At 53.1% G+C, this 282,204-nt stretch overlaps 2 protein-coding genes and 1 pseudogene across 7 annotated transcripts; 2 read left to right on the top strand and 1 right to left on the bottom strand.

The window, feature by feature from the left end:
- Positions 1-6,370: 6,370 nt before the first annotated feature.
- TEAD4 (TEA domain transcription factor 4) lies at positions 6,371-47,358 on the top strand. 4 transcript variants are annotated; one of them, XM_036251727.1, is made up of 13 exons: positions 6,371-6,418; positions 10,406-10,660; positions 23,867-23,931; positions 24,411-24,473; positions 29,460-29,588; positions 30,619-30,662; positions 31,164-31,219; positions 31,983-32,036; positions 33,382-33,521; positions 34,593-34,766; positions 45,538-45,678; positions 46,814-46,966; positions 47,072-47,206. In XM_036251727.1, exons 1-13 carry the CDS (start codon positions 6,406-6,408, stop codon positions 47,183-47,185), a joined length of 1,401 nt encoding a protein of 466 aa, XP_036107620.1. In that variant the 5' UTR covers positions 6,371-6,405; the 3' UTR covers positions 47,186-47,206. The 4 variants fall into 4 exon arrangements, with proteins under 4 accessions (XP_036107620.1, XP_036107621.1, XP_036107622.1 ...); XM_036251728.1 differs by lacking the exon at positions 31,983-32,036 and having other exon boundaries at positions 47,072-47,358; XM_036251729.1 differs by lacking the exon at positions 29,460-29,588.
- A 31,204-nt stretch (positions 47,359-78,562) lies between these two features.
- TSPAN9 (tetraspanin 9) lies at positions 78,563-272,603 on the top strand. Of its 3 annotated transcripts, XM_036251963.1 has the most exons (10): positions 78,563-78,625; positions 84,524-84,590; positions 110,530-110,667; positions 194,816-194,895; positions 267,433-267,624; positions 267,958-268,032; positions 269,081-269,182; positions 269,857-269,988; positions 270,373-270,456; positions 271,941-272,599. In XM_036251963.1, exons 4-10 carry the CDS (start codon positions 194,833-194,835, stop codon positions 272,010-272,012), a joined length of 720 nt encoding a protein of 239 aa, XP_036107856.1. In that variant the 5' UTR covers positions 78,563-78,625; positions 84,524-84,590; positions 110,530-110,667; positions 194,816-194,832; the 3' UTR covers positions 272,013-272,599. The 3 variants fall into 3 exon arrangements, with proteins under 3 accessions (XP_036107856.1, XP_036107855.1, XP_036107854.1); XM_036251962.1 differs by lacking the exon at positions 110,530-110,667 and having other exon boundaries at positions 78,569-78,625; XM_036251961.1 differs by lacking the exons at positions 78,563-78,625; positions 84,524-84,590; positions 110,530-110,667 and having other exon boundaries at positions 194,190-194,895; positions 271,941-272,603.
- LOC118624033 lies at positions 135,065-135,462 on the bottom strand (annotated as a pseudogene).
- Positions 272,604-282,204: the final 9,601 nt, after the last annotated feature.

Below are 282,204 nucleotides of genomic sequence, written 5' to 3'. Positions count from 1 at the left end.
AGGACCCCCAGCCTCGTCATCTGAAATGGGATGGTATGGTTACCTCAACGTGATTTGGGGAGGATTAGGGGAGATGTTAGCCCAGTGCCAGGCACAAAGTAGGCATTCAGAAATGGTATCTATCAGCGTTAATATTAAAATTATTCTCTCTCGCCCTGGCCGGTTTGGCTCAGTGGTTAGAGCGTCGGCCTGCGGTCCGGAGAGACCGGGTTCGGTTCCCGCTAGGGGCACGTACTTCGGTTGCAATTTGTCCCCGGCCCTGGTTGGTCGTGCGGGTGGCAGCCACTCGATGTGTCCCTTCACGTCGATGTTTCTGTCTCTCTCTCTCCCTTCCTCTCTCTCCCTCCCACTCTATCTGTACAAAAAATGGAAAAATATCCTCGGGTGAGGATAAAAAATAAAAATAAAAAAATATAAAATAATTCTCTCTCTGATAAGCAGAATGTGTGTGACCCTCAGTCCTCCCTCCCATGAATGTTGGGCTCCCAGTCTGTCCTGCAGGGTCACCTGCCCAGTACATGGGGGCTATGCATGAGCGGGAGGCGGCACGGGGTTGGGGAGGTGGACTCCCAGCCGACCTGGCAGGTTCTGTCCCCTCCTTCCCTCCTGGCCTCCAGTTACAGCAGAGCCGCCAGTCTCCTAGGCGCCCTGGGGGCACCTACGTTTTCCCTGGGCCTCAGGCTCCCTGACTCAGAATGGAGACTGAAGACGCCTAAGGAGGCCTAATGAGTAGTTGAGGCAGCAGGTGTTCCAGCCCTGAGGCTTTTGTGGGCGGGGCCAGGGAACCCCCAGGGCAGAGCCTTGGAGCTGTGTGCCTGCTACCTGCTTCGCTGAAGCCTCTCTCATCCATACCAGCCTCCTGCTCTCCACCCAGAGTGTAGCCGCTGAGGGCCTGAACCCATTTCTTCAGAGTTTAGTCTAGGAATAGGTACTCAGGAGGTATTTTTTAAAAAATATTTTTTGTTCTGGCCGGTGTGGCTCAGTGGTTGAGCATCGACCCATGCACCGAGAGGTCGCTGGTTCAATTCCCGGTCAAGGCCCATGCCCAGGTTGTGGGCCTGATCCCGGGGGTGGGGAGGGGCATGCAGGAGGCGGCCAGTCGGTGTTCTCTCTCTCTCCCTCTCGCTTCCTCTCTCTCTCAAATTAATAAAGGGAGAAAAGTTTAAAAAATGTTTTTCGTTATTTTGTAAAGTTTCAGCTCATTGAGATATAATTGACATATAAAAGTATAAGGCATTTAAATTGTACATCTGGTGATTTGCTATATGTGTACATTTGGAAAGGAATTACCTCGGTCTAGTTAAGTAATACAACTGTCACCTCACATATTTGTAATTTTTTTGTCTTTGGTGAGGGTATTTAAGTTCTCTCTTAGCAAATTTCAATTATGCAATACAGTGTTGTCAGCTGTGGTCCCATGTTTCCATTAGAGCCTCAGAACCTACCCCGTACAGCTGAAGTCTGTACCTTTTTGCCAGCATCCCCCCCCCCCCCCCCCGCCATAGAGTTTGCTGATGGACTGTGTCAGGAGTTAAATTCACACAGAGGCTCACCGTGAGCAGGGCAACAGTGCAGTGGAACTCGGGGTTTAGGGGGTGGTGAGGAAACGTGGGGGGCTGGGGGGGAGGCTGGGAATGAGTGTGGAAGAAGGCTGGGGTCCACTGTTCCTGATATGCCCTCTGGGTCTTACTTAAGAAATGAGGTCAGGCCCTGGCCAGTTTGGCTCAGCGGTTAGAGTGTCGGCCTGCGGTCCGGAGAGACCCGGGTTCGGTTCCCGCTAAGGGCATGTACCTCGGTTGCAGTTTGCCCCCGGCCCTGGTCGGTTGTGCGGGTGGCAGCAACTCGATGTGTTCCTTTCACATCGATGTTTCTCTCTCTCTCTCTGTTCCTCTCTCTCCCTCCCACTCTACCTGAACAAAAAATTGGAAAAATGTCCTCAGGTGAGGATAAAAAAAAAAAAAAAGAAGTGAGGTCAGGTCAGAAGGCTCAGAGGTGCCCCGAATCGGGGAGTTTCGGCCCAGTCTCCAGTCTGCCCGGCGGGAACAGCCGCGATAATGATGGGAGGGGCCGTTTGTCTCTGCTCTGCTCTGAACTGGATGGGAAGATCCACAGGCCAGCGGGTGTAGATGTTCTGCAGCCACAGCTACGTTAGGTTGGGAAGAGCTCCTGGGATTCAGACCCCTGACTCCTGACCTTGGGAAGCAAGCCTTGCGGATAAGTCCACCATCCTGGAGGAGGATTCCTGGTCTGGGATGGGGACACAGGGGACCTGCTCCCCCCTGAATTCCTCTAGCCACTCCCCCTGCCTTCTTCGTCTTTACACCTCTGGAACAAATGATCTCAAAGATTAGGGTGGGTCTCCTGGAAGGAAGCCCCCAGGTTTCCTTTTTCCGTCCAGCTTCTCAGTTGTGGGAGCCACAGGTGGAGGAGGTAGTTCTTTCAGAGGGCCCAGGAGAGAAGCAGCAGGCTGGGAGCTGAGGTGTTAGTGGGCAGGATGCCAGGGCCCACAGATCCTGAGTCCTGATGAGGCTGGAACCATTAGCCTCAGTGGGAGATCCCAGAGCTCTTGGCATCGGTAGGGAGAAGAGGGGCAGAGAACCATTTTTGTCTTCATAATAGGGAGAGAGACTCAGGCCTTCTCCTGGTTGTCTCTTTCTGACTGTCTAGGTGACACCAGGCGAGTCTTTCAAACTTTCTGAGTTTCAGTTTCCGTCACTTCCGATTTGGGGTCAGGGAGCACAGGGAGGAGCACAGTGTTATGTGTGTCGACCCCCCACGAGTTAGAGACGTTTTAATGAAGTGAGTCGTAGTTTGCCCCGGACCGAGGAAAGGGGATCAGGGGGAGAATCAGCTCTGTAAGGCTGACACCTCCTACCTACTGAGGCAGGAGTGCTGGGGGGCGCCGACGTGTGAGAGACGACCGTGTTCTCAAGGGGCTCGCAGTCCAGTCGGGGAACAGGTGAGTGAGGTACAGTCACTTTTTCGGGACCAGACGCTGTCATGTGCCGAGTTGCCTGTTGGAGGCCCTGGAGGCTGGTGGGAGCTGGAGGGGCGCAGAGCTCGCGGGGGGCTGTGAAGGCTCCTTAAGGCCTTTGGGAGCAGCAGGCGGGGGTCTCGAGGACGTAGCCCTGCCGGGCAGGGGACAGGACTTCAGGGTCCTGCTTTCGCCAGTTTCTTCGGGCAAGTTATTTGCCATCCTTGAGCCTCGGTTTCTCCGTGAATAACCTGGGGACCCTGATTCCCTTCCTGTCCTGAAAGGGGTTTTGAGGAACTTATTAGTAGAAAGATCAGAATAAACGCCGATACTTTCGCGAATCTCCTGAAATTCCTGAGTGACTTAGCATCTGTGCCCCTGGGGTGGAGCTGAGTGTGGTTTGGGCCTGGCGTTTGCATCGGGTGGGCCATCTGGTGGGCTTTTGGGTGGGGTGGAGGGCAGAGCAAGAGGCCTCTGGCCAGGCCCTGGGAGCCAAGTCAGGGATTATTTTTATTCCTCTGGTCATGGCACATGGCCCGGGCTTAACGATGCCATCTGTTCCCCCTCCAGCCCCCTCCAGCTTTCATTCTGGCAGGCCCAAGGGTCACTGTGGAGCACTGGGAAGGAGGAGAGGAGTGGGGATCGTTTTCTGGATGGGTATTGGCTTACCCCCCATTCTCCTACCGAGGGGTAGAGCTGTGTGGGAGGTTTGCCTAGTGAGGAGACTGTTTGCCAGGCTGGGCTGTGGGCGATGCGGGTGGGAGAGGCTAGACCAGGAGACAGGAGCAGGCCACACAGGGCTGGGAGCAACTCCATTTCGGTAACGAATCCCGTGGCCCAGGGCCTTGGGTGACCCGCTGCCCTGCTTTCGCTGGGACAGACCCAATCTTGGGGACACAGAGTTCAGGTCCTCAGAAAACCTCCCTCATGGGGCAGCGTTTGGCACAGGTCTGGTTCTCCCCAGGTCTGGTGTTCTGCTGGGCTGCCCTGGGCCCAACTTCTGTAGGGACCCAGGGTGTCATTCCACCTGCTGGTCTAGCACAGCTTGGGTGAAGGACAGGCCTGGAGACCACAGCCCCTGGCTCCTCGGGGGCTCACGCAAGCTCTCCTAACTTCTGGCCTCCACCTGGCCTGGACTGTCCATCTGTGTTCAGCGTCAGGTCCCAGCAGAAAATCTAGGCCAAAGCCAGGACCTGCGAAGCCTTAGATGTTAATAGTAATTCATCAGAATTAATTAATATTAGATATTAGGGCTTAAAGTATATGTACCTATCAGGTCCACTTGGGGCTTTAGATTTCCCAGTTGAGGCATTTATTTATAGCTTGGTAATAATGATTGTGAGGGTTGGGATGGTACAATGGACAGCAGGAACTGAGCACTGACTGTCAGGCTCCATACAGGTTCACATGTCATCGTCTTGACCATCTTATGGGATACCTCTCCGTGGCAGGTCAGTTCCCCAGCCTCCTCTGAGCAAAGCCACAGGTGAAAGTCTGCAGGATATGTTGAGCAGCAGGTGGGCGAGCTCCCCAAGGACATGAAGGGTCCGGACAAGTAGTGTGAGCCACAGACACTGCTAGGACAGGGGACCTTTGAGCTCAGTGGGAGCAACCCCTCGTTTCGGTTTTATAGGTAAGCAGACTGAGGCCCAGAGAAATAGGGGGTGGACCATGGTCACACAGTTGCTTCTGGAACTGCAACCAAAACTAGTCTCTTGATTCCCAGACATCACACTTCCTTTTTACAAGCCTGCATAGTAAATCCCCCAGGGATTTACAGCAACTCCAGCTCTCCCGCTGGTATGCCCAAGTCCAGACATTTACGGAGATTTTCTTCTGTTTCCTGACACTAAACACAGAACAAACCATTCGTCCTCCCTACAGAGAAATCGTTATTTCACAAAGAGCACTTACCAGATATCCGTTCATTCTTTGGTTCCCCAGCATGGTGCAGTGTGCTTGGACTTCCTGCCCCTGTGGTGCCTGAAGTGTGGTGGAGGAGACCAGTCTTCCCTGGGTGACAGCTAGGCTGTGAGAACCACAGGGCTCCTTTGGAGCACATGGGAAGGGGCCCAATCCAGACTTGAGGTTGGGGTCTTCCTCCTAGAGGAGGTGACCTTTTGGCTGGGCCTTAATCGGGTGAAAGGGGGGAAAGTTCCAGGTGTGGAGAAAGAACTTAGCGTGTGGAGGGTGTCATTAGACAACTGAGTTTGGGGGTTTGAGCTGGGTGTGTATTGCATGGCCAAACTCCGTTGTCATCCTGTTGTTATAGTTTTATGCAGTTAATATTGTTTAGGTTCACTCTTATTTCTACCAGTGACTTTGCTCACCACTCTTCCTTGTGCATAATGCCTTCTTTTCATATAAGTTCCTTTTTGTTGGTTTAAATACCTCCTTTACTGTGCGTGTGCGTGTGCGTGTGTGTGTGTGTGTGTGTATGTCCACTGAGGGTCTGTTAATACTAAATTCTCTCCATCTTTATCTGAAAATACCTTTGTTTAATGTTCACATTTGAGCAATATTTTGGTTGGGTTTTAAATTCTAGGTTGACATATGATGTCACTCATATGTGGGATGTGAAGTGGAAAGCAACAACAGACGAACAAACAAAACAAAACAAAAGAGCTATTGACACAGACCGCAGTCTGGTGGTTACCAGAGGGGAAGGGGGCGGGAGAGGTTGAAGAGAGTAAAGAAGGTCAAGTATACGGTGATGGAAGGAGACCTAACTTTGGGTGGTGGGCGCACAACGCAATATGCAGATGATGTATTATAGAATCATACACTCAAAACTTACATAATCTTATTAATGTCACCCCAGTAACTTTATTTATTTTTAATATGTTTTTATTGATTTTTTTAGAGAGAGAGGAAGGGAGAGAGAAATAGATAGAATCATCCATGTGAGAGAGAAACATCAATTGGCTGCCTCCTGCACACCCCCCATTGGGGATTGAGCCCAAAACCCAGGCATGTGCCCTGACAGGGAATCCAACTGGGACATCTCAGTCAATGGGGTGATGCTCAATCCACTGAGCCACAACGGCTGGGCACCCCAATAAATTTAATAAAAAGAAAAATTCTAGGTTGACAGTTCTTTTTCTCTCAGTAATTTGGAGGTGTATTTTGGGTCCTCTAGTGTACCCTTGAGAAATTCATGATCAATGTACACAATCAGTATAATAGTCCTTTCTTTGTAGACACTCTGTCCTTTTTCACTCTGGATGCTTTTAAGATCTATTCTTTGTTTTTGTTTTTCTAAAGTGTACCTGTAATACGAATTTATTAATTTATTTTATTTGAATTTATTCTGGTTAGGTTTCAGGATGGTTCCTGAGTTGGAGAATTCATGTATTTAATTAATTCTGGAAAACGTCCAGTCATTATTATTTCAAATGTTGTTTTCATTTTCGATATACTCTCTTTCTGGAATGCTACTTGGAGGTATGTTGAACTGTATTTTCTATTCTCCTTGCTTTTTATCATCATTTAAAAAAATATACTTCTGACTAATGTCCTCAGATCTATCTTCCAGGTTGTTAATTTTTTCTCTACCTGTATCTAATTTGCTGTTCATCTCAATCATTGAATTTTTAATTTCGGTGACTAAAATATTTATTTCTAAATGTTTTGTTTTGTTCTTTTTCTAGTCTGCTTTGTATTTTTTTTTTTTAATCCTCACCCGAGGACATTTTTTCATTTTTTGTTCAGACAAAGCAAGAGGGAGAGAGAGGAAGAGAGAGAGAGAGAGAGAGAAACATCGACGTGAAAGGGACACATTGAGTGGCTGCCACCTGCACGACCCAACCAGGGCCGGGGCCGGGGACAAACTGCAGCCGAGTTACATGCCCTTAGCAGGAACCGAACCCGGGTCTCTCTGGACCGCAGGTCGACACTCTAACCACTGCGCAAAACCGGCCAGGGCCTGCTTTGTATTTTTTGATAGTGTCTAATTTTTTCTTGTGTTTCCAATTTTTTAAGTCAATAATTATTTTAAACACAATTTATATAATAATATTTAATATGATATTCAGTTATCTGTAATTCTTGGGGATCTAATCCTATGGAATCTTGATTCTGGTAGATTATTTCTTCTTCTTTTTTTTTAATCCTCACCCAAAGACATTTTTCCGTATTTTGTTCAGATAGAGTGGGAGGGAGAGAGAGAGAGAAACATCGACATGAAAGGGACACATTGAGTGGTTGCTACCTGCACGACCCAACCAGGGCCGGGGACAAACTACAACTGAGGTACGTGCCCTTAGCGGGAACCGAACCCAGGTCTCTCTGGACCGCAGGCCAATGCTCTAACCAGCCAGGGCTATTTCTTCTTATATGTTGTAGTCATGGATTTTGAGAGCCTTGATAGCAAAGCATTACCTCTGGGAATTCTATGCAGTCTGGGTTAAAATGGTCTTTTCAGAGGTTTTTCAGCCTGAGACCACTATTTATTTTTGTGAATTGGCTGGGAGTTCCTGAGTAATATAAAATTTAAATCTCAAATCCACTTAAGGGCAGGCCCTTTGTTAAAAATTTTTAGGAAAGACAATTTTTTTTAAAATCTAGAGTTTAGGCCAAGATAGACAGTCTTCCCTGTCACATTTCGTCGGGATTCTACCTTCTCTCTGAGGACTGAGGTATAGCTCCCAGTTCCAGCCTCCTTGTATCTCAGGTCCCAGGTCTCATCTCTGAGTAGCCATTGCAACTCAGTGGTTTTATTTCTAAGATTAACATCATGCCCTGCCTCTCAGAGCTACTAGAGTAGTAACAGCTCATTTGCTTAATACTGTAGCTTAGAGTTCTTTCATTTGGGGCTTCTAGGGGTTTACTTCCTTCTAAAGTTAGCTATGCATTTAAAAGTGTATTTGTTATATTTGTCATTTCTAAATTTCTTCTCTTTTAAGAACTTTGTTTTGGAAGGTATGGAAAAATAGTTCAACATTCACTATAGAATTGAGACCAGAATTTCTGGTGAAGAATAAGCTAGTTTTTTCTAGATCATGTGATTCTCCCCCCCCCCATGATACACTTTTGAGGAAAAGTTTTGTTGTTGTTGTTAATCCTCACCCGAGGACATTTTTCATTGATTTTCAGATAGAGTGGAAGGGAGAGAGAGAGAGAGAAACATTAATATGAGAGAGACACATCGATTGGTTGCTTCCTGCATGACCCGCACCAGGGCCAGGGATCAAACCTGCAACCCAGGCGTGTGTCCTTGACCGGGAATTGAACCCGTGATCCTTCGGTCTGCAGGCTGATGCTTTAACCACTTGAGCGAGACTGACCAGGGCAGGAAAACTTATTTTAACAGCCACAGAGAGAAAGCCAACTTTTGTTATTGTAAAAGGCCTGGGACACTGGAGGACAGAGATCAACACCCAGCTGCTCTGTTGACTTGCTGTATGACCGTGGGCAAGTCCTTAGGCCTTTCTAGGCCTTAGTGTCCTCATCTGTAAGCTGAGTGGATTGGGTTAGGTTTTCCCTAGGGTTCCTGTTTTAAATTGCAATGATTTCACCTCTTTCTGACTGTAGGCCTGTGCCAGCAGCCTAACTAAGCTCCTTGGAACCTCCCCTCTCTCCCAGGATGTGCCCCCAACACACACATGTTCTGCTCCTTCCCTTCCCTGGATGGTGACCACACTGACCCTCATACCCACCTCTGTGAAGAATGTGTTCCTCCAACATGCCTGGGTTGGGAGCGAGGGGCTTCAGGCATGGGGAATGCTCTGGGAAGTTCTTACCTGAGAGGGTCCTGGATGGAAGTGAGTTGGATTTTAGGTGTGTAGACTCCTACCCCTGGGTTTGGGCTGCTGGGCAACACTCTCCTGTTGGCTGACGGGAGAAGAAAAGGGGTGATATGTGTGATGGGGAGAGACCCCCCCTTTATAGATGTGCTCAGTGGCTGGGGGTTCAAGGAGGGCCGTGGTAGGAAAATGGTACCCACCTGGTACTCATAATCCAAAAACTGCCTTAAGATTACTGGTATGTCTTGTCCCTTCCCAAACCCCTGAGAACTGTGTCCAGAAATTTACAGCCGGGACAGTTGGTGCTGAGGTTACTGGATTGTCATGCTGGTGGCAGGGCAGGGTTGTGTTGTCAGCTTCTGGAGGCACCAGCAAGTCTGCGTGCCAGAGCCCCAACACGCGAGAACCCACCAGGGCCAAAAGCTTCTTTTAAAAACAGCCCATGCAGGGCATGGCATAGCGAATGGTGAGCTGCATTTTACTTTGCATACCTTTTTTTTTTTTTAATTTAAATTTTTAATTGTGGTTAAAAAAACATAAAATTTATCATCTTAACCATTTTTAAATGTATAGCTCAGCTTGGCCGGTGTGGCTCAGTGGTTGAGCACTGACCCATGCACCAAGAGGTCGCCAGTTCGATTCCCGGTCAGGGCACATGCCCAGGTTGTGGGCCCAATCCCCAGTGGGGGCCATGCAGGAGGCGGCCAGTTGATGTTCTCTCTCATTGATGTTTTTATCTCTCTCCCTCTCCCTTCCTCTCTTTCTAAAATCAATAAAGAAAAAAAAGTTTTTTTAAATGTGTAGCTCAGTGGTGTTAAACGTATATTCACATTGCTGTGCAACAGATCTCCGGAACCTTCTCATCTTGTAAACTGAGACTCATACCCAATAACACCAAGTCCCCATTTCCTCCTCCCCCAGCCTCCAGCAACCACCATGCTCCTTTCTGTCTCTGGATTTGACTGCTGCAGGTGCCCCATATAAGTGGAATTGTATTTGTCTTTTTGTGGCTGACATTTCACTGAGCATACTGTTGTCAAGGTTCATCCATGTTGTGGCATATGACAGAATTTTCTTCCTTTTGAAGGCTGAATACTGTTCCATTGTTTGTGTAGACCACATTTTGTCCATCCGTTCATTCGTCTGTAGACACTTGGGTGTTGGGATAATGCTGCTGTGAACATGGAGTACAAATATCTCTTCAGGACCCTACTTTCAATTCTTTCGGACATAGACCCAGAAGTGGCATTGCTGGATCACGTGATGGTTCTGTTTTTAATTTTTTGAGGACCCTTCATGATGTTTCCCACAGCGGCTGTCCCATATTGTATTCTCACCAACAACACACAGTGTTTTGCATCCTTTGTGTCCATTATTGGTTTAATGCCAGACCACCCTTTTCTCCTGCTTCCCAGCCCTGTCTGGGTTCTTAGAGCCACGACCAGAGAGTGCCCTGGTCGTTGTGCTCACCTGATAGGCAGGAAGCTGGGGTCTGCAGAGGGGAGATGACCTGCCCTGGATCCCAGGCCTTCTGATCCACCTGGACCTTTCACGCCACTGAGCCCCCGGCATCCCTGGCCTTTCGGCCAGGAAGAGCAGCTGGCGTGGGGCTTGGCAGTCCCTGGGTACCCGTCGTCCCACGGTCCACATAGTTCTTCCACCAATGCTGTGGTTTCTGCCCAAACAGGTCCCACAGGCGCTCCTCCAAGCGGAGCCTTGGAGGGCAAGGCCGGCACCATTACCTCCAACGAGTGGAGCTCTCCTAACTCCCCGGAGGGGAGCACCGTCTCGGGGGGCAGTCAGGCCTTGGACAAGCCCATCGACAATGACGCGGAGGGCGTGTGGAGCCCGGACATTGAGCAGAGCTTCCAGGAGGCCCTGGCCATCTACCCACCCTGCGGCCGGCGCAAGATCATCCTGTCGGATGAGGGCAAGATGTACGGTAAGGACCTGTCGGGGTGGGGCTGCAGGCCCCTGGCCTCCTGGTCCAGCTCTGGAAATAGAACCTAGCAAGGGGCGAGGCGCAGCAGCCTTGGGGTTCCCTCCAAGTGATGGAGGGGGAATGATCTCCTGGGGCTTCTATCAGGTGGGCACTGCTTTCTTCTGAGCTGGGTTCCCAAGGGGTGGGAGGGCCTCTGAGGGAAGCCTTTGAGTGCGAGGGGCTGGGGTAGTGGGAGACTTGGGAGAGGAGTAAAATACTGGAAAATCCGATGAGCCAACCCCCAGCAAATGCCTGGTCTCCCGGCTCCCACCTCGGCGGTGAAGGGTGGTCAGGAAGGTGGTTCTGATGCATTGCTTCCTTCATGAGCCTTCTGTGCTCCAGGCACAGTGGGCAGATCCAGTTCCTGTGCACAGGGTGGTGGGGAGGGTGGGCACACACAGAGCTGACCATAGGCAGACTGGGTGGTTCAGGAGGGAGTCAGGCAGGGAGCTGCAGACCTTCCCCTGGAAGGGTCCCTCCAGCTGGGAGGATGTGGAAAGGCCCCATCTTCCTGAGTGGCTGAGGATGCAGAACGTACAGATACAGAAACTCTCTATGTCCGGCAGCCATGTGGGAAGGACCCGGTGGTCGGCTTGGGGCTGTGTTGACTCTTGGATGGAAGAAAGGGTATTTGGAAAAGTAAAACAAAAACTGAACCGCTCTTGGAAGGCCCGGGCCAGGCTTCTTTTCCCACTGGGAAATCCCCCGCTGCCCCCAGCTGAAACACTGGTGTTGGGCAGGAGCGGAGAGGGTCTCAGTAACTGGTGGAAGCCCCCAAGCACAGGGCTCCACCCTGGCTCCCAACGGCTCTGTGCAGGGCCCACCCTCGGGGGCTTCCCTTCGGGACCTCCCTCCCCGGCACAGACCCGCCCGCAGCTGTGTAAAGAGCTGCTTGAGGCGCTTGTGGGGGCTGAGCGTGTCTCTCCTAGGGGTGCTGTAAGAAATGACCACACGTGGGGTGGCTTAAAGCAACAAGGATTTATTCTGTCACGGTTCAGGAGGCCAGAAGCCTGACACCCGGTGTCCCGGCGGGCTCCTTAAGCGGGTCTGAGGGAGACCATGTGTCGTGCCTGTCCTGGCTGCCAGCGCTTGGGCCCACCTTGCTGTTCCTTGGCTTGTCGCTGCACCACTCCCGACTCTGACTTGGTTGTCACACGGCCGTGCTCCTTCTGTGTGTCTCTGTATCTTCTCATATTCTTGTAAGGACACCAGCCATGGGACCAGGGCCCACCCTGCTCCAGCGTGACCTCATCTTAACTAGTTACACCTGTAAAGACGCTATGTCCTAATAAGGTCACATTCTGAGGTTCTAGGTGGACAAGAATTTGGGGGGGCACTACTCAACTTTAAACTCAAATCCGGTTTGTCACTGCCCAGGGAGTCCTGGGGCGCTCACGGCCCTTTCCGCTTTGTGCTTTAACCTGCATCTTCCCTGCGAGGCCCAGGCGAGACCTCCTCTGCCCTCGGCGTGTTGGGGAAGCTCCTGTCTGCTCCTCAGTCACGTAAAACCGCTCGTCCCCCTCCCCCCGTACCAGCTCGGTTCCCACAGTCTCTCTGACTCTCTGACTTTTGTGGCTGCCCCGCAGGTCAGCCCCCTGTCCCGCCCCCACTCACTATTTCCTTTCCTGTTGGTTGCTTCTTACTTTCGGCCCCTGTGGAAGCTTCGTGGAGGAGACAGCTGATAGGTATGGGGCGCCTGTGGGTGCCGGGTACGGGATTGGGTGTTTTACGTGGGTCACTCCATGGAGCTGGTGAGGAACAGAGGCTCTGGGACCCCAGAGCCCCTGCTTCGGCGGAGAGTGGGATGGTATTGACCGTGAGCTGAGGCGAGAAGGGCAGGCGGAGTGCAGGGAGGGCAAGGAGTTTAGCGGGAGGGCTGTCCTGGTCCCTGGCGGGGAAGCTGTGGCATGTGCCCAGAACCTTTGCAGGTTTCGTCTTTGTGCTTTAAAGGGACACATCGTCTGGCAGACAAGTGTGCAAGAAGCATTCACAAGGGAGAGCAGGGTTGCTGCAGGAGTCTGGGAAGGCCCACAGAGAGGGCAGAGCGGCAGAATCGCAGGCCTGTATTTGACTGCCACAGTGCACCAGACTCGGTGCTGAGCTACTTCTTGTGTGTGCGGCAACATACACGTAATATTTATCCTTTTTTCTCTATTGATTTTTTTTTTTTTTTTTTATCCTCACCTGAGGACATTTTTCCATTTTTTGTTCAGGTAGAGTATGAGGGGGAGAGATGAAGAGAGAGAGAAACATCGATGTGAAAGGGACACATCGAGTGGCTGCCACCCGCACGACCAACCAGGGCCGGGGACAAACCGCAACCGAGGTACGTGCCCTTAGCGGGAACCGAACCCGGGTCTCTCGGGACCGCAGGCCGACGCTCTAACCGCTGAGCCAAACCGGCCAGGGCTCTCTATTGATTTTTACATAGAGTGGAAGCGGGGAGGGGAGAGAGAGAGAGAGAAACATCAATGCGAGAGCCACGTCTATTGGCTGCCTCCCGCACAACCCCAAACGGGGCCAGGATTGAACCTGCAACCCAGGTGCACACCCTTAACTGGGAATCGAACTCACGACCCTTTGGTCCCCGGGCCGATGCTCTAACCGCTGAGCCAAACTAGCCAGCGCCATCATATTTATCTTTCTAACCGTTAGTGTGCAGTTCAGAGGCATGAAGTACATTTACACTGTTGTGAAACCATCACCACCATTCACGTCTTGAATTTTTTTATCATCCCTAACTGAACTGTGTACCCATTAAATATGAAGTCCCCATTCACCCCTTCCCGCAGCCCCTGGCACCCACCCCTCTGCTTCCTGTCTATAGATATGACTGCTCTCGGCACCTCGTATCGGAGGGGTCGTGCAGGGTTGTCTTTTGTGACTGGCTTGTTTCACTTAGCACAGTGCCCTCATGGTTCATCCATGTTTAGCACGTGTCAGAACTTCCATTGTACGGATAGACCGCATTTTGTCCGTCCATTCATCTGTGGGTGGACGTCTGGGTGGATGTTAATTTTATTTAGTTAGGGTAGATGTTTCCATCCTCACTTTCACCTGTAAAGGAGTTGGGTTAGGAGACTTTATCTTCAGTCCCAGATGAGTGCTGCTGAGCCAGGGTTTGGTAAACCCAAGGCTGTGGACTTCCGACAGGCCTTGGGTCGGAATTGGCGGGCAGGAAGAGAGCTGTTGGGGGCGGGGTGGGGCGGGCAGAGCAGGAGTGAAACGTGTTCGGCAAACTGTCCTGGCCATGTTGGTGTCCTCTATGCAGAAAGACAGGAGGGGCTCAGTGGGGGGCGGCACAGAGGAGGACCCTGGAGGAGATGGGCTGAGGCCAGGGGCCTCTTGATTATGCTAAGACAGGAGCTCCTCATGGCTTCTGGCATCCGTTTTCAAAGGAGGGAGGAAGTTTAACCTGTGCTTGCAAATGCAGACAAGCTCAGAGAGGCCAAGGGTCCCCCAGAGCCTCTCAGGTGGTAAGCGGGAGAGCGGGGCTAGAACCCATTCTCCTGCCTCCTCGAGCGGTGCTTCCCACCTGCTCGTGTGTTCTCCCTGCCTTGCCCTCTGCTCAGCCCCAACCCCAGGTGGGTGAGGCTCCGCGCAGGGCCTGGAGGCTGCTGGGCAGTGTTTGCCGGCTCCCCAGCCCCCAAAGCACCTGTCCTACGTGAGCAGAGATCCTGCTGGGTCCAGACGCTGGCTTATCCTCGTCTCTTCTTACCAGGCATGGGGCCCGGGCCAAGGCAGGACTGCGCAGGGAGTTGATGGAGGGGCTCTCAGCAGGGGCTCTGGTCCAGCTGGGAGATATATATAGCTCTGAGCTCAGCCCCAGTGTGTGGGACGGACCCCAGGGAGGTGGAGGGAAAGGGCCTCGCTGCCAAGCTGACTCAGACATCAGCTCACTGAGGCTGTTCTCTGTCCTCTCATCTTCCTTCGGGGACCCACTCTTGCCACCTTCCTGTGCCTGAGCCCCCGAGAGCCTGGCCTCTGCATCCCCCCACTTCTCACATCCAGAGGCCGTCCGTTGTTTCCTAGGTGGGCCAGCCCGGGGGGTGGGGGGGGGCACAGGGAGGGAGCTGAGAACAGAGCAGGCGGGGAGCAGCCTCAGGCAGGAGGAACAGGCTGACTCCGGGGCGCCCAGAGGAGGGTTTGAGACCTGCAGACCGAGCACAGGAGTAGACTGGTCCGCCACACCCAGAGCAACCCCTGTCCGTGGCCAGGCAGACATGCAGATGACGCAGAGCCGCAGGACAGATCAGCGCCTGTTACTTCTGAGCCCAGCCTCCCACGCTTGTGGACGGCTCCCAGGCCAGGGCTGCTCGTCCCCTCCTGCTCACGTCTGCCTTCATTTTTGCCCTGTCACTGCGTGACCCTTGCCCTGGCACTGACACGCTGGTCATTCTGACCTCCTTCAGCCAGGCCTTGGCCTGGGGCCCCGTGGCCAGGTGTGGGGAGGTGAGCGTGGGGCCACTTCTCTCCTCCGTCTGCCCTGAACGCTGCCTTTCCCTCTTGACAGGTCCCCTGGCCCTGCTGTCATGCTCTCCCCCTCCTGCTCGCAAGAGGCTGTGGCTGGCTCCGTCTTCCGTGCGTGTGCCTTTCTGCCCCCCGTGCCTCTCGCCCTCCTGGAGGCTGCTCTTAACTCCCGTCTTTCTGCCTCTCTGTGTATGTCTCCCTGCTCCCCTCCTTGCTGTCTCCTTGTCTCCCTGGGTGCCCGTGGCCTAGACTGCCCATGCCTGTAGCAGTCAGCCGGTCCTTAGGAAGTGCCCACCACTCTGAACCAGGCTGGGGCGGGGGCTGAGGTCTGTTCTCTACGACTTCTTGGTCCAAAGGGAGAGGCAGGAGAAACATCTTCGGAAAGTAAATGAATGACACTTACGTTGCATACAGCCAGCAAACCAAGAGGCTGGGTTATCTTGGACGTTTTCTGGAAGGAAGTGGAGCTTGAGCTGGTCGAGGAGGCAGGTGTGCGCTCAGGCAGGGACGAGAATACGCGCTGGCCCAGAGGCAGGACCATGCAGGTTGGCTTGGGGAGGGCTGGGAGGCACTGCTGGAGGGACTGTCAGGCGAAGGGAACCTCACTGAGGATGTGTCACACAGCTGGTGAGAGGCAGAGTAGGGACTGGCCCCTGTCACTGAGACAATGGGACATAGTTCAGGGAGCCTCAGTCGGGCTTCTCCTCCCCCACCTCCTTGCCAGGCTCCTTGGATCCTCCGCTGCCCTCTGCTTTATCGCCTTGGTTTCCAGCTCCTTCCGTGCTCTCCTTTCTGGCTGAGACCCGGGTTGTGCTTCTGGGGTCAGATTCGCTCTCTGATCCAGTAGCCAGTGTGACCTTGAGCAAGTTGTTTGACCTTTCTCAGCATCAGTTTCCTCATTTGTAAAATGGGGATGATAATGATACTGCCTTTTTTGGGGAGATATATTTATTTTATTGTGGGGAAATATAAATTACATAAATTTTACCACATTTTTAAGTTTGGTGGCATTAGATACATTTACATTAGTGCGCTGCCATCACCACCGTCCATCTCCAGACATCTTCATCCTCCCCGCAGAAACCCCACACCCAGTTAAACACTATCCCCACTCCCTCTCCTCCAGCCCTGTAACTTCAATGCGAATTTCAGTCTGTGAATTTTTTATTATTATTATTTTTAATCCTCACCCAAGGATAGTTTTCTATTTATATTCAGATAGAGTGGGAGGGAGGGAGAGAGAGAGAAACATTGACATGGGAGAGACACATCGACTCGTTGCCTCCCGCACAACCCTGACCAGGGCCAGGGACCAAACTGCAACCAAGGTATGTTACCCTTCACAGGAATCGAACCCATGATCTTTGGTCCATGGGCTGACACTCTAACTGCTGAGCCAAACTGGCCAGGCCCTGCCTATGAATTTGACTATTCTAGGTGCTTCATAGAAGTGGGAGCGTACTGTCTCTGTTCTTCTGGTCGGGCTTGTTTCACTTAGCACAGTATCTTCAAGGTTCTTCCCTGTGTCTGCTCTTTGTATGTCCTCCGTTGGCAGGATGGACCAGTTTGTTTATCCATTTGTCCATTGATGGACACTGGGATGTTTCTACTTTCCACTCTTGTGGGCGTGTACGTAGAGGTGGAATTGCCGGATCGTGTGGAAATCCCGTGTTTAATGCTTTGAGGACGGCCACCCTGTCTTCCACAGTGGCTGCGCCATTTTACATTCCGCCAGCAGTGCACAAGGGTTCCAGTTTTTCCACATCCTTGTCAACACTTGTTATGTTCTGTTTGGTTTTATATATAGTCACCCTCGTGGGCGTGAAGTGTTATCTCATGGTTTTGATTTGCATTTCCCTAATGATTAGTGACGTTGAGCATCTTTTCACATATTTATTGGAAGAAGACACTGCCTTTTAGTGCTGCTGCTGGGATGAGAGCACACCAGAGGCGCCCAGCGAACAGCACTGGGCCGGTTGGGACAGGTTGCCTGCCCTCGGGAGCTCACATCTGGTTGAGGGAGTCAGACAGGAGCCCAGTGACCTTAGCCAAGGACTGGGAGCAAGGTGCAGACCCTGAGCACCGGCTTGGCGGCAGGAGTGGGCACACCCACTTGGGTGAGGATCAAGGAACCTTCTTGGGCCGATGGCCTTGAAGCCTGGGTAGGATTTCACCAGAAGCCGCAGAGCCCTCCAGGGACAATGGTGGTAATAGCTCTGATGTCAGGCCTAATCGCTGCCTTCTCAGGCTTCAGGCACAGGTTTCTCCACAAATAGCCGCCTCCTCCTTCAGGTGTTTATAGCTTCAGCTGATCCCTGGACATGGGGATTAGGGCCTGTTGTTGAGGGAGGGCCAGCCTCCTCCCATCCCAGACTGCAGGGGTGGGATGGAGAGCCATTGGGTGGGAAGGCTCCTGCCCTCAGGTTCTCAGCCTATTCCAGTTTTTTCTAATCCTCACCCGAAGTTATTTTTCTGTATCTTTGGGTAGAGTGGGGGAGAGAGAGAAAGAGAGAGAGAGAGAGAGAGAGTGCGCGAAACCTGTGAGAGCCCACTGACACAGTTGCCTCCTGCACGACCCCGACCAGGACTAGGGATGAACCGCAACCGAGGTACGTGCCCCTGACCGGAATCGAACCCATGACTCACTGGTCCGTGGGCTGATGTTCTAACTGCTGAGCCAAACCGGCCAAGGCAGCCCATTCCAATTTTAAAGACTATAATAACATCACTTACAACAGGACCATGTTAACAGTACGACAGTTATACCTGGCTTCTATTCCGCTAAGTGGCGGGTGCTTTACTTACGTTATGCCGTTTACTACATTAGTGGCGAGGGAGGGCTGGTGCAGAGAGCAAGTCAGTGCAGAGGAAACGAGGTACAGAGTGACCTGTCTCAGGGGGGGTTTTGCAGGGGGGACAGCAATTTTCGTGGCAATGTATGGCTGAGGAAAAGCCCAGGTGGCTGGTGGGGTGTGGGGATGGTTAGGAGAAGGTGGTGCTGACCTGTGGACCCTGCATTGGGAACGCCCACCTCAGCCTGTGGTTAGGCGAGGCTCCCTCTCCATCAGCGGACCTCACCCCTGGTGGGTGGGGCCGTGAATGTGAGCTGGGGGTGGTTGGACACATGTCCTCTGACAGATGGGCCACAGTCTGGTGGGAGCGTCCTTCCTAGCCGCACCCAGGTCCTCTCTAGGGTTGGCCAACGCCACCTGCCACACTGCAATGCCCAGCTGCCCGACTGGCCTCCACCAAGGTCCAGGCTGGCCTCCTGCTGCCCCAGCATGTGCTCTCGGCCACCGGAGTGGAGAGGGCCTGGGGCTTTACAGCTAGTGGCAGAGCTGGGACAGGACGCAGCTGTCTTTCCCTCCCACGGACTCCTGGGTTGTCTTCTAGCTTCTGACTGCCCTTGCTCTTCTGGGCTGCCTTCCCGGTGGTTTGGGGGCTTTCCTCTGGGCACACGCCCCTGACTCGTCTCTGCCTCTGCCTCCTGATGTCTTCATGATCCAGGCGGCCTGTCTGCTCGCGGAGCTCCCAGCAGCTCTGGGTAGCACTGTCCATGCGAGCGTGGCAACAGGGGGCGGGCTCTCAGGCCCACGGCCTGGGCTAGTGAGGGGCAGTCAGTCCTCACCAGGGACTGACTTCATGCAGGGACCCAGGGACTTGGGACTGATGCAGAGAGGAGCAGAGTGGTGTCTTGCAGAGGAAGCTAAGCAGTCACTGTGGAATAGTTGTGAAGTCTTAGAAATGGATGTTTTGGCCCTGGCTGGTTTGGCTCAGCAGTTAGAGCGTCAGCCCGCGGACCAATGAATCGCAGGTTCAGTTCCAGTCAAGGGCACACGCCTCAGTTGCGGTTTGTCCCAGGCCCTGGTCAGGGTTGTGCAGGAGGCAACCTGTTGATGTGTCCCTCTCATGTTGTCAATCTCTCTCTCTCTCTCTCTCTCTCTCTCTCTCCCTCCCTCCCTCTTTCCCTTCCTCCCTCCCACTCTATCTGAAGATAAATAGAAAAAAAATATCCTCTGGTGAGGACTTAAAAAGAAAAAAAAGAAAGAAATGGATGTTTTGTGGCCCCTGAGACACTAAGAAGCTGTGTGACATTGAATAAATCACTTCCTCTCTCTGGGCTTCAGTTTCTTCTTCCTCAGGCTAGACAGGGCCTCGGGTCACCTGGCAGCCCTGCTTCTGAGCGGATGGCCCTCAGGCCCGAGTTGCACAGAAGTAATGCTGTGCAGGTACAGGCTCTGGGACCACTCTGCATGGATTTGAATCTCAAACACGCGCCGGCCTGTGACCTTAAACACGTTCCAAACCTCTCTGTACCTCAGCTTCCCTGTCTGTAGAGGGAAGGCGACAGTATCAGCTGCATAAAGCTGTTGTGAAGGCAGATGAAGCTGCTGGCGTCTCCGTTCTCCATTCGCTCACGTACCAGGCGCTTGTAAGTGCTCGCTCCACGAGCGTGGTCGTTACGATGACTGCAGAATGACAGGAACCGCAGCAGCTCCCTGTCGCATGTGCCCCCGGATGGGTGCCAGCTGGCCTGGGGGCAGGAGGATGGCCGGGTTGACCCCTGGAGGACGTCTAGTTGCAGGAAGGAAGCTGTTTGGTCCCTGTTGGCTCAGTACACCCACAGAAACCCGGCACCTCACGCCCACCTGGGAGCGAATTCTCGACGGCCAGCATCACCTCGGATAAGCAGCACGAGACTGGGTGGAAGGTGTCTGAGATGAGCTAGCAAGGGAGAGGGAGGCGCAGCTCCCGAGAAAGGGAGGGAAGAAGCACAATCTGAAAAACACACAGCCAGCTTGGCGAGACTCAGGCCCTTGGGTGTGCTCCTGGGCCTCACCGCTGCCTGTCGCCAGGGCCAGGGCGGCCTGTCTGGTAACAGAGCTGCCGAACGCTGCCGAGGGCAGAGGGAGCTGTGGGCTGAGTGGGGCTCTGTTTCATGTCCTGGGGTTCCTGGCGTAGGAGGCGGGTCACTGGGATGTCTGGAGGAAGGGTCTCAGCCCGTGGTGGGCATGGGCCTCCTCAGCTGCTGCAGAGAAAACACCGCTGGGCGGGGGGGCTGCAGGCTTCCGGTTCACTGAGCATCTCTGCACAAGGTCCGGTGCCGCTTGCGGTGGCCGAGCCAGAACTCAAACCCAGGCAGCTGGTCCCAGGCCTGCCGGTGGATAGTCCGGGTGAGATTTTTCTGACCTCGGTTTCCTCATCTGGCAACGGGCACAATTGCCTGCCTTGTGGCGGGGAGGTGAGTTTTCTATGAAGTTCAATGGGGCTTACGCTTCAGGACCCCTCCTGCCCGGGCCCCTTCCAAGCCCCTAGACTTTTTATTTTTAATTTAAATGTGTAAAGTTTTTTCACTGAAGTATAGTCACTATGCCCTAAAGTATACATGTTTGAAGTGGACAGTTTGATAAGTTCTGACAGATATGTACACCTGTGAAGCCATCACCACCACCAAGAGAATGAACATCTCCATCTTAACCTAAAATGATCTTAACCTAACGTTGTATTTGTATTATAAAATCTTTTTTCTCAAAGAGAGCCTTCCAAGTCTTAGATGCTTTAGGCCCCACAGAAGTCTGGATTTGCTCCCGTATAGAGAGACTCAGTTGAGACCAGAGTGAGAAAGCACTTTGAAAAAATTCTGTCCAGCTAATCAGATGTAAATAGTTATTTCTTTTATTTAACTTGCACTTTCCCCTTAGAAGCTAAAACCTTTATGGGACATCTGACCAACACATCCTCTTTCCCTTGTCATTCATTTAGCAAATATTTACTGGACCCTACTGTATGCAGGCAGTTTCTAGGTGTAGCGTATGAATAAGTAAGTAAACAGACAGAAAGCCCTGTGCTGGGAGCTTCCCCCGTGGGAGTCGGGGGCAGACGGCTCTGAGTGAGTAAGGGTTACGTGGTGTGTCAGAGGTGCTGTGAGGTGGGTGCAGATGGCCAGCATAAAGGGTGAGTGGGAGGCGATCTCAGCTTTCAGTGGGTGTTCAGGGAAGATGTCCTCAAGGCAATGGCATCTGAGCAAAGAAGCCAGGGCACGGGGGTCTCTGGGGCAGAGCACGGATGTACAAAGGCCCTGAGGTGGGAGTGGGCCTGGCACGTTCCAGGAACAGCGAGGAGACCTGGGGGGGGTGGCATGAGATCAGAGGGGCTGGGTTGGGGACCGGGTGGACACATCCTGTGGGGGCTTCTTGGACCTTGTAGGGGCTTAGACACTTTAATCTGAGGGAGGTGGGATGCCATTGGAGGGTGTTTGAGCCACAGGATCCCTGTGGCCACTGAGAATAGACTCGGATCAGGGAATTTAGGTCGAAAGCTTTCATCACGGTCCAGGCCAGAGAGTGGGGAGGGGGTGGCCTGGGCTGTGCAGAGAGGAGGATGCGAAGTGGCTGGATCCCAGATAGAGTTGGAAGATAGAGCCATCGGGATTCACTGGTGGACTCGTCTCTTCATTCAGTCATTTGACAGGCAGGAGCCAGGTATCGGAGATGTAGACCCGAATGGGGATGTGACCTCTTCCTCGGAGGTGCTGGGAATCCAACAGGAACAGACAGACTTGATACGCTGCCACCTGCTACAGGTGTGGGCTGGAGAAGCGGCACTAGAACCCTGTCCCAGACGGTGTCTGAGCCTCTCGACTAAAGTGTCTCCTGCCTTCTCCTTGCCTCCAGCTCTCCCACCAACCCCAAGACTCCAGCTAGTTCTCAACACCACCTCAGGCAGCACTGTAACCAACCCCCTGTCTCAGGGACCTTCTCTCCGCCCTCTCTCCTTACCCCTGGACTGGTCTCTGAACTAGACGGCTTACGTGGGCCCGGAACGCTGCGTTCGTGGGACAGAAGGGAAACGGCCGTGGGGAGCTCCATTGAGCCACAGTTATATGTTTCCTGAGTCTGTAAAAATTTGGTTGGGAAAATCTGGGGACAGAGCCTTTAAAGGGCCTGGATTTCGGGAGAAGGCTGAAACAGAGCCGTAGCAGGCTCTGACGCAGCGCGTGTGAGCTGGGCTGCGGCTGCCGCCAGCCCCGTTCTCGGACCGGTTTCAGTCCCTGGTGGTGATGACTTAGCTCTGTTGCCAATGAAAAAACATTTAATTATTTATTTTTTTTGGTTAATCCTCACCTGAGGATATTTTTCCATTGATTTTTAGATAGAATGGAAAGGAGGGAGAGAGAGAGAGAAACATCAATGTGAGAGAGACACGCACGACCCCAACTGGGGCCGCGGACCGAACCTTCAACCACGATACGTGCCCATGGCTGGGACTCAAACCCCAGTCCGCTGACACTAACCACTGAGTGAAACCAGCCAGGGTGGAGAAGGCATTTCCTAACTGCGGCGTGGGTGTCTCTAGCTGGACGCGGGGTAGGGCATCCACCGGCCTGCGGAAGGAGCCTGGAGAGCACCTTTCCCTGGGACGTTTTGAGAAGGCACATCTTGCTGGATCTCGGTTTTTGGTGCAGACCAGCCTACCAGCGGTGTCCCCAGGGTCTGGTCCTCCCCCGCCCCCTGTCCCTGACCCAGATAGGTCAGTGCTTCCAGGCCTGCAAGTCTTTTTGGCAGACCAGATCTCCTGAGGATAGCCTCTTAAGTCAGCCTTGGCAGTGGGGACAGGTCAGCTGGGGGGCCAGCGTGGCCTTGGCTATGCTCTCTTTTTACAACCCAGGAGTGGCAGAGAGCCCACTCGTCCTGCCTCCCCTGCACTGCCCGTCCTCACTCATAGGCAGGCCCTCCAGACTCAGCAGGGCCCAGCAGTCAGAGCAGGCTGGTGGCTGTGCCCTCGGGCCCCAGAGTGGAAGCCAGGAAGTGATAGCTGCCACGCAAACCCTCTCGCCCTCCCGCTCCCCGACCCAGTGCCCTTCTCTATGGTCTGATCCTCCCAGTGGTCCAGGTCCAGCTGAAGGCTCACCTGACCACCCAGCCGGAACTACCCCTGCCCTCAGAACACACTGCGCGATGCCTGTCGCAGCACGAGCGGTGTGGGCACACGTCTTGGCGAGGCGGGGAGCTCTGAACACACCCCTTTTCCTCCCGCTGTGACAGCGGGGCACTCCCTGGGTCTCTCACGGGTAGGTCAGCCTCCAGGAGGTGGGGCTGGGCGAGCACCAGTGTTACCTGTTGCCTGCTCCTCTCAGAGCATGGAGCTGGAGATGGGTTGGCCCGGGTGTTCTTGTCGGAGTCATGGGCCTCCGGCCTCCTCTGATACTCAGTGTGCCAGCATTGTGCCCCGTGCTCCCTGCTGCCCACAGACAGGACCAGACATCTTGAAGGGCCTGCTCTCTTGTGAGGTGTGGGAACCTGGGAGCTGCACAGAGGGAGGGCCAGGGCCCCGGCACTTCCTTGGAGCCTCCCAAATGTGCAGAAGGCCCCAGGAGGAGGTGGGGCAGGGCAGCAGCTGGCAGGCTGTTCTGGGGCAGAGGTGAGGAGGTGGCCAGAGTGCACAAGGAGGCTCTGAGAGGGCTCCTCAAGCTGAGCACCTCCTTGCGCTCTGGTTACCAGTCCCCCAGCAGGGCCTCGGCTTCCTCGTGCTGCTGGGAGATCCCTGGGATCCCAGGATGGCAGGAAGGAACTTGCAGAGTCCTCACGCCAAGTACCCACTGAGGGTGGGCAGAGGGTACGGGAGGAGACCTCTCAGATCTTATCGTTTGCCTGCCTTTGGTCTTCCTGCCACCAATGGCTCTTGCTTTCTCCACAGGTCGGAATGAGCTGATTGCCCGCTACATCAAGCTCCGGACAGGGAAGACCCGCACCAGGAAGCAGGTGGGCCCTGGGAGACGGGCATGGGTCCCCGGGGCAGGCACCCAGCACCAGCCTGCTCCCAAGGTGGGCCGGGTCCTCCTCAGCACCCAGTGTGGGCTCTCAGGGGGGCTCGCCTGGATGGGTCATCTCTTTCTGGTGTGCCGCGGACAGTTGGTTTTCCCCGCCGTCCCTGCTGCCGTCACCTGGGAGGGAATCTCTCGCCTTCCTGGGGAGTCAGCAGCCCCTCCCCACCCCCCAGGACTCCGGAGAACAGAAAGCAAAGCGCTGGAACTGCACTTTCCTCATTGCCAAGCTGTGGACTAGCTAGGTTAATCAGGGCTGAGGGCCCTGTCGTTCCTTCAGTCATGTATCCATTTATTCATTCAGTCCACAAATGTGAATGAGGCCCTGAGAGGGCCGAGGGTCAGGGAGCCAGGACGGGGAGCGGGGAGCACAGCCGTCTGGGAACTAGGGTCAGGAGCCTTCTCTTCTTGCCATAGGTCTCCAGCCACATCCAGGTGCTGGCCCGTCGCAAAGCCCGTGAGATCCAGGCCAAGCTAAAGGTAAGGCCAATGGCAGCTGAGGGCGGGAGGACCTAGGGCACAGAGGGGCCATTTCCAGGAAGTTGGGGCTCTTTCACCAGCAGGAAAAGTCTTCCCCTGTGTTTGGGGGCTGGCCGCCAGTGTGTGGAGCCAGCGTGCTTCTTGGTGCTGAGAACATGGGGCGCTGCCTGTAGCCTCTCCTGCCAGCCCAGGGAGGGGCACTGGACCTTAGAGCCATCCCGGGGCCACAGGCCAGTCTTCTGCCGTGCCCCGTCCCCTGGAGCAGTGCCCTCACCAGTCACAGTGGATCGCCCTCTGGACCTCGAGCCCTGGCTGGTGCCGTCAGCCTGAGCCTGTGGGGTGGTCAGGCATGGGGGCACTGTGGGAGCAGGTGGAATTCCTTCCCACGCCCTGTTCTCTGGGACTGGCCGTTCCTTCCCCTCCCTGGACCGGCCCCTGGAGGGCCCAGTGACAGGTGACTGCTCTGCGGAGGGCCAGCTGCTGGCAGCATTCCCCTGGGGCGCCCTGCTCCCCGCAGGCGGCGGGCCTCTGGACCCTGGAGCCAGGGTCCCTTTTGGTGACTCGTAGGAGGAAGCGCCCCTGCTGGAGGTGTTAACTCAGAGCCTGCCCTGCCACTTGGTAGGAAGAGCCAACATTTGGGGGCATCAGACTAGACCCGCAGTTTACACACATTTTTTTTAAAGCAGTAGAAGCCCCCTTGGTTTTGTTTTTCCCAAACAAAATATCACCCCAATTTGTTATTAAAGGAGCAGCTCTGGTCAACGCTAGGTTAGTGAGGAACAGGCCGTAGGCCAGACGCCGCCTCCTCTTCACCTCTCGTGCCCATGGCTCTTGACCCCAGAGTACCCAGAACCCAGTTTAAAAGCCCTGGACTGGATGACCCTGAAGGTCCTGTGTGGCCCTTCGTGATCCTGACCCTGGAAGTTCTGAGGGAGTGGGTGGGAACTCCTAGGAAGCCACACCCCACTTCCCCGCTCAGCTCTGTTCCTCCTGCCAGCAGCCCAGCTGTCCCCCACCCCTTTGTCCCTGGACAGCTGGCTGGGCCTCAGCTGTCATCCCTCCCTCTCAGGCTGCACGTGTGCCTCCAGACCACCGAAGGGTCCTGGAGCCCAGCTCGCCCCTCATGTCCCCGCTCTGGTTTGCCTCTGGCTCCCTGGGACCCTGGGCGGGGACCAGAGTGGAGAACAGACTTTTCCAGTGCTGTGTAGAGTCATTGAGGGGCTTTTACTTCTGGGGGGCCTGGCTGTCCGGCTCACATTTGCTTGGAGGAACTGCACCTGTCCTTGTCCATGGCTCTTATTTGGGGTCTAGGGACAGCCTTCAGTGGACCACTGGACAGACACCAAGGGGAGCCATGAGCCCCTAAATAATATGTAGATTTTTACGCATGTGTGTGTTTTCCCTTGGAGATTGGTCTGAGGGTTTCGCCACATTCTCAGGGGTCTCAGAGCAAGGGCAGATAGAGTCCTCCAGGTTTCAGGCTTGGTCTGGTCTGGCTCTGCCCTTGTGCTGGGTGAGCGTAGGCGAGTCACTGCCCCTTGAGCTCCATCCAGTCTCCCCATCTCTAACTGACAGGGTTAAGCAGGGAAGTATTAGAGATGCCCCCCCCCCAAAAAAAGACTCCCTGGCTCTGTAACCTGGTCACTGATGACATTCCCCATAATGTCCTTCTCACGTCCCTGACTCCTGCTCCACCCGCTGAGGATCGGTTCCCCGAGCCCCAGGGCTCGTTCGGACCAGCTATCCAGGGAGGGACGGTTGCTGACATGGAACGGAGCTCCCAGCCTCGTGATGCAGCTGTAGCTGCAGCGTCTGCAGGCTTTCCAGGGTGTGGCCCGAGTGTCCTGCATGTCCTCCTGCGTGGACAGGGCCTGGGCGCCGGGCCTGGGTGGGTGTGGCTTTGCCCTCAACAGTGCAGTGTCCTTGGGAAGAGGCGCACCTGTGTTGACTGTCAGCTAACTCCCTGTGGTTGTCAGACAGCGGGAGAGCAAGGCCCGGGTTTGGCCTCGAAGGGACAGGGAGTTGGGGATGACCCCCCTGCACACACACTTGGCATGGTCCTGTGCCCTCCGTGTTATACACCCATGCTGTCAATCCTAACATGCCCCGCCCCCTGGGCCTGCAGAAGTCCAGAGGTGAACTCTGCGCCAGCCCGGACCAAGCCCGCAGGGCCGGCCAGCACCCTTGTCGCCTACATTTCCTGGGCCTCAGTTTCTTCATCTTAAAATGGGGACCCTCTGGCCTTGCCCGCCTCACAGGAGTGCTGTGATGTCAGAGTCAGTGAGACAGTCAGTGTTCTTAACCTTCTGTGGCCGTCTTGTGCCACATGCATGTAAATGGCCCCTGGGAGGCTGAGTGGAAGGGCCTGTGTTCTGGCTCTACAGCCTGTGGCACAGGCATGCTGGGTGGGCCGCCTGGACCCTCAGAGCCCAGCGCCACACGCAGGTGATCCCTGCCTCGTGAGGCCACGGGACTGAGTTAAATCTGTGAGCCGGAAGGACCTCCACCTGTTCTTGTTTGTCACTTAGGACAGGTCTGGGGTAAATAATGCTTATTTTCCCCTTAAAACATAGAATTTCTAGCCCAGTTGGTGTGGCTCAGTTGTTGGGCATCGACCCATGCACCAAGAGGTCGCCGGTTCGATTCCCAATCAGGGCACATGCCCAGGTTGTGGGCCTGATCCCCAGTGGGGGGCATGCAGGAGGCAGCCATTTGATGTTCTCTCTCATCGTTGTTTCTGTCTCTCTCCCTCTCCATTTCTCTATCTCTAAAATCAATAAAGAAAAAAATAATAAGCCCTGGCCGGTTTTGATCAGTGGTTAGAGCGTCAGCCCGCAGACCAATGACTCACGGGTTCGATTCCAGTCAAGGGCACGAACCTCGTTGTGGTTTGGTTCCTGGCCCCGGTTGGGGTCGTGCAGGAGGCAACCAGTTGATGTGGCTCTCTCACTTCGACGTTTCTCTCTCTCCTGCCCTTCCACTCTATTTGAAGATTAAATAGAAAAATATCTTCCGGTGAGGATTAAAAAAAAAAGCGAAAGAAAAAATAATAAAATAAAAACACATAGAATTTCTGATCAGAACTTTTGAGTTGATATGATCCAATCTTTTAGCCCCATTAAAGCTACATACACGGACTAATGTTAGCTGTTCCCATCTGCATATGTGGTCTTCTTATTTTGTATAAAGACACTATTTCCATTGGGCATTTTGAAATATAGATGTTGTCTCATCAGTTTTTTTGTTGTTGTTTTCCTTTGTTGATTTTAGAGCGAGAGGAAGGGAGAGGGAGAGAAGATAGAAACATCGATGAGAGAACATCGATTGGCTGCCTCCTGCATGGCCCCACTGGGGATTTGGCCCACAACCTGGGCATGTGCCCTGACTAAGAATCGAACTGTCTACTTCTCGGTGCATGGGTTGATGCTCAGCCACTGAGCCACACTGGCTGGGCGTCTTGTCAGTTTTTAAATATCTTTGGGATTGGGGAGCTCACAATGGGAACTAGGCTTATTATTAGTCCTATTGGCCCTGGCTGGGTGGCTCCGTTGGTTGGAGTGTCGTTCCATACACCAAAAGGTTGTGGGTTTGATTCCTGGGCAGGGCACGTACCTAGATTTCGGGTTTAATCCTTGGTCAGGGCGAGTATGGGAGGCAACCGATCAATGTTTCTGTCTGACATTGATGTTTTTCTCTCTCTCTTTCTTCCTCACTCTCTCAAATCAATAAACGTATCCTTGGGTGAGGATAAAAAGAAATGATCAGTACTGTTGTTACTAGCAGTGTCAGCGTGCTCATTCGTTCAGCGCCTATGCAGGGTGAACCCTTTCTTCAGGTTGGACCCACAAAGAGCAGGCAGCCAGTGTTTACGTTCTGACCTGTGAAGGGAGTCTTGTGGGCCCCCACGGTGCAGGGGAGACCCACAGGGCAGGATTGAGACAGGTGTGCTCACAGGAGACTGTCTGCGCCTCCCAGCCGTCCCTGTGACCAAGGACGACCCCCTGCTCATTCACGGGGATCCAACAGATAATTCTGCACCACCTGCCCTGAGCAGGTGCTGCCCAGCCGCTGGCGGTGCGGGATGAGCAGGGACTAAAGTTTCCTGGTCTCAACTGGTGGCCGCCAGGGGGAGGGGGCGGTGGAAAAGGTGAAGGGGAGTAAGAAGTACAAACTTCCAATTATAAAATAGACCACAGGGATGTCGTGTACAGCACGGAGAATATAGTCGATAACACTGTGATAACGTTGCGTCATGGTGGATGATTACGAGATGTAGTGTGGAGATCACATCGTGAAGTGTGTAAATGTCAAATCACTGTTTTGTACATCTGATATTGATATACTGTTCTATGCCAACTATACTTCAATAAAAATAGTTTTTTAGTCCAATAAATAAATAAATAATACATACATAAAAGGTCCCTGTTCCAAAGGTGTTTCCGTGGTTAGTAAATGGGAAGATACGGTCTAGTAGGTGGTCTCCGTCTCTTTAAGTGCCAGTCAGGTAGTCAGGGCAAGTTTTGTGCCTCTTTGATGGATGAGGAAACTGATCCGAGAAACCACATGACTTGTCAGAGTCACAGAGCAAAGTAATAGCTGTCCGGCCGGTGTGGCTCAGTGGTTGAGTGTCGACCCATGCACTAAGAGGTCGCCGGTTTGATTCCCGGTCAGGGCGCATGCCAGGTTGTGGGCCCAGTCCCCAGTGGGGGGCATGCAGGAGGCGGCCAGTTGATGTTCTCTCTCATCGATGTTTCTACCTCTCTCTCCCTCTCCCTTCCTCTGTCTCTAAAATCAATAAAGGGGGGGGGGAAAGTTAACTCTTTAAAGACAACAAAACAAAGGAATAGCTTTGCAAGGACGTAAGCCTGTTCTCCTGGGGCCCAGTCCAGGGCTCTGGCCACTGGTAGTGGGACGGCTCCCCTGACCCCACGCCCTCCCTGCTCACCTCGCCACTGCTGAGGTCGTCCCTCCCACTGTCTCCCCCAGGATCAGGCAGCTAAGGACAAGGCCCTGCAGAGCATGGCTGCCATGTCGTCCGCCCAGATCATCTCCGCCACAGCCTTCCACAGTAAAGTGGGCCTCGCCCGGGGCCCTGGCTGCCCAGCAGTCTCCGGGGTAAGTGGGGCTGCCTGGAGCCAGAGGCCACGCCAGCCCTCTCCTTCTCGCTCCTCCCCTTCTGCAGAGCCAGCGCCCTGGCCAGGCAAACTGCTCTCGCCGGAGTCCTCTCAGGCCAGGAGAGCCAGGGGGAAGGAGGGACCAAGGACCGAGGGGCCATGCTGGGCGACAGCTCAGCTGGTGTTGCAACCACCTTCCGGAGGCCTTGGCAGGGACTCGGCAGACCTCTCACAAGAGACAAAGCCGCCCCGTTAGCTGACCACCCAAGAAGCTCTACAGAGTTGGTCCAAGGGACAGAGGGGAGCTGAAGTCCTGGAGACGGGGCTGGAGCTGAGGCCCTGTGCCCTGACCCTGAGGCGCCCCTGCGCCTCGTCCCGCTCCCGCAGGTACTCGGCTCTGCTCTCCTCCCAGCTGGAGGGCTGATGTCCAGGAACAAGCTCCTCTTCGAACTGTAAATGTTTCGGCCTACGCCCTGGTCTCAGCCAGGACCAGGTCGGTCACACTTTCAGAATGGTCCAGAAAGGCTCCTCCTTTCCAGGCTGTGTCCCCACAGGGTTTTCTGGGCTGTAAGGACTCAAAGGGTCTTCAGGAGCCGCCCCAGAGGCAGCGGCAGGCCCCGTCCCGGGCTCAGTGCAGCTCTTGTCCAGCATTTTCTCAGAGGGTGTCCGGAGAGCGCCCGTGACAGGGTGACGAAATAGATAGGACGCAGGGCGGTCCTGAGCATAAGCGTGGGGCACTGAAGTCTAGCCAGGTTTCCTGACTCGGACTGCCGGAGCCCGCGTGCCGCCGTGCGCTGTGGCGCGCTCTCGCGTGGAGCGCCGTGTCGCCAGAGCGTGTCCAGAGGCTAGAGTTCCTTGAGACACACTTTGGGACGCTGCTGTGGCCACGCTCTAGACAGTAGCACTGGCTCTCGCCCTGCCACCCGCGGGTCCAGGCTCCCGCCGCACCGTCCAGCGGAGGCCACCGCCTCCCCACACCAGGGCCCTCGTGCACGTGGGCCACGCTGACTCTGCGCTTTTTGCCTCCTCAGTTTTGGCAAGGGGCTCTGCCGGGCCAAGCCGGAACATCCCACGAGTGAGTATGGCCTGCTGCCCGTTGCTCCCTGGACTGGACTTGAGGGCACAAAGTCATGAAGTGGAACCTGGGCCCCAGGGTGGGACAGGGCTGCAGTCTGGGGTGTACCTGTTGTTACAGCCTTGAACTTGGGGATCAGGCTTTCCTGCTCAGGCAGCCGCTCAGGCTTCATGGTGGACACCCTGGGGTGGCATTTGCCAAAACTCCAGTCCGTGGTGTAGCAGAGCCAGAGGTTGGGATCCCAAGGGAAGGAGGCTAGGAACCAGGCTCTGGCTGGCCCGGGAGGGAGGGACAAGGGAGAGGCAGACTTTAATAGATGTGCTGCTTCTGTGGATCAATCACGAACGTGAGGGGGCTGGCAGGAGAGGAAGTGGGAGACCAAAGCCCACCAAGGCCACTGATGACCAGACCCCCGGCCTGCCACACAGAGAGCCAGGGGCACTGCCCGAGGCCCTGGCTGCAGCCTGCCCGAGGCTTACACCTCTCTCCTGTCTCCTGCAGTGTGAAACCTTTCTCTCAACAAACCTACACTGTCCAGCCTTCGCTGCCTCTGCCAGGTGGGTCTGCAGTGCACAGCTCCCTTGCCCATTGTACCCCTCCAGCTCCTGCCCCCAGGTCCCAGGTGGACACCTGCCCTCTTAGATGCCACCCTGGCATGGGCTGAGACCATGCACCTCAGTGTCCTGTCTCCACCCCATTCCCTGCCCAAGCACACCCACCTCTTCTGTGTGCAGCCCCTTCCTGCCCCTCAGGCAGCCTGTCTCTCCCAGCCTGGGCTTGGGCTCCCAGGGCGCACAGTCACCCCGTGTGCCCTGCACACCTTGGCTCCTGAGATGGCCTCCCTCTTGGTGGCCCTGTACTCCTCTCCTTCAGACTTTCCAGCCCGGAAAGGGAACCGTCCTGGGAAGGGCCCGGAGCGTGGGTGGGGCAGGCGCAGGGGCAGCAGCTGGGCAGGTGCAGGAGCTCGTCCCCGTGCATGGCTCAGGGGACCAGCTCTGTCCTTGCCTCTTTCTGACGAGGGTCCCTCACCATTGTCCACTCTGCAGGGCAGGACTGGATCCTTGCCCTTCAGCACCTTTTCTTCCTTGGGGAGTAACACTGCCCACCTTCCGGCCTGGCCCTCCCTGCCTGACAGCAGCCCTGCGCCGTCCACGCCCCTGGCCGTGCCTCCCTGGCCTCGCTGCCCTAGCTCAGGCCCTCCTAGCTCTTACCGAGATCACTGTGGCCGCCGCTTAGCCAGCTCCGGTCTGCAGTCTCTTCTCTTCACCCCGTAATTCTGGTCGTCTTTTTAAAGCCCCCATCTCACCATGTTGCTTCTAGGTGGGAAATCCTGTCATGGCTCTTTGGTGCCCTCAGGACACAGTCTCAACTCTGGTAGGACTTGGGGGCTCTTCTGTGAACCTCACCTTTCTCTCCTTTGGGCAGTGGCTCAGGCTCCCCTCCCTCGGGGTTCTCCGCCCTGCCCCACCCAGTCAGGTGCCCTGCTGTTGGCCCCTGAGCACTCCTGCACCCTCACCTCGCACCTGACTTGTCATCTTGTGGCTGATGGAACGTGTCCTCGTGCCCTGTCCTGCGCCCAGCGGTTCCTCAGGGAGCGTGCTGAGCCAATGAGTGAATGACTCGGCCGATGCACCTGTCCAGTGCAGTCCCCCACCCACCCCTCTGACTACCGTTTCTTCTCCATCTCCCTCCTCCATCCCTCAGACCCTAGCCTGGGAGGGACACTGGTGTCATCCGGAGGTCCCCCCACTGCTGTCATCCCATCAGTCACCAGGGCCTGTGCTCACTTCACATCCGACTGTCCCTCTCTTCACGCCCCTGCATGGCTCAGTTCAGATCCGCAGGGACCGAGCGTCAGGTCTGCCCCACCCCGTCCTTCCTCCAGACGGGAGGAGGATCTTACAGAAATGCAGACCTGAGCATTTCACTGCCCTGCTCCAACTCCTCGTTCCTCCCCGGGACTCTCGGGCTGAATCGCACACTTCTCAGCGTAGCCCATGTCCTCACCTGTTTCCCGCCACTGGCCAGGCCGCCCTTCTCTTCGTCCTGCTGCACACTTGTGCTTCCAAGCTCACGGGGCATCTCACAGCCCCAGGCCTTTGCTCTGCTGCGTCCTCTGCTCCGAACTCTCCCCGGCTCACCTACTGCCATCTGCTTCTACTTCATGACTTCCAAACATCACCTCCTTCGGAAAATCCTTTCCTGACCACCCCGATTGGACCAGCAGCTCCTCTTTGGTGCTGAGCACGTACCTTGTCCATTTGTATCCCACGGGTGACTTCGTTAGCAGACCTGTGTCAGAGTGCGCTCGGGGCCGGGCACTGCGCTCGGTGCTAGAGAGACGGAGTGGCCCACCAGGGAACTCTTCTCGCAGGGCCTACATCACTGTGATTGAGGTTGTCTGGTCAGCTCCCCAGGACCAGAGGCCTTTCCAGGGCGGGAACCCTTTCTCTAGAAGCCCTTTCGGGCCCGCGGTCTCCCTGGAGTGTAGTTCTGTGCGGACGGGGGACTGAGTTGTAGCAGGCCAAGGCTCCCCGGGCTGCTCCTGGACTCGCTGGCAGTGCTCTGTACTCCCCTCCACCGCCCGTCAGCCCCTTTTGGGGAGACGGGAGGTTCCCTCGCCAGCACAGGGTCTCCGGTGGGCCTGGGGTCCCCACAGAGGGCGTGGGCAGGGAGGGTGTGTGGATAGGCTCCCATGTGCCGCCCCCACTGCTCGCAGGGTTTGAGTCTCCTGCGGGACCCGCCCCGTCGCCCTCAGCGCCCCCGGCGCCCCCGTGGCAGGGCCGCAGCGTGGCCAGCTCCAAGCTCTGGATGCTGGAGTTCTCCGCCTTCCTGGAGCAGCAGCAGGACCCTGATACGGTAGGTCCTGGCCATCTGCCGCCCTTTCTTCCCGGAGGTCCCTTGCCTTCCGCAGCCCGTGTTCACCTGCTGCTGTCTCTCGCCCAGCCCCCGCCCCACTCCACGTGGGCTCCCTTCGGGTTCCTCATTTCTTTCCTTCCCTTGAACCTCTCTCTCCTTTTCCGTTGCTTCCTCAAGTCGTCGCCCTCTTCCTCCCTCTCTTCCTGTAGCTATTGCTCCAATCCCAAATCCCTCCCGCCTTTTTCTGCCCCGTCCCTGTCCTCTCAGGTCCCTTCCTGCTCCCTCCCTGACCTCTGTCCTTCCCTCCATGTTCCCTTTCCTCCCAACCAGTCCTCACAGTCCAAAGCTGCTCGTCCCAGCCCCACCCCAGGCTGTCCCATCCTTTCCCTGGGGCTCCGAGGAGCCTCCGGAGTGCAGCCCACGTCCCCAGGAGGCCAGCTGGGAGCAGAGCCCTGCCCTCACCTGTCCCCGTCAGTGTCTTGTGTCCTGGGTGACGCCGTCACCTGCAAAGGTCAGAGGAGCCTTGAAGGAGGCTGGGCCGACGGACTCGGCAGCTGTCTCGCTTTGACATTTCCGAACTCGTTCAGCTGAGGAACCCGTTAGTTAATCAGACGAGCTCTTCCTTAGAAGCCCGGTGTGTGCAACAGAAGTAGGTTTCGTTTGGTCGTAGCAACAGAGGTGCCCAGCCCCATCTCCAAGGGTGGAGCCCAGTTTGGAAACATCGTATCTAGGTCAGTGGTCTTACCTCACAGGTGAAATTACAGAGGTCCAAAGATAGAAAAAGTCTGGCCTAAAGACATTTTGTACTGAGGCCGGGTTAAGAATAATACAAATACCAGCTACAATGTGTTGAGCACCCAGCGGGTGCGGGGCACTGCCCCAGGTGCTTTATACCACTCACTTCGCTTTACATTCAGTCCTGTGCTTGTCTCCATTTTACCAGTGGGGAAACCGAGGTCCAGAGAGGTGAACTCACTTGCTCCAGGCCCCGTGGCTGGGATCTGCGCTCTGGTCTGTTCTGTCTGCCTTGCTGCCCACACCTGTCCCTGAGCCCAGCTGTTCTCTCCACAGTACAACAAGCACCTGTTTGTACACATCGGCCAGTCAAGCCCAAGCTACAGTGACCCCTACCTCGAAGCCGTAGACATCCGCCAGATCTATGACAAGTTCCCAGAGAAAAAGGGTGGACTCAAGGAGCTGTTTGAACGGGGACCTTCCAATGCCTTTTTTCTCGTGAAGTTCTGGGTAAGCCTTCGATAGACTCTTCCGCCCCCTCCGCAGCACGTCCATGAGAGAGGAGAGAGGAAGCGGGCGCATGGTGCCCTCGCCAAGGCGGGAACCCAGGAGGGCAGGGCCAGAGAAGGGGACGAGCAAGTAGCCGTGGCGGAGACCGCAGTGGGGCCAGTGGGGCCGGAGCTGGCTAGTGCGAGGCCCTTTTCTGACCCGTGGTCATGGCAGCCACGCCTGGGCAGAAGTGCAGCCTGAGGAAGGCTGTAGTCCTGGAAGAAGACAGGACATACTGAGGGGCAGGCGAAAAGCCAACGTGGACGCCCTGAGTCACCCAGGTCTTTGAATGAAATGGCAAGTCCTGAGTTGGTTTCAGGGCCTGGAGCAGGGCAGTTGGTCTCTAAAAGCTCATTTCCAGGGACAGGCCTGGGAGAAATGGACTGTAGGGTTAGGAAAAGTCACCCCAAAAGAAACGCTCGCCTAACTTTACAGACAGCTCAGCCTGTAGACTTGGTGTCCGCTGCCCTCCTCACCTGGCCCCTGGACAGTGTTATGTGGGTAGAGTTCCCTCTTTTCCAAACATCTTCTCTAAGGCTAGGAGGCATAATTAATACCTGCTCCGGGAGCTTCCTTTCCAGGGCGCTCAGTACACAGAAGAGGTGCAGGTGTAGGAAGGCCTTCTGGTTTGTGATCGGAGCCTTTGAGTCGTTTCAGAGCATTGACAGTGACATTGGCCTGGGCGGCTCCTCCCACGTTCCTCTCCCTGCACCCTTCGCATCCAGGAGACGGCTCAGGGATTCTTCTCCTTTATGAGGCCCCAGGCTACTTTGATGATCAGAAAGCTTTACTTTCCCTGGAAATAGGCATATTCGCACGAAATGTTACATGCATTTCTAGGTGGCTTTCAGGCCCTTGGCTAGGATTCCTCGCCTAGCTCACTCACAGCCAGACCGTGGGGCCGGCTCTCTCCAGGAGGGGAAGTGCTGGAGCTGAGCCCACGGCCCCTGATCTTTCAGGGGCTTATTGTCTGCACTTGCATTGAGCTCGTTCTGTGAGCAGGGTGCCCACTGGACAGGGCCTTTCAGGGTGGGCAAGGTCCATGGGGCAGAGACAGGGAAAGGCCGTTACAGCCTCGGGAGGTGTAAGGAAGGGGCTCGGGGGGGCAGGCGCTGGGTCCAGGTGTAGGAGACGAGATGGCTCGAAAGGCGAGTTAGATCCTGGAAGGCCCTGATCATACGGAAGTTTGGGTTCTAATGTGTCCTGGGATGAAACACTGGTAAACGTTTCTTTTACTTTTATCTTATTTTTAAATCAATGAATGCTCATAGTTATTTTGTTTAATACCAGGAGGCTTATAATGAAACATATCAGATTCTTGTCTCAACCCTAATCCCAATCCCCAGAGACAGTCACTGTAAATTTTCACTGCTTATTCTGTTTTTTATCTCCTTAATTCTAAATAATATGCTTATACTGACATACTTTGATATCATGACTAAGACCTTTATTTTTTGAAGGGGGGGTTAATCCTCACTTGCTCACTTGAGGATGTTTTTCCATTGATTTCAGATAGAGTGGAAGGGAGGGAGGGAGAGAGAGACATTGAAGTGAGAGAAACACATCGATTCGTTGCCTCCCACATGACCCCAACCAGGCCAGGATCGAACCTAAGACCCTTGGTCCGAAGGCTAATGCTTTAACCGCTGAGCCAAACCAGCCTGGGTGTCCCAGTATATTTTTTAAATTTTACTTACTGATTTTAGAGAGAGAGAGAGAATCAACGATTTGTTGTTCCACTTATTTATGTATTCATTGGTTGATTCTTGTATGTGCCCTGACTGGGGATCGAACCCACAACCTTGGTGTACTGGGACTATGCTCTGACCAACTGAAACTACCCTGCCAGAGCGTCATCATCCCAATATTATCATGTCTAATAAGTTACACAATTTAGTCAAAGCCAAAAAGTATATTGTGATTAATTTTATTTCTATAAAATAAAATTTTATTTGTCTTTTTCCTACAAATAAATGGCTTTCTCATTTACATATTTTTAAATAAATGTATTATTAAAATTTTACAGATTGCTTCATTATGACCACCATATAAAATTGTTGCCCTGGCTGGTTTGGCTCAGTGGTAGAGCATCGGCCCTCAGACCAATGAGTCATGGATTCTATTCCGGTCAAGGGCACGTACCTTGGTTGCTGTTCGTCTTTGGCCTTGGTTGGGGTCAACCAGTTGATGTGACTCTCTCACATTGACGTTTCTCTCTCTCTCCCCCTCTCCCACTTTATCTGAAGATAAATAGAAAACAAATATCCTTGGTTGAGGATTAAAAAAAAAAATGTTAAAAATTTCGCCCCAATGTTCAAACCTATCAGATAATTTATCAGTTCCTCCTCTCTCCTAGAAACCTTTCTCCTGGATGCCTGTGTTGGGCTCCGGTTTAACTGGTTAATCTCGAGGGCTGTTGTGGTCCTGAGACTGTTCTTACTGAAGCTCTCCTGTGTTGAATCTGCAGTGTCCTGGATCTCACATGTCTGCCTCATTTGCTGGGACACAGGCTCCAGAACCTTCCTAAGGAAAGATAACATGATGCATGAATGCTCAAGTCTTTGCTTAAAATGTCGGTCTTTGTACTTGATCAATAAATTGACTGGATATAGAATCTAGATCATAAATCACTTGCAGCAGAAATGATTTTCAAGAATCATTTTTAATGCATTGCTCCATTGTTTCTAACAGGCGTAGTGTGATAGTGTCTAATTTTCTGCCCTTGGTTGTGTAGCTTATTTGAGGGGTTTGTATGGTTGGTGGGTTTTTTTTGTTTTTGTCTCTAGAAGTTTTGCATTTCTTCTATATCTCCCTTATGTTCTTAAATTTCAGATTGATGAGCTTTGGGATATGTGTTATACTTTCTATTTTTCAGCCAGGCACTTGGTAGGCGCTGTTAATCATGAGGTTAGAGTCTCTTAATTTGGGGAAATTTACTTGTGTTATTTCTTTGGTAATTTCTTTCCCTCTTTTTTTTTTTCTTCTTTCCCAGGAACCCCTCTTAGTCTGATGTTGGCTCTCCTGGACTTATCCTCTGTGGTTTTTATTATTTCTTTATTTTCAAACTCATTTTCTTGGCGATTTCCTTAACTTTTTCTTCTCATTCTTCTGAATTAGTTAAGAGCATATCTGAGTGCTTATTACACAAAACCCAAAGTAACAGTGGCGTCAATAAGTGGTTTGTTTTTCTTTTATGTAAGTAAGTCTGGAGGTAGACCGTCCAGGGCTGGTCCAGCACTTCCTGAAATCGCCAGGGGCTGACTCCACTCTGAGGCTCTGCGCCCTCAGCGCATGACTTCTGTCCTCAAGGTCATGGCTGCTGGAGTCAGCGTCACACCCATACTCCAGGCATCAGGAAGGAAGAAGCCAACTTAGTTCCTTTCAGGGAGCCCTCCCGGAAGTCCCGCAGGACACTCAGTTAGTTGTACGTTGCACTCAGCTGAAGAGCTAGGGAAATGTACTCGTAGTTGAGTAAATTTCCCAATAAAATCGGGGTTTAGTTGACAGTGTTTTTCTTTCTTAGTGTCCGTGGTGTATCGCACACTTCATGGTGAATTACATGTATAGAATATGGTGCATTCTCTGCTATGCCTTCTGCCCAGTGTTGAATTTTGATCATAAACTTGAATTTTTAAAGAGCTCTTTTTTGTTCTGTCATTGCATCCTGGTCTTGTTGGATGGGTACAATTTTTCTGTTCTATTTCTGGGAATATGAAGTGAAAATTATTGTTTAAGCCCTGGCCGGTTTGGCTCAGCGGTTAGAGCGTTGGCCTGTGGTCCAGAGAGACCTGGGTTTGGTTCCCGCTAAGGGCACGTACCTCGGTTGCAATTTGTCCCCAGCCCTGGTTGGGTTGTGTGGGTGGCAACCACTCGATATGTCCCTCTCACATCGATGCTTCTTTCTCTCTCTCTTCCTCCCTCCCACTCTATCTGAACAAAAAAATGGAAAAATGTCCTTGGATGAAGATAAAAAAAAAATTTATTTTTTAAGTTTTCTTTTCCCTTTTTTGGTCTGTTTCCCTTTAATCCTTTTTTTCTTCTGTTTTGGTCTCTGTCTTTCAAGTTGAAGGGTTTTCTCAAATATCCATAACCCTTGGCCATATTTTGGCCCATATTTTTAAAAAAACAGCTTCATTGTCATATAATTCTCTTACCATACTATTCACCCACTTGACGTGTACAATTCAGTGTTTTTAGTATAGTCACAGAGCTGTGCAGCCAGTGACTTTTAGAACATGTTCATCACCTCAGAGGCACCCTTGAGCTATCATCCCCCACTCCTACCCCCCAGCCTTAGGAACCACTAATCTACTTTCCATCTCTATAGCTTTGCGTTTTGGGACATTTCATATAAGTGGAATCATACAGTATGTGTTGTTTTGCTTCTGGCTTCTTTCACTCAGCATAAGCGAAGGTTCAGCCATATTGTGGCAGGTATTAATACTGCATTCCTTTTAAGGCTGAATAATATTCCATTTGTAAGGGTGTACCACATTTTGTTTTGTTTACCTGTTCATCAGTCGAGGGCCATTTGGTTGTTTCCACCTTTTGGTTATTATGAATAATGTTGCTATGAACATTTTTTTTTTTTAGAGAATAGTTTATTGATTTTCTAGGGAGAGGGAGAGAGAGAAACATCGACGTGAGAGAGACACATCGATGGGCTGCCTCCTGCACACTCTGAAACCCAAGCATGTGCCCTTGACCAGGAATCATACCTCCTGGTGCGCGGGACGGCACCCAGCCAACTGAGCCACACTGGCCAGGGCATTTCTGTACAAGTTTTCATGTGGCATAATGTTTCTTCCTTTCTCTTAGGTACATACTTAGTTGTGGAATTGCTGGGTCACATAGTAACTATGTTTCCTTATTGAAGAACCGCCAGACCGTCTTCCAAAGCGGCCACCCCATTTTACATTCCCACCGTGTGAGCGTGAGTGTCCCAACTTGTCCACATCCTCCCCAACGCTTGACATTCTCTGTGATTATTGCATACACGTCTTTGGAGAAATGTCTGTTTGGCTCCTTTGCCCATTTCTCTTTCTTTTTTATCCTCACCCAAGGACATTTTTGCATTTATCTTCAGATAGAGCAGGAGGGAGAGAGGGAGGAAGAGAGAGAGAGAAACATCGATGTGAGAGAGACACAGCGAGTGGCTGCCTCCCACACGACCCCAACCAGGGCCAAGGACAAACTGCAACTGAGGTACGTGCCCTTAGCGGGAACCGAACCCCAGACTCTGGTCCGCAGGCCAACACTCTAACCGCTGAGCCAAACAGGCCAGGGCCTTCTTTTTCATTTTTGTTTTTAATCCTTACTGAGGATATTTTTCCATTGATTTTTTTCTCCCCCAGATAGAGTGGGAGGAAGAGAGGGAGAGAGAGAGAGAAACAAACCTGCCACCGAGGTATATGCCCTTGACCAGGACTTGAACCCGAGACTGTAACTTCTGAGCCAAACCGGCCAGCGCTCTTTTGCCCATTTTTCAGCTGGGTTATTTGTCTTTTCATTGACGTATGAGTTCTTTGTGGGTTAGAGATAGAAGTCCCTTAGCAGATACAGGATTTACAGATACCATCTCCCATTCCGTCAGTGTCCTTGGGAGCACAACACGTTTTCATTTTGGTGAAGTCCAGCCCATTCTTGTTGGTACCGTTTGGCCATGATGATCGGGAGCTCGGTGCACAAGGGGAGTCCTCACCTGGTTGGTTTCACTGCGAGGGACTCGGGGTAGGGAGCCAGCTGTTCTGGGAAAACCAGGAAATGTCGGTGTGTTGACTGGACTTTTTTTTTTTGAGATGGTTCAGTTTCTCCAGAGAAGATTCCTTTGATTCTGCTCCCACCTTCCACCCTGGGAAGGGGTATACTTGATCAGTAGAATTCTAGGGGCACAGGGGAGAGGGCTGGAGGACCCCACCTTCCTTATGCAGGTTTCACATAAGTTTTCTGTTTTCATCCTTGTCTCTTCCCCCCCTTCTAAGCCCTGTTTAATATCTGAGGATTATTATCCTTTTTCCTCTGCTCATGGGTGGGTGAGATCTGCTAGGGCCCACCCCGGGCCCACCCTGCGTACAGTCCTCAGTCAGCGTCTCCTGTCATATCCTGTGCCTCCGTGGCCCCCGTCCTGGTCCCTCTAGTCCCGAGCCACACGGGGCGTCTTTCAGGTACATCAATTTGCTGCTTTTCTGTCGAAAGCACTTTCAGGTTGTACTCCCCTTTGCTTCCTTTGCGCCCCAGAGTCCGTTCTCGGTCTGGTCCACCTCAGTCTCCTCGCGTTTCTTGGACTCCCTTGTCATCTTGGTCTCTGTTCTTCGTCTCTGTGGTGCAGCCCATTGTGTGAAGTTCTTTGCTGCCATTCTAGCTGGCTGTCTGGAGGGGAAGGGGGACTTGTAGGTGCATCTCCGTTCAGCGGGGCGTCGGGGAAGATGGGCTTTAACCCGAGCGCCCCGCAGTGGGTTGGAGGGCCTGGGGAAGGCTGGTGGAGGAGGGTCTGGAGAGCGCTAGGCTGCCTGGCAGTCTGTCCCGGCGTAGCGGGGAGGTCGGGGCACACTGCACTGGCTCCTGCTCTGCAGGTAATGAGGACACATTGGAGTTGTTGGCCAGGGCACGACAGGCCAGAGTTGTGCTTAGCGGGGTAAATCGGCCATTCCGACTGGAAGCAAGCAGGAGACGGCTAAAACGTGGGCCCAGTGAGCGGCAGCAGCCTCCTCAGGACCTCAGCCAGAAAGGGCTCCGACAGCCTCCGTCCCTTTGTCTCCTCCCCGCTCCCTTCCGGCCCTGAGCACGGAGCTGGACCCAGGAGGCTTTGCCACCCTGGCAGCTCCCTTTCCTGCCCCATGCTCAGGGGGGCTCCTGGCCCGTCCTTTGGGGAAGCCCGCACCCTGTCCTGAGCCTGCCTTCCCCACCCCCAAACCTGCCCAGGCTCAGCCTTGACTGGCTCCCTACCCCGCGGGTGCGGTTTCGGTCAGAAGGGGGGCCTGGCTGGCGGGGGCATGTGTGGGAACGTGACCCTGGGGAGGGCAGGGGGCCTGGCTGGCGGGGGCATGTGTGGGAACGTGACCCTGGGGAGGGCAGATGGCATCTTTGGGGCTCTTCTCACTGGCCCCCGCCTTCTTTCAGTTGGGGGTGATATTCCGCCAGCCACCATCCAGGTGAGGGCCACCCTAGGCCTCCAGTTTTACAAATTGGGGAGACTGAGGCACGGAGGACGTAGGGGCCTGGCTTTGAGGTCCCTGGCCAGGGCAGGCCTCTTCTGTGGTGGTTCTTGTTGTATACCCAGGAGGTGAGTCATGGTGGTCGGTGAAAGGTTACCTCAGGCACTATTCTCATCACGCTACCTATATGCTGTATCCTTGCCACACCCCGGCGTAGGTGGAGTTGGCAGCCGCACTCCGCCAAGGGGACACAGGCGCAGAGAGGTGCAGTGGCTTGCCAGGGTCGCCAAGTTCATAGTGGCAGAGCCAGCCAGGATTCAGACGCGGGCAGTCTGGCTCCAGGGTGTGAGCTCAGAACCATTACACTGTTCACCTCACCTGGGGTGCCCCCCAGGCAGGGTCCTGGTGTTCCCCCGCTCCTGCTAGAGAGGCTCTGGATTCCTGAAGAAGGGGCCCCAGCCCCCGAGGAACGGCGGGGCGAGGCAGCACGGAGAGAGCAGACTAAACTGTGCCGTAGCATCCATCTGGGCAGTGGGCTTCTTGGGTTTTCTTGAGCCCAGACCCCCTTCCAGAAAATGAGGAGGGTTGTCCTCACCGCCCATGCTCGGGGCCCATGTTCTCTCCTTCCTTCTGACTGTGGGGAGGTTGGGGTGGGATGGATGGGAAGAGAAGGTTGGGAAGGGGGGGGGGGCAAGGAAACATGATGAGGCAGCTTCCACGCTTGGCCTCTGCTCCGGCCGGGGCTGTGCTGTACCGACCCAGCGCGGCCGTGGTCTTCCAGCCTCATTCCGAGTGGGAGAATCCAGAGTGGATCTCAGAGTCCTGGGACAGCAGCCGCTGTGCAGGGGAGCGTGGTGGTCAGGCAGGCTGCCCCCACCCTGGAGTCGGGGAGCACAGGGCGGGCAGCTCTGGGCCCCAGCCAGCCTCAGTTCGGAGCTGTGTCCTGAGCAAACCTCAGCTTCTCTGGGCCTGTTTCTCCATCTGAAAAACGAGCAGTTTGTTTTGAGGTCTGCAGTGGTCTGTGTCTCTGAGGGCCTGTGGGGGGCCTGTGTGCACCTGCCTCCGGCTTTGGGCCTGAGCCAGGCCCTCTGAAGGCCACGGCCTTGGGCAGCGTGAGGACAGGTGAAGTCAGAGAGGGGGCATGTCGGTGGCCACCATGCCTTGGTGAGCATCTCGTCTCTCCTGTGCCAGGGACGTACAGGTCTGTGATGTGGGAAAATGCTCCTCTTTGTGAACCAAGAGGCTTGGTCAACCATGGGGTCCTCACAGGCAGGTTGGCGTCTGCACACATCTGGATCCTCATCTGGGCGCTGGCCTGGCCCCTCCCTCCCTGGTCATCAGCTGGTGTGAGACTGGCCACACAAAGTACCGAAGGCAGTGTGACAGGCCACGTCTTCCGAAGCCTTTCTTCTGCCCGGCGTTTTCCAGTCCTGGCCTCAGCCTTGTGCGGGCATGCTGGGGAGCTGGTCAGAGCACCCTTGGAGTGAGAGGAGGCCTTTGATGTCCCCAGCCCAGCCTCCCACTGAAATTACTGCTCTTATTGATGGGATGGCAGCAGTAACTCGTAGACTCATGGGCTGCCAGGACTAATCGTTCCCAGCTGAAGTGGCATCTGGGTGCAGGAGGGGGTGAATTGTGAGGCTGTGCTCTGCTGGATTCATACGGTGGGGTCTGGAGCAGGACTGAGGAGCTGAGACACACACCCCCCTCCCCCAGAACATGTGAGGCCAGCAGAGGCCCCAGAGTGTGTGTGGGGGGTGCGGTGTCTTGGTTCCTGATGGCCATGAACATGAGTCTGCAGATTGAAAATGCTGGGCAGAGCTGAGCGGGGGCCACGAAGGGAGGAGAGTACCCCAGACTGTCTGGTCATCTCAGCCTGCTGTTCCCTTTTGGGCCCTGACATTTCTCCCAGGCACATACCAGCACATGACAATGAATCTGAGCCCCTCCAGCCCCCACACCCGGGCTACGGCTGTCCTGGCTCATCTGTCAGTCACCCGATCCCCCACACCTGTTCCAGGCATGGCCTGTGAGCTGCCCACCCGCACCACAGCTATGAATAGGGTGGAGGATGGGGAACACGGGGGCATTCCGAGGGCAGGAGGGCAAGTGGTGGGGGGCACCTCTCAGGGAAATATGGGGGCAGCTCTCGTCTCAGGCTCAGAAAGTAGAGAAGCAAGCTTGTTTGGGGGAGGTGCTTAGAGTGGGGGGACCGAGGGGTGGGAAGAAGGGGGGTGGGGTTACTATTAGAAGGATGGGGCACCGAGGATGAGATGAGGCACTCGGGGCGCATCGTCTGCATCCTTGGCCGGCATCTCCTGGGACTGTGCAGCGGCACCACGGGGCAGGTTCTGGGGCGGACTTTGGATTGTCACTTGTGGGAGATCTGTTTTCCCCAGCACCCTTCTCTCCGTCCTCCCCTGAACAGCCAGCTCACGTATTCTCACTCCCCCACAAGTTGTAAGTTCCTTGAGAGCACAGACAGTGTTTTTGCCTCTTTTGGCTCCCACCGCCCTCGCCATGCTGGGCTGGGGCAGGATAAATGGGTGACTGATGGGAAGTGCCAGGTGAGTGGGAGGTGGTGGCAGAAGACCCTCCTGAGTCTTTGAAATGGGGGCAGAGCTGGGGCTCAGGGGACTCCCCCAGCAGGAGATTGTGGGTCCCTCCGTGGGGCCAAGGGACCTCTCTCTTCTCACCCGGCGCCACCTAGAGGTGAGAGGTGGAACAGCCACCTGTGACCTTTTACTGAAGGCCTATCTTGTACAGGCACTGCCCAAGCTCCAGGGAGATCTTAGTTCTTACCTCCAGGGTGCTGGGAAGGGGCAAGGCCAACTGAACAAATCTTGCCAACACGGGGCAATGAAGGGCACGTCCAGATCACTCTGGGGGTGCTGGGCAGCTGCTGCCTTTTAATAGTAGGAAGAGCCGAGGAGGGTAGGACCAGTCCTGCCAAAGCCTGGTGCACAGTGTTCATTTAGGTGGCACACGGATAAACATTTTTAAAAATAGTTACGTAATTATTTTCAGACATATTAGAGAAATGGAATGCCTGATTTCATGAATATATGGCTAAGAGTGGAGTTGAGGAATAAGAGTGAGTTGCTCTGAAGTCATTAGGGCCATAGCAGGGCATGTGGTGGGGGCTGCGTGAGGGTAGCACTCATCACGGGCAGGCCAGTGGTGGCTGGAGTCTGGGAAGCATCAATCTGTATCTTGGCCTGGCCCCGTGGATGCCCCCTTGACCCCTCTGTTCCCCCATGTTCGGTGCTGCCTTTCCCCGGCAGCCGAGCTTCCCGACGGTTCTTTCTCAGACGGGGCCCACGTTTCTGCTGTGTAACTCAGTGCAGGTGTCAGTTTCTCTTTTTCCACCGTGCAGGCCGCACAACCCAGTTTTAACCAGGCTTGAAGGTGGGGAGAGGTGGACGCTTTCCAGGCTCCTACTGTCCAGGTTCTGTTGAGCCTGCTGATTGCTTCTTGGCCCTAGAACCTGGACTGGGCCCCAGAGGTCTCGTCGACTCCGCCCCGACCGCGTGCCTGCTGCCTCACCTGTCCGTCTCGGCTTTCCCGTGTCTCTCCAGGCAGACCTCAACACCAACATGGAGGACGAAGGCAGCTCCTTCTACGGGGTGTCCAGCCAATACGAGAGTCCTGAGAACATGATAATCACCTGCTCCACCAAGGTCTGCTCGTTCGGCAAGCAGGTGGTGGAGAAAGTGGAGGTAGGAGCACCTGTGCACTCGTCAAACCAGGCCTTCCACTGTTTCAGGCCGGTCTTCACTCATGCCCTCCTCTTTCCCCAAATTTCTCTGATCTAATGAAGTTGTACCTCACGGTCTCTTAGTTCCTGATAACCCACCTCGTGTTAAACACAACCACATGCCGGGCTGGTACCAGGGAGGAGACACCCCCTTCCCAGTGTTCTCCCCCTGGCTGCACCTTAGATCACTGGAGCTTTTGAAGCACACCAACACGTGAACCCCACTTCACAGCACTCACCCCAGAATCTCTAGGGTGGAATCTGGGCAAGCTCCTCCTCCCATACTCTTCAAGTTATTTGTTTATTTATTTTTACTTAATCTTTTAAATCCTCATCCGAGGAAATTTGTCAATTTATCTTCAGATAGAGTGGGAGGGGGAGAGAGAGAGAAACATCGATGTGAGAGAGACCCATGGACTGGCTGCCTCCCACACGATCCCAACAAGGACCGGGGATGAACTGCAACCGAGGTACAAGCCCTTGACCAGAATTGAATCCGCGGCTCTTTGGTCCGCCAGCCAACGCTCTGACCGCTGAGCCAAACTAGCCAGAGCCAAGTTATTTATTTTAAATTAAATGTTTGTTTTGAAATAATTGTGTATCCACATGCAACTGTAGTCCCATGTACCCTTCACTCAGTTTCCCCAAGGGCGATATTTGGCAACCAGGCAAATTAACGTTGATGCCTCTCGCCGATCTGACTCAGATGTCATCAGTTTGTATCCTCAGTGGTGTGTGTGTAGACAAACACGTCGTTCCATGACCGCAGGGTTCTGTGCACCTTCCCCCGTTACTTTAGTTGCAGCTGGGGTTGAGTTGTCGTCTTCCCCGTCTTGCCTGTTGCCACTATGTCTTGAACTGCTTGCTCCTCCCATGCTCACCTCCGAGCATCTGGGCTCGAGAAGGGTAGCGTCCCCTCTGCTGCCACTCGAGCCCCTGTCACTGAGGGAGGAGGGGCTCTGTTCTCAAGGGCCTCCAGGCCTTCCGCCTCTTCTGCCCACTTAAGAGTCAGTGGGTGATGGAGCTTCCCCATGCAGTTGGGCCTGGGCAGTTGTGGTCAGAAGAGTCTAAGCCCTGCTGTCCCCTGGGTCCTGCAGACAGAGTATGCCCGCTATGAAAACGGCCACTACTCCTACCGCATCCACCGGTCCCCGCTCTGTGAGTACATGATCAACTTCATCCACAAGCTGAAGCACCTGCCCGAGAAGTACATGATGAACAGCGTGCTGGAGAACTTCACCATCCTGCAGGTGTGGGGGGAGGGGCTGGGGACGCCACGGGGGAGGGGCAGAGGGGCGAGCAGATGGCATGTCCTCTTCTGGGGCCTTAACCTTCATCTTTTCTCTCCCCCGCAGGTGGTCACCAACAGAGACACGCAGGAGACCTTGCTGTGCATTGCGTATGTCTTTGAGGTGTCAGCCAGCGAGCACGGGGCTCAACACCACATCTACCGGCTGGTGAAAGAATAAGAGACCTGGGGAGCAGGGAGGGGGGAGGAGACGTTGTGTGTGTCGGGACAGGGGCGGGACGTGCAGCGGCAGCCCCCCCGAAGTGCCAAGAAAGCTGACTCTTCCCGCCCAGGAACAAACGGGGCTTGCACCTCAGTGCCCAACCCCAAATAAACCCGAGATGTGTATTTTCAGAGGACCCCATCTGACTGTAGGAGTCCTGGGAGGGACTGTGGGAGAAGGGGGGCAGTTTGGGAAGCGGGCCGGAAGCAGCCTCAGAGATGCATCTTGGGCCGTCTGAAGCCGGTGCCCCAATGGACCAGCCGGGAATGTCACCAGACGCTGAAGCTCAAGATGGGATGGTCCCTTTGCCGCATCGAGCGCCTGCACTCTGCTGCTGGCCACCTCGGGAGGCTTGAGGACAGGCGCCCCGGCTCCCCGTCCTGTGCGTGCTCAGGTGTGCGCCAAGGCTACCTGTGCGGGACGCAGCTGCACCCGGCCACCTCTGCTGTCTGTCGCTGCTGCAGGGCAGCTAAGGAGGCCGGTCCAGCCCAGGGGTGGGCTTCAGGTGTGAGGTGACTGAGCTGTTAGAAGGGTTGGAAGGGGACACAGAGCTGTTTGGTTTTACTGTCTCTGGTGGTTGTGGGTTCAGCTGGCCTGTAGGGGGGATGGGCTCCAGATCAGAGGAGCCTGAGACAGGGCAGGAGGGGCAGCGCTGAAGCCAGGCTGAGGAGTTGGGGTGCTGAGGCTGGAGTCCTGCAGCATCCTTTGGGTGGCAAAGGCCAAGAAAGTTGGTCAGAGGTCTGGTGGACCAGTGGTCTCTGAGACCGGTTCTGACGTTCTGTAAGTCTTGCCTCCCTCCCAGCCATGCCTGCCAGGTGGTGACCACCTCGGAGCCAGCCCAGGCCACACTCTCCCTCTCCAAACGGCAGTTTCTGTGCTCCCTGGGGACGGATGGGAGGAGCGTGGAACCCACTCTGGGCCTAGAGGCAACCAACTGAGGGGTTCCCTGTTTATTATTGCCCCTGCGAGCTGGCAGGGGCTGTGGGTATTCCTAGCTGCCTGACTTGGGGCAAATGTCTTCACCTTCCTGAGCCTGTAAAGGGGGCAGGCAATAGCACCCACCTTAGAAGGCCTTAGCAAGGAGGAGAGAGATGTCTACCAAGTGCCTAATGCCAGATGCACTGAACAAATGTTAAGATAATTCACGTCCTCAGGGAGGCCTGGCCTGGCTTTTTGCTGCCATCTAGTGGCTCTTTGGTATCATCCCCAAAGGCAATCTCACAATCCCGGGAGCCTGGGATTCAACCCACCTACTACACCAATGAGGAGGACAGCATCCAGGAGCAGGTACAGAGCGGTGGTTAGGAGCAAGGGCTCTGGTGACAGACTGCTAGGATTGCAAACCTGGTGCTCAGCTACTGCCTAGCAGTGTGACCTCTGGGCAAGTGACTTAATTTCACCATGCCTCAGTTTCCCCATCTGTAAAATGGGTATAACAGTACCTACCTCGTATATGTAGAGAGTCTAGCATAGTGTCGAGCACGTCAATGTGTTCGATAAATATGCTTTATCATCAATAGTAGGAGCTTGCAGTCTAAGGAGTCAGACTGCAAACTGATCTGCTCCTCAGAGCAACTGGACTTTGGAGACCGGAGAGAGTAGGGCATGGACGATTCAGGGAAGGGGCCCCAATTGAGAGGGGCTGCTCCCTTAAAGGATGGACAGTGTTGAGATACACAGACAGGAAGAAGGCTGGCCAGCGTGGGGACAAGAAGCCAGCTGCCCAGTCTCCCTCTGTCCTCCACAGGCCTGCACCCCTCTCTTGATGAAAAAGCCACTTGAACAGGTGCCTGAATTACTGCTAGACCTTAGGCCAAATTTGGTAACACTATTGTCCATGGAGCCGAGGTGGGGTGTGGGGGTCCCCGGCTCGGGCTGGCATGTGCTCACATGTCTGTGTTTGTGTAAGGCTGCCCACCCCTCCCCCAGTCACGGCACAGCCCTTGCTCCCTCCCCTCCCCCTTCCCTTCTCCTGGGCTGTTTGGATAAGGGAGCTCAGACTCCTACCCTGCTGGCTGACTGTGAACCTCCAGACAAAGTCTCACGAAGGTGTGTGAGCCGTGTGTGAGCCGCCTCTCCAGGGACACATGCACAAGTTTGGAGACGGGGATGACTTTTCTGTGTTGTGGGTGGGAAGGAGTCTGCAGACATTGTTGGGGCCAAGTGTTGGCTGTGAGTTTTCCCTTTTCTTTAGGAACTGACCTCAGTAGCCTAATGGAGAGACACCTGCTTTTAGCTGTAAATTCCAAACCAGTCCACTGTGGGGAGCGGGAGGAGCGGTAGACACCTGGCCCACCCTGGCAGGGCAGATGGAGGCCTGACCTGGCCCCACCTCCTCACCTCATCCCACACTCCCTGTCTCGACCACTCACCTCCGGCCCATCCTCCCTGCTTCCGGGCGGGGGCACCACATGTCCCCTGCCTCTGCCCTCGGAGAACTCTTGCTCTTTCTTCAAGAGCCAGTGTGGAGGCACCGCTTCTGCAGAAGGGTTGGCCCCTCCCGCTCCTGTGGCGAAGGCATTCCATTCCTGACCCACACCTGGTCGGAGGGGCCAGAAAACAGGCACCTCTGTCATCTCTACAGTCCTCACCCACAGGTACTGTGCTATCCCCGCTTCAGAGGTGAGCACGGGCACAGAGGGGGCCTGACCTTGGAGTAGTCATACATTTATTCATTCGCTTAGCACATATTTATTTCACTTCTGCTTTGTGCCAGGCCCTGGGAGTGTGTCCGTGACCAAGACAGGTCCCTGGGGAGCTTACGTTTTACTGAGGAAGACAAAGTGAGCCAGGAAGCAAGATGTAAACTGTAGAACATGCTGTCGAAGGGGAGTGCGCTGACGTTGGGGGTCCCTGGGGGCCTCCCTGAGGCCTGGGAGGGTGAGGGCAGGAAGGTGACTGGTGTATTCCAGGTTCAGGAGGAGGGTGTGTCAGGAACACGTGGGGGAGGGTGGGGGCAGGCAGGGGCAGCATCCTGCCCAGCCAGCCGTCCAGCTCCCTCCTCTGCAGGCCAGCAGCCCTTCACTGGTGAGGACTTGGACTTGACTCCAAGGGGGCCCTGGAAGTGTTTTCAGTCGGGGAGGAAGTCTTTTTGATCTGGCGTTTAGAAGGCAGCCCTGGAGCTGCCTGCACTGCCGAGAAGCGCGTGTAATTGTCTGCCTCTGACTCCTAGACTCAGCTCCTGCGGGTGGAGACCGGGCTGCTCCCGGTCCCTTACTCTCTAGACCAAGCACCACACTGGGAGCCTGGCAGGCGCTTGAATGGCTGCCCATGTACAGGGCGGCGGGATCCATGCCATTTGGGCCGGGAGGTGAGCAGGGTTCCTCAGCCCTCTGGGACAGAGCTCCTGCCCTCCTGACACCTAGAGCTAACAGGCACCGTCATCGAGATGGGACACAGAATCACTGCCTGTCTTCTGGGGTGGGATGATGACCGGGCAGCCTTGTCCCTGGGGCCACCAATGAGCTTCCATTGAGTAGGAGGATCTAATGAGAGACACATGCGGAAGGAGCTTGAGTGCATGTGCACAAGTGTGTCGTGTGCGTGCGTGCGTGTGGGTGTGCGTAGACATAGGCTCTGCCCTTTCAGGACTGAGGCCAGGGAGTGAGGAGCAAGGGGCTGCCATGAGTGGCCTGACCCAGGCCTCCCGCTTACTGTGCTCAGGGTGTCACCTGCTCCCTTCCCATGACTGTAGGGTCAGAAGATGGGACTCGAGTAGGAGGGTTGACACCCCTGTAAGCAGGGGTGATGGCAGCTGGCAGAGCTGGGCCTGGTGTGGGCTCAGGGGGCCACCGGTGCTCACCTGGGCCACACCTGCGTAGAGAGGGATGTGAGGTCACGCAGTTCAGTGTCTGGTTCTACCCAGTGGTCATGGTGACTGACCCCTCCCTCCTTACATTTTCTGTTACGTCAGCTCCGGGAGTGAAAACCAGAAGCTGTTCCCCAAAGAGTTAAATCTATACAGATTGTTTTTAAGACCTTAAGCCCTGGAGCCAGGCTGATCTGGGGCTGAATTGACTTTTTACCAGTATGTGATCTTGGGCAAGTGACTAACCTTGGAGCCTTCATAACCCCATTTGCGGGATGGGAATCAAATGGCTTTGACTTGAGGAGAGCAGCGCCCCCCCAAGTTCTGGGAGCGTTCAGAGGCAGGGCGGCGGTTTTCAGCCTTTTCCATCGCGGGGCACACCTACCCTAATGACTAAGATTCGGCGGCAAGCCCAAAATAGTATATAAAACAAAAAAAGTGTAGGTATGATTTTTATTCCTTTATACCAGACAGCTATTGTGTTGGCTGTTGTCATTTTTTTTCTTTCTTTCTAATTTTTGTGTTCCCTTGATTTTAGAGACGAAGGGAGAGGGAGAGAGAAAGAGATAGAAACAGATGAGAGAGAACACTGACTGGCCGCCTCCTGCCTGCCCCCCGCTGGGGATCGGGCCCACAACCTGGGCATGTGCCCTGACCGGGAATCGAACTGGCGACCTCTTGGTGCATGGGTCGACGCTCAACCAGTGAGCCACACTGGCTGGCGGCTGTTGTCATTTTTTTTTTTATTTGACAATCTAAGGGGAAGAGGTCCGTGTCACTGAGTAAATAGGAGGGAATTGCATGTTTTAAAAATTCTGCGGCTCACCGCTTGAAAGGCATCGGGATATAAAACTTCCCCTAACTGCTCTTCACACACACACACACACACACACACTTATTTTTTAGAGAACAAACAAGCTCTACTCAAAGCGGGCGGGGAGGAGGCAGGGCCTGAGCCGGGCAGGGTCTCCAAGGGAGGACAGAACCAGTGGGCTCGGTGGCTGGAGCAGGAAGCTGTCTGGAATCCGCTTTTTGTTTACTTCCTGAGAGGGTGGGGCGAGGTGCTCCAGGGCCCTGCCAGGCAGGCGTCCAGCTGGAGGAGATGGCGAAGGGTCTTTTTAAGCTCACGGATGTCTGATATTCAACTAAGTTTTTGTGTTTGGGCTATGAACACCCCCTTGGTGTCTCCACATCTTCAGTAAAGTCTGCCATGAACACAAAGGTTTTTGTCGGCTGGTTTCTTTGTACAGAAATGAAAGTCTCATCTGTCCGTGAGCAGCAGCGCCCATGGCGACACCGTGAAGGCGCCAGGCTGGCGGAGCACGTTGGTGCCCACCCCGTCAGCCCAGCCCTCCCAAGAGGATGGACGGTTCTTGGGGGTGCCCGCAAGTGTGGGGTTCAGAGGACAAGGGCCTTGGCTGCCACCTGGTGACATAAATCCCTAACCACCTGGAAGGGGAAGTTCTGGCCCACGCTCCGCGAGCAGTGCAGTTTCAGAAGCGCAGCATTAGGTTCTTAAACTAGAGGGCCACAGAAACCCCTGGATTTGAAAGTGGTCACATGAGAGGTTCGGGCAGGGCTGGGAGGGTGTCCCTGGCTAGGCATCGTAGGGACTCGATTTAAGCCCTTGACCCAGCAGTGAGCGAGCCCCCAGGACTCATTTGCTCACCAGTGTCAGAACAGTGTGACTGAGAAGGCCACGCATCACCTCACCGATTCTCCTTGGGCAGTGCCACCCCCAGGCCATGGGGACACCTGGGTCCGCTGGTCGGCCGTTCTCTCCCCTGCGGGAAACCGGACGGCTACAGCTGGCGGCGTGTGCGTGTGTTCAGGCGGGGAGCTGGGGGAGCTTAAAGGACTTGCCGGCAGTGTTGAGTGGTGCCCCCGCCTCCACTTTGGGGACCTGAACTCTCCCACCCAAGGCTCAAGGAACCCTTTTTCCCTGGACATTGGTCAGAGATGGCTCCTGTTTTGTAACCACGGACCCATCATCCCGTTACACCATGCTGAGAAGTCCCCATGCTTGTGAAGACTCAGTCGGTTGGCATTCCTCAGACATCGCCGGGCACCCAGCACGTACCAGCTGCTGTGCCACGCTCACTCTCACTAGTTTGGGGTTCAGAGGGCCATCATTCTGAAGCCCCATTTGCCTGGAGCAACACCCCCTCTTCCTCTTGGAGTGGCGAGCAGGAGGGACCTTCCGTCGGTGACAGGGCCTGCCTGTCACCAGCTCCCCAGCCTTAGCCTGGCAGCCCTGAGGACAGCCAGCCTTAGCCTGGGAGTTGCTCTCGGCTCTCAGGTTTGTGGGCAGCCCTGGGCATCACAGGGGCTCGCTGCTTGGGATTTGAGGAAAGGAAGACGGGGAGGAGCAGGGAAACATGAGAAAGGGAGGAACGAGCTGAGTGGGACTGCCCTTATTCCAGAGGCTTGTCTTTCTGGCCTTGCCAGCAGGGATGGGGGGGGGGGGGGGCGCGGGTGTAGCACAGCAGTTATCCCAGCACACAACAAACATTATTGAGCACATACTGTGTATAAAGCCCCATTGGAGGTGCTGGGGGCGCCGGGGGCAAGGCAAAGGTCCTTGCTCTCCTGGTCTGTCCGTCCATTCTCGTAGGGGAGGCTGATAATAAGCAACAAGAAGAGGTAAATAAACAAGGAAATGTCAGGAAATGATTCGTGCTTTGATGAAAATAAAACAGGATGATGTATCAAAACAGGGTTTGGCCGTATCCGGCCTGTGCCTGTTTTTTTGTGTTTTTTTTTAATGCCTGGGAGCTAAGAATGGTTATTATGTTTTTAAATGTTTGGGGGGAAAAATATCAAAAGGAGACTAACACTCATGACTTGTGAAAAGGATAGGAAATCTGAGTTTCGGTCCAGAAATAGTTTTCCTGGACCGTAGCCACAGTGGCCTGTTTATGTCCTGCCTTCAGGCGGTAACTTAGCTGAGTGCTGGTGACAGAGACCACGCAGGGCCAGCAAACCTGAAACACGGCGGGCCCTCGATAGAGAAGTGTCTGACTCCTGTCTGTTAGGAAGTGGCTGGTGGGGCCTTCTTCAGAGGCGTGGTCACCGAAGGCCTCTCTGCGGTGTCGGTAGGAGCCAGCGTGAGGATCCGGGGAGGGAACCCCGAGTTGCAGGGTGCGAGGTGGGGAAGAACTCCGCCCGTTCCGTGGCAGGAAGGACGCCTGCAGCGGCGGGAATAGCCTGTCCATTTCTCACGGTGGCCGTTCCCCCACTGACTTAACCAGAGGACAGTAATGGTTCCAGGGATTTGGGTCGTCTCCTGCCGGGGGCTTTTCTCTTGGTTTGTTTCAGTCTTAGTCATTCGTGTTAGAGCCTGCCCTTGGAAGCCCGCTAATGCTCAGATGTCTGCTGCTACTTCCGAGGGTCACTGAAAACCCAGGGAGGCCCCGACCAGGTGGGCAGGCGTCGGAGGCCAGCCACCCGGCAGGGCTCTTATTTTAGGAAGTGGATTTCATCAGGGTTTCTTCCTGGCCAGGTCAGATTCCATGGGAAGTGGTCCCCTTGCTTCTTGCTGGAGAGAACCATGGGCCCCCAGCATTCTGGGAACTAAATGAGACAGAAATGCCAGGCACGTCTCAGTGTTCAGTATGGAAACTGCCGCCCGTTCTCCTGTTTTCTGCACAGTATTCTTGTGTTCGCTGGACCGGGTGTCCCCGGCCAGACTCACCCACGTCACCTTCTCCCACAGAAAGAACTCCAGGCTTCCGGCCGAGCCGGGGAGGGGCAGCCCCACTGCGTGGAGTCGGGGATGACCCGGGAGCTGGCGTCTCCTCCTGACTGAAACTGAGCAGTCCCCTGTCTCCGCCTCCATCTCCAGAGATGCCTGGTGCCACCAGTTCTTGTTTGGAGGAGTTGGTCGTACAAATCGTGGTCCTTTTTTACTTCCTCGGGGTTGGGTTTCAGCTTTCTTGGGTCCGCTGAGTCAATTGGCATTTCTCCTGTTTTACAGCTTCTGGATTTTTGTTACTATGATTTCCTCTCCTGTTCTCTTTGTCCTTTGGAGACATCTGTTAAAAATCCCTGTATGGCCCTGGCCGGTTTGCTCAGCAGTTAGAGCATGGACCTGAGGACTGAAGGGTCGCAGGTTCGATTCCTGGGTAAGGGCCAGTGGGTTGCGGGTTCGATCCCCAGCCCTGGGGCGTGCGGGAGGAAGCCAGTCAATGCGTCTGTCTCTCAGCAATGTTTGTTTCTCTCTCCCTCTCTCTCGCCTTCCCCTCTTCCACTCCGTCTAACATCAATGGAAAAATATCCTCAGGTGAGGATTAACAGCAACAACGAAATCCCTTTATGGTCATCTTAGAAGGCTTCCAAGAGGGAACAGAGTAGTTCTGTGATCTTGAGTTATGTTCTGGAGCTCAGCCACTAGGACTCCCTTGATGGCTTGATTGTAGGGAGTGTGGGAAAGTGAGGAATTAAGATGAACTCCACATTTCCTGGCTTCAGTCATTGGTGCCGTGTGCTATGGTGGGGAAGTCTTGGGGAGGAGCAAGCTTGTGGGTGGAGATCAAGAGTTAAGGCTGAGACACCTGTTAGACACCCAGCTGGAGATGTCAGGTGGAAGCTGCGTGTATGCTTCTGGGATCGAGGGGAGAGGTCAGGGCTGGATTCAGACTTCATTGGCATCTGGATTGGCATTTACATTCTCGGGGCTAAATGAGATTACTTAGGAGGAGGGTGTGGATGGAGGAGATAGAGGTGCCCCCAGGACTTTCCCACACGTAAGGCTGGAAGGGAGGAGGAAGACCAGGGAAGTATGGCTTTCTTCTCGGCAGTAAGGGAAAAGCGTGTTTGCTCAGGGAGCGGTGAAGCACACCGGCAGGCAGATCGAAGAGCTGACGGAGAAATGGCACTGTGGTCGGGGCTGCCACGTGTGGTCTCCCCTTCTTCCCGAGTAACGGGACCCCTCCCTTGGAGCTGGGCGCACGCCACTCGGGATAAAAACCATATATCCCAGTGGCCAGTGGGGATAAGTAGAAATGCAGTTTCAGAGGTGTCCTGAAAGGGAGGGGCACATCCTTCACCTCTTTTCCGTTGACTGAATTGTGATGTAATGGCTGAATTCCCTGCAGGCGTGTTGGACCATGAGATGACCTTAGGAATGGAGGTTACCCACAGTGAAACAACCCAGGTACCCCTCCCCAGTTACCATGGGCCCCGGAGGCTTTGGCTCAGCGGTTAGAGCATCGGCCTTCAGACCCAAGGGTCACGAGTTGGATTCCCAGTCAAGGGCACATACCTGGGTTGCCGGTTCAATCCCCGGTCCCAGTTGGGGTCGTGTGGGAGGCAACCAGTCAATGTGTCTGTCTCACATTGATGTTTCTCTCTCTCTGCCCCCACCCGTCCCTTCCACTGTCTGAAAAAAAAAGGATCTTGGGTCTGTGATACCATGGAGCACAGTAACAGCTCTGGACAGATTTTACGTGAGAGATACATAAACTCTCTTGTTTAAGTCAATTTTATTATGTGTTTTCTATAATTAGCAGCCAAATGTAATTCTAACTGATATATTCTTGGATCCGGCAACAAACACTGGAGGCCTAGTGGCTGAAGCACGAACAGCTGTAAAAACAACCACCCTAATAACACCACTGCTGACTCTTTATAGCGCTTTTCAGTTTACAGAGCACTTTCAAATACACTGGCTTGCCTGGTGTTTGCAGCTCCGTTGTGAAACTGCAGGCATTGTCTTCAGAGGAAGAAACAGGATCAGAGAAATCACTAACTCATGTCCCCTGGTTACTGAGTTGCAGGACTTACACTTCAACCTGGGGCTTCTGGCTCCCCCCGGGGGCTCACAAACGTAGGTGGAGAGTCGGTCATGAACACACACGAGGTTCTACCCCAGAGTTTGCTTGATGGTGGACGGGTAGTTGGAAGTTAGCCCCCAGCGCTCCCAGACAGGACTAACATTCAGGAGACAGCTTTTCTTGTGTGTGTGCAGCAATCAAAGTTTTCTCACTTTTCAGGAAAATGCCTATAGTTCTTTAGGGGTGATGGGTACAGGAGGGCGTGGAGAATAAAGGGAAGTAAAAATGAGACCCCCACCCACGATGGAGGGAAAATGTTTGCCAGGTGGCCTACTGGCCACCGCATCTTGGAAGTAACTGGGTAGCAATCAGATGTTCAGACCAAGAGTCTGCTGAGCGTCCTGCAACCGCCTAAATGTTTTCTCCGTATCAAAGGGATCTGCTTCTCTTCGAAGTCTCCCCCATCCGAGGCCAAGCTGAGACCTTTTGAAGTCTGGCCTGATCTCTCCTTCTGCGTTTCCTCGTCGGTAACTGCTTTGTTGACTTCCTTCCAATTTCTTTCCCTAAATCCCCATTGATCCCAATGCAGACACTTTGTGGTGGACGCACGCCAGATGTCACTCTGAGATCGTTGGGGATATACAGATTTTAAGCTGATTAAGGATTTGCGCCTCCCTAACAGCGAGCAAAGGTGAGATGACTTTTAAGTAACTTGCTCAAAGTTGCACAGTCAGGACGTGGAAGCTGGGTTTGGAGCCGGCCATGTGACTTCTGAGACCCCAGGCTGTCTCCGCAGCGTTCCCCTTAGAAAATTAGGAGCCCCCCACCCCCGGGAAATACCATTCTGTTCGTCCCACCCATGGCCCCCTTTCATCTCGTCTGACCCACCCCAGCTCTGCTCCTGGAGGCACATTAAAGCCTGACATGCCTGTCCCTCCCCAGTCACCCTCGGCCCACTTGCTCTTTCTCTTCATCTCCCGGGATCATGGATTCCTGGCTCTGGTCCCTGGCTTTGATATTTGCTTCTGCTCTCTCGAGTTTGGCAACTCATCACATTCCCCTTGAAGCTTTTTTCGTGAGCCCTGTGCTCTGTTCCCGCCTCTGATTTTGTGTCCTTCCATGGCCCGGGTGAGGCGCGCTGTCCCCCGGCCCGGGCCCTGCAGCTGGCATTGAGATGGCATTACAGCCAGGGACATTAGAAAACCCAAGTCCTGCCCTTGGCCACAGTCTCCCTCCCTCAGAGGAGATATATGCGAAGAAGGACATACCTCTGTCTTCCTCAGGTAAGACTTGAAAGGTTGGCTTGAATGCCTAGGCCCAGACAGGCCTCACTCGTCACGTAAACACTTACTGAGCACCCGGGGTGTGTCGGGCACAGTCCTAGCTCCTGGGGATGCAGTCGTGAAAAAATTATGGTCCTGGCCCTCAGAGAGCTTACATCTAAGTGGGGGTAAATCACACAAAAAGCGAATAAAGTTCCATCAGGCCTCCTGTTGTCTGTATTCCCCCAGGGCCACACCCAGTACCCCGCAGTCTCGGATCTGCTCTGTGTGATGGGGCGACCGCATCCGCCCGGAGATCAGCACAGAGTAGGACTTAAGAGCAGGGGGGCCAGGTGCCTCAGTGCACCATAGAGCAGGACAGCAGCACACCATCCCCCAACTCCCCGCAGTCCCTACCCTCCCCCTCCACCCAGGGCCCTTCCAGAAAATGGTTTCTTCCAACCCCAGAGAAAACGCAAGAGAGCTTGAGCACAGGGTGAGCAAAGGCGGCTCTTCTGGCTGAGGGAGCAGCTCCAGCCCTCAGTCACTGGGAACTGCGACCACGTGGCGCCTGTACCTCACGGGCTTCAGAGTGTGGTTCCCCGCCAGGGTCCGGCAGTGGGTCAGAAACTCGGTAGAAATGCGATTTTCATCCCACCCACCCCAGTGGTTTGGGATCATATTCTGCAAGTGATCCCCACGCGCATTCAAGTTTAAGAAGCAACAGGCTAGACTTGGACCAGGTGCAGAGAAGAGCTCCACCCCCAGCCCTGGCCGGTTTGGCCCAGCGGTTAGAGTGTCGGCCCGTGGACCAGGGAGGCCTCGGTTCGGTTCCCGCTAAGGGCACGCACCTCCGTTTCAGCTTGTCCCCGGCCCCAGTTGGGGTCGTGTGGGTGGCAGCCACTCGATGTGTCTCTCTCACATCAATGTTTCTCTGACTCTCTCTCCCTCTCTTACTCCCGCTCTACCTGAAGATAAATGCAAAAATGTCCTCAGGTGAGGATAAAAGAAAAGAAAATGTCCACCCCTAGACCGTGACCAGTTATAATTCCTTCCTCTTGGAGATGCAGCATGGGGTGGAATATAGAGAGCTTCCTTCCTTGGGAAAGGTATATACATATATTTGAGTAACATACTCATTGTTTGTAAAAATTAGTTACTATTGCCGTGGCTGGTGTAGTTCAGTTGGTTGAGTGTGGCCCCTGTGCACTGAAAGGTCCCCGATTTGATTCCCGGTCAGGGCACATGCTCAGGTTGCAGGCTCGATCCCGGGTCAGGGTGTGTGCACGAGGCAGCTGATCTCTCTCACGTCAATGTTTCTGTCTCTTCCTCCATCTCTAAAATCAATAAAAACATATAAAAAATTAGTTACTCTAAATATAAAATAACATCAATAAAAACAGAATAAAAGAAAATTAACTTAAGTTCCTATAAGGGTGTTTCTTTTCATTTGCCCTGTAATATTTTCAACTGTCAAAGTTTCAACAAAAAATATTGTCCTATGCTTTGTGTTTAAAAACTACTCAGTTATTGCCCTGGCCAGTTTGGGGGTCGAACAACCCTTTCACAAGGGTCGCCTGAGACATAACGGTAGCAAAATTAGTTATGAAGTAGCAACGAAAATAGTTTTATAGTTGGGGGTCACCACAACATGAGGAACTGTATTAAAGGGTCGTGGCGTTAGGAAGGTTGAGAACCACTGGGTTAGAGCATCAGCCTGCAGACCAAAGAGACCCAGTTTCAATTCCGGCCAAGGGCACGTACCTCAGTTGCAGTTCATCCCTGGCCCTGGTTGGGGTCGTGCAGGTGGCAACCAATTGATGTGTCTCTCTCACATCGATGTTTCTCTCTCTCTTTCTCCCTATCTCAATCCTTCTCTCTCTGTCTCTCCCCCTCCTGCTCTGTCTGAAGATAAATGTAAAATTATCCTTGGGTGAGGAATAAAAAATAAATAAATAAATAAATAAGAAAATAAATACTACTTAGTTACTGTGAATTGAGTTTTTAATGTCTGAGGGGAACTTTTATGCCTGGGAAATAATACTTAAAGTTGTTTGTGTATTTTAATTTTTTAATTATAAATTTTAAAGCCTAATTATATTAAGTTCAACTTACAAATCTTTCTGTTTTGTTCATAAAACTAGTATTTTTATGTTAAATCTTTTGCTTGCTAATGTCAGTTAGCTTATAAATTCATAAATTCTCAAAACATTTAATATCACAAACTTTATTAATTAAATTAGCTTAGATGGTTTACACTATAATCAAACATCTAACAAGGCAGACTTATAAATCTAACAAAATCTTAAACACTAAGAATTAAAACATAGTAAGTCTCAATTTATAAATCTAATCATATTTAAGCATTTGACCTCTTAATCTTAGTATTTAACATCACAAGTCTAATATGTCACATGCTTTTATACTTTTTTAACACCTTAAAAAGCAGATAAAAATTATACACTTACAAACGGTTAATTTAGCCCAGCTGGTGTGGGTCAGTGGACTGAGCGTCAACCCATGCACCAAGAGGTCGCCAGTTCGATTCCCGGTCAGGGCACATGCCCAAGTTGTGGGCCCAATCCCCAGTGGGGGGCACACAGGAGGTGGCCAATTGATGTTCTCTCTCATTGATGTTTCTATCTCTCCCTTTCCCTTCTTCTTTCTCTAAATTCAACAAAGAAAAATAAATTATTTTTAATGGTTAATTTAGCCCTGGCCAGGTGGCTTAGTTGGTTGGAGCATCATCCTGTACACGGAAAGGTTGTGGGTTCAATTCCCAATCAGGGCACATACCCAGGTTGTGGGTTTGTTCCCAGTCAGCTTATGAGAGGTAGCCAACCATTGATGTGTCTCGCTCAAGTCAATGTTTCTCTCTCTCCTTCCCACTCTGGAAGAAAAAAGAACTCTTTAATACACAGAGCTGGATAAAATACTCAAAAATATTTAAAAAACAAATTACAACTAAACTACAGGACAACCATCATTCAAAACCACCTGAAATCTGGCTGAATGGAAGTCCTACAACTGGGGAATTAAAGAGAAAGCCACATGGAGACTAGTAGGAGGGGCGGAGGTGCAGAACGAGCGGGTCCCACGTGTGGCAGTTTTTCATTGGGAGGGATGTCTTGGCTGTGGGGTCCCTCCCCCCGAGGATCAAGGAGTCCCAGCTCTATACCAGACCCTTCAGCCCAGGGTTCTAGTGCTGGGAAGAGAAGTCTGCACAACTTCTGGCAGTAAAAGCCAGAGGGGATAAATTACAACTGTGTGAGACAGAGGGCTTCTGGAGTCCCAGTAGTTCCTCTTAAAGGGCCCATGCACAGACTTACTTGGACTTACTCACTCTGAGCTCCAGCACTGGGGCAGCAGCTTGAAAGGGATATATGGGGAGGGACTAAATCGTCTGGCATCAGGGCAAGAGCTGGGGTGTGGGGGCAGCTGCCTCCGAGACAAAAGTGCTGGCAGAGGCCATTGTTCCTTTGCCGAGCCCCCCCCCCCCCACCACCACAACAGGCAAGCACCATAGCTGAGTGTCCATCAATCTGCTTCATACTGTTTGCCCCACTCTGGGGATTCCCTCAGACCTCCCACCCACCCAATTTGCAGACCCACTCAAGCTGTTTCCAGTGGCTTTTCCATATGGATGGCCTGCCTTGGCTCATGCTTCAGACTTCCCTAAAATCAAACCAGCAGCTGGCCTCAGTGAGCCCCTACCTCTTGCTAAGTGGCCCCAGACCCAGCACTAGCAGCAGCCCACCTTGGCTCACAGTTTGGCTTCTTCTGGGCACTTCCAAGCCCAACACAAGTAGCAGCCATCTGCACTTTGCTCTGTAGCTCGTGCCAGGTGGCCCCAGGCAGGGTACAGGCAGTAGCTGACTTTGCACCTACTGGGAGACCCCAGAGCCAGTGTACCTAGTGGTCAGCTTCAGGTCACACCAGAATAACTACACCACCTCCACAAGTGACACACTTAAGGGGTGGACTCAGTGAGCATCAAAACCCCACTGAAACAAGTCCTGCTCCATAGAGTCAGCTCCTGCACAGCAGCTCTTCTTCTGTAGTCGTAGCTGGTCCTCACAGTTGATTGGCCTGGAGGTCAATCCATCTCAATGACACCAACAGCAATCAAGGTTCAAGTACAACAGGACAGTGCACACAGCCCACACAGGGACATGCCTGGATTGCCCAGCTTGGGTGACTGGGGAGGCTGCACCACTGGGTCCTACAGGACACCTACTACACAAGGCCACTCTACCAAGTCCAGGATACATAGCAGCTCTACCTAACACATAGAAGCAAACACAGAGAAGCGGCAAAAATGCGGTGGCAAAGAAACATATCCCAAATGAAAGAACAGAAGAAATCTTCAAAAAAAGAACTAAATGAAATGGAAGCAAGCAAACTACCAGATACAGAGTTTAAAACACTGGTTATAAGGATGTTCAAGGAACTTAGTGAGGACATTAACAACATTAAAAAGGACCAGTCAGAAATGAAGGATACACTAACTGAAGTGAAGAATAATTTACATGGAAACAACAGTAGAGTAGAGGATGCCGAGAATCAAATCAATGATTAGGAATATAAGGAAACAAAAAACATCCAATTAGAACAGCAAAAAAGAAAATAATGTAAGGAGTCCCTGGGACAACTTTAAGCACACTAACATTCACATCAAGAGGGTGCCAGAACAAGAGAGGGAGCGAGAAATTGAAAATCAATTTTAAAAATTGGTGACAGAAAATGTCCCTTACCTGGTGAAAGAAATAGACATACAAGTCCAGGAAGTGCAGACTCCCAAACAAGATGAATCCAAAGAAGCCCACACCAAGACACTTTATAATTAAAATGCCAAAGATTAAAAACAAAGAGAGAATCTTTTTTTTTTTAATCCTCATCCGAGGACATTTTTGCATTTATCTTCGGATAGAGCAGGAGGGAGAGAAGAAGAAAGAGAGGGAGAGAAACATCAATACCAGAGAGACATATTGAATGGCTGCTACCAACACAACCCCTTGGGGTCGGGGACAAACTGCAACTGAGGAACGTGCCCTTAGTGAGAACCAAACGTGGGACTCTCTGGTCCATGGGTCAATGCTCTAACTGTGAGCCAAACCGGCCAAGGCCAAAGAGAGAATCTTAAAAGCAGCAAGAGAAAAGCAGTTAGTTACATATAAGGGAGCACCCATAAGACTGTCAGCTGATTTCTCAACAGAAAATTTGCAGGCCAGAAGGGAGCAGCAAGAAATATTCAAAGTGATGAAAAGCAAGGACCTACGACCAAGATTACTCTACCCATCAAAGCTATCATTTAGAATTGAAGGACAGATAACAAGCTTCGCAGACGAGAAAAAGCTAAAAGGAGTTTGTTACCACTAAACCAGTATTACATGAAATGTTAAAAGGTCTTCTTTAAGAAGGAGAAGGAGAAGAAGAAGAATGGTAAAAAAAAAAAAAAGAACAATAAAATGGCAATAATTACATATTTATCAACAATTGAATCTAAAAATCAAAATAAACAAGCAGAAGACAGAAACAGACTCATAGATACAGAGAACATTTTGATGGTGGCCATATGGGAGGAAAGTCAGAGTGAATAAAGTGAAGCACAAATTATAGGAGTTATAATGAAGTCTTGGGGTTGCAAAGTACAGCATAGGGAATATAGTCAATAATACTTTAATAACTAGATATGGTGTCAGATGGGTATGAGATATTTTGGGATGATCACTTAGTAAGTTATGTAATATCTAATCACTGGAGTGTACACCTGAAACTAATATTATATTGTATGTCAACTATAATTAAAAATAAAAAGTGCAATCAATGTTCTCTCTCATCAATGCTTCTATCCCTCTCCCTTCTTCTCTCTCTAACATGAATGAAGAAAAAAAATCTAATAAAAAAAAGAAAAGAAAATTATCCCAGTGTGGCTCACTGGTTGTGCGTTGACCCATACACCAAGAGGTCTCCGGTTCAATTCCTGATTAGGGCACATGCCCAGGTTCTGGGTCCGATCCCCAGTGGGGGGCATGCAAGAGGCGGCCAATTGATGTTCTCTCTCATCTATGTTTCTGTTTCTCACTCTCCCTTCTCTCTCTAAAATGAATTTTAAAAATTAATTTAAAAAGTGATTTTTAATTTAAAAAAGATAAGAACTGCCCTGGCCAGTTTGGCTCAGCGATTAGAGCGTCGGCCTGCAGTCCAGAGAGTCCCGGGTTCGGTTCCCACTAAGGACACGTACCTCGGTTGCACTTTGTCCCCGGCCCTGGTTGGTCATGCAGGTGGCAGCCACTCAATGTGTCCCTTTCACGTCGATGTTTCTCTCTCTCTCTCTCCTATGCTACCTGAACAAAAAATGGAAAAATGTCCTTGAGTGAGGATAAAAAAAAAAAAAGATAAAAACTGAAAAAAATTTTAAATTATCAAAAAAAGAACAGATAAAATATAAATTATCCCAATGATTACAGCAGTTACCACACACGCCTTTAAACCTATCACAAAAGTGTTAATATATGTTTGTGTCATTTATCATCTTTACATTTATTTTCAAGCTTTTATCTAAACTTTCAAGCTTTTATCTAAACAAAGCAAGCAAAATCCCAGATAGGCTGAGATGATGACAGTGGAGATTCAGGGTTTGTATACACCTAGAATTAGGGTTTGAGCTCCGTATTTGGAGTTGCCGTACTGCCTCAGAGATGGAGAGTCGCCAGGAGACTGAGCGAGTCTGGGGGTGGGGCCTGGATGTGCTTCCCGATGTGCTTGGGAAACAATTTCACCAGGCCTGCCAGTTACCTGTGGGATAGATGCCTTTCTGTGGTCATAGTCTACGTGCCGCAATAACAACATTCTTAAAACCTCGCTAAAAAAATGCAATTCAGTGCATCTTTCGTCCCTGGGTGTCACACTGCCTGGATATAAATACAAGAAATTCACAGCTTAATTATTAACCAAAACAGGGCATTGTTTGAATAGTTAACATCTGGGGGAACTCATTTTTATTTTCTTTTTAAAAAATCCCATTTTCCCCATTGACTTTTAGAGAGAGTGGAAGGAAGGGAGGTGAGAGAGAGAGACAGAGAAACGTGGATATGAGAGAGATACATTGATTAGTTGCCTCTCACATGTGCTCTGACCAGGGTCTGGATCGAACCTGCAACCCAGTTATGTGCTCTTGACTGGGAATCGAACCTGAGACCCTTTAGTCCATGGGCTGACACTCTAACCACTGAGCCACACTGGCCAGGGTAGTGTGACTCATTTTAATGTCATTATGGACTCACACTTTTCATAAAGCCTGTTTTCTTTCTTTTTTTCTTCTTTATTGATTTTAGAGAGAGGAAGAGAGACATCGATGAGAGAGAACATCGACTGGCTGCCTCCTGCATGCCCCCCACTGGGGATTTGGCCCACAACCTGGGCATGTGCCCTGACAAGGAATTGAACCGGTGACCTCTTGGTGCATGGGTCAACCCTCAACCATTGAGCCACACCAGCTGGACAAGACTTTTGTTTTCTTTCTGATACTCAGATGTCTCCATTTTGTCTTTTTTTCCCCTGTGTCCCTTTTCCTTTTAACACTGCTTCAAAACTAACATGCTCCCAGCATCATCTGGCAGATTTCGGTCTGCTTGGATTTTTCTTCTCCCCAGTAAGGAATCAGCTAGTCTCCAAGGAGCCCTGGTTTCTTTAAGAGGTGAATGTTGTAGGGACCAATATCTGGATGTTCTTGGTGTGAATCAAATGATCCACCTGAGGACGGAGGGGAAGGAGGAGTCTCCTCTTCTCAGCCACTCCAGTGAGAGAGCCAGAAAATGAGTTTGCTGTGATGTGTCCAAAGTAACTTCAATCCTAAGTCCTCTAGAAATATATATTCTACTGTAAAACTTTCCATTTTATTCTCCCCTTTTAACCACTGGCTTTTAGCTACCAGCTGCTTCTTTTTAAAAAACAACTTTCTTGTCATGCTATATATATGTTTTAATTATAATATTAATGAGCTTTTCTATGTCATCATGGACATATATTGGCTTAAATCCCAGTTGCCCTGGCCAGGGCTAAAAACGTGTCCCTCATCACTTTTATGATCCTTGTGTGTCTTATCAACAATCATCCTCTGGTCATTTTGTTGATAGTCACACAATTTCATTTCACCCACCTCTATTGAATTCACTAGGCTTGATTCCAATTTCAGAGCATCAGCTTGGCTCTCTCCTTTCTCCTGGAGCAATTTTTACCTTCTGGCTCTCCTCTGCCTTTTATACTGGAGATAGGTTGTCGTTTTGTTTCTCCCTGCTATCTTCAAGACTCCTGTCAGGCGGTCTCAGTTTATGTGCCTCAACCATTTGCTCCTTATTTATTTTAATCCTCACCCGAAGATGTGTTTGTTGATTTTAGAGTGAGAGGAAGAGGGAGAGAGAGAAACATCAACGTGAGATAGAAACATCGATTGGTTGCCCCCTGCATGCGCCCTGACCAGGGGTCGAACCTGCAACCTAGATATGTGCCCTGACTGGGAATCAAATCTGCAACCCTTTTTTGGTGAATGGGATGATGCTCCAACCAACGGAGTCACCTGGCTAGGGCAACCTTTTGCTCTTGAAAGAGACCAGCCTTTCAGAGGAAAGAGATCAAAATATATCTGGCAATCTTAACCTATTTGACACAGCATGTTTTTGTAAGTAAGGAGCTTTTTCCCCATAGTATATATGATGGTGAAATGCAGAGAACCCAATTTCCACCAGCTTGTATCTCAAATCCAAGTCCCTTCCCATCAGCCCATTCATTCTCTGCCAAACCCTCCCCCTCAAGTGCCCTCAGCATGTCCTTGCCCTGACCCTGCTCCCATCCCGCCTCCACCCATCATGCTGCCCCTGTCCCCACCCCTCTGGTGGAGGGGAGGCCTCTGACTCGGTGCGTAAACGTTTGTGGGATGCCCTCTTGAGTGCACATGTACCTGTGACTTGCTTCTAGTGAATGGTGTATGGTGAAGGTGACGGGATGCCGTACCTGTGACTAAGTTATGTTCTATAAGGCTCCATCTTGCTGACAGTCTGGGTCTAGAGACTCTTGGCTGGCTTGATGAACAGTGGCTGTGCTGGGAAAGCGGCTAAGTCCCAGGGTCGCCTCTGAGAACGGAGGACAGTCTCTAGCAGAGAGCCAGCGGGAAGCCAGGGTCCTCAGCCATACAGCCACAGGAAATGGCTTCTGACAACAGCCTGAGAGAGTGTGGACGCAGGTTCTTCCCCAGTCAAGAGTCCAGATGGTACCCGGCCAACAACCTCAGGGCAGCTCTATAAGACCAGGAGCAGAGGACCCAGCTGAGCCGAGCTGGGGTGGACTCACGGAAACCTTGGAATGATAAATGTGTATTTGTTTGTTTTATTGATTTTAGAGAGAGGAAGGGAGAGGGCGAGAGAGAGAGAGAGAGAAACATTGATGTGAGAGAGAAACATAGATCAGTTGCCTCCCATACTTGCCGCAACAGAGGATCAAACCTGCAACCTGGGTATGTGCCCTGACCAGGATTTGAACCTACAACCCTTCGGTGCATGGGTTGATGTTGAACCAACTAAGCCACACTGGCCTGGGCAATGGGTGTTGTTTTAAGCTTCTGAGTCTGTAGTAACTGCTATGTGGCCACAGACAACTAACACACCTGAGACATGGTCTCTTCTGTGGCCCCTCCCACATGGTGGCTCATTATGCTCTTCCACACCCCAGTGCAAAGCTGGGACGGAGAGGAATTGTTTTTCTTACCCCCCCACCCCCACCCTCTCTTAGACCATTTTTCTGAGTCTCAGATGTATGGCTATGCCACCGTCTTCCTCTCCTGAGAGCCTCTGCCATTTACTGACCCCCTGGTCCCTCATTCTTCAAAGATCTCAGCATCAGGATATGTTTCATATCCTCTTCTCATCCTAGGTAAACTCAGTGTTGATTTGAGTGGACTCAGTTTCCTGACTTTCTGCTCTCTGAAGACATCTAGCTCTGTTCTTTCTAAGCCACCCACCGCCACAGTCACAACTGGGGCTTTGGCACCACGGGACACTCTTCCACTCCAAAAGCACTGGGTGGGCCTTCTGCCCCTTCTGCCTCCTCCCCTTGCCGCTGGCCCGCTCAATAGTCCCCACTGCAGCCCTGGCCGGTTTGGCTCAGCAGTTAGAGCATCAGCCCTTGGACCAACGAGCCTTGGGTTTGACTCCGGTCAAGGGCACGGACCTCGGTTGCGGTTCATGGCCACGCGGGAGGCAGCCAGTCTATGTGGCTCTATCACGCTGATGTTTCTCTCTGTCTCTCTCTCTTCCTCCCTCCCACTCTATCTGATAATAAGTGGAAAAATATCCTCAGGTGAGGAATAAAACAAAACAAAACAAACAAACAAAAAAACAGTCCCCACTGCAACAACTTTTCCCTCATCAGCTCCTCTGCTCTGTTGGTCTAGTTATCCCCGTGCTGTCGGCCGGCTCTCGTCTCTTCTGCCCTCCTTAACAAGCTTCGAGTCCATGTCGATACCCTAACCTCGATCCTTTGTCATTTGTCATACCCATCTGGCACAATCCCAGCTATCCAAAATCCCCGTGTTGCACTCAGACAGCCTCTGGGAAAGTCACACAACAAACAGGGCACATTGGTTCTACATAAATTCGTAGTTACTATGTTCAGACAAGCCCTCAGTACACCCAGGGAACCCTGTGAAGTGTCTATGATGAACCCACTCTCCCACAGTGATTGTTGCAAACCTCTGGCCCTTCCTTACACCACCACGTACAGCAGATGACTTCAGTCTCTCTGTGTCTCTCATTCGCTGTCCTTAACAGGGAGGATGAAGCCCCCACCTAGGACACACATCCACCTGTTTGCTCCCATGCTATCCTCTTCTCCCTCCTGTAGCAATGCAAGAGCTATCATTTTTTTCGGCCTTAACCAAATCTCTACATTTACAATTTGATTCCATTCTTTTTTTCTTATCTTTTTTTCCTCACCTGAAGATATCTTTTCATTTTTTGTTCAGGTAGAGTGGGAAGGAGAGAGAGGAAGAGAGAGAGAGAGAGAGAAACATCAAGGTGAAAGGGACACTTTGAGTGGCTGTCACCCACACAACCAACCAGGGCCGGGGACAAACTGCAACCGAGGTACGTGCCCTTAGCGGGAACCGAACCCGGGTCTCTCTGGACCGCAGGCCGACCCTCTAACCGCTGAGCCAAAGCAGCCAGGGCTGATTCCATTCTTTTCCTCCTTATTTTCTTCTGTTTTTAAAAAATACGTTTTTATTGAATTTTTTTAGAGAGAGAGGAAGGGAGAGAGAGATAGAAACATCAATGTGAGAGAAAAACATCGTTTGGCTGCCTCCTGCACGCCCCCTCTTGGGGATGGAGCCAGAAACCCCGGCATGTGCCCTGACCTGGAACTGAACTGGGACCTCTCAGTCTATGGGATGGTGCTCAATCCACTGAGATACCTCTGCCAGACCCTTTCCTCCTTATCTAAGAACTTCTATTATTTCTAGTCTCTTATCTTCCTCATATGTTCAACCAGTTCCTGTCAACTGGATCCCCCCAAAAGCTTTACATTTTTTTTCTCCCCATTTCCTCTTTCTTCTCCTTCTGAGACTCCGGTTACCCATACATTAGATATTTTGATATTGTCCCACAGATCCCTGTGACTCTGTTATCTTTTTTCCTATGCCATCTATTTTCACTCAGATTAATGACTTCTATTGATCTATCTTCAAGCTCATTTTCACTTTTCACTGAGATTATTTGGCCATTAAGCCCACCCAGTGGATATTAAATTCCAGATATTTAGTTCTAAAATTTCCATTTGGTTTTTAAAAAAATATGTTTCACATTCTGTTGTCATTTTCTGTCTGTTATTTTATTGCAAATCCATTTTTCTTTTATTTCCTTGAACATTAATATAGTAGCTGCTTTAAAATCCTGTCTGATAATTCCAACATCCGAGTTATCTTGGACTTAGCCTCTGTTATTTACTTTTTCCCTGGTTCTTTGAGTCATTTTTATGTTATATCCTGGATATTTTGAAGGTTATGTTGAGGAGATTCTGGATTCTGTTTTATTCATCAGAAAAGTGTTGATCCTTTTCTTTTATCAGGCAATTAACTTGGTTATACTCAAACTATAAACTCTATCTTATCTGCAGCCTGCAATGACTCAAGTCTCAGTTTGATTCTTTTGTTTTTAGCTGGAATTTTGATCATGTGTGGTTCAGGCATGAGTCACAGACTTAGGAGAGAGTTTATATATTGAATTTTGGGTTTTTCTTCTCTGGCTCGCTCCTTTTCTCCTCCCAGCATTCACCCCTCACTCTGCTGCGAACTTGGTCCCTCTGGGCTCAGTCTGTTTCCTCGGCCAGAAAGATGGTGTGTTTCCTACTGGGATGTTAGCCATCCTATGCGTCACCTTGACCTTGGCCAACACAGGGAAAGTCCACAGGAATGAACTCATCTCATGGCTACGTAGGTTCACTCTCAGGAGTCCTCAGGTAGTTGGGTTTTGTTTTTGTTTTTTTGGTGGTGGTAGGTTGTTGTTGTTGTTTTATGTTGTCCAGAGTGTAAGGGTTGATCAATTAAGAGCTTATTTCTCCACACCAGAAATAGGACTCTTCCTACAAGTTTTTTTCAAAATCGATTTTAGAGAACGAGGAAAGAAAAGAGAGAGAGAGAGAAATGTCAAGTGGTTGATCCACTTATTTATACATTCATTGGTTGATTCTTATTTTATTTTATTTTTTTTTATCCTCACCTGAGGACATTTTTCCATTTTTTGTACAGATAGAGTGGGAGGGAGAGAGAGGAAGAGATATAGAGAGAGAAACATCGATGTGAAAGGGACACATCGAGTGGCTGCCACCGCACGACCAACCAGGGTCGGGGACAAACTGCAACCGAAGTATATGCCCTTAGCGGGAACCGAACCCGGGTCTCTCCGGACCGCAGGCCGACGCTCTAACTGCTGAGCCAAACTGGCCAGGGCATTGGTTGATTCTTATATGTGCCCTGACTGGGGATTGAACCCACAACCTTGGCATATGGGGACGACGCTGTAGCCAACTGAGCTACCTGGCCTGGGCACTACAAGATTTTAAATAGGTTCAGTTCTCCCTGTTAAATTCCCCAAAGCCTCCTGTGATCTACAGTTTCCTTAAGCTATCTGACCTATGTATCTTACCATCTACAGCATTAAAAAAAAAAAAAGAACTGTCTTACTAGCTCCATTTCAAAGCTCCTACTTCCTCTCAACTCTCTTCTTCACAGCTTCTGCTTCATCCTGGCCGAAAAAAAAAAAAAAAAGGCTCTTGCCAAGAGCCCCAGTGACCTTAAACTCACTAAATATGATAGTTACTTATTAGCGATTGTCTTCCTTGAACTTGCTATTTTTTGCTTCAATCTAATCCTCTTCTCCTGTTGCCTATCTCCACGGTCGGCTCCTCCAGCCATCCCCTTAGGCTGGCTGGAAACTTGATGACTCACTCGTGACACCTTCTCCCCCTAATCCGCCATCCTCATCGCCAATCTGTACATTTCACTTTCCAAATCTCTCTCAGGTCTATGGTCGCCCCGCTTTGTCCCTACCGCCACCCTAGACAGAGCTAACTTCATCTTGTGCCTAGACCACTGCTAGAGCCTCCTGTCTCCATGCTGGTCCCTGCACCCCCACTTTGTTCTCTGTACCACAGAACGATAGTCTCAAAATGCGAATCGGATCCTGTCACTCTCTCTCTCTCTCTTTTTAATTATTATTATTTTTTTTATTGTCACCTGAGGACATTTTTGCATTTATCTTCAGATAGAGCAGGAGGGAGAGAGGGAGGAACAGAGAGAGAGAAACACTGATGTGAAAGAGACACATCGACTGGCTGCCACCCACATGACCCCAACCAGGGCCGGGGACAAACGGCAACCGAGGTACATGCCCTTAGCGGGAACCGAACCCGGGTCTCTCTGGTCCATGGGCTGATGCTCTAACTGCTGAACCGGCCAGGAAGGATCTTGTCACTCTTATTTATTTATTTATTTTTGTTAATCCTCGCCTGAGGATATTTTTTCATTGATTTTTATATAGAGTGGGAAGGAGGGAGAGAGAGAGAAAAACATCCATGTGAGAAAGACACATTAATTGGTTGCCTCCTGCACAACACTGACCAGGGTTAGGTTCCAACCTGCAACCCAGGAATGTTTCCTTGACTGGGAATTGAACCCACGACCCTTTGGTCTGCAGGCCGACGCTCTAACTGCTGAGCCAAACCGGTCAGAACAGTCACTCTCTTATTTAAAGCACTTCCATCTATAACTTACTTATCTTAAGACATATGTACTGTCAAAATCCTTAACATGACCTGGCATATGCTGCCTATGTGATTCTTTGCCCTTCTCTTGCATCATGTCCCTGACCCCAACCCCCATGCCCCAGACACACTAACATTTCCTATACTGGCAAATTCATGTTTGGGTTTAATGTTTTTTTTTTTTATCCTCACCCGAGGATATTTTTCCATTTTTTGTACAGATAGAGTGGGAGGGAGAGAGAGGAAGGGAGAGAGAGAGAGAAACGTCGACGTGAAGGGACACATCGAGTGGCTGCCACCTGCACAACCAACCAGGGCCGGGGACAAACTGCAACCGAAGTACGTGCCCTTAGCGGGAACCGAACCCGGGTCTCTCCGGACCGCAGGCCGACGCTCCAACCGCTGAGCCAAACCGGCCAGGGCTGGGTTTAATGTTTTAATTGGTCAGTCCTTTTACATTTGGTTTTGGTCTGCAGGGCAGAATTTATTTTTTATTTTTAAAAAATTTTCTTTATTGCCCTGGCCGGTTTGGCTCAGCAGTTAGAGCATCCGCCTGCAGTCCGGAGAGGCCCGGGTTCGGTTCCCGCTAAGGGCATGTACCTCGGTTGCAGTTTGTCCCCGGCCCTGGTTGGTCGTGCGGGTGGCAGCCACTCGATGTGTCCCTTTCACATCGATGTTTCCCTCTCTCTCTCTTCCTCTCTCTCCCTCCCACTCTGTCTGTGCAAAAAATGGAAAAATGTCCTCGGGTGAGGATTAAAAAAAAAAAGAAAAAAAAAAATTTCCTTTATTGATTTTAGAGAGAGAGGAAGGGAGATAGAAACATCAATGAGATGTTTGGGGCTACATTAATTGGCTGACTCTTGCACTCCCCCCACTGGGGATCAGGCTCTGATCAGGAATCGAACTGGTGACCTCTTGGTGCATGGGTCAACGCTCAACCACTGAGCCACACCAGCCGGGCGGCAGGGCAGAATTTAAAGTGTGATTTTGAACAATGGAATTGCCCTTGATAAGCATATGGATCATTAAGAAAGCTGATACAAATGTAGCTGATATGGCTATAATTGATATATTTATTGATTACGACCAACCATGCAAATTCCTCAGTTGCTGCTCACATGTTCAACTAGATGGTAAACATGTGGTGCACACACACACACAGACACACACAGAGAGTTGTTAGCATGTGTTTCTGAGACTCTTGTAGACAAATGGCAACAGATTTAGCTTTCTCAAAGGCCTTCTGCAGAAGTGTTCTACTTATTTTGGCCTGTACACTTTCTGTCTGATTTCACAATGTTGCCTGTGCATTTCTGTCTTTATAGTGTACATGCTGACCACCAGGAACTCCAGACATAGAATCTGAACTTCTTTAGAAAGGGTCTGACCAAGACTTTGCCAAACTTAGGTGGCTCCAAACCAGCCCCTACTTGAAAGTACATGCTTTCTGCAGGCGCTGACCCACCCTGGGTCACACATGCACATGTGCACACCCACCCAGGGTTACTGGTGTTCATTATGCTCAGTTATTTTGATCAGTTTCTGTTCATTATTTATGCTTGAGAACTTGGATCCAACCAACGCTCACCCTTACAATACACTTGAAAATAGCCAGAAATTTGAAGCCTCTAATTTGGTCCAGAGGTTGGCAAACTATGACCTGATACCTGTTTTTTTTTAAAAATCCTCACTTGAGGATATTTTTCTGTTTATCTTCAGACAGAGTGGGAGAGAGGGGAAGAGAGAGAGAGAGAGAGAGAGAGAGAGAGAGAGGAACATGGATGTGAGAGAGACACATCGACTGGATGCCTCCTGCACAACTTGGACCAGGGCCGGGGACTGAGCTGCAACCATGGTACGTGTCCTTGAGCAGAATTGAACCTATGACACTTTGGTCGGTATAACTGCTGAGCAAAACTGGCCAGGGCAGAACCCTTGACCTTTTGATGTATGGGAGGATGCTCCAACCAACTGAGCCACACCAGCCAGGGCTGATGCCTGTTTTTGTAAATAAAGTTTTATCAGAACACAATCATGCTCATTCATTTATGCATTGTCTGGGGCTGCTTTTGCACTATAATGACAGAGTTGAGTGGTGACAGAGACCATACAGCCTGCAAAGCCTAAAATCTTTAGTATCTGGCCCTTTCAAGAACAAGTTTACAGACCTCTGATTTAGTCTCTGCTTTCCAGCTGTTTTAGCCATAATTGATAACAAAGTAGAGTTGCCAGATTTAGCATTTAAGAATACAGGACACTTAGATAAACAGTGAATTTTAGATAAATGACAAATACTTTTTTTAAAGAGTAAGTACATATGTTCCAGACACCTCATGGCAACTTTTTAATAAAGACTTGTACAAGAATCCTGCTACACCCAATGCACGTTGAGCTTTGGAAGAGAAAGAAGCTGAAGGGAGGAGGGGCTCTTGGGATGATCTGTATTCTTTAGAAGAGGAAGCCTGGAAAAGAAACAGAACAGTCTTGGCCACTTCTGCTGCCTCACCATGACAACGGTGGGAGACCTGGATTTGGGTGCTCTTGGTGCAGCTGGTAGGCTTCAGTGACAGCAACTACTTTTCAGATTGCACGAATAAATATTGTTGAAGGGGGGTAAGGTAGAAAAGGAACTTTTTAATTCTTTTTGTTTGCTTGATTTGTTATTGATTTTTAGAGAGGAGAGGAGAGGGAGGGAGAGAGAGGAACACTGATGTGAGAGAGAAACATAAATCAACTGCCTCCTGCACAACCCCTACCAGGGGATCAAACCCACAACCCAGGCATGTGCCCTGATTGAAACTGAACCGGTTAACAGGACTGATGCCCAACCAACTGAGTCACACTGGCCAGGGCAAGGAACTGTTTCATTCTTCATGCTAAAAGCCTCATTGTGCACTTAACTGATGATTTATGTCTTCTCATTGTCTGGCTTACTGTCCTGATTTTAATCCTGGGTGGATGTGGAAATCACCACTCGTTACTGGTAGATGTGGAAGCTGACCTCCTGGTATACTCTGCTTCTCACTCTTCCTTCGTGTCATCTCATGTCAGAGAGTTGGTTGAAGTCACTTTAGACGGAAGACACCTCTGAAGTAACTTCTCACAAGTAGCTGATAGAAGCTGGATACAGTAGCAGTTTAGTGCCAGGACCTGCAACCAGACAACCTGGGGTTAAATCCTGGCATACTCATCTACTGCTAAATGACCTGGGGGAAATTACCTAATTTTTTTTTTTATCCTCACCCGGGGACATTTTTCCATATTTTGTTCAGATAGAGTGGGAGGGAAAGAGAGGAAGAGAGATAGAAACATCGGCGTGAAAGGGACACATCGAGTGGTTGCCACCCACAGGACCCAACCAGGGCCGGGGACTAACTGCAACCAAGGTATGTGCAACCAAGGTACGTGCCCTTAGAGGGAACCGAACCCGGGTCTCTCTGGACTGTAGGCCAATGCTCTAACCGCTGAGCCAAACTGGCCAGGGCTAATTTTTTTGATCCTCAATTTTCTCATCTGTAAAATGGTGGGCTGATGATAGTAGCTACTTCATGGAGTTGTTGTAAGGATCAAATGAATTAGAACATGTAAAGTACTTAGAACTGTGCCTAGCACATAAGCATGTGGAAAGCGTTAGCTGCTGTTCTGTGCTTTACAAGTGAAAAAGAAACCTCTGGTTAAACGCAGTGTCAGAAAAAGCCTCCAGCAGGGAGAATTCTCCCCACTAGGTGTCACAATTCAGCAGTCACTGTTTGTCCCCTAGCTTGACTTGGGGTGGCTGGCTGGAAACTTAATTTGTGCTTATTATCATTTTTGATTTGATTTGGTGATTTCAAGGGGATAAACTGATATACTATCTTTTGAGGTCTCTGGGGATCCAGAAATTCCAGTAGAATTGCTGACATGTAGGGCTGGAAGGAGCTGTTTGGAATACTGCCTTTATTCATAGTTAATGTGACCTATAATTTATTGTCCAAACCAAAATATTTTGAGAGGACTATTAATGGAGGACTATTAATAACTATGCCAGGACAGGAGTAGTAAATGGGATGTGCCCAACAACCTGGATATAGTCACCCTATCTATGGGGTGGTTTCCCCTCAGCATTTTCGTAATCTCCAGGACACAAACTCACTGACATTCCTCAGAAGCCTAGTGCAGGAAACGGGGACCTCATGCTTTGGGGAGTTCCTGCCCTAAGGGTATCTTGCCTCCTTGTCAGGTCATTTATTTGAGTTCTGTCCTCTGTGGACATAGTCATGTGTGTCTGCCTCACAGACTGCAAGTCACCTATCGTCTGTGGCTCTCCTCCCTGGCTATTTCCTGCAGCTGTAAGCCCCCTTGGAGACACTGAGTCCTCCCTCTCTGGATGTGTTGAAGGAGGGAGAACAGCGTGGCCACTTTCTGAGTTATTGCTGAAGGGATTTTTCTAAGGTTTCTTCCATCCCTAAGGCTAATAATTCTATTATTTCAAATTTGCTGATCTTTTTTAAAGGGCAGGAGGAAGCTAACCTTTGTTGAGCACCACCTTGCATCAAATGTTGTGCTTTTGCCCCCATCATCTTGGTCATCCCATCAACCCTGTGGCATTGGTATTAAGGTGAGGTGACCAAGGCCTAGAAAGGTCACAGTCCATAAAAGGCAGAGCCAGGCCTTGGCTGGTTTGACTCAGTGGTTAGAGCGTCAACCCGTGGACCAGAGAGTCCCTGGTTCGGTTCCCACTAAGGACACATACCTCGGTTGCAGTTCATCCCTGGCCGGTAGGGGTCGTGTGGGTGGCAGCCACTGGATGTGTCTCTCACATCGATGTTTCTCTCTCTCTCTTCCCCTTCTCTCCTTCCTGCTCAATCTGAGGATAAATGCGAACATGTCCTCCGGTGAGGAATAAAAAAACAAAAAGCAGAGCCAGGATTCAATTTCAGGTCTGCATGGCTCCAAAGCCCTGTGGTTTCTGCCACACCAGGTTGCCTCCTGCTGCCTTTACAGTAAGACCAGTCACCAGCAGACGTCACTAGCAGGCCTCTTGCCCTCTCTGTGCCAATTTCTTCCGGAAGTTGGTTGGAGTTTGCAAGATGTGCTAAAGGGCTGGAGGGGTTGGGGCTAGTGGGGACTAGCCTTGGAAGAGTTTGTAGGGGGGCACGGAACAAGGTTTTGAAGAAAGGGAATGCAGCGTCAGGGGATGGATTGTTGGTGCAAGTCTAAGGGACCAAACAAGACTGTGGGTATGAGCGGTGGGGCTGAGGAGACAGTGGAAACTGCCGGTGTAGAAGTGGAGGGGAGCCTGGTGATTACAAGTAGGTCTAAACCTCGTCTCACATCATACTTAGAACGTGATGGTGCACGTGGGAAGCACAGATGACAATATCGAGGAGGAGGCGAGACGCTGTCAGTCGTCACTGCAGAGAAGGGTCCAGGTGTTCGGCTGCAGGAGTCCAGGCCTGGAAAGGCCTATGGGAAGCACTCCACCAGATGTCTAACTCGAGTTTTTCCTGCTTCAGTCCAGTTTTCCCGGCAAACGGTGCCCTTTACCAACACTTGGAGGCCTTCAGCTCCTGGGGAGACAGACAGCGGCTCCTCCGGCAGTATCTGCCACACACCCGCGACGTCAACTTCCCAAATAGTCCGCCCCAAATACCAGGGAAGGAGCTCTTAGGTGTGGTGTGGGGGTGGTGAGATCAGACGGCCTGCCCAGGGGAAAGCTGAGATCCCGGCCAGCGCCGGCCTCGGGCGGCGAACGGGCCGAGCCCAGGAGCGCGCACACCCACCCCGGTGCGGGCGGCGGCTCCGGCCTCCAGGCCGGGGAAGGCGTCGTACGAACGACTCTGTCGGGCGCCAATCCCGGAATCCCGGCGGTGGGACAGGGAGGAAGGGTTCCCGAGCCCCAGAGGGCGGCCGCGCTTGGCTTGGGAAGCCCGAGCCCAGCACGACTCTGGCCTTTCTCCTCGGCTCCCTCCCGCTCGGACGCAGGGGATCCAGACGGGGGTGCTGGAGGCCCCCTGCCCCTCCCCCAACCTCAGCCCGGCCCCGCGCCCGCTCCAGCTCCTTTTGGCAGCCCGGTCACCCCGCCCCTCGCGCTTCGGCCCCGGCCCCCGGCCCCGCCCCGCCCCAGGCCCCGCCCCCGAGGCCGGCCCCGCCCCTCCCCCTCGCCATTCCCGGGCAGGCCCCGCCCCCCGTTTCCGCTGGCGGCGGCTGCGGTGGCGGCGGCGAGGGAGCGGAGGAGCCGGGACCCCGCATTCCTGGGAGCTCGGTGAGTGCGGCCCGGGGCGGGCGGCGGGCTCGAGAGCAGGCGAGCTTGCGGGGCTCGGGCCGGCTGTGGGCTCCTTCACAGGTTTCCAGAGGGGGAACGCCTCAGGGGCGTCCCGGGAAGGGGGTGTCGGGAGGGCGGCAGTGGGGCGGAATGAGGGAGGGATGGGGTAGGCGCCCTGTGAGGGCCGGGACGCGGCCCAGGAAGGGGAAGGTGTGTGCGGGGCCCGGGACTGGGGCGGAGAGGGATCTGCACGGGGGGATCGGAGGACCCTTTGGGAGTGGAGCCGCAGGAGGTTGAACCGGGGGACCCCAGGCTAAGTGTTGGGAGTCTGCAGGGTGCAGCAGAAAAGGAAAGCCAGGGAGCTGTCATGGGTTTCTGACTGTGTGGCCCAGGAGACCCCAGTGGCTTGGGGGTGGTCCAAACAGCGTCCCTGGGGGTGGCAGGGGCTCGGGCAGGGCTGGAACACCGCCTGCAGGCCCCCCCGCCCCGCACCCCTGACCATTCCTTGGGCCACCGCTGGCTGGTCGGCACTCAGAGTGACAGAGCTTTGGCACACCTCGAGGTCCGAGATGCAGTCCATCTGTGCCTCCAAGTTTGGGACGTTAAGAAACTTTCTTGGGGTTTAAAAAAAAAGTCCAAAGAAGAAACTGCCTTGTTCTGAGAGTAGTATTTTTACTTGTGTATCTCGAAACCGGAGTCGTGGATCGCCTTTCTTTGAAAAAGATATTGGTCTCTTCACTACCTCTTCCCGAGATGCCTGTAGTGTCCAGGGAAATCTGAAAATCGGGGTAGTATGGGATCCCCTGGGCTCTCTGTACCTTTCCTCCCCCATCCGCAAAACGAGAATAAGAAGGCAGCTGCTCATCTTCCTTTGGTTCAGAGAACCAAACTCATTATATGAGGGTGCCCTTCTGACCTGCAGCAGTCCCCTTCTCTGATTCAGGTATTTCCTCCTCCAGGAAGCTTTCCTGGACTAATGGAGAAAACTGAGGACTCATGCTCTGATCCCTGTATACCAGCCAGCTTTCTTCTCTCTACTAAAAATAGTCATAGAGAATGTTTCTATGTAGTTCTGCTATAAAGATGTACAATCAGCTTGTCATCATAAGTAATGGGGGGAGGAGAGGTATTATGGATAATTTCAAACAATGGACTGTACAAATCATTTATATTTAGCTAAGGAATGCAGCCAGGGAGGCAGACATTTACACCAGCTTCCTACCCTCTGCCTGGTTCTGGCATGGCTGTTGCAGCTGGGCTGTGGGTTGGGGTGAGGAAGGGAAGAGGATAGGGGTGGATCAAACTTGAAGGGTAATTCAGTTCTGCACTCACTCATTGAAGACCTGCTGTGTGCAAGGCTCTGAATAGCAGAGAGCGGGCCACCGTGAAGTGGGATTATTTTTTTATTTGAATTAATCAGATATTAATCTTTAAATCTATGAACTGATATTTAATATTAATAACAATAGTGTTTATAAAATAATGTATAGTTGGCCAAGTGTTTTCTCTGCACATTAGCTGTATATAATTTTATTTGATTTACATATAATCTTGTAAAGTATATGTCATTTTATTTTTTAAATATGTTTTTATTGATTTTTTAGAGAGAGGGAAAAGGGAGAAAGAGATAGAAACATTGATGAGAGAAAAACATTGATCGGCTGCCTCCTGCACGTCCCCTACTAGAGATCAAGCCTGCAACCTGGGCATGTACCCTGACTGGGAATTGGACTGGTACCTCTCAGTCCATGGGATGATGCTCAATCCACTGAGCCACACTGGCCAGGCAACGTATATGTTATTTATTTTTTTAGATTATTTTTCTTTGTTGATTTTAGAGAGAGAGGAAGGGAAGGGAAGAGAGAGATAGAAACGTTGATGAGAGAGGACATCGATTGGCCGTCTCCTGCACACCCCCCCAATTGGAGATTGGGTCCACAATCTGGGCATGTGCCCTGACCGGGAATCAAACCAGTGACCTGGTGCATGGGGACGATGCTCAATCCACTGAGCCACAACAGCAGGGCAGTATATGTTACTTTAAATTGCTTTCTTTTAGGTTGGGAAAATGAGGCTCTGAGGGAATAAATTACTTCTCAGAGGTCATAGAACTCATTAAGTAGAAGAAGCAGAACTTGAACCCGTGGCCTCTGACCTCTCCTGTCCTGTGCTTTCCTAGTGTGCTATGCTGTCATCTGTCATTTTTTCTCTATTGAGCCTGAGGTTCTTAGCCTGAACACCACCTATGTGTGTAGCCCTGGGCAAACTACCTCCCATTTCCAACTTTCTGTTTTGGAGGATTATTGGGTTAAAATATTTCTAGAGTCTGTTTCAGCATCAGATAATTAGCAGTATAAGATCATATTGGCAGCCAATTAGACAATTAATAAGTATACTTTATTTAAAAAATTTTAAAATTGTGGTTTAAAACATAACAAAATTTACCATCTTAAGCATTTTATATTTTGCTAATCCTCGCTCAAGGGTATTTTTCCATTGATTTTCAGGTAGAATGGAAGGGAGGGAGGGAGAGAAAAAGAGAGAAACATGGATGTGAAATCAGTCACCTTCCACACAACTCCAACCCGGGCCAGGGAGTGAACCTGCAACCCAGGCACGTGCCCTTGACCGGGAATCAAATCCACAGCCTATTGGTCCAAGGGCTAATGCTCTAACTACTGAGCCAAACTGGCCGGGGCTTAACCATTTTTAAATGTTCAGTTCAATTGTATTAAGTATTTTCACTGTTGTGCAACAGATCTCCACAACTTTCTCGTCTGCATAACTAAAACTATATACCCATTAAACAGAACTCCTCATTTCTTCCTCCTCCCAGCCCTTGGCAACCTTCATTCTACTTAGTGTGCTTTATTCAGCTTCTACTGTGTGCTTAATAAATGTGTCCTTGAGAAATTAATAAGGAGAAGCCGCTTAGCTTAAGCGGGGGAAGTCACTGGGCCAGGGGGTAGCTGGTGGGTGTGCTGGTCCTCATCCCTGAGTCTCTAACTCCGGCACTGGCTGGTATTGTTTTTTTTTCTTTTAATCCTCACCCGAGGATATTTTTCTATTTATCTTCAGGTAGAATGGGAGGGAGAGAAGGAGAGAGGAAGGAAGAGAGAGAGAGAAACATGATGTGAGAGAGACACACTGATTGGTTGCCTTCCATACCTTCCCAACTGTGGTGGGGGACAGACTGCAACCAAGGTACGCGCCCTTGGCCTTAATTGAACCAGGGACTCTTTGGTTGGCGGGCAGATGCTCTAACCGCCGAGCCAAACCAGCCAGGGCCTGGCTGGTATTGTTAAGTGAATGAGTGAGTGGGTGAGGTCTTGGGCAAGTGCCTTCACCTCTTACGGCTCTAGCTTCCTGCTTGCAAAGTAAGGATAACAATCCCAGGCTCTCAGGCCTTTGGAGGAGCAATGAGATAATGTATGTGAAGCATGAAGCTTCGGGCCTCCTACACAGCAGGTGTGCAGTAGATAGTGGCTGTTATTTATACTCTAGCTGAGGACACTAGACTAATATGCTTGGAACAAGGGAGCACAAGGCTTCTTTTTTCCTACCAATGAGGCCCAGGCCTGCTGTTGTCATCCCCAGTGACTGAGGGAATGGGTCTAATCCAAGTGCCTTAGCCTGGCACTTGACATGTTTCTATCCATTTCAGGCCAGCCTGTCTAGCCTTATCTCCTGCTGGTCTCACCACAGGAGCCCTCAGTTCTAGCCAGGTGGCTCTCCCAAGCATGCTTTGCTCATTCCTTCTTTGTCCTTTAGTTCATACTGTCCCATCTTCCTGGAACGTTCTTCCCCAGTCCCCCCTTCCCCTCTTTCAAGACCCTAGTCATGTCTGAGCTCTTTCATGGAACCTTCCTGGCCACCTATCCTAAAAGAACCTTTTTTTCTTTGGAACTCCTGTGGCATTTTCTGTCTTCATCTCTCCTGGCTTTTATATGCTGCCTGGGGTGATTCTTTAGTGAATTTGACAAATACTTAGTGTGTATGTGTCATAGAGTCTGTGCTAAGTTCTGATGATGCAAAAATGAAAAAGGTAAAGGTTCTTGTCTTCGTGGGGCTTATAATGCAGTAAAGGGGTAAGAAAGGGGTTCAAAAATGATAATTAAAATTATAGGGTGAGTGGCATTGAGAGTAGAATGTTATATGGGTTCAAACAGCAAGATAAATCACCCTGATTCTGGAGGAACGCTTCTTCTAGCAGGTAGTATCTGACATGAACTTTGAAGGATGGCTTGCATTTCAACAGAAGGGAGGAGGGACCAACCCGAGGAAAGGCACTAGAGAGTGTTAGGGTGTATGAATAGCTTAGGTGGGTCAGTGAGTGGGTTGTGTGGAGGAATAAAATACTGGTTAGGGAGACAATGGCTATATTGTGGGTGGCTTCAAATGTCCAGCCAAAGAATTTCATCTATCCATTTATTCATTCAAGAGAAGGTGAGTGCCCACCACGTGTAGGTACTGAGCTGGGACTGGATCAATAGCAGTCTACCTTGGGTGGCCCTGGGAACTTTGCAGGTTTTTGAACAGGGGTTGTAGAAGCAGGGTTAGGCCTCAGGTGGGTGAATCTGAGGTCTGTAAGGGAGAGTGGCTGGACAGCTGTGAGGAGTGGAGAGGAGGGAATGAACCTGAGATGTTTTGGGAGGAGGATTGAGGCCATTTGTGAATTGGTTGGCAGGGGTGGTGAGGAAAGGATGAAGGGGGATTGAAATGGATTCTGAGCATCATTGCGAAGATGCAGTGCCGCTTGCTGTTCTAGTGGGTATCATGATTTCTCTAACTAGATTGTAAGTCCCTTCAGGGCATAGATGCTAGTCACCTCTGGGTTCTCCTTGGCCCATACTCACTGCTGAGGGGCAGAGTAGGCACGGTGTGGACCCCTGACATTTTCAAGAAATGAGTGTTGTCATGGCACGGGGATGCAGTGTACGGCATGGTGACTATAGTTAATAATACTGTACTGTATATTTGAAAGCTGCCAAGTGAGTAGATCTTAAAAGATTTTATCACGAAAAAATTTTTTTGTAATTATGTATGTATGTTGATGGATGTTGACTAGACTTTTGTGATAGTCATCTTGGAATCAATACAAATATCAAATAATTATTTGTACACCTCAAACCAATATAATTTAAATGTCAATTATATCTCAGTAAAAATATGGATCCATTTTGCCATCCAAAAAATAAATAAATGAAAGAATCTTGCACCTTCTAAAATCCCACATTTGCATCCACAGCAGTATTTTTGCCTGGGCCTGGCTTTCTCCAGAGTCACGTTTCCACAGACCCAAGTGTTTCCTGTGTGTATCTTTACATCCCGAGTTAACTACCCTTTAAACTTCTTCTACAGTTTCATCTCACTTGATGGCTATTTTCCACCAAGTTTTTATTGCCCCACAAGAGTAAATTTGGATGTGGTAGAGATGAAAACAACACAGTGGCCACCTAGGGTATGTGAATCCAACTCGTGTCTCAGTAAAGTCACACACTTTTACATATCTTGAAACTTCAGGTTCCTTGTGAGTGGTCAAAATTACAAATGTTAAATCCTTGGATGCCGGGGTGTACCTTAGAGATGACAAATATGTGACATGGATACTGTTACTTACATAACTGCCCCTAGCAGACATTGCTAATCAATCACAGCCATCTTTCCTGCTGAGCCAGGGCTTGGGTTCTGCTCATAATGCTTTCGGCACCCACCCCCGGCTGAGTGGAATGGGCCCAGCAGCTGGAACCAGCTTGCCATTTCTGGCCTCCTCCACCTGTTGGAGGAACGGGCTCTTGATGGGAGACTGCTGCCCCAAAGAGCGGCCGCTGCTGGATGGTGTTCACCCTAGGGTGGCTTCACAGAGAAGTGATGATCTAATTTTTTGTTTTCCTGCAGGAATATCCTGAGATCTTCTCTTATCTATCAGCAGCCAAGGTGTTTGTAGGAGTTTCAAAGAAAACAGGTCAGTGTTGGTCTGGGTCCATTGTGGTAAGGCCTTAGAAAGTCTGTGTGTTATAAACTGAAGTCAAAGTCTCTTTTGCCATTTAATGGTGGTTTGGGGAGGGAGGATAACATAGGATGCTGATATTTTTTTAGATGTCTCTCTGCCGTAACACTGGAGTTGGAATTGATAAACTCCTTAAAATGGGCGTTGGGGGCCAGGAGGGAGCTCCTCCTCTCCACTGTTTCTGATTGGCAGCTGGCAGTATTCTTAATTTCTTTCTTGGAGAGCCATCCTGATTGTAAGGAGGAAGGCTAGGGAAGCAAGGGAGGCCTGTAACTTCCTGCTTCCTGTCTCCTCCCTGCAGACTTGTGAGCTAGGGTGGAGGACCTCCCACCAGCCATTCAGAAAAGCATCTGTGGGAATCTGGCCAATGCTACCTATCTCCTGTTCCTCTGCATTGGCTGCTATAGGAATGCCACTGGCCCTGCAGGTGGCACCCTCTGCCAGGACCCTCATCAAGGTCCTCTTCTGTGTTCCTACCGGCTCCTGGGTTTGCCTTGTTCCCTGCACTTGTTCATCCAGCCTCTGTGGAGCAGGAGCTGGACAGAAGCTACTTAGGCAGCCTGTGTGGGTGGTGCTGATTCAGGTTCCCTGGGGTTGCTGCTTATAGACCCCTGGTCTTTTTATGTTTTACTTTCTGTGTGTTTTATTCTGTGGCTTCCTCCTGCTGGGTGATGTGTAAATCTTTTACCTTCTAAGAGTCCAGCAGTGTGGTGGTGGTGGGGGTACTGGGCATGGGAAGGATGGTGTGGGCTGGTAGCTTATCCTGCCAAAAAATTCCCTTCTCTGCGAGTTCCAGCAGAAATTACTTGGTGTCTCAGGAGTGGCCACGAACCTCTTATTGTCTTGCCATGTTTTTTTGCACACTATATTCAGGTTCCAGTATTCATATTTGTTACCATCCTCATGGGCCATAGTTTCAGACTCTTTATATATGTCCACAACTAATTTAAAGTGCATTAAATATTAATTTAAATCTCATTTAATTTTCACAAGAGTCCGGGGAGAGAGGGAGCTGTCATCCCTCTCTCCCCCCCATTTTATAGAGGCAGCAGCTAAGGCAGAGAGTGGGTCAGGGACTTTCAGGGTTCAAATCCAGGCCGTCTGGCCTCCATGCTGCCGCTGCCCGTCCACCAGCAGACCTCGGCCTGCTGTTCTCATAGGTCCTGGGCAGGGCCCGCCTTGAACTGCTGCAGCAGGAATATGGGAGCTCCCATTTTAAGTCTCTCCCTTCCCTGAGGCCTGGGTGGTGTCGGCTTTCATTCTCACTGTCTGGGATTTGGGACACCACCTGTGAGTAGACTATGCAGGGCAGCCAGGCACGTGGGCCTGGGCTGAGGGAAATCAGCAGGGTGAAAATAAGGCGGCTGGGAGGGAAGGACTGAGGCCCAGTGGTGCGAGCCCCTGTTGCTCAGCACACCCTGGCTCCTCATAGCACGTCGGGCCGCATGACAGAGGTTCTGTGGGGCCTGTCCCTTCGGGCAGAACTTGGCGGGGAGCTTCCCAGGAGGCCTGCATGGTCTGACATCACCAGTCATCTTAGCCAGATGACTGTCCTTCTTCTGTGCATCTGTGTTGAAGCCACAGTGAGGGAGACCTGAGCGGAGGACTTTCTAGACAGGAAGTATATCCTCTCCTGTGGCTTTGGCCTCAGAGGGCTTTGGTTTGGCTGTGACGCTGTTGAACTTCTGGGATGATGACCAGCTCCTGGGTGGGGGGTTCTGATCCTGGCTTCTACCTCTGCCTCTAACAGGCTAAGTGACCTTTGGCAAGTTACTTGCTTTCTTCAGGTTGTCTTCGACCTGCAGAAGGGGAGGCTGGGTCATGATTGCTAAGGTTCCTTCCAGCTCTGATAAAGGTGGTTTCTCAGGTGGGACAAAGGCACATGTCTGAGTTTTGGCTTCTACTCATGGGGCTTCCCAGATACCTCTTCTCTTTTAGTGTGCCCTCTGGCCCTGGCCCAGAGGTGGATGGAGGAGAAAAGAATAAAGTTAATGAGTAAACCCAAGGCCCTAATTCCTGATAGAAGCTGAATGGGGGTGAAGGTTGTTTACAGAGATGGTCACCTGTCTTGCCGCCTGACCTCCATCCGGTGCTCACAGCTCTGCTGCTACTTTCACTTTAACTGCCTCCTGCCCCAGCCTGATGCATTAGGGGTCAGAAGACTCCATTGCTGGACGCAGCCCAACAAGTTAATCATTTCTACTTCAATTACAGACACAACATAATGAAACAAGAGTGTCTGCCTGGGTGAAGTCCGGCTTCCAAACCCTTTCCCTCCTCTCAAACCATAAACACAACCAAAAACTTAGCTGACCTGGGCTGGGGCTCGTGAGAAGTGGGCGGAGCCAGAAGGAGCCCTTCCGCTGGCGGTCAGTGTCCTGGTGTGTGCGCCTCACTCTACATTCAGGAGCCAAATGCAGATTACTTTTGGATTATCCATTGTTTGTTATTATCTGTGCTTTTGAGTTTACCACACCCCTTCCTCCCTGTCTTCCTTCTCACTCTCCTTACCGGGGCTGTACTTGGAATACTTGCTTACTTTCTGAGAGTCTCATGACCATTTCTATACTCAATGGTCAGCATTTGCTAAAATATCTGAGCCTGTGATGGGAACAGGAAAGGATGGGCATGGAGAACAGTCCAGGGGTCTGAAGAGTCAGGCAGCTTGTCGGATCATCTGGAACCCCCCCATTAATTGGGGGAAGCGTGACTGTCACTGCAGGAAGGCCTCATGGCCTCATGGCCTCTGGTTCAGGCTCTTGATGAGTTCTGGGCCTTGGCCTTGGTGCTTAGGATCACTGCTAATCCCCTCAGCACCTTTGAGCAAATTTGAAAAAATGTCCCTTTCTCAGGTTCAAAATAAAAATTAAACTGAATATATTATTGTAAAACCTGAACAAGGTCCAACTCTAGGACAGCCTTCTAGAACCCTGGCAGGCAGGGGCCCTGGCTGTTGTATACATGTGCTCACACCCCTCTCCCACTCCAGTGAGGGAGGTACGCTTGTCAGGTTCAGTGTCTGGGAGAAGGCCTGGGGGTGGGAACGGCCCTGAGAGCAGTGGACAGGTGAGGAAAGTGATCTCAGGGGATACCCAAAGCGAGGTTGGAACAGGGTGTGGCATGTGTTCGTGAGAGAGAAAGAGAGAGAGAGGGAATGTGTGTACCTGCCCTGGCGTGTGCATGGCTGGGTGTGCCTACGTGGGTTTGTGTGAGTGGGAGTCCTCCCGTATTGTTCTGGGACTCGGCTGAGAGGCCCGCCTGAGCACTTTCAGTGGATTGTTACATATCTGTGACATGGATGCCCCTCCACAGAGGAGTGTAACACTCAAACACAGTACCTGGCAGTCCTGTCTAAACCCTCTCACTTGGCCACCTGCCGCAGTGTGGAGACGGAGGCTTAGGGGCCTGACACTCTCCAACAAGCCCTACGGGTGGTGCTGCCAGGGACAGAGGGGGCAGACCCTGCCCCAGCAAATCCCTGGGCCCCACTTGAGCCAAATCCTAGAGACGGGCTCAGAGGGGCAGGGTGACGGGATGGGTTTGAATGGGGTGTTTATGTATGTGAACATGTAGAATGACGTGTTTTATTTTAGAGAAAGTGAGGTAGAGGTCTGGGCTTGCAATTTTCCACTTGTCTTATTCCTGGGAGATTCTAAATAGCTTTGTTTAAAAACTGGACATGCAGATTGCAGAGACCCGAGTGAGGAAGAGCTGTTGGGTCCCCCAGGAAGGCAATCAGGTTTGAAGCCAGAGTTTGAACCTGTATGCAGCATCTGGGACCTGGAGTGTGGGGAGGGGGAGCCCTGAGAGCATCCCTGAAGGCACGAGTCACTCGAAATTAGCAGCCTGAAAACTGGCCCCCACTTGTTAGCTGCTGGAGATGGGCAGGGTAGGGAGGAAGTGCCAGTCTAGGGTTATCACCTGCCATCTAGGCTGTGGGCGTCACAGAGGGTTGTAACTACCTGGCTGGGCTCTGCCCCTCTCCCACTGTTAGACGAGGAGCTGGAGGTAGTGGTGGCCAGGTGGCCAGTGTCTGTGAAAGTCTCCTTTGAGGGGCAGTCAGTACCTACAGTGCAGGGAGAAAATTCAGGGCACCGTCTAATCAAGGACAGGGCTGGGTGGAACTATCTCTGACGACTCATGGAGGACCCATGGGAGCTTGGGCTGGGCCTTGAGGGACTGTGGATGTAGAGAGGCAAAGGTATGGTTGAGTGGTTGCAGTGGGGATGGCAAGGTTGGAGGTCTGGGTAGAGATGGGCGTTGCCTGGAGTTGGACTGGAGATGACCCAGGAGAGGGGCACCTTGAATGCCACCCAGAGGAGATTCAGATTTTTAGAGGCTAGCAGCGGGGAATGACAAGATGAAAGGGATGTTTTAGGAAAAAAAGTAGCTTGTAGCAGAATTGAAGATGAATTTTTTAAAAGTAACTTTGTTGCCCTGACCCACAGACCAAAGGGTCCCAGATTCAATTCCCGGTCAAGGGCATATACCTGGGTTTCAGGTTCAGTCCTTGGCCCCATCAGAGTTGTGCGGGAGAAAACCAGTCGATGTGTCTCTCTCATATCAGTGTTTCTCTCTCTTTCTCCCTCCCTCTCTCTTTTCCACTCTATTTAAAAAAAATCAATGGAAAAATATTCTTGGTTGAGGATTAACAAAAAAAATAAAATAAAAAATTAAAGTACCTTTGTTGTTGCAAAAAATAAACTCATTATAGTATTCAAACATTACATAAATTATAGACAAGGAAAAATCTCCTATAATCCTGCCCTTCAGAGATAATCACTGTTAATACTTTGGTTTATATATGTATATATATATATTTTTTTTTTCGGGTAGTTTTATAATAGACTAACATCCAGATATCCACCTATTATCTTATCAGTTTCCATAAATAGAATTGTATTGTACTTACTGTTTGGCAACTTCTGTAGCCACTTTTCCGCATCAGTGCCTATAGAATGACCTCATTCTTCTGAGTAGCTGCATAGACTGGCTGGCTGAGTTTTATATCAATTATCTATTGCTGCATAATAAACCACTCCAAAATTTAGTAGATAAACACAACCACCATTTTATTTGCTCATGATAATGTGGGTCAGCCTTTTGGACTGGGCTCGGCTGGTCTCCCGACCTGAGTTTATGAATATGCTAGCAGTCAGCTGGTGGCTCTGCAGGGCCGGATGGTCCAAGGGAGCCTCTCTCGTGTCTGGTGGTTGGTGCTGCTCTCAGCCGGGCCTCTCTTTCGCCACATGATTTCTCATTCTCAAGGAAACCAGCCTTAGGTGAAATGAAGTCTCCAAAACCTCTTGAGATCTGGGCTCTGATGTCTCACAAGGTAATATCCACCTGCTTCTTCGTCAGAGCTAGCCAAGCACCAGCTGGAACTCCAGGGTTGGGGGAAAGGCTCCACTCTTGATTGGAGGACTGGCAAAGTCACACGAAAGTCATGTGTGTTCAGGGGTGGGAAGGCATGATGTGCCGTCCTCCATGCGCCCAGAAGGAGGAGAATTAGAATACCCGGAATAGACCCCACAGATCTTGGAAGACAGCAAGGCCCCTCCCCTTTCCAGACCACTCTGCCTCAGATGGATCAACCAGGAAAAATGCAAGGCAGGACACTTAATCTTCCTTTGGGGTTGCAGTGGTTGTGTGGGTGCGCGGGACTTGCGCTGGCGGGGTTGGGGGTGATCGAGGATTTGGGCATCGTGGTAGCAGCTTCCCCTGCCGGGCTGCCGCAGCTCTAGAAGTGAAGCCGGAGCAATCCTGTCCTCCAGGGGCTGCCGGGAGCCTGGCTGCTCAGTACCTCCCGAATCATGGCCTCTCTGAAGAAGAGGAGTCAGTGAGTGACAGGTCGTTAAGAAAGCCAGCTGGTCACTCCAGACCCAGGCTCTGCTGGGAATCCACTCATTCATTCACCCAGCGAAGACTGCTCTTACTCTGCCCCATGCTTTCTCCCCATCCTCTTGTAACTCCTGATGTGAACCAAGACACCCAGGCCTGCATGATGCACAGCTTCACTTCTCCTTCTCAGGAAAACTCACAGCGCACTTAACATTTTGACTTCCCACAATGTATTCATTTTATAGTTTTCTTACCACCTTCCTTGGTAGCTCTTCTCTCCTGTGAAATCAGCAGTAGCAGTGAGGCAGGAGCCAGGGAAGAGCCAGCTCCTGGTCGTTAACGAATCCCAGTCCTGGTGGAGAGGATGCTGCGTTGGAGCTGCTGGTGGAGAAGTCCTCCCAGCGCTAATCATTCATCAAACTTACCTCTCCCTGCAGATCTCTGGCCAGACCCGATGAAATACACTTTCCTAGTACACCAGCATTCTCTCTTGTCATCTGCCTGGTGGTTTGTGCATTCATCAAATAAGAACAAAGGCTGAGTGGGCTTTCGCATTTGAAAACCCATGGTGTTTTATTTTCTTCTTGCGCTCTCTCGGCATCTCTGGGGAAAGAAATGTTTTGTGGTTGAAAGGTTCACTGTTTGTGAAACAGTGCAGAGCACACGGCACGGCCCAGCCTCTTGGCCATTCTCCTTTTTCTCAGCTGTGCGGTGAGAGGATTGGCCCAAGCTCAGCGAGGCGACCTGGTGAGGACCCTGGGTGGAAGGAGCAAGTGGCGGCACCACACTTGGGAGCTACCCTGCTGCATCTGGGTGACTTCGGGGCCGGCGTTGCTCTGCCGAGGCAGGGTTAATGACATTTGATCACCTTCTGGGCTGAGTGCGCACCAGTGCTTAGTGTTGAGGACACATGCACAGCCAACTCTACAAGCCTTTTAAGAAATCTGGCGTCACAAGCATGACAAACCTCAGCAACACTCTTGGCCAAGGAATTGGAAAAACTGGATGGAGGCCTTCAGTCTGCTCCAAGTTGGCCAGTTTGAGGCATATAGTAGGTAAATTCCCCATAAGTGAGACCCAAGAGGCCTCTATATGGTTCCAGACTTCTCTTCCAGCCTCCACCCACCATTTCTGGTCTCTACGGCTATGAGGATAGATTCACAACTCAGCATGCTCAAGAGTCGCAATATCAGTTCATCAGCAAGTAATTACTGAGCGCCTGGATTCCTTAAGGGTCTGAGGCTCCTTTTGGGCCAGGTGCTCAGTGTGCTAAGAGAGCTTCAGCGAATGTGGGATAGGCAAGTCCACAGACTTTTCTGTTCCTGGCTATCAACTGTCTTCTCTGTTTTATTTGGTTCTCCCATTCCCCCCCGGGGCTCGGTCTTGCAGCATCTACAGCCCTAGGAGTGGCTCTGAAGGTCAGGTAGAAGGGATGAGATTGCTGATAGATGCCGCAGAGCCCTCTCTGTCAGACTCAAAGGAGATGCGTGCCTTGACCCGGCCGAAGTCTCACTGCCGCATTCACACCTAAACTGGCATACACATGGTGGTACCCTCCATTTCATCCTCCACCTTCCTCACTGCCTACCCAGACGGCTCTTGGTCATCTTACAAGTTCAGGTGCCCCTGTAGGATCAGGATGGCTGTTCACTGGGGGTGCTCAGTGGATGATACCTTGGGCTCTGAGGACTGTTATTCAAGAAAACAGCAGCCGCCACATCTCTGGAATATGCGCGTGGCCTCCCCGGAGGGGCCACCCTCTGTGGGCTGATGGAAAAGTTGGAAATGCATACTCACGCCTCATTGCCACCATGCCCAGGGCTGAGCGAACTGCTAGATGCTTCAGGACTGCTCTCGGCCTGGACATTGCAGGCTGGAGACCAGGCAGGGCGGGCCTCTCCCTCCACAGAGCTCATACTCCGACAGTCCGGTTGAGTCTGAAGCAGGTGGGAAAACAGAGTCCTGGTGTTGGAGGACCTGATCTGACACATTTCCTCCTCTTCTGGGAATACTTTTGGGAGCTGCTGATTACAGGACCCTCTTATACCAGAGGGGTTTTTGGGTCCTTATTGCACTGGCTCTGGTGGTGCTGTGCCCATCAGCTGAGGGGACTTGATCCTCTCTTTGTGGGCTGGGGTGAGGGAGGTCGGTAGGCTGGTGAGGGTGAGCCCCACCCTGACTCTGGGGGAAGAGGAGGGTAGAAGGGGATTCTTCAGACTGTAGGCTCTTTCTCCTTTGGACCCCTATCGCCACTCTCCTCTTCCCTAGCACATGCTGTTGTTGCCAGAATACCTTACAGGAATTCACAGGAAGGAAGAAGATGCAGCTTTAAAGTAACCCTAAGATGGCACTGTCTGTTTTGTGGTTGTGGTGGTGGCTTTAAATCAAGTATTTTTAACATATTCTTGCTTAACGTCATGAACAGCAGCATAGGTGCAGCCACATCCTAAAGCCAGCGGTGCAGGGAGCTGATGTGGACCCTGGTGTTTCTGAGACCCTGCAGCCACCTCACCCTCCCCACGCCCAGGATTCCAAGCCGCCTTCGTGCTGCAGATGTCTGACTGACACACTCCGGACGTGTGCAGCAGCCTCGGGCAGCTCTGCTAGACGGGCACTTCTGATGGCTCGCCTCAATCTCTGTCTCTGTTCCTTCTGAAGAGCGAAGGCCCCCCTCCACTGATGCTTTGCCTGTTTTCTCATTGCCTAGCACCTGGTGGGCACTCAAATATTTTTTGAATGAATGAATAGTGCATTTGTGATATAAAAAGAAACATGACCCCAATGTAGCCATTTCCCCAGGACTCTTAGAGCACTTGCAGGATTTAAAACCATCCATCTCCATGATCGCAGGGGCTTGAGTGTCTGGGAGGAGGCAGGACTCCTTATTAAAGAGTCTGCAGCCCTGGGAGGGGGGTTTACGCTGCCTTTCCAGGAGGTGGAGAGGAAGTCGTAGGGAAGAGGAGGCCGCTGTGCGGACTTTCACAACTGAGGAAACAGGCTGGTTACACCAGGATCTCCGGGCAGTTAAGCAGAGGAGCCTGGAGCCAGATTTTCTGGTCCCAACCCTGGATTCTGCCCCCACCCCCAACACTGACCCATGCTCCCAACTTTCTCAGCCCACCCAGGGGTGCCTATGAGCTCTTAGAACCCTGTGTATGGGGGCAAAACAGGCCATTTTGTAGGAAAACATGCACACAAAATGGCCAAATCCATGAGGACTTGAGGGAGGCATGTGTGGGGTTATTTTGGGTTTGGTGGACTGGGCTCAGATCTCTCTGGCATTCTGGGCCGCTGGCCTCTCAGAATTGACCAGAATGGAAGGATGATAAAAATCAAGGCTCCAGGAATAGCCCAAGAATCTGCTTATTCTTAACCCCTTTAAAGAGGTGCTGCTCAACCCAGAGCCCGCAATGAATTTTGGGGCTGGGGGAGTGTGGGCCTTGGGGTAGGGAAGAAGGAGAGTTCAAGACAATTTCCTCTTCCCCTGGGAAGGAGGAGGTGGCAAGCACCGGTGTGGCTCAGGGCCAGTCTGTTAAGGGAGTAGGACTTAGAGGCCAGAGGAATGTCCCTCCCCCACCAGTTCATCCCTGCCTTTCGAGGGGTCAGCTGGTAACTCCCACTGGCTGGGTTGGTGGGCCAGGCTCTCTGCCTCCTTTGTTTCTCTTTCCCTCTCAGACTTAGGCAGACTCAGGACAGCTCTGGCAGCCGATTGTCAAGGAGCTTTATCTCCTCTCTTCCCCGGAGTCACTTTGTTCAGTGCATGTGAGAGTGACACTTACCTAGCACCTACCCAGTGGTTGTTCAGGGGCCAAGTGACACCAGGAATCTGCCGTTGCCTGGAAGGAGCTGGAGAGGACATCTAGCAACAAGTCTGTGTAGACATTCATAGCCTCATTAACATCATCCAGAACAGTCCATAGTGCCAGAGGGGGAATGGGGACCTGAACCTGCAGTCAGGACACCCAGCTTCTCTGGCCTTAACCTTTTTCATCTGTAAAGCCAGGAGTCGTTGATCCCTGAGGTGCTTTTTGGTTAAGAGTTATCTGATTCCAGGAGTTGTAGGGAGGCAGAAACTTCTCAGATGGGTAGGATGTTTTTGTTGTCCCTGTTGTTTGTTCCAAATTGGAGCAGGCTGAGGGCTCAGATGTCACAGCTAGGACTCAAACCTTTCTTCTGTTCCCTGGACTCCCCTACTTAGGAGAACTGCAAAATCTGACTTTGTAGTTCAAAAAATCAGTTAGTTGCCCTTGTCCAGGGCAAGGTGGTCCCCCTGGTCTGCAAGATGAGATCCAAGTGTCTGAGTGAGGCATGCGGACTCTGCTGTGACTGGCACCTGCCCCGTCAGCCTCACTGCTTCCCACTTAGGGCTGCTGTCCCTTTTGTTTCTGTGATGCCAGGTTACCCATGGCCCTCCTCCCTCTCCCCGCCATGAAGGTTCTCATTGTCCTTGAAGTATCTACCTTGCTTGAAGTGCCCTTCCCATCCTGCCTTGTTTCATCTCTTATCTGCATTGTTTTAGCAAATTTGAAAATTTGTTCAGCCGTTATTGCTTTAAGTATTTTTCTGTTCCCCTTTCTCTCTCTCCTCTCTTTCTGGAGCTCCCATTACAAGTATATTAGACTGTTTGCTATTGTACTATAGGTTGCTGATGCTCTATTAATGTTTTTTAGTCTTTTTACTTTCTCTGCTTCATTTTGGATCATTTTGTTTTTCCTCATCACCCAAGGATATGTCTACTGATTTTTAGAGAGTGTGGAAGAGAGAGAGAGAGAGAGAGAGAGAGAGAGAGAGAGAGAGGAAACATCAATGTGAGAGAAACATCAATCTGTTGCCTCCCACATGTGCCCCCACCGGCGATCAAACCCACAACCTAGGTATGAGCCATGACTGGGAATTGAACCCACAATTTTTTGGTGTATGGGACAACACTCCAATCAGCTGAGCCACCTGGCTAGGGCCTTTGGATAGTTCTTATTATTCTGTCTGCAAGTACAATGATCTTTTTTCTTACAATGTCTAATCTGTTATTAATTAATCCCATCCAGTATATTTTTCATTTCAGATATCATATTTTTCATCTCTAGAAGTTTCATTTGAATTAAAAAATTTTTTTTTCTTTATTGATTTTAGAGAGAGGAAGGGAGAGGGAGAGAGAGATAGAAACATCAATGAGAGAGAACATGGATTGGCTGCCTCCTGCATGTCCCCCCCCCCCCCCACTGGGGACTTGGCCCACAACCTGGGCATGTGTCCTGACCGGGAGTCAAACCAGTGACCTCTTGGCTTATGGGTCAATGCTCAACCACTGAGCCACACTGGCCAGGCCAATTTGAATTTTTAATTAATTAATTAATTTTTAATTCTTACCTGAGGATATTTTTACATTTATCATCAGATAGAGTGGGAGGGAGGGAGGGTGGGGGGGAGGGGGAGACAGGGAAACATCGATGTGAGAGATTCATCTACTGGTTGCATCCCATACGACCTGACCAGGGCTGGGAACAAATTGCAGCTGAGGTAGATGCCCTTGATTGAAATCAAACCTGTGACTCTTTGGTCCATAGGCTGATGCTCTAACTGCTGAGCCAAACTGGCCAGGGCTGAACTTTTATATCTTTCATTTCTCTCACCGTGTTTATGTTTTCCTCTACATCCGGTGTATATGGAACATACCTATAATAGCTGTTTTTCATTCTTGTCCACTAGTTCGTTATCTCTGTCATTTTTGGGTCTGTTTTATTGACTGATTTTCCTCCTGGTTATGGGTCATATTTTTCTCCTTCTGTAAATACCTGCTAATATTTGATTGGTTGCCAGCCATTATGAATTTAATGTTACTGGATTTTGTTTTATTTCTTTAAATAGTGTTGGACTTTATTGTGGCATGCATTTAAATTGCTTAGGATCAATTTAATACTTCTAAGCTTGCTTTTAAGCTTTGTTAGGGTGGGTCCAGCCTTTAGTCTGGGCTAATTTAGCTTCACTACTGAGGCATCCTCCTCCTGAGGACTTATCCAGTGCCCGGTGTATTATAAGGTCCCTCCACTCTCACAGATGGGAGTGTAAATTCTTCTCAGCTCTGCGTGAGCATCACAAATTGTTTGGCCTGTGGCTTGCTAGTGGTTCTTTTCTCGGTCTCGTGGAGCTTCACCTCATCCATGTGCAGACCCGCCAGAGGTTTAAGGGGACCCTTCTGCAGTTCTCCAGAGCACTCTGGGTGCAGTCCCCTTCTTTCCAGTATTGGGCCCCGTCAGTTCTAGCTCTGTGATTTCTATTTCTTCGACTTGGTGGGACCCTTTGGATTCCTCCTGCTGTGCTGCTGTGTGGAAGCTGCCTCTAGGCAGCAGGCTGGGCTGTCACAGGACTCACTCTTTTGTTTCCTGTCTCAGGGAGTATGGATCTGTGCTGCCAGTTGTCCATCGTCTGAAGTGGTTGTTTCACGTGTTCTGTGCAGCTTTGTAGCTGTTGAAGGGGGCGGGTCAGTCGCTGTGGCTGTAGGCAGAAGTCCTGCATTCTTGGAAGACTCACTTGGGGAGGTATCCCTAGTCAGCTTCCTACAAGACCCCAAAAGCAGTATGTTCCTTTTCTCATAGTTTTATCTATTGTTGTTTTTTTAAATCTCTCTGATTAAGCTGTCTCCCTGAGCACAGAGATGATATGCCATTTTTCTTAGTAGCCCTTGTACCTCGCTAGCCCAGTAGTGCCTGGCAGCTCATATTTATTGACTGAATGAATCAGTGAAAAAAAAAAAAAAAAAAGCTGACCATGTCCTGTGGTTGCTAAGAAGAAAAGTACCATCCTGCGTATGGAGCTCAGCTCTTGGGAATACTAACTAGACTCTTTGTGCTCTGTAGAGCTCACCCCACACTTGCTGTGTTGGGTTTTGTTGATTCTGCTTGGGACACTTTCAGATCTGAATTTATTCAGAGGAGGGTGACTGAGATCGTGTAAACTACACCACATAGGATTTGGGAATATCCATTTTGCCTGGAAATTATTTTTGTGGAGTGTTATGGGAAGTTGGGCATAATAATAGTTTCCTAACCCATGCAGGATTGATGTGGAAGAGGAGGGATTAAACATACCCTCTGGTTTCCAGAGGCCAAAGCTGGAGCCATGGGTAGGGAATTCCAGAAGATGAGATTTGGGTCCAGTTTCTTACAGCTAGAGCCCATCCAGCAGAGAAATGGGCTACCTTGGGAGGTAGTGAGCCCTCAACACTGATATTTATTGGTCATTTTTTTAAATTGCTTTTTTAGAGAGAGAGAGGAAGGGAGAGAGAGATAGAAACATCAATGTGAGAGTGAAACATCCATCGGCTACCTCCTGCACGCCCCTTACTGGGGATCGAGCCCGCAACCCAGGCATGTGCCCTGACTGCGAATCGAAATGGGACCTCTCAGTCCATGGGACAATGCTCAATCCACCGAGCCACACCAGCCGGGCTATTGATTACTTTTTTGTGTTTGGAATTGTAAAGTTACATATGTTGCATGAAATAATCTCTAGGATACCCTTCTCAGTAATTCTAAACCTCACTTTCCTCCTCTCTTTGAGCCCCATGATTCATCCCCCCTTTGCAACTGCACGTCCCCAACCTACACATGCACACGCACAATCAGAAAACACTCCTGGAACATGTTCCTGACTATTGCTTTGTGCAATCCTACACCCCTTCCTTTTTGCCTAAAGTGGATTTCTTCTCAGGCCTTGAGGCTACTGACCAATGTCTGTGTTTGTCTCCATCGTTCTGACTTCGGCCTGACGGGCACCCCAGTGATCTGGGCTGGCCCCTTATGCCAGCGCTTTGCCCCATTGTCTCCTGTGTCAGGATGCACAGTGCCTTTGAGATGGTGGATGACTCTGGCTGGCCCGTCGTTCGCCTCCCACTTGCCCCCACAGCAAAGTCTGGCAGCCTGGTTGCAGCCATTCTCCACGCTTATAACGTAGCTCTGAACAGACACTGCCGCTCTGGACCTGCTCGTTGGCTTGTTTCTCCGGGTCTCGTGTCCTCTCTCCTCCCTGGACTGGAGCCTCCTAGGCAGGTGTCACCCCGCTGGGTGCAGGACAGTACGTGGTATGCCATGGAGGCCCACTTAGTAGTGGTCCTGGCAGGTTCCTTGAGAGAATCTTTAAGCATCTGCTTTTTCCCATTTTTGAGATGGTCTCCAGAGAGCTTCAAGTAAGATTCCACCTCAGGAAGGGTGTGTGTGTGTGCAGCTCAGTGGCTGGAGGAGAGTGGAGGGCGCTGACTCAGAAGGCATTATGAGCCAACGGCCTATCTTCTGCTTCCCTGAGCTATTGTCCAACCTTGCTGTGGAAGGAGGCTTTGTCAGCTAACTTAGGAATCTCCGTCTGCTGGGGCAATCCGAGGTGCCTCCGTGGCCTCCTCATTGTTTCTGCAGCAGCTGGTTGGGCCCCGGCAGGTAGGTCACAGCTGGGTGGGCTCTGGGTAAGGGCTTTGCAGAAAGCGGGTCTGAGATGAGAGAGCTCCCAGTAGTGTGCTGTCCTCTCTTCAGCTAGCTGAGCCAGGCTCGGTCATGAATGTGGAGGAGCGCTCTTGGGGATTCGAGGTTCTCTGGTCCTCAAGTTTGTCCACAAGTTTGACATGGGCGAAGCCTCAGTTTCTTCCTCTGCAAAATGGGAAGAATAAAGCCAAACTGAGGAGCTGGAGGAAGGGCTCATTTACAGGATGTCCTTTAGCGTGTGAGGCGCCTGACTTCCCAGAGCAGTGTTCACTGTCCTAAGCACTGTGGATTTAGCCTTTTCCTCCAAAAGCTCGGAATGTTTGGCAAACGAGAGTTCTTTCTCCCACAGGAGGAAAAGGAACGTTATCTGAAAACTGATGTGCCTGGAGGGCTGGAGCCTGACTGCATTTGGCTCGCGAAGTCAGCTCCCCACCGGAAAGGGTGCTCCAGGGAGGGCACGGCTCTCTGTATGCACTCTGGCCAGTGTCGAGATGGCCTCTGGCGCAATATAGGCGCGCAACAGACTTTTTTTTTAATCCTCACCCGAGGATATTTTTCCATTTATCTTCAGATAGAGTGTGAAGTGGGGAGAGAGAGAAAAACTGCTGTGTACACAAAGACTGGCTGCCTCCTGCATGACCCCGACCAGAGCCGGGGATGAACCACAACTGAAGTACGTGCCCTAGACCAGAATCGAACCCGCGACTCATTGGTCTGCGGGCCGATGCTCTAACCCTGAGCCAAACTGGCCAGGCCATGTTTGAGGGCTGAATGAAAGTGTCTAGAGAAGGGAGTGCCAGCATCCATGCAGCCAGGCCTGTGCGGCACTCAACCTGTCCCCTTCCAGGTTACAGGCAAGGAAGATGAGTTTCACGAGGGAAGCCGCGTGCCCAGACTACTTACTGTAGGATAGGAAACCTAGTGCTTTTTCTCCTGTTCCCTGCTTGTTCCGTTGGAGAGAGGCCAAGACAATAATAAAAGCAACGACATAATTACAGCTAATATTGACGGAGTGCATTCTGTCATGATCTGCAGTAGTTTGGCCTAATTCTTGAAATGCACTCATTGAAATAGTTTCCTGAAGTTGTTCTCCCATCCCTGGGGCTTTCTTCACCAGTGCCTTCGTGTCTGCCGTAGAATACACTTGCCCTTGATATGAAGATAATGGAAATATATGTTTCTGTCAGTCTTATCTGTGGTAGCTGTTGACTGCATGAATATTTTATTCAGGATTTGAAAATTGGCGATCTTTCTATTTTCTTTGTGGTTATCAGTATGGGATTTGCTCATTTATGCTTTTGCGAGACATTTATTGAGCATCTAATGTATGCATGCAGGTCCTTGGCAGCAGGGATTCAGTGGGGATTCAGTGGGGAAGGGTATCGGAGGTACCTGCCTGTCAGAAGAACTCTTCAAGGCCGGACGTGTGTCTGTGTAGATCCCTTTCTGTCGTATCCTCTTAGCACTCAGGGCGCCTGCGCTGGGGCTGAAAGGGGCCTGGGGAGGATGCTGGAGAAATAGATTTGGAGTCTTTTATTTCTGTAGGGCTCCCCATTATGAAAGCACCAAGGTATATTCCCAGACATTTTTTTTTTTATCCTCACCCGAGGACATTTTTTCCATTTTTTGTTCAGATAGAGTGGGAGGGAGAGAGAGGAAGAGAGAGAGAGAAATACCGACGTGAAAGGGACCCAACCAGGGCTGGGGACAAACTGCAACCGAGGTACGTGCCCTTAGCGGGAATTGAACCTGGGTCTCTCTGGACTGCAGGCTGACGCTCCAACCGCTGAGCCAAACTGGCCAGGGCTATTCCCAGACATTCTTACTCTCCTTTCCTCCTGACAGTGACTTTGTGAAGAGGCTGCAATGAGGATTTTTTTTTCCAGAGCTGGCCAGTGAGCCGCAAGGAACTGACAATTTGTGAGTGGGTCTTTGGACTTGCATTTCTGATCCTAGCCTCAACTTGGTTTACCGTAAGCATCCCTGAGACGCATTCATTCCACAATTATTTCAGGGGCTGCTCTGGGCCAGGTACTGTTCCGGGCCTGGGGATGCGGGAGTAAAGAAAAAGTCCTGTCTCCCAGAGCTTATGTTTTGGTGGGGGAGACAGACAATAAGTAAATAATTAAAATTTGTAGTATATCAGATGGTGACAGATGCTATAGAGAAAAGTGAAACAGGGAGGGGGCGGGAGGATGGGATGGGGTCAAGGATTACGGTTTATTTATTTATTTATTTTATCCTCACCCGAGGACATTTTCCCATTTTTTGTTCAGGTAGAGTGGGAGGGAGAGAGAGGAACAGAGAGAGAGAGAGAAACATCGATGTGAAAGGAACACATCGAGTGGCTGCCACCCGCACAACTGAACAGGGCCAGGGACAAACTGCAACCGAGGTACGTGCCCGTAGCGGGAACCGAACCCGGGTCTCTCAGGACCGCAGGCCAACGCTCTAACCGCTGAACCAAACCGGCCAGGGCGAGGATTACGGTTTAAACTGGGTACTTAGGGAAGGCCTTGCTGAGATGTCTTGAGTAGAGATGGAAGAAGAGGTGGAGCAAGTCCTGTGGGAGGTGCATCCTAGGGCAGCGGGACAGGGTGCGCAAAGGCTCTGAGGTAGGTATGTGTGGACTTGCTTGAGCCCTGTACAGCTGGAGTGAAGTGAGCAAGGGGAAGGGCCTGGGATTTGGGTCACATAGAGCCTTGAAGACTATTTTGAGGACTTTGGCTTTTATGAGGGGAGAGCTGGGAGCCAATGGAGGAATTTGACCAAGGAGAGTCAGACCTGCCTTACATTTCTTTTTCTTAAAAAAAAAAAAATTTGTCTATCTATCGTCTATCTATCTATCTATCTATCTATCTATCTATCTATCTATCTATCCATCCATCCATCCCTGGCCAGTTTTGCTCAGGGGTTAGAGCGTCGGCCTGTGGACCGGAAAGTCCCAGGTTCAGTTCCTGCTAAGGGCACGCACCTTGGTTGAAGTTTGTTCCTTGCCCCGGTTGGGATCGTGTGGGTGGCAACCATTTGGTGTGTCTCTCTTACATAGATGTTTCTCTCTCTTTCTCTCCCCCCAACTCTATCTGAAGATAAATGCAAAAATGTCCTTGGTAAGGATAAAAAAATATATATTTTAAAATGTTTATTTATTGATTTGAGAGAGAGAGGAAGGAGGAGAGAGAGTGAGAGAGAGAAAGAGAGCGAGACATTGATTTGTTGTTCCATTTATTTATGCATTCTTTGGTTGCTTCTTGCATGTGCCTTGACCAGAGATTGAACCCGCAACCTTGGCATGTGGGGACGATGCTCTAACCAACTGAGCTACCTGGCCAGGGTGACCATCTTATATTTGAAAAGGATCACTGTGGCCCCTGTGTAGAGAATCGACAGAGTAAGTAGCAGCAACAGCAACAATAGTAACTTAGCAATCAGGTGCTTATGGAGTGCTAGGCAGTGTGCAAACCCCTCATGTGCATATTTTATTCAATCCTCCCAGCAACTTTATGTCCACCTTACTTAGGAGGAAGCACAACTCTCAGCTGGTAGAGCTGGCTGTCAGCTTAGGTCAGTCTGATTCCAAAGTTTGTGCTCTTGACTATTGTCCAGTTTTCAGGGGCATAGGGAGAAATTGTTTAGGTGACATTGAGGAAACATCTGGGTGTGACAGTCAGGCTGACCCTGTTACCATTCTTGGCTACCCTTATGTGTTCAGCTGGCCACTGAGCAGAGGGGTGCGGGGCAGGCTCCTTTAAAACTCTGGCATGGTGGAAGGTGGAGCAAATTGCTTCCAGCTGGGGGAAGTCTGCTTGGGGAGTGAAATTTGTGCCCTGTCTCCAGACAGCAGTCTCTGTGGGCCTGCAAGGACCCCGTGTCTTTGTGTTTGGCATATTAGACAAGCCCTGTTACTCAGAGACCTGGACTTTGTACTCTCGACCGGACCCAGCGCTCCAAGGCAGGCAGCAGGACACCACTACAGATGGTCTTCCCTCCCTAGAGACAGAACCTCCCTCCCTTTCTGAGTGAAGTCTGGGCCAAACTGTTCTGTATTTTATCTACCCCTTTTCTTCCAAGTAGCTCAGATCATTTTCAGAGTGTCACTTCCATAATCCTCATATTTATTGCTCTCTAAGGAAGTAAGGGGGATTTTCCCTTCTTTAAAAAAAAAACCTGCTGCAGGGTGGAAAATTGGGGTCAGAGAGGCAGGCTGGGCTGGAGTGTGGGAGAGAACCCAGAGGCCCGGGCCTGGGTGCAGCTCACCCTGAGTGGGCAGAGGGAAGAGGTGACTGAGGACACTGGTTCTGGATTTGTTTACCATGTGCTATGATGTCTGGATGTGGGAGGTGAGGGCTGGTGGTACTCTGCCCTTGCTAGGAGCTGTCTCAAGTTGCCTATGTGGCCCTGGTGGCCCAGGGCCTGCTCTGTGTGTACTTCCATGCATGCATGCATATTTTGTGTTCATGTACTCTTTCATGTTCTCACACGTGCTTGCTCATATACACACCTAGCTGTACCTTCATCCCTACACATGCACACACAATGCGTGCTCTCTTGTACACACACTCACATGTTTGTTCATACTCCTATTCTCACACATGTCACATACACACTCACGCACCCTCACACTCTGCCTTCCCCCTCACACATGCACATTCACTTGTAGCATGCAGCACATGTTGTTCACATTCATGTCCTCACACACTTGCATGCTTGCTCACGTGCTTGCCCAGTTCACTAAAAATGCACACACCCTTCTACACCCACAGGGTGGTGTCTGGGTGCACCTGTCAGAGATAGGCACCCCAGCCCTGGCCGGTTTGTTCAGTGGTTAGAGCATCGGCCCGAGGCCCAAAGAGTCGTGGGTTCAATTCCGGCCAAGGGCACATACCTCAGTTGCACTTTATCCCCGGCCCTGGTTGGGGTCATGCGGGAGGCAGCCAGTCGATGTGTCTCTCTCACATCGATGTTTCTCTCTTTCTCTCTCCCTGTCTCCTACTCTATCTGAAGATAAATGGAAAAATATCCTCGAATGAGGATTAAAAAAAAAAGAGAGAGATAGGCACCCCAGCTGGGCGTTGCCCTGATATGAGAATTGGTCACAGCAGCGCCGTCCCCACAGCAGCAGCTTTCGGGCTGCCCCGCCCGCACCTCAGCTCACCCGCCTGTGCCACACAGAAGAGTGAGAACCCCAGAGAAGGGCCACACACAGGTTCAGGCTCGGAGAGCCTCAGACTAGGAGTGTATCTGTGAAATGTGGAATGTCTGTAAAACCATCAAAGAAGGGACCTGGAGGTGGGAGGCAGGGAAATTCTTACAAAGAGAAGGCAGCACCTCTGGCTGGGCTCCCTGGCTGCACTGCACCAGCCTCGGCCCTGGTTCCGGAGCTGGAGCTGAATGCACTCCTGACCTTGAACCTATACCGTCAGCAGAGCCAGACCTTGGCATGCCCGGGGAAGAGGGCGCATTGTTCAGCAGCATGTAAAAGGACCGTTTTGGGAAGGAAAGGCTCCTTTTTGGCTGCTCAGATCCCAGCGGGTTACCAGCCGCAGAAGCCAAGTGAACAGGCCCTCACTTTGTTTCTATTTCAGAAATCTCACTGCTGCTGCTGAAGCCACCACTGCAGAGCGCGGAGATCATCATGGGGCTGTGGGACTCCAATTAGACTTGAGCTGCCAGCTGCCTCCTTGCAGGGCTGGGGAAAGGAAGCACCGAGGGGCGGGAGGCACTAGGAAGCTGCCTTCATAAATTTGAGTTAGAGTGGTGGAGGGGCGAGACTGTTATTCATCCTTGGCCGTTTCTTCTTACCTTGCAATCCAGCAAGTGAATATCTGCATGGAAACCTGAGGTCAACCCGCCAGGACTGTAGGGGGTGGGAGGTGGCCTGGGGACCTGGACTGTATTCCCAGCCATTAGCTGACGGAGCCTTCATGCACAGTCTGGGCCTGGGATCTTCATGAGCTTAAAGCTCTGGTTTTCACAGTGGGGGGAGGAGAGAAGGCCCAAGTGCAGAGAACTCCCTTGCCCCAGCCCGGCCTCCAGGTCCAGGGTGCCCTTCATTCAGAGCCTCTGCATGCTTGGTGCTAGGTCTGGTTTCAGTGACTTTATGGTGGCCTGTGCCCTGTGGGGTGGCCAGGCTGCTCCAGGGACTCTTAAGTCACACCCAGAGCCAGCCTTTTGCATCCTTGTCCTCATTCCTTGTGTTCAGATTGGTTGTATTTTGTTGATTTGTATATCATCTTGTTTTGGAAAGATGTTTAAAATTAACCCAAATACCTGGTAATATCACTGATGCCACTTGGGCATGGACTCTTATGTTCCTGGCTTGGGTTTTACCTAAATCGGCTAGGATTTTTGCCTGGGTCAGCAGATTGATGGATTGGACAGGTCCCCCAGCCTTTGCAGATATTCCTGCTTCCTGGACCTACACGGTGCTCTATATCCTTAATGATCCTTGAGGACGCAGTTCAGATGTCACCTCCCCCCGCTAAGCATTCCTTGCTCCCCCTTGCTGTGCAGGGTACCTTTCTTATGTAACCCATAGCACCATGTGCTGAAGCTGCTGAGAGGAGTAAGAGTTTCCCCCTGCAGCGTAGCGGGGTAGGCAGTGAGTAACTGGCACGTGCAGCGCCGTGGGGTACGGGCACCAGAGGCGGAGTGTTGTGCCGCAGAGGAGGTGCTCTGTACTGTTGGCCTTGCATCTCCAAGAAGGTGTTCCTTCTTCACTCACACGGTGTTGACGTTCTGGCTGGCTGTAGGGTTCTAGGCTACGGATCTTTTTTGTGCAAAGCATTGCTTAATTTTCTTTTAAATTCCAGAGTTACTGTTGAGAAGTCTAATGCCATTTCGATTTTAATCCTTTGTACATGACGTGAATTTTCTCTCTGGAATCTCTAGTGTCCTGTGTAAGAGTGTTCACTCTCTCTAGTTGTTCTGAAATTTCACAGATGACATGCCTTAGTGTGGGTGTACTTTCATCCAGTGCGCTCTGGACCCTTTCAATCTTGAAACACAATTATAAGTTTTCTTTTCTTTTTTTTTTTTTTTTTTTTTGGTTAATCCTCACTTGAGGATATTTTTTCACTGATGTTTAGAGAGTGGGAGAGAGGGAGGGAGGGGGAGGGGGAGGGGGTGGGGAGAGAGAGAGAGAGAGAGAGAGAGAGAGAGAGAGAGAGAGAAACATCGATGAGAGAGAAACACATTGATTGGCTGCCTCCCACACGATCCGTACCAGGGCTAGGGATTGAACCTGCAACCCAGGTATGTGCCCTTGACTGGACTTGAACCCTCGACCCCTTGGTCCTAGGGCCAGTGCTCTAACTGCTGAGCCAAACTGGCCAGGGCTAAAGATACCTTTTAAAAAACAGCATTCTGTTTGGTTTCATGGATGCAGTATCACCTCTTATTTCTCTGGGGCCATTAATGCTAGCTTTATTTTGGAGAGGAAAGGTTTTTCCTCATCATTTTCTGTAAAGTGTGCGTGTATTTTCCCTCTGTCTTTCCTGTGACAGGCTTTCTCCTGAAGTCTAGTGTTCCTTGGTGATCTGGTTGCATGTGTGTAGTATATTAAGCTGTGTGTGTGTGTGTGTGTGTGTGATTTGTGGGCTCTGGGCTTTACCTAGGGTGACCTGGGTGGACTGTTTCATTTAGGCCTGTTCTGAGCTGTTTAGATTCCCTAGAGAAGAATAGGCTGACCCTTGTGCCCAGGAACTTCGTGGGAGAGAACAGGGATCTGGGTCTCCTGTGCTTCAGCTTACCCCGTTTTCAGTGAGGTGTCCTGCCTTTATTCCCTGCACTGTTTCCCCAGCCCATAGACCTTCTGCTTCACTGTCTCCAAAAAGTGAACCCCTGGGGTAGGGGTTAGGGGAGCTAGTCACCTGCCTGAGGGAGGTGGGACTCCTTCTAAAGCAGACTGTAATCCGGCCCCTGGGTGGCCCCTGCTGCTGCTGCCCTCACTACGCCTTCTGTGGACTCTGGACGTCACTGCTTCCTTACGTTTCTTATGTCAATTAACACCTGTCCTTTGACCCGCTAGTCTCTAAAATTATCATCTCGTTTTCTGCTCTCTTTGAAATTGTGGGTTTATGTCTTAAAAGTCTCTTTCTTGCCCTGGCCGGTGTGGTTCAGTGGTTAGAACGTTGGCCTGCACACCAAAGGGTTGTGGGTTTGATGTGGGTTTGATCCTGGTCAAGGGCACGTACCTGGGTTGCAGGTTTGATCCCCACCCCTGGTCAGGGCGCGAGTGTGGGAGGCAACCAATCGATGTGTCTCTCTCACATTGATGTTTCTCTTGCCCCCCCGCCACTTCCCTCCCTTCCACGCTCTCTAAAAAAAAATCCTCCGGTGAGGATTAACAACAAAAGCCTCTGCCCTGTGTCAGGAGGCACCGGCAGCAGCCGTGCGTGCACACGTTCTCGCCGAGAGCTCCGCTAGATGAGGGAGGTAGTGTAGTTCGTTGCCCCGTTTCTGTTTTGAACAAACAGTGTCTCCCTTCAGCCTTTGTGGGGAAGGCCTGAAGGATCATTTTATTACGGATATTCATTGCATAATCCTAGTCATCAGAACTGTGTCAGTTTTAATGAGATCCTCATAATTGCTGAATGAAGGAATGACTGAATGAACAAATGAACTGCAAACAGGCTTGGAAACAAAAGTGGAAACAAGCACACTTCACCCAGGTTCCAACTCTGTTCTGCTATGCAAGCCACTACACGTGACTCGGAACCTGTTAAATGTACAACTGTAACGTAGTTTATGGCTAGTGGTGGGACATTTAACTTTTTCCACATTTGGCTTAATCTCTCTGGCTGCAGTGGGCACGTTTACTTCTGTGATGTTTGAAGAGGAATTAAATGAATAAGAGTAAGAACGCACCTAGTTTAGAACGGAAGCATCAACATAGGCACAATCTGCTTTCACAACTGTTCACAGGTCACTTGTCCAGCTTAGTTTCTTGCTGCATAAAACGAGTGGTTGGACAGGATGCATCTCAGGTTTCATCCAAGTGCCAGTCCTGTGATTCCACCATTGTCCTTTCTTGTTTGTATTACGACAGTGTAAGTCTCTTGTGGAAAAAAACTGCCTCACCTCCTTTTTTTTGACCTAGAATGACTTTTGTCCATTCTGAGTCCTTTTACTCCTCAGTACGGAGTCCCAATCCCTGTTCCTTCAGGGGCAGGCCCCACCTGCTCCAGGATATGTCAGTCTTCTCTCTCCAGCCTCCTTTGGCATTTTTATTTAAAAATTTTTTTTGCGCAGCCGGTGTGGCTCAGTGGTTGAGCGTCGACCCATGCACCAGGAGGTCGCCAGTTCGATTCCCGGTCAGGGCACGTGCCCAAAACCACTGAGCTATACATTAAAAAAAAATTTTTTTTCTTTATTGATTTTAGAGAGAGAGGAAGGGAAAGGGAGAGAGAGAGATAGAAGCATTGATGAGAGAGAACATCAATTGGCTGCCTCCTGTGTGCCCCTCACTGGGCACTGGGCCCACAACCTGGGCATGTGCCCTGACCGGGAATCGAACTGGCCACCTTGGTGCATGGGTCAATGCTTAACCACTGAGCCACACCGGCTGGGATCCTTTGGCATTTTTTTTATTTTATCCTCACCTGAGGACATTCCTTTGTCTTTTTGTTCAGATAGAGTGGGAGGGATAGAGAGGAAGATAGAGAGAGAGAAACATCGACGTGAAAGGGACACGTTGAGTGGTCGCCACCTGCATGACCCAACCAGAGCCGGGGACAAACTGCAACCGTGGTACATGCCCTTAGCGGGAACCAAACCCGGGTCTCTCTGGACCGCAGGCTGATGCTCCAACCGCTGAGCCAAACCAGCCAGAGCTCCTTTGGCATTTTTATTTGCAGGTGGGCACAGAGGAAGGAGCGTGGACCTTGAAGCCCAGTGGTGCTGGTTTAAATTTTAATTTACTCATTCTGTGACCTTGGACAGTTTACCTAGTCTTATCTGTCTAGAGAGAATTTGTAATAAAAGTTATCTCATGGAGTTTATATGATAAGTAAATGAGATATGTGTTTAAACCTACTCCTTTAACACATGACACAAAATAGACCCATAACAAGAGATCATGGTAATAACAATAATAACCAACATTTATGTGCATTACCTTATTTATTCACAAAATAGATACTTTTATTATTTTTATTTTGCAAATGAGGAGACTGAGCCATAAAGAAATATCTTGCCCAAGTTTGCAAATAAGGAATTTAGGCATTACATTTTTCTTAAGTATTTTGTGTTTGCATTTATTCCATAAATAATTTATTTGAGAGCTGACTCTTATGTCAGGTCTCGGTTCTGGAAATACAGCTGTGAAAAAACAAAGTTCCGGTCCTCATAAGGCTCCTTAGTGTAAGCTGGTCACTGAACAAACAGATACATGTATAACAGGCAGGGTTAAGTGTACTGGAGAAATCTAAGCAAGGTCAGGGCATACGGAATGGCTAGGACGGGAGGGGTTGGGGAGAGAGAGTGAAGGGAGAGGGGCTTGGGGAAGAGGGGAGAAAGAGAGAAGGCAGGTGAATTATTTTGTGTGGGGTGGGTAGGGACATGTTACATTTGATATCGAGCTCCAGGAGTCGAGGGAACAGTCCTCTGGGAGCCCTGGGGAAGCCCCGTCCAGGCCCTGGGTGAGTGCCGTCACATTCGTGTAACAGAGCTGAGGACTTGAGCTTGTTGGATCAACTCTGGTTTCCTTTTTGAAGTCAGAGATGGCATCTTTTTCTTATTTTGTGTCCTGTATGATATTGGATAAAGAAAGGGATGGGCATTGCCGTGGCCAGTGTGATTCAGTGGCTAGAGCATCGGCCTATGGACCAAAGGGTCTCAGGTTCGATTCCTGGTCAAGGGCATGTACCTAGGTTGCAGGTTCCATCCCTGATCCTGGTCAGTGTGCATGAGGGAGGCAGCCAGTCATGTGTTTCTCTCACATCGATGTTTCTCTCTTCACCCCCCCTTCTACTCTCTCTAAAAATCATTGGAAAGAATATCCTCGGGTGAGGATTAGAAAAAGGATAAAAAGAAAGAGAAAGAAAGTGATGAGCACTTTGTTAGGTGATCAAGAAACATTTCCCACTGATTAGCTCTCCAGCCTCTGTCTTCTTAGGTCATCAGGCAGAGGGTTTGTACAGTTAGTGCTGTCAGGTGGGCTCAGCCCGTTTCCACAGCCTCCAGGGGTTGGACCTGGGGCTGAGAGGCCTGGGCTTGGGCGGGAGCACAGACAGGGAGCGCAGGCCGCCCTGCAGGCCCTGCCTCCACCCTGCACTGCTGCCCTGGTGGCCTGCCTTTAGTCCTCCACCAGGCCACATGGCCCCCTCCCCCAGGGCCTCTGTAAATGTGGCTTCCTCCTGTCCCTTCAGGTGTCAGAGTCAAGGCATCTGCTAGGAAGCCTGCCCTGAGCCCTGGCCTAGGTCGTTCCCTTGTGCTGAGCTCTCCCAGGCTGGAGGTTCTTTCCTTTATAACATTTCTCTCCATTTATGATTGACCTTGCCCCAATGGTAGTCCTTCTCACTGGGATGTAAACTCCACCAGGAGGCCCTGACTGTTATCACTCATCTGTTTCCTTCCCCTGGCAGATTTTGCCTGGCAGGCTGGATTTGGCCTGTGGACTCTAGTTCACTGACCTCTGATGTTGAGCATGCTAGATTGTGGCCTGTAGCAGGTTCCTGAGAAATACTTGCTGGCTGAGTGAGTGACATCTCGGACAAGAGGTTGTGAGTTTGTGAGCTGCTGCTGTCCCTCACTTGATTCATAGACTTTCTCTTATCGAGTTCCCTGTAATCTGTCAAAATTAAGGAAGATAGCCAACTAGTTCTTTTTTTAAACAGCTTTATTGATATGGTTTATAGACCATAAAATTCACCCATTTAAAATGTGCAAGTCAGTGGTTTCTAGTGTATTCTCAATTGTGGGACCATCACAACTGTCCATTTTAGAACTGTCATCGCCCCCAAAGGAAAGCCCGTACCCATTCGCCATCGCTGTCATCCCCCCATTTCTTCCCATCCCAGGCCAAGCCCACCATCTACTTTGCATCTCTATAGATATTTCTATTATGGACATTTCATATAAATGGACTCATATAGTATGTGGGCTTCTGTGACTGGCTCCTTCCACCACCAAGGCAGTTGCCCCGTGAGCAGTGCAGTGGGTCAGGATGCAGGCCCTGGGGCACTGCCCGGCTTCACAGTTCAGCTCTGTTGCTGCCCAGCTGGTTGGCCTGGCAAGATGCTGATCCTCTCTAAGCCTCAGTTTTCTTGTAGGTAAAAGGGCAGAGCTCCCCCGTCCACATGACAACCCAGAAGTATTTGACAACAGCTACTCTTCCGTCTTGTCTCCGCTTCCACCAGCTGTCTCTCAGATCACTTCATTTCTAGACCCCGCCACCCTGTTGCCGCCAAGCACGCCCAGCTTGCTTGTTCCTGGGCTCGGCCTGAGCCTGCCCTTTGGAGATGTACAGAGTGCCAGAATGAGTTGTAAGCCTTTGAGGGTGACAAATCTTCACCTTTACCAGCAGGATGGTTTTATTGAAGAAGATGCTCAAGCAGGAAAGATATCTTCATCTAACTTATGAAAAATAGGGAATTTCAGCTAAAGCGTGTCCAGTTCCCCCCTCCCGCTTTCCAAGCGGATTCTAGGAGGCAGCACAGACTACCGTCATCGCCCGGCTCCCTGATGGGCGTGGCGGGGCCGCTCGCTCTGCCCGGAGTTTCCCCCACTGTCCCCTCCTGTCCTGATGAGGCCAAGCAGTTGATATATTTCTTGGGCTCAGTTTTAGAAGCTGCAGGAGGGGGATGGTGACAAGAGGCCCATTGGTACAAGCAGTTCAGCAACAACAGAACACGGGGAGGGAAGAGGAACCGGAGCTTCATTTATCTGTCTGATTTCTGTATCCTCGGCCTCCCTCCCTTCTTTTGGTGGGAGAATCCAAATGTGTTTAGCGATTCCTCTGCTGCTGCCCATGGGTTAAAAGCCTTGTAATTTTGTAATCAGGAACAGTCTAGAAACCCACAACGGTCCCGGCTCTGCCCCAAGGCAAGAACAGAGCCGGAGCCCACATTTTGGGCATTTCCCACTTCCTCTGCTTGATTTCTTGAAAGCCCATGCCTGATTTCTTTCTAACTATGTTCCAGGCTGGTTTACATAACTTGATTTTTCTGTGGTTAGTTACTCATTCAGAAATGCCCCTGTCCATCTGTTTTGGGGTTCCGAGTCAGTGGGCACAGAATATCATGGTAGAACTCTGGCTCCTGCCTCCTCTTGTATCTTGTCCCAGCCTGGAGAAGGACAGGAGGTCAAGGGTAGAACATCTGCGGAGCCCGTCACCAAGATTGGAGCCCTCGGCTCCTGATTGGAGGAAACGCCTTGGGAGGCTGTTGCTACAGGTAGTGGAACCGCAGGGCCTGGGAGTTCGCCTGCTAGCCGGTCACCTCATGGCTTGGGAGGTGAAGGGGGACCTGGGAGTGGAGGAGCTTGTGTGGTGAGAGGCAGCATCGGACATCGTTGAGGCTACGTGTTCAGATCCCGGCCTGCCATTCCCTAGTCACATGACCTTGGGCAAGTTCTTCAAGACCCTTTTCTCCTCTGTAAAATGGGGGTGACAAAGCACCAGTTCACCAGGTTATTGGGCATATTAAGTGAGCTGGCATTTGTAAAGCATCTAGAACCCAGCTGGTATATAGAAAGCACTATGTAGCTGGCGGGGTGGTGACGAGGATGATGAGGATGGTTAACCCGTCTCTCCTATTGGATAACCTGATTCCCTACTTTTGTTTTTTAAGTGATTTTAAAAAAATCCTCACCTGAAGATAATGCTTATTGATTTTAGAAGGGGAGGGAAGGGGGAGAAACATGGATGTGAGAGAGAACATCAATTGGTTGCCTTCCACACATGCCCCAACCGGGGATCGAACCCAAAACCTGGGTGTGTGCCCTGAATGGGAATCAAAAACGAGATCTTTTGGTATACAGGTCGATGCTCTAACCAACGGAGCCACATTGGCCAGGGCACTTTTTCTTTTTTCTTTTTTTTCTATCCTCACCCGAGGACATTTTTCCATTTTTTGTTCAGGTAGAGTGGGAGGGAGAGAGAGGAACAGAGAGAGAGAGAGAGAGACATCGATGCGAAAGGAACACATCGAGTGGCTGCCACCCGCACAACCGACCAGGGCCGGGGACAAACTGCAAGCGAGGTATATGCCCTTAGCGGGAACCGAACCCGGGTCCCTCAGGACCGCAGGCCGACGCTCCAACCGCTGAGCCAAACTGGCCAGGGCGGCCAGGGCACTTTTTATTTTTTTTCAGTGGAACAGGGCGCATAGCTCAGCCCCGCTGCGTTTGCCCGTAGGTCCCGTGGCCCTCGCTCCAGCGCTCCTGCCCGGCATGTCTGAGCGGAGAACCAGCCTTGGGCTTACTGCCGGGTAGCAGCAGTTTCCTTGCCTCAGTTTCCTCATCTGTAACTGGTGGGAAAGCATTTACCCTCCTCTTTCTTCTTCCCAGTGTCCATCCCTCCCCCCGCCCCGGATGTGAATGGTGTCAGGTGACATCTATTAAGCATGGCAAGCAGGGTGCAAAGACAGAACTTCGGTGGATGGTATGGGAGAGCTTGGGGCACAGGGCTGAGGGCTCGGGAGACTGGTCATCTTGGCCCCAGGAACCTCCGTGGTTTGGAGCGGGATGAAGTGGAGCTGCGCACCCTCCTTGGGGTGCTGTGAGCAGCTCCACGCGGGGCAGACGTGCTTGGGTTATTTCACCTGCAGCAGAGGGGGTGGGATGTGGTTTAGAAGGTCACTCACACAGGAACCTTGTCCAGGCTCATTCTCTGACCCCAGATGAACAAGGGCTATGTGTTTCCCCCCAGGATGCTTATAAAGGGGCAAGAGGTGATTTAATACCAGGAAGAAGGTCTCAGTGACGCGAATAACCAGTGCTCATTGCTTTCCTTCATGCATCTGTGCTGTAAAATGAGGAAAATACGGCCCAGATGGGCTCATTACTGCCCCCTCCCCCCAGGTTATGCAGTGCCAGAGAAGGGATTTAAACTCAAATCTGGGGGTTCCGATGTCTGTGTTCTTTCCAGGTGGGAAAGCCTGATTCTGAGCCCCATGAGGACTTGCACTTCCCAGACCTCTCCTCTGCCCTGCTGGAGCCTCGTGAGAGCCTCTGGGCCACGTGGTGTGTGTGTTCTTTTTTCTGCTCCAAGTCTCAGCCTTTCCCCGACCCCTTCATTTCGGCTGGTCTTTGCCCTGCAGGGCTGCGGGTTTAACCTGTGAACCTCCCCCGGTGCTCACACCTCATCCGCCTCTCTGCCCGCCAGAAACTCCCTGTCTGTCGACCCTCCCTTCTTTCAGTTTACCTCCTGTGATTTGGGAGCAGAGTGAGCCATTGGCAAGTGAGAGAAACCGGTGCTGAAAGGTTAGAAGTGTGGGTTTCCTGAGGCCCCCCGGGGAGGTGAGACACGGCCGGCCGGGGTTGGTGCGGCTCTGGAGGTGTTCCTAGGTGGAAGATGGAGCGCGGTCACCGGTCACCGAGGCCTGGTCCTTCCCTGAAGGGCAGGGGCCTGGCAGTGGGTGGCCCCAGTCTGGTGTCAGTCTCACGGACAGGCTGTGTGACCGTGGGCACATCACTCCCTGTTCCGGGCCTCCTTGCCTTGTGAAACAGGAGGGTCTGTACCAGATGGTCCTTCAGGTCCTCTCAGCCTGTAAAGTTCTACAACTTAAGATACCTCCATGAGGAAATACGGAGCCCAAGCGCTTTCTCTCTTTCTTTCCCCCGTTGCCTTTTAAAGCTAAGGTTTACCTTTCAGTTCGTGTTAATTGGAAAGTTTAATGTATGCCGTGGAAGGAGCCGGGAGAAATTCCAGGGCCGTACTCCCTGAGACATCAAGGGTGGAAAGGTTTTCAGTAAAGCCAAGTTCAAACAGGATACCCCTGGGGTCTGGGGACAGGATACAACTTTGGCTGCTCATTTACCTAAGGGAACACAGTTCAGTGCTTTGGGACCTGCCCCAAGCTGCCTAATGAGCACCTTTGCACGGCAGAGACCCAGCAGGCCAGCTGGTCCAGAGTCCCCTCAGCCTGAGGACCTTGCCTGCCAGCAGCCACACCTTCCTTCCAGCCCACTCTCCTGCCTCCCCTGCCTTCCAGTTCCCCTCTCCTCCACCGCACCATCCCACCCTGGTCCCTGCACTCTGGCCTGCCTTCTCTCACTCAGGCTTCCTCTGCCCCCCATCCTCTCTACCTCACCCCCATCCTTTCGTGCCTAGTCTTCCCTTACCTCCCAGACGGGGCTGGGATGGGTGACAGGTGAGGGGACTGAGCGTGAACGTAATAGAAACAACTACAGGCGGCGGGGAGAGGAGAAGCATCTCCATGGACCAGTTCACACTGAGTGAGCCTGGTCACCTTCCTGCTGTGAGGCTGTGCTGTGGGTGTAACACAGGTGTGCACACCACCCTTACTTGGGGGCTGCCCCTCACAGTTGGTGAGACCAGCACTGGTGAGGGACAGTTGCAGTGCCCTCCGGGAGACACCGAGTCCATTAACAGGGAGAGTCCAGGATCTGGGTCCAGCCTGACTCCTGCCTTCGGTATTTGCAGACTGAGGGTCAGCCCCAGGACCTCTCTGGTTTCCTCTTTAACAGAGCGGGAAGGCTGGGCGGGTCTCCCTGGCTCTGTCAGCTCTGCCCAGCCCGCAGTTGCCATTTGTCAAGAGCTTTCTAGTGTTGGCCGCGGGAAGCACCTGACAGGCCTAATCCCATCTAATCCTCCCAACACCAGCCTGTTTCTTTTATTTGCCCTCATTGTACAGATGAGGAACCGAAGGTCCAGGGCTGAGGTTGCAGTCCAGTGGCCCTAGGTCAGATCCAGCCCACAGATGTATTTGCTTTGGGCCCAGTTGATGTTTTATTGGAATCAACATTTAAACACTGAAGAGATTTCATAAAAATAGAGATTTATGGCTTTTTATTGTTGGAAGAGCTAATGACATTGAGCCCTTACTGCCCCGTGGCACCTGTTGGCCGGATCTGTCTCAGCCATCACCTTCAGGTGGGGCCCGTGTTTCCCTGGCCCCTCAGTCTTGGCACAGTGTGGGAACATGCCCATGATCCTCGCTGGCATCACGCATTCACAGTCCACCTGCCTCCCGTAGGCGCTTGTTTGCAAACCTTGACCTAAGGCTGCGCTGTAACTCCCACCATGTAGGTCACACAGCGACTCTGCCAGGCAGGAGTCAAACTTGGCTCTCTAGGACTTTAGACCTTGACCACCCTGCTGCTTTTCTGAGTTGTTTTTAAATCCCAGCAGGGATTCTTGGGTCCTCTGTTGGAGCACAGGAGACCTTCATCAGGTCTCTAGATAAGGACGCTGGCAAGAGTCCCTCGTTCAGAAAGGTTGAAGCGCCTGTCCCTGTCCCTGTGCTGTTGCAGTGAGTGGCATCGACTGGCTCATGTTTTAGTCCAGGAAAAATCCATCTCCTTGCCACTCGATATGTCCTCTTCAAATTAATTTGGTGTAATTGTTTTTTGTCTACTGCCTATTTACTGGCGGGTTGAACCCAGGAGCTCCCACTTCACCTCCCCTAGGAGAGTTGCCAAAATGCTACACAAAGAGCTTGCATTTTTCCCCAGCCTAATGGAGGCAGGAAATAGGGATGTCTGTTCGGACTGTACATGCCTCGGGGTTGGTCAGGGTCCCTGAGGGCCAGGCAGGCAGGATGCTGGGCCTTCCAAACAGGGCGGGGCCCCCAAGGGGAGCCCTGGTGGAGGTGGAGGTTTCCTGCCCTTGGTGTTGGTCTCTCCAGCTGTTTCCTCCTGATAGAGCCGTTGGACAATGTCACCGTGACTCAACTCCCAGCATCATGGATGAACAATAGCAGATTTGTCCAGGGTCAGCTAGGGAGCTGTGGCTGTACCAGTCACCTGCTTCCAGGCTCCCAGTTGGGAGGGGCCAGGGGCAACTTGAACGGTTTCTCTGCTTGGTCTTGGTTTCCCAAAGTCCGGTCCTGGTTGGGTTGATTTCAGGCTGTTGCTCTTTGGTTTCCCTAAGCATATCCTCACTTCTTTTTGTTGTTGTTGTATATCATCCTCACCCAAGTATATTTTTCCATTAATTTCTAGATAGAGTGGGAGGGGAGCGGGGGGTAGGGAGAGAAAGAGGGAGAGGGAGAGAGAAAGAGAGAGAGAGAGAGAGAGAGAGAGAGAAACATTGATGTGAGAGAGACGCATCAGCTGGTTGCTTCCTGCATGACCCTGACTGAGGCTGGGGATTGAACCCAGGTACGTGCTGTTGACTGGGAATCGAACCCACAGCCCTTTCGTCCTCAGGCCTTTGCTCTAACCGCTGGGCCAAACCAACCAGGGCACTCCTCACTCCTTGTGCACAGCTGATCCAGAGCTTCTGTGGCTCCATGCTGCCCGCTTGTCAGCCAAGTCGAGCTTTGCCAGACCTCCCTTCCCCTTGGTTTGAGTTCAGTGGGTTTGGCGCAGTCCTGGAAGGCTTGGAATCTCTACCCAGGCATTCAGGACCTGGATGAGCTTCAGACGAGAAAAACAGCTGTATGATTCTTTAATCTCCTTCAGCGGGTAAAGGATTAAGCAATTTTTTGGTGGGTTTGTTACTATGTGTTATGATTTTTTCCCCATGAGTTATCTAACTTAGTCCTTCCAGTCACTCAGGGAGGTATCATTACTCCCATTTTACAGATGTTAGGCATCTAGGGTAAAGAGCTTGCCCAAGATCTCAGATCCTTCTCACTTTGAAGTCCCGTGACCTAGGACTTCCTAGGCAGGGACATGGGTGTGTGAAAGAGTTTAAAGAACATGTGAACCAGTGATGGGAGAGGAGGGGTTTGAAGGCTGTGCAGGGATGTAAAGGTGAGTGGGCCAGTCCCTGCGCTCCTGGAGTTTACAGCAGAGTGGGGGAGTCATGCTGTGATCAGCTAACTCTGATGCAGGACAGGGTGATGGGTGCTAATGGGGGCAGCGGAGTGACTTGGAACCACATTTTTATCTGGTATATGAGCAAGTAGTTGAAGAGACACTTCAAAACAGAAGTGGGAAATTCCTGGCCACAGCTGTCAGCATGACTGAAACTGGTCCGTGTAGAAAATGCTGAGATATAGTGCCATTTTTGTCTAGAGTTGCAAACATGCAACATTGCTTAGAATTATTATTATTATTATTTTTAGTTTTTTTATAATCCTCACCTGAGGACATTTTGGCATTTATCTTCAGACAGAGTGGGAGAGAGAGGGGGAGGAAGAGAGAGAGAGAAACATCGATGTGAGAGAGATACATCGATGTGAGAGAGACACATCCACTGGTCCCCACCCACATGACCCCAACCGGGGCTGGGGACAAACTGTAACCGAGGTACATGCCCTTTGTGGAAACTGAACCCGGGACTCTCTGGTCCGCGGGCCGACGCTCTAATGGCTGAGCCAAACCGACCAGGGCAAATTATTATTATTATTTTTAATCCTCATTCAAGGATATGTTCTTATTGCATTTTAGAAAGAGGAAGTGAGAGACAGAGAGAGACAGAGACAGAAACTTCAGTCAGTTGCCTCCCTTGCCTGGACTGGGGATTGAGCCCGCAACCTAGGTATGTGCCCTGACTGGGAATCAAACCTGTGACCTTCTGGTGCATGGAATGACGCTCTAACCAACCGAGTCACCCAGCCAGGGCTGATTTTTATTCTTTCTTATGTTCTTCTGTAATGTCTAGAATTTCTTTAGTGAGCAGTAGCAACAACAACAACAACATCTTAGTGTCTCCCAGGACCTCAGGGTGTTCGCTGCATGGATATAATGCCACCTTGTCCTGTGACATGAGGTCTCTAGTCCTTTCCAGAGCCAGGTACTGTGTGCGGGGAGCCGCCTCCTCTCCTGACTTCCCCCTCCCTTTCCGTCTCTGTCACGCTCTACCCCTCTAGTTTTCTCCCTTGACTGGCTGTAAATTTATAACTGAAGGTGATTTTTAAAAATACGCATATCTTTATTGGATGTGTTTCCCAAATACTGACAAGAGAGGCGTTTTATATTTCTTACTCTAAAAAACCCCCCTAATTTAAGTCCCTTTCCACTCATGTGATCCCAATCAATTTTTTTCTCTTTGTAGTTCAGATGGTCTTTGTCAGAGGAATTTTCTGCTCCTGCCTTAAATGGCCTCTGAAAGCCCGATTTAAAAGGATGCCTCGTGGGCCTGTTAGGAATAGCAGTCCTGCCTGGTCCGTGAAGGAATGGGAAAGAGGGAAGCTTGCTGTTCTAAGAAAGTTCTGTGGCCGATGATAAGTTTGAAAGCAACCCCCAAGTGAGCCCTGAGAACACTTGTGATCCGGACTCTGGAACAGGCTTTCGGGGGCGAAGGGATTGAGGAGTACTAATTGGCACTTACACAGAGTCCTGGGGATGTAAAGTACAGCACAGGGAATAGAGTCAAAAATAATGTTGTAACTATATGGTGTCAGGAGGGTACTAGACCTATCGAGGGGTTCACTCTGTAAGTTATATAAGCGTCTGACTGCTATGCTGTACACCTATTGTATCAGTGAATGTCAGCTGTAATTGGAAAAAAAAATTAGAACAAAAGAAAACCTGCTCAATATAATAAATGCATAGAAGTAAAGAGAACAAAATAAAACTGTCCTGTAATCACACCACTCAGAGAGAACCACAGTTGCCATTTGGGTATTTAAATGTTCACATTTCTATCCATGTATATAATCATATACATACATTTTAACAAAAATAGTGTCTCATATGATATGTTTTATTTCTTTCATTTAACATTGTTTATTGTAAACATCTCTCATCAGTAAATATCTTTCTGTAATAATAATAAAAAAGCCTTTTTGTTTGCGTTTTGTGGGTATGGATCAGGACTTAGTATATCACTGGCATTTAAGGCCCCTAAACATGTTGTTTGGATGTATACTGGCCTTTGTGGGAATAGTCTCTCCCAACAGTGAGATTTCCTCCGAGTCTGTTGTATTCAAGAGTACAAAGAGAATGGTATCACACGGTGGTAAGAAGAGAGGTTCCGGTCGGAGAGATTCAGATGCTGGCTCACTAGCATAGTGATCGTGAGCTCCTCTCCTACCTCCCTGGAGCCTCACTTTCCTCCTTGGAAAAGGCTCACACCTCATAGGAATGTTTAAGAATTAAATAAGATGATGCTTATAAAGTGTTTACTAGAGGATCAATAAATATACGGCTGATGTTAAAATGGTAATTTTGTTATTTTTGGAGAGGTTCCCCCATGTTGTTTGGTTCTCACTTGTGTGGGGTGGCCCAGTGAGCCAGGCACGTGGGTTCAGTGGTCTGTTGTCATAGATCCAGAGCTCTGACCCCTTCCTCTCTCCTGGCTCTCCTGTGGGACCCCGACACCCCTCCTTTCGGACAGGCAAACCCCGAAGGCTGATCTCGTCCACCTCCTTGACTATGCTCACTTAGTGTGGGGAAGACACTTTCAGAAGGCAGAAGGCCCATTTTCAGATCCTCTTCAGGGAGCCTAAACAGAAAACACTGGACTTCCACACCCCCCAGGAATTGCCTTCTCCCCCTGCACGTCCCAAGGCTGCCTGGTTGCCGCTCTGCGCTCCGCACTGGCTAGAGCAAAGGCAAAGACCTCAAGGTCCAGTGGTTCTCACCATCATCACCAGCATTTTAAAAAATTTGTTTTATTGTGGTAAAAATACACAACATTTATTATTTTAACCACTTTAAAGCGAGCAAGTTCAGTATATACACACACACATGTATTTTATAAATAATATATGGATTTTTTTGTTTTGTTTTGCTTTTTGTTAATCCTCACCTGAGGATGGTTTTCCATTGATTTTTAGATAGAGTGGAAGGGAGGGAGGGAGAGTGAGAGAGACATATCAATTGGCCACCTCCGCGTGACCTTGACTACTGGGGCGGGATCAAACCCACAACCCAGGCATGTGCCCTTGACTGGGAATCGAACCTGAGACACAGAGGCCGATGCTCAAACCTCTGAGCCAGACCGGCCAGGGCTAGTATATGGATTTTTTTATGAGGAATTGGCTCATGTGATTATGGAAGCTGAGAAGTCCCACCACCTGCTGTCTGCAAACTGGAGACCCAGGTGGTGTAATCGGTGTCAGTCCAGAGGCCGGAGGACCAGGGGAGCTTACAGTATAAATCCTAGTCTGAGGGCAGGACAAGATGAGATGGGATGTCTCAGCTCAAGCAGTGAGGCAGGAAAAAGGCAAATATCTCTTCCTCTACTTTTTATTCTGTTTAAGCCCTCAAGTGATTAGATAATGCCCACCCACATCAAGTCCACCAATTCAAATGCTGATCTCTTCCAGAAATACTCTCAGACATTCCCAGAAACAAAGTTTCATCTGGGCACCCCATGGTCATTCCAATTAACTCATAAAATTTACCCTCAAAGTGGCATGAAGTACATTCACATTATTATCTAACCATCACTGCCATCCATCTCCAGAACTTTTATCCCAAACTGAACCCATTAAACATGAACTCCCCATTCTCTCCCCACCCCAGCCCCGGGCAACCACCCCTCTACTTTCTGTCTCTATGGATTTGACTCTTCCAGGGACCTCCTGTAAGTGCAGTCATACAGTATTTGTCCTTTTGTGACTGGCTTGTTTCACTTAGCACAGTGTCCTCAAGGTTCATCCATGTTGTAGCCTGTATCAGAATTTCGTTCTTTTCCAGGCTGATTACTAAATTCCATCGTATGTATAGATCATATTTTGTTTATCCATCTATCTGTTTATGGACATTTGGTTTGTTTCTACCTTTTGGCTATTGTGCATTATCATATTTTAAAATTAAATCCCCATCACCCTCTTTTTGAGTCATTCTAGTGATTCTCCAGCAGTTGTGTGTGAACGTGCGTGTGCACACATGCACGTATGTGACTTTGTGTAATTGAAGTGATGAATGCACATCGTTAGGAATGATACATGTACATTCATAGGTGATTTTCCTGCGCACTGGATCCGTTACCCGTTTCCCTCATCAGGCTGTAAATGCTCTGAGGCCAGGAGCTATGTTTAATAATTACTTTTACTAGCCCCTGAGAATCTGTTTTAGGAAGTGGTAAAGGATATTGGTTAAGAGCGTGGGTTCTGAGGTCAGACCACATGGGTTTGTATCCCAGTTCTACCACATACTGATTTGTCATTGCAGAAGTCACTTGACTCTTCAGCAGTGTTTGTCTGCATTTGTTTTTTTTTTTATTCCTCACCTGAGGATATTTTTCTACTTATTATCAGATAGAGTGGGAGGGAGGGAGAGAGAGAGAGACAGAGAGAAACATCGATGTGATAGAGCCACATCGACTGGTTGCCTCCCGCATGATCCAACCAGGGCCAGGGACGAACTGCAGCCGAGGTACGTGCCCTTGACCGAAATCGAACCTGTGACTCATTGGTCCTCGGGCCAATGCTCCAACTGCTGAACCAAACCGGCCAGGGCTGTTTGTCTGCATTTGAAATGGTGATGATGGTGATAACCAACTGCATAGGGCTGTTACAGAATGAAAAGACATGACCCATAGGTAGTGTTTAGCAGAGTGTCTGATACACCATAAACCCTTAAATGTTAGCCTAAGAAAAAGTTAAGATCTCAACATCCCTTTCAGAATTTGCCTCTTTTGTCCTCATAGTTTCTTTGTGAGGTGCCGAAGAATCCACGGCTCCCACTGTGGATTCGAGGCCCAGGGCAGAGGGAAGCCACGCCACGCTGGCAGCTAGAGCCCTGCCTACGACTAGTCCTACTTCCCCCATGCTCTCCGCCCAGTTCAGGTGGCGGCTGGACTCTGAGGGCCCGGGCCCCGGGTCTTCTCTGATGCCTTCCATGCGGCCTCTCGCCTGCATGGGCTGCTGATCGGTGGCAGCTAGGGGGCCTCGGGCACCACCCTGACTCTTCAGGTCGGTGCTATTGGGACGACTCCAGCTGCTGGCTTCCCAGGCCACAGCGGAGCACAGCAGCCTGGGCCTGTGGCTGTGCCCCCCCCCCGCTGATTGAGCTGGCGAAGGCAGAGGTTTCTCTCTTTTTTTTTCTTTCTCTACTTAACACACATTTCCCACCTACTTGCTGGGTCCTCACAAGTTCTTAGCATCTGCTTTCTGGCCATAGGCAGATGGGAGAAGCTCTGCTGCGGGAGGTGATTTTCTGCTTGAGGCTGAAGGTGGAGCTGGCGGTGAGTTCGAAGGCGGCCTGAAGGCGGTGAGAGGGCTTCTCGGGCTGGCGCCGGGCCAAGTGGGCACTCTCCACCTGCGTGACCTTGAGCGAGCTGCTCTGCTTCCAGCCTCTGTTCTCATCAGTGAGATGAGAGGACTCAGGGAGATGATCTCTGGAAAATGCTTAGCCTAGTGTCTGGCACACACGGGGATGTTCTAAAGACATGTTACTTCTATTTTTATGGGCAAACTTTGGTTTAGCTTTCCCAGCCATCTGCTTCTCTACACCTTCTCTCTGTTTTGGCAAACCTGAGTCCTCTAGGATCCCATTGTCCTTCTCTCCTGTAGTGAAGCGCACTCTTGGGAACAGGCCTCATATTGTAGCCACATCGGATTTTAAGGGTAGAAGCTTCAAGGTCATCTGGGTCAGTCCTCATCTAATACCTGTCCTTGCTAAGTGGGACCGTTGCTTTTCTGCATCTCCTCACCTCCTCTCACAGGGAGCGCTCTACCTGCTTGTATAGTTTACTCCGTCTTTGTCATTTTCTCCACTTTTGGGAGGAAAAGGAACTGAACGTTTATGGAGCCCCCTTTTGTGCCAGGAATTGCTGGGCACATTCATGATCTCATTTCATTGCCCCACCAGGCCTTGGAGTCTGTTGATGGTGGTGTTCCAGTGTGTACAGAGGAGGAAACTGAGGCACAGCAAGGCTGAGTAAATAGCTAAAGGTCACATGGAAGAAGGTGATCGTGGGACTTGACTAAGCATGGACTTCTGAAGGTATAGCCACGTTCCCTGCGCGGACGATGGTATACAGTGTAGTGGCCAACAGCACAGGCACTCGGCTCCTCCACTCCCGAGGTGACTGGGCCGGCTCCCTGCCTCTCTAAGCTTTCGTTTGTTCACTTGAAGATCGGGATAATAGTAACATCTCATGCTGATAAAGCCGCTGGCCCGGTGCCTGGCACGTGGTGAAGTGCAGGGCATGCCAGCCCTCGTGTGCACTGCACTGTCAGAGTTTGACAGCTAGAAGGCGCCTCCTGTCCCCTGATCACCTCTGCATAGGCCCTTGGGTATTTGACCTCAGGTACCATGTCCCTCCCAAAGTTCTCTCCATTTTTTACAATAATTTTTTTGATTGTGGTAAATACACATGATATAAAATCAACCACTGTAACCATTTGAAAGTGTACAATTCATTGGCATTCAGAACCTTCACTGTGTTATAGAACCATCACTGCTACCTAGTTTTGTAACATTTTCATTGCCCCAAACAGAAACCTGCACCCCTCTGAAACCTACCCCCATCCCCCCCACTTCATCCTTTGGCAACCACTAATCTCATTTCTGTGAATTTGCCTATTCTGGACAGTTTGTATAAATAAAATCATATAATATATGGCCTTCTGTGCCTGGCATATTTCAATATTTAGCATAATATTTTCAAGGTCCATCCATGTTGTAGCATGTATCAGTACGTCATTCCTTTTTATGGCTTAAATAATATTCCATGGGATGTATATACTGTATTTTGTTTATTCATTCATCTGTTGATGGACGTGTGGGTTGTTTCCACCTTTTGATTATTGCGAATAGACTTGTTACGAACATTCGTGCACAAGTTGTTTAGACACCTGTTTTCAGTTCTTTTGGGTATATACCTAGGAGTGGAATTTCTGTCATATGGTAATTTTATGTTTAACATTTTGAGGAACTGCCAAAGTGTATTTCCGCAGTGGCTACACCATTTCACATTTGCACAGCGATGTATGAAGGTTCCAGTTTCTCTCTGTCCTTGCCAGTACTTGTTATTTTCCATTTAAAACTAATTAAAACCAAGTATGACCATCCTGGTGAGTGTGAAGTGGTATCTCATGTGGTTTTGATTCGTGTGTTCCTGATGACTAATGACATTGCACGTTCTGTTGGCTCCATTTTGTTTTAAAATAATTTTTCTTTATTGACTTTAGAGAGAGAGGGAGAGAGATAGAAATATTGATGAGAGAGAACAGTGGCTGCCTCCTGCACGCCCTCCACTGGGGGTCAGGCCCACAACCTGGGCATGTGCCCTGACCTGTTATTGAACCAGTGACCTCTTGGTGCATGGGACAATGATCAACCACTGAGCCACACTGGCCAGGCTATTGTCCTTCAGTTTTAACATTCCGACTGTCTCTTGACCCAGTTCTCAGCTATTCATGCTTTTCAAAATGTGGCCCCATTTGTGTAGATCCTGTTAAAAATGCTCCGGTCCCAGCACAGGCCTCCAGCTAGGTTGGGACCAGCCTGGGACGGGAGACTCCTACTTCCCAAGTTCTCGATATGCTACTTTCACTTGTCCAGTCTTGTCTTGATAACATCATGCCTTCCTCCAGCTCACGGAGCTCCACACATTCTGCTTCTGTAATCCCTAGTGGCCACAATTGTTTCAGCCTTGTCCTGTCCACTCCTGGTTAGCCAGCTCGCTTTCCCCCTAAGTCAGGGTATGGACAGATGCCTCCCCGAAGCCTGGCACAGAACTCCTCTTCGTCCCCTTTGGGCAGCTATTAATCCGCCAGGTTGTTACTGCCCCCGGCCTGACTGTCCCCACCTTGTCCACAGGATGATTCTGAGAGCCTTGCTTCCCAGAGACCCGCAACCTCGCTCTCTGTGACTGGAAGGTACCGTCCTGCATCTCTTGGGTGGGTTTACAGTTTCAGGCCTATTTCTGACCAGGAATCAAAGACTGCCCCTCAGTGTAGGAATCTCAGGCATGAGTGAGCAGATGGATGAGGTATTTTGGGGGAAGAGATCTCGTCTCCGTGCTCCAGAAACCACTCCACCATCTGCCTCAGTGCAAGAGACGCCGCCCACCCTGGACGAGCTGTGGGCTCATTTCCTGCGCGCTGCCCTGTCATCGGACCTGCTTGCTTTCCCAGGCACTGTCCTTACAAGGACAGGGTTTGGTTGTCTGCCACAGATCTATCTGCATGAAGTTCACTTCGAAATAATGCTCAATTAAATGAAAATGTGGTTGCTGGAAAGAATAAAATAACATAAAAGTAATAGAATAAAATGTGAGAAACCCCATTTTCATACCAGTCCCTCAACACTCCCCACCCCCCCTTCCCCGCCCCGCATCCTTCCCAGGGAAATCACAGGTAAAACTTGGTGTGGATTCTGGATTCTTCCAGGCCTTTAATTCATATTTTTCCACTCTCATCTAAGGGCAGCTTAGTAAATAACACCATCCGACTGGAGTAAAACAAAATGAGAGCTCAGATGTGCCCTAGAATGATGCTTCTTGAAAGCTGGACAGCATTTGGCCTTTTTCTCCTTAGCTGGCTCCAACCAACTCTGTCGCGCGGGCTTGAACGAGGGTGCCTGGGAAGGAAAACCTTGCGGCGAGGGTGAAGCCTCCCAGCGGTGGAGGGTCTCCAGAGTCAGATGCCATGAAGAGGGATGACAAAGGGCAAGGAGGGAGCTGCCATTATGGTCACCCACTGTCACAGTGTAAGAGCTAGACAGCCACCTGGGTGCCACTCCTAGCTCAGCGCTTACTGGCTGTGTCACTTTGGGTTACTGAACCTCCGGGTCTTTGTTTCTCTGATTATGAAGACTCCACTCCTAGGGCTGCGAGGGTTACAGAAACAGCGCCCGAAGAAAGCATGGTGTGAGGGTTCGGCACCTGTCCTCGCTGTGTCGGGGCGGGGCTTGTGCTTTCCGCCCTTCCCTCGCCTGTGTCAGCTCGGCGTCCACCCTTGGCCTTCCTCTTCAGCCTGTCTCCACGTGGCAGAGCAGAGCTAAGCCGGTCGCACTGCTAAAAATAGCAACCTCCCCACCAGCACAGGGGAGTTCAGTGTTTTTACTCTATGGGTGGGTGATGGCTGCGGCTTCCCCCTTTTCAAGATGACTGTTGTGGGAACAGTTACATAATTAACTGTTATTGGTCATTGACACATTAGTATGAATTAGTGTCGTGGATATTTTTACCTGAAAGGGATCCAAGAAACGACCCTTCATTCTTCAAATGGGGAAATGGTAAGGCTCTAGGAAGGAAGAATCTTGCCGAGAGTGTCATGTAGCCAGTGACCAGTCGAGGCTGGGGCCCAGGTTTCCTGATTTTTTTTTCTTTTTTGTTAATCTTCACCTGAGGATATTTTTTTCCATTGAATTTTAAAGAGAGTGGAAGGAAGGGAGGGAGGGGGAGAGAGAGAGAGAAACATCAATGTAAGAGAGATACATTGATTGGTTGCCTCCCACATGTGCCCCGACCAGAGCCGGGATCAAACCTGCAACCCAGGTACGTACCCTTGACTGGGAATCGAACCCGTGACCCTTTGGTGCACTAGCTGATGATGCGCTAACCTCTGAGAAACACCGGCCAGGGCCCGGTCCCCTGATGTTTAAAGCACCTTGCGCTTTCTGCCGGTTCTGCCTCACATAGCCGGTCACTCACCCATGATCTAGCAGTGCAGGGCTGACTGATGGGTGGCTGAGACCTGCTGGTGGCCTTCTGGCTTGTTGCCTGCTCTTATTTGTCATGGCCACTAGATGGCAGCAGGAAACTTATCAAATTCTCTTCCATGTTGAGTTCATTCAGGTCAAGCCCTTAGGTGAATCTGCCATCACTTTTTGGGTGGCACAGGGGACTCTCAAATTCCACGTCTCATTGGTTCCAGGATGGGTATGAGGAGAGGTTGGGAGGAAGCCAAGAAAGCCTAACATCCCACTGTCTCACCGCGTTCATGAAAATTGGCTGTCTCAGCTCAAACATTCCCAAGGAGGTGCCTTCTCGGGAGCCCTCAATGTGGCCCAGACTCTTAGCAGAGCTCCCACTCCTGGGAAAGTCTTATCATTTGTCCCAGGCTGGGGTTTAGTGCCTTAAAGGGACCAAATGCTGAGACCCAGTGTCACTGAGGACAGTCCAGTTGCTCCCTGCGGAGTCCCCAGCGTGGCAGGCTGTGCACATACTCACAGTGCAGTGTTGGTGGTGGAAGGACACGGCATGAGGCCAAGGGCCTGCAGGGTGATGCCTAATAGACATTTCCAGACTCGCTGAGCTCAGGGTGCTGTCATCCTCTCCCAGCATTAGCTCTGACTCCTCGCGCACAGCTGCTAGAGGTGGGGACTCGAATCCAGGCAGGCTGCTCTAGAGGCTGGTGTCCGTCGGAAGTCCCGCTCCACCGATTGTCGTCATCCTTGAGGCCTTTGCATATCGCTCGACCATTTGTGTTCCAGTCAACACGGTTCCTCCTATCTCCCACGGTGTCACGTGGTCTTCCCAATGGCCCTGCGTCGGGCACTGGGGTGTCTTTCTACAGATGAGGACGCTGAGGCGTAGAGAAGGTAAGGACGGTCCAACACTTCAAAGACAGGATGCTGACCCAGTCATTGTTTTTGCCCACCCTGTGTGGCCTTTTGTAGTAAAGCAGGTTTGTGTATTTACTGGGGGGTTGGGGGAGTGGGAAAGGCATCTAAGGGTTGGTGACTGTCAGGAAACCTGTCCTGTTATTTTGTAGTCACATCTCACACCTCTGTGAGAGGACAGTGTTTGCAGGTGCCCTGCGGGAAGCCAAAGCACCTAGCCTGTGAGTGAAGGGGACGGAGGCGGTAACCTGGCTGCCACCCCCTGTCTCTGAGCATCCCGTCATTGTGTGTCTGAGTGGGAGGCGGGGGGAGGGCAGATGGGCCTGGGACGAGCCCAGCTCACACTGTGCACTGCGGAGCTGCCAGGTGGTCCCAGCTGCCTGAACCTTCCGCCGGCTGTCATGCCAGGAAGGCATGGGCCAGGTGTGTGTGTGGGGGCGCTTGTGCTGGGATCCAACTTTCTGTTGACCTTTTGAGTTGCAAGTACTTCTCTGGGCTCATCTAAAGCAAGGGATCTTTTGCTGAAATTTCCTTTCCAGTTGGACCCTTCCTGGTGCCGTACCTTTTCAAACCAGGGCAGCAGTATGGAGGTTCCGTGCTTCTCACTGTCTTCTTTCCTCTCCAGGGTGGGTCTTCTTGAGGTCCTGGTGCTCCACACCCCTCCGCACCCTCTCTGGGCACGGGTGTGAAGTCCTTTATGGCTGTATCAGCTTCATCAGAACTGAAGCTGGTGACCGACAGGAGAGGATGGGAAGATGGGCGCTGGCCCTGCCCGCCTTTCCCTGGGCCACCTGCTTCTGGCCCCAGGCCTCCCACCCCTCCTCACCCGAGGGCCCGTGTGTCTGCCTCTGGAGCTCGAGTCTCTGTCCCGCCTCCCTGCTCTCCCAGAACTCCAGGTCCTGCTGCCCACCGCGCCCTGGCTTCACATCCAGTGGGCTCTGCCAGCACACTCAGCCCCTGAGGCCTGACACGCCTTCTCTGGGCACCTGACATCCACACCAGCCTGGATTTGGGCCCCAAGGGAGTGTAACCCCTGGGTTGCCAGTTCAAAGGCTTCTGCTTTCCAGCCAGACGCCCACAGGACTGTGTCTCAGGCTCCAACATCCTGCTTGGCTTGTTCTCTTCCCCCAACCCTGCAGCTCCAGCTGCAGCCTCCCTGTTGTGCTCCTGGCAGTATGCTTGCTGGGGTGGGGGGCTCCTTTCCCCTTGGCCTCTCTTCTCTATATTACGTCAGCTTCCAGCCAAATACCCCTGGGGTCTGGTAAGAGAGGACTTTTTATTAAATTTTTTTCCAGGGGAAATAATTTCATCTCTTGTCAATGGATTTCTGCATTCAGCTCTGTAGGGGCTTGACTTCTAACATGCATCCTATCCCAGCCCCCTTGATGCACAAGAGAAGGGGCAGCTTTGTTTCCTTAAACTGGGGCCTCCGTTGGCCCCGGGGCTGGAGGAAGGCAGTGTGGGAACTGGGGGAGCTCAAAGCTGAGTCAGGTGTCTAGGGCTGGGTTTCTCCTTGCTGCTGTGTGACTTCAGGTTCAGCCCTTTCCCTCTCTGGACCTCGGCTTCCTGTTCACTTGCCCAGGACTACATTCGTTATTTGCAATGGTGAGGGGGTCTCTGACACAGTCTTATTAGTGCGATTTTCCCCACCCTGCCCACCTGTAGGCTGACAGGTGGGGCTGGAGGCTGGGAAGCTGGCGTACCTCTGAGGAACAGAGAAGCTCATCAGTGCCCCCAAAGACCAGATCTCTGCTTGGGGTGGGGGTGGGGGGTGAAGCCCAGGGCCAAGGCAATAAGGAAAATAGCTTTGTCTCCCTGAGGTTCTCACTTACTGCCTCCTGGAGGCATGCATATTAGAGGAAGGAGCTAGTCCAGGGGCGATGGGTCAAGGGCAGAGGCCTGGCATCCGGCACGTGCCCTGCTCCTGGGGGCCTCTTCTCTGGCTCGCCCCTTCCCAGTGTCTTCTTCGGCTTTCTTCACCTGCCTCCTTTCCTTTGCCTCACTTCCCTCTGCGCCTCTCACCGCGCCCTCCTCTGGATGCTGACCCCAGGACTCACCTGCCCTGCAGGCCCCAGTCCCATCCCTACTCATCCCCTGCCTTGGGAAAGGTGGGAGCCCAGGGCTACAGGCCCGGAGTGTCCTGGGGAAGGAACTATTGGGCCTCTGCCCCACCCCCTCCCTGCGCAAATGCCTTCGGCTCCAGTCCCCTCCCCAGGGCCCACATCTGGCCAGAGTACTCAGTTTTCCTGGCTGTAAATTGCCTCCCGCTGCCCCTTGGCATCTTCTCAGGTTTCAGCTTCATGAGCGGTTTTCTCTTGGGGGGTTCAGGGAAGGATGGCGGCCCAGCCCTCCCTCCGTCTGTCTGAGGCCGTGGAGAGAAATCCTTGGCAATGTTGTCAGTGATCCTTCTGTCCAAGTCTTGGGTGAGCTGTGGTTTTAGCAGGTGGCTGAGCAGGAACCAGTTTTAATTAGATTCCCCCTTTTCTGTTCGCACCTCCCTCTTCTCCTTACTCCTCAGGGCCCAGCCTGCCCCCTGTGTCCCCTTACAGTGCAGTGGGAGGGGTGTTCTCCCCCCAGCGTGGCATTGTAGTGGGACACCTTGAATGCAATGGGATTCTCTTCAACCTGCTCTGCCTCACTCCCTCCGTGACACACCCCTTGACAGAGTTTGCACCCTCTGGGGTCCATGGCACAAAACCTTTCTTAGGGGTTCCCATAGTCCAGGGACTCAGACCACTGCACCCACACACCCCTCCCCCCGGGGGTACGAGAACAGTATATTCCAGCTGGTCCCAAGGGAATTTACTCTATGCTTTAGCTCTTGGTTATCCACACACATGGGAAAGCCTTTGTTTGGACTGTGAAAGGGTCTCTCAGGGCAACCCGCTGAGACAGTCTGAGAGGGAAATGATCCAGGGGAGGGCTGTTTAAGGTACAGCCTGTGGACCGGGGCGGTGGTGATGCCGTGAGAACAGAAATAGGAAGTGAGCGTTTAGATGGTTCTGGTGATGGCCGCGGCCATAACATTTTAGGGTCCCGTTGTGTTTCCTAGGGGAACTTTGAGGGAAGTCCTAGAATCCGGTGACTGGAACCACGGAAGCTCTTAGGGGTTTTGGCTGACGCTGAAGTACTTGTCCCATCAGAAAGGGAATAGCCAGTTTGGACATCGTTAAAACCTCCAGGAGATTCTCGTGTATTGGGAAACGTGTGATGGTCCAGGGTGGACAGGAAGTAAGAAGCCTGGCATTGGCCACTGATGGGTTGAGTAGTGCAGCCCTTGGCCCCCAAGCCTGCTATAGCGTCCCTAAAAGGAAACGAGAGGGTTCCTCAGGAAAAGTTGGAGAGTTAGATTTGGCGTGGGAAGTTGAGGAGAATTTGGGGTTTTGCTGATGAAGGCTCAAGGACAGTGCAGGGCTTCTTGGGGGGATGTGAATGAGGAAGGTTTGTAGTTTGGCTTGGGAAGGGACAGGGTAGTCGAGTTTGCTTTGGGTTAGATGGTGTGGGAGGACAAATACTTCTTCGAGGTTTCATGGTGATGACACAAGGGTGGATTGGGTCCTTGGGAAAGAGCAGAGGGAAGAATGGGTCAGTAGTGTGGACCGGTGGAAGTCGGGGGGTTCACAGTGGAAGGCCAGGAAAGAAACGGGGGTTTTATTTGGGATATCAGAAGGAAATTTGGCCCTGGCTGGTGTGGCTCAGCTGGTCAAGCGTCATCTGTACACCAAAAGGTCGCTGGTTCGATTCCTGGTCAGGGCGCATGCCCAGGCTGCAGGTTTGATTCCTGGTCGGTGTGCATGCAGGAGGCAACCAACTGATGTTTCTCTCTCATCGATGTTTCTGTGTGTCTCTCTCAAACCAATTAAAAAAACATATATTTTTTTAAAAGAAGGAAATTTGGACATGTATTGGGTAAGGGCCAAGGGAGTTTAGAGTTTACTGGAGAAGGCCAGAGGGAAGTATTGGGCTTTAGTGGGAGAGGACCATGAAAGTGTTGGGGTTCACAGTGGAGGCCGAAAGAGAATTTGGGGTTCTGTGCAGGAGGCCAGAGGGGAGCCGGGAGATTCATGCTGAGGACCAAGGGGCGTTGGGTCCTTGCCAAAGGGGAAGTTTGGGTTTTGTATTACACAAGGTGACCTGAGCTTCCAGTCTGTATCAGCTCTCAAATATCCTGTGTCATGAGAAAGTAAAAGAAAAAACTTATCCCCTGAAATCTTGCTCCTTGATGCCAAAACCTTCCTTCCCCCAGTGTCCCTGGCTCTCTCAGCCCAAGAGCTCTGTGCCCAAGCCGTGGGAGCACAGGGGGTCTTAACTTAGAGCCGAAACCCCGGCCCTTCTCACTCTGACTCAAATGGCTTTTCCAGCCCACTCCCTCGGTCCCGTCGTGGTGGTGACGGATGTCCTGCCTGCTCCGGAGCATGCTGGGATGGTTCTGGTGTGTGCAGCTCCCCTTCCCCTGCCCGCCTCTGCTCCCTGGACCTCACAGCGGAGTGCTCTGTCCTCGGGGCCTGTGGCGCTTCCTCTGGTCTCTCATCTGCCCTTGGTTTGCATTATGGGCGGTGACAGCTCATATCTATATCTATATCTATATCTATATCTATATCTATATCTATATCTATATCTATATCTATATCTATATCTATATCTATATCTATATCTATATCTATATCTATATCTATATCTATAGATAGATATAGATATAGATATAGATATATATATTTTTGCATCCTCACCCAAGGATATTTTTCCATTTATCTTCAGGTAGAGTAGGAGGGAGGGAGGAAGGGAGGGAGGGAGGGGGAGAGAGAGAGAGAGAGAGAGAAACATCAATGTGAGTGTGAGAGAGACACATGACCGGTTGCTTCTCCCACAACCCAACCAAGGCCGGGGAACCCCAACCCGAGGTACATGCTGTTGACTGGAATTGAACCTGCAACTCTTTGGTCTGTGGGCCACGCTCTAACTGCTGAGCCACACCGGCCAGGACGACAGCTCTCATATTTTGACCCGACTTTTCAGTGTGCACCTGCCTGTGCATCCAGACTGGGGCACCCCAGACGCAGGGCCGGGTAGCTCTGGCCTGTGTTACGTTGCTTGGAAACGTAAGGCCTGGGTGGAAGGCTTTGCTCCGAGCTGGGCTCCATCCTTAGCACTCCCCCTCCCCCTTTCCCAGCCGGCCCTGCTCTCAGGGCACCTCTCAGGGCCGCTCCTGCTGTTCCCCTGTGCAGGGACGGCCCCACATCAGAACAAGTCGCCTCCTCTAGTGGGCAGCTCCCTACAACTTGGGTACGAGGACCCTGCCCCATGCTGCTCAGCAGTGGACTCCTGACGAGTCAGCCCCTCGGGAAAACTCACAGCTCCTCTCCTTGGGACCTGTCGGTGTCCCGATGTTTTCCACCATGCCTGTCGCCCACTTTTTCCGTCTGGCCCTTCCCATGTGGCCAGCAGGTGGACTGCAAGATGAGGTGCCCGATATTCCGCCAAGTGCTTACCACGGATGGGAATCCTGTGTGATGGGGCCATTTCATTGATGGGAACTTGCCCAACTTCATACACATTTCAGAGGCTGAGCGTGGGTAACTGCTCTGCCCTACTGCTTCTGGGTGGACGCTACTTGGCCTGTGTGCCCTGCTGGGGAGCCTGCTGCTCCCCTGCCCTGGCCTTTATTTTGGAGCACCTATGGAGCACCCCTCCCGCCGACCCCACCCCCCTGCCCTCCCCTTCCTCTCTTGGAAACTGGATTTGGTTCAGGTTGGTGTCCTCAATGGGGACTGGCCCCTCCCTGCTTCTGCCTTCTTCCCTTCTCTGAGAAGGGCCGAGGCTGTTCCCAGGCTGGTCCTAGCTGCAGGAGAAGGGCTGCGGATGAAAGGCGATATGTAAATGTAAGGCGATGATTATTTATTTGACAGGGACAGCTGCCTGTGGTAAAGAATGTAATCTAGTAATCCTTTTGTGAAAATTGGATCCGAGGCTCAGCACACTGCCTGAAACAGCAAAAGGCCACCCCCCCCTCGCCGCCCCTCACCCCACCGTGCTCCCTTGCACACTTCCTGCCATTCCTGCACTCGTGTGCCCTGTAGCATGTACGTGTGAGGTGTACAAATCACACACACCCTATTTCTTTTGCTTTTTGGCTTGTTAACATCTTATATAACCATAGTACAACTGTCAAAACCAAAAACTTAACATTGGTGTAATGTTTTTAACCTAACTGTAGACTTTATTTGGATTTTTCCACTAATGTCCCTTTTCTACTCCAATATCCTACATTGCATTTAGTTATCATGCCTGTTTAGGCTCCTCCGACCTGTGACAGACAGTGCCTTAGTTCTTCCTTGTCCCTCATGATCTTTTCAGCATTAAAGAGCACGAATCAGTCGCTTTGTAGAATGTCCTCACTTTAGTTTCGGCCAGTGTTTCCTCACGATGAGATTGAGGTTATGCATTTTTCGCAAGAATACCACATGCGATGCCACGGCCTTCCCAGTACCCCTCCTCAAGGGCTACATGGTTTAAATATTTCTCTTTTTGGCCGAATTTTATGGTTTTAGTAACACACACAATGTGCGCACACGCGCTCTATTAATTTTCTTTGCTGTGCGGCCTGGCATTGGGCTTGGTGATTCTGATGGCAGCGGGGCTGCTCTCTCCGCACTGGCTTCGTGGGGCTTCGAGGAGACGCAGCCTCAGCACAGGGAGGTCTGTTGCACACCAGCAGCCCTTCAAGCTCCTTGACACCGTGGACCAGGAATTTCCGAAAGCCACTGGGTGGCACGTGCTTTGTTTTCTTGTTGCTCCCATGATGAGTGTTGGGCACCAAGATCTGGCCCTTGGATCTTCTGCACACCCTGTTGTCATTGCCTCTGGGTTTCCGCCAGTTACGCTTGATTTTGACACATCGGTCTGACTGGTACTAAGGTGAACTTCTTGGTCCTCTTTTTGATGATCGCGGGCTTCATGAGCGGTCTGAGGGTGGCCATGGTGCTGAGCAGGAGATGGTGCCACCCCCGTAGGCAGTGCTGCGGAAGGGAGCTGCATGTCTCATTATCAGTGATGTCATCCTTGTTCACTTGGAGAAGGTGATGTTGGCGAAATTTTTCCTCTGTAAGATGATTTTTCTCTTGGTAATTAATAAATGTTTTGTGGGAAGATAATTTGAGACTATATAAATATCCTGTTTTTCCTTAAACTTTTATGCACCAGTTTTATCATCCATCAGTGGTGCTTGCCTTCGACAGTTATTATTGTGGTGTTTGCCTAATGGTGATTTTCTGTTTCCCTCATTTCCTCTACATTTATTAATTGGAATTCGTCTGGAAGAGCTGGCCCTTCTCCTGCATTTATTTATTCACTTAGTTATTTTTTATTATTATAGACTCATGAATATTTATATATTATAAAATATGTGACATATAAGTGAATGGATATATGTTATATAATAAATATTATGGGTAGTTATTCTCTTCTTTGGGTCATAGTTATAATTCAACACGTAATTGTTTTGTTGTTCAGATTGCTCCACCTTTGACCGTTGTGAGCTCTTTTAGGTGGCCCCTGTGCCCTGTGACATGCCTTCATCTTTTGTTGAGCACTTCTTTTCTGGCACCACAAGATACTCCAGACTTAGGTCACATTTTTTTTCTGTCACAGCCCTGGAATCAGTCACTTCTCTAAGGAGTCCTGGCTCCATTGCCAGAGAATGGTGTTTAGAGACCCAGATCCGGGCACTGGGTGTGCTCATTGCTCCAGGAGTGTCATTGCTTCTAGGTCCTAGCGGAGAACACAGGAGAGCTCTGTATGCCAACTCCTGCACACACATACCTATATTTATTTCTGTGTCTGTTTACCTGCATTTATATCTTTAAATCATGAGTTTGTACTGATTTTCATTTGCTTTTAATTTGGCAGGTTAGGGGCTAGAAGGAACCTTGGAAATCAGATCCAAATTCCCCTCTCGCGGAGGACAGTCATTGAGAGGATCGGCATTCTGGCTGAGGTCACCTGGCCAGTCAGGGCTGGATTTGGGTCTAGAATTTAGGACTTCTGATGTATTGGTCTGACTGATACCAGGTGAACTCTTGGGTTCTCTTTTTGATGATCTCGGGCTTCATGAGGGGTCTGAGGGTGGCCATGGTGCTGAGTAGGAGATGGTGCCACCTCAGGTAATGTCTCCCCACTGTGTAGGCATCTCTGACTCCAAGGGCATCTTTTGGCAGTAGGTGGATATACTGAGTTGAATAATGTTTCCCCCACCCCCAAATTCATGTCTACTCAGAACCTGTGAGTGTGACAGGTCTTTGCAGATGTGATCAAATTAAAATGAATCATATTGGATTGGGGCGTGCCCTAACCTGATGACTGATACTCTTGTAAGAGGGAAGTCTGGACACAGAAACACACTAAGAAGAGCACCACGTGATGATGGAGACAGAGACTGGATGCTGCTACAAATCGAGGAACACCAGGCTTGCTAGCACCACCAGAAGTGAGAAGAGGCATGGAAGGAATCTCCCTCCCTAGAGCCTTTGGGGGACCATGGCCCTGCTAATGGCCTTGATTTCAGACTTTTAGCCTCCAGAATGTGAAACGATAACTTTCTGTTGTTTTAAGCCACCCATTTTGTGGGACTTTGTTATGACAGCCCCAGGAAAGTCATGCCCTGGAGTTTCTAATGGGTGTTGCTTTCCATCCTTGCATAGATGTAGACAGTTCCTGCCAGGCTCCTCTGTAGCTGATTCTTCTCTCTCACTCTTGAGTGGTCCTAGGCTGGGGCTTTGCCCACGGAGGTAAAAGGGGAGGTTTCATTAGCTATATAGTCAGGGCTCTGCAGTGAAGTTTGTGTTTTAGACAAATTAAGACCCAAAGAGCTTGGATTTGAACAATATCCAGTGATGATATTTGTCTCTTTTCCCTGTTCTCCAAAACCTTTAGGTTACAAGGATAATCTGATTGTCAAACAGTGTTTCTTAGCATTTAATTTGTCTTGTTTTGCTTCCTTGTGTAGCTCAAGGTCACCTCCTAGAAAGCACACATTTTTGTTTTCATGCTTCAAGTTCATCCTGAAGACTCCTTTACTTCCCCCACCCCCATGTGGACACGGTGCACGTCCAGCAGCCCTGGGCATCCTTGGTGGACGGCCTGTGTGTTCACTGCTTGGACAGTGAGGGCCTCCAGTAGGGACCACGCTTACCCATGCCCAACACCCACAGTCTCGCATTTGCCTCCAGACTCTTGAGACCACATCCATCCTTCAGCGGCAGCTCAGGGGCTGTGCTGTCCTGCCTTCCTCACGCGTCAGTCTGCAGTGCCTTTGCCCTGGGTCCTTCGTCTGGCAGCGCTCTCATTTGTGAAATCAGCGTTGTGTGTGGACTTGTTTTGACTCGCCGATTTGATTGCGAGCTTTTCCAGGGCAGAGCCTACTGTACCTAGAAAGTGCCCAACTGGGGTTTGTTATGGGTTTTTCTTCCTTTTTTTTTTTTTATCCTCACCCGAGGACATTTTTCCATTTTTTGTTCAGATAGAGTTGGGGGTTGGAGAGACAGAGAGACAGAGAGACATCGACATGAAAGGGACACATTGAGTGGCTGCCACCCACATAACCCAACCAGGGCCAGGGACACTGCAGCCGAGGTACATGCCCTTAGCGGGAACCGAACCTGGGTCTCTCTGGACTGCAGGCCAACGCTCTAACTGCTGAGCCAAACCGGCCAGGGCTGAATTTTCTTCTTTATATCCGAGGGAAGAGATACTCCCATCTCAATACATCTTGATGAGTTTGAGCTGAAGATTCCGAGCTACTTATGGGGAAACTGAGTCCCAGAAAAAGAGAAGCAACAGTACATACGCAGTGAGGTCAGGAAGGGCAGGGACCAGGTGTCCTTAGCTTCCCATCAGTCCTCTCTGCCAAGATCAGCCTGTCCTCTCTTTCCTCATTTTTCTGTCCAGATGGCTGGGGGAGGCATGGCTGGCATCAGCCAAGGTGATGTATAACCACATGGGGCTCGGAGCAGAGAGGGCTAGGACCATTAGGGGTGTCAGGCTGGGAAATCGGAAATTAAAGGCCTGGCGTCACGGCCAGCAGAGCCTCCCCCGGTACAGTGTTCTGAATTCACCTGCGGTGGCCTTCATCAGCGTGGGCACAGGGGAGGGAAGGGCTCTTGGCAGGCTGGAGAGACAGATGGGCCGCAGGCACTGGGCCTGGGCCTGTGAGCGAGCTACATACAGGGCACTCGGGACCTGGTGCCGGGCTTCCATTATCAAGCTCCTGCGGCGTCGTTCTGAGAAACTTTCTCCACTTCGAAGTTGTGCCGGGCAAGCCAGTTCCCCTCTCGGGTCTCAGTCTCCTCATCTGTGAAATGAGCAGGCAGGACCAGATGACTGAGGTTTGTAGGCCCTGACGTAGCCTAGATCTATAACCTGCGGTCGCCAGGAGAGTGGTGGCGGGGTTGTGGACCATGGCAGAGTGGCAGACAGGGCTCAGGATGCCAGAGCCTTGGAGGAGGCCGGCTTCCCCAGACGCCTGCGCCCTGCGGGGCTGCGCCGGCACTGAGGGCAGGAAGAGGTCTTGGAGATGACGGTCTCTGAAAAGGCAGAAAAGAGGACTCTTCTTTCTCCACAGTCCTTGGCAGTCTGTCTGTCATTCCATCCACATATCCATCTTCCCTCCACGTCGTTACGCAGCACGGAGCGCAGCCGTGAATACGAGGAGGGCATCCTTTCGTGGAGCCTCGGGCTAACTGAGGAGACAGCACGGGACAAACGACTGCAGAAGTAATGACTCGCACTTGGGTTAACTTCGCACTTTGTGCGCTTCTTCCTTGATTTTGCTCTTCTGTTCCCACCACTGCCTTCCTCTTCTCCTTCCTTACCCCACACCACTGCTTTGTGTCCATGGCCTTTCTTCACCTCTCTAACGCCAAGACCTTCCTGAGATCCTGGGTTCTGTCAGGCCAGAAACTCAGAAAGCCCTGGGTTTTGACCTTTGTCTTTGCGCGGAGAATTCCCTAGGGGAGGGGAGGGCGGGGCCTGTCTTTCCTGCACCCGTTGCCCTGGGCCCCGCGGCTGCTGAGGGGTAATAGGTTGTCAGCTTTGGAGTCAGACGTCTCTGGGTTTGTGTTCAGACTGTGGCCCTTACCAGGTTGTACCAGTCACGTGCCTTCTCTGTAGTTTCCTCATCTGAAAAATGAGTTTAACTACATTCACCTTGCAGCATTTCTTTTATCAAATGGGTAAAGGGAAGTGAAAGTAGCTTGGTGGTGGCTTGAGTACAGAGGCGCTTGATTAAAGCTGGCTGTCTCACCTCCCTCTGGGTTTGCGGTCCAGTGTGTTTGAGCCAGGGCCGGAGGCAGAGGGGCCCTGGCCCTCTGCAGGGCAGACTTCAGCTGAAGCGGACAGCAGGAGGGTAGCCGTGCTCCCTGCCCTGGGACACCGTGCAGCTAGGAAAGGCCAGGAGCCCGCCAGGGGCTGGAGAGAATGACAAACGTCCCATGAATCCCAAGAATGAAGCATGGTGTGACAGCTGCCTGCTGCATCCTGCCGCTGGGGCCAGGAAGACCCTCACTGAGGGGCGCAGCCTCAGCTGGAGCCTGCTGGAGCCACCGTCCTGGTGTCCCCCTGAAGCAATGGAAGTGGCCCCTCCCCCCAGAGTTGCCCACCCCCTCACTCCTTGTCCCCTTGCGGATTCAGGCTGAGCCACCTGGGGCCCGATCCGCCCTTGAGGAGCGCGTCTCCTAGACTGGTGCTGCCATGGTGGAGCTCTGTTTTGCAGTAGTCATTAGTTACATGTGGCTATTGAGCATTTAAAATGTGTACCTCGCCCTGGCCGGTGTGGCTCAGCGGTTAGAGCGTTGGCCTGCGGTCCAGAGAGACCCGGGTTCGGTTCCCGCTAAGGGCACATACCTCGGTTGCAGTTTGTCCCCGGCCCGGGTTGGTCATGCGGGTGGCAGCCACTCGACGTGTCCCTTTCACGTTGACGTTTCTCTCTCTCTATCCCTCCTGCTCTGTCTGAACAAAAAATGGAAAAATGTCCTCGGGTGAGGATACAAAATATAAATAAATAAATAAAATAAAACGTGTACCTGAGGAACTGAATTTTTAATTGTATTCCTTTCTAACTAATTAAAATTTAAATGTAAGTGGCCACGTGTTGCTAGTGGCTGCCATGCTGGACAGTACTCTTCTGCACCAACGGTTGTCACTTGCGGCGTGGCCACACACTGCCCGGTCGCCTGTGGTGTGAGGTGTGTTATGAGTAATTTGCTCTGATAAGAAATCGCTGAACTGTGTGAACGGCTTACATGTATGTTGGGCATGGGTGTCAGACAGAGGGCTGGCCCTTGGGGTCTGGTCTGGGCATGTTGGGAGCTCAGTGCGGTGTCTGGGTGCCAGGGCCTCGTGTCTAGGGAGGCCCCGCAGGACCAGGGGGTATTTGGAGCAGCTGTTCCTTGGAGGAAAGGGATGAGGGCATCATTTCATGAGTCCACTTCGCAGGAGAGGGAGGAGACGTGAGAGACCATCGAGCCTAGCACCTAGCATGCTCACTTTACAGATGAAGAAACTGAGGCCCACAAACATCCGAACCCATCATGGACCAGGATCTGGGTCCTCCACTTCTAGGAACTACCCTGTAAAGCAGATATTACCATCTTCATTCTGTAGTCAAGGTGACCAGAAACCAAAGTCATGACGCTTTTTAGTGGAATCAAGACTGCTCCCAAGTCTGTCAAGGGTCACGAGCTTAATTTGTGACAGAGCCCATGTCCACTGACCGTCAGGCCAGTACTCCTGACTGCGGATCATGGCATTGCCCTCCACCACGTTGGGCTGGGGTCAGGACTCTGGGCTTCTTCCTCCACCACCCGTGGCCTGTGGGAGGCCAGTGGTGGGGCCTCAGCTCCCCTGTGGAGGGGTGTGGAGTGTTTGCACGGAGCATGGCTGCGGCAGTGTGGGGCTGCCTTCTCCAGGCCTGGGAACCACGGGGCCTGCAGCCACACCACTGAATGACCCTGCTTTTTGTGGAATCCAGACACCTGCCTGCCTGAGGACCAGGAGGGGCAGGGAGCAAGGTCAGAGGGGAGCTGAAGGCTCACATCCCAGTCCTGAAAGAGAAGTGCGCAGAGGAGACCTGTCTCTCTCCTTCCTCTGCAGCTCTGGCTGGGACTCTGCCCGGCAGGGGAGGGGCCCTCCCTCTGTCCAGCTGTTGTCCACCTCCCTCCCCTCACAGCTGCAGCTGTTTAGCTCCATCAGTCTCATCCAAGGCTAGGTGGAAGGAGGGGGATAAGGGAAGAGGGGGCCTCTCGGGTGTGTTGGCCAGGTGACTTTGGTTTCTGCCTCTAAGAGGTGTCTCCCATTGCTGAGGGAGAGGACTCAGGATGGTGTCGGTCCCAGTTCCTGCGTAAATGGTGGGGTGTAGGTGGCTCAACTTTCAGACTCAGCATTAATTCCTCTGGGAGGGCCACACTTATTGAAAAGAATAGGAATAGTTAAATTCTTCCTTCATCCTCTCTTGGGACTTAAACTCTCCTAACTGTCTTCCTTTGCTTGGTACTTCTTAGCTTTGCTCTAATTTTCATGAATGAATAAATAAATGGCTCCTTTCAATCCCAAGGACAGGGAGATGGGCACAGGTCTGAGAAGAAGGGGATGGGGTCTCTGTTCCTCCTGGCCTGGTGATTTGACATTGTTGAGACTTTGTGTTTGGGGTTCAGACTTGGGGTATATGAGCTGTCAGAGAACAACTGTGTCTTGTTCTCCGTGTCTGGACAGAAGGCGTGGAGATGTCTGTCCTGGCATTAGCATTGCCTGTAGCCAAATGTGTGCCTGGCCTTGTTCTCTCTCCCCCCCGAAATCTAGCTGAGGCCCCGAAGGCTCTAGTACCCTATCTTCTTTAGGAACTAAAGGGAAAGGAGTTAGTACTCTTTCTTGGACAGACCTCAGTTTGCCAACCCATGGAATGGGGAGAAGCATTGCCACCCGGTTTCAATCCAATAGGATTTGCATAAAAATGGATTTGAGCTCTTTGGAAAAGAGGCCGTAGGAGAGAGTCACTTGTTTTTATTTCTTAGCTTCATCCGGTCCCAGCACATGACTGAACGGGTGTTAGCCAAGTAATATACATTAGTGATCCCAGACTGGCTTGAGTTAGGGACATCTGGGAAGCTTTTTAATAATTCAGACTCCTGGGCCCCCAGCCCAGATCTTCTGAGTCTGAAATGCTGGGAGTGGGGCAGGAATCTGTGTTGTGGAAAGTTTTCCAGATGATTTCAATGCAAAGTTAGGTTTGGGGAGGTCCAGCTCTTCTGCTTGTGAGGAGAAATCTGGTGAGCAATACTGTAAGGACTTCCTCTGCAGCGTGCCTGACTTGGGGGAGCGCTTGTTCGCGCTTCCCTCCCTTGATCCATTTCTGGCTGGCATCGCGTCTGCTGTGCCCGATGCAGCCCCGGGCAGAGGGCTGCAGGCGGAATTTGGTGGAGTGCTCTACCCACAGGGAGTGCATAGTCTGTGGGGGACACAGGCAAAAACAGCAACAATTATAATGAAACATGAAAGGTGGGGTGTTGCAGGCACTCACTGGGGCTACTACCTCGGCATCAGTTCCTCTGCCAGAGTTACGGGCTTGTTTACACTTTCTGTGTCTACTTGAACAGGAAGGGACCTTAGCAATGTCTCAGTCATCCCTTTATTCTTACACAGGGGCAGCTGGTGCCTAGAGAGACTAAGAGGCTTGACTAAGGCCACCTGGTGAGCTAAGCTTTGTTGTTGCTGAGGGAGAGGCCTGGGGTAAGGAGGGTTTACTTTTGGACGAACTGCATCAAGAACCCCCAAATGAGCATGGATGTCTGGACTCGGAGGTGCACACAGACCTGGCGTCAGTCACATCACAGAGTGCCTCGTGCAGATTCGCAGATTTCTGGTCTGCAGTATTAGGATAATATGCCCACTTTGCTGCAGGTTGTTAGGACTGGAGCTATCATGTGCTTGGTCTGTGCTGACTGCTCAATTAATGCTAGTTTTTCTTCACCATTTAATTTGATCTCTTAAGTGAAGACAGCATGTTTTTCTGGCCTCAATTTTCTGAGCTCTCCTTCTAGCTGGGGGTTGCCTTAAGCTAATTCCCACTTAAGGGTTGATTTCAGGGTGCCAAGTTTCAGGCACTGCGGGAGAACATTCGCTACCCCTTCCTCACCCTGGGCCTGGCCTGGCCTTGGGGAGTCCAGCCCCCTCTTGTGCCTTTTAACTCAATACTCCCTGCACAGCCCCATTCAAATCGCTGGAGCACTCTGGATGCCTTGTTTCTCAGTCAGACTCCTTCATCCAAGCCTTTGTCCTTCCGCTCACTCCACATTAAACTCTTGTCAACATTTTTTCCCAATGAAGTTCTTCCTCCCCCGGCACCGTCCCCAGTCTCCAGCTGGCTTCTCTAGCCAGGGACACAATTGGATTGCAATTGCGAGCACTTCCTGGAGATCAGGTCCTTGGAGACTGTAACAGTCCAGGAGTGTTTCTGGCCACCTATTCCTGTGGTTAGCGGAGGCCGCGCGTCCCGCACACTCTCACACCCACAGGCCCGCGGAGCGCATGCGTGCCCGAAGCTTCCAGGGGGGCCCGCCTTTGTATCGCATTACCTATGTCACCGTTTCTGGATTTGCTGATTACAGGCTCTGGAGGGGTCTCCCCCCGCCCCCTCCACTGTACGCAATTGGGCACGGAGCCCTTCTGGGGTGGATTTGGGTAATGGCTAGGCTGCATTCCTTCCATTCTTTTCTCACAGGAAAAAGTGCCTGGACATAGCCCTCTGGTAGGGATTGCTTACAGGAGGAGGGGCCAGCTTCAGCCACTGGCCTTCACATTTGGTCCCTCTTGGCTCTCTCCAGCCCTTCCCTACCATTTCCCCTTGAGGCAGATGCTACCAGCTGGGTAGTCATGAGGTTGCCAGTGCCCTTCAATGGGTTTACGGACCTGACCAGCTGGGCCACCCGCTTCCCACCCTTCTTGTTGGGATTGTGGCCCCATTCCTGGGGACTTCCTACCGCCAATACTGAACAGAACAGAGCAGCAATACATGCAATTTCCCCCGCTTCCTCCTTCCTTTTCTTTTTCCATTTTTTATTTAAATAAAGCCAGTTTTTGGAATTGAAAAGTAAAAGACCAACAATGGAGTGTAAGTGAATTTCCTTGCAAATGGGATGCCCTGCTGGATTTGGGTGTGTTTCATAGTGGGAATCTCTCCCCAGGGAGTCTGATCCATTGGAAAGTGTATGTAAGAAAGTTTCTCTTCCTGTTTTCCAGGGCACCGGCTCTTTCTCACAGTTTACAAAAAGGCAGCTGCCACCTAATGTCCCTCAGCACCTGGCCATCAGGAGGCCACTGTGGGGTCAGGTCTTCTGGTTGTCCACATGGCCCACTCAGCTCCTCCTTTGCCTGCCTGGGTTCCACCACAGCATTCTGGCCTGCTGCCATGCCGGCCCCTCCTTTGGGAAGGTGTTTCAGTGGTCATCCTGGGTGAGCGGCCTCTTCCCTGAACCTGGCCCTTAAGTCTCCACATTGGACACAATGAGACATGACTTGAAAAGATAGGGCTGCGCCCTGGCCAGTGCGGCTCAGTTGATTGGAGCATCGTTCCATATCCCGAAAAGTTGCAGGTTCGATTCCCGGTTGGGGCACATGCCTAGGTTGCGGGTTTGATCCCTGGTTGGGGCCCATACAGAAGGCAACCAATAGATGTTTCTCTCTCTAAAATCAGTAGGCATATCCTCATGTGAGGATTGAAAAGAAAAGATAGGACTGGTGTGGCAGCCTCCAGCCTGGACGCCCTCAGAGCCGTCTTATCTCACACGCAGCAGAAGATAGGGCTCTGAGACCACTGCACACAAGAGGGCCGAGGAGCAGCGGCCACACACGTGAGGGTGGGGCAGGCGGTGTCTGCTCCGTGAGGAGTGAACTTCCTTTTGTAGTGCGTGCATGTTGGGGGTGGTGGTGTGGGGAGCGCCTTCTTGGAAGCTCTCCCAACTCTGCAGACTGATTTGTGCCTACCCACCCCATGGTATCAAGAAGGCCCCGAGCAAAGGAGACATTTTCCATTTACCCCTCACCATTATCTGGATTAGGATTGTGCTAGTTTATATTAGGGTCAGGAGTGGGCTGGGCATTTAAAAAAAATACTTATCGTATAATTAGTGTTGTACGATGAGAGTACAAATAAAAGGAATGGGGGGGAAAAGACACCTCGCAAACGTGCCAGCACCTCACAAACCTGCCAACTTTCCATTTTCTATGACGCCTTCAGTCTGTATTTTCTTGCAAACATAATTTTCACATGGTTATTGTCATAATGTAAATAGAATTTTGCATTCTATTTGCTTTATTTAATATTCTACCACAGCTACATAATAGTCACAATTAGACTTTTAAATGTCTACACAGTAATCGTTGAGTTCATCAATTTTCCTATTGTTGAACATTTAGCTTGTTCACCATTTTTAAATTTACTTTGCAGATACTGCATTAATATATACCAATATATTATATTAATAATATGTGTGTTTATGTGTGTGTGAGTGTATATATGTGTGTCTATGTATGTGTCTTTTTTTTTTTTTCTGTCTCTTTTTTTGTTCTTCCCCATCTGTATTATTTTCTTAAGATGAGATAAGAAGCCAAGCATTCTTCCTAGAGTATGGGAGATCTCATTCCGGGTTGTTAAATACCAGCCAGAAGTCAGGTGCCTGAGAACAGCCACAGGATTAGCTCAGATCTTGGTCTAAATCTGTCCTTACAAACTACCTGGGAATGAGTTAGGCAGCAGAGTCCCCGTTTTAAAGGCTGGTAATTCTCCATTTTTGTGTGTCTCAGGCTCTGAAGCCTGCTGGCCTGGATATATAGATTTTGACTGTATGGTTTGACTCATTCATTAATTCCCTAGGTGCACTTCTTCATCTGACCCCATTCAAAGCAAGAGAAATAGATCTGGCTCTCACCTTCAGGGATCTTGTGGTCTGAAATGACCACAGGCTCACCCATTAAATTACATTCAACCAGACTTGATGCAAAGCTGAGAACTCAGATGAGTGAAACGAGTCAGGGTGGTGGGTCTGTGACAGACTGAAGACATGCACCCCATCTGTAGGTCTGCCTGCTGTTCAGATCCAGCTGATTGGCACCCCACCAAAATGAGCCTGGGATTGCTGGATCTTCCATTTTTCAAGGGAAGCTTGAATTCCCTGATTTTGGGTAAAATCTCCCGATTTTTAATTGTTGGTGACTAAAAAAACAATTTAAATATGGTGGAGACCAAACAAAGCATATCTGTGGTTTAGGGTGCCAGTTTGTGACCTGTATATGTATAATGGCCTTTATGTACAATGGGTAAATTGTTATGCTGGGCATTTTGGGGTGTCGAAGGAGCATAGAGCTATAAAGGTGATAAACATCATGGGAAAGGGGAGTGACTTGCACACAGTTACAACGTGAAGCTTTATGATTGGTGATGAGAGAGACGGACCAGCTGCTCTGGGAATGCTCGGGCAGGGACAGTTGATTCTGTCCTGCGGATTTAGGAAGTCATCACGAGACGGCCACTCCTGCACTTAGAACTAACTGAGACATTGTGAAGTATTTGGTCTCTGTACACCCTCCCAGTCAGTGATGAGACAGGGTGTCTGTGTCTGTCCGTCTGTCTCAAGTAAGACACCACGTCTTCATTTCCTAGTTCCTCCAGCAAGTCCTTTGAGAGGAGGTAGGCCTAGATGAGAGAGGGCTTGAAGCATAGAGTCGGAACCGGGAAAATGTGTTAGGTGGGTGCTGAGTAAATGGCCTTTCCTTTGCTTTCCCATCCGTGCAGTGAGGGAAATCGTCCCCCATGGGCACTTAGCGAGTATTTATTGTAGGCACACGGGAGGCAGAGTTGCCAGGAACCGCCCTCCCCGCCCTCCCCACCTTCCCCCTGTCTCTCCTCTGAGAGCTGTAGAGAAGATAAAAGTGCTTTGAACTCCTCAGGTAGAGAAGGGACTTGAAGATGCCAGCACCACTCCGTGGTTTCCCCAGATGACAGCCATGACTTATGACAGCCGTGACTTATGAGCCTAGTGATACTTAAGAAATATGACTTGCTAGAGAAATAAACACCTTGTGTTATTTATTATTTATTTAAAAAACAAAGCTTTCCTCAGCTGGGCGGTTTCAGATCACCGACAATGTCAGGTTCAATTCTTTTTGGTTAATAACAGGTCGGTGTCCTTAGCAGCTTGTGTCAGGAGCATCACGGTGTTTGTCTGGGTGTACCTTTGGCATGTGATGACTACACGAGAGGAAGGGGACGTGGTATTGAAGAATCAAAACATTGTGCTGTGTCTGGGCCCAGATCTTGTGGACAATAGTAAAGAACAGTGGCCTTCTGCTCTGGCCTCTGTTGGCTCAGTGGTTAGAGCATCGGCCCGTGCACTGAAGGGTCACAGGTTCTCGGTCAAGGGCACATACCTGGTTTGCAGGTTCCATCCCTGGCCCCAGTTGGGGAGCATGCAGGAGGCAACCAATCAATGTTTCTCTCTCTCTCCCCGCCTCTTTCTCTCTCCTTCTCTCCCACTCCCTCCTTCTTTCTCTTCCTTCCACGCTCTATAAAATAAAAAAATCAATGGAAAAATTGTCCTCAGATGAGGATTAAAAAAAAAAAAGAGAGAGAACAGTGGCCTTCTTGGTGCTGGGCACTATGCTAGAGGCTTTACCTACATCCTCTCGTGTAAGCCCCTCCAGGACTGAGGAAGTGAGGGGCAGCAGGTGGGGAACCCCAGGGCTTGGGGGAAGGTGCTCATGGAGATGGCCGCTGTCTCCTGATGGGATGGACGCTTGGAGTGTAGAATCCAGGTGAGACTTGGGCTTTGTTGCTAAGAGTCTGTGGAATCAACCTTGGACCGAGAGCATCCTGGAGGAAGTGACAGTGGGTCAGCAGTGTGGAAGGGCTGGGGTGTCAGGCTGGGCTGGTTGGGAGGGCTTTCGGGAGGGGAAGGGCCTGGCAGGAGGGCCCCAATTTTGAGGTGAAGTCTAACTGACTCGAGGGCCACCACATTTTGATCTTGAGTAACTACGTTACTGGTAAGGACAGTAATACCCTTGCAGTGCTGAGTATGAATTCCCCCACAGAGTCTATGGGGAGCAGGTGAGAATGGGGAGAGCAACTTTTATTATTTCCACTTAATTCCCATAAGTGTGGTTTAATTTTTTTTGTTTGTTTATCTTCACCTGAGGACATCCTCAGATAGAGCAGGAGGGAGAGAGGGAGGAAGAAAGAGAGAGAAACATCTACGTGAGAGAGACACACCGCCTGGCTGCCACCCACACGACCCCAACCAGGGCCGGGGCCAAACTGCAACCGAGGTACGTGCCCTTAGTGGGAACCGAACCCAGGACTCTCCGGTCCACGGGTCGACGCTCCAACCACGGAGCCAGACTGGCCAGGCGGGTGTGGTACAGTTTGAAGAACAGGGATTCCGAAGGTAGGCAGCGCTGGTTTTAGCATAGCCTTCTGCACTTGCCTGATCTATTTAACCTCTGGACCCCAGTTTCTCCGTCTGGAATGTGGGGAGACTAACACTGCACAGGGTGTTTTGTAAAGGATAAAGACCTAAAATTGTTCTTGGCACAAAATAGACACTGAATAATTAATAGTAGCTGCTATTGTTGTCAGTGCAGAGTAAGAAACTGAGGCTTAGAGAGGTCAAGTGTCTTGCTCAAGGTCACAAAGTTGGTAAAGGAAGCTGGGACTTGACCCAAAGCCTCCCCAAGGCTTTTTATGCTGTGTTCTCCCGTCTGTGTACCTGGGCCTTTCCTTTCCCTCCTTGATCGGGGACACTTGGCAGACAGCAGGCAGGCAGGCCCGCTGCCGTCCAGGGTTTATGCCTGAATCGTAAGTTATGGGCCCGTCCCTGCATTACGTATGATTATAGGGTGCTAACAGAGCAGCACACCCTGTTAAAAACGATTAGCAAGAACATGCCAGGGCTTTTGTTCACCAAGCAACTCCATTGTGCTCCTCTCCTCTTCCTCACCCCTCCCTTTATCTTCTAAAAAAAAAAGAAGAAGAAGAAGAAATGGAAAAGATGAAGGGCTGTCAGCACCGGATCATAACACAGGCCCCAGGAGTTGGCGGCTTTTCAGTGCCTGCAGAATTCCCTCCTCTCCTTGCTTTCCGAAGTCTAATTAAGATCCGTGAGCCCCCGAAAGGCAGGAGCTTCCTGCTTCCCTGTCTCTCATTGGCTCCTTCCCTTCAGCTCTGTTACCAGCCTCCCCGTCCTGTGAAGGCCTCGGGCAGGAACTACTGAAGTGGCCACCCAGTCCAGCAGCTGGCCGGAGCCACCTTTCTCTAGCACTCCTCAGGCGATGTCACACTCCTGCCCCAGAACCCTCAGCGACTCCCAGTTCCTTTGCCCAAGTCCGTGCTCTGAGTGTAGCACAAAGGCTCTCCAGAGCCTGCCTTCAGCCTGCCTTTGCTCTGCTATCCCCGCTGCTGCTTGTGTAAAGCACATGCTTCTACTGCGCCGGCCAACATGCTGTCTCCTGAACAGGTCTGGAAATTACCTGCCTTTGGTCCTGCGGCTCCTTTCGCTTGCAGAGTCCTCACCCAGGTGGACTTAGACCCATTCTTCAGGGATCAGTTGAAGTGCCACCTCTTCTGTAGGCCACATCTTGCTCAGGAACATGGTCCTCTTTCACCTGGCACACAAAAGCTACGGCATTAATGTCGCTCGCGGACTCTGCTTGTCACTCCGCATGTCTCTTCCAGGGCCTCTCCAGCGTTGTGCTGTCCGTCCCCCTCTCCCCACATGCTGTGGAGCGCATTCACTCCTCAACTGCACATGATCTAACAGCCTAGGCATTTTCTTTTTAAGTGTAAAATTGTCTTTTTCCATCATTGTCTGTTTAGTGTATGAGCCCTGGAGGCTAAGGCGGCAGGAGGGTGTAGTAGAAAAAGCACGAGGCGTGGGCAGGGCCTCGAGTTCTACTCCCAATGCTGCCTCTGGCCAACCGTGACTCCGGCAAGTAGCTCCCCTTCTCGGGGCCTCAGTTTCCCATTTGCAAAACAATGGGTTGGACTATCTAATCTCTCAGATTTGTGGATGGGATTTTTATTTTTTTAAATCCTCACCCGAGGATACTTTTTTCCCCATTTATCTTCAGATAGAGTAGCAGGGAGGGAGGGAGACAGAGAGAGAGAGAAACACTGATGTGAGGGAGACACTTTGACCGGCCGCCTCTCGCACAACCCCCACCAGGGCCAGGGGTGAACCGAAAACCAGGTACCTGCCCTTGACCGGAATTGAACCTGTGACTCATTGGTCCATGGGCTGATGGTCTAACCTCTGAGCCAAACCAGCCAAGGCTCAACACAGCTTTTTAAAAATCCCATCCACAGCTCTGGCCAGTTAGGTTCAGTGGTTAGAGCATCGGCTCACGGACTAATGGGTCCCGGGTTCAATTCCGGTCAAGGGCATGTACCTCAGTTGCAGTTCATCCCTGGCCCTGGTTGGCGTCGTGCAGGAATAGCCTGTTGATGTGTCTCTTTCACATCAATGTTTCTCTCTCTCTCTGTCTCCCTCCCTCCCTCCTACTCTATCTGAAGATAAATGGGAAAAAAGGATATTCAGGTGAGGATAAAAAATTTTTTAAAAAGTTGTGTTGAGATGTAATTCAGGTACCATAAAATTCTTCCATTGTTATGGGCTGAGTTATGTGCCTCTCCCATTCACATATTGAAGGCCTAACCCCTTGTATCTCAAAACGGCTGTATTTGGAAATATAGTCTTCAAAAAGGTAATTAAAGTTAAATGGGGGTCATTGTGGTTGACTGCCTAATCCAATATGACTGGTCCTTTAAGGAGAAATTAGGACACAGACATGCAGAAGAAGGGCCATGTGAAGACACAGGGAGAAGAAGACCATCTCCAAGCCCAGGAGAGAGGCCTCAGAGTGAAACCAAACCTGCCAACACCTTGCTCTCGGACTTCTAGCTTCCAGAACCACGAGAAGATAAATTCCTGTTGTTTGAACCACTCGGTCTGTGGTACTCTGTTATGGTAGCCCTCGCAAACGAATACACTTACTTCATGTATAACTCAGTAGTTTTGTATGTTCACAGAGTTGTATAACCATCACCATAATCTGTTTTTTGAACGTTTTATTACCCTCCAAAGAAACCCCATTACCCATTAGTAGTCACTGCTCATTTCTCCCCAACCTTCTCTCCATCTCCTGCCATGGGCAACACTAGTTCAGGTTCTGTTTCTATGGACTTGTCTTTTCTGGACATTTCTTATAAGTGGAATTATATAATATAGTATCTTTTGTGATTGGCTTCTTTTGCTTAGCAGAATGTTTTCGGTGTTTGCCTATGTTGTAGCATTTGTCCACACTTCATTCCTTTTCATTGCTGAACTGTAATTCACTGTATGGGTATGCCACCTTCTGTTCATCCATTCATCACTTGATGGACATGGGTTGTTTCAGTTTTCTGGCTATCATGAATAAAGCTGCAGTGATGATTTGTGTACACGTTTCCGTGTGGACATGTTATCATTTCTCTTGGTTGTATACCCAGGAAAGGAATTGCTGGGTCATGTGCTAACTCTATATTTAACTTTTTGAGTAACCACCACACTGTTTTCCAAAACAGCTGTACCCTGTTTCATTCCCATTAGCAATATCTAAAGGATTCCAATTTTTCCACACCTTTGTCAACACTTGTTATTATCTGTCTTCTTATAGCCACCCTTGTGGCATCTCACTGTGGTTTTGATTTGTATTTCTCTGATGATGAATAATGTTGAGCACCTGTTCATGTACTTATTTGCCATTTGTATATTTTTTTGGAGAAATATTAATATACTTTGACTATTTTTAAATTGAATTCTTTATCTTTTGATTATTTAGTTGTAAGAGTCCTTTATATATTCTGGATATAAGCTCCTCATCAGATACATGATCTGCAAATATTTTCTCATATGGGTTGTCTTTTCATTTTCTTGGTGGTATCTTTGCAGCATAAAAGTTTATAATTTTAATGAAGTCCAGTTATCAATTTTTTTACATTACTTTTGATTTTGGTGTTGTGTCTGAGAAAATATTGCCTAACCCAAGGTCACAAGATGTAACTGCTATGCTTTCTTCTAAGTGTTTTATAGTTTTAGCTCTTACATTTAGGTCCATGATCACTTTTGAGTTAATTTTTGTGTATGGTGTGAGGTATGGGTTCAACTTCATTTTCTGTGTGTGGATATGTGGATGTCCAGCACCATTTATTGAAATGGATGGGATAGTAAAGGCCACTTGGAGCAGCTCATCATCTGAGGAGGATTGTGGACAACTGGTGTGGGGCCTGGCGAGGGGAAACTGCTCTTGATTGCCTTTCCCTCGTCTCCTGCAGCAGCGCCAACACGCAGGTCCCAGCTCCTTTGACGTTTGTGTTGAGATTATGTAATTCCGTGTTTGTTTAACTTGCTCTTCACAACTTCCAGAATAGTGTTTGACGCATCTGGATGCTATGCCATTGATTCTGGTGATGGTGAAGGTCAGAACAAGAGGAGGATTGGCTTCCGTCACAGCAAGGGTGTTCTTGGCGTGAGACCTGCTGGAACCAACAGCAGAGAAGTTATCAACTCCTACCTGAGAGGTGTTTGTGGTCCTAGAGTCCAGTTAATGGGGCCCTTGCAGGCCCTTGACTGGGCGAGGGAGCAGATGGTAGTGACAACTGAGACTAGAGGTGATGGATATTTGGGGGGAAAAATGTAAGAGAGTATTTTCAGCATTTTGGCTCATTTAATCCAACTCTGTTTTCAGGCCAGAGGAGATCCATTTTCTTTCCTCTTAGCACCTTTTCAGCAGAGCTAATAGGACCCCTAGGTGGATTAAAGGACATGAGTTAGACAAGTTATAGTTATACCAGGCTCTATGCTGCATGTTCCCCTTCTATCCCAGGCTTCAAAGCACTGTCTTCCCAGCATGAGAGCTGAGGCAGACGTGGGGCCCCTGGCAGCCTGCTGGGTAGAGTACCAGCGGGGAGGCAGTGGGGCCTCAGGACACAGGCCTACTTGCTCCCACTGTTGACACGCTGGGAATGGGAAGGCCATGCTGGTCACTGGTAAATCTCTCAGGTAGGGCCTCTGCTCTTCTGCAGACTTATTCCCATCCTCTTTCGTGGCTTCAGTCAGTTCAGACCACGCCCATGACTGTTTGTACTCTTCACCTCTACATCTCCAGCACGTGGACACTGCCTGGTGCTATGAGCAGTCTTAGAATGAATGGATGGATGGATGGATGGATGGATGGATGGATGGATGGATGGGTGGGTGGATGGATGGGTGGATGGGTGGATGGGTGGATGGATGGATGGATGGGTAGAAGGGTGGATGGATGGGTGGATGGATGGATGGATGGATGGGTGGATGGGTGGATGGATGGATGGATGGATGGATGGATGGATGGATGGGTGGATGGATGGATGGATGGATGGGTGGATGGATGGATGGATGGATGGAAGGGTGGATGGGTGGGTGGATGGATGGATGGGTGGATGGATGGATGGATGGATGGGTGGAAGGGTGGATGGGTGGATGGATGGATGGGTGGATGGGTGGATGGGTGGATGGATGGATGATGCTTTTCCACCTTGAGCTCAACCTGTTCCTTTCACCTCATTCCCCATTGCCCTTTGGCTGTCCCAAAGCTTATCAGCCATTTGAGGTTCAGCTTAAATGATCTGGTCCATAAAGCCTTGCCACTCTTTCTTGCCCCCATAATTGAATATGATGCTTTCTTCTCATTTTAATCTTGTATTCATTATGTTTCTACCTCTGCTTTGCCACTTTCCACTTACTGCCCTGTGATAAAAGACTTTGTGTATGTCTGAACCCTAGAGTTGAAACACAGGGCATGAGACAGGGAATATACTTTCTCAGTTTGTGTTTTACTGCTCTTCTCCCTTCCACTCACCACACCTAGCGGGTGTTTTACAGACATTTGCCTCTCAACGAATTCAGCTTAATTGCTGTGACCCCCAGGGTAGTGTTCTGCCTACAGCTGTATGCTGCCCAGAGGATTTTCCCAGGTTTCACATCCTGGAGAAGGAAGTATCTGCAAGAGACAGATGTGAGTGTGTGGTTCCTCATCTGTTGTGTATAATTTACATATCTCTGTGTAGGGAACATCACTGCAAGCGCATTACTGAGGTATTATACTTGACTCCTGGCAGGAAGAATTGGAGCAGATAACACATCAGTGGTAATCCCTTGCTCTGCCCTGGAGGATACAGAAAATCTCTGGTGTGAGTTGCTGCCTGTGGATATTAGAGAGCTATGTTAATGTGCTGGATGGATTTCTTCCCCTTGATCAGGCTGCTCTTCTCTGTTCCCTGCTCCTTGTAGAGCTCCCACACCGTGTCCCCTCCCAGTTCTTAACCTGGAAGGTGGGCTCAGTGGGGTCAGAGGCTGCAGGGAGGGAGGGGCCGCTTACAAAGGCCCAACAGACTGGCAGGGAGAACGAGGCTCAGGTGCCCAGACCCCAGTGAGAGACAAGGGGAGGAGGAAATGGTGGTGGCCCTCTGTCCTGACATGGGCATTCTGTTTCCAAGTGCACTTTTGTATAGATTTTCACTTTTGAGTCTCGCACCATTCCCGGGGGATATTTTTACCTCTATTTTCAGACACAGGGTCTGTGGAGCAGAAAGGAAGGTGACTTGTTCCTGGAGTTAGTAGCAGGGACAGGAAGGAAGTTCACACTCCGTGGGATGCAGCATTGGTGAGGAAACCAACCATACTTTGCACACAGTGGGCATTTGATGCGTATTTGTCCGGTGAATGAATAGCAGGCACTCAGTAAATAGCTGATTTGACACAAAAATTGGTTGGAGTTTTCTGGATTTTACTCCCAACTCACTCTAGTCCTTCACTCTTGACTCAGATTCGGCTCTTTCCCAGAGGGCTAGTCCCTCTCCCTGGCCTGTGCACATGTCCTAGCCTAAAGAATGACACCCAGAGATTTCTGGATAAGGTGACACAGCCTGTTGGTCCTGTGAGTCAAAGTGGCAGGTTGGCAGGTACTGCAAAACCCTCTCCTTGGCTTGAGGCAGATATTGCCAAGTGAACCCGGCATCCTTTCTTCGCACCCCACTCCGTCCTATCCTACATAGCACTCCAGGGTCCCGCCTCTGAAGGGCCACAGGGGTATTTAGGGTGGTAGGCTTTATCTTGGGTATAATAAAAGAGCATTTGTCTGAGGATCAGAGGACCTAGCTTTGAACCCTGGCCTCTCCATTCTGCTCTGTGATGTTGAGATAATCCCTGGACATTTTGGAGCCTCGAACTTAATGGTTTCTCAGGTCCCTTATAGCTCTGAAATCCTAGGATTCTGTGGTTCTCTGGTGGGGAGGGAGAGGCTCATCATCGTGTGGCCTGGCCACAGAGGGGTAGGATTAACCTCCAGGGTCAGCAAGCTTACAGAGCTCAGGAAATGCCTCTCTGTGATCCATATTTGGTCCAGAGACAGGTGGTGGAGCCTGGAGGAGGGGAAGCTCGCTCACAGCCCCAGGGCTGGGGGAAGGGAGGCAAACTCAGCTGCCCTTGTTTCTGATGGAATGAAGGTCTTCAGGCCCGAGTACTCACTGCATTTAGATCCTAGCAAAGAAGCTGCACCCTGTGAGTTAACTCCTCCAAGTCAAGTACTTGGCCACCAACCCATCGCTCCCTCTCTCTGTTGGTGGGAGGCAAGGAGAGCTGTCAGTGGGGAGTTTATTGGGAATCAAAGTTTGCTCACTTTTCAGTAAACTTTTATGAGATGCCAATTTCTTGGGCAGATGCTGCTCCTTGGACTTGGTCCGTGGCCTCTAGCAAGTGACTTCCTTTGAGCCATTGTTCCCCCATGCTCTCTTGTTGGGGGGGTCCAGAAATACTTAAAGTGTTAGTGAGCTAGTTCCTTTGTCACCACTGCAAAGCCGGGTGTGGGTCATGGAGCATTCCCCGTTGTATAGAAGGAGATACTGAGCCAGAGGGAGTCGCTGGTGAAGCTGCGTCTGCTGACGTTGGAGAGGGTGCCTCTGGGTGTGAGCCCTCCAGGCTGTGCGTGAGCCTCGGTGGGTCCGTGTGTGTATTTGTGCCACTGAGCAGAGGCTTTATTTATGACGGCGCCTAGAACTCCCACCCTGCTGCCTGCTAAACCCGCTGCCGTCCATGGGTTGCCGAGCTCCCGGGGGCATCGTAACTTTCCTAAGTAATCTGTGTGTCTGCCGGGTTCCAAGGCAGCCTTATGCTGAGGATGGTCCTCAAGGAGCGGGACTGGGACGGGTTCGCACCAGGCTCAGCGTTTCCCAGGTGTGGCCAGAGGTGTCATCTCACGGGGCTGGGCAGGGAAGCGGGGGGCCTGGGAGTCGAGGGCCCGAGTCTGTTACCATCACAACACTACTGTGGTCACGGACAACAAGCAGATGTAGTAATTAGGCATTCATGGCCCCTCTCGACTAAAATGGTTGAAATGAGGATCTAACATAGGCAAGACACCGGATTTTAATAATACCCAAGCAGTATTAAATACTATAAGCCTCATGTAGATTGTACTTTTTTTCATTAACTTCAATTTGGTGAACATTTATATGTTCAACTCTGATGTGCTTAATTCTCGAAAGCAGTCACACTGTCTTCTTTAAACAAATGTTCCATATTTTTTACTTTTCACTAATTTGGAAAGTATTTCTTATTACTGGTTAATGAGGTTTTACTAAGAATAGGATCAAAGCATCATGCCATCCAGAGCTGGAATGTTCCTCCGAGAGCATCTCCTATTCTTCATTTCAGAGATGAAAAACACCAGCTTAGTGTACACACTCACAGAGGACCAGCGACTTCTCTGACACGAACAGCTTTGCTCCTTAATGTGAAGGGGCCACAGAGTGAATAAATGCAGAGAAATGGAAACTTTTTCTTACCTTTTATTGAAATAAAATATACAGACGTGAAAATTCAATGCATTTTTGCAAAGTGAACACACTGTGGGACCAGTACCCAGACTGAGAAACTGAACTTCACCAACACCCCAGAAGTTACCCTTATGCCCCTGGTCAAGTGCCCCAGGGAGCTCAGGGTGCCGGGGAGAGCCGTCTCAGGAGGTAGCCGTCATGTCACGTGGTACACCGAAACCCCGTGGAAGCCCCTGGTCACGGGTAACCACCATCCTGACATCTAGTAGCACAGATTCAGGTTTGAACTTCACATCAGGGGGATCATACAGTATGTGCTCGTTTGTGTCTGCTTCTTCAGCACTTGCCCCCCTGAGACGCACCCATGTTGCTGCAGGTGGCTAGAGCTCATGAATTTTCGTGGCTGTCGTATTCCACGGTGGGGCTGCACCACAGTTCAGCCTTCCTGCTGTTGATGGACGATTTAGTAGTTTCCAGGTTTTGGTTGTTTATTTATTTTTTTTAATCCTCACCTGAGGACATTTTTCCATTTTTTGTTCAGACAGAGTGGGAGGGAGAGAGAGGAAGAGAGAGAGAGAGAGAGAGAGAGAGAAACATCGATGTGAAGAGACACATCGAGTGGCTGCCACCCGCACGACCAACCAGGGCCGGGGACAAACTGCAACCGAGGTCCGTGCCCCCAGCGGGAACTGAACCTGGGTCTCTCTGGACCACAGGCCGACGCTCTAACCGCTGAGCCAAACCGGCCAGGGCAGATTTTGGTTATTGTTAAATAGTACTTCCCCTTCTGTGAATATCCTGGTATACCTTTTCATCAAAACCCATTTCTGCTGGTTTGTAGGAAAGAGTAGACTTGCTGAGACAGAATACGGGTGTACTCCACTCTCGGTGTTCTCGCCAGGTGGAAACCCTGGTTGTGCCAAGCCCCACTCCCAGCAGCATATGAGAGTTCTGGTTGGCCCCTGTTTATCTAGGCACTTGGAATGATCTGTTGTTTTCGTCTTAGCCATTCTGGTGGATGTGTAGTGGCATTTCACCATGGCTTTCATTTGACGTCGCCGACAACCAGTGAAGTTGAGCACTAGGAATGGGATTTTGAGCACAGACTGGGATTTTTAGCTCTTACATCAAGGAAGTTCTCTATGCCTGCCAACGAGAACCCAGAGACGAGGACATATTTGAGGGATGAGAAGCAAGCACAGAACGCAGTGCGGTGTTGTCCAGCTTAGAGGAGAAGCAGCTGCAGCTGATTGAGGTTGGAGTATAGCTTGCATACTTTCGCACCTGCCTTCCCCTTTGGTGGTTAGGAGAGGGCACAGCACACAGGTGTTCAGTGGAGATGAGTGCTGGGACAGACCCAAGGCCAGCTAGACAGGGACGGTGGAGACAGGCTGGGGTGGACGTAGGAGCAAGGAGCCCATGATGGGCGAGGTTTGGGGCACTCAGGCCTCTCAAATTGGGTCCTAACCTAGCAGCTGCTGCCTAAGTGCTGTGAGCATGGCTTCCTGTGGCCACAGACTGCAGAGTCTGTGAGCTACTGGGGGATGGATGTGACTGCTGACAGGCTGAGTGATTCTCCTCCAAGGGCCTCCTGGGTGAGGGCTGGGTATTCCTTGTACTGGACCCACAGAGTCTACACTTTAGTTGACTACTTCCCTGGGCCCATCCACTGGTTTCTTTGGGAGGTCTGGGCCTGATTTTGCTTGGTCAGGTTCCTTGGAGGGAGTGAAGTGAGCAGGGTTGCAGGCCTTTGTGAATGAAGGCACGACTTGAGGTGATTCCCTCTGTATGGCTCTAGGGAGCCCTAGGAGGCAGCCATCATGTCACACACAATGCCCCAAAAAGGCTATAGAAGCCCAGGTTTGGGAGACTCCACAACACCAGTTAGCTCAGCCCCCTACAAGGCAGAGCAAGTGTCAACCATCTTTGGCAAAGAACCCATTCACTCTTTTATCATCAGAAAAAATCTCATCCCTCTCCACTGTACCAACTCCTTCCAGATGCTTCAAACCCATTTAGTTGATAAGGTCTTCATAAAATTTTCCCTCTGGCCTGTTTCTTTATGCCTCCTTCAATTCAGCAGCAAGAGAAGAGCCAGCATGGATGTGTTTCCAATATGTATATGCCAGGTGCTGCAAGAGCACTGGATGAACCAACTAGGGGCTGCCTGACATTGCGCAGCATCCGTCACACAGAGCAGAATGCGTGCACATGAGTAACAAACCCGGGCCAGGGTATAGAAGTATCTGAGGGCCAGGAAGACAGATGCCAAAGCGGGGGGAGAGCATAGCTACTTTCTGTCTCTTTTCCCCACCCCTAGCCTCTCCGTTGCATCTCTCTTATCTCTTCCTGTCTAGGAATCACTGTTACTTACTCATGAAGTGAGTAGGGGTTGCAGGCCTTTGTGAATGAAGGCAAGACTTGGTGGATATTTTTTTACTGATGGATGTCTCAGGAGAGGTTATAGGGATTGGGTAGAACTGGGGTCTGGGTGGGGGGGATTGTAAAATCTCAGCTCTCTTTCCAGGCCAGGCCCAGGCTTTCGTGAAGCCAAGGCGACGCCCACCCTTCCTTCTCTGTGCGTCTCTGTGCGTCTCTATCAGTAAAGCACTTGTTGAGCAAATGAGTAAGATGTGATGCTTGGTTGCTGCCCGGCCGCCTCCTCTCCTGGCCAGCAGTGGGCTGGCATGCGGATGGATGAGCTCAGGTTTGGACGTGACTCAGAAGGAAGGTAGTAGAGACATAAGGTGGTGATCTCATGTGGTATTAAACGGAGCTGGGAACATGACGTGTGTGTACGCTTATGTTCTTGTCATTTCTCTCCTCATTCCAGACCCCCTGGCAGCAGTCTGCCTGGATGGGACTCTGGAGTGGAGTCAGAGAAGAGAAAACTGGCTCCATTTCCACCTGCTCCCGAGTTTTCACTGACCATTCCAGCTTCTAGACTTGGAGCGTTGGAGAGGGGCGAAGGCCCTCCACACGCAGGCTGCCTTCCCGCTCTGTAACTGTGCGCTCCCCTCAGTGAGCAGAAGGCACTCACTCTGTTGTAACTGCTCTGCGGTTAGGGACAGGTTGGCCTCAAGGCCGAGGGACCGTCCCGTGGACTTTGGCACTTTCCGAGAGGAGACGTGGGAGAAAGCCCTGCGGTAGGAAGTCAGGGCAGAGAGGGAATTCGTATGGTCTAGTGGAAGGACCTTTTGCCTATAGATGAGAAGCTCTGGTTTCTAGTTCTGGTTCGGATATCAATTAGTTTGATGTCCTTGGAGAAGTTCCTCGTCCCCCCATATCTCAGTGTCCTCACATGTCCAATGGCGACATCATACCTGCCCTCCCCACCACCAGAGACGCGACAAGGACTGTGTGGGCTGACGGTGTGACAGCCCAGAAAGGGCTGCAGCTCCACGAGCTGGGGTCATGCAGCGCGGAGCCTAGCATTTGTGAGGTCCCCCAGGCCCCTTATGTCATTGCAGGAGGCAGAGGCACGGCAGTGAGGTCTGCAGCGCTTGGTGAAGGAGGCAGTTTTGAGTGACATTCGGAGGTGGGAAGAAGACGGCTGTGTTAAGCACTATGGTGGGCGGTGACTTCCTGCTGGCCAGATGCAGTTGTCTAGGGAGGGGCAGTCCTGGAGAACGGCGGGTGGAGGTGCGGACGTGGGGAGCCTTAACGTGTGCTCAGTTCCCTGGCTACATCTCCTTGAACCCGCGTGTGGGGCCCCTTCTGGCCTCAGTTGTGGGAGGCAGTGTGGCAGTGGAAGAGCTCTGCCTAGGAGTCAGAATATCTCAGGGCAGGTGTCCCGCGTCCCATCGCCATCATTTTCCAGCTGCTGTGACCTTGAGCAAGTCCCTCTACCTCCCTCAGTGCACGTCCTTCATCTGGGAGTCGCACTGTCTGTCTTGCACCATTGCTGTGAGGATTGAGTGAAGTGTAAGAACAGCCTGGAAGTAGAAGGTCCTCAGTAAATGTCACTTAAATCCGAATTTCTTCCCCATCCATCTCATTTATGGTCTTTGCAGGGAATATTCCAGAGCCTTTTGGCATATCCACATGGGTCCATGCCAGGCCTCGGTCCTTTCCTTTCCTCCTGTGGAGACAGATTTTGCAGTCACTCTAATTTCATACCAATAATCTGTATTCTGTGTCAGCCATAGGTGTTCCAGTTTGCATCCAGGTATCATGTGGCATCGATTTTGCAAATAATGTATATTTGGAGGAAAACACCCAGAATTTAAAGGCAACTTTTGTGTAAAAAAATTCTAGAAGCAGAGATCTTTTCCTCCTAAAAACAAAATCTAATTTGTGGATCTGTGCAGCGTATAGAAATCAGAGCCCAGCTCTGCTGCCTGGCGGAGTGGCCTTGGGCAAGTCACTTGGCTCCTTCCGGCCTCAGAGTATGTTACGTAGATCAGGCTCCGGAACTGAGCCCAGCAGGGGTGTTGGGGATGATGACATGGACCCCGAGTAGAGCAGAAGGACCAGGGTGGCAGTGGCACCTTCTGGGAGAGCCACCAGGAGGTCTCCCTCACATCATCGCCGATTGGCTAGGACTCCTGGGTTATATGCTCTAAAGTCTCTCCTGTTTCTAAGGTTCTTTGACTCATAGAATCTTGTGTTTACATGTCCACGTGGAGGACGGATAGGCACCTTACTGTGTTGGAAAGCACACTTTCGGCCCCCGCCACCGTTTCCTTTACCGAATAACCAGGACCCATTCTCTTCTTCCTGCTGCCACTGCTGCGGCCGGATCAGAGTCACCGCCGCCACCTCCGCTTGGGTTATCACAGTAGCTTCCCAAGGCACCCCCGTCATCGCCCTGCTCACGGAGACCTTCCCTTAACATTCTGTTTAAAACAGCTGCCCTCCCCCACCATACACTCCTGGTCTCCCTTACCGTCTTTATTTCCTACATAGCACACCAGACATAAGCTTTTTACTTCTTTTTAAATTGTCTTTTTGTTGTTGTTGCACCCATGTCCATATAAGAGCAGGGTTTTTTGTCATTTTTTTCTTCTGGCTTTGTTTCCTGCCTTAAACCCAATAACTAGATCACATGACTCATCAGATCTTTAGAAACTGTTTGCTGTCTGTCTGGGAATGACTGCTCACCCTCTTGTCAAGTTTTCCTTGATGTCAGCCCCAAGCCCTGTCTTAGCAGGGGCGGCCATGCTGTCCACCCCTCCCCCCAAGACGCCTATCTTTCATGTATTGTCAGTTATTCAGCCCTGTATATCACATGATTAGATCTGGTAGGTAAGATAATTGAGGACTTGATCTTACACTGCTATCCTCCTTTGCCCAGCAAGATTTTAAAATGTAATAGAAGATGCTCAATAAATTAATTATTCATTCATTTACTGTCAAATATTTTAATGAATTGCTGTTGACAGTTGATTAAAATTTAACCCTAGAAATGATTTGGGCCTTTGGAAGGTGTCCGAGAGGGCCGAGCAAGGTCAGTGACCAGATACTGTCGGCGCTGGTAGGTAGGACATGGAAGGGCGTGGATGGCGCAAGCTGTAGTGTGTGTCTCTGGGAGTGTGGCGGCTGAGTGATAGGGTCTCCTTGCGTCTGCTTCCAGGATGGCCACAGTTCCCAGAGGGTGAGGAGTGCACCTGTTTCTTTAACTTTCCATGGAGGGTCAAAGCTACTCCTTGAGAGTTTAAAATACGCTGCACATTCTCGATGATGTCAGGTAGCTAGTTTATAGGTCCTGTCCTGGCTGTGATAACTCAGGCTAAGCTGGATAATAAACGAAAGTGGGACAGAGCCGCAGGATAAATGTTGCTACAGGGTATCTCGAGCAGCACAAATCACGGGAAAATATCTCCCTGCTTTTCTTTTCTCCTCTTCCTCCCTGGCCCTCTGGCAGAACAGGCTCCATTCCTCACAGCGCTCCGCCCCCGGCCCAGCCGCTGCTCTCAGGCACAGCTGTGGGAGGAGGACTGCAGATCGGCCCTTGGATGCAGGTGCTGCTCTGCCTTCCTGCCCAGCTCTGCAGAGAGCCCTGGGAACCAGCATGGGCTGGGGCAGGTCCACCCTCTGTGGCCGTTCTCCATTCAAAGCTATGGACCACTGCTGAGCTTTGCAGGCCTGTTTATCTCTAAAATAAGAGGGTTTAATCTGGAGTGAGAATTTGAGTCACCTGGGGAATTGAAAAGCAGCTTGCCAAGTCCTACCCGAGTGCACAGAACCAGCACCGTGGGAGTGTAGCCGTTTGTGTTTCCACGTACCTTCCCCTGGCTCCTACCAGTGAGCGCTCCTGGTGCCCGTCCTGGCTGGGGCCACTGACTGTACAGCCCTCTTGTACACATGAAGGGTGTGAGAGGGGTGGAGGGTTAGGTGTTGAGATGGGCCGGTACCTGTGACCGACTCTTGTACTTAGTCCATCAGCACTGTCACTCGGTAAAGCTTCCTTCAGCTTTGGAATCGTGCTTGCTTTGTAATCAAAATCAGCTTACAGATATTAATTGAGCCCGTGGGAATATAAAGGCGTCTCAGGCATAGAGGTATGAAAGGCAACTAACAGCACAAGGCAGGCGAGTCTATTACATGAAGAGGATAGTCTCGGTGAAGGATGCTATCAGCCATCTTAGCCTTCCCCTTCCAGAAATTCAGAGTCATTGTCAGCTTTCTCTTGACCCCCACATCCAGGTTCACTTGTCTCCACCGCCACTCCATCTCCCGACCATACTTTCCCAGTTCAGGTGCTCAGGTGTCTTACCTGAATGTTACAGTAGCCTCCTAACTAGCCCTCTCCAAGCCATCCTTTGCCAGTCTACAGAGTGGCCATGCCTGCTGACCTGGTGCCTGTGCCTGGTGCGTGCAGGATGCTCATTGCACCTGGGTGGATTAACTTCAGTGGTTCCCTGTTGGGCTCTGTGTGGCCTTCCAGGCCCTTTGCATGAGACTGCGGCCCTGCCTCCACGGCCTCACAGGCTGCTTGCTCCAGCCACTCTGCTCGCCTTGCCCTTTCTTGATTCCACCACAGACTTTGTGTCTGTGTTGCCCAAGCCGTTGGCTCTCCCTGGGACTGGACACTCTTTCTCTCTTAAAAAAAAAATTGTTTATTTTTAATTACAGCTGACACATTTATATAACTTATGAAGTGACCACCCCAAAATTCTTGTACCCATCTGACACCATACATAGTAGTTATTACAATATTATTGACGATATTCCCTAAGCTGCACTTTACATCCCCATGACTATTCTGTAACTACCCATTTATACTTCTTAATCCCTTCACCCTTTCATCCCCACCTCCCATCTGGCAGCTGTCAAAATGTTCTCTGTATCTATGAGTCTGTTTCTATTACGCTTGTTTGTTTATTTTGTTTTTGAGATTTTACATATAAGTGAAATCATATGGCATTTGTCTTGCTCTGCCTGACTTATTTCACTGTGCACAGCACCCTCCAGGCCCATCCACGTTGTAGATGGCAAGATTGCATTCCTTTTATGGTCGAGTCATTTTCCATTGTATATATGCACCACTTCTTTATTCATTCATCTGTTAATGGACACTTAGACTGCTTCCATATCTTGACTATTGTAAATACTGCTGCAATGAACATATAGATGTATGTGCCTTTTATTTATTTATTTATTTTGCAGCATGAATACTTTTATATAACTGGGGGAAAATAAGTCACACATTTTAAAGATGAACCCACTGAGAAGATAATAATTTTTAAAAAGATTTCTATAGTCACATGACTATTCCATTCACATTAAAACACTTATAATTGAAGTTTTAAAAAAACTTTATGTACAAAGAGCTAGCATTCTGCAGTAAGGTAGATGTCGTGAATGATCTATTCACAGAAGTTCACTTAGTCCAAAATGAAGCCTTTATCCTTTGCGCATGGACAGAAACACCGGCAGTACACTTTGAGACTGTATTTCTGGATCAGACCGTCCTGGTTTGGGCAGATGCAGCAAGAATTTTCTTCTTTGGTTCCAGTAGAGCTGCTAGTGACCCATCTTGCCCTCTCTGATGCAACGAGCCAAAAGGAAAGAGATGGCGCATGGATGCATTCTTGAAATTTTGGGGACAGTTTACAAGAATGCCCGGATGTATATATCTTTTAGGGTTTTGGGTTTCTTTGGATAAAAACCCAGAATTGGAATTGCTGGGTCCTTCTTTGTCTGAAGCTTCTGTTGAGAAATCATGTGATAGTCTTATGGGAGCTCCCTTGTAGGTAACCAACTGCTTTTCTCTTACTGCTCTTAAGATTCTCTTTGTCTTTAATCATTGGTATTTTAATTATGGTATGTCTTGGTATAGGCTTCTTTGGGTTCATCTTGTTTGGGACTCTCTGTGCATCCTGGACTTGTATGTCCATTTCCTTCACCAAGTTAGGGAAGTTTTCCATCATTGTTTTTTCATAGAGATTTTCAATTTCTTGCTCTCTCTCTTCTCCTTACAGCACCCCCATGATGTGAATGTTGGTACACTTGAAGTTGTCCCAGAGGCTCCTTAAACAATGCTCTTTTTTTGGATTCTTTTTTCTTTTTGCTGTCCTGATTGGGCGTTTTCTGCTTCCTTATCTTTCAAATCGCTGATTCGATCCTCTGCTTCATCTACTCTTCTGTTGATTCCCTGTAATGTGTAGTCTTCATTTCAGTTAATGTATTCTTCATTTCTGATTATTTTTTTTTTAAATCCTCACCTAAGGACATTTTTCCATTGATTTTTTTTTAGATAGAGTGGGAGGGATGGAGGGAGGAAGGAAGAGAGAGAGATATAGAGAGAAACATCAATGCAAGAGAGACACATTGATTAGTTGCCTCCCGCAAGACCCTGACCGGAGCTGGGGATCAAACCTGCAACCAGGGACCATGCCCATGACCAGGAATTGAACCTGAGATTCTTTGGTCTGTGGACTTATGCCCTAACCACTGAGCTACACGGGCCGGGCTAGACGGACTTGTTTTTTATATTTACTGTTTCCTTATTGAAGTTCTCATTAAGTTCATTGAGCATCCTTATTACCAGTGTTTTGAACTCTGCCTCTGGTAGATTGCTTGTTTCCATTTTGTTTAGTTCTTTCTCTGGAGTTTTGTTCTGTTCTTTTGTTTGGGACATGTTTCTTTGTCTCCTCATATTGGCTGCCTCCCTGTGTTTGTTTCTATGTATTAGGTAGAGCTTCTACATCTCCTGTTCTTGGTAGTGTGGCCTTGTGTAGTAGGTGTGTTGTAGGGCCCATTGGTGCAGTCTCCCTGGTCACCTGAGCTGGATACTGTAGGTGCGCCGTGTGGGCTGTGTGCAGCCTTCTGTTGTAGTTGAGCCTTGACTACTCTTGGCACGTCAGTGGGAGGGATTTACCTCCAGGTTGATCAGCTGTGAGGACTGGCCACAACTATGTGGACGATCTGCTGCACAAGGGTTGACCCCACAGAGCAAGACTCACTTCAGTGGGGCTCTGGTGCCTGCTGAGTCTGCCCCTTGAGTATGTTGCTCATGGAGGTATTTGGGTGGTGCTCCAGTGTGTTCACCAGTTGTGCTGGCTCTGGGGCCTCCTGGGAGGTGTAGGCCCAGGTCAGCTGTTGCTTATGCCCTAGCCAGGGCCACCTGGCATGAGCTACAGAATGATCTGCAGATGGCTGCTACTTTGTTCTGGGCTTGGAGGTGCCTGGGAGAGGCTGAGCTGCAAACCGAGGCTGGCTGTGGCTAGTGCCAGTCCTGACACCACTTGGAAAGAGATATGGGGCATGCCAAGGCCAGATGCTGCTGGTTGTTTGGGGTTTGTGAACCTTTGAGAGACTTTAGGAAACTCTAGAGCATGGACCATAGCAGGCCATTTTTATGGAAAAGCCACTGGAAAGGGCTTGGATGAGTCCACAGTTGGGTGGGGTGGGGTCTCAGGGAATTACCAGGGTGGGGTGAACAGTGTGAGCTAATTTGATGGAGACAGATATGGTGCTCACTTGTTGGCTCTGTGGGAGAAGGGCTCAACAAAGGAACAGTGGCCTCTGTCAGCCCTTCTGGGACACCTGTTCTTTCCTCTGTGCTAGGCAGGCCTGCTCCTGCTCACCTAGTGGGCCCAGACAGGTGCCCCGAGCAGAAGTAGTCACTTCCTTCTCTGTGCCCTGACTGGACCACTTGTTACATTCTTGTGCTGTTTAAAAGAAAACTGCTGTTAAAAGATTTGTTTTCTTTTAAAGTTCTTACTTGTTTAATATATCTCTTCTTCTATTTCTCTCTCTCTCTCCATTTCTACTTAAATTTTAATCTTCTTGAAAACAGAGACCAACCATGTCTTAAATTGGCCCCATATGCCAAGTACAGTGTCTGGCAGATCTCTGCCTAATAAATGTTTATTGAATGAATAATTTATAGTAGAAAGACACTGATCACAGAGTCAAGAAAGGTAGATTTTTGTATTGGTTCTGTTACTGCTTTGCTAGATGACCCTAGGTGAGTTGATTCTTTCCTCTAGAACAGTGGTTCACAGGGGTCACCTAAGACATAACAGTAGCAAAATTATAGTTATGAAGTAGCAATGACAATAATTTTATGGTTGGGGTCACCACAACAGAGGAACTGTATTAAAGGGTCGCGGCATTAGGAAGGCTGAGAACCACTGCTCTAGAAGCTCCTTTTTCTTCAGTTGTAAACAGGTTGTACACCTGAGTGATTTGTAGGTCGCCTTCTGGGTCTGACATTCTGTGATTGTGTATGTTGAAAAATGAAGATGTTTGTGTGTGACTAGGACCTCAGGAGCCTCTCCTCTGTCCTTCCTTACTTTCCGAGGAGGCGGCCAGGAGCCAAGGCTCTCATCGCCAGCTCTGTCTCTGTGTGATGGAAGTGTGGGGATGCCTCTGACCTCTCCTGCACTCTGTGGATACGAGTCCTGGTAAGTGAAGGGCGTCGTATGTGATGTGCTGGTCCCGAGGGAGCCAGGAGCTGGGCAGCATCTCACCAAGTGTGAGACTGGGAACAGGACAGTCCCTCAGCCTGAAACCAGAATTGGGAGGGAGAAGCCCAGAAGTACAGATGAGAGACATCAGTCTTACTCGGCCTTGACCATGAAGGCTCCTGGAGGTGGGCGGGGAGATGGAGAGACAGAGAAGAAACTGGGGGTCTGGCACCCAGGCAAGGGGCTGGCCTAGCTGTGGCAACCACATGAGCTAGTGTGACTGTCTTGGAAAAAGCAGGAGATGGGGAACAGGTGGACACTGGGAAGGTCAGAAGCTTGGACTTGGAAAGCCAGGCTCCTCGTGCTTCCTGTTCCTCTGAGCTCATTTCCCGTAGCACTTAGTAGACTCACTGCAAAAGGCGCAGCCTGTCTAATGGTGGTCATGGCAGCCAAGAAGAGAGTAGCACCTTCCAGTGGTCAGGAGGCCCTCTAAGGAAGGGGGTGCAGGGAAGGGGAGAGGGTCTCTCTCAGGGGTGAAACCCTCCTGGCATTTCTGGCATCTTGTGTATAGGCCTCAGTTTCTCCTTCTGTCCTACTCTGCCCCACCTCCGTGGCTCAGTATGGGGCCAGCATTGCACTACTGCAGTGAGAGTTGCTTTATAAATAGAAAGATACTTAACACCGAACCTGGAATCAAGCAGAGAGGGTGGCTCTGGGCAGCGGTGTTTTGTAAATGAGTGGCGATTTCTGGGAATCTGCTCGCTGTATTTTAACCAGACTCATGCTGGCTCCCAGGCTCCGCTCAGCCCTGCGCCCTGCTCCCTTCCTCTCCCTGGAATGCAAACTGCCCATCCGAGCCCTCGGGGGCCTGAGGGGCCAGCGGTTTGGAGTTTGCCTCCCTTCACCTCTGTGGGTGTTCTCTGCCTGGAGTACATGTGTCTGGTGGCTCGTTCCTTCTTTCGTCTTCACCTATGATGGGGCAGCTCTGTGCTAGGGACTGGGATTTAAGGTGAACACGAATCACCTCCTGTTCCCCTCTCCTCCCCATTCTCAACATCAGGACGCAAAGATCAATGTGCAGAGCGAGAGTCTTAATACGGGGGGCTCACGGAGTGAGCCTGAGAATGTCCAATTTTGCCTGAAAATGTCCAATTTTGCCCGAGGTGGGGAAGGAGGAGGCTTCACAGAGAAAACCGAGAGTGGTCAAGAGAGGGGAGTGCACTCCACACAGGAACAGAATGTGCAAAGGCATGAGGAAGCTTGCCCTTCCCTCTGTGCAAGCAGCTGGCATAAACAGGCAGCGTATCTCTGTTACCTGAGTTATGTGTACACCCGTGAGTTGTAGTGTCCGTGTATGTGCCTGCTCCCTCCCTCATATATGTAAGAATACTCGATCAACGTCTGTTGATCGATTGAAATATTTTGTCTCTTAGTCCATTCACAATGAAAAAGGTTGGTTAAAAGAAAACTAAATAATTGAATAACTTTACTACCACTAAGACTTTCTTTTCATCTGGTGACATGGACTTCATTCTGGGACCTCGTCAAAAAGGAGAAGGTGTCAGGTCAGCATCAGAGAAAATCTCAAGGAAGACTTAGACCAGGGCCCCCATTTTACATCAGTCCCTCCATCGCAGTCCAGCCCCCAGCCGGCAGAGAGCGGTGCATCTTTTTGGCCCTACCGAGTCCTGCTCCGTCTCCCCCCGTGGCCCACCAGAGCTTTTCTTGAACTGCTCCACGAAACCGGGACCATTGTAGTGTTTCCACAGGGGAGAGTGATGAGCGGGGCTGAGGGGAAGGTGCGTGCGGTCTCCTGCGACAGCCTGGGGATGAGGCGAGACGGGCTGGGAGACCAGTGAGGAGTCAGTGAGGGAGACCTGTGGGCGGTGGCCAGGGTGTAGGCAGGTGGGAGACACACTCCCGCCAGCCTTGGGAAGCCTGGTGTAAATATAGAATTTTCTAACCTGATAGGTAAACATTGATAGCTTGGCCATTTTAATTTGTACTTCCATGATGTCTAATGTTCCCAAATAAGAAACAAAGTAGTGGGCTTCTTCATCACAGAAGGTACTCACAGGGTCCCTGGTTGGAAATGTGGTCGGTGAGAGGAGGGACTGAGAGTGTGGGCATCCTGTGAGCTCTGCCTCGGGAAGGGTCTTGCACGTGATTGGTTCCAGGCAGAGTGTAAGCTCCTCGTGGGCCGGAAGCAAGCCCTTCATTTTGCTTGATTTCTTCCAGTGGGTGGCACAGTGCTGTGGGACATGGGACGATGGTGTCTTCATTTAGTGCTATTTGGGGGAGGGGAGCAAAGTCAGCCTCTCCCCACTGCGGACTTCTTTCCCTCCATCTTCCTTATCTTTTTTCCTGACCTTTTCCCCCTTTCCTCCCCAGCCTTTTCTTATCCCTCCCTAGAATATTAGCATAATATTTATTCTGTTTTTCCCCCCTCCATTTGTATTTCTGTCTTCAGCATGACTGGTCACTCACAGAGATCAAGAGGTTTTCAACCCCAGTGCTAAACCCAGCACCTAGCACTTAGGCCCTCAGTAAACATCGCCAGTCTTCTTCCCTTCCCCGAGAGCTTAGTTGCAGTTTTTCACAAAAAGTTGGAGGTAGGTGGTGTAGCAACATTGACACCTCAGAATGACGTGTCTGAGCCGAGGGTGCAGGTGGGGCTCCGGCCACTCACCACTGCCCTCGGCTGCTGTGGTTGTCGTGGGGTCAGCCTGTGGCAAGGGGCAGGTGAGCTCCCTGGGCAGGTCTGTGTGTCTGCTGCAGGGGATGTGATGGAGAGTGGCGGAGACACCCTAAGGCTCCCGCCTGTCCCCTTTGTTCCCATCACACACAGGGATCTGGTTGCTCATCTCTGATGTGGTTTCTCCTGGGAGGCTGGAGGAATGAGAGTTATTCAGTAGCTTTTTAAGAAGAGGAATGTGTGATTTGAACAATGCTGGGCCCAGGATGCCCTAGATTCCTCAGTTGACTTTGACATTCGACAGGAACTATCAGGAGCTGGAAATAGGCTGTGGGGCCCAGGGGGGTGGTCGATTGTTTGTGGCAACCCCACGGTCACCATCCCGCCTCATCCTGGAACCATGGATGCCGCAGACAGGAAGGCACCTCCCAAAGTCATATAGGAAGGAAGGGACTGTGCTGCTTCCATGCTGATCGCATTATACACCCGGACATTTGGCTAGCCCGGACTCCAGGTGGGGCGGGCTCAAGCGGCCCAGGGTGGTAGCTAGCACCTGCTTCTGTCACCTGTCCCTGTCCTTAACAGCTCTCTTCTAGAGGCTTCCTTGCATTTTAAGCCCATTCCTCTTATTCTTCCTCAGTGAAACGAGACGCGAGGCCATCATCCTCTGCACGGAGCCTTTAAATGCGTGCGGGCATGATGTTTCCCTTCTGTGTTGGAGAACCAGTGGGAGGTGGTGTCTGCTTTAGACACATGAGGCAGACAGCTGAGTAGAATTTGTAACGGGTAAAATATTGGCTTAATTTAAAGTTGGTTTTCCCTAGTTTAATAGGTTAGGAAGGTATAGTTCTATGCTGAGCTAACTTCATGCTTTTTTTAAACCAACTTTGATTTGTTTCAGCAATCAAGAGATGAATACATGAATAAGGAGTCCATATTATGTGTTGTCCACTCAAGAGTTTGCTTCAGCAAGAGGTGGGCACTAATCTCACATTTTGTAGGCAAACACCTTAAGTCCACATTCCCAGTCAGTTCTGCCCAGCAGATGAAGTTGCTGATCAAATGACTGAGGGACACGTTTTCACAATGACAAGACTTGCTCTGTCTCTATTCACAGTACCTGTAACTTTTTTGGCATCCTTTTTTTTTTTTTTTTATCCTCACCTGAAGACATTTTTTCATTTATCTTCAGATAGAGCGGGAGGGAGAGAAGGAGGAAGAGAGAAACATCCATGTGAGAGAGATACATCGAGTGGCTGCCACCCACATGACCCCAACTGGGGCCGGGGACAAACCGCAACCGAGGTACGTGCTCTTAGTGGGAGCGGAACCCGGGACTCTCTGGTCCATGGGCCGACACTCTAACTGCTGAGCCAAACCAGCCAGGGCACTTTTTTGGCATCCTGTAAGCACATTTCCATCTTGGAGGGTGAAACCAAGTCTATTTTCTGCAGCTGGGTAAACCTTGCTGGCCAGGTAGGGCCCCCTTCGAAAATAACCAGCCTTGAATTTTGTGCCTAGAAAGTGTGTATTTTCGTGGGCTGTCAACCATGTTCTGAGACTCGTGTGGACTGTACATGTATGTCACCATCAAAGCATGCCTCTCAAACTGTGATTCATTACATGCATGTATGTGTGTGTGCCACACCCAAAAAAATGTTTCATGAAATTACTGTGTGAGATACATTCTGGTGTTTTCTGTTTTGTTTTAATTTTTAAAAATACTCTTTCTGACCCACTGAACTGATTTCATAACCCACTAATGAGTAATGACCTGCAGTTTGAAAAGCACTAATCTGGGAGTTGTCATAGATTAAAGCGAATGGAAACAATTAGCAAATTAATTCATTTGGGTCGTAGCCACACATCTTCTATAGCTCAGATTCTTTATTTCTTGAAATTGGATTTTTCTTTTCTTTATTTTCATTGATGCCTATTAACTGGTAAGTGCCTGTCAACCAGGAAACTTTGGATTTCATGCATCTTTGAACAAGGACCTCTGTCAGTCAGTATTTTAACGTCATGTTTCTAAAATAGGTTTGATCTTAACTCAAGACACAGGTCTTTACTTAACAGAGGATTATTTTTATAATAAAATCATTAACAGAGCCCTGATTTGTGAATTTCCTAATTTACTCAACAACTTTCAGTGAGTGTTTTCAAGGTTGCGTAAACTAGCACATTGAATAAATTAGCAAGTTTCTGACCTGGACTTTGGGAACTGGGGATTCAGAGATGTCACCTTTCTGCCCTCAGGGAGCTCACCGTGAAAAGGAGCGAACGACTCTCAGGAAATCCAGTGTGAGAAGTGCTGCCCTGGAGTCCTGTCCTTGCAAAGGCTAAGTCAGAAAGACTGGCTTAGGGGAGTCCAGAGGGCAGGAACCAGACAAGGAGGAGATGACATTCGTGTTGGGTCTTGAGGACACACAGGAGTTGGCGTGGTGGGCCTGTCAGGTTGTAATGAAGGAACTGGTACCCTTTTCAAAGATACCTGGAATAAAACCACAGTTCTTAAGTTAGGGCAACATAAGATCAATTTATTTTAGAAAGATGATTGTGAGGGCGAGTGTAGAGGTGTTCAGGCAATGGGGAGGGCCTGGGAAAAGGACCAGGCAGGAGAATTTTGTAGTAGTCTTGCAGGTTTGTTAAGGCGGAGATAGGGGGAGAAGCCTTGCCAAGGGAATGCACGAAGGAGAGGAAGGGGCATGGTTTCTAGGGCATGGAGCATGCTCGAATCTGCAGGGTAAAGAGGAAGAGTAACAGAAAGAGTCTGAGGAGTCTCTCCAGGTTTCTAGCTTAAGTGACTAAGTTGTGGTGATGCTATTAACAGTGTAGCAAATACCAAAGGAGGAACAAAGTAGGTTTAGGGAAGGGAAGGTAACACATTTAGGTTTAGACCTGTTGGCTTGCGTTTCTTTTGGACAGCTGCTTAGAGATGTTCTGATGCTCAGGGGCCTTGAGCAGGAGTTCTGGAGTAAGACAGCAGGTTCTGGTCCTAGCGTTGGTCTGTGTGGTCCAGGAGGGGTTGCCTAAGCTTTTCCATCTGTCAAATGGGAATGTGTATCTCACAGGGATGTTATGAGGATTGGAAAAAATAGACATTTAAGTCCTGGCACAAGGTTAAGTACTCAGAAGTTTTATAGCATTCCTATTAGTAATCTGGGCTGAGAGGAAGCCCCAAGGCTCAAATTTAAGTTTTGACACAAAATTACAAGTGTACTTGGGCAAGTTACTTTACTACTTGGGGCCTCAGTTTCCTCATGTGTATATGCAAGGCATTACATTTGATCATCTCTAACATCAATTTTAGTGCCAAAGTTCTGTGACCTGAAAGTTGAGAGAACTAATTTACAAATATGCATACTTTAAATCGCAAATGTACTTAACAGTGGAACAAAACCAACAAGCTGAAGGGTAATGGGCAAATGTTTGCAGTTGCCCCTTGTACTAAAGTCCTGTACTTAGAGTTAGAAAACTGCAGGAATATTGAGCCTTTAAATGCTTGCTGTGAGGCCGGCTGCTCAGGGCAGCCTCCCGTGGGCGTGGTCTGATGCGCAGCGCGAGGGCGTTCCGTGCGCTCTGACCCGAATAGAGTTGTCGGAGCAAGAGATGCCGCACTCTGTTGCCAGTGGTAATTGGCAGATTCCCTGAAGCCGAGTGTGCAGCGCATTTGCTGAATACTCTGCCAGCGGATGTTTCTGTGCACCTACTGTGTGCCAGGCCCTGGAAGAACTGTACTGATCAGATGGAGGAGTTCAGGGCCTGCGTGTTAGGGAGCGCAGTGGCAGACCCCGAAAGGCAAGGAGCAAAGTGGGCAGGTGGCAAAAGGTCTGTAGGTTGCCGCATGGGTAACGGTGGCAAGAAGTGAGGATGTTCTGCTTGGGGAAAAGAAGCCTCGGGGCACCTGAAGCTGGCATCTGGGAGGGGAATCGGGGAGAAGAACCAATTCTATTAGCCAAGTAATGGTCATGATGATAATTAAAGAAATATTATCTACTATCTATCAGTGTAGTATGTGCCGGGTGCCGAAACAGGCACTGTGCGTAGATCATCGACTCTGTGGCCTGGTAGGCATTTATTGTACTCATAATTCAGATGAGGAAACTGAGGCATGGGCAGTTAAGTAACAGATCAAGGGGCAGAGCTGGGATTTGATACCCATGTGACTAATTTCACGGCCAGGGTCTCCCCACGCCACTCCCACGTCTGTAAGGTCTGTAAGGTGGAACGTAGAGGAGGCAGGCGGGCTCGGATTAAGGCAGAGCTTTATGGTGGTTAGATCTGCGGAACGGTGAGGCTGCCCGGTGAGCTCCCGGCTGGGCAGTGTTCACGCAGAGTGCAGAGTGGCCTGTGCGCATCCTCCTTGGGGTGTTTCTGTGGAGGCAAGGAGACTGGACATAAGTGCGTACCTCTTAGTGGGGTCCTGAACCCCAGGGCAGCCCTGAAGGAGGGAAAATGCAGCTCATAGGGGTTAAGTGGCACAGTCCCTTAGGGACAGAACTGGGACTCAAGCCCCGGTCTTCAGACCCCATTCCATGTGCCTTTCCTACTGCCCCCTGCCTCTCAGCCCTTTCCAGAAGCTGTGCCTTCTGTGATTCCCATTAGCTTTTGCCTAGATTCAGCCCACCTGCTCCTCCCTGCCCCCTTGCTGTATCGGACAAACTGCCTGCCGTGTCCTGTGGGTGCCCGAGTTCAAAGCTGGAGCCACAGCCAGTATATAAGCTGATGGAAAGGTGGTGCCACTGTCAGTGAGCGTGTGTGTGTGTGTGTGTGTGTGTGTGTGTGAGAGAGAGAGAGAGAGAGAGAGAGCGAGGTCTGCATGTCTTGGAGGGCCATGAGGGGGCTTTGAAGTGTTTGGGGGGCTGTGTGTAATGTGGGATAGGCTGGAATTTCTGGTAACTTGGGTCTGGTGGAGGAGGCTCAGGATCCCAAGGCACAAGCAGTCTTTCCTCCTGCTCTGGCAGCCCCTTGCCAGCCCTCCCTTGGGAGCTGCCTTCTGTCTCTGAAAGGTGGGCTGGGAGGGAGCAGATTAGGGAAGTTAATTACTCAATTAATTCACCCAGATCAGACAGGCTTTCTGCTTGGGAGATGCTCTGCTGATGGAATGAGGAAACTGCTAATTTGCCAGTTCTGATTACGGACTGAGCTTGGGAGGTATGTGGGGAAGCTGCGAGCACACCCGCCAGGCTCCCTTGGGCCTGTGGCCGTCGGAGCTGTCTGCCTTGCTCTTGGCCTTGAGTGAGCTCTGCTCTCTGTCTTTTCTCTTTCTCCCTGTGATTTTCTTCCCTCTCCTTTCCCTTTTGTTGTTCACACCAGATACCACCAGAAGAGTGGGCTGGGCTAGATTTTCAGACTTCATTCATTCATCCAACAAGTGCCTATTGAGTCATTGGCACGTGGCTGGGATGTGGTAGATGCCGAGGGGACACAGTAGGCTTCTGACTTGTGCTCTCTTAGAGCTGACAGTACATTTGCAGAGATGAGACCAGCCCCCTTGGGCTGCCCAGGCTCGGTCAGTGAGACTACGTGACAGGGGGCAGTGGGGGGAAGGGCAGGAGGGAAGGTGTGTAGGGGAAGCTCCAGGAGGGGGATCTGTAACTGGGCCATCAGCCCGAGGAGCCTCCATACCAGGGAGGGGGTGCCAACTGAAGCCTGGAATTGGAGCAGGCTGGCAGAGAGCTGTGCCAGGTCGCGCAGCCCTCCCTGGGGCTGGAACAGCCAGGCAGCAGCCACGTCTAAGACAGAACGGTGGCCACGGGGTCAGCACAGATAACCAGGGATGGGCTGAAAGCTGTCCTAAGGATGATGCAGGGAATACTGGGTGTTGGCTTCAACAGCTTTGCTTGGGTGAGGGGACATCTGAAAATGAACAGTCAAAGGCAGAACTCTGTACTGTTGATGATACATGCAAAAGGGAGAGAGAAGCAGCCCTGGAATGTCCTAGGCCTGTCCCCCCCTCCCCCCGACATCCCTCTTTGTGAAGCACACCTGTGTGTATGGGTTTGGGCTGACAGGGCGATTTTGGCAGATCTGTCCTTGCTGGAGAGGAGAGATTTTGGCTAGGATTGTCTCCTGGCTGGTGAGACTACACAATGTCTCAGGGTCATTTTGGTGATTATGCGCAGATGTATCTTTTTTTTTATCCTCACCCGAGGACATTTTTCCATTTTTTGTTCAGATAGAGTGGGAGGGGGAGAGAGAGAGAGAGAAACATTGATGTGAAAGGGACACATCGAGTGGCTGCCACCGACACAACCCAACCAGGGCTGGGGACAAACTGCAACCGGGGTACGTGCCCTTAGCGGGAACCCAACCCGGGTCTCTCTAGACCGCAGGGCGACGCTCCAACCGCTGAGCCAAACCGGCCAGGGCCACAGATGTATCTTTAGGAGGCTGACCAAAGGGAGGAGTGGGCAGTCTTATACCCCAAAACCTCTATTTTTAAAAGATTTGCTAGAGGTGGTGGGACTTGAGTTGCTGTTGGGCAGTGAATGGAAGAGCCAGTTCGATCCAATCAGCAACCTTCTCAGCAGGGGCCCTCAAATTACAGCACATTTTAGAGTTTACTGATAGAGGAGATTGTCACAGCCCTGCCTCCAGAAATTCTGGCTCGATAAGGCCAGCGTTGGCCCAGGACTTTGCATTTGAGACCAAATACCCCAGGATGGAATGTAGGTGCCTGGGGACCACAACGAGAGAAACACGGTTTGAAGGGAACCCAGAGGTGGGAAGGGCACAGCCAGAGGCCTGAAGACCTGGTCTGGCCCCTCAGTGATGGCCAGGTGCCAGTCTCCCCACCTCCAGGACAGTGGTATCTGCTGCAGTTACTGCTAGGATGGTTGTAAGAGTCGCTTGTGTAAAATCCCTTTGACCAGCATACATTTTTCTGTAAATGAAGGCTGCTGTCGTCGTTTTTATGATTCTAGTGGAAACGTACAGAAGAGTCTGTCTGGATTGACTGAAGCCAGGGAAGGAGAGGGGAGGAGAAAAGTGGTCCCAATGATCTCTGGAGACGCATAACTGTGGGGCTCTTCCTCCATCAAAAAATTCAAGGAATTTCTCTCCCTCCCCCCAAATCCAGGTGGTGAATCTGTTTCTTTAAGGTGTGGGTAGCTGTCCTGAGACAGGCAAGTAACAAGGAAAGGGGTCCCAGAGCCTCCTAATTACAGCACCTTCTGGATCTCCTTTCCTTGTTCCCTGGTGCTGATGTTGCTTAAACTGAGCAATTAGAGCTGCAGGATGCTGCTGGGAGCCCCAGGCGTGTCTGACCCGTCCTGCCCTGGGTGGTTTTGCTGATGTCCTGCAGCGTGAAGTTGGGAGGGAAATCGCTTGCATCCAGAGTTTGCTTTCTGTGCATCGGTCCTTAAGCCAGCTCCTGGTTGCTGGACATCCTTGTGGAGGGTAGGTTGGGGGACACACTGTCCAGGAACACAGTGTGACTGTCTGCATGGAGCTGGGAATGGCAGGAAGAAATTCCTCTCTGCAGTGTGGGGCATCCCTCTTTTGTCACTAAACTCAATTGGTCTCTTAGTTCTATGGCTTTTATTCTCAGTTTTGGTGCTCAATGAGGTCAGAAGGAATGATTGTATATAGTAATGATGATACTGATCATAGTAATCAGGAGAGGTTGTCCCGAGACCACTTTCATCGTATCTGGTTTTAGAATACATTTAAAAACAATCGTCTAATCAACAAGTATTGGTTGAGTGTGGCTCTGTGCCTAAGCACTGTGCAGAGTCACGGAGGGGACTTTGGGGTGGAAGGAAGGAGCTGGAGAGGGACTCAGTGGATACGCTGTTTTGGACAATAGAGGGTTAACTCCTTTCTTCAGTCTGCGTTTTTGTCTGCCTCATATTGTCAGGTCCTTTAAGGTGGTTACTGTGCTAGCTCTAGTTTTGTTGGCATTTCTACGGGTTGGCAGGGTGGGGCTAGGAGTGATTTTGCTGTAGAAACGTGGGGGTCAGCTCTTGACTCACCATCCCATGGCTGGTGGACTTGAGGGTGTAGACTGGGAGTTCCCGTTCCTTCCAGAGCAGGACGGTAGTTATGGAGGATAACTTGCTTTCCCTTTCTCCCGTTCAGAGCTCCCCAGGTCAGCTCTCGTAGTGAGTTAGCTGCTTCTACCTCCAACCTGGGCCGCCAGCCCGCTGTGGCTACGTGCTACAGCTGGGTCCACAGAGCTTAAAATAGCAGTATGAGCTGGCCGCTTAGCATGTGGGGAGCCCGCCTGAGGCATGATGGGGCAGCTGTTTAGAGTTGGGGCTCTGCTGGATCTAACCACTGGGTTGGAGAGCGTTCTTTGGGGGTTTCTTCTAGGCTCAGCTGGAGCATAGGGGTTGGTATGGGTGGGGGCTCAGGTGTGGCTGGTGCAGCGGGGTAGACTCGTCTTTCCTAAGAACTTTAAGGGAATGCCTTGAGCCTGACCTAGTGCTCCCACTGCAGAGCTCAGAGGCCTTCAGACTGGGCGTTGTATTTGGCCCTAGCCCTGGCTCTTGGTACTGCCCATGGTTAGCCATGGTGGTATCCCAGTCAGCTTAAATGAAGAGAGAAAATGAAGTGTCGAGGTGGGGTGGAAGGTGCGGCTATGCCAAGTCTCAGGTGGCAGGGCCAAGGGTGAGAACACAGGCATCCGGTATCCTGACCGGGTGGACAGTACCAGGGGCTCCTCCATTGCCCAGCGGCCTCCTCTTGGGAAGCAAGATGGCACCCAGAGGATTTGGCAGAGACTTCCCCAGGCATTCATTCACTCAACAGGTATTTACTGAGTAACTACAATATGTAAAGCCATGTTTTTGCTGTGGAAATACAGCAATGAATGAAACATAACCAAAATCCGTGCCCCCATGAAGCTTTGTTCTGGCAGGGGAAAGAGATGATAAACAATCAGTTTGTAAAAACGTGAATTATATTGTATGTAGGGATAAGAGTTACGGAAAAAGCAGAACAGGGCAGGAGAGACTGAGTGTGTGGGGGAGGTACAGCTTTGAATGGGTGGGCAGGGAAGGTCTCGTTGAGAAGGTGGCGTTTGAGGGAAGGTGTAAAGGAGACGAGAGAGTTCGTGATGCAGAGATCTAGGGAAGAGTGTCCAGTAGCGGGAACACCCAGCGTAAAGGCTGTGCTGTGTGAAACAGCAAGGACAGCATGGCCAGAGTGGAGAGAGCGAGTGTGTGTGTGTGTGTGTGTGTGTGTGTGTGTGTGTGGTGCAAATACTGTAAGAACTCTTTCTGTTACTCAGAGAGATGGGAAGCCATTAGAGGGTTTTGAGCAGAGCCGAACCGGATCTGACTTATATTATGGGGTCACAGTAACACAAGAGCTCATTTCAGTTATCTTTGTCCTGTTCCTAGGCTGCCTGGGGGACCCCGTCCTTTCCCCATGACTTGTCCAGCTTCCGTTCCTATTCCCAGACCGTTCCTCCTGGCGAGGAGGGGCACGAAAGTGCTGGGTTTCTTCTCTGTGCCTTGCAGTTTCTTCTGCAGGGATGGGATCGGGGCTGTTAGAGTGGTTTGCTGGAGCCTACTTATACTGGCTCTTAAGAGCCTATTAGTAAATAATCAGAAAAATTGCCAGCTGGTTGTTAAGCCATTGGTAGCTTGCAGCTGGTCACGGCGGGAGTGTGTGCACCATGGAAATTGTCAAGCACTGGAAGTTGTGGCTTTTTTCCCTGGAGAGCTGGTTGTTAAACATTTACCTGCTCAACACTGGCTTGCGATCCCTACTATACCTGGACTATGGTTTTGGAGGGCAGGACCTCTGCTTGCTTTCATTTGGCAAGCACCTGTGTTCATGTTGTATGAAGTCAAAAAGAGCACAGGGGACACCTTGGCTGAGGGTGTGATGCAAGTTGATGTTAGGAGCTGCTGGTGTGTCCCCAGGACTGACAGGGCTTGTCCCTTGGTGCTGTGACATGGGGCCTCTCTGTTGTTCCTGGCTGGGCCATCCTGATGCATGAACACTCTCTCACCTCACTTTCCCCCTTTCCTTTGCCTCCCTCTGTGCATGTAGGATCGCTGTGAGCAGGTCAGCTGTGTATGTAAACCAGGGCCCACACTGGGGCCAGGTAAAACTGCTGGCGTAAGGCAAGAGCTCTGGTCCAGCAGTCAGGAGCCATAGGTTCCAGTCCCGGCTCTGCTGCCAGTGAGTTTAGACAAGTCCTTTCCTTTCTTTGGTCCTTGGTCTCCTCTTGTATAAACTGGGATGACTTCCTGGCCTGTGTGTCATGCAGGAGTGTGGTGAAGGTCATGCATGATCAGAAGTACGAAACCATCTGAACAAGCCATAAGACTCGCAGTGAACACACCTTTGGGACCCCTCGCCTCTGCCCGCCTTCTGTTAGGAGGACAGCCCGGTGAGCATCCTGTCTTCTCCAAGAGCCCCTCCCGGGTGGGCCAGGCTTCCCTGGGCAGGCTCTCTGAGCACTCAGTTTGTGCTGCCTACTCGGGCATGTGTTCATGCTCTCTGTCACCTTTGCCCTTTTTTTTTTATCCTCACCCTAGGACAGCTTGCATTCATCTTCAGATAGAGCAGGAGGGAGAGAGAGAGGAAGAGAGAGAGAGAGAGAAACATCAATGTGAGAGAGACATCGACTGGCTGCCACCCACATGACCCAACCAGGGCTGGGGACAAATTGCAACCAAGGTATGTGCCCTTAGCGGGAACTCAACCCAGTCTCTCTGGTCCCTGGGCTGATGCTTCAACCACTGAGCCAAACCGGCCAGGGCTTCCTTTCATTTTGTTGCTCTTTCCCCAGATGGGCCGTTAGCTCCTTGAGGCCAGTGCTCTGTGGTACCGTCCACAGTGGCGAACCCAGGATGGGCACAGGGTGGGTGTGCAGGAGACCTTGGGTGATTAGTAATCAGTGTCAGTGTCGTTTGTCTTTATATCACGCGCATGTGAAATGTGATGAACGGTTACGGTGTGTGTGGATGAAGATTCTGAAGTGGATACTGTCCCCTTGTCCCAGTCAGGGCTCAGCTGTCCTCAGAATCATACCCAACCTGTTTACAGATGAGGACATGGGAGTGTGCTCATTCATTCATTCATTCAAAAAATGTGGACTGCGTTCAGAGCTTAAGCCTCTTGTCCAGGTCACGCAGAGAGTGAGTGTCGGAGCTGCCTGGCTCCCTGCAGTATGAGTGTATTTGTCTTGTGCTGGCCTTTTAGGAGGCAGATGGGGCTGCTGAGCGGAGTATGCATTCCTGGTCAGGCTCCGGGCCGCGCCGGTGCTCAGTGCCTGTCCCTGCTGTGTCCGTGTGGCCGAGGCTGAGGGCTGGCATTTCCTCTGGCAGCAATGTGGGGGAGGGGAAGAACAGGTGTGCCCTGGCACTGGGCCTGACAGGCTATGGAAGTGCCTCTGGGGGCTGGAGCTTGGGGGATGAGTGACACACAGCCACCCAGACACTTCGGTCTCACGGAGCCCGGCCACATTCTCCGAGCTCCAGGATGGATATCTGAGCCCCTGGTGGCTCAGGAGTTGGTCGAATCTGCTGGGGGACCCCAGAGAGGGCCTCCAGAGGGGAGGACAAATGGTGGTGATCTCGAAAGTTGAGCGTCTGCCAGATAGGCCAAGGGCAGCGTCGGGAGTGTCCAATAAATGGGTGAGGTGAGTCCGTCTGGTGAAGGCGGGGTGAGGCCGGAGGGCTGTGCACATTGTGTGAGCGGTTCAGTTTTCCGTCGGGTTTCTGAAGTGTTCTCCACACATCAAGCTAGGCTGGTTGCTGCAAGAGGAACACGGGTGAGTTCGTCCCTCAGGAGCTTCTGGTAGTCTTGTAGGAAGACATTTATGCAAACAACCATGACGCAAGGCAGAATGAAATCAGTGCCCCCAGATTGAGATTTGGAGCAAGAAGAGGGCCTCTTAGTTTGGGGGAATCCTTAGGATCAGGGGGTCCTCCATGGAAGGTGTGGCATTTGAGGAGAGCCCTGAACCATCTACTAAAGGCAGAGTGGGCAGTGGAGCCCTCGTGGGTGGAGGGCAGTGCGTGGGCAGAATACGGAAGCAGAAAAGTGGAATGTGTCGAGGGAACAGTGAGAACTGATTGGTGGGAGCATAGGGCACAGGTCAGGGACTGGGGGAATTAAGGCCGCAAAGCCCAGGGGAGAAGGTCTTGAATGCCAGGTTTGAGAATTTGTGTAAAATCCCAGGGAGCTGGTGAAAGGGGCAGAGGGCGCACCCAGAGCTCTCTCACAGGACAGTGGTGGGCGCAGCGTGTGCAGGGTGAGTTAGGAGAGGGGTTGGAGGTGGGGACCTGGTCGGTAGCCTGTGGCAGAAGTTGGGCTGGTGGTCGTGAGGAGGGAGACTGCGCCAGGATGTGCTGTACCTCTGCTTTTGGGGGTGCATGTATGGTGCCGGCCGCCTTCTGGGCACGTGCTGAGGAAGTTTGGGTCAGTGAAGTGTGGTTGGGTGCACGTCACGTGTGGTTGTGTTTCAGCAGGAATGCCCTTCTGCCAGAGCAACCTAAGGGAGACTTTGGAAAGAAGAGTTTTGGTAGCTCGAACAGCAGGCGAATGGGTGTTTTGTGACTATTTTCAACTCAAGTACTTTGAGAGGAGAAAGATACTTCAGGTTTGGGAAGCACTGGTTGCTTCTCAGCTGGGGGCACCTTGAATAACTTAGCCTCATGGGCATGGGTCAGCCTAAGGTGGGTGGAGGGAGGATATGCTGGATGGGACCATGGTCAGTGCTGCAGCCTCACTTGACTGAGTGGCCAGTGGAGGTTCAGAGACCACAAATGACTTCAGGCACTAGGAGACTGTGAGTCCTAAGACAGCCAAGTACCCAGTAGGGATGCCCCAATACACCTCCCCCCACTTCCTCATGCCCCTGTCACTCTCTTTCTGTCCGGGCTCCTGTCCCCTGGGGCCTTCAGAACAGGAGGAATCCAGGCCCTGCCCCCGCTCCGTCTTCTTTAGAGCATCTCCAACTGCACATCTGCTCTTTCCTGCAGGGGCCGAGCTCCGTGGAGGAAGAGGGAAGAGGGGAGGCAGCAGGCAGCAGTTCCTGAACAGCTAAGGTCCCACTGCAGAGCTGGCCTGGCAGGCAGGCTGGATGCTGGGTCAGAGACTGCTATTCCCGGAGGCAGTCAGCACCCTCCATGGAGTGGTTTAGGAATATTGGATGCGCTGGGTCAGTAAATTTCCACTGGTGTGTGGCAGTAAACCTCAGGCTCATCACCCTTGCTGGTGCCCGGCAGACTGGCCTTATCTCATCCTCCCAAAGCCGCCTGCCCTCCTTGATAAGTACTAATAACAAAGACCTCTTCCCCCTGTCTTCCGGGCGTGATGGCTTAGCGTGTGCATCCCGGCGAGTGCAGGTACACCTGTCTGTCCAGCACACCTCGCACACCAGGCCCCTTTAGGGACCTGACAGGGATGCTGATTGGGCTTGAGATAGAAGATGGGAATGGTCTTCAGGGACATTTCTGGAAAAAAGGGCCTGAGAGCCCAGGGCAGGCAACTCACAGGGTGGGCTACCGTCCTGTGCTCCGAGGGCTCAGCCGCTGCTGCTTCCTCTCATCCTGTCAACAGAGGAGACTGTCGTCCTTTGGGAGTGGCAGTTCTTGTTCTTCACAGAAAGCCTCCCTCTCACAAAGCCCCCACCAAGGCCCTCACTGCTTCCTTCACGTGTCCTTGGTGATTTGAGAGCTCTTACGTGACCTGCACTGTGCCAAGGGCTGGGAGACCAAGATAAGGGACAGAGCCCTTGCTCCCCAGGAGCTCACCGTCTTGGGGTGGGGGGCAGGGAGGTCAGTGAACAGCAGCACTGTGGTGGGGCGAGCTCAGCGTGTGTTGGTGCTCCAGGGAGAGGCTCAGCCAGCTCCCCAGACGTCACAGAAGAGGTCAGAGCAATGCTGATGCTGCCTGGACTGTGGAAGGTAGCCAGCCGGTCGGAACGTGTGGGGCAAGGCGGCCATGCAGAGGAAGCAGCAAGTGCGAAGGCCTGGGGTGCGGGAGACTTCCATGTGGGCTCATTTTGGTGGGAGCATAGGCTAAAATAAGGTGTGGCGGATGGGGCCGATGGGGGGGGGGGAGCACCTGTGCTGGTTTTTAATTGACATCCGGGGTCACCTCTGCTCCAACCTCACCTTCCCTTCAAATTCACTTTCTGTGAAGCTTCATTTTGTCTGGGTGTGTGGACAAGTCCTCCCCAGATGTCCTGGATACTTGGCTTTACCTAGCCAGCCCTGCTAGGATGCACTTCCCCCTGCTCTCTGCCTGTCCAGTCCTGCCCATTTCCCAAGAGCCAAGTCCTCTCGGGTCCCATTTCACAGGGTGGGAGTTTTAGGGCTAGATGAAGCCTCTGAGAACAGCTACTCCAACCTCCTTGTTTTGTAGGCGAGGAGCTAGAGGTCACACAGATAACTGGTGTCCTGAGGTATTGTTCCTTAGGCCCGAGGTGACCGAACAACTGAAGCCCTTCCTAAGGACACTGGCCTGCCCTGTGCACACATACCTGCCTTTGAGCTGCTGCACATTTGTCCAGGTGTTCACTGTCCTCCTGCTTCTGATCAGGCATTGCACTGGGTACACAGTAGTGAGCGAACCACAGTCCTGCTGCCCGGGGCTTACGGTCTATTGGGAGAATCAGCAAATTGTCACTCAAGTAAACATGTACAGTTGACCCCTGAACAACACAGGGGTTAGGGGTACAGACCTCGCCCCCGGCATGGTCGAAAATCCACATCCTACTGTTATTAACTACTAATATCCTACTGTTAATTGGAATCCTTACTGATAATATAAAGTCTATTAACACATATTTTGTATGTTACATGTATTATATACTGTATTCTTATAATAAAATAAGCTAGAGAAAAGAAAATGTTGAAATCATAAGGAAAATACAATTACAGTATTTATTGAAAAAAAATCCACGTGTAAGTGGACCCACACCGTTCAAACCTGTTTTGTTCAGGGGTCAACTGTGCTTTCAAACTGGGATGAGCGCTATGCAAGAGGCAGATGGTGCTAGGAGCTGTATGCTGATGGGCTTTCGGTGGGATGGTGGGGGCAGTCAGAAAACCAGAAGAGAATTGTTTTAATCTCTCTTTTTTTTTAAATTTGAGGGAGAAAGAGAAACATCAATTTGTTGTTCTATTATGCATTCATTGGTTGCTTCTTATATGTGCCCTGACCAGGGATTGAAGCCACAGCCTTGGTGTATTGGGACGATGCTCTAACCAACTAAACTACCTGACTGGGCTAGAAGAAAATATTGTCTTAAAATATGTTTTTATTGATTTTTTTTTTAATAGAGAGAGGAAGGGAGAGATAGAAACATTGATGTGAGAGAGAAACAATGATCAGCTGCCTCCTGCACGCCCCCTACTGGGGATCGAGCCCACAACCCAGGCATGTGCCCTGACTGGGAATCGAACTGGGACCTCTCAGTCCATGGGACGACATGCAATCCGGCCACACTGGCCGGGCTGGAAGAGAATTTTTGAAGAATTTACAAGAGCTCATGGATGAGTAGAACTAAGCTAGACAGTGGCTTGTGGAAGAGTATTCCAGGCAGAGGGAACAGCACGGACAAAACCTCTGAGAGGAAGAACTCTGAGTTCACTGATTGGAATTGGAGCATAATGAGAGGATGGTTGGAAATGGGGCTGGTAGATAGGGGCTAATCATGGCAGACCTTCGAGGCTGTTTTAGGAATTTGAGTTGTAAAAGAAAAGTCGAATAGCAAACACACACATGCACACACACGGCCATACTCTCAGTAAAAGGGGAAGCCGCCGATGGGATTAAAGCAGGGGAGCAATAGGAGTGAGAGGATGGTGTCCGCCGCTCGGCGCAGGGGGCTGAGGGCATGGCGGAATGAGTGCTCTGTTGGAGGCTGCGCAGGGACCAGGTGAGAGATGATGTAGGGCTGGACTACAACAGAGCCTGGGGGATGGGGACAAGTGGAAGGCAGCTCTTTGGATAGGAGGGGGGGCCAGTGACAACTCGGAGTTAAGGGTGGATCTTGGGTTCCTGGTGTAAGCGACAGGATAGATGCTGAGGCTGTTGATTGCTAAGGGGAGGGCACTGCCTTGGTGTGCATGGGGGGCAGGGCTGGGGCAAGGTCAGTCCCTCAGCGGCATGGGAAACTGGAGCTGCCCCTGAGACAGCCAAGTGGGGATGCCAAGTAGGATTTGGATGTGCATGCTTGGGGCTCAGAAGACAGGTCAGGTCCAGGTGACCATTTAGGTGTCATCAGCGTGAGGACACGGCACTGGAAGGGATGGTCAGATGCAGGCGTGTCGGGCAGAGGAGAAGAGTCCAGAGCTGAGGGACTCTGACAGAAAGGAGCTGAGGAGAAGGAGCTGCCAGTGTTTAACCTTTAGAATTTGAGCCACAGAACATTTTGTATTGATTATGTGTTACCTTGTATCTTTCTCTGTTCAACTACATCAGTAATTAGATGGGGACTGGGACCACACAATAATTATTGTTGATAATGATAATAGTGCCTCAATTCATTGAACATTTTCAGACATGTGTTATGTGTATTACATCTATAACCTTTCATCTCTATTTTCTTTATTTAAAAAAAAAAAATTTAGCCCTGGCCAGTTTGGCTCAGGGGTTAGAGTGTCGACCTGTGAAATGAAGGGTTGTGGGTTCGATTCCTGGTCAAGAGCACATTACCTGGGTTGCAGGTTTGATCCCGAGCCTGGGACGGGGTTGTGCAGAAGGCAACCAATTGATGTGGCTCTCTCAGATCAATGTCCCTCTCTCTATCTCGCCCCATCCCTCTTTTCCACTCTAACTAAAAATTAATGGAAAAATATCCTTGGGCTTGGCTGGTGTGGCTCAGTGGTTGAGCGTCGACCCATGCACCAAGAGGTCACCGGTTTGATTCCCGGTCAGGGCACATGCCCAGGTTGTGGGCCAGATCCCCAGTGGGGGGCATGCGGGAGGTGACCAGTCGATGTTCTCTTTCATCGATGTTTCTATCTCTCTCCTTCTCCCTTTCTCTCGCTCTAAAATCAATAAAGAAAAAAAAAATCTTTGGGTGAGGATTAACAATAAAAAAATTAAGTTTATTGGGGTAACATTGGTTAATAACATGTTTCCAGTATACAACTTCATAATACATCATCTGTATATTGCGTTGTGTACTCACTACCCAAAGTTTAATCTTCCATCACCACATATTTGACCCTCTTTATCCTCTTTGTTCTTCCCCAACCCCCTCTTCCCTATTTTCTTGCATACTGCCTGGGAAGGTGTGCATTATTATCTCCAATTACGGTTGGGGAAACTGAGCAGGTACGTGGTCATTCCAGGTTACCCAGAATTTAGGTAACTCCAGATGGGATTTGGACACACACCTGTACCAAAGCCCAAGTGTATCATGACATTATGTTGCTATAGCTCTGTTCCCTGTGGTTGAGTCAGGTGGTGGGTACCGTCTGGGGTCACTGAAGGCATCTGAGCAGATGCCATCCTTTCTCACAGAGCCAGGCCCAGCTGACCCACCCTTTCCAGGGCACATGTGTGTGCTGAGTGGTGTTGGCTTTATGATCTGTCCATACCTCTCAGCTGGCTCCTCATGATCTAGAAGCCTCATTTTTAGTACTCCTGGTTGGGTCAGGAGTAGTATGGCTGGCCCATAGCTGTGACCCTGTTTCCTCGGAGCTCAGCTGACTGTCCAGTCTCACTAGTATATGCTCTGACCAGCATGCTTACCTGCCATTTGCAGAGTGTGGACACACAGCTGAGGGTCTCCTCACAGTCATGTTTTCTCAGTAGCCAGTGATGACATCTGACAAGGGCTGACCACAGCCAGCCCTTGGGCTTTGAGACCTGGCTGCAGTAGCAGGGAGTTTGCACGAGTCACCAGTGGTTGAGCTGGGGGCAGACCTGCACTATCCTGACAGCTCTTCTGACAGGTGTGGCCCACAGGATGGGGAGGGTCCCAGAGCAGCCTGTCCGCTGTCTTGCTCCTTCTCAGTCTCTTCTTTCCCACCTCCTCCCTTTCATGACTCTTCCTCGAAAATGGCTCTCTGATTCATAAATGTTTATGCATCTGTCTGTCCATTTCTCCATTCAGGCTGTGAACAAAACAGTTGACTGCATGGCCTTTACACTCAGTCATTTGGAGCTGGGCATTTAAATTTCCCGAGTTCCCTTTCAGGTTCTGATGCCCTCAGATACCCTGCTTTCCAGGAACAATTTTATAGATTTCTGGCTTGGGTCCCATCCTCTAATTAATGAGCTTGAAGAAAATGAAGGGCTGAGGCATGGTGGTCTTCCTTTTCCCTCTACCTAACAGCACTTTCTGAGTACCTGTCCTGCGGTGGTCACTGTGACAGGCACTGGCGGGGGGTGGTGGTGGTGGTGAAGAAATGATTAAGACACAGCTTCTGCCTCCTTTAAGAAGCCCAGTGGCCAGAACAGAGGCAGGTGGTCAAACTGTAATTTCAGCCTGAACAAAGAACTGGGGGGCCTGAAGGAGGGAGGATCAGGCCTCTCCACAGAAACAGAGGTACCACAGACATCCCTGGTAGACTGTCTGAGCAACTCATCCCTCCATCTGACTGTGACCCTCCCACTGCAGCCAAACTCTGTTTGCTTGTTTTCCTTACTGGGCTCAGAAACTAAACAAATAAAACTACCTTTAATCCCCCTCTCCCCCCAACTCCTCCACCATCATTGTTACTGTACTTCCTGAATCCTGGCCAAGTTTCATTTCCTCACCATCCCCTGCCGAGTGAATCTGCACGAAGACATCTCTGAATGTGGGCCCCCTGCTAGGGACCTCTGCAGCCTTGTCTCTTGGCACTGTAGGTAAATGGTTTGCTGAGCAAGTACAGTATTTTCTATATTGCTGAAGAGGATCTCAGTTTTGGAGTTTAAACCTCGGGCTGAGGTGAGTCTGCCTTCTTCCTCCATGGCAGCCCTTCTCACACATGCCTTATGATAGCAAGTGGCACTTGGTGTCTAATGTAAATTCTGGGGGAGGCTGCCTTGTTTGAGGTTTAGAGGGCCAGGATACTTCACCAGCTGCACTCATTGTCAAATACGAAATAATCAGCACAGGTCCGAAAGGGGATCCGTGTTGGGCCATCAGCTCTGATTGTGTGGGTGAGGGAGAGACCAGAGCCTGAGCTCAGTCTGACACTGCAAGCCTGAGAAACGGCGAGAGGCAGAGAGCTTGACATGTACTCTGAAGCCCACATCTCCCCAGCTGCCAGTCAGCAGAGATGTTGCATGTTGATTTCACGTATTCACTTCTCTTCCTCCACTCTGGGAATTCTGTACTTGCTTCACTTTTTTGGGTTATTATTATTTTATAAAAGGGCTAGGAGGTGGCGGGGGTGAGGAAAGGCAGCTCTGCCTGTTCAGATGCTCAGGATCCTCAAGGGCAGTCTACCTCCCAGCATATCGAGTGGCTGGGGATCGGGAGGGGGCAGAAGAGATGGTGTCTCAACTCACCTTTCTCTCTGGTGGCTCCTTCTGCACCCAAACTCTAGGAAATTGAGAAAAACCACAGCAGTTGGTCTTCTAGCCTCTCCTCCACCCTGCTGCCAGGGCCAGCTTCCTAGGTCACCATTTTGTCATGTGCCCCCACTTCTGGGGAAGCTCTCCCCTGAAGTCCAGACTATCACTGCTTGGGAAGCTGCTATGTGAAGTTCAAACTTTCATGTGTCATGTAAGGTCTGGCACAGCTCACTTGACTCCCAGGCACATTCTCCTGCTTCAGAAAGGTCTGAGTCCTCACTGCCCCCGAGTGTACTATATCCACTCCTTCCTAGGTAATGCTCCTCCTCCCTCCCCACCCACATCCACTCCAGAGAACCCTTCTGCAAGGGGAGGGCCCAAGGGACATCTCTTTGCTGTCCTATCATGGTACATGCTTGCTATTTCATGCTGCTTTTGGCTTTTGTAGGTACTTTCTTGGAATGAGGGTAAAGGCTGGTGTCTTCAGCTAGCTTGTGAGCTCCCTGAGGTACATGGCCATGACTCGCATATCTTTGTATCTTCCAGGGTCTTCCTTGCTCAGTGTCCTTGCTCAGCTTCCTGCCTGTGATGAACAGTCTACTACAATGAATGCGTGGCTTGTTCATGGTGGCTAAACCTGCCTTCCTGTGGCTCCTCTCCCAGCTCTGTCTAGGCTGTCTCCTTTCTTGGACTAGCTTCCTGGCTTGCAGACTACATCCCCTTGCACCCCCTTCCTTTTTCCAACTCTCTGTAAGATAACTTAGGTCCATCCCCTTGGGGTCTCACCTTAGCTGATCAATAGTCCAGCAGTACTGCCCCAACCACACCTCTCCCTTTTACCTCTTACTCATGATCCTATTATCTAATGACCTTTTATCAGAACATGTGATCAGGTTCCCAGTGTGCTTTTAGATAGTCTCTTAGACTGGGAGACTCCCAAAGGCAGGAACTAGGTTTAGAGCTGAAGAGAGTAAAGAACACGGGCTTTGAAATCAGTTTCCTTATCTGTGAAATGGGCTAATAACCATAGCTATCTCATAGGGTTGTTAAGAGGATTCAGTGAGTTACTGCATTTGAAACCTCGTATCTGGGGTATGAGGACTTGTAATAAACTTGAGTTGCTCTTATTATTCTGATAATGACTAAACTGGGTACCCTGATGGGACCTGAAACTTTGTTAATGGACTGAAGAGTGGGACTTCAGTGCCCTTTGGACAAGTGTGTCCAGGAGGGAGCAGAACTGTTTGTTATATTGGGCAGCCTCCTCTTCTCTCTTACCACCTCATTGTCCTTCGCTTCCTGCCCCACCCCCCAGGTCCTCAGTTGCTAAGCAAATAGTTACTGGCACAAATTCATTTATAATCAGAAAGGAAGGTGGAATGACAGTGGGGAGGCTATTCTCACTGAATAAGGTTTGAATTGGGGAGAAAAGAGAGAAAAAATGAAAAAGAAGGTGTTGGGGGCCAGCCTGGGAGGGCTCTTGCTGAAACTAAGTTCCCATCTGAGACTAGCAATAACAGCCCCTTATATTTGTTCAGTGCTTAAAGTCCTCGGACTGTTCCCACGTGTGCCAGCTCACTTTATTCTCAGGACACCTCTGGAGTTAGGCTCTATTAATTCCCATTTTAAAAAGGAGGAAACCGGAGCTCAGAAAAGCAAACTACCTTGCCCTTGATCACACAGCTACAAACTGAGCTAAGAGTGAAGACCAGATCTCCGGACTGGGAGTCCTGCTGCTAAATGATCTCTCCTGAATCAAAGAAGGAATGTCGTAAGAATGAAGTGGCAGCCATGAGCCTTCAGGAGCCTGCAGGTGGAGGCTGAAGAGAACAAAAGGTGTTAGCCATTCCAGTCAGGTGGCTGTGGGCTCCCTGAGGAGCTAGCCATTCATCTGCCCCTCATCTGTAGACAGCACCCACAGGACCGGGTGCCCAACCAGGAGACAGTATGGTGCCACAGTTGTGACGCACAATAGGTTTCCTTGCTGAGCTGCTGTCTGAGTGGGGATGGGGCTCAGACAGTAACACCGTTGCAGGCCCCTGTAAAGAACCTCAGCATTGCACCTCTAGGATGGAGGCCTGCCTGGGAGCCAGACTGGACCGTGCAGGGCCACGGCAGCCGGCCTGTGATGAGGGTTTGAAGTCCCTCTGGTCCAAGTCATTGTCCCCCCTCCCTTAGGCGACAGCCAGTGGCAGTAGGTTCCCTGAGGAGCCAGCCATACACCTGTCCCTCATCTGTAGAAAGAACCCACAGGACGGAGTGCTGGTGTGGCCTAGGTGATGAATGTCCTGTCTTTCCGACTAGATTGTGTGTGTAGGGCAGGGGGCTGTACACCTTACACTGGTTTCCTCAAGGGCCTGGCCTTGTGCTCAGCACATTGAATAGGTGTAGGACAAGTGACCGAAGGGATCCGGGAGGCCGTCTCACACTCACACCCCACGGAGGAGGGTGTGAATGCTCTACCCAGCCATCCTAGTGCAGCGCCCCACCCCCACCCCCACGCCGAGCCTGGTGTCAGGTGCCGGGCATACAGAGCCTCCTAAGACTTGGCCCTGCTCTCAGGTGCTCTCAGCACTCTCTTGCAGGTGGCCGAAAAGAGAGGTGGGCTCCTCACACCCCAAAGTTTTCTAGTCTTCTTTGTCTGCCAACTGGTCGCCCAGGTCGGCGGTGCAGAATTCCGCACAAGCCCAGGGGACGCTGCCCCAGGCGCAGTGTTTTGCGTTGGGATGAAGGCTCCTGCGTTTCCCGAGCCCCTAGCATGCTGTTTTCCTGACCAGCCCCTTACATGCACTCCTCACGGGAGAGGATCCAGCCTGCGTCCAAGAGCACTCCCACATCATCCTTGGCATCGGCAGGACCCCACCTCGGCCATCTACTCCCCTCAGCCCGGCGCGGGTCCCAGCCGGTGCGGCGTCCCACCCCGGAACGCGGGGCGGGGGAGGAGGACTCACGCAGCTGCAGGAGCTTCGCGGAGCCGCGTGTGTGCGCGTGCGCGCGGAGGGGGCGGGGAGGGCAGCGCGCGCCCGGCGGAGGCCCCAAGCGCCTTTCCCACACCTCATGCAGCTCCTGCGGTCCCTTCTCCCTGGGCGTCGTAGCCAGACCCACGTGTGCAAAAGCATGCTGTGTGTGTGTGTGTCGGGGGGTGTATGTGTGTGTATAGCCGGGAAACCTTGTGCCCCGGGTCGGGCAGGTTCCGGTGTGCACAGGGGAAGGCGGCCAGGGAGACAGTGGCCGAGATCCTTTACCCCTCCAGTCCTCCTCAGCCCTTTCCTCCGGTTTCCTAGGGTCATTGGTACCTCTAGTCATTCCCCTCCTCTGACGCCCCCTTTTCTGCGGTAGAAGAGACCAGCGCCTTCCATGGAGGTTCTGGTTCACTCCCAGCCCCAAAGCCCTTGACATTTAGCGAGGGTTCGCGGCGCACGGTTGTAGGCACACAGCAGAACGCTAATCCTATTAAAGATATGGTGTCATTGGGGAGGGGGAGGCTGCCCCCCCGCCCCTGTCAGACCTCTCGCTCATTGGTCGAATGCAAAGCAGGGGGGCGGGGCTGAGGGCCCGGCGAGGGGGCTCCGGGCGATTTTGGAGTCGGGAGTCGGGGCTGGGAAAGCCCAGCGGTGGTAGCTGCGGCGGATCCCCCGACAGTGTCCGCGGCGCGCCGGCCCAGCCCTGGGCTGGGGAGCAGCTCCGCAGAGCCGCGGAGCGAAAGGAGGCGGAGCGCCCACAAAGTGGTTGGGGCTCGGCGCTGGGGCTGGGGCTGGGCGAGGTGTGTGCCCTGGGAGCCTGGATCCCGGAGCCCTGTGCCTCGTGTGGAGCGGCCAGTGCACCGGCAGGCGAGCTGACGCTCTGGAAAGAAGTAAAATTGCAGCCTCCCCAAAGACGCTAAGTTACGCAGGCCAGCTAGTTCCCGGAGAGCGTTCGTGAGCGCGCAGAGAGCCGAGCCGCAGAGCCCTCCCGGGCCAGCCGGCCGGGATTGGGGCAGCGGACCTGTGCACGGGGTCCGGTCCGGAGTGCGCCGGGGTACAGAGAGGGGGCGTGTAAGGCTCCACCGGGCCGCCCGCAGCCCGCGCCCGACTTGGGCGCCCCCTCCGTTCCTCTCCGGGAGCGATGCCCCCCGCCCCTTGCGCCCCCCGGGAACGCCTCGAGCATGGAGAAGTCGAGTAGCGAGGATTCTTCGATCCACCGGAGTCCATCTTTGGACAGCAAGGACTCGGACTTTGCCAAGCCGTCCACCTCTGGCCGCCCGTTCGGCCGCGGCTTCACAGCCGGAGCCTTCTATGGCACCGCGGGCTCCCGGGGCCAGAGCCGCGCCGAGGCTGGCGTCAAGACCGACAAGTACAATGCCCCCAAAGGCAGCAAGTACGTGGTGTTTTACCTGGACCTGTCCTTTGTTTTCCTCCTAGAATTTAAGAAGTGCAACATGGCCAGGGGCTGCCTCTGCTGCTTGAAGTACATGATGTTCCTCTTCAATTTGATATTCTGGGTAAGTCCTTGTGCTTATCCCTCCCTTTGCCTCCTCTCCTCTTCTATACCCTCTTCCTCTTCAGTGCTGCATTGCTCTGCTCTCCGCACAACGGTAAGTGGGCTTTTTTTTTGAAAGATCGTTTTTTCCCCTTGTCCATGTATCCTCCTCTTTCTTCCTCTCTCCTTGGTGGCTAAATGGATGCTCCGACTTGCCTGTCTTCCAGGAGAGACTTACTCTACTCCTAGGAGGCTGGCAAAGTTTGCCTTCACCTCCTGCCCTGTAAGAAACTCATTCTGGAAGTGCCTCTAACTGAATAAGCTGCCGAAATAGGTGTGGGGTCAGAATTTTCAACAGCTGTGATCCTGAGTTGAAGACAGGCACAAGTGTGAATGGTCTTCTGAATTTCTTCTTTTATTCCTCCTGAATAGGCAGTAATATCATCTGCAGCACTTTATGGGCATGAGATGGGGGAGTGGTAGAGGTCACATTCTCCCACTCCTGTCAGTGAACCCCGGGAAAAGGAGGAATAGCCCCTGTCCCAAGTTGAGGGACTCCCTTGCTAGCCTGCAGATATGCCCCTGAGTTATGGCTCATGTGGAAAAGGAGGGTGTGGGAGGGAGGCTGCCATCGGGTGGCAGGCAGCTGCTTTTGAGGGATTGCAGTGGACTGGGCAGAGCCAGCAGGCTGACCATGTGCTCTTGCCATGGACCGCGAGCCCTCCCGGCTCCGGGAACCCCAGAGACTGGAAGGGACAAAGGGGGAACAATCAGGAGTGCTTCCATTCTGGGTGAGAGATTGTTTTCTAGAGAAAGTGTCAGTGGGTGGGGCAGCTTGGAATTGTTCTGCGACCTCTGATTCTGGAGGCTGTGTGAGTGCCGCTTGCACACTTGTGCATAAGAAATACTAGTTAGGCAAATTTGAAAACTTCCTAACTTCACATCTAATTGTTCCTTCATCCCAACTGCTGCCTCCACCTTTCTTCACCAGAGTCCAGACGCAGATGTTTGGCTCTGCCCCAGGGCTTGTCCTCCTGCCTGCTGGAGGCTGTCAGCTGCTCGTGGTCCAAGAGGAGCGCTGAGGGCAGGAGAAAGTCATTCACAGTGAAGTTGGGTAGAAGTAGTTGTGTTTTGGTGTTCATCACTGTGGGAATTGACTGGCTGTAACGGAAAAACTTTTTATGGTTGTGTTGGGAGGGGTGACTTTTCCCACAGAGGGGAAAAAAAAACTCAGGTTGGGTGACAAGTCTGGGTTCTAGTCTTGGTTCTGTGTTAGTTTCTTTTGTGACCTTGGTTAAATTGCATCATTCTTTAAGGACTGGGTGTCCTTTCCAGCCCAATGGGGGGCTGTTGTGACGGTCTCCCTCATTTCCTCTCTTCATTAGGTATGGGACATCCTGCACCCTTGCCTTCTCTCTGGGGAGGGAGCCCCCTTCCCTGCCTCGTGCACAGGTTACTGCTTCTCTTCAGAGGAGACTGGTTTGAGTTGAATTTTCCCAGATATCTCCATGGTCTGGGGCCCTCCACTCACGGTGTTACCTGTCCTTTGGCGGGGGTTTTGTGGAAACTGGAGCAGAGCCACTGGGATGTCACGAATGATATTTTTCTGGCCATCATTGGGCAAGTGCTCCTGGTCCTCTAACTCACTTGCCAGCATTAGTGTCAGCCAAGCACTGGTGTGTACTTCCCTGGTGCCTGCGGCTTACATGAATGTTGCCCTTTCATTGTCCACAGCTTCTGTCCCCGTTCTTGTTCCTAGTCAACCTGCTTTTCTGTCTTGCTCCACTCTGCCTATCTTAACACTTACTAGAAAGACCCTCCTGGGGATGCTCACTCAGTGCTTTGGCCAGTACCTCCCTGCTCCTCCCCGCCCCCACTCGCCACCTGCTGGCCAGAGTGGGTATAACTGCTGCTGCTGCTGCTTTCTTCTCCAGGATGGTGTGGACTTGGTTTAGGGACCTCCTCGTATGGTATAGCACAATGGTCTGTGCCCCACACTTGATAGGCATTCGTTATATGTTTGTGAGTAAATTAATTGGAGGCCAGAGCAGTATGTCCAAATGTTAATTGTGTTGCAGGGATTCCCAGGTCCCCCTTGGTAGGGACTTGTCCATGATGAGGGCTCTCCTAGCACCTTAGCTGTGGGTGACAAGAGGCTCTTTCATCATCCCTGAAAAGTTTGGCAGAGGTTAATGAGCTGGTTGATGGAGTGGCTTTCCTTTATGGTCTATAATGATAGGACTTGTTGTCTCTTCCTAATTAATTTTTTTTCTTTATTGATTTTAGAGAGACAGAGAAAGGGAGAGAGCGATAGAAACATCGATGAGCGAGAACATCGATTGGCTGCCTCCTGCATGCCCCCCACTGGGAATCGGGCCCACAGCCTGGGCATGTGCCCTGACTGGGAATTGAACCGGCGACCTCTTGGTGCATGGGTCGACGTTCAGTCACTGAGCCACACTGGCTGGGCTGTCTCTTCCTAATTAGAAGGTACCACCACCACTCTCTTACTAGGCAAGGAGTGACTCTCTCCTAACCTCTGACTTTTCAGAATTCCGACAACATGCTCTGAGGCGGGAAAAACTGAGTCAAAGACCCAGGTCTTTTATGCTAGTAGCATATGAGATGATGAAATGAGACACAGACTTTAGGAAAGATGGAAAACATAACAAAAGAGAAATGGATGCCTGTGTGAGAGTGTTTACTGGGAGCTGGGAGGACAGGTGCAGTAGGGTGCTAGCCAGGATTTGGGCATGGTGGGTCACTGAGCTCCTCGTGAATGAACTTCCTGTGCCCAGGTGATTGGGCCTGATATGGGAGGAATGGAGGGAAGAGCCAGATGAGAAGAGAAAGTGATTGGGCCAAAGACAGGTGGGACAGGGCCTCTGGGAGACCTCTGATCTTTTTAGTACACACAGGGAAGGAAAGACTGGAAGTAGGTGAGAGGGTCAGGTGAGAAGGTGCCAGGCTGGTGAGAGCCAACTTCTCCAGGATCTAGAGCAATGGGCAGGAATTATAAAGCTATCACTTTTTCTAGTCTCATGGCTCAGATCCCAAAAGGAGGCTTTTCTGAGGCATTGGAGTTGAACCAGAGGCCTGCAATCAATAGATAGAATCTTCCTTAGATCCCGGAGTCTGCCTGGTAGTTCTCCAAACCCACTGCTGCCACCATGCCCCTGCCTCCTCAGAACCCGCTGGAGGACTCCCAGGGCAGCTGTCTTACACTGCAACCCCTCGCAGGCCTAAGAGTCCCTGGTTCCTGTCACCGGGGGGAGCTTCTGGGGTGTCGGTATGGTGAGCACTTGGGTGACACCCCGGGGCAGAGTGGGAGGCAGAGCTCTGCTGCGAGCGTTCCTCTCCCTTACCAAGCAAAGGGCAGGTGCCTTACAGGCTTCTGGGTGCCTGCCTGCTTCGGGGGGTGAGGCGGGGGGGGGGTCCAGGTTCTCTGGCCCTGCTGACTTCAGCCAGATGGTGCTGGTCATGTTGGCACCCAGGGAAGCATTTCAGAGGGCCTGATATCGATGGTGGGGGTTAAGGAGGGGCAGTCAGGGGTCAAGCCGACTGAGCCCCACCTCCTCTTTTCCACTGCATACCTCACTCTGATTCTCAGGGCCAGGAGAGGAAATAGGAGCCTGAACTGGGGTAGACGTTCCCATCCTAAATGGCCTGTCTGCCAGTATTCACACCCACCCCAGTTCTCTCTCCCGGTAGTGGGAGCCACTGGGGTGCTCCCTCAGTCAGGCCGTCTCTGAGTCCTCCTAGGGCTTCTGGTGGAATCCTCCAGGCAGGGACTAAGGGAATCTAAGTCCCAACAGGAGGGCAAAGGGGACAGACTTTTTTACTCCGAGAAGGGGAGGGAGAATATAGCGTGGGCTGAGTGCCGGGGACTTCTGTCCCCTTCTCAGGACAGCAAACCTGATCTCAGCCCAGCTTCTCCCAACCCAAGTCAAGTTCCTGTTGAGATGGAGGGGTGGGGGTGGGGCTGGGGTTGCTGGCGTAATTGTCACTTCGGATTATGGCCACTGTTCATGCTTGCTAGCAGAGTTGTCCTGTCACTGTAAGTCATGGCTGGCAGAGCAGTGACATTCTGCCCCAACAGAAACTCTACTCCTTGTGGAGTTCTCCCTTAATAAAGGCCAATTAGCTAAGGAGGCAGTGTTCAGTGTGCCTGCTGGAGCAGGGGAAAGGTTGGCACAGGGCTGGCATGGGCAGGGGACCCGGTGGGGGCTCTGATTAACCTCCCTAAGTGGGGTCGGGCCTTTGGGGCTCGGCCCCTCTGACTGTCCACTTGCCCTCTTGGAGCAGCGTGTTTGGTTCAGGATCTCCGGCCACATCTGAGACGTGTTGGGCACCAGCTTGGCTGCGTGTAGTGTCTCTTGACCAGTGGTACCAGGACAGCGGTCTGTGCACAGTCGGTGCTGGACGGCTTGGGGTGTCATAGTGAAGCTGTGGGGTGCCTTCTGTCTGGGAGTGAAAGTGGGAGTAGACTGAAGGTTCTGAGCAGGACATGTTCAGACCTGGCCTCTCCAAACAGGAGATCCAGGCTAACCCGGGCATCGAGAGGCGTTCAGAGGCTCCCCAGAGCGCTCAGGTGTGAGTCATCGGGCTGTCCCCCCAGACGGCTGCTACAAGTAGATGTCGGGGCGGGTCAGGCCTGGCTCCGCTTGGAGGAAAGGGTGCAGATGCAGGGCTGGCTGATGCTCTGAGACCCTGGGAATGGCTGTGCGGGAATGCTGGCTCTGTGCTCACTTCCTTTCCAAAGCATTAAAAATTAAACTTCCTTGTCTTAATGTCTATTTTTAAATCATGTCAGAGCCAGCATCGGTGTCAATCAAGACTGGGTGGGGAGGAAGAGGGTAGAGAAGAGAAAGTCCCAGCTGAAACAGGGTAAGTGCTGTCATTGCCTTGAGGAAAGTGCCACAGGTCTGTCCTCCGTCCCACAGGGCAGTGAAGAGCACAGAAAACACCCACCTCCTCTGAGCGTGGCGGGCTGGGGCGGGGGCACGGGAGGGGTGAAGGGCTCACCCTGGGTGGGAGGCTCGCCCTCCCCCTGCCGTGCCTCCATGTGTCTGGCTGCCCTTGGCTGAATTTGGCGGCCAGCTCTGGGGCTTACTGGGCTGTCGGGGTCCCAGTTGAGTCCGTTCACTCATGCCACAACTATTTACTGAATGCCCGCTGAGTGCACAGGAGGCTCCAGTTGGTGAGGGCGGGCTGACTGGGCTCACACAGTGCAGATCAGCTTTCTCAGGCCAGGAAGTCGTGGAATTGAGAGGTCATCTGGCTCGTCCTCCACCAAGCATTTGAACACAGGGCTGCCAAGGGACGAGGGCAGGGCCACCTCCCCTTCCCCAGCATTTTAGGGAGGGGCAGCAGCAGGCCTGGCCCCAGCATCCCTGTGGCCTGACTCGATTTGTCCTTTCCTTTGTCCCACCCCCAAATGATGGCTGTCTGACTCCCCCTCTAAAATGTGTGTCCCGTCAGAAATGGGAGGAAAAACCAAACTATTTGTTTTAGGAGTTAGTTTCCTAGCTTGGGAAACAGAATTAATGAATCATGTGTCTTTTCTATTTCTTCCATTGGAAGGGCCGATTGGATGCTCTGTGGCTAGTTCGTAGTGCGTGCATTTATTGAGCGCCTGCTGTAAGCCAGGCCCTTGAGCTGCTCAGAGTTCCATGGAGGAGTCAGAAACATAGACAGATAATTACAGTTCTGAGTAGTGGGTGCTCAGTAGAGCTACTTAATAGAGTGATCAGTACTGCTTAACAGACAAGATACAGAGATAGCAGAGCAGAGCGGGTGGCACCTGGAGTTTGAAGGATGAATGGGAGTTTGCTGGGTAGATGAGGATGGGGTCGGGCAAGGAAGAAGGGTGGAGAGAGAGACACGTGATCCCGAGCCTGTGCTGGGGAAGAGCTTGCAGTCCACTGGGAGACACAGCCCCTGCTTGTGTGAAGTGGGCTGAACACAGAGAAACAAAGGGTGGACCAGTCTGGGCGGTGCCAGCGGGAGGGACTTCCTGGGTGAGTCTGGCATGGGCTCTGAGGATGAGGTGGCTTTGCCGTGAAGTGGGACCAGTGTCTGGGATGCTCTTTGGTTTGTCTCCAGTCTGCGGAGAGGGAGAGTCTGTTTTTCCGGCGGTGACCACCACGACAGGTCTTGCGGTGTCCCTCAGGCTGTAGGCTGTTGCTGTGGGTAATCCAGCTTACAGAGGTGCCCTCTTCGCTCCCCTCCCGGCCTCTCTCTTCTCGCCGCGATCTGTCCGCTTATTTGGTTCCCGTTAGGAAGCTTTGAAGCTGATCTAAACCCATCGGGCAGAGTTAAGTCTTCTGAGCCAGCTTTGTCCCTGCTCACATCTGAAAGCTAATCTGCTAGCAGAAGAGGTGGGGGTGGGGCAGGGATGTGGAAAATGGCACGTGGTGGGGAGGGTGAGCAGGCCTGCAACTGGCGGAGTAGCCCAGGACAGAGACGGCTTCCCCCTACCTTTTCTCGAACTGGGCGCAGGACTTGAGGTGAAAGCCCCTCCCTTGCGTTGTGTGGTTACCGCGTCAGTACCGAGCACGGAGGCCCTGTTTGAGTGGCTGATGGAGGAGGGGGTGATGGCCAAGGAGAACAGAGACAGGCTTTTCTGCCTTCAGAGAGCTTTCTGTCTGCTCCAGGGTACTTGACTGGGGTGTAGATTCAAATCAACCCTGCCCTCTCCTCCCACAGGCCTCAGTCAGCTCCAGGAAGAGGCCCATGTTTTGAAGGTTTCCTTAACCTCTTGGAGCCTCGGTGTCCTCATGTGTGGCAGAGTCAGCCTTTACAGGGAGGGCTATGATGAGGCCCAGGTGAGGGAGTATATACATTATGTCAGTACACTGCTTAGCAGGAGGCCCAGCAGGTTAGACTCGATGACCAGCAGTTGCAGTTATTGTCACTGCACTTCCTGCAATGACAGCATGTGGACAGTAAGTTAGATGCCCCAGGCTGGAGTGATGCGCTGGGCAGTACTCTGGAGCCCTGGAAGCAACCCCGATGTCTCTTCGGGCCAGCGATTGTTCTGAGTTCTTCTGTCCTTAGGGATGCATAGGAGAAGCGGGCGTGTGGGGTCCTGGCGGATCTTGTGGAAGATGGAGGTACGAGCAGTGGGGGAGGGGAATGGTCTCAGGGGGGCGGTGAGCCACTGTACCTGCCTCGCTGTACACATACCTCTGGCTGTCCTTGTCGGGGGCTGTCCACACCCCTCCTTTGTTCTTGGTGCAATGAACCAGGCCAGGAACAGGCCAATGAGGCTAGGCTGGCGGTCATATTGCAGGGTCCCCACGGGCCTTCTACCTGGGTGCTCCAAGGACAGGCCATCCCGCCGTCACACTCAGGGCTGGATTGGGGTGGGGGGAGCTGAGTAGCTGACCTGGGCTCCAGGTCCAGGTCACTTTACTAACCAGAAAAATGGTCACTTAACATTTTTTTCAAATTGTGGACTATATCATGTAAATTCATATAGTTTTAAAAATTAAGTAACGAACATGTACCCACTACGCAGTTTAAGAAACAAAACATGAGCTATGCCCATGAAGCCCCTGTGTATTCCTTCCTGAGCACACCTCCAGCATCTTCCCTAGAGAGAACTGACATTTTTTAAAGTACATTTCTTTATGTTTTTCCACATACGTAGGCATCCTTCAACACCACCTCATTTGCCTTGGCTTGTTTTAAACTTTTGGTAGATGGAATCATTCAGAATTTTTCAAAAATTCAATTGCACGTTTATTGATTCATCCCTGTGAATCTGTGTGGCCACGAGGCTGCTACAGTGTGTTCTTCCGGTGGTGAGCATTTGGGGTATTTCCTTCTTTTTAAACATGCTTCTGTGAACATTCTTGGACAAGTCTCCTGGCGTACACACGCGAGAGTTTTCTAGGACAGTGCTTCTAAAAGTATCTGTGAAGGACCAGCTTTTCTACTTGCAATTCTCAGGTGTGGCTCTGCTGAGCATGACGCGTGCACAGCTCAAAGCACAGGTGACTCACCTGCATCCAGATGAGTTCACTGATCCTGGATTTGGATGTTCTGGCAATATCAAATTGCTATAAAAAGTTCCTAAGTGTTAAGCACTTCCCCGGACCACGCTTTGAAGAGAACTGCTCTAGGGGATATAGCAAAGAATGACATTGCTGAGATTTAGGATATGTGCATTTCAGCTTTACTAGATAATGCCATGTTGTTTCAGAGTGGATGTATCGGTTGACATTTACACCAGTGGAATGTCGGTTGAAAAAGGAAAGTTTGGGGCATTCTTCAATACAGTGGTACAAAATGCTGTATTAGTTTTTAATTTGCATTCCTCTGATAACTAGTGAACATCTTTTCATAGGTTTATTAACCATTCTTTTCTGTGAATGCCTGTTTATGGTTTTGTTCACTTTTCTATTGAGTTGTTTGCTTTTTCCTACTAATTTTTAGGATTTTAATTATGATTTGGATACTAATTTGTCATCTGTTAAGTGTCCCACAAATACAGTTTATAGCTTGCCTTTTCACTTTCTTCATAGGGTCTTTTGGCAAACAGATTTTTTATTTTAATATAGTCACATTTCTCAGTCTCTTTTCTTTGTTAGATTTTACTTTTTATGTATTATTTAACAAATACATAATATCTCATGGGTGTCTTTATATCCCTGGTAATAGGACAGTGCTTGTCACACCAAATTAGGCACTCACGGGTTGTTGAATGAATTTGAATGATTAAAGATGAGTTCCTATACTTATTTCTGAAAGTTTCTCTTTTTACATTTAAGTCCTTACTGTATCTGGAATTCATATTTGTATACGATGTGAGGCAGGGCTCTGATTTCTTTCCCCGTCGAGTACAAAGCAGTTGTCTTGGCTCCGCTGATTGGCCAGTTCCCCTTGCCCACTGCTATGTAATGCCACCTGGGTCCTTCCCATCACACTACCTGTGTGTCCCTGTACCACACTGTCTTATTACCAAGCTTTCCAGTAAATTCCACATCGAATAGGGCGAGTCCTCTCATCTTAATCTTTTTCAAGAATGTTTTGGCTGTTCTTGGCCCTTTATTCTTTTGGATACATTTGGAATCAGTTTGTCTAGTTTCACTAAAAATCAATCAATCAATCAATCAATCAATCAATCAGTTCATTTCCCTGCTCCTTGCCCAAACTCTGTTGTATTTTGATTGGCTTTGCGTTGAATCTATTGACTGACTTGGGGAGAATTGCTTTCTTCAGATTTCCATTCATGCATATAATTGTATTCTGTTTACGTTTTTCTATTCATGCATATGGCATACTCCATACCCTAGGCCTTCTTTAATGTCGCTCAGTAAGTTTTATAATGACCCGCTCCAAGCTCTTACACATCTTTTGTTTTGTGGAGACTTTGCTCTTCCACCCTTTCCCACCACCCCTTGCCCCTCTGAGTCCAGGCTGGAGGCCCAGGGGGAGGCCAGCAGCCCTTCCAGCCCCCTACCCAATCAGGTGTGCTGATGCTGAGAACCATCCGGGCAGCGGGCAGGCCCAACACCGGACCCTTCCTTGGGTCACCCTGTACCTCCTGCTCTCCCCACAGCACCCGAGGAGGACAGGGCATTATTAGGGCATTCTTTCCATTTTGCCCCGAGGAGCTGGAAGCTCTGAGAGGTTAGGTATTTTGCCCCAAATTACTGGGCTGGAAAGTGACAGAGCTGGGATTTGAACCCAGGTTCGCCCAACCCCCCAAACCATGTTTTTTCTGTGACTATCTCTGGGAAGTCACCCTGCCCCTGCTCCTGCCCTGCTGACTTCAGACTGTACTTGTCTTGGGTCTGTACTTCCAGATCAGTGCAGTGTAGCCTGGGGTAACAGGGCCTGCGTTGTGCGTATTTGTAACCGACTCAGTTGACGATTTGTGCCTTCCTTCCCCCAGTCCCCACCCCAAAGAGAAGTGGGTTAGGAGCTGATCATGAGGGACGTTCTCAGATCAGGGGACACGCAGTCCTCTGGGCACTCTCAATGCTCCCAGATACTGTGAGTGGGCAGTGGTATCTTTGTGTAGGTGATGACACTGAGGCTAGAGGCATCGTCACTGTCACCCGTGGCCACGAGCAGGAAGAAGTGTGTTAGGGCCCTTCGTCTTACCATCTTTGCCTTGCTTGCTCATAATAGGTGCTCAGTAAATGTCTGTTAATTATGGGTTGACTTGAACTGTGCAGGAATGCTAGGAAAGGGGGCAGGGCTTCGGGCAGTCTAATAAACCGATGCCCCTTGCAGGTGACACCCTTTAAATAATGATTGGGGTTTACCTAAAGGAAAGGCACCATGCTACTGGGGAGCCATACTGGTCTCCAACTGGAATATCCTGCCAACCAAACAGGACCCTTGCAGCCACCCACCCTCATTGCCTTGGAAGGCGGCTTTGTGGCCATCTCCCCTTATTCCAGAAAGCCCCCTGTCGGTGTCCCCTTACCCAGTGGTTCCTTTTAGCCACGTACAGCACTCTCCCCCAGCACTTTGGAAAATGCCAGCACCTCACTGCATTCGTTTCCGGAGTGTGCAGACCCATGGAGATTGGCGTCCTGGCACTTGGTTGGCCGTGTCGCCCTGCGACCTAGTTCTGGGCTGACCCATGGTGTAGATGGTTGTTAGTCACTTCACAATGATTGACAATGCTAGCCAGATCAGCACAGAACCCCAAACAAAGCCCTGCTTGGTCACGTGGCAGCTTCGGTCCCTCGGCCTAACTAGGGGCTCCATATGGCCTGCTTAAGTGGGGCAGTGATGGGTGTATTCTCCACCTGCTGTTCCCCCTCCCCCAGGGCGGGGAATGCCCTTTCAAAAATCTCAGGCCACAGGACCCCGTGGTTACAGAGTACACCTGTTTGCCAGTCCAAGCCAGAAGGGCTGGGGTCAGGGGGCAGTCAGTATGTTTGTCTCTGTGAATACTCTGTGGGTAGCACAGAGGGCAGGGCAAGTTCTTGAGGGATTTATTGTATTTTATATTTTATCTTTCATTGGCCTGGTTCTGCACTTGCCTCTTCCCTTTAGTTACCCAAATTGTAAGTTCCCAGAACTGCCCCCTCCCCACATATACGCTCATGTATATTTGTATGTATATGTGTGCACATGTGTATATACACATACATACTATATTTATATATAAATGTGTGTGTATATATGCATGAATATGTAAACATTTAAGACACATCAATAGTCTAAGTATGTGTGTATATATTTATATATATATATGAATATGTATATTTAGCTAGATTCCCTCCCATGTGTGTGACCCTTGGGTGTAAATTGCGTCCTCATTTTAAGCATCTCATTTCCTGGATGGTTCTGGATAAGCTGGGTCTCTTAGCCGCACGCACCGTGTGCCAGCCACGGCGCACTTAGGAGCAGAGGCATGGATCTACCTGTGTGTCTCTGTCTGAACAAAGCTCAGCAGTGCTGTTTGGCATGTGGGGGCGTGCAGATCACTTTCGCAGACATCTCTTGTTTTTGATGGCCCACATTTCTGTTCCCTACTTTTCTTGACACACCCCTGTTTTTCTGTCTGGGGATCTTTCAGTATCTGTGAAGGCTACAAGGTTAGCTCAGAGGCTGGGAAGGAAAGCTGAGCGACAGGCCATGCGCAGGCCAGGAGCCAGGCTGCTCTCGGGGGCCTAGGCGTCGGCCTGATGGTGAGCTTGGTCACATGAGCTCCGTCAGGATGCGTCCGCTCCTGCTGCCTTGGCTCTCGGCTCTCACTGCTCAAGAGTTGGCCTCCCAGGAGATGGTCTGGCTGGTCACGTGCCCACCTGTGGCCAGGGGAGAGCAGAGCACCTTGATTGATGGGATGAGACTGTATGCACTGGGGAGGAGGAGAATTCCCCAAAGGAAAGCAGGAGTGGGGAAGGGGGAAGGGCGAAAACCGTAGCTATCTGCTGAAGTGTGTTGCCCACCCCTCCCCCCGCCCCAGTGCCAGATGCCACTGCTGGGATTTGTTTATCCCCTGAGACACATTCCCCCTACCTCCTGGAGAGAGTGGTCAGGAGCAGATGGGGAGGCTGAGACCCAGGGAAGCAGAGCAGCCCAATCCAGCATCTCTGGCTGGGTTTCCACGGCCGCTCTGACCGCCTCTCCGAGGGAGATTCAGCGGCCCTGGGCTCCTCTGATGCTCATCGCCTGTGTGCCATCTACATGTGTCTGAGTTACTTGGGTAGGTTGCCCAGACTCAGGACACCCTTTGGGGCATCTCCCAGTAAGCCACACTAGCCGCTCCTCACCCATCCCAGTGACTGCCATTGAGTCTGCTGGCAGGGCCAACGATGGTCTAGGGTGTATGTATCCCCTGCCCCAGAGTTTCTTGACATTCCTTAGTCCCGAGTCTCTGAATCCCCAAAATGTGTTCAGAGATCAGCCAGTGAGTCCTGAGATGGCCGTGGTTTGCTGACCCCATGCTGCAGGGGAAACAAGAACGAACTGTGTGCCTACCCGCAAGGAACTCTCAGTCTCGCTGAGAAGAGCCAAATGCTGCCCGGGAAAGTGTGCAGGAAGGCAGTGTAGCCAAGCAGAGAGAGCCCGTGTATGCAGTTGGCAGGGGCCGTGCACTTCACAGACATCCTCAGGGTCCAGTCCCTGGTTCTCAGCCTCCGTCATCAGGCAGTGGGGCTGAGATGAGAACTGATGTCAGAATTCCCGTGGACGGCCTATCACGCAGAGTAGGCCCTCAACAGTGTGGAGTATTGCACACTCTGGCGTGTTTCCGTTTGCCTTGGCTTCCGGGAAGTGCGAACTCTGGGTTCAGGCGTAGGGCCAGCTGGCTGGAGAGGTCCTGTGCAAGGTGCAGGATGTGAGCTGATCCTTGGTGGAGCAATGGGATCTAGTCATGTGGAGAGGAGGAGGGACAGCCTTCCAGGCCCAGCTGAAGGCGGGAGGCATGGTGAGCAGGGAGCCTGAGGTCTGCAGGATAAGAACCCGGGCAGGACCTTCATTCATGCTCGCTGCTGTGGTGTGTGCAGACCGAATGAATGAGATGAGCACGGAGGAGTACGTCTGCAAGTTGGGGTGGGTGTATGAAGGGGACAGTGGCACTGAGTACCTGTCGTCCCCTGCACGGTGCTGAGTGCTCCTGCTGACCATGGAGGGCTGTGTCGGGATGCCCACACCCAGCACCTGCCCTCTGTCTTCTGAGCAGAGCAGGCTGCATGGAGGACAGTCAAGCGAAGGGGTTCTGGACAAGCAGGAGTGGGAGGATGGAGGAGGAGGAGGCAGGCAAGTGAGGTGATATTAGAGACCAGAGAAAGGAGCTAATGCCAGAGGGTCTTGAACCAGGTTGTGGTGGGCAAGGAATTAGCTCAGCAGAGAGTGTGCTGGTTGGTGAGGACCCGTTAGTGACGGCTGTGGGTTGCACCTGGCAGGTGTTAGAGATTGCCAGGTGCCAGGTCTGGGTAACACCCTGAGGTCTGGGGAACGTGGTGGTTATGGCCTGAGCTGTGCACTCGCTGGGGACTGAGGAGGTGGCTGTAACTGGCAGGAAGGATCCCGAGCCTTCTGTGCTCCTTGCAGTGGTTCCCTGGGAGGTCGGTTGTGTTCCAAACCTGACTGCACCCCACCCACTCAAGGAGGCTTCCCTGGCCTATGGGTAAGAACTCAGACCCAAATCAGAGTGACAGCTTGTCAGGCTGATGAGCCTGGGTTCCCGGCAAGAGCTCTGTGATGTCTGAGCCATTTAGGACATCCATCCTGAGTGATTCTCTGGGGCCCTGGGGCTGGTGGGGGATGAGGTTGGGGGACCCTCAGGAGGGGGGTGGACACTGGTGCAGTCAGAAGAGCTGAGCGCACAAGGTGCTCGATTTGTTACCATTTATGGCAGCCAGAGAGCACTGAGCCCCCTCGCCGCCCCTCCCCTCCCCTCGAGCCCCCCTTCCTCTGCCCCTTTCTCAACCTGCCTGCGGGAGAAGGGGTGTCTGTGAGCAAGGTGCACGCTGCACAAAGAGCCACCCTGCTCTGCAGAGGGCGGTGGTCTGACTCCGGAGCTGTGGGAGGGAGACTGGCAGGTTCTCGGCAGTGCTGCGTGTCCTCTTCCTCTTATGTGGGGGGCTCCTCACACCCGTAGGGGGGAGTGGGGCAGTGTGTGCTGGACAGCCCCTCCGGTAGCCTGTGAAATCCAGGTGTGCCCAGTCACAAGGTCTGATCGCCCCCTCATTCTGGAAGTGTGCCCGTCACACTCCGGGTGAGGCAGGCACCGTGAGCTCTCCCCCGTGCCTGGGGCCATGTGGCCGTGGGAAAGGGCGGGGGTGGGTCACAGGGACCTGAGTTCTAGTCCCACTGTGTTACTAGCTTGTGTGACCCTGAGCAAGTTATTTTTCCTCTCTGGACCTAAGTTTTCACATCTGGATGGTGATGGACTAGGACCAACTCCTCCCTTGGGCCTCCGGCATCAGGTGATTTGTATACACTTCTTTTGTTCCCTTTGTGTCTTAAAGGAGCTGATGATTCTTGAGGTGCTTTATCTTCCTCAGAGTAGCCTTGGTAGAGTGAGGGACCGGCGATGATGAGGTCTCATAAGCGGGGAAACTGAGGCCCAGGGTGAGGGAGGACCCATTGGGCAGGGCTGGCTGTGCCCTCAGTGTGCCGGGGAACCCACAGCCTGAACCTCACAACGCTGTCCCAGATGCCGCGCTGCTGCGGGGCTCGTGCCCCGCAGCTCAGGCTCCAGGCTGGCGTCTCCCGGCTCTGACCCCGCGGCCTCGGCTTCCTTGCGCAGCGGCAGGGAGAGCCCTCCCCAGCCCTCACTTCTCACTTCAGGGCGGGGAGAGAGGGAAGTCATGGCTAGGACCCAGCCACTCAGCACGTTGGTTTTGCCTGCCCCCTCCCTGCCTGGGATGGCTGTCACCCTGGAAGCAGGTAATGAGGGGGCGGGCTGCTTTATGACGCACCGGGGAGAGGAGCTCAGCACCCTGTTTGACAGGACGACTGTCGACTGTCGTGCTCCCTTCCTATTGTCAGAAGTCTTCATCACGAAGTGTTCCAATTCCGCCCTCCAGCATTCATCCTTAGGAAGAGCTTTCTTTCTGCGTCCCGCTCCCCCAGCCCCTGGGGAGTGTCTTCGCTCTTCCCTGGCCCCACCTCGCCTCCCACTTCTGTCTGGGCAGCCCCAGCCACCTCCCTCATCCCTGGTGCTGCCAGCTGCCACCCCTGGAGAAACCAACCCCGCTGACCCCTGGCTCTGCGCCCAGGTGCTTCCCCTCCAGTGGGCCGCGTCATGACTTCAGGAACCTGTCCTGCCGGGAGGACCAGCGGCGGGGTGGGTGTCATCACGGGACGTAGGTGCACGTTCGCGGGCAGTGGCTTTCATTCCGGCTCTCCGCTGCTGCGGGCCCATCTCCTGTCCTCCCAGGCCCGCCTCTGTCCTTCTCTGCTTTGTCAGAAGGACCCGGGAGGAGTGTGGGCTCCCCCGAAGCTCTGCCACGGCCTTCCTGTGAGGGAGTTTGCCTTCGGTTTCTCCTCTGTGAAATGGGGTGAACCCCAATACTTGGCTGGCCAGCCTGGGAGGCCTGTCAGGAGGATACATGGAGATGCTGTTCAGGAAAGTCTCGGAAGCCTCCGAAGGGTGATGCTCATGTAGATGGGCTACGCTCTTGTTTTTCCTTGTTTAACTTCCTGTTGTTCTCCGTGTGTGTCTGTGTCCGCCCCCGTCTCCCCGCCTTCCGCTCTCTGAGTGGGCCATAAAGCCGCGCAGTTTCTCCCGGAGGTATTCTCCACGCAGGCAGCCGCCGTGTGTGACTAAGTATGTGATTATAGTTCCTGCAGGCTGCCTGCCGAGGCACCCCGCCGCGGCTGACACCTCTGCGAGCCCCGCAGGCTGCCCAGGAAGTGGCGGTGGGAGGTGACCTGTGCCTTTAGCTCCAGCAGCCCCCTAACCGCCCTGCGGCTCTGCGGTGGGTCCGCGGGACAAAAGGGGCTGGCGCAGTCGGAACGACAGACACCGCTCCAGATTCATGCCCACCTCCTCTCTGGCTTGTTCAGGCTCATTCCTTCTGCCGGGGTTTACTGAGCTGTCCGGGGTATGGAGTGCTGGTCCCATTTCCCAGTGGCTGACCGTCTGGCCCACTGTCAGCCTGTCCCCCCCGTCCTCCCTTGTGCAGCTCTGACCTTGGCTGCCTCCCAGAGGCTGTGCTGGGAGGACCCTCCTGGGTAGGCCCTCTCTCGCCCGGCCTGGTGCTGGTCGTCAAGCCTCTGAGCCTGGCCCGTGGATCGGCAGAGGTCTGAGAAAATGTGCTTGCTTGGTTTGTTTGCCCCATGGGGCACCTGAGCCAGGCTGATGCACACAGCCTACTGTTTTCCGCTTTGACCTCGGAGATGTGGAAGCAGGTCTGGACAGGGCACTGAGCAGAGTTCTCACTCTTGCCCAGGTCACTGTGGATAGACGAGGGGATGGAAGACCCTTTCCTTCCTGCAGAGGTGCCCCAACCCACGCTGGGCACTCAGACTGGGAGTCTCTCTGGAGTCAGGGGCTGGACAGGAGGGGCCAGAGGGCTTGTCCAGCCTCAGCCGTTCCTGTGACCAATATTTTTTATTGTGTCTGAACATCTCAGAGAGGTTTACCGACGGTCATTGCCTTATTTTGCTTGTAGGGAGACTGAGTCGTGGAGAGGGAGGTGTTATGTTGAGGGTCCAGGTCACACGGGGAATGAATATAGCCTGCTTGGTTGTAGTGGCCCCCTGGATCCCACAGTGCCTGTGTGGGCATGGACCCATGTGTATTAGGTGTGTTCAGGGGGTGCCTTGGCTGCCAGGCTGTGTGGATTCCTAAGGGTTCATTCAGCTGGTGCCCCTTTCCTGGTTCCCAAGAAAGTCCATGCTGGGCCAGTTTCTCTACAGAACTGCAGGCATCCGTCCTGGGGTAGAGTGAACCTCCTTTGCCAAGGTTCTGACCTCCAGCCTTTAGACACAGACAGCCCCTCGCTTCAGTGGGCTCTGAGGGACCTCTGAGCCTGCTGCAGGCTCCCTGGGCCCTTGTGAATTCCCAGGCCAGGCCGTTCCCCCAGGGCCCACTGTCCTGGGACAGGCTGGGCTGCCCGAGTGAGCCTCTGAACCGTGGCTGGAGGAAGGGCTGGGAGGAGAGCGAGTGGGGCAGAGGACAAAGGGACACCTCTCAAAGGGCAACCTGTCACGTTGCTATTTAATTACTGGAGTTGTTGTTCCTTGTCTTTCTGCTCCTCTGGTTGGTGTTCCCAAATGTCTCTTCAGTGCTCTCTCCCTTTGGGGTTCTCTTCACCTGGTGTCGAGGAGATAGCTAGGGAGGGGAGCCTTCTGCACTGCCCCTGGCCTAATGCCCCTGACCTTGAATGTGGGGACTGGGGTGTGAAGGCAGACCTTGGAAGCCCTTCTGGGAAGGCAGACTTGGGTCCCCTGATGGAGATGCCCACTGCCTTGGTTGAAGGGGGACTTAGATTGTGCATTCTAGATGCTGGAGAAGGGAGCTGGGGGCTGGGAACACCCGCCTGGTTTCTCTGCAGTCAGTCTGTCACTGTGGGTGAAGGCTGGTCTTTGAGAGGAGTGAGAGGTGCATGTTGCTCCAGACCGAACACTGTTAGGTACACATCTCTACCTTTCACTTGCCCCAGGAAAGTGGAAGAGACTTTTTTCTTTGGGAGCGGGAGAAGAAAATCAGGACACCCAGAGACTACATTCCTTCGGCTTCAGCTGTCTCCTGCCTGCACCCCTGAACCCACCTGCACCTCTGCCCCTGCATCTGATTACCCACAGCTTCCTTCTGCCAGGGCTGCTCTAGCTGCTGGTTTGGCAAATAGAAGGCAGTATTGTGGGAAGAGCCGTGGCCTTAGAAACAGACAGGTGGCATCACAGCTGACCATGTGTGCGACCCTAACAAGGTGCTTCCCTCTCTGAGCCGGACCTCCTCATCTGTAAAATGGGATAATAACAGCTACTTTCTAGGTTGGTTCAAGTGCTGAAACACTGTGTGAAGAGGGTTCAGCCAACATGTGGCGCACCATGGGTGTGTTGGGGCCCGGCGAGGTTTGTATGGGCAGATGCTGCCTGCGGGGCTCGCGCAGCCGTGCTCCTTGGCAATGACGTGGGGAACATGTGTTCAGAATTAGGGGGTGGGGGCCTGCTTTCTGTTCTCAGCCCCCACGTCCTCAGCCGGGTCCTCATTTCTCTAGGCTTTGTTGTGGCTTTCTCCTCAGCAGAATGCCAGTCAGTCCTGTACCTGTCCCTCCCCCAGCTTCCTTCGGGGCAGGGGGAGGACTGGCTGGTGAGCTCCCGGAGCTGAGTGCTTTGACATCTCAGGTGGAGACAGGGAAGGAAATCAAAGGGGGTGTCCTTTGGTTTTAGGCTGCTCTCTAGGGACTTAAACTAGAGTTGAAGCCTCCTACTGAGCGCGCAGAAGGAGGGCGGGGAGGAGGCCCCTGGGGCCTGCAGTAGCCAGACCAGCCAGGGACCTGGATGGGCAGTGACTCCCGCACCCGGCCTTGCTAGCAGGGCTAAGGTATGTTTGGGCAGGGGTGCAGGGGAGGCTGGGTGCACTGTTTAGGGCCTCGGCAGAGGCAGAGTGAACGACAGAAGCAGAACCTGAGGACGGTGGAGGAGGAGAGGAGGAGAGGCACAGGGACAGCTGGCTGGGCGGGCAGATGCCACCAGCAGAGCGCCTCAGGTAGCCAGCACCGGGGCTGAGCCTGCCCCGTCCCTTCCTCTCCGCAGTGACTAAGACATCACCAACTGCCTGTGTTCTTAGCTCCGCTGGCTCTCTGCTGCCAGTAACAAATGCATCTGGCTGGAATCTGGGTCATTAAAAAACAAGCTGCTATTTCTCTTCTTCCTTCATTCCCTGGCAATCCATGCCCTAGAATATAGCTGGGACCCCCGAAGGAGGGATGTGGCGGTACAGGGAGCCAGGGTGGACATGTTGGATATCAGGGCCATTCACCCAGATAGATAGCCGCCCTTGCTGGCTTGTTCAAGTTCTGTTCTTGTGAAGCAAAGGCCCTGAATGGAGAGTGATGTGCTGGAGCGGGGGTTTTACAGGGGGGTTTTTCCTCCCGCCTTGGGCTGGGCTGGGCAGTGTAGTAGCTAGAGGGGTGGCTATGAGTGTGAACTCGGAGTCAGACGTTCCTGGGTTTGATTTTGTCACCTGGGAGGATTGCTGACTTCTAGGCTCACGTTGTTTCCTCTGTGGACAGTGACACAGTCAACCTCGGGGTCGTTGGCTGGGGTCTGCAGGGAATGTCTCAGCAGGTACTCAAGGAAGCCTGGCTGCTGCTTAGTTAGTCGTTGTTATGTTTCTCTTGTGTAGCATCTCCTGGGGAGCTCTGATTACTCAGCCACTAGGAGCAAAGGATCCACCAGGCAGGCAGCTCCTCAAAGGGAGACCCCTTTTAAGCCTATAGAGGTTTGTTTGTACACCTTCCCCTGGGATTTAGGAATGCAGATGAGTAGGGAGAAATAGAGGGAAGGTAGAAAGGGTGATTAAAAAAGGGAATAACTTTAGGAAGTTTCCTGGAAAAGGTGTGAATTCTAGTTACCCACAGCAGCTCCCATTTCTAGGAGCTTACACACTAGACCGGACCCTGGTCTGAGCACCTCACCCGCATTGTCCCTCGTCTGGCTGATTCCAGAGCCTTCCATGCTCCTAACCCTGTATTGTCCTTTACTGCCCCAGGCTGGTAATGACCAAGGAGGGTGACTTGGAGTAAAGTAAGGGCATTATCCCAGGTGCCCTCCAGTGGGTCTGGGGTGGGCGGCGGCTCCTGGCTGGCGGGCTGCAAGTCTCATGGGTGGGCACCTACGTGGAGTGCCCTCGCCCGGGGGCTGGATCTCACTTCTGTCTCTCTGGTGGCCTGTGCACAGTCTGCGGCACAGAGTAGCTCAGCAGATGTTGGCTGAGATGCTTCTTTGGAGCGTGCAGAGTTTACTGGTCACGCTTAACCAGGGCCGTTGGTTGGGGAGTGGGGTCTTGGGAACTGTGGAAGAATCTGATATTGATGTGTTTCCCTGGAACTGCCAGGAGGGCCCAGAGACTTCACCCCGCTGTCCTGGCCTATGAGGGCATTCCTCCTCTGCTGGGGAAGGGGGTTGTCAGAATGGTGTGGGACCTGCTCCCTGCCCCCGCGGGACAAGCACACCAGACTGCTAGCAGAGGGGTCTCAGGTGGGAGGGTGGGGCCATTTCTGGGTTCTGATCTTCAAAGGAGAGGGCCCAGCTTGTCACAGAGCTTGGATGAAGGACTTGCTGGCCTTTTCCTGTGAGATAGTTCCCAACTCTGGAGCCATCCTTCACCCGTTGCTCTTTTCCAAAGATGCAGAGAGATACTTCAAGGTGCCTTTTACGGCTCTGGGACAGGAGAGCCCTGGAGACTTGGCATCAGGCTGACCTTTGCAAGTTTGCTGGCTCTTGGTGGTTGAAGAAGAGGAGAGAAGCCCTAGGGATATGGGGTGTTCCCCACCATCTAGGGCTCCCCGGCTGCAGGTGGACAAAGGACGTCCTCTTGTTAGAATCCCTCTCTAAGTTTCTCACCCCATCGTTTACTCATACTTTCCCTCATTCATTTGTTCATTCATTCATTCACTCATTCAGATACCTGCTTCTGCTGGGACTGACAAAAACAGGGATGAAATAGTCCTCGCCTTGTCATGACTAGACTGCCTTGTCATACTGAGACATTATTTTGTGTTAAAGGGAAATATTAAAGATACCTAAGCACTTAATTGAAGCTTTCCTATTGACATTGTAAACTGTGTTCTTTAAGGAATGAGAGTGTGTTGGAAGGAAAGTGGACAGCTGTCTTAGGGGCTCTGTTATGAGCACATTTCCTTAGAACTGTGCAGGTTTCTCTGCTGTACTTCCCCAACCGTTCTTCCATAAGCATTTACTGACCTTCTCCTCTGCCCAAGGCACAGCACTGGCGTGGCCATACTGCCCGGAGAAGAGGGGGACATGTGAATGGGGGTCCCCACTTCCTGCATGTTGGGCCCTGGCTCCACGCAGGTCAGGACAATTTGGCCTTGGGCATACTTTGTACTTCCAGAGTCAGGAGCAGCAGCCACTGGAAGGCGTGGCCACCCTGCCCATGCAGGAAGTGGGGATCCCCATCACATGTCCCCCTCTTCTCCGGGCAGTATGGCCACGCCCATGCTGTGCCTTGGGCAGAGGAGAAGGTCAGTAAATGCTTATGGTGGCCAAGGGATGGGTAGCAAGTGCTTCCTGGGCATTTACCAGCACAAGTCTCCAGGCCCAAGGCCTTTCCCCCGGCCAAGCTAATAGGCTACCCCAGCCCCCCACAGAGCTGTGTCTGAATGGACTCACAGGGCGTTGGCTGCATCTCTGTTCCCTCCACTGGTGCCTCCCCTGCGCTGATGCTGCCAGGAGGTGATCTGATCAGCTCGTGGGTAGGGCCCTGTGTGATGGTCGGCTCACGTGTCCTGGCTCTGTAGGCCCACATTCTTGCCAAGAGGGTGCCAGATCCAAGGCCCTTTCTCTAGTGGGTCCTCAAGAAATATTAATTGGTGATGAGGACCAGAGCCTCAGGTTCAGCAGTGTTTGCCTCCAAGTTCAGTTCTCCTATGATATATAGCTCTCTCTGTAAGTCATCCCCCCGGCCTCATGCTGGGGCCCAGGTCCAGCCCACCTCTTCTCCTCATGACGTCCCACAGCGGAGAGCAGAACGGGGCCTCAGCCACAGCTCTGGCCCACTAGACCCAGGGAGCTGCCACCGTCGGAAACGCACGTGCAGGCTAAGGTGGATGGAGGGGCGGGGTGTGGGCAGGGCGCACTGGCCCACTGGTGGGGTTGGACTACCTGGGGCCCAGGCCCGAGCTGCCCTCCCTGTCTATTAATGCTCCATTAGCATGCAGCAGTGACGTGGACTCTAACAGTTTGATTTATGCCACAGCAGTTTTGCTTACAAATTAGAAGCAGCTACAGTGCTAAGTCGGTTTTAAAATCGATGTGGAGTAATTGCGGTACAAGGGTAGCTGGACGACATTAACATGAGAAATGTGCTGTAGACGTCATCTTTGGAACCAACACGACCAGTTATAGTGAAATTCCATGGCCTCTACCTGGCAGATTTGAACACAGCTCACTGCCAAGCCCTCCCCCGACACGGCCAGCCCAGGACGGAGATTTGTCATGAATGGATTTGTCAGGAGTAGGACTGAGGACAGTCATGTTAAAGTGGAAGTATGGGGAGGGACCTCCTTTGTTTCATCACCTGCTCCAAACCCCCTGCTTTTTGCTGTGTATTTTTTATGCAATTTGCTGCCATGACACTTTGGACAGCCCTAAGAACATTAATGTAGTATGTGGTGACTCTGTGTGTCTTTGTGTTTGTGTTCTAATATGTGCATGATTGTGTGTTTGTCTGCCTGCGTGCGAGCCTGTGTGCATGCCTGTGTATGGTGGTGTGTGCGCCTGTGTTTGTGCCTGTTTCTGCCTGTGTGCATGCCCGTGTGTGCTTGTACATGTGCCTGTGTATGCTGGTGTGTGTGCCTGTGTGTGCTTGTTTCTGCCTGTGTGCATGCCCGTGTGTGCCTGTGTGTGCTGGTGTGTTAATCTGTGTGTGTGCCTGTGTGTGCTTGTTTCTGCCTGTGTGCATTCCCGTGTGTGCCTGTGTGTGCTGGTGTGTTAATCTGTGTGTATGCCTATGTGTGCTTGTTTCTGCCTGTGTGCATGCCCGTGTGTGCCTGTGTGTGCTGGTGTGTTAATCTGTGTGTGTGCCTGTGTGTGCTGGTGTGTTAATCTGTGTGTGTGCCTGTGTGTGTGTGTCTGTCTTCCTTTAAAGTATAAAGAGTGCTTGGGAGGCCAGGTCATCTTTGTGCACCCTGCCTTCCCAGCAGTTCCTAGGATCAGTTCCTTCATTTTCTCACTTGTAAATTGGGGAGAGCACTGCTGAGGCACTGGCTTCAGTATTGGTTGAGAGAATGGGAGTCCTGGCATCTTTATGTTGGAGCATGAATTTGCGGCAGCAACAGCAGTAGCTTGTTAGGGGAATGATTTGCCCAGGGGCTGACGGGCGGCCAGGCATTCAGGGCAGTTCTCTGCTTTGTACACTGGGGTCGCACAGTGGATTTCAAACAGAATCTTCAGAAATTCTGGTTTAATTGGCCTGGGGTATATCTTGGGCATCTGAGTATTGCTAGCTCTCCAAGGGATTTGATGTGGTCAGGGTTGAAAACTGCTACCTCGTCCATGTCTCTCTCTTCATCAGCTGGACCTGTGCTTCTTTAGGCAGGACTCACACCTCTGTGAAAAAGAGGAATGTTTTCTAACTGATAGGCAGGAAGTTTCTTCTATCTAACCAGAACCCCTACTGCTTCAGATTCAACCTGCTCATCCTCCCGTGGCTGATTGTGTACCTGGTCCCTCTGTCTCCCGGCTGGTGTAGGCAGCACTGTGCTGAGAGCCTCCAGTTCCCCGGGCCCCTTACTGACTTAGGGGTGGGACAGTGGGCTTTCTGCTGGGGAGTGGCGTGGCCTCACCGGGGACTGTGCCGCTCTGCGAGGCTCTTCGCTGGGCCTTCTCATGGCCAGGGAGTGGTGTGCAGAGCCCTCTCTGTTTACGTATGAGGAAGCTAGGACCCAGAGATGGAAAGGGACTCGGCAGCAGGTCACAGCCAGTTGGTGGCAGAGGCAGGACTAGAACCCCAGGTCTCAGCTGCTGTCCAGGGCTGTTTCCCACACCGTGGCAGCCGAGCTGAGGAGCAGTGGTCCCTGGACCTTTCTCTGGGGAGGCTGCCGAGAGGCAGGTCCCCGTGCGTGCCCGAGCGTGCAGCCTCACCGATGAGGCCGAGTGCCTGCTCACCCTCAGGCGGACTCGCCGCGATGGCCCCGCGATGGCTGTGGCAGTGACAGCTGTTGGGGCTGGCGTGACGTCGGTGCAGGCCCCTGACACATTGCCCCGTTCTGTCAGCTTCGCTCCAGCACTGTGCTTCCTGTTTGGTGAAAGCAGCTCAGCCCGCTCGGGGGTGGGGTGGCGCTGGGGAGCACAGTGGTGGTCAGGGTTACCGGGCGGCCACTGGAGTGGCGCTTGTCTCCATGTGGTGGCCAGGACGTGAGCAGTCATTCAGCTGTTCACTCAGTCACGACGGTGTGTCACCTTTACCTGGTTCTCTGTGGGGTACAGAGGTGCTCTGCGGGGACACAGCCCCTGTGGTCAGAGAACTCCTGTTCCAGTGGGAAGACACAGAAGGAGTCAGTTCTGAACATGGTGTGGTGAGAACTGTGATGCAGGTGGACACAGGAAACTGCAGGAGCACCCAGGAGGGGCCTCAGCCGTTAGGGGGGGCTCGGGGAATGCTGCCTCTGCACCCAGGTGAGTGACATCAGGCCAGGCCAGGCTCTGTCTTCTGGTGCCCTGGGCCCTCCCAGCCTCAGGCCTGCCCTAGAGCCTGGGAGGTCAGCAGCACTCATGGGGACAGGATGGTTGACGGCTGTCACACTGAAGCTGGACATGGTGTTTCAGAGCAGACGCTGGGGCGGTGCAGCCTGCAGGCAGCTGCGCGCAGGGGTCCCTGTGGGCGGTGGGCCGTCATCGCAGACTCACGGGAAGATGAGCAATGCGTCCCTGCGCGCTGCCTGGCTCATGCCCGGTTCCGGAGCTGTGGAAAGGTGGGAGAACAGCCCTCCCCTCCACAGTAACAGGAAGACGGGCCTGAGTGACTGGCTGAGGTCCAGGGAAGCAGGAGGGACTTTTTTCATGTAAGTCATGCTCATCAGAGGGGCTACAGGCTGAATTCCCAGAACAGGTGGATCGTTCTTGCTCAGCTGGAAGAAGCCCACTCCAGGGGGACCAGAGGGGTCAGTCGGGTGCTGAGGCTCCTGCTGAAGTCAGGATGGGTGTGGGGACCAGAGCACAGTGGAGGGCACAGACGGTCGCTCTGGCTGCACTCTGGAGGAGGAGCTGTGGATGTGGAGGTGGTGGTGGTGGTGGTGGGAGGGTGGGAGGGTCAGAAAGGAAGAATATTCTTTTATTCTTCGAATTGCACTTAGGGGGAGAAACATTTAAAGACCAGAGAAGATTATCTTCCGTTCTTGGTCTTCGGGCTTTGAAAGGGGGAATGTTCCCAGTTTGTCCACAGGTTCAAGGAGACTGGCCCGGATGTTTCTTAGGGAATGGTCAGCTCTCGAGAGGTCAGACTTGCACCTGCGGAGAGTCACACCTTAGGAGGCCCACCCTGAACCCTCCGGCCAGCAGGGTCCTGAAGGGGTATCTGGTCTATTTCTCCTCTCTGGTAGAACATGCTGCTCTGTTCTTAGAGGTGGAGAGTCTCAAGCCTCCCAGGTGTGTTGAGATTTTAGGGCTCCTCCTAAGATGTGACCTGAATCCTTCTCAAGGAGCTCAGAGGGTTTCCACGCAGTAGCCTTGACAGTAGAGAGGGGCCAGGTCCTCCTCCCACTCACTAGTGAGATACTGAGGTGCAGAGGCCCAGGCACTTACCCGGGTAACTGGGTGGTAGCAGGGCCGACGCGGAATCCTCATGCCCCGGCCTCTGCCTGGGGTTGCGCTGAGCACCAGCAAGAAACACCACGGTGGGCAAATCCAAATGGCTGTTCAGTGGTGAAATTTAAATGCAAGAGCTGAAGCCAACAGTGATTTCAACCAACACAGGGTGGCTGGGAGCCCTGGAGCAGCATTAGAAGTGTCCGCCATGCACGTGTCCGGGCTTTTCTGCCGAATGTGTCCCCCAAGGCCATGCGGTCTGGGCTGGTTGGCACTGCCCGAGAGGCCCTGGAGAGCGGCTTCGGCCTCCCGACAAGGCTGCCTCTGAGCAGCTCTGGGGTGGCCAGCACACCTTGTGTGTGGGTCCCGTGGTCTGCACAGCCCTGGTTCCCCGAGACACCGAGGCCAGACGCCTCAAGGGACAGAGCTGTTTTCAGTGGACAGGGCGGGGGGCGGGGTGTGGACGAGTGTTTGTGCGGCAGGCTGCCTTAGTGGGGTTCCCGCCCCCAGCCTCCCTCTTCTCGGGTCAGCTCGCACCACTTGCTTCACACCCGCCCCTTTGCTCCCGCTGGGCCATGCCCTCTCTGTGCCAGAGCCGGGTGAGGTGGGGCCTCATCTTCTGGGGGGGCAGGCAGGAGGCTCCACAGACAGGATGATCAGTCCACACGTGTGGGCTGGGGTGGCAAAGAACGCCAGCGGGTCATAACTAACACTGCCTTCCTTGATGCTTCCCTATTCTGCAAACTCCTCCGTGTGCATTTTTCATTTAGCCCCGTGGCTCCCTTCAAGGACATGACCAGAGCAGCTAACATTTTTTGAGTGATTACTATATGTCAGGTACTTTGCTAAATGCTTTACATGCAGGAAATCAAAAATTTCCTCCTCACAACCACTTAGGGACACAGTACAATACAGTCCCCTTTCATCCACGAGGAAACTGAAGCTCAGGGTGTTGGATAACAAGGTCACACAGGTCATACCCAAGCAGTGGGGGTTCAGAGCCCCCCATTCCACACTGGCAGGCCTGGAGGGAGTGGCCGGTTCCCAGGTGACAGCCTCTCAGCCGAGGCACTGGGGATGGCCGTGCGGGATTCTTGGTGGCACTTGCTCAGTCACTCCAGGGCGTATTGGCTCCAGTGGCGGCCGTAACAAAGGACAGCAAACTCGGTGCTTAAAACCACAGTTCTGGAGGTCGGAAGTCCAAGATCAAGGTGCTGGCAGGGCGTCGGTCCCTCTGGAGGCTCTGGGGAGAGTCCTTCCTTCCGCTCCCACATTCTGGTGGCTGCGGTGCACCTTGGCTTGTGGCTGCATCATTCCAGTGTCTTTGTTCATCTTTCAGCATTGCAACCTCTGCCTCCGTCCCCACTCACAGTCTCCTCTGTCTCACTTCCCTCCGCCTCTCTCTTACAAGGACACTTACAGTGGCACCCTGGGTGATGCAGGAGATCTCAACATTCTTCACTTATCACATATGCAAAGACCCTTTTTCCAAATGAGAGCCCATTCGCAGGATCCAGGGGTTAGGATGTGCACATATCAGCCCACCCGGGCATCCTCAGGTGCGGTGGAGACAGGAGTCGGTCCCATTTCAGACCTAGCGGGTGGTGGGTGCTGGGATCTACACCAGCCCTCCCCACAAGGGACAGCCAGCTGAACCGGGGAGATGACATCCTGCACTGGGTCTCTTCACGCTGGGGCATCACGGCTTGGCCCTGAGTGTGCCTGACTCTGCCTCCTGTCCTTCCACCTGTAAATTCTGGAACCTCGGGACTGGAGGAAGCACCCACAGGTTGTCTGGCTGTTCTCTTGGCCTCCTGACTAGCCTTCTCCCAACACAGCCAATGTGTCCCCTCTGCTTTTCCTCTCTGGTCAGACACGTTCTCCTTACCTGTGGCCTAGCTGTCCTCTGCGGCATTCCCGGGGGGCTTGCTGTCACCAGGACCTGTCTATGGGCCAGTGCCAAACTGGGAGCCTGTGCACAGGGCTGAGTGGGGGTGGGGTGCTTTGTGGAGTTGCCTTGAGGTGGAGTGGAACGCTGTTTCCAAGCTTGGGTTTGGTTGAGCTCAGAGAGAGGGGAAGCTGGCTTGGGGTGACGTGTCCCCCCGCCAGGTACTGCCAGGGCTGAGTGCAGATGAGGCCCTTGCTGGCCTCAGTTTTCCCCAGCAGCCTCCTGTCTGGCAGGCAGGCCCTGCTGCATCAGCATCTAGTGAAAAGATCTCTCAGGACCTGCTGCTGAGTGGGAATCAGAGCCAGTCCCGGATCCCTGGGGTCAGACGGATTCGCCTCTTGTGCTTGGGGAGGACCTGAGCCTTGGTCCTCGAGCAGGAGACAAGGACCTGACAGCAGAGTGTGGCCCCTTTCCTTCCCTGCGCTCATTCCGTTCCCCATCCATCCCCTCCGCCAGTCCTCCCAGCACCTGCCTCAGTGGGCTCTGCAGCACCTCACAGAAGTGCGCCACCTTGCACGGCCTGTTCCTTCCCAGGATTGCCCCCGAGCCTGCTTGGGCTTTGGTTGGAGATGCCCAAGGTGGTAGGCATCACCGATTGGCGAGAAGAGGACCAGTTTTGAGGGTGAGGAGGCAAGATCAATTCCCAGGCCTTTTTGGGGTTCTGCTGGCAAAACCCATGTATCTCCCTGATGTTTAGTCCTATGTCCCAGCTTTCCTGTTCCTTGTGGGCCTGACTCCCCTACCCAGTGTCGCCAACTCTTTGTCCCTCCCTTGGCCGTTATCCCACCACCAGCTGGGTAGTCTTTCTGTTGCCATGTAGCCCACACCGAAGTTTCCCTTCGTGCCCTGGAATGGACATTCCCAGAGGACGGTAAGGCATTCACCTTATGCCTCCCTCTGCAAGCAGTAGGTGCCTACTGAATGCTCTTCAACACTTTGGGTACTGTCTTTTAGAGTGGGGATGGAACAGTGGTTTCTCAGCTCCTGGAGACTCTGGGAACCTGCTAACTGCTCCCCAGCTCTCCCCGTGCCCCTCCAGCACCGCCCCATTCTCTTCCCTGTTCGGTCACTGCTCCGCCGCCCGGTGGAAGACTGATTGTTAGACGACGTGCCTGTTCCTTGGTCACCCTGGAGACCCCTTAAGGACACCATGAGGCTTCCTTGACTCCCACGTGGAGGCCCCAAGCCATAGGGTCTCTGTGCCCCCCTCCCTGCCTGGAGCTGCAGAGACAGGTGGGACTGGGGGTGTGCTGTCGGGGTCCAGCACGACCCACTGTGGCCAGGGAGCTGAAGGATGCCTCCAACTGAGGATGGTGCCTGGTCGAGAGAGTGTGTGCCTGGGCATGTAAGGATGGTGGGGTTTAAAAGTAATTTTAACTCCTCGCCAGGGAATGCCATACATTCTTTCTCTCTGTGCTATGGGGCCTCTTACCCCTGAAGAAGGCAACAGAACAGCAGGTGCAGAAATGAGAGAGGCAGATGGGAGCAGAGAAGCAGGGACAATCCCAGGCTCCCTGGTCCTGTGACCTGGGGCCAGGCACCTCCCCTGTCTGGGCCTCAGGCTTCCCTTCCGCTCACTGACCCACACGGTTCCTTCAGGTGGGAGAATCTGTTCTGCTGCTGCCTCTGTGGACACCAAACATGCTCTGTAGTGGGGTGCCCGTGAGGACAGCGCTCCCAGCCCGGGCCTGGCTCTGGCCTTGGCCAGGACGAAGGCCCTGGCATGAGCCCACGTCACGAGGGAGAGATGCCAAGCCCTGCATTACAACCCGACCTACCTGTGCCCCATGCCAGGCCCACCCTAAAGAGGTCAACCCCAAGGAGTAAAGGCTGGAGCTGGGAGAGGCAGGGTGGGTGGAAATTCACGTGGAATTGGCCAGCCTTGGTGCCAGGGCAACAGATGTTCTCTTTGGAGCCTGGATGGAGTTCGCTCCAGGCCGTGGGCGGGCGGCGCCTTCAGATGATCTCCCGGGTCAGGTTTCTTGTTGGCTCCGGGAAGGGCCTTTCACTTTGGGGGCTGTCTGGCCTCCAAGATTCCTCCCACCACTGCCTTTCACCCGCTGTTGAGTGCGTGCCAGGCCAGCAGCGTTGGCCGCTCCACCCAGCCCTGGGAGCTCACCGAGCCTGGGGCTGGCTCTCCGCGAGGCTCTCAGGCCAGAGTGTCCTCTCCCCTCTCCCCAGGAGACCCTGCCTACCTCAAATGCAGCAGCACAGTGATGTGCACCTGGGAGGGACCAGGAGTCTCAGGACCTCAGTCCCAGCTTCTCCAGAGGTCACTTCTGTCTGGTTCTGAGGTGCACTCTTCGATCTTTCTTTCTGGCACAATTCCTACAGGCCGAGGATGTCAAGCTTTAGAAGTGAAGTGGGCAGAGATTTCCCAGCTTCCGGGTGTCCTCTGTAAGCAAGTGCCTGCCCCTCACACATGTAATGGTAAACCCTGGAAATGTGTGTGGTCTCCTCTCCCAGCATTTCTCCCTGATAGCCAGCACCCATTATAAGACTTTTTTCTCTTTTTATCATGAGATTGATTTATTTGTTTACATTTGAAATCCTTCCCATAACCAGAGGATATGAAGCCAGTTTAGTGGAAGTGGGGCGAGGACACAGCAGAAGGGAGCTGGGTGGGATCCTTAGAGGTGCTGAGAACTGGAAGCATGTTCCCTGCCCTGATGCTTACCCTTCTGCCCCTGCTCCCCACCACTGGTCCACACAATCTTGAACCAGAAACTTAAATCTGGTGGTTTTGAGCCTACTATGCGTCAGAATCACCTGGGAAGCATGGAGACCTCTAGACTCGCAAGTCCCACCCTTGGAGACACCTTCTGTTGGTGAGGGTGGAAAAGGGATCAGTTGTTCACCGCAGGTGATGCGGGCACATCCAGCCCTCCTAGTCCCTGCAGAGGCAGTGGACCATGTGCGGGGTGGCACCCTGGCTCTCTCCCCTGTCAGGTGCAGACAGCCCAGCTCTAGCTTCCCCAAGTGGTCGCCTGCATCCTGGGGCCACTCACTCCGTCTGGGATGGCGTAGCAGCAGGCCATTCTTTCTCACTGGCTGTGGGCTGCTCCCTAGAAAGACTGTCCTTACTGCCCTCTGTGGCCAGTCTTCTCATCCCTTCCAGCCTTCTCATCCCTTCCAGCCTTCTCATCCCTTCAAGCCTTCTCCTCCCTTCCAGTCTTCTCCTCCCTTCTAGTCTTCTCATCCCTTCCAGCCTCCTCCTCCCTTCCAGCCTCCTCCTCCCTTCCAGCCTTCTCCTCCCTTCCAGCCTCCTCCTCCCTTCCAGCCTTCTCCTCCCTTCCAGCCTCCTCCTCCCTTCCAGCCTTCTCCTCCCTTCCAGCCTTCTCCTCCCTTCCAGCCTTCTCATCCCTTCCAGCCTCCTCCTCCCTTCCAGCCTTCTCATCCCTTCCAGCCTTCTCCTCCCTTCCAGCCTTCTCCTCCCTTCCAGTCTTGTCCTCTCCAGCTTGCACGCCCCTGCACCTTCTCATGCCTTTCAGATGCCTTCCCCTCGCTACCAGGGGGATGGAGAGGAAAACTAAGGGAGGAGCCCAGGAAGGGGGGCTGGGCACCCACGTGCTCAAGCCCCTCTAACTGGCTGGCTGAACGGGGCAGTCTCCTCCCCAGCTCCCATCAGCCGGTGCGTGCTGTCTCTGCGGAAGCAGCAGCAGCGTCTTCATTGACTTCTTGAGCTTCCATAGCCACGTTAAATTATCAATTCAACAAATTAGCAAGCACATCAAGTTATTTTATTAAGAAGTATTTGCTAGCCCTGGCCAGTTTGGCTTAGCAGTTAGAGCACCGGCCCGCGGACCAGAGAGTCCCAGGTTTGGTTCCCGCTAAGGGCACGTTCCTCAGTTGCAGTTTGTCCCCGGCCCCGGTTGGGGTCATGTGGGTGGCAGCCACTCGATTGTCTCTCTCACATCGATGTTTCTCTCTCTCTCTTTCTCCCTCCCCCTCTATCTGAAGATGAATGCAAAAATGTCCTCGGGTGAGGATAAAAAAAAGTATTTAATAAATACAGAAGATGCATGTAAGTTATCAAGGATAATAGAACCCACCACCCTACCTATGGTCAGATCCTCAGTAATGCTTCATTTCTATCATCGCTGTCCCTGTACCCCTGGCCTCCCTCCAATGGGGACCCCTTTCCTGATCACATTTTTATTATTCATTTGCTTTTATTTTGTAATGTTGCCACTCATATATACCCCTAAACACACATCCTGTTGTTTGACGTGCCTTTGAACTGCGAGATGGTATCATGCTCGAGGTAGCTTTCATTTCTTCTCTGTTTCTAAGATCGGTCCATGTTGTGTTTGTAGCTATAATTCATTCATCTTCCCTACTTTATAGTCTTCCATTGCGTGAATATATACAGTTGTCCTTCGTTACAGTTTTTGGCTATCTTAGACAGAGCTGCTGGGTGCACACGTGTAGGAGTTTGTCCAGAGCAGCTCCCCAGGAGGGAGTTTCTGGGTTGTGGGCCGGGACAGTTCCATCTTCTGAGAAGTACATCAGATCAGAAGAGAGAGACGAGCCATCCTGTTAGCTGGGCTAGGTCATTCGTGCATTTCTCTGACCGAGGTCGTGGGGAGAGGCTGCACCTGGCCTAGCCTGAGGGGGCAGCCAGGTCTCTGCAGGGACAGTCCCCAAGCTGAGGCGCACGAGCGGGTGTTTTCCACACCCCGGGTCTGAGCCCCTGGCAGCGGTGGAGAACAGTGGCGTTGCTTCCCAGCAGAGCAGGGGTGCATGGAGTGTGGGGGCGCGCCTGTCTGGGCTGAGATGTTCTCACACATCAAATGTACTGCTCTGCAGTTCTGCCAAGTGCCTGTGAAGAAGATGAAATATTTAGCTAAGATCAGGAAGGATCAAAGCAGTCTTCTGAATTAGCCATGGTGTTGAGAAGGTAGTTTGAATAGTCTCCTCATACCATCCCAGATTTCAACCCTGGCCATCCTTGACGGCTACTTGATGTTCTGTGGCCCGAACGAAATCTCTTCGTCCCGTTGCAGGCACCTCTCCTTGCTCTGAACTTCCCAGGTGCACCTGGCGTCTGTGTTGTACACTGTGGTGCTTCCTGCCTGATTCTGTTTCCACACGTGCTGTCTCTTTCCTGCAGCCAGACCCGTGAGGGCAGGGCCCTGTCTCCTGCTCCCTTGTGCCCCACCCCCAGCACCGGGCACGCTCAGTGCTGTTGTTAACTGACTGGTCAGTTGGCTGGACCCACTCCAGCCACGTGTACCTGCTAAGTGACAGTCTGTTTTCTTTCCCAATTCTTACCCCACGTCCCCACCCAAAATAACATTCCCAGAGCCATATTGCTGAGAGGTTCAGGTTTCTTTTTCACAAGGCATCTTAGCTGCACTGGGGGGCACACGCTAGGCCGGGGCTGCCGTCGGAGCCGTGCCGTGGTCTGGGCTGTGCCCGCGCCCCCCCAGGACCCACTGCTGCTTGCTCTAGGCTCCGCGGCTAAGGCCGGGCGAAGGGCGGGACCCGGGCAGCTCTGCGCGGGAGGAAGGCAGCACTGCCCGCTCCCGGGCTTTCTCAGGCAGCAGGCGGTAGTAGATAAACGAGAGGGTCATGCACTAGAGCAGTGTAGGAAAGAAACAGGCGGTGAAGGAAGGAATGAGAGGGCGAACCAGCAGCGTGCTGTAGCAGGAAGGCCCTGGCCGGGAACCTGGAGGCATGCGCTTTGCATCCCGGCGTTTCCTTTCTACTTGTGTGTTGTTGGAAAATCCTAAAGTTTTCTTGTTTCCTCATCTGTAAAGCGGGGCAAGAGTATGTCCTTGCCCAGGGTGGTCCAGCAGGCCCTGCCTCCTGGTGGCTCACTGTCGAAGGCGGGCTGATGCCCACCTAGGTAACATGTGCTCTACGAAGCACGCGGCGAAGCCATGAGAAGGTTGCAGTCCCTGCATCTCCCACCGCTGCTCCTCGTACCAGGGACACCTGTTGGCCTCAGAGCAGGGGAGACCTCAGACACCCTAAAGCCCTCCCCCCGCTCCAGGGACACTCCTGGAGCTGGGCTGCCAGAGCCGCCTGGCTGGGTCCCGCCTGAGGCAGGCTCCTGTCCGCGGAGCGAGTCCTCAGCCCATTCTCTGGGCTTGGCCTGCCCTCCTCAGTTGGAATTGAAAACCTGATTGATCTCTCGGGGACACATGGCAGTTTATGGCTTAGGGTTCCACGTTCAGGAAGTCTCTCAGTCACAGAGAGGGCAGGGCCAGCATGGCTCCTCACCTTCTACAGTCGAAGGGGGCATTAGCATGCCCCCCTCCAGCGTCCCGGTCCACACGGCCTGCCACGCCAGGGCAGTGCGCCGCGGTCCGCAGTCATCTCACTGTGTGAGTTTCGCAAACGGCCTTTTCAGTCCTGCGTGTGAGCTCAGCGTACACGGGCTGCAGGTTGGGTTGCCTGCGATGCTGAAAGGCTGGGCTGCAAAGCCAGCAGGTTGGATTTTAAAATCTCAGCCTCACTGGAGATGCTTCCTGTGAGCTCCTCTCCCCTTCACTCCTTCCTCTTCTCCCCCTCTCATCCTCAAAAGGAAGGCTAGGATAGTCCCTTACTTTTGCGTGCTGCCTGTGGTTTACGAAGCACTTTCATCTCTCCTGTAGAGAAGATGCATTATTCCAATTGTACAGGTAAGAACATAAAGGGTCGATGGTTAGGAGCAGCCGAGTGAGCCTGGAACCCTGGTCCTGAGTCTGCGTCCTTTCTGTTCTCGCTATGCTGGGCTCCCTCAGTCCGGCCAGCGTGACACTCTTTCCCTGGGGATCACTCAGAGTGCCCTCCTGCCCCGCCTTGGGACCTGTGCGGCTGAGCATTCTGCAGCTGCCAGGGCCGGCCTGCTTTGTGCTGAATTGTGGTTTGTGGCATTTGTTTGTTCCCACGGTGCCCTTTGTGAATGTCATTGAGTTATCAGGGCTGGCTCTTTCTCCTTTGCCAGTGGGAAAACTGAACCCAAATGGTGCTCTTCCCCAGAAAAATATGTCAGCTCCTCCATGTCCCCACGAGAGTCGGGACTCCTGAGTTTAGACCCCAAAGCCAACTACCCTCTATCCCCTGTTTTCGGGCAAAGTTGCATGCTCTTATTTCCTCACTCAGAGGATGGGGTGAAGAGCATTACCACCTCCCACCCCAGGCCCTGGCGGGGCAGTGGGCGGACACCCTGGGAGAAGTCAGCCAAAGCCATTTGGCCGCAGCAGCAGATGGGTCAGTTAGTGCTGAGCTCCTGGTGGACTTGGCCGCCCCGGGCGTGCACAGTTAGTTGGAGGGCTGCAGGCGGGACTGACCCTTGTGCTAACGCAGCACCTTCGTCCTCACGGGTTCTTGCTGTGTTCTCTCTGGTTTCCCCCAGGGGTGGTGCTCCCCAGGTAGCTGTCTGCTCAGCCAGAGAGGGGTAGGAGCTCCTCCACCTGAACGGCAGGATGTGGCTGGAAATAGACCCAAGTGCTCCTGATTCGTCCTGAAATCCCAGGAGCCTCCAGTTTTCCAGGCTTGACTAATCCTGGGAGGGAAAAGATGCAGAAAGCTCAGGCAGGAGGGCAGCTGGGATGGGGAGCGGGTGGGGGCAACATCCTTCCTGGGAATGCTGCCTCCCTGCCTCAGGCTGTTTTGGGGGAGGCACATAATAGATTGTTTTTTTCTTGCATGAAAGAATACTCCAAAGGGTCCTTGTAGGAATTAAATGAGATGGTTATACATTCAGAGTTTTGCAGAAAGCTCGCACACAACAAGCACCCAGAACACAGTGTTTCAAGTAACAACTCTCTTATATGACATGACCAGGACTTATTAATCAGTTCTTCAAAGAAAGGTTAGATGAAGCAGGATTGCCAAAATGATACGTATATGTACTACACAAACTGTAAACACGATTGCCTGAAAACACTTCTTGCTAATCTTTCGATGTAGAAAGAGGCCTCTGCTTGAGCCTTACCTCTGGGTTGGAGTTCTGCATTTATCTTCTCCTTTTTTAATAGCATGCCCTTTCTACGTCACCTGTGGTGTCCAGATTCGGCCTTAGAGCGGAGAAAGCACTTAAACTCACAAATGAAACAATCTGAACGCAAAATTCTTCTGGGATTATGCACACATTTCTTCTCATCTTTATCAGGCGTCCTGCTCACAACCACTCTGACAGCCTCGTTGCCTCAGGCTCATCATCTGGGCCAGGCACACACCTGCACACCTGTGCAGAGGAGCGCTCCCCTTACCTCTCGGTTTTCCTGTTCATCCTTGTTAACGTGATGGTCATGGCGCCTGTGTGCCCCTTTCCCCAGCCTTCTACAGGCAGGCAGTGTCTGCCCGGGCATCACTTGGTCTGATGCCCCAAACAGGCTGAGGATCCCTCTGCTGGCTCTGCTGGGCTTTCATTTGCTCTGAGCAGAGGGGTTAGTTGCACAGGTCGGCACAGACAGTGGCGTGGCTGGGACTGAAACCCAGGTGTCCGCCCAGCTCCCAGTCTGCTACCTTGGACTTGGCCTTCTTGGAGGGTCATCGGGAGCTCTGACAGCACCTGAGAGGGAGGAGGCTTTGAGGGAGGGGGGAAGGAGCTCAGTGGGGTAGGGAGGACAGCTGGGGGTTTGGACATTTTGAAATGGAACTAAGGCAAAAGGACACGGATTATAGGATGGGAAGTGGGGTGGGCTTCCCCAGACCTTAGGTACAGGGAAGAGGTCTCAGAAAACGAGGCCTGTCCTATGAAATAGCTCCTTTTCTTCTAACTTCTCATTGTGGACATTTTCAACACAATGAGAATAGTGGAATGAACCCTCGTTCAACCATCACTCAGCTTCAACATTCTACCCTTCCTTTATTTCATCGTCTCTCACCTCCCTTTCTTTCTTCTGGAATGTTTTAGAAGGGACGCCAGGCCTCCTGTCATTTCACCCAGAGCTACATTCGGAACCTTTCAGGGGTGTGTTTGGATTCAGGAGGCCCGGTAGGAGGCTCAGGTCAGTGTGAGCTGTGTGGCCGAGGCGGGAGAGGTTGAGGCCAGCTCTTCCCAGAGGGCAGCCCCGGGAGGATGATGGTCATCTGGAAAGTGGACAGTCCACGGGGGTCAGAGCTCAGGCCCAGAGGGCACTGCCCGTAATCTGCACTCCCCTGTCTCCGCTGGTGACCACCCAGGAGCTTCCGTTCATCGAGTCCTTGCTGCGTGTCCAGCATTAGTGTAGGCACGTCACATGCTTTCCCTCACTTACCCTCACGCAGCCCTGGGAGGGCCATCCCGTCGGCGTTCCCGTGTGATGGAGTGGAGTGGAGGCTCAGCGGTTAGGCAACGCCCCGCCTCACAGCGCTGGGCCGCAAGGAACCGGGGCTTGGACGCAGGCCTCAGGACTCTGAAGCTCTTGTTTTTGTCTCGTGTCACTCTGCCTCATAGCAAATGCATCAGAACTGCTTGTTCCTGGCCACAGCGTGGCTTTTGGGGTAGCCCAGTGTTTTGACGGGGAGAGGTGTCTCCATTACCCATTAAGAGGCTGTTTCAAAGGAGGTGTTTGACTCTGATCTTCTCTTGCTCTGGTGGGCTGTGGCACCTTCCCCCTGTCTGTGTCCCGGCTGGTTGGGTGTATCTGCTGTGGCTCCCGGGGACGACCTGTTGGTGGCAGGTGGAACCGGGGGGAGGCTCTGGGCTTCCTGACTTTACCGAGTTCTCAAGTTTGCAGAATACACACTCCCCACTGCCAGCCCTTAGAGAGGGCAGGGGACAGGGATCTCAGCCACAGGATTTCTCTGATGATTTTCCTCTCAGGAGCTGTGGCTGCAGCCTGCCTCGCCTCCACCAGGAGGACCAGCCTTTCCCTCGGCCCCCGGCCCCCGGCCATTGCTCCTTCCTGCTGCTCTCTCTGTTCCATTAGCACCGAGTCCTCTGCAAGGGGCTGGAACCCCCTCAGCAGAGGGAGATTACCCCTAGCTTCCTGCTGCCTTTTGAAGCTTACGGTGACACTGAATTTGTTCTTGTCTCCGGGGGAGGAAAGCCAGGGTTATTGGGTCCATCACTCTACTTCCCCACTGATAACCCTCGAAGGAGAAGCGCTCTGTTTGTAAGGTGCCCAGTGGAAGACCTTCTTTTGAATGCCACATTCCATTCAGCTTCGGAGCAACGTAGCCCAGTGTCATTGTGTCTCCCTCGTCATTTCTCAGGATGGGAGCTGTGCATTTGTCGTGGTGACTGTTGCTGCTTGTTGAGCACCCACAGGTGTGTGGCCCTGCACGGAGCGCCTCGCCTGGTCTCATGGGGACCCTGAAAGTTAGTTACGATGGTTTTATTTTGTAATTCCACAGAAGATGAAACTGAGGCTAAGAGAGGTTAAGTAACTTCCCCAAGGTCACACAGCTGATACACCAAAATGTAGGCATTTAAACTCTGGGTTGTCTGGCTTCAATCTGGCATTCCTTATGCTACCCCACACCTGTCTCTACTGTACTGTGGTGTTAAATATGAGCATAATATTAACTCACTTGATTTAATGTGTATTTGATATATTATAACAATAACACTAAAATGGCATGGACATTTGAGAGTTGTGGCTTGCTGGCTGTTGCTGTAATTAGGTTTGTGTAAGAAGAATTATTAGTGATCAATAAACATGAGAAAGAAAGCATAACATCACTAGTAATGAAAGAAATCTAAATTATGACGATAATAGTATGCTATTTTCTTGCTTTTCAAATGTACTCAGATTTTTAAGCTGATCATTAGCATGAGGCAACCCTATAACATGGTGCTGGTGGGGTGCCAAGGGTCACGACCTTCACACTCAACAGCTTCGCAGAGGGCATCGAGAGCCTTAAAACCGGCCCTGTCCTCTGACCAGGGACTACACTTCTAAGAACCCGTCTGAAGAAAATAATCAGAAATACTCCTAAAAATGCTATATGTTGGTTTTCGCTGGAGAGCAATTTGTAATAAAGGAGAACTGAAAACAAATGTCTTACATTAGGAGACTAGTTAAATAAAGCATGATATGCCTGTGGGTGAGTTTGGGAAATGATTCAATGACACGGGGAAAATGTCTGCAATATTGAATACTTTATACCCTGTACAATGGACATCACCGGTGGCCATCAAACAAAATGGCCCTAGAAAAGGGGTGGTGCGGTGTCTGAACAGGCACTTTCCTTTGGAGCGTCTGTTTCTGTCCCAGAAGATGGTGAGGTTGGGCACTGGAGTCCTGACTTTGGGCAGTGCTCTTATCCCGGTCACGGTCAGCGTGGGGGTGTGGGCTCCATGCCTGTGACCTGACCTTGGGTGGAGGTACTGGCCTTTCGGGTATGCCCAGTGGGGCTGGGGAGGTGGCCGGGCACTGCCAGCCCGGGGCTCTGGTGTGTCACTCGGCTCAGTATAGAATGGAATGCTGCTAGCCGGTGCCGTGTCCTGAGTGAAGAGCAGTGGAGGGCAGAGTCCTCTCCCCTGCCCCCTCCTCACCACCTCTGCCAGGCAGCTGCTCAGAGTCGGGGCCTAGCCTGTGGGGGCTGCTGGCCCTGGGGGGAGAAGTTCTGTTCTCTGAAAGACCTAGAACCCCTCCCTCTTCTGACCAGGGACAGAGCAGTCTGCTGTCCTGCCCTCATACTGCCTCCTTGCCAGCTTCAGGGTCTCCTTCTCAGGACTTACGGGGTCTCCTGGGCTGGCATTACTGTTCATTTGCTCCCAGCAGGAGTGCTCCTCAGATGAGGTTGGCCCAGTGCTTCGGAGCTGCCTATGCAAAGCCTGGGCGGTGGGAAGGGCTCTGCACTGGCTCTTCCCCGACTGGGGTGGGCGTGGCCCGGCCTGTGCCCTGGGATGGCACCCAGCCTGCCCCTCCACACCGCACTTCCTGTCCCACACACCTCTAGCAGTGACTCGCACATGCTCACCACCAGCTGGGCAGAGCAGCTCCCAGGAGTGGGACGTGGCCCACCTGGGCTCCCGCAGTAAGTTCTGGGCAGAGCCCCTGATGGCCAGGTGTTTTCTTCTCCCCTTCCCTGCCTGCTCCCAAGAACAGGGACTGTCTCTGCCCTTCCCTGCTTCTCGGTGGTCACACAGGACTCTGCACAGGGAATGGCAGTGGACAAGCAAGGGGCCCCAGCTCCGCCTCTGCCGAGCCCGAGGTCGTGGGTGAGTTCTCCCTGGGCCCGTTGTGCTGGCTTCCTCTCGCAGGGTTTCCGGCAACACTGACTGTTGGGCATGGCGTGACCCTCAGCTGGCCGCTCCCCACACCCTGCACACGTCCCTGTCACACAGTGAAGCTGAGCCTGTCCGCAGAGGCAAGGCATGCACACAGGAACCTGCAGGAGCACAGAGCGTCCCCAGGCGTCTAGCACAGCCTCTGGGCCAGCCTGAGAAGTTCGGGGTGCAGATGGACTACTGGGGGAGTGGGAGCTCAGGATGGGCCTTAACACCCAAAGTAGAAAAGACCACGCAATACAGACCCCCTAGTTTTCCCTGGGTCCGTTCGCCCTCTTTCCCACCCTGGGTCATGGGACAGCGGCGGAGTCCTACGTGTTCTGTTGGTCCCGCCCATCACGTTCCAGCACAGCCCCGCTCCTGCAGCATCGCCCGGGGGCACAGCCCTGGGCCTTTGCTCTGGCCACCTCTGTGAGTTCCCACGGCAACCCCAGGTGGTGGGACCGCTGTTGTCCTTCCTTGCACAAGGGGGTTCGGAGAAGCTCAGTTACTAGCTCGGCTCTCACAGTAGTTCGGGTCACACCAGCTCTGTCTGGCTCAAGGCCCACACTTCCCACAGGGCTGCCCTGCTCCCCTTGCCCCCCGACGGCTGAGCCCTGAGCCCCTTAGTGCAGAACCAGATCCCAGCCCAGGCAGCTGCAGTCATGGGCGTCAGCGAGGGGGTGCAGCCAGGCTTCAGCCCCCGCCTCTGCCACCCTCCTCTGGCTCCCTCTCTCTGGGTCACCATGCCCGGGTTTAGCTGAGGAGGAACATGGAGGCCCCATTGACTTCCTGTCTTCTCTAATCCAGGCTCTTAGGCCAGCAGAGAGCCTGGCTTCATGTCTGCGACAGGCTGTAGGAAGTCGTCTCTGATTGGGCTACCCCTGCCAGCCATGGGGCTCATCTCCCCTACATGCCCTCCGGATCTGCACTCCGGGAACCAGGCCTTTCTGGCCAGGCCTTGGCTGTCAGTGTAAGTGCTCTGGCCTCCCTTGCCATGCCTGGGTCCTGGGCAAGACTGTGCCCTCTCAGCTTGCCCTCTGTGCACTGCTGGGTATACGCTTTAGCAACAGGTCACGTCTGGGCCCTTTGCCCTCATGTACCGCAAGGCGGTGGATGCGCACGTGGTGCTGTTTTCAAACCCAGTGGTCTGCTTGGAGGCATAGGGGTGTCTCTGTCTGTGACTCAACCTTCTTGACCCAAACTCTGCCCCTTTTTTTGAAACTGTCAGGTACAGGGACCCTGGTCTCCACGGATGAGCAAGTCCAGGCAGGTCTCATTCTCACTCTGGGCCTCCCTTTCTCTCCCTGAGCCTCCAATGCCCCTTAACCTTTTCCAGAGCTGTCTCAGGAAGTGAGGTGTGTGGGAGCCTGTCTGGGAGGAGGCCAGGTCCTGATTCTGTGCCAGCCTCAGCCTGGAGCTGGGCCCCGTCCTCCCCGGACGGCACAGAGGCGGGAGCAGGAGAGGGTGCTGGTGGAGAGTGCTGGGCCTTCTGAGGGGGCCGGCAATGCCCTCTTCGGGAGAACGGGCTCTTGCGTCAGCCCGAGCTGTCCTGGCCCCTGCAGTGCAGGAGGGGCACAAGCGGCAGCAGGTCCCACCAGATGGCGAGCCCCGGCCGCTGCCCTGGGGGGGACCATCTGGCTGACGGTCTTTAGTCATGGCTGCGAGAGCGGGGAATGGAGGAGAAAGGAGAAAGGCTTCGTAGGAGCCAATCCAGCTGGAGTTCCACAGCAGAGAAAGGGGGTTTGTGGTCCACTCGGTTTCCCCTGCCCCCGCCAGGCTCTGGAACCTTCTCCTGGTGCGAAGGGCTGGCTCTTCCTTCCCCTCCCTGAGGACAGCGGCCCAGCTTGTTCTCAGGATCCAGCGCCACAGTTGGAGCCTCAGCCTCGCCCCCTGGCTGCCTCCCGAGGCGTCTGAGGAAGGCAGATCTGGGTGCTGCAGCCAGCTCACCTGGGTGCTGAGTCCCTGGGGTGTAGGAAGGGGAACAGACCTCCCCGAGGCCCGGTACCACCCGGACCCCCTCCAGCCCTAGGCAGGTGCTGCTTCTCTGCCTCTCGCTGGCAGTGCTGGTTCTGGAACTCGGCACCACTCCGATCGGACCGCCCTGGGGCGCCAAGTGCGCGAGCAGATGCCTGGACCAAGGCATGTTTCTCGCACCTGCCAGCCGGTGGAACTGCCCTGGAAGATGCCAGGCCCATTTCCTGTTCTCGGGCCACTGCCAAAGGGAGGTGCCCAGGGGCACAGGAAGGACAGATGGATGTCCTCAAAGCTGCTCCTGGGCTTCCACCCGGAAAACGGAGAGGGAAAGGGAGAGAATGTTCCTCATGTTCTTTTTCTCAAACCTCATTTGCATGTTCCGAAGGGGGAGCCAGGGCAGTGGCAGCCCAGCCGTGCTGCAGGGAAGGGAGTGAGAGGGGTCTGGGTCTGCCCTTGCTTTGCCATGTGACCGTGACCCAGCGGCCTGAGCCCGGGGAGGGAGAGGCCGCCGTTCCCGTCCTCTCCACTTCGCTTCCTTGCACTGTGTTGGTGGAACCTGAGGCAACAACACAGTCACAAGGGTGGGATGAGGCTTAGGTGGCACCCCAGCCCCAACCGTCCTGTGCTCACGGTGCCCGGGTGTGGCGGGCGGGCTGTGAGGCATAGCTGGTCAGGACCCTTGTTTTGTCCTGCACTTTGGTACTCAGTGGAGGTGGGCGCTCCAGTTTCATGCACTGACGACTGCTGGGCAGACTTGGCCTTCTCTTCAGTCTAGGGAGGACTGGGCCGCCCACCCAGCCTCTCCCCACCCCTTCCCCAGCCCCAGCCCCAGGCCCCCAGCCCAGAGGGAACTCACTGCAGCTGCCCTGGGGGCAGGGGGCTGGGCTGCCTGTGGCAGAGGGCTTGATCCCCATTTGCCCACCGAGATGCTCTCCGCAGTGGGGAGGGAAGGAGGCAGGTGGACGTCTGGTAGAACTTTCCACTTGAGAAATTTGGGATCTGAGTCCATTCCCTTCTCAGTGCCAGGGAACGTGGCCCGGTTGTTCCAACCCCACGTTCTCTGGGTCTGTGCACCCGCATCCTTCCTGACCATGGTCCTCCCATTCCTGGGCCTAATTATAGCCCTGTGTGGGGCAGGCAGAGCAAAACTGGAGTTGCTGGCCGCTCAGAACAACCCTGGCATCTTCCCTACCTTCCCTCTCGCAGTGCCCGGCCGTCCTGCCAGCCCAGCCGCGTGGCGGCTCTCGGGCCCTGAAGGCACAGGCAGAGAGGCTCAGCCTGCTCTGTGTGGTGCGAGTCCTGGGCACGGGGGGCAGCTTCCAGCACAGATCGTCCGTGGTGTGCTGTGGCTCTTGGGTGAAGGGCAGTCCGAAAAGAGCATGGCGCTAGGGGCATGGTGGAAGGAAGGGCATGGGTTTGTCCAGGGCACAGAGCAGGAGTGCTGGGCTCAGAGAAGATGCCCGGTAGGCGTGCACTGGGGTGGACGCCGTTGAGTCCACTGAGAAGGTGTCTTGGGGACGAGTGGGCCTCTCCTGGGCCTGGCCATGAGCAAGGAGAGCTGTAGCGGAAGCGGTTTGACAGAGGCCTGTGGGATCGACCACAGGCAGTCAGAGAGGGGCGGTTCAGTTGCTCTGGTTACAGCCGATGGGATTCACTGGCCCACTCTCCCCAAGCCCCCCCCCCCCCCCCAAGGAAAGAGTGACGGTCGCCAGCCATCTGTGCTGTGCTGTCGGAGTGCAGGCCAGCTTGGAGGCAGGCGATGGGACCAGAAACCCTCTGGAGGTCTTTTCTTTTCTGCTTCAATTCTCTGAGTCTCCAGAGCAGGAGGAAGCGCAGGAAGGCCCGAGAGAGTGCCAGGCCCAAGTGACTGACAGGGTCTCAGAGCCTCCCAGAGACAGGCATGGAGGGGAAAGAGACCTTGAGAGAATCGAGGTGTTCCGGTCCAGAGAAGCACCCGGGGCGCCCGCTGAGCAGACACGGCCAGCTTCATTCTCTGCTGTCATCTTTGCTTTGTGCTGGCTGTCTGGTTTAGAGGACAGCCTGGCCAGGAGGGTTCCGATCCGGGTGAGCTGCCTTCCTGGCGCTCCCAGCCCCTCGCTGTTGGTCTCAGTGACAGTGCTGCACGCTGCTGCCCTTGCGGACCTCCCTCGGGCTAATTTTCCCCTGCTGGGCTCCCAGACTCGGGGTGGGGTGGGAGGACAGCTCCTCCATTATCCTGCAGAAATGCCCCCTGCTCTCTGACTGTCCCCCAGCCGTCAGCTCGTGTTACCAGAACAGGGCAGTGTGTACCTTTGGTGCGAGCACCCCAGCGGGGAGCACGTCAGGGTGTGGAGGATGATGGGTTAAAAGTCTGCCTCTTAGTCAAAGGACAGAGGACCTGCCTTCCTGCCCCCCCCGCCCCCCGATTTGCTCCACTTCTCCACATCAGAGCAGCGGCCCCTTCGTTGTGATCAGGGAGCGGACGGCTCCTGGACGCCTTTGCTGATGATGTCTGTTCCCTGGGATTTGATGAGATCTCCCTCACAGGGACACGCACACCGTGGTGCATTTACAGTCATTACTTTCTTCAGGCTCCTGCAGTTCCCCTTGGCACGTACTCTACTTACCTTTGAAATCGTCCTCCTTTTCAGGACAGGTTGAGGGAGTCATTCCTTGTGGGACACGGGTGGTGCTGACCAGGGCTGGTCTCTTTCTTCGACTTCTGAGATGTGCTCTCCTGGTTCTTCTCCTGCTTTTCGGCTTTCTCCAGGGCTGCTTTTTGCCCTGACCCAACATCCGTAACATTCCCCCTGGTCCTTTCCCGTCTTGCTCTTCTCTTTCTCCCTTGCCAAGGCTGTCCAGCCTCTTGGCTTCGGCCTCGAACTCTGACAATAGCATCTGACATTTATAATGTGCTTGTGTAGTTTACATCTTTACATACATTACGTCTGCTCTTTATGATCAGTCTGGGAAGCGGAATACTTCATTCTTTTTTTCTCCTTAAATAAAACTAAGGCACAGAATGGTTAAGCCATAGTCTGTGTGGTTATACCCCAAAGGGTTTGACTTTGAGGCCACTCAGTATGTGGCAGAGCCGGGTATGCTGACCCCAGGTGTGCAGACTTCCCTCTCCACGCTCCAGTTGCATCCCGGTGTCTCCACGTGCACCTGCCACCGGTTCTCACACTAGGTGCACCTTCAGAAGCTCTCTTCTGTCCTGTACTGTTCCGTGTAGTAACAGGTGCCACTGCCTGCCCAGCTCCCAGGCTTGGGACCTCTGTCTGCCCCTCCCCCGTCCCACCTGTCCATTTGCACGGCCATTTCCCTGGCTGCACTCACTCACCCCTTGCCCACTCATCAGGCTCTCTGTTGCTCTCCCTGTCCCCAGTTTCTCTTGGTTCATTCGATTCACAGCTGCTGGATTCTTCTTCCCAGGCCCTTAGCCCTCATCACCACCACCGTCCCTGAGAAACCAGCAGAGTTCATGCTCCTCCGTTCCCATCATCGGGCCTCTCAGCCTTGACTTCAGGCACCCTGCAGACCACACACACCTCACTGTTCCCTGTCCCTACCTGTCACTCTCAACACGCTGGTTGCCCACAAGAAGTGCTCAGATGTCATCTCCTGTTCCACTCTGTCCACGTTGCTTTGTGGCTCCCACTTTCCTCCCTGCCCACGAGTGTGCACATTTCTTGCCCGTCCCCTTTCCCTCGAAGGCTTCGTCTCAAGTGCACTTCTTCCAAGAAACCTTCCCTGCTCCTCAGGGTGGAGCCTCGGAAGCCTCTTCCACTTGCTCTCTCCCCGCCATCCTCAGTAGTTTCTACTGCACCTGGCAGTTTAGGTGCGTGTCGGTGTTCCTGATTTATGTGACGGGAACATGGGTCATGGTCAGTGGCTATTGGCTACGCACCTCCCACATACGGGCACTGTCCCCGGGGTTCACGTGTTTTATTTGGTTTCACCTTCAAATCATCCCTACATGGAAGACATCCTTACCTTCATTTTGAAAACGAGGAAACAGCCCCAGAAAGTGACGGGACCTTACTCAAAGCCCTCGAGTGCGTGATAGAGCGAGGAGATGAACGCCGGTGTCTGACTCGAAATCCTGCGTGCTTCCCTCAGCCCCCTGCCGAGCCGTCTGATGCTCTGCCCACACGTGGTGCCCCGGCAGGCACCCGCGCCGGCAGCAGCCGCCTCGGTGTCTGTCACAGGGCTGGCCGACTGTGATGTCGTGAGCACCGGCGTCCTTGCTTCCTTTGATGGCGCTCGTGGTTCTGTCATACACGCATTTACCTGAGCTGTCTGGTCTTAGCTGTGTTTTTGTCCTGTGCCACCTGCCTGATAGCCAGCCCCTTGCCCATTGTGTGAGCTGAACTGCCTTCTACCCTTCCTCAGAGGGTTCCTTCAGGCTTCAGGGGATGCCCGAGGCTGTCTCAGGATGTGTCGGGTAGGTCTGTGTTGGCCTGTCATCGTCCTTGGTGATGTCACAGCCTTTGCTCTCACCCCCTTCGGCTTTGTTTGTCCAGAATGAGGAGTTCACAGCTTTGTAGGCATTGACCCTCATGTCTCACTTGCCTCTTGTGTGTCTGGTCTGTTTGCTGTTTGACAGGGAGTGTCCCCATGAGAGGTGGGGCACGCTCAGGGCAGGGCCACTAGCCCCCGCCCCCCGCTCTGCCCGAGCTGGCACCCGGAGGAAGACCCCTGCACAGGTGCGCAGTGTGAAGCTGTCTCTGCTCCCACCCTGGGCCCCGCTATCCATGCTGAGGTCAGGTTATCGCAGCCACAAATACGCCTGCCCCAGGTTAGCTGGCTCAGGCAGCGTGTCTGTGACATGAGAAGCCTTTACTGGTGCTATGACGGAGCGCCGGAGGTATGCAGAGCTCGGCTCTCCGGCTCTGTGCAGATCAGAGGTTACCAGGCCGGGACGCCAGGGCAATGACCGTGATGGGCAGCTGGGAGGGACGAGGTCGAGTGAAGCAGACACGGAGATGTGTGGGCGCTGTGCTCTGATCCATGGACTCTCTCATCTCATTTCCGCCTCCCCTTTCTTTCTTCCCGGCCCCCCGCCCCCCATGTTTGGGAGTTGTTACAGGGATGGGTGTGGTCTAGTACCATCCACCCCAAGATCAGAGTTCTGAAGGATCTCCTGATTGTTGGCTTCATACCGTCATGGGTTGGTTTGTTTTTAAATTTGTTTTCAGTGATGGTTCCAAACTCCCAGCTGTTACCCACTTACCTAGTCCCCACAGCAGAGCCCCGCCCTCCTTGCTCCTGCACCTCCGCACAGCACACAAGTTTCCTATACAGCAAGTTGCCGCCAGCCGCTGGTCCACGCCCTGAGGAAGGTTGCAGCAGACCGGCTCCAACAAACCAGTGGGTGTCACGCAGGTGGGGCCCGAGGGCACCACCACCACCCACCACTGAGAAATCCATGAGGGTCTCTAGAAGCAAAAACCTCGTCTAGTTTGTGACTTTAAAATACAACCGAAAGGGAATCAGTACCCTCTGCAGACTGCATTTCAGTGAGCATGGCACAGCATTGGCAAAGGGAGGGGGCAAGTCCAGCCAGGAGGGGTGAAGGGAAGGTGCTGACCACAGGCCAGCTGCTCCTGCCCCCACTTACCCCGTGCGCAGGCTGGCATCCCCGCCCCACCACTTCCCCCACGTCTCCTGCTGGAGCCTGTCACCCCTGGGCACCCCTGCCTCGTAGCCCCTTCTACCGAGGGACCAGCAGGGGCTCCTTACAGAGGCTGCAGGCATGTTCAAGACTGAGGGCTGTCTTTGGAGTGATTAGGGAGCCTTGGCCGCATGACGAGAACCGTCGAGACCACTTCCAGGACTTGGAGAAGGAAAAGAACATGCAGTGTGCAGCTCTGGCTGCCGCGTGCTGTCACCCAGGCACCCGGCGCCCGAAAGACAGGACCTCAAGTCCTGTTACTTGGCCAGCAGGGAGTTGACCCAGAAATGAAATACACGTGCATCGTGCCCCTCTCCCTGGGGTGTGTGACTGTGCCGGGGGGTGGGGAGGGGCAAGGGAGAGGTTTCTGAGGCTGATCTTAACCAATGATGGGGGATCTGAGAGGGGAGAAGGAAGTTGGTTCTTTTTAAAAAGTTTATTTCTGATCAGAAAATTAGTATGTGGTCATTGGAGAACATTGGAAAGAATAGAGAGGTTAAAAAAGTGCATAAATTAAAAAATCACTCATAATGTTGCCGTCCGGTGGTAACTACCATTCAACTTTTTTTTTTTAGGTAACTGACATCTTTAAATTTATTTAGGATTTCAACCACAATTAAGTTCTTAGTGTTCTTCAGGAATCCTTTAATTAATTTTTTTTAAGTTAATTTATTTTGTTATAGATGTTTCTCCTTTTTTCCCCATTGACACCCTCCTCCCCATCCCCCCACCCCTATCATTTCAACTTTTGATGAGTTTCTAGGTGTATATGTGGGAGGAGAGTCTTTTGTCGCAAAGGACACCTTGAATGATAAAGAACAGGAGAGGGCAGAGGACAGTGGGTTCTCAGTGCCTCCCACCCCGGGCTGCCTGGGGCCTCCCACTTTGACCATTAGCACCAGCTGGCTGCCCCTGGGAACTGGGCAGCCACTCTGCACTGGCTTGAGTGCCCACTGGGCTCCGAGTTGGGGGAGCTGCCTTGGAAAGAGGACCCTGCTCCCTGAGATTCTCATGTGATGTGGAAACACAGAGCAGGAAGTGGCTGGGACAGCCCTGCCCCAAAGCAGAGGTTTCTGCAGGTGGCCATGGGGTCTTCTCCGTCCAGCCTTCAGTGGCTGCCACGATGTTGGTCAGTCTGGGTCTCTGGGTGAGAGAGGCCAAGGGGTCCTTTTTTAACTCGTAGGTTTTAACCCTTGGGGACTCTATTCTGCCCTGCAGAGTGTCATAGAATAAGTCTAGACGCTGGAAACTATGCCAGTCCTTCTTCTCGTACTTAAAACCTGCATTGTGGCCCTGGCCAGTTTGGCTCAGCGGTTGGAGCATCGGCCCGCGGACTAGACAGACTCAGGTTTGGTTCCCGCTAAGGGCATGTAGCTCGGTTGCAGTTTGTCCTCGACCCCGGTTGGGGTGTGGGTGGCAACCAGTCGACGTGTCTCTCTCACATCGATGTTTTTCTCTCTCTCTTCCTTCCTCTCTCCTTCCCTGTCTATCTGAAGATATGTGCAAAAATGTCCTTGGGCGAGGATAAAAAAAAAATTAAAAAATATCTGCACTGTGTCCCTCGCCACATGCCCCAAGCCCTCTCAGGCCAAACACCTCCAGTTCCCACACTCATTCCTCTGGGCAGCATAGTTTTCACACCCTTCGTTGCTGGTGCGGCTGGAGAGAGGTGGAGCCTCTGGCCAGGCGTCCTGGAGCAGGTGAGCCGAGAACCGCCTTCGGAGGGTATGCGATGGCAGCCAGATGGGGAAGCCCATTCCAGGCCAGGGAATGGCATGCAGGAATGTTCATCCGCGGCAGGTGTGCGCGCAGGCCTGCATGAGTGTGAGCTCTTGCTGGGGCCAGGGAGAAATCCCGGCCCCCTGCGCTCCCCCCAGCCCACGTCCTTATATAGCAGTCGGCGAGCTCCCAGAGCCCCCCCTACTGTACTCCTGCAGGGAGCCTGCTGCTGCCGGGCGCTCGCTGGGCCCCGGCCGACTCTCAGGATCGTCTTGTCATCACAGCCGGAGTCAGCTGTTGGTTTGGGAAGCCTTCCCCGTTCAGCATTTCATGGTGTGCAGCCAGAAATAGAGGGTGGGGCCAAGTAGGTTTACAGCTATTCATATGGAAAATATGAACATAATGATCGATAAATAATAATGCAAGAGTAAACTCTGTGTTTCGTGTACTCACGACTGTGAACCTACTTTCGCCCCCCTTCCCCCCCCCACCCCCCGCACAGCCCTCCTGTTTGCCAAGAGCGTTGGGTCTTGGCAGGCGTCCTCGTGGCCTATTTTAAACTGCAGGGAATGGAGAGAGGTGCCTCTCGGGCTGAGCCGAGGACCCTTCCCTTGCGGGCCATGTGGGGCTGCAGGGCTCATCGGTGTCTCCCTCCAGGGCCAGTGGACACCTGCCTTGGAGGAGGGCACAGGGGTGGGTGGCAGGGCTGTTTTGAGCAGTCCACAAGCGGGTCTTCAGTCACATGCGGGCCCTACCTGCGCTGGGAGGCTGGTGTGTCCCACTTTGCTCTGCATCGTTGTGGTTGTTGTATGAACCGGCGGCTTCACTACCTGTTTGTTCCCCCGTCTGGAAAACGGGGGCTTCCACGGATCTGTCCTGCCTCTCAAAGTGCTCCCGTGATTCGGAGAATGGTTCCCTCACGTCTGGGACACCTGCCGAGCCCCGTCGTCCTGCTTCGTCGGCTCAAGTCACTCTCCCCACCAGGCGCAGCCTGTTCTGAGCAGACACAAGTCCCTAAAAAATGATAGAAATGGGCAGTAAAGGCTGTTCAGTTACTTATGATGCTGCCTGCTGGCTGAGTGGATAAAGTGATAATAATCATTCATGAAGGATCCAATACAGCCTGGTGCTTGAGGTCTTGGATTCTGGATTTAACTTGCCAAGCCTCTTAATGTGCACGTTCCTTACCTCTCTGAGCCCGGTTTCTCACCTGGTTTCATCCCCCCGGTGCAGGGGGATGACGGCGAGGTAATGGCCTACAGGATGGGCACCTGCCACGAGTAAGTGCGGGATGAGCGTGGCCGCAGCAGCCACTGCTGTGCCTCCCATAGCCCACGGACAATTCCCAGGCTGTCATCATGGACAGAACTACCTGCCACTGTGCTGAAGCCCGGAGAGGACAGGCCCGCAGTCAGCCCAGGATCAGATGAGGTGGAAAGCAGTCATTCTTTATTAACAGGCCCCAGAGCGCCAGGTGGGGACTGGCATCTGGGCACTGCCGCCAGGACACCGTCATAAGGTGGGATGCTGGCGGCAGAGCTGACAGGATGCTCATTCCTGAGGAGAAGTGGGGAGGGGCCACGGCATGCCAGGTCTCTAGGGGCAGCCTGTCCCTGGGGGTGTTTCTGTCTTCTGTGTCCCAGCCCAGTGGCCGTGGCTCTGGAGATTCTGGTGCACTGCAGTCAGGGGTGGGGTGGACATCGGCAATGTCGGGACCCTTCTCAGGCGATCCTGGTGTCCGTCAGGGCAGTGGACGTGTGTCAGGAGCTCTCTTTAGAGCTCGGAGTGAGCCTGGCCCGCTGATGGGCCTTGGAGAGTCTGCCTCCTCAGACTGGTGTGAGAGTAGATGGCCCCAGCCTGGAGCCTAGTGTGCCGGCCACACGCACGTATGCTGACTGTTGAGCGGGTTGTATTTGTTGGTTTCCAGGGGACGGGAGAGGCTGGAGAGGGCAGCAGCTGCCCCGCCACCAGGAGAGCTGCTCTGACGCCAGCCTGCCCGCCATGTGGGCTTCTTGCTGCAGTCACCAGCTCCCCTTTGTCCCCCGGAGCCCAAAATAGCAGTCTACAGTCAATGAGACAATGAGGGCGAGGCGCGTGGCTAGGCTGGACGGCCGATGGGTGCAGGACAGTCAGCCTTGGGGCTTCCGGCCGGGCTCTGTCTGCCCCGCCAGCTCCGGGCTTTTTATAGAGGCTGCGTTATAGAGCCCAGTGAGCGTGCATGGGCCTCGGTGACTGCGCGTGTGGACCCTCCGCAGAGGTGGCCTGAGGAGACGCGGCCCCCGGGCTGACCTGGGTTTGAGTCTCCGCAGCAGCTGACTCGCCCTGCCCACAGCCACATCGCGTAACGGGAGCAGCCGGTCAGGGCAACTGAAAAAGGAAACGGGCTGTGCCCAACCCAACTCTATTATTAAACTTTTCTCTAGCACTTTCTCCCCACTCAGCCCTTTGCCACCATATTCACGAGCCTGTCCCTGTGCCACCCCAAAGGGATGTGGCCTTGGAGCACTGGCGTGGGGAGGACAGCAGGGGCCTGCTTGGGTTTCAGAGTCACCAGTGGGATTCCCCCTGTTTGGTGGTGAAGAGCAACTCGCTTTCCGAAAGTGCTTCCTGGGGCACCTAGCCCACAACGCCGAAGTCAGGGAGCCGTTCCCTACAGGTCGCTCTTAGAGTAATTGAGCATCTTTTAGACAAACATGCTTTAGATGAAGTCTTTGTGCAAGCAAATCCCTGAACCTCGAGGACACGGCTGTGCCAGGAGGTCCGCGTTCTCACTGGGCCGGAGCGAGGCCAAGGTCAGTGCAGGTGCGGACTCTGCAGGGACAAACTGGACGCCTTAGTGGATCTGTGGTGTGGGCATCTGCTTCTGCTGGTCAGCTTGAGTTGAAGAACAATCTTGCTCTTGCCAGTTTCATCCTTGAACTTATTTTTTTAGAGCAGTTTTAGGTTTACAACAAAATTGAGAGGAAGGTACAGAGATGTCCCATGTATCCCCTGCCCCTACATGCATAGGCTCCCTCGTTATCAACATCACTCCCCAGAATGGTGTATTTTTTACCAAGGCGGAATCTACAGTGACACATCATGACCCAGAGTCCAGTTTTCCTGGGGGCTCACACCTGGTGTGCCTTCTGTGGGTCTGGACAAATGTGTAGTAACGTGTGTCCACCATTATAATATCAGACCGAGTATTTTCACTCCTTAAAACTCCTCTGTGCTCCACCCGTTTCCCCCAACCCCTGGCCACCGCTGATGCTCTACTGTCTCTGGAGTCTTTCCTCTTCCAGAAAGTCATATGGTTGGAATTACACAGTGTGCAGACGTCTCAGACTAGCTTCTCTCACTTAGTAATATGTATTTAAGGTTCCTTCATGTCTTTCCATGGCTCGATGGCTCATTTCTACTTAGTGCTGAATAACATTCCACTCTCTGGATGGACCACGGTTTACTATTCATTCACCCACATCTTTTACCAAAGTTGGGGAGACCTGCACCCAGGACTAGGCCTGTTCCCCATTCAAGGCTCATGTTTGTTGTTTTGACCTTCCTTCAGATCTGCGGGGGGTCAGGACCAGGGAGGTGATGAAAGAACGAGAAAGGGAGGAGAGCAGGCAGGGCCAGCAGGGGGAGGGGAGGCACTCAGGTCCTGGGGTCCACGGGTGAGCTGTAGGAGGGGCTGCAGGAGTGGAGCCACATCTGACGCGAGGCCTGGGGTCGTCACGGGAAACGTAAGACCCTGCCGAACGAGGAACTCAGTCCCTCAGAGGTGACCGGGCAGGGCCACGGGAACCTGGGGAAGGCACCCCGTGGGGGTCCTAGCGGAGCTGTCCAGCGAGGAGGAGCCCCTGAGGCCGAGGCCGCAGGCTGGTGCTCAGCACCTCCCTGTGATGGGAGGTGTCTGGTTCCCCCCAGAAGGCGAGTGGGTTATAAATAGCCAATGACGAGCTGCAGCGCGAGCTGCCTCCAGCGCAATCGCGATTTTGAGAGTGCCCTGGCGAGGGCCGGGAAGAATGCTGAGGTGGACTCGGCCCTGTTGGCTGATGGCGTTTCTCCAGCCGGGTGCTGATCCCTTCAGGGGGTCAGATAAGCTCCCTGGCGGCGCCCCTGATCTTGACTTTGAGGCCGGGTTAACTCTTCTAGGGGGACCACAAAGAACCCCAAAGTCGTGACCACTCCACATTGCCTAAAACAGAGCGGCAGCCACCGCGGGGCTAGACCTCAAGAGGGTCCATTCAGGGAGGGCCAGTTCCTGAAATGCAGGCTGGACTCCGCCGTGGGGGCCTTTCCGACAGGGCTGTCCCCCGGGAGGACTGTCCGGGGCAGCCCTTTAGTTCAGAGGAGAGACGTGCCTTCTCCTGGGGCAGTAGCTGAGGCCCAGGGAACCTGACTCTGCGGACAGCGGGGGTGAGGTGGGTGGAAGGCACCAAGCAGGCGACACTGAAGGTTGGGTTCCCCAGTCCCATCTGCTCACCCCCGTCCCACCAAGGTCCCAGTGACGTGTGAGTGGAAGCAGAGGCTCCCCCTGCAGCTCACTGGGGTGTCCGCCCTGCTTACCCCCAGCAGTCTCTGGGCTAGTGGTGGGTAGTCCCGTGCCAGCCCTGTAGGAGGCGCTCGTCCCTCCCTTCACGTAGGTGCCTGGGGTTCTGGCCCGGCTTTCTCCTCCAAGCCTGACCCCTTCCTTCCCTGAGGCAGGGCTCCTTCTCTGCCTCCTGCAGCGATTCATAGTCCACACTCTTGGGTTTCTTGGGACCTCCTCTTTCCAGGACTGTAAAACTTGGTCCCCGCGGAGTGTCACCTCCCCCACGGGCTGTCCTCAGCTTTATGGCTGCTGTCTCTCTGCGGCGCTCGCTCCCCGTCATGGAGCCGTGGCATCCAAGAACAACAGCGACTGCTTGTTCCATTATAAACTCAACTAGCTGAAACCCGCTGAGACACTGTGGGAATAAATTATCCCCAACAAGCTCTCTTGTTAAAAGTCAGGCCCCTCTGCTGCTGCCTCCCTTCTCCCCTCTTGCTGGCGTCTCAGCAGGGCGTCGGGAACTAGCCTGCTTCTGTCCCCACCCGTGCGCCCTTTTCCTGCCGCCGCAGCTTCTTTCTGACCTGCCACTGTGACAAGTCAGAAGACGCTGGACAGAGGACTTGTGCTGCAGGGGCCCAGGACGGAGGCGTGGATTTCCTTCCTTCAGGTTTCAGTGCTCTTCGTCAGAGAACAATAGCTCTGAAGGAGACGATCTTAGCTGGTCCTGTGGGTGAGTCAAGGGGTGGGGGGTCTTTGACAGGCTTGGCCAAGCAAGGGGGATTTGGTGACGGTGGGACGCGCCGCCCCACTGTGCTGGAGTGAGGTGGCTCACAGTGGGGTGTGCTGGGAGATGAGCCGGTAGCCTGCTGGTGGGGGACCGACTGCCAGGCCGGAGGTTTGGACTCCTCCTGCGGGCGGTGGGGAGCCGGTGCAGCTCCTGAGCGAGGGAACGGCAGGCAAGAGCCATTTTAGAAGGAACAGTTGAGGGACAGGGAGGAGAGGTTGCTGGGATAGTCTTGGCAAGTACAGGGTGTCAAGGGCTAGTTGAGAGCTGAGCATTGGCAGGTGCAGCTGGGCTCCCTTGGGCTGAACTTGCACCCTGGTGTCCCAGCCCACAGGCTTTGGGGTTCAGAAAGGGGAGCTTTGGCAAGATTCGTTTGTGTCTGAGTGCTGTGGGCCCAGGATACATCCTCCTCACCCGAGGAGGTTTCCAGGGCTGGAAATCACCTGGTGTCCTCTCCTTTGGGGTGGGAAGGAGAAGCAGGCCCTTGAAGCCTAGCAGGAGAGAGACCTCAGTGAACCTTCCTGCTTGGACATTTTAGCTTGTCTTCTCTAGGGAGTGGCTAAGGGCACAGGGACCCTTGACCCCTCCCCTGGGTTTTGACCCGCTGCCTGGCTTTTAAGAACCAGATACTAGCAAGTTGGTTCTTATCCACCCCTTCCCTCTCCCACTAAGGCTGCAAGGAGTTTGGGGTAACCCTAGGACCCAAGCAGTGTTGAAAACACCATGTTGTGCCCCCCACCCCACAGCCAGGTGCCCCCTCCCAGGACCTTCTCCCAAGCCGCAGTGGAGCTGGATGGCTGGCCTGGGCTGGGAGCAGACTTCCCTGGTGACTCCCAGCAGAGACTCGGTGGCATGTAACACATGCGCAGTGTTTTCCTCATGTCAGTGAACAGAGCCCTCTGCAGCTGTACCACCCCTCGCTGCCTCTTGTCCTTTGGGTGAGATCCTGAGGTGAGTGGCTGATGCAGAAGTGGGGGACCCCTTGCAGCCCGGCGTCTGGGAGCGGAGGGCGTGCTCGTGTAGTTGGAAAGCGCGTGCAGGTCCGAGCCCCCCGCGTCCTTGGAAAGGAGAATTTTCAGGCATCGCTCTGCGCCCGGTGCTGCGCTCACACAGCTTCTGAGTTCGGTGTTGCTGCCTGCATTTTGGAGATGAGGACTGCGGCCTGGAGGGGTTAAGGTGCTTTCCTGAGGGCACAGCCAGGGCAGGGATTTTAACTCACGCGAGTCTGTCGACCTCACAGCCCAGGTTCCTTCTTGTTCTTACTTGTCAGAGCTTTTTAAATCCCGGTGTTTTCTCGGTGCTGCAGCTCAGCACCCTGCTAGCGCTCCCAGGATCTCGGGGGTGCCGAGGGGTGTCATCCACAGATGCCAAATGCCATTGTCAAGGAAAGTTCTCGAGGACAGAAGAGTTCCAAGTCCCTCCCTTCCACAGACGTTGGTGGAGCCTGGCCATGCACCCGCGCAGCACAGCACTGCGGGGAGCGCACAGGGGCAAGTCGGGGGCTCTCATCTCGTGCAGCTCGCGTTCTGTGGGGAGATAGACAATAACAAACGCTCTCAGTAATAACAGATTGTCACGCAGGCTGGGAAGGAAGCAAGGACAACTTGAAAGGTAGGAATGAACAGCCAGGTGACTACCTAGGGGACAACGTTCTGGACGAAGGAGGCACCAAATACAAAATAGTGGGTGCGCCTTAGGAGCTAACAGAGGCCAGTGAGTGGGAACAGAGCACGGGGGGGGGGGGCGAGGGGGCCAGGCCAGGTCACAGGCGTGTGGGCCTTGGGAAGGACGTGGAGTTTGTTCCACGTGCAGAGGGAACGACTGGAAAGGTGCACAGGACATCCTGGCTGCTCCGTGGAGGACGTGGAAAGGTGGACAGGGCATCCTGGCTGCTCCGTGGAGAACGGGGAAAGGCAAGGGTGGCGGCTGGGGGCAGAAAACGGCGCAGAGGCTCACAGGAGAGATGGTGGCCGCAGTGTCGAGGGAGAGAAATGATGGGCTGGAGCTGGAACTGGCAGGACTTGTGGTGGGTGGTGTGGGGCACGGAGGGGGGCAGAGTCCCTGGTGAGTCTCGAGTTCCGTGGCTTGAGCATTGGCATTTCTGTTGTGCACCTTTCCAGTGTGACGCCCGGGAGGCCTCCGGGTGGAGGTCATGAGAAGGCGCGTGGGTGCATGTGCGGAGCCCGGGAGGGGTGTCCCGTGCCCGAGGCTGCCCGGTGGAGCAGTCCCCCCGAGCACTCTGTGGGGTCCCGGTGCTGCTCGACTAGTTCTTGGTGTAGTTTGTGCTTAGCCATGACTATGGAAAGAAAGCGAGATGCTGGCGTGAACGCGCCGCACAGAAGCAGCACATAGTCCCTATGACCTCTTGCTTTGGGGTGGAGATGGGGACGAAGCTGCATTCGATGTGACAGCATTTCTGTGCCGCTGAAGACTTGGGAGCAGTTGGTATTCGTGGAAGTGGGGCTCGCTTACCCTGATGGTCCTTGACACACAAGTGGAGACTCCCTTCTCCAGAGGTGGAAAGAAGGGAGGGCGGAGGCCATAGACCCTTGTGGGAAGGGTGGGCATTTCCAAGGGGTAGGGGTGAAGGGAAGGGCATGGCTGGTGGGGAAGGAGCCAGAGGAGATGCACACAGGCCAAAGGTGCGGGGTACATCACAGAGGGACGAGGACCCCGGATTGTAGGGGATGGCGGCATGATGATGATGGAAAGATGAGCCTGTGGGCCTCAAGTGAACCCCATGCTGAGGGGTTCCAGTGACATCCTGTGGGCCGCAGGCGCCCTCAGGGTCTGGAGAGGGGGCATGTGGTGGTAGTGACAGAGGTGGGGTGCCAACGTTCAGGCCAAAGACAGGCGGCCAGGAACGGCCTGTGGGAGTGGAGAGGAGGGGTGGATGCAGATTTGCAGGGAGGGGGCTGAAGGTTCAAGGTGGGCGAGGTGCAGAAGGGTCACGGTGGTGGTGGTGGTGGTGAACATTTGTGAACTTGGGCCGTGTTCCTGTTCAAAGAGCTTTAGAAGTTTTATCCAGTTTAATCCTCACAACAACCACGTAAGGAAGGACGACATGTGTATTTGGGAGATAGCATGATCACCCCCGTTTTACAGATGAAGCGCCGGCATCACAGGTCATCTGGCCCACGGTTCTGTTCGGTTAGGGGCAGAGCTGGGATTGAGACCCAGGCCTTTACTCCAGAGCCTTGCAGCACAGAGACAAGTTTGCCTCCTGGATGGAAGAACAGATGCAGGAACATGTCCCCACAATAGGGGACACATTTTCGGGAGACCGGATGGACACCCTGATCGGGAGGACGTTACTCAGGGTGCGTGGGACACCACGGAAAAGGGTCACGGACTTCAGAGCACGCACTTCGCGGGCTGTGTGGGCACCTGCATGCTGAACCGCGGCTGCCATCCTGGCACACCTGGTGCAGGTGGCAGGATCCCTCCGCGTCCTGTGGTTCCGTGTTCTCTGCCCACAGAGACTGATGACATGTTGCTCTGCAAGACCTTTGAGTCTCTTTGCGGGATTATGCTGTACCCCTTCCCACAGCAGTGGTCCCAGCACTAGCTGACCCTTGGTGACCGGCTTTCTCCAGAAGAGGCAGAATCTGTAGGGCTTTCTTGGAAGTTTGCTTTGGCAGAAGAGTTTTCCTGAAATGAAGCCAGACTCTAGCTGCTGGAGCCACGGACCTTAAAGGTACCATCTCCAAGTAAAGTCGTTTTTCTTTCTCTCTTGTTAGTAACGTCTACTTCCAAAGATGCAAAGCTGCCAAGTGAACGGAGCAGCATCTCTTCCTGTTACTTTGAGGGTGTCTGTTTTGTGGAGCAGCACCCCAGGTCCCTCCACTCACAGTGTTATTTCTCCCATTTCCTCGGAGTCCTGTGTCAGCCCGTACCCGAGTCTTCTGAGAGCTTCAGGGAAGTGATGGGCGCAGAGTGCAGCGTCTGCATTCTGCTGTGTCCTCGCCCTCCCTGGCTACTGCTCTTTTTTTTCTTTTTCTGTTGAATAAGCAAAAGCAAGAGCAAATTTATTCCTCAGGATCTCATATGAAAATGCATCGTAATTGTTTCTTTTGCTATTGTCAATATGTTTCTGTTCCGTTCATTGAACTTTGTTCTCAGCTCCTCCTGCCAGCTCACAGTTTAACATGTAGGTTATTTCCTCCTGTTTACCCTTTATAAAATGGCATCATTTCCCCTCCCGGGCTTGATGAGGAAGCGCTTATCTGTGTGTGTGCATGTGTGCGTGTGCGTGTGCATGTGTGCGTGTGCGTGTGCGTGCAGGGTGGGCGTGGAGGAGAGGAGGGAAGGCCACTGGATCTGACTCAGTTAGGCCTCTCCCGGGCCTGGGCTTGATCACAGGCCTCACATTGCTCTGCTCTGTCCGGGTATAGGAAGTGCCCGAACTCAGAGTAATCGATTCTCATTGATATGCCTGTTGGGGTGTAATTAGCAGTCTTGATTAATATCACTGTGGCCTGAAACTTTGCCATCTGCTCCCTCTCTGTTGGGTGTATTTAAATGGTCGGTTCCTGAGGCAGGGTGCTGAATTGGCATCAGATTGGCCCTGGGACCCACAGCAGTGTCATCTCCGAGCCTCCTTTTCTTTACCTGGGGGTTTGGATCATGATGTCAGCACACTAGGGGATGAGGCTAATCACACAGTACTGCTCAGGTGCAGCTCAGGGGCAGCCCCGTTGTCCCGCAGCCTCGTGCCAGGTGCACCATCGCGGTCAGCATACCGGTCTCACAGTCAGGGTGAGGGTGAGCAGAAGTGAATTCTGGGGTTGTGGGGCTGGAAGGGGTCTGGCGCATGACTGGGTCTCACCTCTTGTTCTGTGGGTGGGGGGACGGAGGCTCAGAGGAGTGGATCAGCTCGCCCGAGATGCCTGGCTGTGAGCAGCACGTGGCTCGTGTGCGGGACTGTTTGGGGTTCATCGTGCCGCTCTGTCCATTAACTCATAAACATATGCGGAGCCGCACACCTCTCCGCGTGTGGTGGTGGACGGACAGATGGCCCTTCCCCTGCCATATGCTCTGGCCTATTTACGGGTGTCAGGACGGGAGGGGCTGGGCCTTCCCCCCGGGGGGCAGGGGGGAGACGTGCCTGTCCAGCTTCACGTTCCCACCTCCCTCCTACACTGGGGGCCACTCAGCGGAGAGCTGGCTGTCGGTAAACGAGGGCGTCTCTGTGCCCCACATTGAGCTTGATGCCAGGGAAATGCGCAGAGAGGGCTGGAGGGAGGTGCCTGCCCGGGCAGCTGTTTGCTGTCTGCACACACACCAGCAAAGGTCGGTACCGGCCAGGTGCGAGCAATCGTCTGGCTGGTGAGTGCCCAGGTGTCAGACCGCAGAGCGGGAGGTGGGGGCAGGGGTGCTGCCAACCTGGAGGAGGAGGTGGGTTGTCAGCAGGGCCTCGGAGGCTCTGGGTGGATTGAGAAAAGTGAAAAGAGGGGCACCTTCTGGGTTGGGGGCGATGCTGTGAACAAGACATGGAGGCAGAGGTGTGGAAGGTGTGTTTGGGGACCGAGGAGTTCAGAAGCTCTGCGAGAACGATTTTATTTTTAGAGGCTGCTTACTAGTGTTAGTGATTGGGCAGGCAAGTGTCTGATTAGATTTAACTCGTCTAACACAGTGATTGGGATCATTATTTTGGCTGAGAGCATGGCCGAGACCTGGCTTTACCTGTGACTGACACTTGCTAACCTGCCCTGAGATGGAACAAGACCCGAGGGCGGCATGGTGACCTGAGTGTCCTCGTCGTGGTGGTGTCGTCCCCCCCCCTCCCCGCTCTGAGAAGTGCAGGCCCAGCGGGGCCCTTGGGCCCGGGGGAGGGCCTATGAGCACAGCCTTGCTTTGGATTCACGTGGTCTCTTCTGGGTCACAGAGGGGCTCCTTGCCCGCCCGCCCGCCTGCCTCCGCCCGCCCCCTCCTGAGCTAGCTTTTCGCTTATCTTCATTTATTGATGGAAACTTGTTTTACAGTCCAGAGCACAGACGGCAGCAGCTCCCTGCCAAAAGAAAGCAGGCTCGCAGATCGGGAAAGCAAGCTGCCTCCCGGAGACGGGCGGCTGGGGAGCGGGAGGACCGAGGGCCGGGAAAGCACGTCTGGGCGCTGCGAGCTCACGCTGCTGCCCGAGTGTGTGCTGGGCACGGCTGGGCTTCCACTGGCAGTGCCTCTCCCACGCCACCCCTTACAGGTGCTCCGCCTGGTCTCAGCCACCTGGTGAAGGAGGGCTGCAGGCCGCGGATACTAAGAACGACTCCCGTGCATAGCTTCGTACAGGGCGCCGTCTAGAAGTTTATTTTCATGAATGTCGTTTAATCTTGACTACAACGCCACATGGTAGGTACCATTAATCCCCCATGTGAAAAACCAGCACTCGAGTAGTTGATTTCCAGATGCCCCTGGCTGGTAAATGAGGGAACCGAGAACTTGAACCTAGTCTACCTGGTTGCAAGGCCAGGATGGTCGCCAGTGGTCCCTGACCCAGACGCTCAGCCCTGGCTCGTGTGCTTTTTCTGGTTGTGGCTGCTTTGTCTTGTCTGGAGTTGCTGGTCCAGCTGGCTTGGGTGTCCTGGGCAGAGACCTGGTCCTTCGCTCTCGTGTGCCGCCGTGGTGCCCGCTCAGGGAGGCACCTCTAAGGACGTGCTGCAGGGTCTGAAGAGCAGCTTCTCAGTCAGGCCTTCCCAGCCCTTCCTCTCTGCAAAGGGGAGTCTTTGAGTTGCCTCTGTGTGTCCCACTGAGGCTGTTTCCTGGTGGGTCAGATGCGAATATTCCGTGTGTCCCCGCTCCCCACAGGCATGGAGGAGACGAGGGCTGCTCCTGTGAGCTGCGACATCCTGGGCTGTAAAATGGGGTAACAGCGCCCCACAAGTCTGTGGGGACTGTGTCTGAGACAGCGTATGTGAACGTACTTGCCGGAAAACGAGCGGCACAGGCTGTGATGATTTCCATAAGCTCCCTGTTTTGTGGAAAATGTAGGTGCAAAAAAAAAATGTCAGTTCATCTCCAAATTGGTTTATTTTGTTCCTTCTTGCTTCTCTCACAGAGTGATAGCCACAGTTTTCATAACTCTGGTCAAATCAGCGAAGTAGACAGGCTGCCTTGGCCAGATTCCCCCCAACATGTACCCCTGGACATACACGCCTCCCCACAATGGGTGCCCTCCACTCATGCCTGTCCCCACCCACCTTCTCCCCCATCACTGCCGTCCCGCCAGCCAGGCCCCTGAGGGCTGGACCCTGCCCCCTGCTCCCAGCTGGGCTTGCTTCCTGGGGGCAGGTTCTTGGTTCCCGTCTTTCCAGCCAGGGGAATCTGTGTTTCTGGATTCCCGCCCTCTTGGGTCCCATTCCCACCTCCCTCCACTCAGATCAGGCTAGAAAGTTGCTAGAAAATGTTTAATAAAATGAGGTTTGGGGTTTTTCTTAGGGCTGCAGGCACAGAGAGGTCACAGTCACAGGGTTCGGAGCCACAGCGAATGGGATTAAAGCCCCAGGTCTGCAGACGCCACGTGTGAGCTCAGACAACACGCTTGACCTCTGATCCTGTGGTCCCCCCTGTGCAAAGTGGGGAGATAGCAGTCACTCGCGTGGTTTTTGTGGAAAGAGGCTGGCACACTTCCTGCATGTAACATGGGCTCAGTAAGTGCCAGCGTCGTCGTCAGTACTGTCCCCGTCACTGTCATCGCTGCCATCCTCATCGGGACCGCGTCACCACCTGTTACTGTTGCCTCGTGACTGCTCTCTCCTGCCCTCCTGGTCTACAGGTAGGCCTCAGGCTGCAGAGGCTCCCTGACGCCCCTCACTCCGTGGCTGGCCGTCCTTCTCCAAGTGGGGACATGTCTGGGCGACACCTTTCTGGCTTACTTGGGATGCCCTAGGTCTAAGCAGTGGGGCATGGTGGGTCAGAACATGGTTTCTGCAGCCAGGTTGCCTGTGTTCCTGCTCCACTGAACCTCTCTGTGCCTTTTTCTCTCGTCTGTAAAACGGGGAGGACAGAAACAGCTTGCCCCTCCCCGGTCGCTGGGTCGGGAGGAGTAAACGAGGCAGAAGAGGTAAAGCGCTCCAAACCGTGCTGGCGCGTGGCTGGTGCCCACGGGCGCGGGCGCCGCACTGTCCCCAGCGGCACAGCATCAAGGAGCCATGATGGCGAGTCGGGCCGCGGGGTGGGAGCAGGCATGGCTCCTCCGTGGACGAGCTCTGTGCCTGTGCACAGGTTCATCGGGCGAGACGGTGGACCGGTAGTTTTCAGCAGAGGGACCTGATGCGCAGGCACGTGTAGAATAGTAGAGGGTGGGCCATGGTCTCCTTTCCACCAGGAGGATGGACAGATGGGCCGAGTTTGGCACAGGCTGGGGAGGGATCTCAGGTTGTCACTTAAATTGGTGCTGAGACCAACTCTGGCAGAGAGACCTGAACTTAACCAGCCTGTGTCCTCAACAAAGCATGTCAGAAATGCCAAATCCTGGCGTGGGTGGACACGGCTCCTGCCGGCAGTATAAATAATAATGGGCATGGGCTCCCTAGAGAGAAGGCCATTCGTGTGTTGGCCAAGTCCAAGGGCTGTAGCAAAGGTGTGTGTGGGTGGCTGACCTGCAGCCAGAGACGGACCTGGTTGTTAGTTGCGATTTTTCCTAGTATCTGTACTTGTAATTACAGAGTGTGATTTGCTGAGCTCACCCGTAGAAGATCATTCTCACTCATTTATTAAAACGGCCTCCATTGTGTGATGGGCGGAATGGAGGCAGCCCCGCGGGGGAGAAGCACCCAGCAATGGACGGCTTTCGCTCTGTGACTTTTATTCACCTCTCGGTGCGGGGTCGGGGGCTCCTTTCCTCAAAGAGGGAGAATGGGCCCCACCTGCTCCCCATTCTGTGTGATGAATTGTAATCTCACGGAGTATCTGAGCTCTGCCAGAAAGATGTGATGGGAATTCAAGACACCTTGTCCTGCCGCCCTTGCATTTCCCAAGGAGTGTGAATAACAGCACAGTCCTGGGGACGGTAGTCGTGTTCTGAGGGACACGGTGCGTGGCAGGCGTGATCCTGTTCCCCCCTTGGTGTTCCGGCGGGGGGGGGGTGTTCCTGCCTCAGTCTCCAGTGGAGACACGGCTCAGACAGGCCAAGCCGCTCACCTGAGCGCACAGCACTCCTCGGTCCTGGGCTCTGAGTCCCCAGGCCTGGGCTCTTGACAGTCTGCTCCCCCAGGGAAGCCCACGTGGCCCCAGTTTCAGTGTGATCCTCAAAGGCGGTTTCTGAAGCTCATCCCCATCTCCCACGGCAACCCCGGCTTCGTGTATTACTCTGTGCTCTGACGCTGTCAGAAATGTCTTTCTCCCCAGATGCACAAACTAAAACAAATGCAGGAGGGAAAATATGCTAGTGATGGGAAATCCCTGTGCAGACTCCCTGACAAGCTGTTCCAGTCCTTGGCCCTTCGCTCCCTGTCCACAGACCTCTCACTGTGTCCGTCTCCCCATGGCTCCTCCCCATCGGGGCGCGGGTAAGGAGCGCTGCACACACAGCCCACCCCATCCCGCGGCGCCACCATAAAGAGCACCCCTTCCCACACGAGCAGGGCCTGAGGCTCCAAGCTGTTTCCTGCCAGGTACTGACAAGCTCTGCAGTTTGGGGAAAGACACTTCCAAAGGTCACAACTTTCCCTGCAAAGGGCAGTCCTCTGACTAGCTCAGGGAGCAGAACCTCCAGAGGGGGCCGGGACAGTGGACTGTCAGCTCTCTCTTGGGAAGCCCTTCCCTGCCCCTCTAGCATTTGAGCCGACCTCCCCTGTGTGTCCTCGAATGGGGAGGGAACACAGCCGTGCTCACCGTGCGTGATCTGCCAGGGTCCTGGAGCAGGGTCTTGCTGCCAGGGCCTCCAGCCCCCTTGCCAGCAGAGCGCAGGAGCAGGAAGGGCTGGACCGAGCTGGTGAACTGGGCCACAGGTGCTCCTCGTGCCCCTTCTCCCGCCACCCGCCCACCGCGGTGGCGGCTGCTCGGCTGGGAAGGACGCGCAGCTCAGGCGGTGCTGTGAGCGATGTTTGTGGACAGGAGTGAGGGCTCCTGCTTCCCAGGCTGGCAGGCGCTGTGCACCTGCTGCTCCCGGCACCTGGCTGCACACACACTGTGGTCCTTCTGGGGCCGTCCTCCGGCCCCGTTCCTCCCCGAAGCGTCAGTCGCATGTCGGGCCCCCAGGGCTGGTTCTGCGCTGTCTACCTCCTTTTCCATTTCCCCGCAGAGCGAGTAGGCCTGCGGGTCAGTCTGAGAAGATGGCAAGATGCTGGCACCTGAGAAAGTTGATCTGGGACCTGCTGTCAGAGTAGAGGAGTCCAGATGGCCTGGGAACTGGGGTGCAGGTGGGGGCGGGGGAGGTGTGCTCCGTTGCTCTGCAAGCCTTCCTCCCGGACAGCGGGAGGCCTGGAAGACCGGGGCTTACGGGGGCTGTGCTGGGAGAGCACGTGTGGACACCCATGTCTGCTTCTTGCCCCTTGCTTACCCTCTAGGCGTCGCTGTCTTGGAGACTGGGCCTGATCTTGGCACCACTGCCTTGGCCTTTGAAGCCCAGGGACAGACCCAGTTTCTCCCTGCCCCCAGAGCCGTGTCACCCAGGGTCCCACAGATGTCTGGGTCAGAGGGAGCCCCTGGCAGGGCAGACGCCCAAACAGATGGGTGGTGCTTCGCAAAGCCAACCTCTGCTCCCCACCCCCATCCCGCCCCCCGGGGTCAGAGGACACCAGGCCCTTTGTGCAGCCCTCTGGGGACCAGCACTGCTGGAAACTGGACATTTCCCCTGCCCAGGGCCCTCGCCCACTGAAGGGTGGCAAGGGGCTGTCCGCAAAGTCTCGGATGGGATCTCCCTCATCACAGACTCATTCCCATGGACCTTCCAGAGTTTTAGACTATCAGAGGTATTGCAGTGGGCTCTACTCTCATAGATGGGGTGCTCTGAATTGGGGAAGGGGTTACCACATGCTCAGCGTCCCTGCAGAGTTCACTGGAGAGAAGTGGACTTGAAGAGTTTTAGTAGCCTCCAAGCTTTGCAGCTCGCCACACAACATCGCTCACGACGGGCCGTGTTGCGATACTCTCCCGGACCCAGCTTGGATAGAAGACAGCCTGAGTCTGCAGTCATCAAAATGTAACTGGGCTTTAGATATGCAAATGCTTTATGTAATGGTTATTTGGAGGAAAACTCAGTTCAGAAATGTGGGTGTGATCTATCACCTCTGCAAGCTGGTGATAGTGGGGCTGTGAAGCGAAGTTGTGAAGAAATGGGAGGTTTTGAGAGAAAGTGTGGGGTCAAATGACCGAGGTATCATGCAGTTTGGCTTTAAATTATACACAAACTCAACAATGTGGGCCAAATTATGCTGTGGCTGCCAGCCAAGGCAGTAGAGGCTCTGGCTGGATTACTAAAAGTATAGAGCTCAGAGTGTAGGAGGGGAGAATGGTATCTGTATATGTTGTGCTGGTCCCTCCATAGCTGGACTCTGACTTTCAGTTTGGGACAGTGATGAGCAGTGGATGACTCAGAGGAGGTGGACCACCTCCAAGTCCCTTAACTGCCAGGAGAAGACGTGGGCAGGAGGGGTGGATACCAGCCTTCTGACATTTAAAGGCCTGTCACTCCTGTTCTGGGTGGGCTTCTTGGATAAAACTAGGACTGAGGCATATTAGCCGCAGGAGAGCAGATTCTTGAGTTAAAAAGAGAGAATTCTTGACCGATCACAGCTGTGCGTAAATGGCGTGGGGCGGTGACACCAGGACCCCGCGGGTGCTCCAGGAGCGCTCAGCTCACGCAGCAGAGACCGCTCACTGAGTGGCCACCTCCCCTCTGAGCTCTGATCCTGCTGGGCGACTTGGGCAAAGACATCTTTGTGGCTCTGTCCTGTCCTTTTGCTCCATGAAGAATTAGAAGCGCGGTCCGCCCCCGCCCCTTCACGGCTGTGACGATTAATGGGCTGCCCGGCCCCTTGGAGGCAACAGGCAGCTGAGATAGGAGCCGCAGCCCCACTCCTGGCGCTGACGTGTGCTCCCTTCTCCCAGTGATGCAGCTCTTGGCAGGCGGGCTTCTCCCGGCCAGGCAGGGTCATTACTAGCCACATGTCGGCTGTGAAATTAAAGTCACTTTGGTTTTCTTTTTTATTTCCCACATCCACTAATTTATTAAATGCCATTAAACATTGTGCTTGGCTCTGGCTCATATGGAGCGCTGGGGAGCACTGAGACCTGGTGTTCGGAAAGCTCCTGCGGAGGAGGGAGTGGTGAGGCTGGAGGGAGCGGGGCTCTGGTTCACACAGAGCGCTGGGGAGCACTGAGACCCGGTGTTCGGAACACTCCTGCGGAGGAGGGAGGGGTGAGGCTGGAAGGAGCGGGGCTCTGGCTCATATGGAGCGCTGGGGAGCACTGAGACCTGGTGTTCGGAAAGCTCCTGCGGAGGAGGGAGTGGTGAGGCTGGAGGGAGGGGGCTCTGGCTCACACAGAGCGCTGGGGAGCACTGAGACCCCGTGTTCGGACAGCTCCTGCGGAGGAGGGAGTGGTGAGGCTGGAGGGAGGGGGCTGTGGCTCACACAGAGCGCTGGGGAGCACTGAGACCCCGTGTTCGGAACGCTCCTGCGGAGGAGGGAGGGGTGAGGCTGGAGGGAGCGGGGCTGGGTCGGCCTCTGCAGAGACGCAGAGGCAGCAGGGGGAGAGTAGCCAGAGGGCGTGATGGGCTCCAGGGGCTGGGCAAGCGGAGCGGGGGCTCATAGGCAAGTGAAGGGCCAGGGGGGAATTGGGAGTAGCTTGGGGCGCTGGGGCTCTAGAAGTAGCGAAGAGGAGGAATATGGGGGGCTTCTTTTTCAGGTGGGTTCGGGTGTCTGGGTCTAGTTCTGTCCCCAGGCTATGTCCCGCTCAGACCCTCCGCACCCCTCCCATCCATCCATCCATCCATCCATCCATCCATCCATCCATCCATCCATCCAAGTTCTGTAGCATGTTCTGGGTCTGACGGTGGAAGAGGCCCTGGACGTGCTGGTGTCCTAATGAGGGTGAGCATCCGTCCACACAGAAGGCTGGGCCCTGACGTTCTGGGTGTCAGGAGGGCCCCCTGGGGAGGGCCACGAGGAGTGGCTGCCCCTGAGCTCTAAGCAGTGTGTAAGTGGGGACAGAAGCTCAGGAGGGGCCTGGTTTGAGGGGATGCTGGGCCTCACCCTCAGGGAAGTGGGATGCCTGCATGAAAAATACACACGGCCACGTGTGATCTGTTATGTTAAACGACAGATCAATGTGCTGCGAACTGAAGATGAGGGAAAGCGCCATGGGGGATGTGGCTGGTTCCAACAGGCTTAGTAAACGAGGCGAGTCTGCAGGGCCTGCTCACTGCGTGGCCATGGCCCCGGGCCTCAGCTGGCTCTCTGGGTATCCCGTGGACGGACCCAGGGTGATGGGAAGGTCCTGAGACAGCCTCTGAGGCCAGACCGGAGCGTCCTGGGGGAGAGACACCCAAAGGCATGGCCAGGGCTGAGGCGCTGTTCCTGCTCTGGGTACTTAGCAAGGACAAAGCACTCAATCCCTGCCGTCCCAGAGCTCACGGCCAAGGGCAAATGCAAGGGTGGGAACTCATTTTCTCAAATTTTGACATGGATTATTTTGGAGCCCTGAATTGAAAGTATTTAGAAATGTCCTTGGTTGTTGGGGAGAAGGGACAAGGGGCAGTGGGGAGGGCCACCCCCACGGAAGGCTGTGGCAGTTACGCGGGGACATGAGGAGTGGCTGTCCTGAGCTCTAAGCAGTGTGTAAGGAGGGACAGAAGCTCAGGAGGGAGCTTGGTTTGAAGGGGAATCATGGGCTTCACCCCCAGAGAAATGGGATGTCTGGGTGTCAGGGTGGTCCCCGGACCAGCTCCTGCTTGGAGAGGGGTGCTGACCAGGCCCGGCTGGTGACCTTGGGTCAGTGGGTGCTGGTGTGAGCTGGATCCCCACCCTGAGTCACCCTGCCTCGCCCCAGTCTCTTCCTGCCTTGGGCTGACTATAGCTCGGTCATCTCAGCTGAGACAAACCTCTGGTTTTGGAAGGGAATTTTCCCGAATGCCAGCTGCTAAGCTCTCTGGCACTGACCCTGGGCTGTTCCATGGCAGACCTTGCCTCCTTCCTGTGCTTGGCACCCTCTGCACGAGGCAGCTCCCCTCCCTGCTCCTCCCCCTCCCGTTCCTGCCTCACCATCTCCCTGAGCCTTTGGATGTTGGCTTCCTGTCGTCTTGCCCTCCTGCCCAGCAAATGTTTCTACTGTCAACTCCTCCTCCTGCCCATGGCCCCACACCAGACGTTGGCCTCTTGCTCCTGCCCTGGCCCTTGCCAGCTCCCTGGCTGGAGTCTTCCCAGAATTTTCCTCCTCTCATGTTGTGTCCACCCTTTTAGCGCCAGGACGCTGCCCTGCCCTTGGAGGGGACACACCAGGTTCTTCCTGTGATGGTGTCTTCTCAGGGAGTTGAGAGGCGGAGGGTGGACACCTGGCATGGGAGGGGCTAGGGCAGAGTTTCTCCTTTACTGACATGTGAGGCTGGATAGTTCTTTATTGGGGGGCAGTCCTATGCGATGTTGGATGTTTAGCAGCACCCCTGACCTCTGCTCACTAGGATGCTAGTCTTCTTCCCACGTTGGGTCAACAGAAATGTTATAGACAGTGGCAGATGTCCCAGGAAGCAAAACTGCTGGTTGAGAACCGCTGAGATAGGAGACTAGGCACCACGTCCCAGTCTGGGCTAGACCTGCGCTGGAAGGGCCCTGAGAGGCTCTGCATCCACATCCCACATTTTAAAGGAAATCGGGTCACAGAGAGCTAAAGAATCTTAAGGTCATATAGGGGAATTTAATTTATTTCAAATTATAAGAGAAAATTTATTTACAAAGTTTCCCAGGTAGTGGAAGTGAGCCATCTGGGCTGCATGGACCCAGGGAAAAAGTTACAGCGGTAAAAGAAGGTCCCTTGGAGCTTAGGACAGGGAGAGGCAAAGGTAACATTCCTGGGGGAGCAGAGGGGGACGGAAGCAGTGCAGGAGTGTCCCCCAGGACAGTGTCATGAAAGAAGCATTTCAGGAAAAGGATTCAGGCAGTTCCATGTGGGTGGGGCTGAAACACAGTGGCCAGCTGCAGGGAGGGGAATATGGGGGATCTGGGCACGAGAGGGGCTGAGGTGGGGTCGTGGCACTGGTCACCTGTCGGCTGGGCTCAGCATGCACTCAGTGCCCAGGGGTGGCAGTGTGGAAGGGGCTCTGCACCAACGCCAGGAAGCCAGGTTGGGGCCCGTCCTGGCAGCGTGCCCCCTCCGTGCCCTGATGTTTGTCTTCTCCCTGCCTGGACAAAGGTCCATCGCAGCAGACCCCCGAGGAGGCAGGGAGAGTGACGGGGGTCTCATTCACTCAGCAGGCTCCTGTGCGATGCTGTCCCCCACCCCGGACTTCAGTGCAGGCTGCTGGTGGGGGTGCCCCACCTGTAGGCAGCAGATATCACCTGGGGTCTAGCCTGGGGTATGGTGGGGCCTCGGACAGGCAGTGAGGAGGGAAGCAGATGGGGGGCCGGACCCCAGCTCCCTTCTCTCAGAGTGGTGGAGGGCGGCTGCTGGTGGGTCTTCGGGAGATTTACAGACCAAATCAAAGAACATTCAGGGTGAAGTCAGAGAAGCAGTTCTGAGAAATGACTGGCTCCTGGGCACTTCTCAGTTGTTGAGCTTTTCCTGGATGTAGCGTCTTTGAACTCACATCAGTTCCCCCAGGACGGGAATAGAGGAGGGGGCCACAGAGGGGACCCCACCAGGCCCACTGCCAATGAGAACTGGCTTCTGGGGAAAGCTGTCCTCTCCTGGGAGGGTCCTGGAGGCCCTGGTGTCCCCAGCTGCAGGGTGGTAAGGCATGCTGCAGGTCCGGAGGCCCGGGTCAGCTCTCTGTAGTGGGCTCCTCTTCCCGCAGCGAGGGACCCGGCAGCCACACGCTTCCTCTCGCTCATTGCAGGGTCTGGCCTTTAGTCATGGATCTTCCACATGAAGATCACGCATTTTCATGGTATGATTAGTGAAAGAAACGCTGAGAGGGCAGCATGACCAGACTGAAGCGTCGGTGACAGCTGGATGAGTTTCAGGCTTCACTGCAAACCTGGGCTTCTGACCCGGCCTGGAGCGCCACCTAGTGGTTGCAGGGCTGATTCCCCTGGCAAAGCTTAGCGATGTCCGTTGGGTGGATAGATGCTCTGGGCTGCTGAAGGGTATAGGGCGTGCAGGACCCCTCTCCTCAGTGTGGGGGACCCAGACAGCTGCTCCACTTTCTTCACTCCCATCCCCCTATGCTCCTTGAACATACATGGGAATTCCCCAACTTCTTTGCCATGCCCAGGTGCCCCTCCTTTGTTTCCTCATTATCAAAATCCTACTCATTCTTTAAAGCCCAGCAAGCCCTGTCGATACTGTCTTCCAAACGTATCTCAGATCGGGCTGTTTCTGACCAGCCCTGTGACCACCGGTGCAGATCACCAGTAGCTTGCTCGTAAGGAGCCTCCGATTGCTGTCCCGGCTCCCCCCGGCCTCCGACATCTGTCCTCCCAACCGCAGCCAGAGCCATCGATCGAAAACATCAGTCATGTCAGTCCCAGCTCCCGAGGCTTCCCAGCCCACTGAGAAGGGCACCCAGTTTCTCTCCTGATGCCTGCAAGGTCCTGTCTCTGTCCCTGTCACTCCGCCCCCTGGTCCCCGTCCACTTGTCACCCCCTTCACTCTTTGTAGCCACACGGGCTCCTTGCTGCTCTGTGGCTGCCCAGGCCCGTTCCCCATCAGGGCTTTCGCACTGCTGGTCCCCCTATGAGAACACTCTCCCCCAGATATTTGTGGGGCTCACTTCCCCTCCTTATCTGGGTCCCTCCACAAATACCACCTTTCCGGGAGGCTTTCCCTGGCCGCTGTGTCCCCAGTTACTTTCTAACCCTTGCCCATCCTTAGTTCTCTTCACAGCACACCAGCACCCGCGTTCCTGGGGTGTTTGCTTGTGCAGCATCTGGTCCTGTCAGAGCCCCTCCTCCCGAGGGCCAGGCCTTCACAGGCGCCATTGACTGTCCCCTTGCACCCGAAGGGGACCTGGCGCCTGTGAAGTAGGGGCTCAGTGTGGGTTGCGGAATGCCTGAGTCTTCTCTGAGCTCGGTTCCTGGGGTCACAGCACAGCCTCCGGCCCCTGGCCTGCGCTTGCCGCCACTTCCCATGCTCACTTCCACATGACCCCGCTCAGCAGCCCGGGAGGTGGGTGCTGCTATTCCCAACCAAGACCAGCTGGAGCCGGGGTCGGGCCTCTTGTGGCCTCCCCAGCCCTTGTGTGGAAGGTTCCTGCCCTCTCCCCGCCCCCCGCCCTTGAGGGACTGTCTCCACCTACTGGCATCTAGGCGGGACAGTGACGGCCTCCTCTGAAGCCCTGTGGCATTTACTTGGAACCAGCACATACTCCAGGGGCAGGTGCTGCTTTTCCTTGTTCCCATCCAGCCCGAGTGGAGGCCCAGGGAGGCAGGTCTCAAGCGGTTGTACTTTCTGGCGCAGGACGCCGCGTGCTGTAGGTACTCAATAAATATCGGCTGACTGATTGATTGGCTTCTCGGACTCAGCAAGCTTCCCCTGAGCTGCAGGAGGGACGGGGCTGTCAGCTATAGCGAGCATAAAATAAGGCAGACATGGAGATTTGCAGCCAGTGAAACCCAAGCTTCCCCAGGCGAAGCCTATGGCGGCGGCCCCAGGGGTGCTGTTGAAGAGTCGGTTTTCGGGCGTCGCGCTGGTTGCCGGCTCACCAGACGGAGGGCAAAGACGGTGATGGGCGGCTATGCCCTGCACACGGGCCAGCCCCTTGTCAGCCTCTCGACCGGCCCAGCGAGCCCTTCTCTTGTTCTGTGGGAAGTTTGTTCTTGAGAGCAGTGGGCGGATGGCCCTTCTGGTCAGGGCAACAAGTCACAGTCACTGAAGGTCTGGCTCTGGGAGACTGGCCTCCGGGATCCTCCTGCTGGCCCCAGATGCAAGTCCTGTTGCTCTCCCTGGCAGCCAGGACCCCTTGCCCGGCCTGCCCGGAGCGCGGGGGCCCACCCCGCCCGCGGAGTGACTGCACCCTCGTGCGCGTCAGGGACCTGCGGTCTTTGTCATGTGCCTGTGCCTGCCTCTCGTTTACCCTGATCCTCACAGTGACCCAAGAGGCCGGCGAGGCCAGTGTAACCCATTTGCCGGAGGGGGAGAGTGAGACACGGAGAGGCTGAGGGACGTGTCTGGGTCACAGCCGACATGTTTGAGGCTGTGACCCTGTGCGGCCAGCAGCCCAGCTCTCCCCGTTCTGTGTCTGAGTTGGGTGGGGACATGGAGCCTCTCGAGTCCCGGAGAGCGTGCGTCTAACAGCTGTCCTTTCTCTCCAGCTCTGTGGCTGCGGGCTGCTTGGAGTGGGCATTTGGCTCTCCGTGTCCCAAGGCAACTTTGCCACCTTCTCCCCCAGCTTCCCTTCGCTGTCTGCAGCCAACCTGGTCATCGCCATAGGCACCATTGTCATGGTGACGGGCTTCCTGGGCTGCCTGGGGGCCATCAAGGAAAACAAGTGCCTCCTCCTCAGTGTAAGTTGGACCCCGCACCCCCAGCTCCCTGTACTCTGGTCACCCTGCATTTGGGCCACGGCGACAAGCAAGGCCTGGAAACATCAGATAACTGAGCCCAGGGAAATAGCTTCCAGAATGCTCTTTGCCCACCCACATCCCTCCCTCTTTTTCATCATTGGCATCCCTGCCCTAGCTGCCCCTCACTCCTGTCCCTCACTCCTTGATTGGCGTGTGCTTAACGTCCCTCCCCTGTGGCCCAGGTTCCCTCCAGAGCAGGCAGCCTCTCCCAGGGGAAGCCCTGGTGCCTGTGCCCCGCCCGCCGCATGCCCACGCCTGTCCCTTCTCTTCCAGTTTTTCATCGTGCTGCTGATCATCCTCCTCGCAGAGCTGATCCTACTCATCCTCTTCTTCGTCTACATGGACAAGGTGAGCCTCCAGGAGGGAGGGGCTGGGCTTGGGTCGGCCGGCTGCTGATGAGACACGCCGATGGGGGTGCCCGTGAGGAAGGGGAATGGAACGGGGAACGGGGCCGAGCCCGGAGGAGAGGTTTGGGTGGGCAGCGTGGGGAAGGGTTGTTTGAGATGTTTCATCACCTCGTGTAGTCCTAGGAATTTGAGTCCTCTGCATGGTCTAGGGACGCAATGGACTGCCCTTGCGCAGTGAGCTCCCCACCACTGGGAGCATTCAAACGTGTGTGTTGACCACTTGGAGAAGGGCTAAGACCTCACTACGTGGTTGGGCTGGGTGGTTGGAGGACTTCCGTCGGAAACGTGGGAACTTGGCAGTGACACCGTGAGCAGGGCTAAAGTGAGGGGCAGCTGCGCTTTCCTTTCCAGACTCAGGGCAGAGGGACTGCACCCGGGGTTCCGGAGGATGGCGGAGTGCCCCCCGGTAATTTGGAGAGCTTGTTGGTGCTCCTCAGAGTAGCCAAGCACCTCGTCTCCCGGGGCTCAGCAGGCGCCTTTGGTGCACTGGGCCCAGGGACGAGGTCGCGCTCTGTTCCTGGGGTTCTTGAAGTGCTTCCCAGGCCACACTGAAAGGTAGTTGTTATCAGAATTGGAAACAAGAATTCTTCTGCATTATGAAAGCGAAGAAGTAACAGTATTAGGAGACGTCCTGTGCCAGCCCTGCCTGTGGCTCTTCACAAGAACGGTCTTCAGTGCTCACCACAACCCGGAGTGCCTGACCTGCCGCTCGCTGGTCCCCAGGGCGTCTTTTGGCAGGAGCCGCCTGGGAGGACATGTGGGCGGGTGGCAGAGTGGCCTGCGTGTGGCTGGCTCTGCCTCTGAGCGTTACCGCTGAGGCCCAAAGGGTCCCACTGTCCTGGGAGTCAGTGGGAACGTGAACCCGCCCTGCCCAGCACCCCACCTCCAGGACCCTCCTCCAGTCTGGAAGAGAGGTGGCCAGCGGGTCTAGTTGACCTGGGCCGGTTGCATGCTGGTCCCAGCTGTCCTGTCTGCCCCAACGTGTGCAGGTGAACGAGAACGCCAAGAAGGACCTGAAGGAAGGCCTGCTGCTGTACAACACGGAGAACAACGTGGGCCTCAAGAATGCCTGGAACATCATCCAGGCCGAGGTGAGGGGCGGGCGGCCCTGCCGACCACGGGGCACGCAGGGGCCGGCGGTCTGGTCGGACACCACGTAGGGGGATGCAGCTGGAGAGGGACGAGGAGGCGAGCGAAGGAGGCGGGCAGGACCTGGACGTAGGAGTGGACAGGCCTGAGGGAGCCGAGCGGCTAAGGGAGCACAGGGACCTGGGAAGGATGGAGGATCAAGAAGGACAGACCGTCCGAGTCCTTGCCTGGAGCTTTGGAACGAGGGCCAGAATTTATTTTAGCATCAGATATGCCTCCTTGGTCATGGCTCAGGCAAGGAGGCTCTGATGCTAAGAGGAAACAAGTCAGCGCAGCCCGTGGTAAGCGCTAGGGAGGGGAGGCAGCCGGCCTGGGACATCAAGCACAGAGACGGGGTGCTGGGGGGAGCGGAGGGCTGAGCGCTTCTGCCCTGTGCCTAGTGCCCACCCCGAGGGCAGGCCGCACCCGGCTCCCGCCCCAGCCTCCAGGAGGGAGCTATCCCTTCCTTCCCAGTGGGCCCGGCTGAGGCCAAAGGAAAGGCCAGGATGAAGGCCTGTGTGTCCTCCGCTGAACTGACCAGGGTGGCAGCTCTGGGGGGCAGGGCTGGCCTGGTCAGGGGGGGCCCAGAGGAGGGTGGCAGGCTGAGGTGTGTCTGACCCTGTGCATCCGCCCACAGATGCGCTGCTGTGGCGTCACGGACTACACAGACTGGTACCCGGTGCTGGGCGAGAACACGGTCCCCGACCGCTGCTGCATGGAGAACTCCCAGGGCTGCGGGCGCAACAGCACCACCCCGCTGTGGAGAACAGTGAGGGCCGAGGCCACCCTGGGTCCTCGACCCAGCCTGTGTGGTGGCCAGAGGGCCCTTACAGGGGAGGGGGGCCTGGGGCACCAAGGAACCGGGTTAACGTGGAGTGAGGGTGGGGCACAGAGGATTGAAGCCAAAAGGCAGGTAGAAAACGGGGGCCTGGACCCACAGTTGGAGTGTCACGGGTTGGGGTCTGTGGCCATGCAGTGGGGCCTTATAGGTGGAACTGCGGGAGGGCAGGGCCTGCTCAAGGCAAGAGGGCCAGGCCGAGGTCAGGGAGGGACAGAGGAAGGAGCAAGGAGGGCTGACGGAGAAGGTAGGGGGCTGGGCCGGAGGGTGCTCTCCGCATGCTGGGCCCTAACCTGGTGCCTGCTCCGCTCCCAGGGCTGCTATGAGAAGGTGAAGATGTGGTTCGATGACAACAAGCACGTGCTGGGCACAGTGGGGATGTGCCTCCTCATCATGCAGGTAAGGGCCGCCTGGGCCCCACGCCACGGGCCCTGCTCCCCCAGGCCCCTCCGAGCCTGGGCCTGACCCCACGGGCACTGCTCCCCCAGGCCCCTCCGAGCCTGGGCCCCACGCCACGGGCCCTGCTCCCCCAGCTCCCTCCGAGCCTGGGCCTGACGCTGGCACTGTGTGCGGCTGCGCGTGGGTTTGCTGGGGAACACACTGTCCCCACCCCCCAGGGATGTTTACCTTTGACTGAACTGAATGAAACCCGAGTCCTCAGAAATGACTGTGAGCATGGGCTTGGACCAGACTCCACAGGTGTCCTCACCTCACCATCTGTTAGATGTACGTGACCTGGGCACGTGGACTAGCCTCTGTGCCTTAATTTCTACATCAGTGTGATAGGCATGATCATCGTGCCACTTCTGCACAGGAAGTGAGTTGGCTGCGCCTAGCCTAGGGCATAGAGCAGGACCGGCACGTGGGGCGTGCTCAGCAAACGGCCGCTGTGTTAGCAAGGCCAGCGTAGGTGATGGAGAGGGAAGGGGAGGGCATCCCTGCCTCTCATCTGAAGATGAGGCCGACACAGCTGGCTGGGAACAGGGACCCCCGCCTTCCTGGGGACAAGCATTTGCCCAGCCCCCTCCTGTGCCCACCACGTGTGGCTCCTGTCCCTGGTAAATGGGAGTCCTCGCGCCTGGTTCCTCTGGGAGTCCTTGAACTCGGCTGGTCGGTCCGTGGGAAGGTGGCCGGCATCCTCCACGGAGTTATCTTTCTTACCCTAAACTCCTGGGCCTGGGGCTGATTGTGTCTGCTTCATCTAAGCGCCTGCAAGCCCAGCAGATGAGCCTGCTGCCATGGTCCCAAAGCTGCGATGTGGGATGCGCTCCCAGGAGCAGCATTCTGTGCCGAGGATGGGGCTCGTCTCGGGCTGCCTGTGGTCAGGCCTGGGCCTGGACCAGACCCTGGGAGCTGGGCTCCCCAGCCATGGCCTCCTCCACTTATGCCTGAGCCTGGAGTGTGAGAGCCATGAGGGGCACGGTGTCCCCAGCACCTGCATTAGGGCCTATGCCCGCTGACTTTCTGTGGGCTCCCTCCGGCCTCCTGCCCCGCCCCGGGTCACCACCCCCTTCCAGGAGTTGAGGAAACAACAGACCAGTATGGATGCCCTCCTGAGCATCATGATGCTTCTGTGGCAGCATCACCTCCTGTATTCCAGACCCAAACACAGGACAGCACAGGTTTCCACATCCCTTTCCCCTCCCAACATTCTCGATGGCAACCTGCAGGGTCAGGCCTCTGTGCCCCCTGAACTAGGGAGGCAGCCACGCTGAGGATGGGTTCAGTGACATTCTGCACAGCGCTGAGGGGCTGAGCCCCTGCACCACTGCCCTCACTCCACCAGCGTGTCAAGCACACAGGTGTGTGCCTTTGCTGCAGGTGGCCCGTGTGGGAACCCTGCCCTGGGGCCTTTGTCTAAGGCCCGTTCCCATGTCTTTCAGATTCTGGGCATGGCCTTCTCCATGACCCTCTTCCAGCACATCCACCGGACTGGTAAAAAGTACGACGCCTGAGCGGCCAGCGGGAGCCCCAGCCCCCACGCGGACACAGGCCAGGGAAGGAGATTCAAGTTTGTGTTGCCTGCCCGCACTCCAGACTGCTGACCCGCCCCCTCCCCCAGCTGCCCTCCCACACACCCCGCCTCAGCCTTCTTGGGGTGGAGGGCCAGGGAGGAGGAGGCATAGACCTTGGGGTGCTGGGGGTGCTGGATTCCTGCATCTGTGTATATGCCAAAGAAGACAGGGTGGGCCAGGGGACATGCTCCAGGAGGCCCCAGCACTGACGCGTGTCCCCCCGCCCTTCCTCACACTGACATGCGGGGTGGGGTGCAGCGGAGTGCTCCCTCCTGGCAGAGAGACTGCCCAGCAGACCACCCCACGTGAGAGCGGGAGGGGCCGCCTCCAGCCACGGACCCAGGGAGCATCTTGCCCAGGCTTTTTATACCTTACAGTGTAACTTTTTTATTTTATTTTACTCTGATCACGATTATTCAGGAATATTATCTCAGATAAGTTTAGGGTTAGCTTTCTGATTTATAACTTTTTACTGTGTTGATTTCTGTAAAGGTTTGATTTTCTTTCTGAGGGTGGGAGACGGGTGGGAAAGAGGACGTCCATCTGGTTTCAATCAGGACAAACCACTGCAGCACTCAGGCTCTGGCTTGGGAGGTGCCCACCTGCTTCAGACGCCTGAGAGGCTGGCGCTGCACTCTCGGTCCCGGTCCCGGTCCGGTCCCGGTCACCGTCTCAGCACAAGAGCCTGGAAGAGGGGGCGGAGCCAGGAGCATGGAGGAGTGTCCTGCATGGGAGCCTGGAAGAGGGGGCGGAGCCAGGAACGTGAAGGCGTGTCCTGCACGGGAGCCTGGAAGAGGGGGCGGAGCCAGGAGCATGGAGGAGTGTCCTGCACAGGAGCTTGGAAGAGGGGGCGGAGCAAGGAGCGTGAAGGCGTGTCCTGCACAGGAGCCTGGAAGAGGGGGCGGAGCCAGGAGCGTGAAGGCGTGTCCTGCACGGGAGCCTGGAAGAGGGGGCGGAGCCAGCATGGAGGAGTGTCCTGCACAGGAGCCTGGAAGAGGGGGCGGAGCCAGGAGCGTGAAGGCGTGTCCTGCACGGGAGCCTGGAAGAGGGGGCGGAGCCAGGAGCGTGGAGGACCGTCCTGCACCGGAGCAACGTGGGTGCTGGTGCCAGAGGCCAGAGCAGGGACCCTGGGGGCTGGCGAAGGGCTTTGCCGGGAATGTGGCTGCAGCGTCTGGGTCCTTCCACTGTGCTGAGGAGCAGGTGTCCTCCCTTCCCCTCCTCCTTCCTCCTGCCCTCTGCTGGCCCTGGAGGCTCCCCCGCCCCACCTGCGGGCCTTCCAGCCACAGGCTCTGCCAGCCCCAGTGATTTCACAGACATTCCTGCTAGAAACTCGGACACATACCTCGTTCGTGCTGCTCACTTTCTCACGTTGCTTCTGGAAGGGGAAGCAGTTCTAAGGTTTCGCTGCTCAGACTGGCAGAGGACCCCGGACAGTCGGGAGGGCAGGTGGAAATGTGCCCACGATCATTCCAGCCCGATTCCGTGGGCTGCTGAGTCCCTGCTGGGAGGAAGGGCGAGACGTCCATCCAGGTCCCAGGACCCTCATCGCTTTCCTGCGGTTCATTGTTGGTGGGGTGACTGGCTGTCAGGTCCTCAGTGACCCCAGGGGAAAGGACAGAAAACCGAGAGAGGTCAGACTGGATCCTGTTAAGTGGCCCCAGGACGCAAGCAACCAGGTCAGGGCCTGTGAGAAGCGCAGCCCCACCAGCACTGCTGGTCTGAGGAGCACTTTGCAGTTCAAGCAGCAAGTCAAGACTCCATGGGGTGGAGCTGGGTAGAACCCTGTGCGCTTCCCCGGTGGGGCCTGGGAGGCTGCCTTTTCCTGAACCACTTGGCTCCATGCCTAGTTCTCCCACCAGGCCCACCTCTGTGCAGCCTACACTTGTCTGTTCCCAGAGCTGAGACACCACCACCCCCCAGCAGCCCCTCCCCCAACCTAAGTGCAGTGCCGTCAGGACCAGGAGTACAGAACTTCGGATGAGCTCAGGATTCAGGTTTTAGGAGGATGGGAGTAGAGGAGAGTAGTCTAGGTGAGTTGGCCCCCAGACAGGAGTACTGGTGCAGATGGGAGAGCCCGGACGGTGGGGCCTGGGTGGGGATGGGCAAGCACACATTAGAGCAAAACTGGGTCCTCTGGCCTCTCTTGGTGAGGAGCTTCAGCCGCCTGGGGAACCCTACTCTGCAGGGCTCAGCAGAGCCACCACGCCCTTGTGGAGACACAGCAAACAGCACCAGGTCACACAGTGAACCTGGTGCATACTGAGTTTATGCTGGGGGTGGGGGTGTGGGGTTGTTTATGCCTATCAATGCAATTTTTAATTTTGTTAAAATCAACAGCGAAAGCCTAGCACCTTGGGGGTGTAGCCTCTCTGGCAAGCTTATGTTTCTGGAGCTTCAGGGGCATCCTCTGGCCCTGGAGCCCTTGCCAAGATGCCCTTCCTCCTGTGAGCCCCCCATCCACCTGTCCGCAGGGCCTTGTCCCGGGTCCCACACTCCCCTCGTGCCTCACCCTGTCCTTGCTGGTTCCGTCATTCGGCCGAGTCCACACTGGGTGGGAGGCCACATGCCCTGGCCCGGGGTGCTCTTCCAAGTCCCGTGTCTGCCCACTGCACAGAGCACCTCACTCGTGGCTTCCCGAGGGTCCTGCCGTGGTATCGGGGATGCCCGCCATGGCCAACTGTGCAGCCATCTCTCGGGAGGTGAGTGAGCAGGGCTGAGACTGCTCCGGAGGGGCTGCCGCGGCGAGGGCACAGGGCTCCCTCTGGAAAGGCTGCTGAGCCCGCCCAGCGCTCCTGCAGATGTGCTGCTTGGAACTAGGTGGCCGTCCCTCCTTGTTTCAGTGGCCCAAGAACAGTCAGATGGATGGAAATGACTGTCCCCGGCTCTCGGGACCCCTGCCCACCCGCTGGTGGAGGTGCTAACTAGCAGGGACCTGGCATAGGACAGGCACTGGGGCCAACTGTGGGGTCCGCTCCTGGTCCTTGGGCCTTTCAGAGTCTGGCCTCCTGTTCCCGTTCTCCCGTTTCCCTCCTCTCCCTGCAGTGAAGCAATATCCAGGGTGGGGCCTGGCCTTCCTGCCTGACCAGGACTCGGAGGTCGAGGCCAAGGCCCTGGGCCCGGCCCACGCCCTGCCCAGCCCCAGGGCAGCAGGGGTACAGCCTGTTGGTTTCAAATGCACTTTTCTGCTTGCGATGCCGTATCTGCGTTTCCTTCATCCTGGCCCTGGCTTTATTGAGCACCATGTTTTTAGCATGTTTTTAAATAAAAACTGAACGTGTCAAAAGCGCAATCCAGCTGTCTCTGTGGTGTGTTCAGTCCTCCATGACGGCAGGTCGTGGTTGGTGGGAGACCAGAGGGCATCCAGCACCAGCCCTCTCTGTCCTAGACGCACCCTGCAGCTGGGACCCCTTCTCTCCTTCCGGGGCCCAGGTCACAGCTGTGCTGGGCTTGGGGCACCCCTCTGGGGGTGCCTGAGGAAGCCCTACACCTCCTTTGCCTGGTGGCCTGAAGCAGATTTGGTTGGGGCCAGTCCCAGTGGCCCGAGCCCTTTGCACAGGAGGCTGACTCCACCTGAGCATCTGTCCCGTCCGGACCACCAGCCCTGTGGGCCCGACCCATATGTGCTGGGAGGGGGCAGCAGCTAGTCACTCATGGCTTCCTGAGGGGCAGGGACTGTCCCCAGTCCCTCTGACGATCCTAGGGTGCTTCTGAGCCGTGTCTCTTCCAGGGGTGGGGGACCCTGCGATGGGACAGTGTCCAGGCTGTGCTGCTGGGGGCTTTGAGTCGGCCTCTGTGGGCACAGAAACACCGAGCCAGCATACAATGGGCAGCGGGGAAGGAGGGAGGCATTGGACCTGTGAGCCCACTGACTGCCACCTCACCCCCGGCTTCCTTGGCTGCCGTAGTCACAGTGACAAGTTCAGAGGTCATCCTGCCCTGGGCCATTGCTGTGACTGCCCTGGGCCATCGCTGTGACTGCCCTGGGCTGGGGGCCAGGTGGGTAGGGAAACGTGCATGGGTGCACTGGGTGGGGGCGGCATCCCAGCACAGGCTCGGCTCGGCTCCCTCCCACCTCAAGGGAGAGGCCAGGCTGGCGTGGGACTTCCCAGAGCATCCACCTCTGGGGCCCCATCCTGCAGCTGTGCCCCAAAGCCTGCAGGGACTTGCTGAGGACTGAGGAGCCGGGGGTGGCCCTCTGTCAGGGGTGTGGCTGGAATGGGGTCCCAAGGAGATGTACCAGAGGGGAACCTGCGGCCATGGGTCAGGAGTTGGTCCTGGCTAAGGGATGAGTGACCCTCCGGCATCCTCAGAACCAGCCAGGTCATAGGAATGTGGGTGGGCGCCACTTCCTCTGCCCGTTCTTGATTTCCTGCCCCTCAGCCTGTGAACACACCCACTGGGATGCCCCCGGGTCCCTGTGCTGTCTGCTGGGGGACAGGGAAGTCCGCTGGCTCCCAGGGCACGGCACTGGGCTCCGGGCAGGTGAGCTAAGCCGTGACAGGCAGGCCGCCCTGGCAGGACAGGAGATGTCCATGGGCTGACAGGGCTGGGCATCCCCCCCCCCCGCGCACACACCCCCCCCCCCAGACCTCTAATGACTGAGCGAGGGCCCACCGGGGCGGGTTCTGGGCTCTTTAGTCCATGGGATGGGGTGGGTGAGATGACCCTGGGGACCTCCCTTGCTGCCCCATTCCTGTGTGAGGTGGTGGGACAGCGCCCCCCGCCGGCGCCAATGAAGGGCACGTGAGAAAGGACAGTTTGTGAGCTGCGGCCGAAGCAGCTCGGTGTGCGGGTGAGAACGGCCTCAGAACTGCCCACCTGGACTCAGAGGCCAGAGGCCGGTCACAGTGACTTCTTGGAGGCTGACTTGTGGCAGCAGCTGGAGCACAGTGGTGAACCACCCAGACCGACCCTGTGCTCACAGACGCCCCCGAGAGTAGGTGGGATCCGCCCTCCCTGCTGCGCTGTTGGCGACATTCACCATATACACCCCGTGGGAGGCGCCCGACCCCAGCTCAGCGCTGTCATGTGCGCTGAGAGCTGGAGGGGCGTTAAGGGCCAGGAGCAGAGGGAGGGGTCCTGTCCGGGTCCTGGGGCTCCAGCACCAGGTGAGGGGTGTCCGGTCAAAGAGTTGGAGCTTAAAGCTGAGAGCGACGGGAGCCGCTGAGGCCTGACGCCCAGGTGACAGGCTCAGGTGGGCCCTGGGACCACCGCTGGGACCCGGCGTTCGAGGCAGGAGCCGGCAGGGCCAGCGTAGCGCGGGGCACCTCCTTGTGCGTGTTGCAGCTGCGGCCTGCGCAGGCTGTCCCGCGCCACCGTGCCGGGTCTGGGTGGGCAGAGCTGGGGTGGGGTGGGGCCTGCGTAAATTCCCCCTCTGCAGCTGTGCCGCCTGAGCCTTGTAGTCGCTGAATTTGCCTTGGTTTCATCATCTGCAAAAGGAGAAGAATACCCATTCGACAGAGTTGCTGTGAAGGTCAAATAAAAACATGGATGTAAAGACATCCAGCCTGCTCCTGGCCAAGGTAGGTGCTTGGCAAGAGAGTGGTCAAACCTGGGTCCCTGGGGTCCCCCAGGAAGAACACCCCTGGGGCAAAGCTGGGTTCCGGGATGGGGGGGGCTGTGGGGGGAGACGCGCGGAGGCGGAGGCCCCTCCCGTCTCAGTCTGCTCTGGGCGGCTGGGGCAGCGGTCAGTAATTCAAAGGAGCGAGAGGACGTCAGATTAAATGGATGTCAATCGGGGCGCAAAATTATCGGCATTGCAATGGTCCCTTCTTAAAGCATTCAGTAAAGATTGGGAAGCTATCGACTCAGACATCTCGTTTGCTGAGTTTAATGACAGCCTGAGATGGACCACTGTGCCTCCCGCAGCCCGCAGGGAGGGCAGATCTGTCCGCAGCATGGAGCCGGCCTCTGGCTGCCGGACGCCCCCTCCTGGGCCTCCCGCTGCCGGACGTCCCCTCCTGAGCCTCCCGCTGCCCGACGCCCCCTCCTGGGCCTCCCGCTGCCGGACGGCCCCTCCTGGACCTCCCGCTGCCGGACGCCCCCTCCTGGGCCTGGAGGCGGCCGCAGAGGGTCCTGGGCACTCGGGGCCCTGCCCAGCCTCCCTTGGAGTCCACAGACTCAGAGAACAGGGGCTGGAACAGGCCGCGTGTGGTGTGGGGGGGCTCAGTGTGGTGCCCAGAGGTCTTTCTTCCGGCGTCCACGGCAGGGCCGACCGTCAGCTGGGCAAGGCGAGCTCCAGTTCTGCCATTTAATGGCCCCAGGAAGCTCCTTGCCCTTGTCTCCCTCGCCTGTCCGAACCCTCCCACCAACCCCTGCAGACTCAGTCCATTTTAGTGCATTTCTTTCTGCCGAGGACCCAGCTCTCGAGAGGCCTCAGCCTTCTCATTTGACTGGTTGGCAACTCAGGGAGAGCGTGTGGAATTTTTTTTTATTTTTTTATCCTCACCGAGGATATTTTTCCATTTTTTGTACAGATAGAGTGGGAGGGAGAGAGAGGAAGGGAGAGAGAGAGAGAAACATCGATGTGAAAGAGACACATCGAGTGGCTGCCACCCGCACGACCAACCAGGGCCGGGGACAAACTGCAATCGAGGTACATGCCCTTAGCGGGAACCGAACCCGGGTCTCTCCGGACCGCAGGCCGACGCTCTAACCGCTGAGCCAAACTGTCCAGGGCGAGCGTGTTGAATTTGATTTCTGGTTCCCAACTGGGGTTCCCTAAACTCGTTAGGGATCCGCGAGCCACCGACAGAACTGTCCCGGCCTCAACAAGGAGTGGCTGGGCTACTGGGGGCGTCAACCCCCTTGGCTCCGCTGCCTGGCTCTGTCCTCAGAGCAGGGACATGGTTTGCACCTGTCTGATGGCGAGGGCCCGCTTCAAGCTTTATTCACTGCCCTCTTCACCCCCGGCCGAGCCCAAGGACCCCCGCCCCCCGCAAGGCCCTGTCCCTCCTGCGCAGTCGCTGCCGGACAGGGTCTCAGCAGTGACGGAAGCAGGAGGAGGGAAGTAGATCTCATGGATTTGTTTCCCAGAGGAGAGAAAGTGAATTGCTTTTCCACGACATGAGAAACTGTTATTTCATGACCTTGGTTTTGGACCCCCGCGTCTCCCCACACCCACAGGCAGCCTCTCGGCTCTCAGCTGGGGCAGGAAGGAGGAGCCAGGGTCCCCCGGCTGGGAGCAGCCCACCCTGCCCACAGAGGCTCCTGTCCCTCCAGGAAGCAGGCAGCTGGCCGGCCAGTGGCAGCCGTCCAGGGCCACAGCCTCAGCAAAGCTTCCTCTGCCCCCTCCCAGCCGGGGCCTGGTGGACGCGCGGGCACCCTCCAGGGCTGTGCGTGGCAGGAGGGCCTGGGGCACTCCGCCCTCTGCAGGCACACTGCGCGCTTGTGCGTGCGCACACCCACACTCAGCGATGCTGGAGGGGAGCAGACAGCCGGGTCCTGTGAGGTGGATGGCCGTGGGTCCCCCAGACGGGTCCACTCCCTGGCCTGATAGCAAAGCCCTCAGGGGCTGCCCCTGTGACTGCTCAGGGGGTGATCTTGACCAAAGAGGCTGGGAGACACAGGGAGACGGGCCCCACCTGGAGGGATCTCTCTGCTCACAGGGCAGTCAGCAGGCACGAGGCTCCCAGCCCGCCTCCTGCGCCTCCGTGGTGGGACCCCGGGTACCCTCCAGGCTCCCTCACTTACTCCACCCCACCTCAAGCAAGTTTCCTGGATAGAACAGTGAATGAAACAGAATGAGAGTTTTGTGTCATAAAAGACAAAGTATTTACTTTCTTCTTCTTCTTTTTTTTGTTACTACTCACCCAAGGATATTTTTTATTGATTTTCAGACAGTGGAAGGGAGGGGGAGAGAGAGAGAGAAAGAGAGAGAGACGTCGACCGGTTGCCTTCTGCCGGACCCTGACCAGGGACGGGGATTGAATCTGCAACCCAGGCCTGAGCCCTTGACTTTGGAATCAAACCTGCCCTCACCACGGAGCCAAAACAGCCAGGGCCATTTGCTTTCTTTTTTGTTTTTTAATTCTTTTATTTCCTCACCTGAGGATATTTTTCTACTTATTATCAGATAGAGTGGGAGGGAGGGAGAGAGACTGAGAGAATCATCGATGTGACAGAGCCACATCGACGGGTTGCCTCCCTCACAACTCGACCAGGGCCGGGGATGAACCACAACCAAGGTACGTGCCCTTGGCCGGAATCGAACACGCAACTCATTTGTCTGCGGGCCGACGCTCTAGCCACGGAGCCAAACCGGCCAGGGCCCATTTGCTTTCTTTTAGCTCCTAACTGGGCAACCTGGTGCGCTCAGCTCCTCTGAATCATAAGATTGAAGACTTTCTGCATCGGGATGAAAATGCCCCACTCTGGTTTGCGGATGAGGACACCTGACTGGTCCCGCTGCGGAGACACTAGCATCCTGGGTGAGATGGTCTGAGGACCATGGGCAGTAGAAGGTGTGTCTCAGCTGGAAAGGCTCGCTGGAAGCCTGGTGGCCAGCCAGAGGGCCCTTGCTCCTGCCCTCTCCTCTCACCCGGCACCGGCTGCTGCCAGCCCCGGGGATGCCGCAGCGGATGGGCGGACGCAGACACTGGGCGCTGGCTGGCGTCGTGGTGAGTGGTGTGGGAGGGCCGCTGGGCAAAGCAGGTGCCTCAACAGGAACACAGCTCCACACGCTGGTGTGAGGCTGGCCCTCGCTGGCCCCGGGAGCTAGTGACACTCGTGGGAAGGTGAGGTCAATGCAAACTGTAAACCTGGGAGCTGACAGGACCCTCCCCCTGTGGTCGAGGGGCCCCTGTCAGCACCCCCACGACTGGTATCAGGCCAGCATGTCGGGTGGGACCTACAGGTCTGATGACCTGACAGCCGGGGCTTTCCCCACAGAGGAACAGCGACAGCAGGCAGTCTAGGTACATCTCCTTTATTGTCACGCCCCCGAGGCCAGCTGAGGCGGGGCGAGTTTACAACTAGAGCAGTTCCCCTGTGACAGGCGCAGGCACCTTCGTGTCTCCAGAATGTGGTGACAGCCCACACCCAGGGCAGCCGGGTCACGAGCCCATCCGGCCTCAGCACCGCTGGGCTGCCAGGAGGGGCCCGTGGCACTTGCCCTGGGTGGGTGTGGTGCCCAAGCAGGACGGAAGAAGGCACACGGGAGGGAGGTTGCGGGCTGGGCACAGGGTGGGCATTGTGCTGAAAGAGAAGATGGGGGCACATGGGCCTGGACGGTAAACCCGTTCCCTTCAGGGAGGAGGACCGGGCAGAGATGGGGCGGTGCTGTGAGAAGGCACAGCAGGGAGGTGCTGCCCCGCTGTTGCACCGGGTCCTCCCGCCCTCTCACAGAGCGGGGCCGGCTCAGCAGCCCCAGGTGTGTTTGAACCCTGGGGACTGTGACGTGCCACGGGAGGTGGCAAAGTGTCCTCCCTGGTGGTGTGGTCTAGAGCACGGTTCTCCGAATGTGGTTCCAGGGCCTGCAGCACCGAGGTCGCCTGGGGCTGGAGACTCAAACCTCAGCCCCACCCCTCCGACTGGTCGCTGGCGGGCAGGGGGGACAGCACTGTGCGCAAAAGCCCCCCAGGCAGCCCTCATGCAAGCTCCAGTTTGGGAACCGCTGGCATCCTTGGCGGGTATGAGCGCCACCCAGCGGGGACACAAATGCAGGGGTTTTCCTCAGCCAGTCACACCACTGCCCCTTCTCCATTTCGGTCCCAGGCCCAGAGTGGCCAGTAAGTAGAGAATGTTTTCAAGCAACAGTAGGCTGGGTGGTGGTGAAAGTAACTAACTCATGTCCTCGACCTCAAAACCCTGAAGCTGGACCTGGAGTAGCAGATTCCAAAACCAAAAGTGGCTGTAGAACATGAGGGTCCTGGGGGCACACCACCCCGCATGTCACCCTCACCCCTCCTCAGTGCCAGGCTCATGGCCGTTCTCTGGGTGGCGAGATCCCAGGCCCAGACAGCTCACACGGAGCGAACCCGGAGCCCAGCATCGGCAGCAGGGGTGGGGAGGCACCTCCTCCCTGCCCTGGGCTCTGAGGGGGAGACTGCATGGGGCTGGAGAGGCGTTTCCTGCTGCCCTGCAAGCTCTGCACGGCCCCGATGACGGTCTGCACACGGGCATGAGACTGCAC

This window comes from Molossus molossus, unplaced genomic scaffold, assembly GCF_014108415.1.
Source record: "Molossus molossus isolate mMolMol1 unplaced genomic scaffold, mMolMol1.p scaffold_m16_p_10, whole genome shotgun sequence".
In the NCBI taxonomy this organism is placed as follows: Eukaryota; Metazoa; Chordata; class Mammalia; order Chiroptera; family Molossidae; genus Molossus; species Molossus molossus.
This window is presented reverse-complemented; position numbering and strand designations above follow the sequence as displayed.

What these genes read in the sequence shown, in the direction of transcription:
- TEAD4 (XM_036251727.1), top strand. An exon ending in AGGACACAGTCTCAACTCTG is followed by an intron (nt 32,037 to 33,381) that starts GTAGGACTTGGG and finishes CACTGCTCGCAG; the next exon opens with GGTTTGAGTCTCCTGCGGGA. An exon ending in AGAACTTCACCATCCTGCAG is followed by an intron (nt 46,967 to 47,071) that starts GTGTGGGGGGAG and finishes TCTCCCCCGCAG; the next exon opens with GTGGTCACCAACAGAGACAC.
- TSPAN9 (XM_036251961.1), top strand. Translation starts at nt 194,560, where the DNA reads ATGGAGAAGTCGAGTAGCGAGGATTCTTCGATCCACCGGAGTCCATCT. An exon ending in TCTTCGTCTACATGGACAAG is followed by an intron (nt 268,033 to 269,080) that starts GTGAGCCTCCAG and finishes CAACGTGTGCAG; the next exon opens with GTGAACGAGAACGCCAAGAA. An exon ending in GGAACATCATCCAGGCCGAG is followed by an intron (nt 269,183 to 269,856) that starts GTGAGGGGCGGG and finishes ATCCGCCCACAG; the next exon opens with ATGCGCTGCTGTGGCGTCAC.